A 288,358-nucleotide genomic window follows, 5' to 3' on the forward strand; every position below is an offset into this window, starting at 1 on the left:
AAAAAAATAGTAAAAATTAAACTGAAGATAAAGATATTAATAAATTAATAAACAAATTAAAATGAAATAATTATTTAAATATAAATTAATAGAGATGTGACGTTTATAACGTTACAAGTTTAAAATGTTTTTATATTTTATTTTGTTTATTTATATTTATTTATTAAAGCCCACTCCACTCCAGATGGAGTCACCGCATACTGTGATCTGTCATTATTTTTAGTTCTGTGAGGTTAATGTTTTTTTTTTGAGAATTTGAAAATGTCAGAAGTCAGAAGTGACCGTTAAATATTGTCGTTATTTTCTATGATCGTTATTTTACAACTACATACCTAGAATAACAGACCTACATATTTATATTAATATACTGTTGGTTTTAAACTGCCTTTGAAGAAAATAATTTATTTTGGGTTTTATTTTAAATACAATGGATGTCAGTACGTCTTCGTCATGTAAACTAAAGGATTTAGATATGGAAATGTAAGTATTTAAACTTTTTATTGGTTTATCTCTAGTCTCTGTCGCGCCTAATTGCACTTGGCTTAAAGTGGGAAAGTTCCCGAAGGGTGGCTGTCTGCACTAGAAGTTTTTACTTCATTAGTAAAAGTTTTTTAGTAGTAATAGTAAAGTTAGTTCAGTAAAAACCAAATTGCAGTATAAAAAAGTTATACCTGATAGTCGGAAGCGACCTTCAACTTTCGTTTTTATATTATCAACCTTATATTATGGTTTTTTTTTAAATTGTGCCTAAAGAAAAGTAATTTGGTTTTTACTAGTTTTTTAATTTATTGTTCCTACCTGGAGTTAGGTAGGAAGAATGGAAATGTGAGTAAAGAGTACATGACATTTTTATACTTCTACAGACGTAACGTATTGTTACATATTTTTTCTCGTAATAAGTACAAAGTCACACATAATACATATTTCAAATTTCAACTTAAAACGATTGTCCCCAGACAGCTAGAAGATGAAACAGTATTTTCATTTTTTTCTTCATTATAGTGAGATTATTATTGGGTTAAACAATTTGTAATTAACATAGTAGTTCTAGTTATTCAGGTGCATAACAAGTGCTATTTTAAATTATGTTTTAGAATAAAAGATGTCCCTTGGGCACAAAATATGTGGAGTACACTGCAAATGGGGTTGAAAAAATCTTTTTTGAACTGGGTGGAAGTTGTACTTACCATGAGCCAGAACGAGGAAGATGTTACAGTATGGAAAGATTCATACATTCGTCATTTTGAAGATAGGTACACTAATTTATATACATAATTAATTTATTCATTTTGTGCCTTTGCTATATATGGTCTGCACCATTTATTGCTACTGGACAAATAAAATGTATATATAAATATACAAAATATACATTTGTGACCTGATTAATAATCACTTTTTTTCAGATGTTATGAAATGGTGACAGACATTAACGACCTACATGAACAAGTCATTGAAAACATCGAGAAGTATTTGAATAAAATACAAGTTTTATGTAAGATGCTTCAGATTGAAATGCCAGTAATTGGAATACAAAAGTTGGGTCTGTATCAAGAACAATTAAAATTAAAGAGGCACATTATGGAGTAAGTATTCTATAGTAAAATTAATAAATTAATTTTAAGTAAACTAACATAAGTAAATTCTTAAAGGTATAGTATATCCTTTGACTCTGACTTGGACAAGTATTTAACAATTTTTTTATGCTTGTTGTATTTCTGGGACAAATATATCATCACCTGAATGCAGAACTATCCTAACTCAAAAAATTTATTTTTTCCGTTTATTTCCATTTATAAAGGTAATACCAAAGAAGATAGACGCTTATAGAAGACCAGTTCAAATGGGCGATTTGGTTACGGTTTAAGAGGGTGGCTGCATAAACTCACAGCGTGGTGCCGTGGCCGTCGGCTTAAAACTATCTTGAAAATTTCATAATGAAATATGTAGTTAGGGGGAAGTGGGAAAGGAGTACGAACGGGTAACTTTGCATCTACGCCTAAACAAATTTCGATGCCATTGATTTGCAAACTGTCTTTTTTTTTGTTTTTTCACAATAAAATCTTTATTTTCAATATATTAAATTGTTAAATTTTTAATTTTAAAACTTAAAAATGTATGATATTTACAATATTCAAAGTATTTATTTTTGTAATTGTATAACTTTGAATTAAAAATTGGTTTGTTCCAACACAACGAAAAACCGTCACATAACTTTTTATTATACTGTTTTTCTGCCCAGAAATTAACGAAACAATTTTAAAAAATTTCAATTTAAAAAAAAGTATTCAATGAAACTTTTTACTAAATTATGAAATTTTCCATTTCGCCAAAACTTCCATTTCATCCATAATTTTTCAATAACAACAAAAAGCATTCCTGATTTATTTTTGAAATAACAAAATAAACTTTAACAGTACATTTTAATGAATAGTACCTATATGTGAAAGTTTTTACGCTGTATGGGTACTATTTAATCTTGTTTTAAAATAACAACTAATAGTATCTAAAACATAATTTTCACAATGAATGAATATTGGTGAAATTATTACAATATAGTCTTAAACTGATTTATACTTAAGATTTGTACATATTTCAATTAAAAATTTGAATTATAATAATTTTTCTAAAAAGATTAATTTATTAAAAGTTAAAATAATATTATTTTCTTTAAACAATTTTATAAAACGCAAAAATTTAATCCTATTCTACGACCACGCGGCATCTACATATAAAAATATCTAAAGTTGCATTTATTGCCCCACTCTTTCATATTTTAGAAGCAAACCGCTCCTTAGTGGTACCACGTGCAACACGTGCGTTCCACTCGTCCCACTTTTCTTTATCTATGTCACATCTTTTGCTATGCTCAAAAATAACAGTGAAAAATTCTTCTATAAGCGTCTATATTCTTTGGTAATACATATCATATTTTTCTATATAGAACATTATAATCCTTACTGGCAAATCACTATTTTAGACAAGACAAATAAATAGAATAAATACCTAAATGACAGTTTACAGTGACAACCTACATTGTATTTTAAAAAGATTTTTTCTGCTTTTTTCGAAAACTATTCAGAGAGCTAGAAAAAAAGTCTACATCTAAGCCATTTCCAGATTGACTCATTCGTCTTATAGGTCTATTTAGACAATAGTTTGTTTGTTGGAATTCTAATTGAAAAACGTCCTTAGATCTTGTGCACCTTTGAGGAACCCTAAGACCTATTCTCTGCAAAATTTGAGGCGAATCTATCATTCCATTTGCAATCTTGAAAAGAAAAACCAAATCTATAAATAAAAGACGATTTTCGAATGTTGGTATATTAAGTAATTTTAAAATGTCACAATACACTATATCTTCTGAAGAAATCCCTAATTTAAATATAATTTTTTCTGAACTTTTTCAATGCTTTCAATGTGACATTTATATAAAGGAGACCAAATAGTGCTGGAATATTCCAGAACTGATCTAACCATAGAACAATACACACTTTTAAAACAATCTAGGTTATTGAATTCTGACAAAGTTCTTTTCAAAAATCCAAGTAATTTAAAAGCTTTATTACAAATAAAATTATAGTGATTTTTGAAACATAAAGTGGGATCAAAAAATACACCTAAATCTTTGAAAGTGTTTGTTGGTTCCAGAAATATATTATTTATAGAGTAATTAAAACACAATAAAAAGCGTTCTCCCAAACTATGTTTGGCAGATTAAAATCACTCACTATATAGGACATTGAAAAGTCATTATTTTGAATAATATCTTTATTTGCCATAATAAAGAACTCATAAACGCTTAATGGAGATGATGGTGGTATATATACACAGACAAAAAGGATTTTTTGATTTGGTGTTTGCAATTTTACATAAACACTTTCAATGTTGGCTGATTTTGAAGTGATTACTGAAGAAACAAATTCCTTTTTTACAGCAATTAGAGCACCACCCAAATGTTTAGCTGTACTGGTATTTTCATTTCTATCCCCTCTGTATATATTGTACTCTGGAATTCCCAATTCTCCATCTTCTATACCGTCATACAGAGAGGTCTCAGTTAATAGTAGCACATCATAATCGTTGGCAATAACAGATGATGAAAAATCATTTAATTTGGTGCCGAGACCTCTCACATTTTGATAATAAACATAAATTTCTGAGTTATTCTTGCTTGATTGTCGTCTATCTTTTAGTTTTCCTGAAAGAAACTCCTGAGTTAAAAACTCTTCTCTTGAAGTTAAAACATCTAAAATGATTCCTTTTGGCCAGAAATCACTAGTATTGATTTCATCATAAAATTCTATAGGTAGGGCTATTTTAAAAGAGTATTGCTCACAGTTTTTAGCTGCTCCACCATCACATCTTCAACCTTGAGGTTAGCCAATTTTCTGTGTATGTAACTCTTGATAATGTCATTTGTGTCTGTTTCTGTAGCTTTTCCTATGTAAAGCCACAATTTGCTAGGATTCGCGGCTACAAATTTAGCGTCTTCGCTTCCTGTACCTTTAGTTGATGATTTTTGTTTATTGTTTACATTTTGCGAGAAATTGCTGACATTTTGTCCACTTACATCTATTGAACCCTGTTCCCACATGTTCAACCCACAACATATTTTTTTATTTTTTATAGAAAATTAAGCTTGATAGAAAATATAGAGGAATTAAAATAAAATAAACTATAATAGCTTCATTATGTACTTGAAAAAACACTTGTTGACTTCGAGTAGATTTATGTTATGCAAGCTACTTACTCTTACTTCTTTATTTCAGATTGGAACAGATGGTTAAGGCAAGACAATCTACCTTAGATCAATTAAGAAACAAACAGTTGGAACTTAGCAAAGCTTTGGGAAAAGCACCCCGCCTTCTAAATGATCATCATCTACCCTCTACACAAGAAATCCTTGAGTTTCAAAAGCACGTTGAAGAATTAGAACAAGAAAAATTTGACAGATTGGAAAAGTACACAACTCTAAAGGAAGAGTTGTTAGATATTGTAAAAGAGCTGGAATATATACCATCAACAAATTTTGAAAATGAAGTTATCAATGGAGTTGAGCGGAACTTTATGGTAACTGAGGAAAATATTGAAAAGCTTGAAACGTTTCATGACAACATGACAAAAACTTTAAAAGATACAAAAGAAGAAATTGGACAATTAAGAAACAGAATTGAAGATTTGTGGACTCTGCTCGATGTTGATTTTATGGAAAGGGAAGAAATTCGTAAAAAATACACAGGGTATTCTCTAACAACTCTGGAATCGTTAAGGTTGGAATTGCAGAAATACGAATTGTTAAAGCGGGCCAATATTAAGGTAAGAATTAATTTATTGTAATCGCTTTTATAGGTTAAATTTGGATGTTACCCTCACAGAAAATAATTGGCTTCTTGTTACAGATCTTAGATGATGAAAGTAGCAGGGATGTGTAAAAAATATTCTTAGCTTGGGGCTGTAACAGCTTAGCTTCTTAGCTATAACAAGGAAGTGAAGCGAATTTTAAATTTAAAATAAAATACTGGGTGTTTCATTAAAAAAATCTTATGTGATATGAAAAGCACTGTATATTTGTCACTAATTTTAAATTGTGAGGCATACAAGTTACCTTCTAACTTAACGTAAATTACTTTTTTTGTATCTCCTATAATAACAGACTTTGTCACAAAATTTGATCACCCTGTACATATTGTATACCTCCCCATGCATATATATATATAGAAGGGGTTTTATATATCGGAATATAAACACAAAAAAAAGTAATGAAATCTCATAGAGGGCGCACTTGTAGGGGAAGGATGGGCAAAGTGGCCATGCTAATAATTTTTTTTTAACTTGAAGAAAATAAATAAGAAATACGCTATATATTAACATACGATATCCTATATACTTAGCTACATAAGGCAATTTTAATTTTCACTTTATCTCAGAAAATTTTTTAGATACATATTTTTTACCCTAACTCTACCAAATGGTTACGTTGCCCTGCGGGATGGGGCAATCTGGCCATGAGGTGGCCACTTTGCCGATGTCAAATACAAAATTTAAACTGAATTTGTATACTAAATGAAAGTGTATTCTCAAAATAAAAACATTATTGCCATCGTAGAAAAAGAAAGTTTTACACTGAGTTTATTTACAAACGTCACAAATAAAGTCATTGTCTTCTTCTTTACACCCAGTACAAGCTTCATGTGCATATCGTAAACAACCCGAACACTATCCATCCTTCATTTTCCCTTGACTTGGAATATAAGTCACCACAGAAAAGGCAATCAGTATCACTCACGTCACTGTTCACTCGAGTCATTAAATAAAGCGCGCTTCGCTGATTTTGATTTCGTTTTCTGCTTTCCTTTAAATTTTTCTTTGCTTCCTTCATTCCTCTTGTTACTCTGCTTTCTTTTGTTCAGTTCCAGCTTTATTTGCCTAAGCCTTTCCTTTCCTTCTTTTTCTGCTTTTGCCGCTAGTAGTTTTCTTCTTCAAAAGGCTTGAGGTCAAAACTGCAGCTGTTCCTTATTTTCTCGTTTGATATTTGCTTTAGGGATTGGAACAATATACTGTGGGCTTACAGCAAAAGTATAGTGCCCTTGGAGTTGCTGATTAAATCACATGAAGTACTGAAATAAGGCAGTGGACTGGGCTGGAATGTTGTTGGCTTTGGTGAGTCTTTAGAGATTAGAACGAATGTAGAGTTTGGATCTCCAGATCCTACAGTGACATTTTGTCTGTGGTCATTGAAAAACATAGGAACTGAAGCGTTGGATGCAGAGGTTGCTGGTCGGAAATTTATCTCTCCAGAAGACGGGTTTTCTTTACTTGCAAGTGGTGTCTCTTGACGTCGAGGAACATTTTGTTGCGAATCTGCCAAATCTTTTCCTGGCACCACAGCAGAAGTTTCCTCTTGGTATTCAACACCAAGTTCTTGATTTTCAGCTTCTTGAAGAGAGATAGAATCTTTCACAGAAATTTCTGTGGTCATGACGCCACTGCACTGCAAAATCCGCGTCAGTAAACTTCTCTCTGTTTATAGGAACTATGCCACATTTTCCAAACCCCTTTACCGCCATAGTTGGAGTAGTTGCAGATGTAAATGCCTCTCCAAGAAGTTTAGATACCTGATACTGTGTGACTAATCTACCAGGATTATTACGCAAGAATCTTTCGATCGCTTGGACATAATGAGTATTGAAGGGCCCTATGAAAGAAACATCGAGTGGCTGTAGCTTATGACTACAGTGAGGAGGTGGGGGATGCTAACTACAGTTGTGTGATTTTTTCTAGTCCTTTCAATGAAATCTAGATTTTTTGGGTCGTCTTTGGATGGCTTCGCAAAATACACTACAATTTTCAATAACTTTTAAACAAATGATCAGAACAGCTAACACCTTTAACACATCTAAGATAACGTTCAAATGAAAGAGTTGACAGGCTCGTCGCTGTGTATCAACACCGTACTGTGCAGTAACAATCAGTGACCACTATGCCCGCAGTGGCCACTGTGCCCACCCTTCCCCTTACTATCTGCCGGAAATTGGAAAATTTTGATTAGAAAATGTTGCATCATTCAATGTAGATGAAGCATGGTTTGGTATGCACAATGCATGGTACAATATGTACAAAGTAGAATTATAGTAGCTAAAGGTAGAATTCTAGTAGAAACTGTCATAAAAACACCCTAAAATTAAAAAAGAATTCATAACAATAATTCACATTGGTTTGAAAAACGGATGGATTGCAAACTTTTTCTCTTATTTGCAAAGAATATCATATCATTTGACGTATATTTACCATTTGACAATGGTCAAATGGTAAAATAGTTGCTATAATATTATTTTACCTGGATATCTGATACCCTTTTATTCATTAGCTAGAATTTTGTTGTTTTATCTTTTATCAAAGTTAAGTAGGCTTTTAATAAGTAGGGCATTGCTGATAAGAAAATAAATCAGTTTAAAAGGGAAGAGGCTAAATACTTTACCTGATTTGAGTTTTAATATCATCATCAATCAGCCCTGATTTGTCCATTGTTGGAAGGCGTCCTCTAGATATTTCCTTCTATTTCTGTCCTATGACTCTGACTTCGCTTGTCAGCCTACTCCTGTTACCACTAAGAGTTTTTATACTTGAACAAAAAAATCATTACATTTTTTAAATATGTGATGATTTTTTTTAGGTTTTTGTTGAAAAATTGCGCCAAGAACTTCAATCACTGTGGGAGCGTTGTCACTGCTCCGAATCCGTCAAGAATGAATTTTTGTTCTTTAATTCTGATACGTATACTGAAGATCTTCTGCAACTACATGAAGTACAACTCAAAAAATGGCAGATTTATGCAGAGGAGAACAAGTAAGTTTGTTTAAAAAGTTATATTCGATTTAAAAAAATATAGTACACTGTCAGTAGACTATTTTTTTTATTTTTCTTATCAAACTAGTTTCCACGCCAATAAATTTCTGGTTTTATTTTATGTATGAACTAAATTGCTCATAAATCTTACATTTTATGAGCAATACAGTGGTACCTCGATATACAAGCGCCCTAATATACAAGTGTTTTGAAATACGAGCCGCGGAGCGAACGATATTTTGCTTTGAGATGAGAGCAAGATTTGAGATAAGAGGAATCGGTTTTTATTCAAATTCATACCTCTTATTTGACTACTTCTAATTTGCTTTGTAAATAAAAGGTAGTTTTACTGGTAACAGATCTTTACGGCCTCGCCATAAAGATCATTTTACGGGTCTGTACGTGACTATTACTTGGAAGTTAAATCCGACAAAAATTCGGATAATACTAACCATATTGCACTCTCGATGTCGGTGTAATTTACACTGTGTAAATTTTTAATTTACACAGTGTAAATTACAATAAAAAAATATTTATTAAATACAATAAAAACAAGAAAATTTAGAATATCTCGGACATATTACACGTGGAGAGAAATACACCTTGCTCCAACTGATTATGCAGGGAAAGATCCAAGGAAAGAGAAGCATAGGGAGGCATAGAATGTCATCGCTGCGCAACCTGAGAGAGTGGTACGGATGTACATCAAATGAACTTTTCAGAGCAGTCGCCTCAAAAGTACGAATAGCTATGATGATTGCCGACCTCCGCCGCGGAGATGGCACTTGAAGAAGAAGAAATTTTTACTATAGGCCTCAGTCTATCTTGCTTTTCTTGTTTCCCTCATTTTCGAAGTATTGTTGATAAGTTGGGTTCGCTTTTTGTGCTTTTTGTACATTACAATCATCATCATCATCCAGCCTCAAGAGTCCACTGCTGAACATAGGTCTCTTCCTCATGTTTCCAACCCCGTCTATCTTGCGCCGCTGTCATCCAGTTTTTATTGAGTCTTCTTAAATCGTCAGTCCATCTTGTAGGTGGTCGACCGACGCTTCTCTTGTCTTCCCTTGGCCTCCATTCCAATAACCTCTTTATCCATCGCCCATCTGTCATTCTGGCTATGTGTCCTGCCCATCTCCATTTTAGTCTGGCTATCTTCTCGATGATGTCAGTCACTCCGGTTCTTCTCCTGATGTCTTCGTTGGTTATTCTATCTCGCAGAGTTATTCCTAACATGGACCGCTCCATTCTTCTCTGCGTGACTCTCAGTTTGGTAGCTGCTGCTTTTGTTAAGGTAAGTGTTTCTGCTCCGTACGTCAAGACTGGGAGGACGCACTGATCAAATACCTTTCTCTTTAGGCATGTGGGCAGCTCACTTTTAAAAGTTTCTCTCAGTTTTCCAAATGCTGCCCACCCAAGGCCGATTCTTCTCTTCAGTTCATGAGTCTGGTTATCCCTGCCAATCATAATTTCATGTCCCAGGTATTTATATCTATCTACGAGTTCTATTTCTTTCCCACCAATACTGATGTTCTGGTTGGGTACCAAATTGGTGATGATTTTTGTTTTCGAGATATTTATATTTAAACCTACACTTTCTGTAGCCACAACGAGTTCCTGTACCATCTCTCTTGCCATACCTAGATCTTCAGCTATTACAAGTATATCATCGGCGAAACGTAAGTTGTTTAGATATTCTCCATCCATTTTTATTCCCTTTGTCATCCAATCTAAATTCTTAAAATCATGTTCTAGCACCGTATTAAAAAGTTTAGGTGACATTGGGTCTCCTTGTCTAACCCCCCGTTCTATTTTTATGCGATTACTGTTAGTATGTAATCTGACAGTGGTTGTTGCCTGCAGGTATATTTTGTATAATAATTTAGTATATCTATAATCCAGCCTGCATTCTTTAAGCGCCTGTAATGTTTTGCTTACCTCAACTGTGTCAAAGGCTTTGTGAAAATCGATAAATGCCCGATATAACAAAATCACAAATCAAAGAAGCCCTGAAGAAAATGAAAAATAATCGAACCCCGGGTGAAGATGGAATAGTATCAGAAGCACTAAAAATTGGAGGGGATGTATTACTTGAAAAAATTAAACAACTTTTCAATATCTGCCTTCACAGCGCCAATATTCCAACAGACTGGAACAACGCTACTATGATTCTATTACACAAAGCAGAAGACAAAGCAAATTTAGAGAATTACAGACCGATTAGCCTCCTCAGCCATATATATAAGTTGTTTACGCGAATACTAGTTAAGAGAATGGAAAGAAAATTAGAGACTTATCAACCAAGGGAACAGGCAGGATTCCGAAAAAGTTACATCTACAAAGTATAAAAACCCTAATAGAGAAAGCAGTGGAATACAATAAACCTCTAGTACATTACAATATTACATTTATTTTTACAACCATGGGTTCGATGAAGAGTATGATGTCTATTGAACTAAAACGTGAAATCATTGAAAAACATGAGCAAAGTGTACAAGTAACTGACTTGGCGAGGATGTACGGGTGTACCACATCAATATGTACTGTACTTAATCGGAAGGATGTGATAAATGGTATAATGCCAGCTTAGGGCGTTACACTAATTTCTAAGCTCCGGACTTCTCCCCATGAAAAGATGGAGAAACTACTAATGGTGGGGTGACAGAGAAGCAGCTTCAAGGAGGAACCTTAACACAAAGCATATGTGAGAAGGTACGAGCGATTTACGAAGATTTGCTGAAGCAGATCCCACACACTTCCACAAATGATGAATCGGAAGGCTCGTGCCAGTCGGGGCTGGTTTGACAACTTTAGTGAGGCAGAAAGTTCGAATGTGAAAGCAGCTGAGGTTTACATCAAAACGTTTTCCGAACTGATAGAAACCAAAGGATGCATCCCCAGTAAGTCTTCAACTGTGATGAGATAGGGCTTTTCTGTAAAAATATGCCAAATAGGACTTACATAACGGCAGAGGAGAAGACGATGCCAGGTCACAAACCTATGAAAGATAGATTAACTCTACTAGTTAGCCCCAATACGAGTGGCACTGTAAAATCAAACCTCTTCTAGTGTACCATTCAGAAAATCCCAGAGCGTTTAAGTCACATAAAGTTTTAAAAGAAAAACTGCCAGTTATGTGGAGGGCAAATCTAAAGGCGTGGGTCACCAGGAAATTCTTTGTGGAGTGGATAAACCTGGTGTTTGCCCCTTCTGTTAAAAAATATCTACAGCAAAACAACCTACCCATGCAAATCCTTCTTGTCCTCAATAATGCCCCTTCTCACCCACCAAATCTCGAAGATGATTTACTCAAGAGTTCAAGTTTATAAAGATTCTATATTATAAAGAAATAAAGAATTATTGAGCAGGCCTGGCTGGGTATTACAACAAGGACCTTAACCTCTGCATGGAAGAAGCTGTGGCCTGAGGCTGTAGATGAAAGGGCCTGCGAAGGACTGGAACCCGAAGTGTCAGTGGTAGATAAGATTGTTTCTCTTGGAAAATCCATGGGTCTGGAGGTGGATGAAAGAGATGTGAACAAATTTGTCGAGGAATAGTCTCAGGAACTGACAACCGAGCAGTTAGACGAACTACAGTCGCAGTAGCATACGGTGGTTCAACGAAAAATTAGTTTTGAAGAGGAGCCAGAATTGGAAGACGTTGTCTCTTCTTCTTTATGTGCCGTCTTCTACCGAAGGTTGGCGACCATCAAACGATAGGTTTCTCTGTTTTGTGCCGCATGTATTATGTTCGCAGCTTCTGGTATTTGAAACCATTCTGTCAAGTTTCTCAGCCAGGATTTCTTCTTTCTGCCCAAACCTCTTCTACCTTCAATCTTGCCTTCCACGATAAGCTGTAGCAGACTGTACTTATCATTACGGAACACATGGCCCAGATATGACGCTTTCCTTCTTTTACACGTTGTCTCTACAAGAGATAAAATCACGCCCAAAAAGTTACAACTGGTCGTGCATCGGTGTTGTTTAACGAAACTTGCCTAACACATTTCCGAAATATTCTGAAAGGGAGGAAGAAACAAACCCCCTTGGACAGTTTTTTTTTAAACGATCTGCAGATGAAAATGATCAAAGTGTAACGAAAAAAGCGAAGACTCACGAAAATTAAGCGCTTCCGTAAGCACTTCACTTTTTCTTATATTTTTACAGAATATGTATGTATTTTTTGTTACTTATAAATAAATGTTTCTTCTTCTAAATACATTTTTCTTAAACGGGAATAGATTTTGTTTCGATCCGGAGAAGTGGCTATACCGCTCTGAAGAGATCTAAACAGGTCGAAATACGTATAAGCGGCTTGCCGCCGCTCTGTATTGAAACAAAAATGTAGTACCGTCTTTATATAGGGTGGCGCACCGAAAACGAAACAGATGCATTTACTGGCAGATGATTCCTTTTTAAAAAAAACGCTTGGACCCGTCGATTTTGTTATCGAGGGGGAAACAAAATTGGCATAAAATCACATTAACATTTGCAGCCCCCTAAGCGGGGGTGGCACCATCCCTAAAATCTTAAATGGAAAGGGGGTCGAATGATCCATCATTTAAAAGGTCTTTCAACTTCCTTTACAATGATGTAAAATTCATGTACTTCAATTCAGTAGTTTTGGAGATTTATTGATTTAAAGTTTAAATACATCATCGTAAGAGGAGATCAATACATAGCAGCAAAGTTGTTAAAAAATAAAGAATGAACTGACCTGTCAGCCGAGTAAATGTTGAAAATGACCACCATTACTTTCCATGCAATAATAAAGATTTTGCTGAAAACGTTGCCGGACATTTTGCAATATTTGAGGAGTAATTTGATGGCACTCATTCACACTTCTTTGTCGTAAATCTTCTAAGGATGTTGACTGAGTAGCATAGATTTTGCTTTTTAAGTAACCCCACAAAAAGAAATCCAAAGGTGATAAATCTGGCGATCTTGGGGGCCATTCAACGGCACCTCTTCTACCAATCCATTGACCTGGAAAGGTCTGATCTAAATAATGCCGAACTCTTAATGCGTAATGTGGTGGGGCACCATCCTGTTGGAACATCAACATATTCTCAACGTATCGACCATCATTCTGATTTTCAATTATATCTGTTAGCGCAGGATCTATGGCATTTTGCAGTAATTCCAATATATTTCACCAGTCAAATTTCCAGGTAAGAAAAAAGGACCAACCAAATGATCGTCAAAAATGCCAGCCCAAACATTTAATTTTTGTGGCTGCTGTGTGTGTACCTCATGGTAAGTTCTGGGATTAGAGTCCGACCAATATCGACAATTATGACGATTTACTTCGCCATTTAAAAAAAAGGAACATTCGTCGGAAAAGCAAATGTTAAATAAAAATTGTTCATCGTTTGTAATTCGTTCACTCATAACTTCACAAAATTCTAATCGCTTATCAAAATTGTCTTCATTAAGTTCTTGTACAAGGTGAATTTTATACGGATGAAAATTATGGGAATTTAGAATCCGTTGGATAGTACGTCGACTAACACCACACGAAGTTTGCAATTTGCGGGTACTTAATGTAGGATCTACAATAACTTGCTTTAAAACCCCCACTTCTGTTGCTTCGTTCCTTATAGGATTTTCAATATTACGTTTTTTATTGGCGACTGATCCAGTTTCCCGAAATTTAGCTACAAGTTCTAGAACATATTTTCGGTGCACATTATTGTTCTCATGTCGCTCATTAAAAATTTGTGCTGTTATATTAGCGCACTGATTATTTCCGAAAAATATTTCAATAATTTCAACCCTTTCTGCCGTGGAATATACCATGGTTAATTTATGTATAAAGCAATAAATGATATTTTAACAACAAAGATTGGTCAAATCAATCGCAAACTAATGTACTATTTCCTATTTAAAATAAGTACGTGGCATTCTCTACTTATCTTTCTTCAAGAAACAACTTTTTTGTCACAAAGGACACTTCAATTGCTATTTTTATTATTAATAAACCATTTGCGTAGTAAATAAAAGCATTTACTTATCAAGAAAATGCTTTTACTCAAATTTCTTCTGAAAGAAGTACAAACTAATTTGATGTACCTATTAAAGTCTACTTTAAACTTTAAATCAATAAATCTCCAAAACTACTGAATTGAATACATGAATTTTACATCATTATAAAGGGAGTTGAAAGACCTTTCAAATAATGGATCATTCGACCCCCCTTTTCATTTAAGATTTTAGGGATGATGCCACCCCCGCTTAAGGGACTGCAAATGTTAAAGTGATTTTATGCCAATTTTGTGTCCCCCTCGAAAACAAAATCGACGGGTCCGAGCGTTTTTTCAAAAAAGGAATCATCTGCCAGTAAATGCCTCTGTTTCGTTTTCGGTGCGCCACACTGTATATTACATTTTTCTTATTTAAAAACGCTTAACAAAAACAACGAACGTGTTTTTTTTTGGGGACTGGAACGGATTAATGACATTTCAGTTAATTTCAATGGGGAAAATTGCTTTGACATACAAGCAAGATTACGGAACGAATTACACTCGTATGTCGAGATACCACTGTATTAACATTTTCTCATGGAACATAGTTAAATTAAGGCCGCAATGCCTATTGCCTTGCGCTTATAAGAAGAAGCTGTCATTATGAGCAGAAAACAAATAAAAATATTGAATTCCACGAGATTCAAAAAATAAATGAATTCCACGACTCCCAATTTGGAAGCAAATACATTGAGTTTTCAAAGAGCGAGTGCAGATACAAAGGTATCTACAGTTAAAAAGTACTATATTTGAAAATACTCCTGTTTTTTCTACCATCAATTTTGTTGGTCTTAAAAGTTTCTAATGTTCTAAGGATATCTAATTCCTACCTTTCTGAGACAGGGGGGAGTTATGAGCTGAGTACGAGGTCTCCAGTATTTTCCAGTGTGTATTGCATGGACTGGGTGGAGAAGTTCTTATCCCCAACGTCCAATATACAGGACATGTGTGAATTAGGTATAACTAAATAATAACCCACAGATTAACTCTCCAAGAGCGGTGCCATTCTTTAATTTTCTTCTTGTTTTTTTTTTACATTTTCAAAATTTAATAGTTATTCCATTTGTTTAGTGTTTAGTGTTTTTTTTTGTATAATTAAATGTTATTCCCTTTGTATAGATTTTTTTATAAAATTAATTATAATAACTTTTTAAGAGAAATAATTGCTGCCCTAAACAAACATCGAACTCTTTGGGAAAAGCTAATAGACCTGGAGCAAAGTGCAGCTGGGCCAGGTCGTTTCAATAACCGAGGTGGAAAGCTATTGCTGGAAGAGAAGGAAAGGAACCTCCTGGCAAAGAAAATTCCCATACTGGAAACGAACCTAATGGAATCAGGATATCGGTATGAAGCTAGACACGGGGTACCATTCCTGACGTTTGGGGAAACTATTGAGGAATACATAAATAATTTACATTCTACCAGAGAAAGTGTAAGTGTAGTGTATTTGAGTAATTTGCAATTATTGGTAATTTCTTATTAAATTCTTGCACGTCATCAGTTTGAAGGCATTTTCTCATAGTGTTACAGTATTGTCGTCGGGATGGTATATGATTTAGTGAGTTGTGAAATTTTATTATGAAAAATTAACGGTTAGTTTTCATAATGCATGTATTCAGATCAGAGGTATATAGTGAATTTCCAATGACAAAAGTAATGAAGTAAATTTAAATATAACGCAAATTGGTAATTGACAATAAGTCATAACATATTTTTGGAAAATTATTCAGTACTTGTTTAAATATTTTTATTTATTTTTACTTTTTTTTGTTATTCTTAATATTGTAGATACCGTTTTAAATAAAACGAGCAGTTCTAATTTATATAAATATATTTATTTATAAGTTTACAGCATGAAAATATCTTATCAACTAAAAACTTAATAACCTCGTTACTTATACATATACAAGTTATTATGTACTAGAATATTCTGGAGTAGTTCACCTTTATCTAGTCCCAGTATGGCGGAATCTACAGGACTCTCCAGCTCTGCATGAACCCCTCAGAAAGAAATAACAGTCTACTGTCTTTTAAGGACAGGATCTCTTCGTATGAATGCAGCACACAGTAATTCGTACGCCGGTTTCTCGGAAGATCACTTCAAGCATGCTTCTGACAATCTTTCAATCTAGATTTTCTAGCGCATGGTCTATCTTGGGTGAAGCCAAATTCTTGATGTCATAATTGCACACGATTTTCTTCAAATTAGTTAGAGCACGCCATATATCCTCGTAGCTTGCCCTGTCTGTATACGACTTCCTCGTCACCATATACAGCAAAGATCGAGGACCATCTTCTAAACTCAGTACTCTTCCAACTTTAGGCTGCTGATTTTTTAACTCGTTTAAATACGGATGAGATTCCTTTAGTCATCTCAAGATCTTGGGCAACACAGTGGACTAGAGAGACGTTATGCGGAACACTAAAAAGAACTTGCTGATCTGTGGCCACGCCGAATCTAGCACTCTTTCTCTCTGCGTAATTTGACATAAATTCATTAAAGCTTGGTCGCCGGTCATCTTTGATCTCATGTTGAAGGGTTAGTGCATCTTCTTTTTTCATTTGAACCAGCATAAGTGCAAGACGATTTATGTGAACTACTTTTGGTTTACCTTTCGGCAACTTTTTAATTCGGCATATTACGTCATTTGTTCTCTTTTTAATTTCATACGGACCCTCCCATTGCCTTTGCAGTTTAGGGGACAAGCCTCGACGACGTTGTGGATTATAAAGCCAAACAAGATCACCTACTTCATAGTTTTCATTCTTGCATCGAGAATCATGTTGATCCTTTATTATGTCACTGGATGTGTTGTCGGGCAAGTTCATGAATGTTGTTCATTCTTAACTTCAGGCGGTTGACATAATCTTCGCTTGCAACATGTTCTTCGGAAGGTCTGCAGGAAAACTCTAGGTCGCAAGGTAAACTAACTTCACGACCTAACATCAGGCAGGGTGGAGTCTGGCCTGTAGTTTCATTCACAACCGAGCGGTAGCAATTAGGAATAAATGAATGTGCTGGTCCCAATCTCTTTGATGTTCTGATACAACTTTGGACAGGTGTTTACCCTTCGTTCGGTTCATCTTCTCGACCATTCCATCTGATTGAGAATGCAGGGGTGTCGTTCTGATCTTATTGACACCAATTAATTTACAAACGTTTTGGAAAAGGTTGACTCGAAGTTTCGCCCTTGGTCGGAGTGGATCTCCAAGGGAACACCAAATCGGCTAAAGAATTCTTTAACAAGTACCTCTGCAACGGTAGCAGCTTCTTGATTTGGTATCGCATAGGCCTCAGTACATTTCGTAAAATAATCCATGGCTACTAGGATATATTTATTTCCATCATTCGTCTCTGGAAGTGGACCTGCAATGTCGATTGTTACTCTTTCCATAGTACTACCAACATTGTACTGTTTCATGGGTGCCCTCTTTTTACCAACTGGACCATTACGGATTGTACACAGTTCACATTTCCGGCACCATCTTCTTATATCATCTTTACAGTTACAATTTTGCATAGAAAGATCGTTTTGCAAAAGGACTCAAGTTCCAAAATCGGTCTTGGTCTTGCAGTCTTGGTCTTGTTCTTGCGTTTTCGCAATGTGTGTGCGATGAGATCATTCAGTTAAACTTGAAAGTTAAATTTGCTGAAAGAGCGCGACTAAAAGTTTATTAATTAACAGATAAGTAATGTCGCTTACCGTGTAAACAAAATACCGAAATATTTAGAATAACGAAGTAACGATATATAATTCTCGGTTTGTTATTAGATAGGGTATTGAATAGTAACGGACATTTATAGTAGTAAAATAGTTACTTTTTCGACATCACTAAACTTCATTTGACAATTCATGCATACCAAATTGCTTTGTTTAAATTGTGCCTACATATAAAGATTAAAATGAAAATGAAAAACAGAAACACTTCAGGTTTAAGGAAGCATCTAATATCTTTTCACAAAAAAGAATTTTAGAATAGAACAAATATTTATTCCTGAAAAACCAAAATTCTGGTTCAACAGTGGAACAAAAAAATGTTCCTACTACTTTATTTTGGTAAATTAATGTATTTATTAAGTAGATATCTCCTTAATTTAAAATAACTTCTTTTGATTATCATTGCTTTCTTCATCATCTTGGTGCTACAGCCCTTAGAGGGCCTCGACCTTCTCAAGCTTTCTACGCCATTCTATTCTGTCCCTCGCTTGCATTTTCCAATTTTCCATTTTCAATTTTGCTTTCTTACCTATTCTTTATTTTTTCAAGTTAGTTTTTTATATAAAAGTAGAGCTAAGATTGTTAATAACATTTATGTTGCTTTAATAAGTGGATTATAGTTTGTTATCTTATCACCTAAAGAATATGTGCCCTTGATACCTGTATGTGGATTTTTGCCACGTACCAATCTTTTTTAAGATTCCCATTTCATATATGGTGGAGGTCCATCAATGAAAATGTTCTTTAAAATACAGTCAAGTTTATGTCATTAATTTGGTTTTTTGTGTTTTAACCATGTTTGATTGACTTTCGTGGGGCATGGTAGATAGCTGGGTTAGTTAGAGCATAGGCACGGATCGCTTAGATCGTGGCTTCAAACTCCCCTAGTAACGTTTCATAAATAGCAATAGGCTAATGGGTAACTGCAAGACTTGCAAGACTCTTGCTGCACGACCTAGACCGGGAGTGCAATACCAAGACCAAGACCAGGTGTATTGGCGCAAGATCAAGACCAAGACTGTCTAAGTCTCGTCTTGTTCTTGCATTTGGGTAACACTAGTAATAATAGCATGAATTGTCTTAAGATTAAGATGTGTTTGATCTCGAAGATCTAAACTTTCAAAGGCGTAAGAGAGTTCATCTAGGCTCACAAATAACCAGAATAATGCAGTTTTTTTGTTTTTTTCCATAGAATGTTTAGGAGGAGGCATCAAATGACGAGTTTTCAATTTTGCATAGAAAGGTCGTTTTGCAAAAGGACTCGAGTTGTAATAATAGCATGAATTGTCTTAAGATTAAGATCTGGGACGGTATTTTTATGAGAGATCTTCAAGTCAAAGATAACCGTATGCCGTTATCTCTTTTATTCTTTCGGAACATTATATATATATATATATATATATATATATATATATATATACATATATATATTGTTTTGTGGCATAGTTAAGGAAATTCGAAGGCAACATTATCGACATCTTATTGATGACGTGCAAGGGGCTAGATGGGAAAAAAATGTACACTAATATTCGTGTAATATAAAGTATTTGATTATTTCAGGCAAAAAAGCTAAAATTAAGTGCAAGAAAACAACAAAAAGAAACGACTGTGTACACTCCGGTACTCAATACTAACGCCACGAGTTCCAAAAGAGTTTTGATGGGAGCGTCATGTACTGATGCAAAAAAGTTTAAAGAAACCCCTCGAAAAGTTTGCACGGAACCAAAAAGAAAACCACGCAGTAAGTAAATAATGCTTAACTATCCTATGATAATTTTTTTATGGAGGAATAACGACTTCAGCTGTAAAATTTATTAATCTTCAGGCTAGTTTCATCTTCTGAGTTACACAACCGGACGCGTTTCTTCAATTAACTTGTCGATTTTGGATCCCTATTTAGTTATTGTTTAACCATATAATAATTTTGTCATAAAATAAAAAGACAAGTTTTTTAACTAAATTTATTTAATTTTTATTTCTTCATGTGCCATCTCCGCTTTGAAGGTTCGCTAAGCGAACAATATACTGAGGTTTCTCAACCAAGATCATTTTCTCCTTCTTATGCTGCGTCTATCTACTTCTCTACTTCCCTTCATAATTACTTGTAACTGTTTATATTATTTACCTCCTCGTGTAACATGTCCAAGGTAACGTAATTTTCTCATTTTAATAGTCAACACGACCTCTTTTTGTTGTATGTACAAACTGTTCAGTACTATTTGGTTAGTTATTTTGTCTTCCAGAAGATTTTCAACATACTTCGATATTGTGATGTTGATACTACATATTGTTATGGGGACATCTGAGGCAAGTGTGTGTTTAAAACTTTTTAACTTTCGGAGATAGATTTAACACATTATTGAAAGAATACGGTTATTGGTAATACAATTACATTACTCGTTACAAAATATTGAGGTAGATGCTTGGACCTGACACTAATACAGTATAAATATAGCAGTGATTCACTTAAATGCAAAATGTTCGATCTATTCTAACAAACTGGGTCACGATTATACACATATTTTTGCTTCATTATCAGATTTCAATTAGGTGAGCTAAGTGCTTCTCTTGTGCCAAATCCTTGTCTGAAACCTAACTGTGTGGAGCTAATGTCTCTTTCACATCGGTTGTATATTCTTGTATGAATTATCTTTTGAGTTTTAGGACCTGGCTCAATAAGCTGATCATTCGGAATTGGTCGCAACTATTAGCGTTTGGCTTTTTTGGGATTGGTATAAAGGTTGATTGAAGCCAATCCTGTGGTATTTGACCGGACCCATAAATGTCATTAAGAAGATCTACCAAGACTTCACTCGACATTGTTAGAACCTCTATGTATATGTCGTCTGGGCCTGGTGCTTTTCCCCATTTGGTTTGTTTGATTGCACTTAAAACTTCTGACTGCAATATTTTGGGGGAGGGTTCACTTTTATATTCACTTTCAGAGTTTCTTATAGTGTTGTCTGAGTATAGTTGCTGTGTGTAGTTTCTCCAACGTTGAAGTAGATCCTTGGGATCAGTAATTAATTTATTGTCCTTCACAATACTGTTAAAACTGCAAGGTTTTATATGACCTGTTACTTCTTTAACGCGTTTATGTATGTTAAAGTGGTCACGTTTTTCTTCCAATTCTTCTTTTTGTACTTTTGGGAAGCGATCAGAGACTTGGTGGTGGTTACGATAGTTTTTTTAATACAATTCCATTTGTCTTCTATACTGGCCGGTTGGTTAGATCTTGCCGTGATATCCGGTATTGCCTCATTTAATTTTCTGTGACTTAGTTTAACGGTAGGTTGTTTAAAGCTGTTTATATCAATTTTCTTTATGGATTTTCTTTTAATTTTCTTAAGCTTAATTTTCAATTTTCCTACTACGGGATTGTGATCAGATCCGATATCTGTTGCAGGGTACGTTTCATGCCATCCATTTCTGTATCTCTGATTAATCAATAAAAAATCAATTTGATTTCTTACGATGTTGTCATGCGTATGTGTGGAGACTGCCAGGTGTAGAGTCTCCGAGGTGGCAGTTTGTACCAGGTATTCGCAATGACTAATTTTTCTTCTTGACAGAAGTGGATTAGCATATCACCTCTCTTGTTTCGATCTCCCAAACCAAAGTCACCCACGACATCTTCAACACGTCTTCGCCCTACCTTTTTTAGTACTTTTACATTTATTGCATTGTTCTGGTAGATATTTTCAATCGTTTTGATTGTTCCTAGAGGTATCTCTCTTGTGTACAATAATTGGATAACGTCCTGTAATTTGACCCTGTCAAATGCTTTCTTAAGATCCACGAAACATGAATATGCCGATTTGCTTTATTCTAATGATAATCTTGCACTTGCCTCATTATAAATATAGCGTTGGTGCATGATCTTCCCGGCCTAAAACTTTGTTTTTCTTCTGCTAGTGTTATAATTTCATATTTTTGTATAAGTCTAAAGGGGTTTTTGTTTAGTATCCCTTCGGGTATTGTGTAAAAGTTAATCTCTTCTATATTTTAATGCAACTAGGTAGATTTATGGCTCTATAGATTGTGTGTTGTTGAGTATATTCTTAGTTTTTTTATTTATGTTGTTACTTTAAACAGCTTAAAATTTAAAAATCTAGTAGTGATTTTATTTTGTATTCCAGTCTTAGTTATGTAGGGTTTTATTTCTTTTGTATACTTTGCAGCATTAAATACACCAAGTATTGCTGCTGGGACTCTGAGCAGATCTAAGAGGCTATCTACAGAAAGAAGAAAAAGAATAGAAAAAATAAGGCGACTAAGCAGACAAAAGGAGAACCACCAATTTAATGCCACATACATAGAATTTGAGGTTTGTATTTACAAGAAGTTTGATCCATACTGACGATGACGATGAGTTAATTTTTTTGTCAGTTCATATGGATTCATTTGCTTTGGTTACATCTGCATCTAACAATTTGGTTATTTATTTTATTTAGATATCATATGATAGTCAAGCGCTCATTTATTATTGGATCGAATATAATTCAAAAAATTCGATCCATCATTTTGTATGATCACTGCATTAAAACTGCATCTAACGTTAGTCACACAATGCCAGATTCGAATTCAGCATTAAAGGTTATATCGGAGAAAGTGTTTCTCCGTTACCGGATGTTTCTATTGATTCTGAGAAAACTAGAAACAAGACATTTATTCATAGATCACGATAGCTGGATAGTGGTAGATCTTTGATAAACCATCTTACGTTAAGCTGGTTTACGTTTATATTGCAATTAGCTCTGTCCGCAAAGGGTCAAATTCTCTCAGCAACGTAATTAGGACCAAATATTATAATCCACAAGGAAAATGAAATTCTAGCTGCCATCTAGAACCCATTCAGACAAGGTCTGAGGGTCATCAACAACAACAACAGGATATCTCTTAAATACTTTACATCACAACATATTTTTAGCAATAATGTAACACAAAACAAATTTTGTAACATTTTAAGAGTTTTTACCCAGATATTTAGTGGCTTAACTCATAAATACCTGGTAATATTACACTGATGATGGACTTTTTAGTCCGAAAACGTTCTGCGATGTAGCCCGAAAGGGTATTTTAAATTACATACCTTTTATAAAGGGTTTTTAAATAAATATAACGCCGTTCTTGTACGTTTGTGCGATGAATTCTGGTGGCATAATCCAGTTGTTCAAATAACGGTCCTTGAGTACCAAAAAACACTTGTATAACCACATAACCAAAAGAGAGGACTTATAGAAGATTCACGAATCGTACTACCAGAATATGTGAACTTGAATATTTAGGAGTTATTAGGAGAATTAAAATATCCAGAAAGAGTATTGGTACAAAATGTTTATGCTCACAATAGACATCAAATGCCATTTATGCTTGTAAAAGCAGTCACCCGTAATATCTAACACCATGGAGAACCAAACGGTAAAGATTTATTACAGTATATTGACAATGCTATAGAATGAATACGAAAAATATGGTGTTAACGCCGTCTTAAAATATGGAAGACCACAGCTAATGCGTTAGCAGAAAAAAATCATGTTTAATAAAGTTATAAGATTAGGAGGAATGCCTAAGGAATGGAGAACCAAAATTATACTCCCACTATTTAAGAAAGAAGAACATATATAAAGAAGAATAGAGGAGTAAACTTACAAAAATACTTAATATATCAGACGAATAACAAGGATTTTACCTTAGTATTCTCCTCCTCGAGAATTTCTCTCCAGTCGTTTCTATCCATCGCCTTCCTCTGACAAGTATGTATTCCCATATTTATCATATTTTTATCGATGTTATTAAGGAATCTTATTCTGGGTCTTCCTCTTCTTCTCTGACCAGTATTTCTGTCAAGGAGTGTTTTTCCTCTAATTCCTCTGTGTCTAGAACATTCAAAGATATCTCCTTTTTTGTATATTGTGCAAAGTATTTAAATATTTCAATCACTGGGGAGGGATTTTGGTATCCATATTTCTTTTATGAGCTGCTGTAGTGCCATTATGGTATCGTCGGTAATCTTCTTTATACTGTTCCGCTGGGAGATTATCTATTGCTTCTACTGCTTCATTAACTTCGAGAATCATTAGTAGTTCTTTTTTCCCCCTTTCTAATCCTCCGCTTACCTAATCTCTTTCTTCTTCGAGGTTTTATGCTCCTTTATTAAGTCTTGTTATCATCTTAATGAGTTTTGATTTACGATAACCAAAACCAGAGTAAAGGTCTTTGTGCTATGTAATTTTTAATTCAGTTATTTTCTTTCCTCATGATTCATTGAAAATTAAATTTTTTAAGAGACTGTGGAAAATATTCCTAGTACATAGAGCACTTTTTCAACTTTACGTAGGTTTCAAATTTATATATTGCTTCATTGTAAATATACTATATTATAGTTATTATACACTGTGTCCGTAAAGTATGGAACAAATTCTTTTTTAGCTAAATAGAGCATTTTAAGAAATAATCCTGAAACACGTCGATTTTTGATTTTAATTTACCGTATTTTAAAATAATATTCTAATATACAGGGTGAATTACTTTCGAGTAATGACGTCACCGTAATTTTTTTTTAATGGAACACCCCCATTTTGTCTCAATTTTCGGATTACTCTAGCTGAGCTGATTCCAAAAATGTATCACATGTTGATTCAAATTGGTACAAGGTGGACAAAAATACAATAGTTTTGTGTGGGTTCATAATGTGACGCGTTAGTTAAATTAACAATATTATCAAAAATACTTATTGTCTAGCGGACAGAATACGATGAAATAAATGACTTTATAAATGTTCGAACTGTAGCCCTTGATGTATTTAACAGTAACCCAAACGTTGTACAAATTCTTGTTCTTCTTCTCATTGCGCCGTCTCCTTTCGAAGGTTGGCGATCCAAATGGCAATTGTAGTTTTGGAAACTGCTGCGCGAAAGATCTCTGCGGATGAGCGGTCGAACCATCTCCTCAGGTCTTTCAGCCACGAGTTCTGGCGTTCTGGCGGTTCAACAAATTCTTGTTGAACCTTGTTTATTGTGTCTTCAGAAATATTGTTTATTAATGTCCGAATTCTCTTTTGTAATTCTTGAATATTTGCTGGTTTCGTTTGATACACAACATTCTTCAGATAGCCCCACATAAAGTAATCCAAAGGTTTGAAATCTGGTGACCTCGCTGCCCATTCAATAGGTTCACCTCTACCAATCCACCTGTTCGTAAAAATTTCATCTAGGTACCTTCTAACATCTACAGCATAATGTGGAGGTTAACCATCCTGTTGAAACCATAAACTTTCATCAATACCTCCAGGATTACGTCTGCTGGGAAACAAATTACGTAAAGTAGGTACGAGATACCCCTTTAAAAACTCAAGGTACATTGCCCAGTTTAAATTACCTTCGAAAAAGTAGGGTCCGATAATTCGATTTCTTACAATTGCAGCCCATATATTTACCTTTTGCGAGTATTGTGTATGGTGCTCACGCATCCAGTGGGGGTTTTCTTTTGCCCAGTATCTACAATTCTGACGGTTAACCTCGCCATTTAACGTGAAAGTGGCCTCATCAGAAAAAATAATGTTTTGTACCAAGAGAGGGTCTCGGTGGCAGTTATCCATCATTGCTTCGCAAAATTGCATTCTTCTATCGGGATCATTTTTCAAGCTTTAATAGTTTGTGTACCGTTGTTTTGCTAACACCGATATCGCGACTAACTTTACGCACAGAAGTGTGTGCGTCTTCTTCAAAACTAAGTAAAACATCTAATGCTGTATCAGCATTTGCAGAGGGATGACCTGATTTCCGTGCATTTTCAACCGTACCAGTTTCTCGAAATTTCTTTTCAATCTTACTGACTGTTGAACGCGTTATAGGTCTTTCTGGATATTTATCATTAAACAAATTGCACACTTCCATCTGAGTTCACGATTTGTCTCCATACCCAACCATCATAAGGATTTCAATTCTTTGCTTTACACTTAACTCCATTTCTACTTCAAATTAAATCTAAACAATAATTAAAACATTCATAACTACCAAAAATATTGTAGTACTAAACTGTCACTGAACATCAATAAATTACTAAACAAATAATGACATTTAACAAAAACATAGCCTACTATGTTTCTTTTAAATTGATAAGAAATAATTTCTTTCATATTCTGTCCGCTAGACAATAAGTATTTTTGATATTATTAATTTAACTAACGCGTTACTTTATGAGCACACACAAAACTATTGTATTTTTGTCCACCCTGTACCTGTATTACAGCTAGAGTAATCCGAAAATTGAGACAAAATGGGGGTGTTCCATTAAAAAAATGACGGTGACGTCATTACTCGAAAGTAATTCACCCTGTATATTAGAATATTATTTTAAAATACGGTAAATTAAAATCAAAAATCGACGTGTTTCAGGATTATTTCTTAAAATGCTCTGTTTACCTAAAAAAGGATTTGTTCCATACTTTACGGACACACTGTATAAGTACAAAATTCCAATTTTTTAGTATTAATCAAAAATATTTTTTTAGAATAACGTTAACAGCAGAGAAGAGTTGCGCAGCACATTGAATGTCGCTGAGAACGCCAACAACGGTTTGACCGTCGCCGACGGTCCATCTAACATCAACACTCCGAAAAAAACTGCAACAAAAAGTCTTTTTAAGACGCCAACCAGAATAGCAAAGTCACCGGTGAGTTCAGCGAAGTCGCCTAATACAACTTCAAAACTGACAGCTGCAAAGAGTCAATTGAAGCTAATATTTTAGATTTGTTCTAAAGGACATTTCTGTTAGTGTAGTAGTGTACATAGAAACAAATATTTTTAACTGTTATAGTCCTGGTGTCTGTTTATTTGTAATTAGCATTTATTTTTTTTAACACGTGTAGCTTAACTGTTTTTTGAGATTGGAAAGATGGAAATGGAAAGATTGGAAATCTTAATTCTGTTTTCCTTGCAAGTCAAAATAAACTATTTGACTTTTATAAAAGGACTTGCCTTGATATTGGCATTGATATTTTTTAAAGTTTGACACATTTAGCTTAACTGTTTTTCGAGATTTGCAAAGATGGAAATCACCATATCTGTTTTTCCTATTTTTACGGAGGACTCGACCTTGTATACATCCATTTCGTTTCATGTACATCCTAAAATTTCTAAACCAAGATCCTTATCTAACTATTAGGGTCAAGATGTATGATTAGTGATCCTCTACAGCTCACACTTTGGGCTTTTATCTCCATTTAGCTAAAAGTGCTTTAAACATTGAAGTAAATGAAATTTTCTAAGTTTTCTTGCGTAGTAAAATGCTTTTTGTATGTTCATATCTAATATTCTTTAAAAGATTTTGGCAAATAATGTACTTACGTTAAAACTTTTAGTAATGTTAAAATATGTTATCCAGTATTTAACAGTTTGATATACAGTATTTTATTTTGTTATTTTTATACGTGTTTATTAAACTTTTCTGTATATAATATGTTTTATAGTTTTATATTAAAATATTTTAATTAACTGTCTACTCTTTTTATAATCACTTCATTCTTACCGGTGGACCTAGCTTGAAAATACAGACTTGTACAGAAGACTAGAAATTCTGCTAGATGGACACATTGAGATGGTGTATTGGTATAAGCAACGAATATAGACGTATATATATATATATATATATATATATATATATATATATATATATATATATATATCAAACTTAGAGCTAAGATTAATACTATTATAAAAATTAATATTAAACTCACCAGTCTTCCGGGTTGAACCGCGTCGATATCCATTTTGCCGAGCTTTCGACATCCTCTCTGATGTCTTCTTCAGGGCTTCCGAGGTCTCAGTCTCCCGAGCCCCCAGACACTACTACACTCACTAGTCACTTCTAGTTCACTCACTAGTTCACTACTACGACTACAAACAAATCGTAGAATTCAAAATAGGATTTATGAACATTCCATTTCTGTTCGCAATTCCGATTCAATTTCAGCTCTCGGTCAACACCATCTTCATACAGGTCACAAAATTGATTTTGAAAACTCCAGAACCATAGCCCCCATCTGATTTTATAAACCAAGAATTATCCGAGAAGCCATAGAAATAGAAAAAAGACCAAATTGCCTTAATAAAAGAGATGACGCCATACGGTTACCTTCTACATGGAGACCTCTCATAAACAAAATATCGCCCCCTCCATCATCGAATCGAAATCCCACTGTCGGAAATGTTCGCGCCAACTCTCGCGCCAATCCCCACCCTAACCCCCACCTAGGCCACGTTTCCATCGACGGTATAAATGAACCGTCCCCTGGTCCCAGTCGTAGTAGTGAACTAGAAGTGACTAGTGAGTGTAGTAGTGTCTGGGGGCTCGGGAGACTGAGACCTCGGAAGCCCTGAAGAAGACATCAGAGAGGATGTCGAAAGCTCGGCAAAATGGATATCGACGCGGTTCAACCCGGAAGACTGGTGAGTTTAATATTAATTTTTATAATAGTATTAATCTTAGCTCTAAGTTTAATTGTACCAACCGCGGAAATCTTTCCGAACATATATAAATATATATATATATATATATATATATATATATATATATATATATATATATTCACTGTTATTTTTTGGTAGAGTCGAACAAGATTTTAGTTCCTTACTGTAACACTAGGGAGCCCTATTGCTGCTTCTAAAATATGAAATTTTAGAAGCATATAAAATATGGACTATTTAACAACAAGGCGGAAAGCAACACCGCAGCGCCAAAGAAGTGTGCAAGAAAACCATAATATCCCCCTTCATATAAGAGAACTTGTAGCAGAAAAAAGAAGAGCTCGACGCATATGGCAACAAACGAGAAATCCTCTAAATAAAATGTACCTTTACAGGATAAGTCATAGACTAAATAGAGCATTACATGAAGTAAAAAACGACTCTTTCCAGTTTTATGTTTCAAATCTCTCACATGAAGACCACTCTATGCAAAGCTACAAAAAAATAAGGACCGACAATAACAAATTCACCTTTAAGAAAAACAGATATAATCTGGGCCCGCACAAACGCAGAAAAAACAACAGTATTCGCAGAGCATCTTGCAACTGTATACGCAGCACCAGATACTAATAACTGAAGATGATGATATAAGAATGTATCTCGAAACTCCGATGTCAACTATTTCTTCCTCTGACAATATTTACTCCGACAGAGGTTCGACAACAAATAAAATGTTAAATCCTAAAAAAGCTCTTGGCTATGATTTGATAACAGTAGAATTACTTCATGAGGCTACCGAGAAAAGCAGTTATGTTATTAACAATAATATACAAGAGCATCCTAGGTCTTCGATACTTTCCAGTACAATGACTTATAACAAACCAGTACTACTGAATATAGAGGTACCTATATTTGTTTATCAATAGGAAGATCTCCAACACGGAAAGATTAAATGAAGTTTAGTGGAAAATCCCTACATGAAGTTGTCCATCTGGTAATGGATCGCAGACAATGGAGACAGCAAGCTAACAATATTTAGTTTAGATTAACAAGATAATCTATATATCTATAACCCTGACAAGATCTTAACGAATGAGGAGGAGGAGGATATTTGTTGCTAATACTTTACGAAAGAAAATTATACAAATAAACATGTGTCAGGATATCTGTGTTTTTATTTTGTTGTTTTTAATGTTTTGTTAATGTAACAGAACGCAGATATAGTCATAAAATAAAAAGTCTGATATGATGTTATACATTTATATAGGTATAAAAATGCGTAAGTGTATACTACATTTTTGCTAGCTATATTTATTTTCCGTTAAAAGCACACTTTTTGAATTTTGCCGCTTAAAATTCAGAGCATATTTTTTGAATTTGCTGTCTAAAATTCAGAACCTACGTTTTAAATTTGCCGATAAATAAAATTAGTTCCGGCCCGTCCACATTTGGCGCTAGAAACTCTCCCAAATATTTCTATGGGACTTGCCTTAGTAGAGGACTATGTACTGTGATCATAAGTATCATAACCTTCAATCCTCTTTTTAAACACTAAGGAATCTTAACAAGTAATTTATCGGTTTAAAATTTAAATAATGGTTACATCTAGTGGCAACGATATTATAACACTATTTGCTAATTTTCTAAGCGTAATTACTGTTGCAATATGCTTTATTTTAAAAATTCCTCAAATCTTAACCATTTTAAAAGTTGGAAATGCCAAAGGTATAAATATCATTGCGCTCTTAATGGAGCTATCCAGGTAATTTTATAAATATTACAATAACCCCCACTAAAGCTGCTTATAAGTAGTTTATCATTCTTTTACTCAAGATTTGGTTGAGTGGGCCACTTAGTACAAATCGAAAATTGATACTGAAAAAATTTCTGCTAGATATTGAACAGACTTTAAACAGTTTATCAATTACTTCAATAGGCAATGAAATTTAATACCGGAATATCTTCTGATTCTTTTTGTTAGATGTTAAACAGACTTTAACAGTAATTTAAACTGTAATACAATAGTTTCAGTATTTGCAATAGCTTTATCATACCTTTTCTTTTAACCATCCCCAAAAAAGTAATCTAATCCATTGGAATTTTTGGATTTACGTGACCGTGGTATACAATAGCTACTTAGAATTTTTCACTTTATGCCATAATTAATTATTCTTTTAGGCCATAGTTAATACAACTGATAAACTGTTCATGATAAGTTTTTATTTAAAAATTGAACATATAAATCTTAAGTCTCAAAACATGGTTCAATTTAATAATGCAAGTCAAATATTTATTGTCTATAATCTCCAGGATATACAATGTTAAATTGACTACACAATAAAAGTATGTACTTTTCAAGCAATATTTCCATATAGACAAAGAATGAAGAAGAAAGAACAATATCTTGTCTGTGGTAATGTCCACTACTTTATTCTTTATTGTTTTAACTTTATTTTTGTTCTTAATGATAACCATTTAACATTCTAACAGTTTTATCTTTTTTAGTTACACCATCATGATGTCCTACAATTATAGAAGTGGATATGCTATTTTAAGTTATCTCGAATATCCCATTATACTAATTCAAGAAATAATACTAATAGTTTGTGTGTTATATTATAAAGATATGTTAAATATTACCAGTTTAGCTGGTGCGTGTGTTTACTTTTTAACTGCAGCTGCATTTTTACTGGGAATGGTCCCACTAGGACTTCTTGCTTTCTTAGTGGTAAGTACCTTATCATGTAAAGTTTGAATCATCTGTTTTTTGCATGTTTAATTAATTTTATTTAGTCCATTACACTTTGGTAAAAAGATATGTACAGACTGGGCCACCAAAAACTTTCTACTTACATTTTGTTTCAATTGAGTGTAGCAATATTACTTTCGAAATGTTCCAAAATATAAAGAATGCTCTGGGCAATGTTTCTATTATTGCATGAAGGTTGGCAAGGAGCATTTAAAAATTTAATAAATGAATGGCCAAATGAGTTGTGTCAGGGCTATAAACAAAACATACACATAATAAAAAATAGACTTAATTTTAATGTGTTTCACAACTCAAACGATAGCACCCTGCTGAGCTAAATATGAATGAGTTTCTTAGAAAGATGGTAGTATGTACTATGCAAAATATGCCCCCTAAAAATAAAAATTGATGGGGTCTGGCTTTTTTTTTTCATCAATTAGAACAAAACCTGTGTGGAAAGTTTTCTGTGGCCCACCCTGTATAGAAATGTGTTACAGGAAGTCTTCATGAAAAATGTTTTATCAATTTGTGACTCAAATTATAGAAAGTTCACAAGACTAAATGTCTACAAGTCTAATATTTTTGCATGTTTTTAGCCCCTCTGTACGCCAATTGGAGCTTCCTCAAAAGTTGTGCAGCTTTATGAGATTTTAAGAACAAGAAATTCAGAATCAGTGAGTGTTCTTACATGGTTTATCTCAGCGTTTACTAATTTTAGTGAGTATGACACAATTTTAAGTAGATTTAATAGAAAGTGATAGTGTATTTATTACAATAAGTATTTTAAAGAATTTCTAAACAAAAAATACTAAATTAGGCTACTATTGGACAAATTTATCATTATTTAAAATGATGTGACATTTTACCTTCCTTGAATGAAGATATTAATGCTATTAAGATTTCATACTGTTTCTCTGTAGTATTTTGTAAATCACCTCCAGCAAATGTTGATGAAACCACTAAAATAAGTTTCTTTACTTATTTTAAATTTGTTTATAAATAATGCTGATTTTATAGCAACTTTCAAGTTAAAATTTTTTGCCTAAAACATTATGCTAGATGAATATATCAACTTTTGCTATATCACCACAGAAATATCTTTCAAATATGTTAAACTAATTTACAACATATACATTTATTTAATTGACTTTAATTATATCCAAATTCTTTTATCTTTCAGCTCGTGTATTCACTATATGTGTGGAATCAATGGATCTCACCTTACTTCTTAATTTCACTATCAACACCTTCTTGAGTAGCTCAGTAATGATAGCAGCTTACTGGTTCAAACATCCCAAGAGAGATTAAAGTGTTGTAAATAGATTTAAGTATTTTAGTATTCATGTGTCATCGCAACTAAAATGGCAGCTACTGAGATTCTGTGTTTTAATAATTATATCTGTAAATATTATATGTAGATTGTAGGTAAAGTAATTGTTTCGACTCTTAGATCTTTTCACACCTTAACATGAAAGATCTTGGTTTGGAAATTTTTAACCCTTTAGTGACCAGATTATTTTTTCATAGTTTTTAATGAGATGATAATATGTTTTAGGAGCAGTTTTATTAAAAAACATAAAAATAAATAAATTTATGCACTCGGATTTATAAATCACTCAGTATATGATGTTACATATATGTAACGCTAGGAGCTAATGGGTGCAAAAAATACAAAATATATCTGTAAACAGTTCTATTTATTTAAAAACTGAAACTAATGAAAAAGGAATTTAAACATTTTGGTTTTTGTGAGGTAACGAAACAATCAATACAGAGATCTAAGTTACATTTTTTCCACATCGTGTGTGTTGAACTTTTGCAAAATCTTCCAGCACAATGTCTTTTGTCGTTTGGAATTATCCACTAGGTGTTCCATCCTATCATATATCTAATTTCATCGGCTACTCTTTGCGCATTAGAAGATGGAGATGGAGTCCTGCCAGTGCCTTTGAGAAATGACGAATATTTCTTCAAATAAACTTACATGATAGCCCTTCGAAAGTCTATTTGGGACATCCGAGAATTGTTTGATTTTCGATACAAACACTACGCGTTATTGACTGAAACATCAAGAAGGCACGTAAACAATGCCCAGTACCATTTTCTGTTTCTAATTTGAATCCTGTACTGTACACCATTCTGATCCATTCGATCAGTACCACCCATTTTTTTGTTATACTCTGCAAGTATTGTTGGTCTGCTAACTTGTGTGTGTTTTTTCCCTTTTGCGAGTAACTTCAACATTTGTTATTGGATTGATGCCATATATATTTGAAGCAATGCAAACTACGGAATTATCGACCCACTTAGCTACTAATACAGCATCCGTTTTACTAATAGTACTTTTATAGTATCCCCTTTCCTTTTTCGGAATATCGTTTTTAGCTAATAAAGACAGCTTCTAGGTAAACGGTTTTTCCTTATAGTCCCCTTTGCCTCCGTATCCTTTCAAACGTAAATAAGACAATAAACTGAAGGTAGTAAATAAATTGTCAAAGTAAAATAAGAATGGAAAAGATTTCAGATTATCAGGTAGTTCTTCTATCATTTTCACCAGTGGTGTTGCCGCCTTTCCAAAGTTTATTTCTCTGTCAATATCAGGAGTTACAGATTTTCCTTGATATATCTCGAAATCAATCAAATAGCCCATCACTGTATTTAGGCATCTAATGAAAACTTTATAACTTATAACTTTATAGACTTTATAACCAAATCATAAAGGATTGTCTCTTAAAAATTGCTTGCTGCTATGTTTACCGTAGTATTTGACCATACTTTCGTCGACAGCCAGATCTTTTTCAGGAACAAAATACTCTCTGAATCTGTCCTTCACTTTATTTATAAATGGCCGTATTTTCCAGAGCTTATCACTCTTATCAATATTTGCGTTAGAAATCAACTGAATAAACCTCAAAATTTGCTCAAATCTGTTGCATCTCATAGCGTTATATACAAGTTCGTTTCTAGTGCCAAGACTTTGCTCCCAGTACATACGCTTGCTGGGATAACCACTAATAATCAATATAGCAATGAAACATTTCATTTCCTCTGGTGAGACTTCTGGGTCGGGTAACTTCTTGAAAGTAGCATATTGGTTTGTTTCCTGTATCAGAAATAAAATGATTTCTTCATCTATGAACATTTCGAATATATCAACAACTGATTTGATTCAAACAGTGAATAATCTGACTCAGGAAATTGTTTCTCGGGGATTCTGAATCGCGGGATTCAGAAACTTTTGTATATACCATTTGAACAGGTGTAATATCGATATCATTTGCCAAAGAAATGTTACCTTCTGTTGATTCTAACTGTTGAATAGTATAATTCCACCAGCTGATCTAACTTCTGCATCGGCAAGTAGCTGACGTTTGCTCAAATTGTCGAAATCTCCGCCCTCGTCCTCATCTCCGGAATCCTCATCAGTTAGAGTAGCCGGATCCGGTGGCGCTATATAAATTGCCTCTATAGAGTCATCTATCTCGTCGTATTCTCCAAAGGCTATATCAATAGCTTCTTGAACAGTCAGGCCTCATTAAAGAACTGCAGCAAGGCCTCTGAAATAAAAAAAAACTTAGTAGGTACATACTACATTTTTAAATTTTAGAGTTCTATAAACACTCTGTATACTAATACTTCGAAAAATTTTACTAAAATATCATACAATAAAAACAGAACATATCATATATTGGTACAAAATAACTGTAGATATGCTTACATTACATCCTAGCGTTACAAATATGTAACAGTCAATTTCCTAACCGAACAACTTTTTTATTTGAAAAAATATCAAAGCTTTTTACACAAAAAATATGTATTTATATTTTCTTACACTATTTGTTTTCTAATATTAACTTTATTATACAAAATAAGATTTATATACTTACTCTTTATCAACGAAGTCCATTATTTGAAGCTTTATTTCTTTCGTTATATTTTATCCAGGCACAGATTCAAAACAAAGTTCTAATAAAATCGCACATTTACAACGATGTAAACACTAATACCTTCTGATCTGTTTTCAACTGAAAATTTGCGACATAGGCGACAGAGGATCTATTTAGATGGCACCATTTTGCCCTTACATAATCGTAACGTTAGGAACTAATGGGTTAAATAGGTTTTAGCGTCTGCTGTCCAGCATTTTGTGGGTCATATTCAACTGATACTTGTCGACTCTTACTGAGCTTCATCGTGTTTTTGCAGTTTCTCTTCATCTTCGCACGTATGGTGTTCAAACAGGATCTAGTTCTATGGTTTTGTCATTTGTGTGAGATTGATTTTTCCACGAAAAAATTAGGAATCGATGGTTACTTGGTGGAGAATGTCATCAGGAAGAAGGCTTATAAGGCATAGTCTTGCCTTATACTCGAAGTTGAGTCGTTCTTGGTTTCCACTTGGTTGTGCTTAGCTCTCAAAATAAGCGAAGACGACAGCATGAAGAACTCTCCAACACAATAAGATGCTGTATAAAATAACTAATGAGTCAACTTAAGGGGTCTAAACTAATTATATTTTTTTATTAAACTATATATTGTACATTTTAGAATAAAAATACTCTATAATTTTTTGTTAGGACTGTTTTTATATATAATATAGATACATTTATTATATACCTCTCTTATTTATGTATAATGACTACTCATTGTCCTTATATCATCACAATTATTCCTTGATATTAAATGAACAGTATATAACTGAACTTAACCTCACATAACCTAAAATAATACTAGTTCTTCAGTAGCGTATTGTTTATCCACGAATCTGTTGAATATTATAAAGAAAAACTCAAAGTGATGCGATACGTAATAATGAAGATTAAATAAAAGCTATGAGGCACTATGGATTTTCTTTTGTTTGATTTCCTGATTGTTTGTAAGTATGTAATATGTGCAAGAGGAGCTGTTTCTTCTATCGAAAGTTAGAGAATAACATTTAGATTATACATGTTGATCGGGAGTTAGAAGAGATATCGGCTGAGATGACTCAGCGTTATTAAGAACTGCTGCTGAGCAAATATGAGTGACTAGTGTTTTTGGGAAAAGACTGGGAACAACCATTAGATAATGATTGAGAATGAATGTGAGATGGACTAGGACCCACTGACGTCTTCACTTTCTTTATATCGATTATATTTGGTTGAACATGTTCGTCTGATAAAAGTGGAGCAAATTCTTCATCTGATTTATTTAATTCATCATGGAATTTATCTGAATCTAACGAAACGCTGTCTGCAGCTTTAAAACCAGATATGGCTTTATCCATTGTCGCCACTTTTAAATAAACCAAGTTAAATATTTCAGCTAATTTATAATGAGTTGTTTTTCACGCGGATGTACTCTCATGTTATGTCACACTGTTTATTATAGGCTTTTTTGAAGGGAGCATAAAATGCCAAATCTAAGGGCTATGGCCTATGGGAGGTATAGACATCAAAATAATCCCATTGTTATACCGGTTCTTCTTTAGATGGCTTTGCATGGCATTGAAAATGTTTTAGCCATTACGTAAATAACGTTTCGTTTATCCAGCCATTATCTAAACATCTATAGAAAGTACCTGCTGGGTAATTTCTTTGAAGTTCTTCAGTCATTTTTCTCCTTGAGAAAATGAACATTGGTAATACATAAGACCCTGAAGCACTGAATGCACAAAGAATAGTGACCGTTTTACCTGTTTCCCAAGAAGTCACTTAACCTACTCCTTTTTTAGCCTTTTTCTCCCAAAATTCTTACTGGCTTTTGTACAGTTATAGTACCTGTCTCTTCAGTATTAACATTATTAAAAAAAATTACTTCTTCCAAGTTGAAAGCGGTAATTATATTCAGACTTGTAACTTCAGGGAGGCGTAACCTGATATGTAGATTTCGCTACATGGTGAGAGCTACCCAATATCTTCCCGCCTTTTTTTTGCATTAAAAACATATTTCATATTATTTTTCTCGGCGTAGGTAAACCTAAGTCTCTGAAGTTCATCAGGATATAAACTAAAAAAACATTTTTATCTATCAAAGTATACTTCACCCTTTGCAAGTTCATAACGTATTAAATTTTGTGCTCAGCATCTCGAGCCACACGAAGACAGCGGAAAGTGATGATAGACTTGCACAGTTCGTCATAATATGTAACAGTTTACTAGTTACTTTATTGCGCGGATTTACCCCGTTCTCCCCTAAGTGTACAAAGGTGCCATCTAATTTGATAAACATGATTTCTGTCCTTTGCGCGACAAGAAATGTGCAAAAGTTTGCATTTAAATGTTTGTAAAAATTGTATTAAAAATTCTTGATTATAATTATTTATTCGAGACTCTTCAGTTGCTTGCAAAACGGACTTTGATATGGCATAATAGAAACCGTTTGAACTGGATTTAGTGTGCAGCATGTGGCATATAAAGTGGCACTTTATATAAAAAATGTATCTGCTATATTTTTTATAGTTAGTAAATTACTAAATTATTCTACATGGTTGATGTTTAAAAAACAAGTGCTGCACCTGTTCTATCACTACATTTGAACCCATTTGTAAATATTTCACATTTTTTCCCAAAAATATTAAACGTGATTGTGGTTATTAAATTATTTAAATTAGAGCCCTCTGTATATTCGGCCTATATAATGGTTGAATCTGAATCATATACATGTTTAAGTTCAGTTATATATTGTACATTCATACAATTATGATATTTAGTTTTTATCGAAAAATATATCTACCATTGTGATAATTGTACCTTCATCTATCCATTTGCTCATTTTTATATGATTTGTAGTTTAAGTTTAAAAGTTTAATAAAAGCCTGATATATATGTAGTACTTTATTACAACAGCATTTATCCTCGAAATCTTAGATCAGCGGTTCTCAACCTAGTCCAAGAACTCCCAAGATCCGCGTTGTCGTCAGAAGAGATCGGCGAAATAATTCTTGAAATATATGGAAGTATATATTGTGACACGACGTAACAAGATAAGTTTGGACCAAAAAACGCCTTATTAAAAAGTCGCAATCTTCGATAATGGTTGCGACTTGCGTCCAGAAGTTTCACAAAAAAATCTATGCATCTACCTTCAGACAAGCTGTTAGCTGGAAAGAATAGTCTGGGTACAGTAATTCTGGGGCTTGAGATTCAGCAAGCTCTAAAAGTCTAAAAGCAAGGAAGAATCGAAAGAGTCCTAGTCACTTAGACAACGAAAGAGAGAGGACAGGTAACACTCATTTAATAAACCTTCGAAAAGTGAAGCCAGTTTCGATGTGACCGCCATGTTTTGGTGCCGGTACGTTGTCCATTACTACCTCTCGTAGGATTACCAGGTCTACTGATTTTTTCAGTAGATCTACAGATTTCTAATTCAATTTACTGATTTACTGAAACACTATATCAATCTACTAAAAAACGTAATGATATAGTCAAGTCAAGTCAAATTTATTGATCACATGCGACATTATACAAAGTACATGTATGAGACAAGTCAAAGTTACAGACATACATCTTAAAAGTATATAAATTAATAAACACGATAAAACATACTTAAAAGTTATTTTTAGAATATGGCTCTAGCTCACAAATGTATTGATGTACACACCTCCGAAAGTTTGGCTGATGTAAATTCATTCGTATATCTATTGGTAATTTGTTAAAGAAACTTATGGCTGCATAATGTGTGCTACCTTCCAACAAAACAGAACGATGTTGTAGAAGCATAAAGTGATTGTCTCTGAATCTTGTTGAATAAACATGGTTAAATTGAAATTTATTAAATTCATAAATTTTGCTATGTAAATACATTATACACGAAAATATATACAGACCAGGAATTGTAAGAATATTGTTTTGTCTAAAGATGCCTCTACAAGAATCTCTAAATTTCATTTTATACATTATCCTAATAACTCTTTTCAGAAGTACGAATATCTGCTCTAATTCAGAGGTACAACCCCAGACTTCAATCCCATATTTGGCTATTGAGTAAAAATGGGCAAAGTATACTGTTTTTAATATTGATGTATGAAAGAGACGTGAAAGAATTCTCAATGCATAACATGCGCTACTTAATCTGGATTTCAAATTAGAAATGTGGTTTGACCATTTACAATTACTGTCTTGTAGAAGTACCCCCAGCAACTTCGTGCAGTCTGTTTTATCTATTGCTGCTCCTATAGTGGCTTGATGGTTTAATAAATTATTTGACGTGAAAATCATATACTTTGATTTCTCTTCATTCAAAACTAATTTGTTGGATAAGAAATAACTGTTGATGGTGGATAGTATCTGTGTAGTTTTATTTTGCAAATTTTGATCAGACGTTCCTGTGACTAGAATGTTGGTATCATCCGCATAACTGATGATGTTAACCCCAGTCAGTGAATTAGTTACCAAAGCTATATCATTAATAAATACTATAAAAAGTAGAGGACCCAATACACTATCCTGAGGGATACCATAATGGATATCCAATGTATTTGATTCGTTTACAAGTTCATTAGATGTTATCTTTACTTTTTGTCTTCTATTCTCTAGGTAGGAAGTAAACCATTTTAGAACTGCACCACGAATACCAATCCCCTCAAGTTTTATTAGCAACAAATTATGATCCAAAGTGTCAAAAGCCTTGGACAAATCGAGAAATAAACCACATGCCTTCTCTCGTCAACCTCCAAAGCATCCAACACTAAGCTGACGAAATTTGCAAGAGCTGTAGTTGTAGACTTAGAAGATGTAAAACCATGTTGAAAATTATGCAAGACACTATGCTTTTTTAGGAATGCGTTTATTCTAGTATAAACCAGAGTTTCAATTATCTTTGAAAACACAGATAAGAGACTTATGGGACGATAGTTGTTAAGGTCATCTTTATCACCACTTTTGAATAAAGGGATTACAATAGATAGTTTAAACATACTAGGAAATATTCCTTGTTGAAAAGAGGCATTATAAATATCCGTCAGTGGATCTGCGAGATATAGAACAACTATTACGTTAAACATAGAACAACTATTACGGTTTTTTGATGCTCATGTAAACCCACCTATTTTAGTAGGATCCAAAGCGGCAAGTAACTTTGGAGCCATTTCAACAAAATGGTGGTTAAATTTGTCTGCTAAATTACTGTTATCATCACTAGGTACTTTTGAGTTATTTTGTTTCCCGACTGTTAAGTTTACTAAATGCCAAATACATTTCATTTTATTTGATGATTCGTTTAACTGTCTCATGAAGTGACTACTTTTAGCTGCTTTTAATTTAATTGAATATTCTGCCTTTGAATATAATCATGTTCAAAAAGTGATCATTATGTCAGTGGTATATCATGATATATATCTATTATTTTCAATCTACTGAAGAAATAAAATGTGATCTGTCAACCTTGCTGGTGCCGGTTTGGCTTCAGTCAATTCCATACGATTACGCGTCCCCTTTCTTTCCTTGTCTAAGCCTAGTCATGACAATGTGCTTGCAGAAGTTCTTAAAATTTTTGACTGACAGCATTTCACGTATTTATTAAACCAAATATAGGATCCAAGCAAAATTCCTGATTGGACAGAATCTAATCCTGCAGCAAGCTGAAGAACAAAATGTTCTTGTTTGATAATGTGTGTGACACTGCTTTTGCAAATTTCAGTATTCTCAGGATTGTTCGTATATTATCGAGCACTAAGTATATTGTTTAATGACGGAGAGTGATTATTTTTCCGTAAATTACGTTTTATGTATGACCAAACTAAACTCTATTAGATTGAAAATACAGTTGTAAGGAGGTAACCGAACAACTGAATGCTCTCGTTCTTCTGCCAATTTATCAATTACGTACCCTGGTCTTTAACATGCAAATCCTGGGTGTAAAACTTCCAATTATTACTTGTAGTCGCTTCAATATTTTACTAGGTTTGTTTTTCAAAACATTTTCTTCATTGTTTATAAACACACAATTACCTAGGATGCCGCCACAGTGTCTACATTTTATAATCAAGAATAAACACATCAACTTGCCACATGCACGACACTGAAGTAATTTTTAAAATTTTTTAAAAATTACCTAGTGCCTGTATTTACCTAGGCGACGTTGCCGAACATAAAAAACTTTTAACTGAAAATTAAAACTGAACTAATAATAAGCTTTGAAGTACAACTGAAGTTATATAATTTTTTATTAGAACAATAATTACGAAATTGAGGTTGCAAAAAATTCAAAATAATTGTTGCAGATTTGTTTTTGGCATAAGAAAATATGATCGTGTATCATGCAAAATTAAAGAACTTCAATGGTTAACAATAGATAATTTATACAAATATCACCTCGTCTCATTGATATATCGAATTATTTCGTCGTCAAATCCTATTTATTTAAGGAACAAATTAGTATTTCATGGAGACGTTCATAATCTGGATCTGAGATATCCTCATAGTTTTATGCTGCCAAGATATAGACTAGCTATTTTCCAGCGATCGTTTACTTACAATGCTGTTTTAGTGTTTAATTGTTTAACAAAAAATTTAAGAGGTAAATCTCTTGATTTCATGAAGCGGCATTATAAGAAATTTTAATCGCAGTAACGTTATTATTATTATATAGTATATTGTTGTCGTAATTGTTACCATTAGAATTTTTAGAATTTTTTTTTGTTTTTATTTATCATTAATATCATTTATCACATAACATCACAAATTATTTTCTTTATCTTATTTTTCTAGTAGCCACATGACTATTTGTACCATTTCAATATTATATTATTATTGTATATATATGTCAATTTATAAATCATTATAAATAATAAAGGTTAAGTGGAGTAGCTCTAGCTAGACTTCGCCTCATGTATCTATTGTTTGTAAATTTTTGCAGACTAAATAAAGGCAATTTATTATTATTATTATTATTATAATCTTGAAACAATCAATATAAAATTAATTCTACAACCATTTTTAGGTTGTAGGTCTTTTGTCTCAGATCTCGAAGTGAAAAATGAAGAAATTTAATATTTATTTAACATCTGACAACGCTGTGCTTTGATTTCACTTCACTCAAGAGAGACGGGAACATCTCAATCCGTGCAGAGATAATATGAGGATATCTTGCATAGATATCTGAATGCATATTTTGCATAGATATCATAGATCAGAACAGATCTGTTAAATAATATATTTAAACCTCCTCGTAAAACTTCAATTTTCAATTGACTTGGGATACACTTTTACTTTGAGGGTAATGATTGTTACTTTTTACAGAAATCATCTAAGTTCAGATGGGGGGAAAACGAAAAATAATCAATTTACCAAGTGTTACGTTAGGAATGTCTCACGGTTACTTTTCGCAAGAGATTCCTGTTTCGAACAAATACAAAATTAAATTTTTAGTACAAAAAAATTACTTTTGTATTAAAATACATAAATGCGACTTTAAAGTTTTATTTAATACAGTTTGCTTCGGTGGTACAAATTCGACTGAACATTAAATCAATATGATATTCGATACTCCTTACATTCCCAGACGAAAAAGTCGTAAAATGGAATTTCCTTAAACCAGCACTCAGCTGGAGAGACGATGAGCTAATTAGGGAATTTTTTACATATTAAATAGTTACTCAACATAAAAAGAAAATCGAAAGTTCTTCTGACAACAATAGTGAGCAGGGATTTCAACCAGCTGATGAAGATATGGATTTGGAAGAGATTCCTTTTGTAACGGATCCGGAAAATACGGATGTAAATTGTATTTTCTGTGACAGAAAATTTTGTGAGGATTATCGAGGTGAAAAATGGATTCAGTGCCTTATGTGCAACTTGTGGGCACATCTAGATTGTTCTGGTGCAGAAAGAGACGAATATGTGTGTGAATATTGTACATAAAAAATTATAAAATAAAAATAAAAATACTTTTACTAGTAGCCCATATTTATATCACCTTTCCGTTTCTTACTTAAATGACACCGTGAGTGTTTTTATGACATTTCAGAAAAAAATATCTTACTAGGCAGAAAAACGGACTATCACAAAAGAGCAAATCAATTCTACATTCCAATTATGCAATTTGAATTTTTTCGATCAAAAAATAGTCAAGATATCAGCAATAAACAAAATGGTAGTCCATATTTGTACCTTCTCCACTACTATACCAAAACTGAAACATTCAGTGATGTTTCGTCTTATAAGTTTATTACATTATTGTAGTAAAACTTGTGGCCAATTCGCAGCGGTCGCTTCCATGCCGGTTCTTTATTGTAAAGATTTTTAATTAATTAGTTGTCATTTTTTTAAAGTTTTTTGTAACAATAAATTCCTGCGGTTCGTTATTAAAGCTTTTATTGACCCCGGTAGTAAAGGGTTTTTATCGAATTCGCCTCACCCACATCGTTCGCTTGGCTACATTCTCAGATTCGTTAATAATTTACCACTTTACACACTTGATAGATAAATTACTATTTGGTCAATCATGTGATAATATTTCCTAAATTTAATGTCAAATGAATATGAAAACAAAACGAAAAAGGCACATTCCATGTTGCTGTAAAGCTGTTACTTATATTAAGTAACAATAAGTAGCAAAGACGGTCCTGCTCCAGGCAGTAATCTGCAGACAACACACATTTTCAAAGCATGCTGTCGACGACGACGGTCGGGGAGGCGATTAGGACCATTTCCCATACCATCTTTTATTCCTAATTCCACGCTACCACGCCACCAGAGGCAAAGCCGGCCACTCATGCCACTCATTCATTCAGTCGCTTAACGATGTTAACGCGAATAACATTTAAGGAAAGCCTACAAGCTTTCCTTGCACTTTCCCTGTTTTTCGTCGGTATACAGGGCGAATCGTTAACCCCGCCGTATTTCAACTTGGCGGAAGGTAAAAATATTACAGCTTCGGCCACGTGCGGAGAAGGTATTGAAGGACCTGAGTTGTTCTGTAAATTGATCGGCGCCAATTCTGAGAATGATTTCGCTGTTAATGTTATCCAAGGGCAGGTAGGTTGGCTTTTGATACTTTTATGAATGGCTTTTGTGGAAGCACTGAACCATTGAAAGAGGTTTTTGTTTACCACCCGCAATACCCTAACGATAATGTTTACAAGATGTATGAGGGGCTGTAAAATTTTTTAATCCTGTAACTTTAATTGACCTTTTTTGGTTTATTGGGTTCATAAATAATAATAAATTTAAATTACAATTCATAATTGAAATTGTGTTTAGTTTTTTTCAAAATAGATAATTTCTTACAAGGGCTCTTTTTTCTTAAACTTCACTTAAATTTTTGTATAAAATGGGACCAAATGTAAAAATCGTCCTACAATGGACGAATATTTATAAGAATATTTATTTAGAATAATTATTTATTTAGCTCAATATACCTACCTTAGAAGCGTGCTTAAAAGTGACCATCTTAAATCATAAAATACAAACTACCTAATTCTAAATGCAAAACACATTTTTTAAATTACAATTACAAATTATTTTATCCTATTTTTACAATATGTTTGGAGCTCTCCCATAATCTGTTTTACTTCTTTCCATTTTCTTTTATTCTCAATATACATAGTTTTTCCAATATTCTACCAATCTTTATTTTTAATACATTAAATTGTTAAATTTTTAATTTTAAAACTTTAAAAGATATGAAATTTTCAATATTCTACAATTACATGTAAATAAAATTTTATAACTTTGAATTAAAAATAAGTTTGTTCCTACACAACGAAAAACCATCACCATAAATTTTTATTATACTGTTTTCCTGCCCAAAAATTTACGAAACATTTTAAAAAAAATTTCAAAATATATTCAATAAAAAATTCTATTTTCTCAGGACTTTTCATTAAACTTTTTAGACTATGTATTTTCGAAATTATTTCATTGAACAATTGTACTGTTTCTGAAAAACAAAAAAAGTAAAATAAAAATATCAGAAGTTATAAACGTTTTAAAGGTAAGATCTGAGAACTTCTCCCTTTATGATCTTACTTTATCTTGACTGTCTTTCTGTCTGTGGAACAGAGATCACAACCAGTCTCTATGTTAAGGTCTTGATCTTGCCTCTTTTGACGGATTCTGATGGTTTCTTTATCAAGCTATTTCTCGGGGACGCGGGTGAGGACCATGGGGCGCTTGGGCATATTATTTGGATCAATTATAATTAAGTTTGCTCCCTCCCTCAGCCCCTTAATAGTCTTCACCACTTCAGTCGTTCAGTTTTTTGTATACTCGTTAACACAGTTCACCCACAGGGTCCCTTCCCTAAACGATGTTTTATGGAACTGCAGGAGTTCATTTTGACCTCCGATGGGAGTCTCATCAAGTACTTGCTCCAGATTGTTAATGATCAAATTTTCTTGAGCCTGATCTAGTTGAGTATCAGGATGGTGTCTGTGTGCTACCACCATTTTGAATACTTTTGTCACGGTGCTCTATGACCTAGTCTGCTCGTTAGAGCACCTTGATTTCTTAACAACTCTGTTACGAGGGGGTGATGGTATTCTCCCGAAGCCTCTTTTTATTCTCGGGTGTTGCTGATTTGGTTTTTTTGGGATTTGCTATGGTCCATGTCCCAGCAGCCATTTTTGTCTTTTTTTTCATCTTCCTTTGTTGAGCTCTAGAAAGGCGTTATTTGAAACTTACTTATTTATTTTTTTTAATTTAAAAATCCGAAATTATACTTCACAATTTCGAATTTTTAAATTTTAAAAAATAACTCTTTGGTGTATGTGCCAAAAAGCAATTCTAGCGTACTAATAAGATCAGGAATTGTTTTTTGATCGAAACACTTTACAATTTTTTGAGCTTGCTCTCCCAGCGATTGATTTTTAATTAATTTTATTTATAGTTTATAAAAAGGGAGTTTTAATTATATTATTTGTAGATTGTTACATATTTAAATTAAAAATTTGAATCATAATATTTTTTCTAAAAAGATTCATTTATTCTACAACCAGGCGGCACCCACATATAAAAATATCTAAAGTTGCATTTGTTGCCCCACTCTTTCATATTTTAGAAGCAGTAATAACGCTGACATGACCGCTCTCTAGTGGTGCAAATAAGGAACTAAAATCATGATCAACTTCTCATTGTTTTGTGTATAACCTTTGCCGACTCTAAAAAATGACAATGAAAGATCCTTCTATATGCGTCTATATTCTTTGATTCTACGTTTATTCTACCCTACCTTTATAACTTTTCTTTAACATTATTGCTCAATTTTTATCTTGGTCTTACTTTTCCTGCTGCACTTCGTTCTTTGTTTCCTTGCAGAACTAAATTTTTACGTTCTTTCCCTTACCATTCTTTCTAAATGCCTTAGAGGAAAGTCGCCTAATATGGGGTACTTTTTTGTTTTTAAAAATACTATTAAAAAATAACGTAATTAGTGTTAGGCACTATTTTTAAATTTTAGCTTTTCTTGGACGCGTTTAGTAAAAAGACACAGCTTAAAAAAAAATACAAAAGGAAATAGGCAGTATTTAAAAAAGGTTTTCTACCCCATATTAGAGGCATAGGGTACCCTATGTAAAAATTCAAAATAAATTCAATTATTTTGGGTTGTTTGGATTAAAACTATTTATTTATGAAAATGACAAATACCAGAACATTCAACGTAAGCCCATTTAAAACACGCCCATCAACACTTAATAATTCGAAGCTTTATTTATTTTCTCTAACAAAATTCGAACTATTTGATATTTCAAACACTCAATAATTCGTAATATTTAAGAGTCCCTCGAATTTCGAATTAACAAGAGTCGACTGTACATATTTTTGATAGAAATGTCTTTAACTACCACATTAAATAATATTCATGTCTTTTTTATTGTTTTCCGGTAAGTTTGCCGTAATTTTGTTTTGTTTAATATTACACACTGCAAGCAGTATTAAAGAATATCAAATAAAATGCATACGGCATACATTTTTGCACTGTATTAAGTGCATTGTATTGTGTGACATTTTTTCAGTAGCTTTTAATTTTAATTTACCAGGGGAAACCCATATTAGTAAAAAACAAAACATTTTATTTTCTTCTTATTCGTTTCAGCACAGTGATTCAGTTTGCCTATTCCGTGTTATTATGACCATATTTTTCAAGGTCTTCTTTGCCTTTTGGATTATAGTTGAGTATTTTTTGGGTAGTTTTTTGTTTTCCATCCTGTAAATATGTTGTCTACATTTTTCTTTATACTCAGCGGGCATTCAATTATTACATAGCGCAATTTTTGAAGATTTTTGACCCCCTCCCCCGCATGTAACGCACCGTAACGTTTTTCTGTACCCCCACCCCCTACAAAACCGTAACGTAACACCCAAGTGAACATTTGTACCTGAAAGAAGCAGTTATGTTGCGAAAAGTACCGGAAAGTCGCTAAAATTTCTGCAGCCGTTCCGAAAACTAAACTTTTAGGATTTATTGATTGGTATGATTTATTAAATTGAATAAATATCACTTTTTGGAAAACGATGCAAAAGTCATTTTACAGGATTCGTAGGATCGCAGATAGGGTATTTAGAAGAGAAATGGGTCGATAGGATTCCGTGCTGGTACTGAGTTTCCCTGGTTTGAAAATCACAATTGTGCTGGCTATTTTCTCACCAAGAGGCAAGCATTGATTATATAGATAGATAGGTAGAGAGATAGATATTTTATTTGACTGTAAGTTATAACAAGGTTTACAGCAAGTCAAAAGTAAAATTATAAATATTAAACATTACAAAAAAAATGGAAACAGTACATTAAAAATATTTAAAACATTACTAGCGATGGAAGTTACGCTCAGGAAATTTTTTGAGGCATTTTATATGGATTTGATGCCGAAACCAGCAAGAAATGCCTAAACTTTAGAAAGAAGAAGACAGTTAACCTGTTAATAAATGCATCGCTAGTACGTTAGGCATTTGATTGTGTGAAGTGGGAAGTTCTCTGGACAGTTCTTCATGAGATGGGAGTTCCAGATCATTTGGCAATATTAATTAAAAACTTATACGAAGATAACTCAGTTAAAATAAGAATTGAAAACCAGCAATCTGATACCTTCAAAACCAGCAGAGGTGTACGACAAGGGTGCATACTATCTCCAGACCTGTTCAATTTATATGGAGAATACATAATGAGGAACGCACTCGATGGATGGAGAGGCGGCATCTCCATTGCAGGAAAAAAGATCTCAAACTTAAGATTCGCAGACGATACAACACTGATAGCAACATCTGAAGAGGAGATGTCGAGACTGATAAAGAGAGTAGAAACCGAAAGCAACAAGTGTGGGCTCAAGATTAATAATCAGAAAACAAAAATCATGATTGTGGACCACGCGAATATCCTCCAAACAACAGGCGCCCTAAATCAATTCGAGAAAGTAGACGAGTTCACGTATCTAGGATCTTCCTTAAGCAATGCAGCCTCCTCCCATACGGAAATTCGCAGAAGAATAGGGATGGCCAAGAACGCGATGAGTCGACTGTCAAAAATATGGAAGGACCGTTCTTTATCCAAAAAACTCAAAATGAGACTGGTACGGACACTCATTTTTTCAATCTTCATTTACGGTGCCGAAACATGGACAATAAAATCAGAGGATAGGAAAAGGATTGACGCATTCGAAATGTGGTGCTGGAGACGAATGCTACGCGTCTCGTGGACGGAGCACAGATCCAATCAGTCGATTCTCGAAGAGCTAAACATTCAGACCAGACTCTCCTCTCAGTGTCTTGAAAATGTTTTAAAGTTTTTTGGCCACATTGCGAGAAGAGACAATGACAACTTAGAAAGACTAATTGTGTGCGGAAACGTAGAAGGACGTAGAGGCAGAGGACGCTCACCTATCCGATGGTCAGATCAAGTACAGAAAGCCACTGGAGAGACGTTTTCCGAGTCTATGAGAGCAGCCCAAAATCGCAAGAGATGGAGAGAATTGACAGCCCAGATTGTAGGAAATCACGATCCTCAGCAATGAGGAAACGACAAGAGAGAGAGAGTACGTTAATGAATAAAAATCTCAAATAAATTTCGTTGTCACGACGACTAAGCCGCCTACTACCTAATTCAAGTTTTCTTTATTTGCCTATAAAAGGTTCTAAATTAAATGCTTTTGCATGAAACAAAAAATAATTGGATACTAAAAGTTTTACGAGAATAAGTTTTAATAAAAATTTTCATCTGAAATAAAAAATCTGCCTCTTCTTTCTATAAAACAATCTAATTCCAACGTTTTTTATTCTTCTTTAATAGCACGTTTTATACATTTATGCCTTATATTCTTCCTTAATAGCATGTTATATTAATTTCTACCACTTTTCTACATTGATCTTTTTAAATCATCATCATCATCATTCAATCTTCGCTTATCCACTGCTGGACATAGATCTCCCTCATAATTTTCCATCTATTTCGATCTTGTGCCTCTTGCATCCAATTCCTCTGACAACGTTTTAGATCGTCAGTCCAACGTGTTGGTGGACGACCTCTGCTTCGGTAGGCATCATCTCTTGGTCTCCATTCCAGTATCCGTTTTGTCCATCTATTATCTGTCATTCGAGCCACGTGACCTGCCCAGTTACATTTCAGTGTTGCTACTCTCCCTGCTGCATCAGCCACTCCTGTTCTTTGTCGTAGCTGGCGATTTGGGATTTTGTCTCGTAGTGAAACGCCTAACATAGCACGCTCCATCGCCCTTTGACACACACGGATCTTTTGAACTGTTCTCCTTGTCATGGTCAACGTTTCCGCACCATAAGTTAACACTGGCAAAACACTCTGATTAAACGTTTTTCTTTTTAACTGCTTGTCCAAAATATTAATGAGTATTCTCCATTTGTTCTTTGCCTACTCTGATTTGGTCAGCCAGTCATCTCAGTTTTTTGCTCCTATACTCCCATAGACTTATATATAAAATAGACTGAGCAAGTTGGCAGTTTCCAATGCCAACAAGATCTTTCAACTAATCTCTATCTCTATCTAGAGCTCGTTATTTTATTTTACCCTCTATCTCTCTCTCTCGTCTTGATATTGAGTGCGAGTAGCAGCGTGTGAGGGGCATAGACTTATACATATAAGCAAATAATCAATATTACTTAACCCAGCCTGTGAGACTTGCTCACCCCTGAGGATGACATTCGGTGCTACAATTCATTAGAGCGAGTAGCATTAATTCATGTAATCAGGAATTACTCCACCTCGCTCCACCCCCCGATAGGGTAGCGCTATAAGAGCTACAAATCAACAAAATGCTTGTCAGATGGAAGTCTTGGGTACCAATTGAGGCGCTATATTCCCGCTATCTTTAGTGAATTATCATCGAACTGTCCGCATCTTGCTTGTTTTTAGGTTTTGTTAGTATTTTTATGTGGCTTGCGTCTTTTGTTAGTGTTTTATTAATTTTGGTGTCCAAAGCTGTTTTTTTGGGGAATGCACTGTCTGTGTGTACTCATCCACAAAGAATGATGATGATGATTCCGAAGAGAGAAACACACAGAGAGAGAGAGAGAGAGAGAGAGAGAGAGAGAGAGAGAGAGAGAGAGAGAGAGAGAGAGAGAAAGGAGTAGAAAGAGATATTCTCCTTATCGTAGAACCTATCCCTTAAATCAATATAAGTTCAATAGGATTTAGATCGTAGTGGTGGAGAGAAAGTCAAAGTATGAAAATATTCCGTTTAATTTACAAATTTCGTCAAGAACGTATTTTACAAATAAATCTTTGTGTTCGTTCACAATTATCAATGGTTCTTTTTTTCACCATATCAAATTTTTTCCCAAAAGCCATTGAATTATTTTTCTTTTTCCAAGCAGATGTAGACAATTTTTCGGATCTTGAATATTACGATATATTGTTAAAACAACTACGGAATCTGTTTGCTTAAAATATTTCTCAAAAACATCAGCATTCCAATCTTCATGGTTCAAAGGTGCGAATTGTATTTCTGGTATATAATTATTTATCTATAAAAAACACAGTTGATTTGTAATAACAATATTAATAACTATTTTATTCCTTAGTACTGTGATGTGTGTGATCCCACAAAATCAGACAAAAGGCACCCTCCAGAATTTGCTGTGGATGGCAGAGAATACTGGTGGCAAAGTCCACCTCTATCCAGAGGAATGAAATATAATGAAGTCAATTTAACTATTGATCTAGGACAGGTGAGTTGATTATTTTAGTTTATTTTTTTTTTCTAAAAAAGTTCATTATAGTTTTTGGTATCCCTTTTCCAAACTGCATAATCGTATTCCCAACATTAATCTCCAATCCACCAATTGGTGTCCAATTCACACATAAAATTGTTCATAAAATACTGCTTTAAATTATGTTTTGATACATGCATGTTTAAAGAAATTATACAGTTGACAACAACAAAATTAACTCCTTCTTCCCAGAAAATATACCAACAGATATTTAATTCATTAATACTTTTTACGAGGAAAGAATGGTTCGATAAAGAATGCTGGATACCAACTAAATAAATGGATATCAACTAAAAAAGAAAATCATCGAAATAAATACAAAAAAAAAGAAAGCAGCTGACCAACATTTCAAAAACAAAAAAGTCTGTGGATGGAAGAGTTGTTAAAGGACTTCGAAAAAAATAATAACGACAGCGCCAAACTATTTGGATACCTAAAAGCTCAACAAAAAAGATTATACGAGCCGATTAAAAACGGAGGGGACAAATTATTAAACATTATTCATAATACACTAGGCAGCAAAACTAACGCACCACTTTAAAAATGGATGATCCCCAGCGGAAGGAATTGATTGCTAATTTTTTGCCGAAGTTTTACGCCAAGAAACAATTTATTGCTGCAACGGTTTCTGAGAATCAATGGCTATGCTAACTTTACGGTAAAGCTAGCATAGTCATAGCTATATCTCGGCAATGAAAAGGGTTAAAGCATCTATCTTGGCGGCATATTTTATTGCTAATTAGATGCTCTTGATTGGTACATTGACCAATCCCCAAAAACTACCCCATCATCACCCTAGCATAAAACTCGTCCGTAGAAAAATCGAGATATTGGCCAAAAACGGTGAAACCACAAAAATGTACCTCTCGGAATTAATTGCTAATTTTTGGCTGAACTGGCTAGTATTCCCTATAGTTTGTGTGGATAAATTATATGTGACTACTTAGGTAATAACTAATATAGATTATAGTATATTTCACGCTTTTTCAAAAACCTGTAACCCTTTTCGTCGCCGAGGTATAGATATGGCTACAATCGGTTCACAATTTGTTGATAGCTCACTACAAGTTTAACCCTAATTAGAAAACTGAAATACAGAGAGGATAGGTAATACGATATAATAGTAAAAACCAACCTAAAACTGACGGTTTAAGACGTTTTCGACTAACCCACCTTATATCTGAAGGAATACAATACCTTATAATCCTATTAAGGGGATTTTTTGAATGGTTAGATATGAACCACCAGTGTCGAAACAGAGTATATGATTGAAACATTTATTTGAACTAAATAAATATATTTTTTAAATTGTACTTATGTAAATTGTATTTTTTAATAAAACTTATTTATTTTATTCAAAACTAAAAAGTTTCTTGCCATTTGTAAAAGATACATTTATTTAATTAAGGAAAAAGCCAAATGTCGCCTGGCAAAATTTCCAATGTGTTTTAAATGTATCCATTATTTTCGAATCCGGAGAAAACTAATAAATATTTTTGAAAAATTTAAACGCAGAATGAAAGATTACATTATTACTCAGGGTAGAAAGTCCCTGAAAACTTCTACAATGTTTATTTTAATATGTTATGTAACAGGGGTGAAAATAAAAGAGAAAATATAGTATAATTTTTAATTGAAAATATTGCATGCAAAAGAAACTTTTTATTTATTCTAAAAAATATTTCATTCTGCCTTTAAATTTTTCAAAAATGCTGTTTAGTTTTCTCAGGATTTGAAAAAAAAATGGATACATTTAAAACACATTGAACATTTTGACAGGCGACATTTTGCGTCTTTCCCCTTTAATACCTTATTACAACTATTATTACTTACCTTATATAATTACGATTAGAAAACTATTCAAATTCAAAATAAATAGGATCAACCTCGGAATCCGAGTCATCTTGAGGGTTAATAATTAGCGGTTGTGTCTCTACGTTCGCTTCAATTATGTTATCAAGATCCCACATTTTTTGTTTTTCTTCTATTACATGCCTTACTGCATCTTTCCAGTTTTGTTCTGTAATATGTTGTAAAGACTCATATAACAATTCACGTACAGCTTGTATTTTATATAACGTATTTTTTCTAGCCACATAACTTTTGATTTGTGCCCAAATGAGTTCAATTGGATTTATTTCGCAGTGGTAGGGTGGAAGTCTAAGGACTGTAATGTTTCGCCTTTCCGCCATTTTGTCAACTACGTATTCCTTGAACTTAGATTTGTGTTGCCGGGCAATTTTTAGATGTTCTGCTCTTACCATTCCATCTTCGTAAGGCAGATACTTATTCCGCAGCCAGTCAAGAATATCCTGTTTCTTCCACGCAGTCGTTGGAAGTCTTTCTACTAGTTGAATGATAAGGTGCATTATCTAATCCTATAATTGAATTTGGTGGTATGTGTTCAATCATCTGCTCAAAATACTCTTCGAAAACATCAGCTGTCATCTCCTCGTGATAGTCTTTTGTGCTTTTGGACTGAAATTCCAACAAACCATGCTTAACAAATCCTTTTTCACTGCCAATGTGAGAAATTATTAATCTACTGCCTTTACCAGAAGGTGGGGAGATACCAGTAGACCAACCTTCCATAAAGGCTTACCTGGAGCTTAATATATTTTTATCTGACCAAATTTTTTTTAGAGTATGATCTAAGTTTACCCACGTTTCATCCTGGTAGAAGATGGGCCTTCCTTCAGCCCGGAATTTTCGTATGGATCTTAGATAATTTCTTCTCCAACATATTATCTCCTCCCGGTCAATCAAAAGTGATTTTCGGTCTGATTTCTCCCACCGGAAATTTAATTCTTTTAAAACTTGCCACAATTTAGTTCGTCCGATATGAGGCAAATCCGGGTCGTCTCTAACTTCTTGTAAAATTTTGTTTAGGTTTGGTATTTCTTTTTTGAATAAAAATCCATGAATTTTCCTTCGAATACCATTTTTGGCAAATTCATCAATTTCAATAGGCTTTTTCCCTCTCTTTAAGTGTTCGTTTGTGTTTGGGTTAGCTATACCGTGTTTTTTTCTTTCTGATAGGAACCTATATATAGTTGACTCTCCTACGCCAGTCATGTTGGCACAACTTTCGACTATGTTGCGAACAGTGTTTGTGGGATTCTCAGAAACCAGAGCATCGTGAACATTCAGGACAATAGTCTTCTCTCTTGGTGAATAGACAGACTTACTGACTGTACGCAACAGTACCGGTGTAAAACTTGATGATGTTGATGATGAAGCCATCACAAACAATCTAACAAAACGAGCACGAGCGAAAGGTACGTATATGTTCGTAGGTATATGGAATAAAAAATCACTCACGCACTGCATATAATTTGCAAAAGAAATATTCGAGACGCTAATTACTGCCGTAGACGCGGACACACCGACGAGCCGTAAATTACATGCGATCAAAAACGTACTAAACAAAAAAATTGTTTTCGTTCGTAATATCTTCACCCTTTTAAGTTAAGTTTCGAATATAAACTGAACAAACGAGGCACGTGGCCAAAGCATACCCATTATATTATTAAAAATCTGGGAAATTCCATCCTAATTATCTTGCAACGAATAGTACTTTCGGATATGAATTCCAGGTTTTCTAGTAAAGTGATTAAACGCGAAGATTAGTATTGAAATATCCAAAGAGATAAGGTATTCTTATTTACAAAATTGTTAATGGTTAAATTCTTATTTTTATTAATATAATATAATTACATAACATTAGCCGTGAAAGTTTTAATTGTTTTTTTGCTAAATATATTAGTATTAAAATATTATATATATATATATATATATATATATATATATATATATATATATATATATATATATATATATATATATATATATAGCAGTATTAAAAAATATTATATTATTATTTAATGAATAAACACCTCAGGAACGCCTATGGTTTACGACCGTTTTATGAGTTTGAGGCACATTTCGAGATCTCAACAATTTATGAACGGAGAATATATTAGCTTACCGTAAACTTATAGCCATTGTTTCTCGGAAACGGTTACAGCAATATATTGTTTCTTCGCGTAAAACTTTGGCAGTCAATTAGCAATCAATTCCTTGCGGTTCTCTTTTTGGCCGATATCTCGGTTTTTCCGGGGGTACGTTTTGAGCTAGGAGATGATGGGTTTTGGGGATTGGTTAGTATACCAATCAATAGCAATTAATAATTAGCAATAAAATATGCCGTCAAGATGGGCCCTGTACCCCTTTTCCTTGCCGAGATATAGCTATGACTATGCTAGTTTTGCTATAAAGTTGGGATACCCACTGTTTCTCGGAAACGGCTATAGCAATAAATTCTTTCTTTCCGTAATAAATTAGCAATACATTGTCAATCAAGTATAGTGTTGGTCTGAATTCGATCTTATAAAATGGATATATGCTAACTTTACAGACAATAAAAATGGGACGTTTTTGATGTCTCGAATTTCCTAAACCTGTTGTCCTATTTATATGAATTTTTTAATATGTTATAGCCTTATTCTTTAACAATATCGCTGTAATGATTTTGCCATTGACAGGTAAATTGCCATTGTATACCTGGTGTACCAATCAAACTGTGTTTTTTTCTCAAAATTCACAACACCCTGTGGAATATTCTAGCGTTTATTAAATTAAAAGCCTATAACTATAGCCTCTAGGTTTAACATATTTTTTAATTCATTCACTTATGTTGGATAATAAAAAAGTTTACTTTAACAATTAGCCATGTTTTTCATCAATAAATCCTCATTTTCTACTTAGTTTAATAAAAAAGCCTAAAATAGGATATGAGAAATTAACAATTTGATAGATGTTAAATTGTTAACAGTCAAAAAGTGTCTGGTTTGTTGTGAAAATTAATAGATTTATTATTTAAAGTTTCAAATAAGTCTGTAATTTTTTTTTGTTGATTGGGGGAAATGGAACGTGATACAAGGAATTTGACCCGTGATACATGTGTTCAATCAGTGACCTTACATAGTGTCGTCGTAGCTAGAGTGGACCTATGAACTTATCCACTCTGCTATACGCTCTGCTCTAGGATATTTCGTGAAGTCGGTGTGCAAAACAAGGCACTTATCCCTTATTCAAGTTGGGACGTTGAATTGTTCTTTTCGAAGGATAAAATAAAACTAATTCGTAGAAAGCGAAGACAAAGCCTCAGAGTCTAAGGTAGGTGGAGCAAAGCCCCGCTAGTCGGCTCCCTAGAGTTTAGGGCTCTAGGAGAGACCGAGGTAGACTGTCCTTTGGTTTGGAAATCAACTAATATTTATACATAATATTTTACAAGATTCCAAACCAAAAGACTAATGAAACAATTGGAAAAGGAAGGAAGGCGCGCCAAGAGTGCTCATTGGTCACTCTTGACCGAGCACTTGGCGACAATAGCTAAGAACTTAGCTACCATGCTATCGGTCGGAGGTTAGAAGTTTCATCGCTTTAGAGAAATGAACGACTACAGCAGACGTCCCGGACAAGGTAGACTTCGAGTTACTACGGTCGTTAAAGACCGCTTTATTAGATTATGCGTTTTAAGAGAATAATTTATCACGTCAGGTAATCTTTTAACGGAACTTAGTGCGGTTCATAATATCCAACCCAGCATTGATATCGTGAGGACACATGATGTAGAACATGACTTGCGAATTCGACGACCAGCTACACGCCCAGCATTAACTGCAAACCACCGCAGAGCTACATTGCAATTTACCAGGAATAATGGAATAAACTGGAATAATGCCGACTGGGAAAACGTTCTGTTTACAGATATTTGGATATTCAATCAACGATAGAACGACTTTATTTAATGGAGGGTCTAAAATGGTTTGAAGAGGAATTTCTTTAACAGCGCGGACAGATCTTGTGCCTTTACGTGGAAGTTATTTAAACAGTGAAAGTTACATAATCTTCAGTAAGAACATGACACAACCAGCACATATTAGTATAAACGGCATTCACATTAAAAAAGTATCAAGTTACAAATACTTGGGTACTTCAATAAACGAAACTGGAGACCAAACCAATGAAATAAAAAGACGTATCGAAATTGCCAAAGCCACATACATAAAGGTGAGGAAATTCTTATGCAACAGAGATATAAGCATCCCTCTCCGATTACGAATGCTAAGGGGCTACGTATTTAACATGCTATTATACGGTGTAGAGGCCTGGATTCTCAAATAGAACAACATAAAAAATATTGAAAGTTTCGAGATGTGGTGCTACCGTCGAATGCTGAAGATAAGTTGGGTTGAAAGAGTCACAAACTTTGAAGTAATGCGAAGGATAGGAAAAGACCCAGAAATTTTGTCAACGATCAAACAAAGAAAACTCGAATATTTGGGTCACCTGATGGGAGGACATAAATACGCATTACTTCAAAATATAATGCAAGGAAAAATAGAAGGAAAACGTAATCCAGGCCGTAGAAGAATGTCATGGTTGCGTAATTTGAGAGAGTGGTTTGGCTGTACCGCTAATGAACTCTTTAGGTCAGCTGTAAACAAGGTCAGGATAGCCTTGATGATTTCCAATCTCCGATAGGAGTGGCAGAAGGAGAAGAAGACATCATCTTTATTTTATCTAAGCATATTGTACCTTTCGCTCCTTATATTGGTAACAATTGTTTGCTAATGCACAATAATACAAAACCTCACGTTGTACGAATTGTAACCGAATATTTACAAGAGGTAAATCTTCGCACTTTGAATTGGCCACCGCATAGTCCAGATCTTAACCCGATCGAACTGTGGGACATAATTGACAGAAGACTACGACAGTTACTTTAACTAGTTACTGACTAATAAAAACGTTCTGTATTATAAAAGTACATATATTTTTTATTATCTAACGTAAGGTATCAATCAAAAAACAAAATGTAAGCTAAAATTGAGTTTTAATTTTAATATTTTATAAATGCTAGAATATTCCACAGCATGTTCCGAACTTAAAACTCTACAAAACAATAATACGCCCAGTCCTAACATATGGTTCAGAAACCTGGACTTTAACAAAAAGCAATGAAAACATGTTAGGATGTTTCGAAAGAAAAATACTAAGGCGCATCTATGGAGCGGTAAATGAAAATGGTGTCTGGAGAAGACGATACAACTTCGAACTCTATAGGATATACCAGGAACCAGATATCGTAAAACACATAAAGATAGGACGTCTGAGGTGGGTAGGCCATGTAATGCGGATGGAGCAAACCGACCCAGCTAGAAAAACGCTCCTTGATAGACCTATTGGTCAAAGAAGAAGAGGAAGACCCAGAACAAGATTCCTAGATAACATCGATGAAGACATGAGAAATATGGAAATACGTGCTTGGCGGAGGAAGGCGATGGATAGGGACGACTGGAGAAAAATTCTTGGGGAGGCTAGGACCCACACAGGGTTGTAAAGCCAAAATGAATGAATGAATGTTCCGAACTTTGAGAAAAAACACAGTATGATTGTTACACCCGGTATACAATGACATTTACCTGTCCAGCAACAATATTATTACAGCGATATTCTCAAAGAATAAGGCTATAACGTATTAAAAAAATCACTTAAATCGGACAAAAGGTTTACTAAATTCGAGAAATCAAAAATGTCCACATTTTAAAACAGTCCTGATAAATTTTATTGATATCATGAGAATGGTAAATTCCATTTTCCCTCCATAAGAGGGTTAAACTTTTTTGCATCTTTTTTGGAGTTCTGTAATTGACATTCCCAGCAAAATTCAGCTTGTTCGTATGATTTTTAGAGGCCAAATCTTTGTCGAGTGGACTAAAGAGGGCAGATAGAAAACAAAACCTCGCAATAGGTTTCCTTTAAAAAAAATCCGTGTGTTCAATAATTTGAAAAAAAAGTTCATTCAGATTTTTCTTACTATATAATTAAAACATGTCACACTTAATTATTATGAAAATGCTCAATTTAAACAATGCTTATCTATTTCTAATTAACTATATCTAGTGACCCCTTGATAATTTTAGAGGTCTTTAACCGAAATATTTAATCTTGTGTATTGTATTGTAAGTACATTATACTATTTCTTAAGAGTTGCCTACAACTCGAAGATCTGGCGAGCATATGTACTAAAATAGTTGTTTATTTATTATCAGACTTTTATGTGGTAACAGGGTTGGATCCAAATGTTGACTGATTCGACGTACATTTGATAAAAATTCAGGTTATGAATTATAATCTCAGTGACATTAGAAGTGTTACACCCAGAAGGAATAATTTCTTGAACTTAATTTTTTGGCCACAGAATGACTATATTTAAAACATGCTATGATAACAAACCAATATATTTTTGTAAAAATAAAGTTTTATCTTTTGTGAAGAGACAGATTTGTGAAAACCGGTTCGTATACAAATTTTTAGTTATTTTTCCTCAGTCTAAATGTATTCAGTGTAAGAAAATGCCTCAAGTTCGAAGACACCAAAATTACCACCATGTTAGCGAATGCACGATGGTCGTAGGTGGAGAGCGACTGCGACTAGATATCGGGTTTGCTGTTAAGAGGCATGTACACAGGACAGTTCTAGAAATGGTTTGAGAGGCTATTGCTTATGGTAACCGATCACCACTTGTGTTTATTCGAGGCAATATAACAGCTCTTGATGACATCTTCTTCTTCACGTGCCATCTCCGCGACGGAGGTTGGCAATCATCATGGCTATTCTGATCTTAGATGCTGCTGCTCTGAATAGTTCAATTGATGTGCATTCGTACCATTCCCTCAAGTTACGCAACCATGAGATTCTTCTTCTTCCTACACTTCTCTTGCCCTGGATTTTCCCTTGTATAATCAATTGCAGTAGGTTGTATCTCTCATTACGTAGAACATGCCTCAGGTATTGCAGCTTTCGTGTCTTGATGGTTTCCAATACTTTCATTCTTTTGTTGATTCTTCTCATGACTTCGTTGTTTGTAACATGCTCGGTCCATGATATCTTCAGGATTCTTCTATACACCCACATTTCAAATGCTTCCAATTTTTTAGTAGTCGACGCGTTAAGTGTCCATGCTTCAAATGTATATAACACCTTGCCAGCCTAACTCTCAAGTCCAATTTTAGTTCTCTTGCACAAAGTACCTTTCTCATTTTATTGAAGTTTGTACGTGCTTTCTCTACTCGAACTTTGATTTCTTTGGAGTAATCGTTTGTGTGATTAATTATTGTGCCAAGATAATTGTAGTTTTCAACTTGTTCTAAAGCACTACCGATAATTGTCAGGCTTTCACCATTATTTTGGGTTTTTGATATCCACATAAATTTGGTTTTCTTGGTGTTTATTGATAATCCATATTCTTCTCCATACTCAACTATCTTGTTCATTAGCTTTTGGAGGTCTTGGAGGTTGTCTGTTATTATGATAGTATCGTCCGCATATCTAATGTTGTTAATTGGTGTTCCATTGACCTTGATTCCTGCTGTTTCTCCCTCAAGAGTTCTTTTCATAATTTCTTCAGAGTATGCATTGAATAGTAGTGGTGACAATACACACCCCTGTCGCACTCCTCTTTTAACTTCGAACTCTTCTGATGTGTGTTCATTAATGCGTACGTGTGCCTGCTGTTTATAATATAGATTTGTTATAATTCGAAGGTCATTGTGTTGTAGTTGTTTTGCTTTGAGGATGTCCATTAGCTCTTTGTGGCGGACTTTGTCGAAAGCTTTGTTGTAGTCTATGAAACAGACGTACATATCTTGGTTCACATCCAAGCATCTCGGGATTAGTACGTTGAATGCAAATAGAGCTTCACGGGTACCTACGCCATTACGGAATCCAAATTGAGTTTCTTCAATATCCATATCAAGTGTTTTGTAAATGCGTTTATGAATGATCTTTAAAAACAATTTAAGTGTGTGAGACATCAGGCTTATGGTACGGTGGTCGGTGCATTCTGCATGACATCTTACAAACCACTATACTGCCGTATCTCGCAAAGACAACGCGCGTTTCCATATTGCTCATTAAACTATGGACTTTCTCCAAGAAGCTGGCGTTAATGTTTTGCCGTGGCCGCCCCATGCTCCGGATTTAAATCCTATCGAACATGTATGGAATATGATGGGAAGAAGACTGTCCACTTTGCACCATACTCCACAGACTCTGGCCCAGTTAATACATGAAGTTCAAGTTGCTTGAAACGAGATGCCACAAGCAGACATCGATCATCTCATTTTGTCAATGCCTAGATGTATACAGGAGTGTATTCAGCTACAGGGTCGCCAAACAGATTATTAATCTAATTACTTGATGTAAATCTACCATGTCGCCAAAAAATTAAGTTCAAGAAATTATTCCTTCTAGGTGTAATACTTCTAACGTCACTGAGTATATTTAAAACTACTCTTTTAAACGTTCACAAGATGTTACCACATAACAAGTTTTAGAATGCATGTAAAGTGACGTAGTTCATTATGTTCATCAACGTTTATGTCTATCTATCGGCAACTAGAATAGAAATGAAATAATTGAAAACATTGGTTAAAATGAAGAGTTCTTATACAATTTAGCTCGATATTTTGATGGATTGATTCTTCCTTTTCTTCTTCCTCAGCTTTTCCCTTTTTAGGGAAAACCTTTCTCAACTCGCTCAAGCCCTCTTCCACACAGTCCTTCCACCTTTTTCCTCTACCTTTCCTTCCATCAACTTCTAACAGCTCTATCCTTCGTCCCACATAGTTTTATTGTCTACGTCTGACACAACCAAACCATTGCAGTCTTTGTTCTTGAATCTTTTTTTAGACTGTAGTCACCTCGGCCCTTTCCATAATCCAGTCGTTTTCTATCCTCTTTATATCTTTCCTTTCAGCCCTCTCCTGATTTTTGGATTTCTCGATCTAGTGTCCCATTTTCCGTTATGGAGGAGCCAAAGTATTTAAATTCTCCTATTCGTCTTAGTTTTTCTCCAAGCAATTTTATGTCCCCAACCATTCCTCTTCCTCCCAACCACATATACTCCGTTTTCGACCTGCTAACGTTAAGTCCTCCCTCTTCAATAGCCCTTCTTTAACACTCTAGAAGTGTCCCTTCTCTAACATTTCTTTACTCTCCTCTACTAACACGATATCATCAGCAAAGAGCATTGACCAAGGAGCCCCCTTCCTTACTTTCTCTGTTAGTACATCCATAACAAGATTAAACAGGTAAGGACTCAGTGAAGAGATTGATGCAAACTAACCGTCACTGGAAAACTTCCGGTCAATCCAACAGCAGTCCTTACTTTGGTGTACGCTGCCTCATACATATCCTTCACGAGCCTTACGTACTTCTCAGGAACACATTTCTTTCTCCGTAGCTCACATTTCCGTAGCTCTTGCCTAGGAACAGTGTTGTACGCCTTCTCAAGATCTATAAATATCAAATGTAGCTCTCTTTTTTCTCTATGTATTTCTCTATCAACTGTCCCAACGCAAATAAGGCATCCATTGTCCTATCGATGTCTCTGTCCTTAACCTTTGCTGTACAGTTCTCTCTCAAATTTTCTTTCTCTCCTAGAGCCTTTCAAACCTCCACAAGTATTCCATTAGGTCCTACTGCCTTACTATTCTTCATCCTATTTAACACCTCGACAACTTTATCTCTCGATATCCCCAGTATTACATTCTCATTTAGGATACCGCATCCTCCGTCTCTCCTCTGATGTTCCTCATTTAACAACTTTCTAAAGTATTCATACCATCTTTACTTTATTTCAACATCGGTTCTTAACACTCTTTCATCCGCACTCTTAATCTGCCGTACGTGGCTCAAGTCCTTTAATGACTTGTCCATTGCTTTAGCAATCCTGTATAACCTTTTCATCCCCTCGGGTATTTCTATCTTCATACAGCTGTGCAAACGATCTTTCCTTAGCAATAATTACAGCGCTCTTTGCTTCCCTCTTTTCTACCTTGTGTATATCCTTATCTTCCCCTCTTTTAGAACTCTTTCTAGCCTCTATATTCTCTCTAACCTTCTGTTGCACTTCATCGTTCCACCACCAAGTTTCTTTGTCTATAGGATGACATTTACCAGAGGTTTTTCCTAGCACTTCCTCTCCCACTCGCAAGACAACTTTACTGTTGGCTTCCCACCAGTAATTTACCGTATCTTTTACCCATCGAGCAAAAAGACAAAAGAGGGAATGTAAAGGTAGTGGGGGCAAAAATATTGTTAGACAGGAAGTGCCATCTTGAGAGGCCAAATTAAACAAGGAAAGAGAGTCTTTCCTTGTTTAAGAAATCAAATTTAGTTGGGTTATGTTATTATTTGTCCCAACTGTCACATGAAATCTTATTTATATTGAAGTTTTTTAACAATTGTTTCACATTTTAGATTGTTATCGTTAATATTTAATTAAAATTTTCTCGTCTAAGACACATTCTGAAAACTATTTTATAGCTACTGTTAATAAGTGTCGGAAAATTTAAATTTGGCGCATTCGCATTTCCGGATATGTCCGCCATCAGAGGCCACTTTTTTGGTCGCCTTTTCATAACGATTAGATTCCCTCTTTTGTCTTTTTGCTCGATGCTTTTACCTCAAGCTCCTCCAGCACTCTGCTTTTGAGACTATTGCCAAATCCTTATCCTTTAACAACTTCCACCACTTAACTTTCTGGTGTCCTACTTACTTTCCTTTCCGTCTCACCTTTATCTCCGTATCCACTATCGTATTAACTAGCTACACACTCACCCTTTATCACTTTACAGTCATAAACCTCTTTTAGCTGACTTATACACAGCACAAAATCTATCTGACTTTCCCTTCCCCCGCTACTATAGATAACATACTGGTCTTCATTCTTCATAAAGAACGTATAAATGACAGCCAAATCCCATGCCACTGCAAAGTCAATCACACTATTTCCTTCGTCATTTCTTACTGCTATCCCCAAACCTTCATGAACTCTTTCTATTCCCGCTCTTTTTCTACCAATATGTCCACTCAAATCACTTCCAAAAAAATACTTTTCGTCTACAGGAATCTCGAGCATCTAGCAATCAAGGGCCCTAAAAAATTCTTCCTTTTTCTGTTCTTCACACCCTGCCCGTGGGGCGTAGGCACATATGATGTTCACGTTGGTATTGCCTCTATTCAGTTGAACACTCATTATTCTATCACTTCTTCTGGTTACCCTTATAAGACGTTAATTCCATTCGTTTTTCAACGTTGTAGACAAATACTTCTCTGCATGAAATTGGCAAGCTCTCTTCCTTTACCTGTCATGCTTTCGACGTTGAGAGTTGCAACTCTCAGGACTAGCTTCTTTGGTTTCTTCCGCCGTCTAAGTGGGAACACCCTAACCTCTAAACTATTTTCCATATTCTTTTTTCCAGGGGTTTCGCAAGGTTTTTACTGCCGGATGCCCTTCTTGACGCAAACCCTCCTTCTTTATCCGGGCTTCGGACCGGCACTGATAGCTACAAAGCTACTTAATTCACCCAGCAACTACCAGAGGCGGAGTTCCGAAAGATCGATTAGTTTCTGTTTATTAATTACCCATTAATTATGCTGTCCCATTATTTTTTTTTGTCGTTAAGTACTGTAATATGTTGTATTCAAATATAAGAACAGCTTATCATACATAAATCTACATATTATAGATATAAATAAATTTATATATATACATATATATATATATATATATATATATATATATATATATATATATATATATATATATATATAAATCCGGTATGATTGGTATGATCTATATATAGATCACTACAAATGGCGATTGAACACTCTCCTATTCATTGCATCAGTTTCGGCGGTTTGCTTACGGGTAATCTTAGTAATTTCTCAGTCCGATTTTCTCCATATCCCCTCTGACTGCGCCTTTCCACCTTTTTCTAGGCCGTCTTACAGACATTCTCTGAAGTTTCTTTTACCACGGATTAATGGACTCATTTTTACGATGATAGTAAGTATCTTTGAAGATTTCAGTGAAACTAATTGGGAGAAACTTTGAAGAAATACATGATCGGCAAAAATACACGAAATAGGCTTTAAATTGCTTCTGCACCCACCATGTAGCCCAGATCTGGCCCTCAGTGATTACCACCTTTTTTCCGATCTAAAAAAAAATGCTCTGTGATGAGAGATATCGCTCCGATGAAGAAGTAATAGCCGAAACTCAAGTATAAATCCTTTTACAAGGACGTCATCGAAAAATTAGAAAAGCGTTGGAATGAGTGTATCGCCACTAAAGTAGATTATTTTGATGAATAAATAATAATTTTTGCAAAAAAAATGTTGTTTTACTAGTTAGGCTCGGGTCGAGTTATACCTATGTCGGTTATTTTTTTAAACAGAACTATAAATATTTAAACTATTAGTTATATTATAAATGACAAAATTTTAAACGACTTAAAAATATACTCTTATTGCATCTTTAATCCACTCTTCCAGTATTTTATTCTAGAAAATAACTTTAAGGACTTGCCTAATGTAGTAGTTCTAGCTACACAAAAACTAGTACACAGCACGGGGACACAAAAAAGCATCATTGTAACAACTACAAAGGTAAAAAAATTATGTTTAGGTGTTTACTATCGGTATCGGTATTAGCTGATATGTTTCAGGTTCTCAGGAGGTTGGTTTACGTTTAGGTTTGACTAATCACACTCCAATGCTGCTCTTAATTGGTTAATTGTTCGCAATTGATATTACCGTCCCGCCCAATACCTAAACACTAGTATAGTGTGATATACATTTAGGCCAGTTATTTGAAAATTAGAAGTTTTAATTTAAGAAGTTTTCTATTGTTTACTGAAATCAAATAGAAATTTAAATATAAACTTTTTTATTTCCTGGGTTTGTCGGTCTGTTGTAAATAAAAATACTTAACTATTGCTTAAAAGTTTCGACAATTTGCCATTTTCAATAAGCACTTTATTTTATAAAACATTACATTATACAATTATATTTGATGTTTACACTTTTTAAAAGTTTAACATGGATTTAAAAATTGGTATCTTGGTAAAATTTAGTTTTGCTGCTATATTGAATTGATGAACGTGAGTCCGCACGTTATACAAGTTGTCACAAATCTTCAGGTAAGATTCAATTTTAAAATATTTTATTTCTGTGGTAAATGAAAAATATTTATGTAATTTATAATTGGGAGTGATCTACTGATTATGTTTTCTGTGTATTTGATTGATTTAAATTTATTTTTATACAGATTTTTTGAACATGAGTTTTGAAAAGCAACAAGCATATCTTGAAAAGCTTCATGCGGAATTTCTCTCTGATTCTGAGGCTGAGATGATGAGATTTCGAAGAGATACGGGACCACGACAGCGACATGGAAGAAGAAATTGAGGAGCCAATCTCAGAAGTCTTGAATGTTCCACAAAGAGTGCCGCATTTCATTGGTAAGGATGGAACATCTAAATGGAAGAAACATGTAGGAAACCGCCGGATACGAACTCGCAGTGACAATTTAATGAAGGTAAAAATTTCTGGAGTAGCTAGGGAAGTACATCTGATAAATGCATCAACGGTTTGGAGTTGTTCTTTTACTGAAGAGATTTTGCCAACCATTGTAGACAACACGAATATCTTTATTGAACTGTGTTCTTACAATCTCAGTAATAAATCTGCAAAAAAGAAAGATTTTTAGAACTTAGGGCACTATTGTGTCTTTTATATATAGCTGGGATAACCAAACATAACCACATAAATGAAGACAAACTTTAGGACAAACGGCTCCTCGCCAGAGATTTTTAGATTGACAATGTCCCTTGCACGGTTTAAGTTTTTGCTCAGACACATCCGTTTTGATGATAAACGAACACGATTAAAGAGGTAAAAGTATGACAAATTGGCACACCTGAGAGAAAATTTTTCGATTCGTTTAATTCAAATTTACCTAAACATTTTTCATTATCAGCATATACAACGGTAGATGAAAAACTGGAAGCTTTTCGTGGCAAGTGTGGCTTTAGGGTATATATGTCAATATTATGATATGTGATGAATTGATACGTGCAATATTTTCCTCGTTCCTCGACTCTATAGTCCTACATCTGGTTCTTATAGAAATGTTACAATGGAGAATTTTTTACGAGCCTCACCTTGGCCGATCTTCTTTTGAATGAACATCATCTGACTATGATAGGCCCTATGAGAAAAAACAAAAGAGAGCTTCCACGTCAATTTACTGATCCTAAGAGACCAGCAAAAAACAAGTATGTTTGCTTTTAGAGAAAAATGTACGATTGTGTCATATATAGGGAAGAGTGGGGCTCCTTCAGACATACAAATTTGAACTGTCATATCACTCTAAATACCTCACCAAATAAAGAAATAAAATATTCATAAAATACATTGTTCACCCAACTTTCACTGTATATATGCTTTATTATTAAACCCTATACTTGTAAAAAAAATCAAAACCACTTTTTCAAAAACGTCTGAAGGTGCCCCACTTGGGGGCAGTCGGGAAATGGGGCAGCTTCAGACACAATTGGAAAAATGACAACCTCATATAAATGTTTTAGAAATGATTTATTACAATATTTAAAACTATGTTATGATACTTAATCAAACCCCTAATGCATATTGAAGTTTTCCAATGAAACTGAAAAAGACAATAATGATTTCTGTCACTTTGTACCCTGCTCAGAAGGAGTTGGCAAAAGGGCTACAATTTCTGATAAAGAAGCACTAGAGATATCTGGTACGATGGGGTAGAAAAATTTATAATGTACTTTAGATGACATTCTCAAAAATGAAATTTCAACATCCCCATCATCACATTTACCATTGATTCTCCCAACATAGTACACATCTTTTTGTTTTACAGTCCCAAATTTAACCAGCACAAAATCTTCAATTTTCAATTCACTCCTGTCAAAATTTTGCTGTGGTTCTTCTAATACTTTATCATCAGAGTTTTTGCCATTTTCATCATCAGTTGTCTTTTCATTCTTCTCATTTTCAAAAAGTAGTTATCTTTTCGTAGATTTAGTACTTTCAGCATTAGAGATGGTGGTTTTCTTTGTTTTTTTATTGATCTGTTTTTCTGCCAGAAGAAGCTTTTCTGGGATGTCAGTTATTATTCTGCTTTTCCCCTTTTCTCTTGGTTTCTTGGAGCTAGTATTGAGTTTCGATTTTGGATATCCTCGTATCTCCTCAGGAACTTAAATAACAGCCAGGCTGTTGAGAGGGCATAGGCGTAGAGTTTTGGCAGGTTAATGTTGATGGAGTGTCTATTGGTTGCTGAAAGTTTTCGCTTGAAAATTGAGGAGATGAGGGTGGTTTTTCAGATTCTAAAGTTGGTAGACTTGCAGCTAGTTGGCATGTTAGAGGTTCATCAGGAAGAGTTTCGTCTGGAGGATTAGATCTATCACTGACCAAAATAGGAGCAAACATGACTGGAAATATTCCTGTTTTTTTTATAGAATTTATAATACTCTGTGGTAACATGGCACGGCCATGTGCTATTCCAACACATGCGGCCACGTGATAGATTCCAAAACGTTAGCCTGGGTTAGACTTCAACCATGAATCAATTTCAGCATTATAATATGTTTTAAAAGGTTTCATCAATTCCACATCCAGTGGTTGCATTATGTGGGTAAAATGGGGTGGAACTGTGCACGTCATTAGCTCTTACTATGACAAGTTGTGCTCATGTTTGTCGCAAATTAGAAGCATTTTATAAAGTGTTGCATCACATGAACGAAATTGGAAGTGGTCATCCAACCTGACTGATGAGCCAAACCCAAGGTCCCGTTTGGTGCTCCATTTATGATGTGGCTCTTGAAGTGCACTGTTGGAAATACTAGAGCAGGAGGTATTGTATTTCCAGCTGCATTTATAAACAAAACTGTAATAAGCAGAATTCCTCTCTCAGTACTTACAGCAGCTGCTTCTTGTTTTTGGCCTTTTTGTGAAATCACACGAAAAGGTTCTTGGTTAATTGTAGTTTTTGTTTCATCCATATTTCAAATCCTGGATGAGTCACAGAGTTCTGGGTATCTTTTGATTAATTTTTCATAATTATTAAAAAAAGCATTCACATTATGTTTGTTAAAGGAAATTGCACGTGCAATACTGCATCCTTCAGCAGCACGGAGAGATAATCTTAGGGGGCGTTTCATAAAACCGTATAGCCAGTCCTTTCCTGTCATTCTTGGAGCTTCCCAGTTTTTAGGACAGTCAATATTGTTCATTTTGGCCATCTCATGTGCTAGTTTTCGAGTTTCTAGATTGTTAAGACTATAAAACATTTTTGAACACTTAATTAAATATGCCTCAAGGTCGTCTTCCTGTTTCTCAGTCAAAACCTTTCTAGTATCGTTTCTTAATTTCATATCATGTTCGCCATATGGGTTATCCTTAAACTTCTTAACGTACATACCAACAGTTTGATATTTTAATCCAAATCTTTTAGCAGCATTTTGCTAAATATTTGTTTTTTTTGGACCTTTTCTAGATTTGCGGACTGCTAGTGTACCATCATGTCACATTGTCCCTGAAAGGTTAATAAAATATACCATTATCACCAGAAGTCTTTACTTTTATGTAAGTTTTTTTAATAATATTTTCAGAGATAAAATTTAATTCTAATTCTGTTGGATTACAGTGCATATCCATTGAATGAGTTGCAGTACTTGCATTTAATTCATTTATTAAAGGTTTGCCTGTGTGTATATAATTTAACCACGAACGATATTTTGCCAATTAATTTATAGTAGCTTCCCAGAAAAAATGTGATAAAATAAGATAAATTTGGACGATTTATTTTTATTTCCGTTATCAAAGCAGAAGAATGACCGAGATCCACACATAGGAGGCGTCAGCTTCCTTTTCTTATCAAATTGCTGTTTATCATAATTGAACGATTTATTGAATTGTAGAATAACTCTTGAACATCCGTTTATGGTAGGATGATAAAGATATAGAACAATACCGGGACGAACAGTAATTTAATTTTAAATACAATACAGTATGAAGGAATTAAAATGTTTTCACAAGTCAAACATCAATTAAGCGATAAAATTAGTTCGATAAAAAAATGTTTGTTATGTTTACAAGTGTACAGTAATTGTTTCATTCCTCATTCTGTTGATCCAGCTTACCCGTAGGCCCGTAGCTTTCTGTGATAAATCCACATTTATTATGTCTTTCTTTTTTTTATTAAGAACCCATTTTAAAACTGCCAACTGTTGGAAAATTATACAATTCCAGCGGCGTGGTTATTTCATTATTTTTTTTAGAATTTGATTATTTTACTAGAAATGAATTCTATAGTTTTGTCTCTGTTGATATGCCTTTGCCGTTCTGTCAATTTTTTATTTACCCGATCTTGCCTTACTATTATGGGAATATAGGTACGTGACTTCCTAGGATTAAAGCTTTTACCGGGATAAATTTCTTAAATCATTATATTTACATTTATATTATATTAAGTTTTTTTTTATTATTGAAAATTAAATAGTCTGGATAATATCTTAGTCGGAATTGCATTGCAGGTAAATGATAAATCAGCAGAAATGTTATTTAAAACAGTTTTTGCAATCAGTGTTTATCGTTGTTGTTATATTATCGGCTGTTAAATTTGTTTGATTGCGTCGTCTTAATAGTTTTCGTACTCATTTTGTTAATTAGTTTTTTATTGTGAAGTAAGACAAAATACTAGGTTAAAGAAAGACGATTTTCTGTATATTCCATCATTTTGTTCGTAGGATAAAAATGGATATAACTAGTGGCATAAATTCACGACATTCACGTCATAGACCCGTCTCACAAGAGGAAAAACAAATTATCTGAAAGGTATATGATGGACCTGGAAAATTACAGAGCAATTAATTTATTAAACACAACACTAAAATTAACAACCAAAGTGATAACAAATAAACTTAATGAAATTCTAACACTAGCAGAATAACAACAAGGTTTTAGGTCGGGAAGATCATGCACCGACGCTATATTTATAATGAGGCAAGTGCAAGAGAAATCATTAGAATACAACAAATCGGCATATCTATGTTTCTAACGTTTTTATCTACGGATCAAATTAAAGGACGTTATTCACTTATTGTACGCAAGAAAGATACCTCTATTAATATTCAAAAAGATCGAAAATATCTACCAAAACAACACAATAAAAGTAAAAGTGGAAGAAGAACTAACCAACTCTATTGAAGCTGGCAATGGGATAAGACAGGAAGATTCTCTGAGTCCTCTATTGTTCAACCTGGTTATGGATGAAATAATAAAAAAGTAGGAACTAAAAAAGGATACACAATGGGAGAAAACAACTTAAAATAATCTGCTATGCAGAAGACGCAATATTACTGTCTTAAAGTGAAGACGATTTACAACGTATGCTGTACCAATTTAATATAACCGCCAGAAAATTTAACATGTTAGACCATCAGACATCAGACCAATAATGACATACACGGCAGAAACACGATCTGACACAAAGAGGGCAAAAATGATGTTAGAAGCAGCAGAGATAAACACTTTTTAGAAAAATTGATAATAAAACACTATGGGACAGAGCTAGAAGGATAGATATACGACGTAGATGCAATGTGGAGAACACCAAGAACTGGGTTAAAAATAGAAGAGAAGAATGGAACGATCATATAAGCCGAATGACAACAAATAGAGTAGTAAAGACGGCAAGAGACGATTCCCCAATAGGAAGAATATCAGTAGGACGACCATGAAAACGATGGAACGACAACTTACTGGAGGCACATTGAAAAACAGACTGAGTCATGTCTACATAAAAAGAAGAAGAAGAAAAGTTTTTCTGACAGTTAATGCATGAATACCTTTTCTATTAACATCACTTGCAGGGCGATGTTGCCAACACACTACCAGTGTAACTAAAGTACATTACTACAAAGTACAGTATTACCTTGCACCCGTTTACATTTTGCTGTACAGGCCGGGATCCCTACTGTAAGTACTGCCCTGTCAACCAAAGTATTGTTGCCCGTATTTCGGCAAGTGCTTTATACGGGATTGTTTCAGACTTAGATATAGGACTTCAAAAGTTATTATATTATAATTGTTTGTTAACGAAAAAGTACCTCTCCTTTATATGTCCTAACTTTTTACACAACAATTTTTAATAAATCCTTGATTTGTCAACTTACCTTTAAAGTTCGAAGTTTCAAGAATGCATCTCACTTTTATAAACTTGTATAGTAGAATTACCCGAGCAATTGCAATTGTTTAAACATTTTGTCTCTGGAATAAACATTTAACATAACCAACAAACTACTTGCACATTTAAATTTAGGTATTGATAATGGTCCTGTGATAGCTATGTTATATGTTTCTGGCGGCCATTATTGCAAAAGATTATAAACAATTGTAAAAAAGACGGTTTTTTGCCAATATCGATAAATTAAGTATTTATTTTAAAATTTAAAGAACAAAATTAAATTTTTTTATTATTGTAGCTATTCAGACAGGATAGTTTGCCTGAAAAGTAATTGGAATATTCCAATTAATTTCTGAAAATAGTAATTTTACGATGTCGTTATCTATTTATAAACAAATAATGGCAATCAATCTATACGATTACATATTTTGTCATAAATAAATGTAATCGATGCAAGAAACCAGAAATAACAAACGGGAATTCATAACAGAATAGATTTTGATATAGGAAAAATACTTCTTCTTCTCGTAGCACTACAACCCGGGGTGGGTTTTGGCTGACTGCACAACTTGCTTCTATCTTGAACGGTCGTCCATAATAGTTGGGTCAGTGGGCAGCCCCATTGTTCTTAGATCTGACCATATATTGTCTCTCCATCGCATTCGTGGACGTCCTAAGGATCTTCTTCCTGTGGGGGCTTCCTCCCATATTAACTTGGCAAGGCGGTTATTAGGGAGTCTATGGACATGGCCAGTCCATCTTAGACGTTGGGATTTAATCTCTTGGACTATATCGCTCGCTCTATACATCTGCTTGACCTCAGTATTTGTTCTCATTCGGTATTGGTTGCTATTAATGTCGTGATAAGGCCCAAAGATTCTTCTGAGGATTTTCCTCTCAAAACATCTAAGTTTTCTTTCAGTTTCTTTGGTCAGAGTCCACGTCTCACACCCATACATGAGCACCGGTCTAATCACCGTTTTATATATTCTAGTCTTTGATGTTCGTGTTAGGCTTTTAGATTTAATAGTATTGTGGAGGCTGTACATACATCTGTTTGCTGCCTGAATTCTTCCTTTAATCTCTTCCGCGATATCGTTATCTGCAGTGATTGTTGTTCCGAGATATTTACAACGCTCCACTCTTTCAAAGTGATATGGGTCTATTGTCACATTTTGCCCTATTCTATCTCGTCCCTTTTGCATGTTGATGCACATGTATTTGGTTTTCTCTTCGTTTACCCGTAAACCAGTTTTCTTTGCCTCTACCTCCAATTTATTAAAAGTCTCCTTTACATTGGTGACTGTGTTTCCCACAATGTCAATGTCATCTGCATATGCTAGTAGTAATTTTGGTCCATTTACTGTCAGTAATTCTGTTTTAAGTTGTGCTGCTCTTACTACTTTCTCCAGGATGATATTAAAGAGGAGAGGTGACTGCGCATCTCCTTGTTTCAGACCACTGCTTATTTCGAAAGATTCAGAGAGTTTGTTACCTATCCGTACTCTGGATCTACAGCTATTCACACATAACTTAACAAGTTGGATAAGTTTTTTTGGAACTGAAAGTTCTGCCATTGCATTCCACATCTGATCCCTTTTAATGCTGTCGTACGCTTGCCGGAAATTTATGAAGAGATTATGGATAGTTCTATTGAATTTCCATCCTTTTTCAAGCAGCTGTCTTAGAGTAATCTGGAGAGATTCTCTCCTATTGCCGGCAAGAATGTAGCGTAGAATAATTTTAAACTGTTTGTCCTTGTTTTAGTGTAGTGTTATGTACAATTTATGTTTAATTTCATGTTTATTACATTCTGCGCTTGCTGGATAGCCCAAATTTGACGAAATACCCCTGATGATGCTGTAGAAAGCGAAAGTACTTGGGCAAGATTTGATTATTAATTTCAAAATAGTTATGAGTCAAATAACGTTAGCTATCCCGTTTTGTTCAACTCTCCCCTATTTTTCAACGTGATGTAGATTTAACATTTCTTCCCTACTAATATCTACTGATATCGAGCGGTAGCCATCTTGTGTACGAAGCCTTCTTGTTTTTTTTTCCAATTGAGTTTCAGTTCTTACTATTCTTGATAAAATTTTGCAGTTTTTACTGATTGATATTTTAGAAAATCATTTGGTTAATTTCATATATAGTTTTTTATTTTCCCATTCTGAGAGTTTCTTGGGAGGTCTCGTATATGTATATATTTTTTTAAAGTTTTCTTCAGTACCTAGGTACGTCAATTTCGAAGTTTGAGAAAATATGGTATAACATCCTATATTGTCTGACATGAATTTATCTATAGACATATCTATTCATTAAATTTCTATCCACTATTACAAACTCTTATTCCTTTTATTTTATACACACTGATATTCTTTTTTATGGAGTGTTTTACAATTTGTTACATAAAAAGTTGAATCCTTGAGGAACTAGATTTTGTAAAAATAAAACATGTGAAAAGCAAAATATGAATCTATTTCATTTTAAAAATAAGAAAAGAAAAATCCCCAGATTATAATAATATAATATGCTAATGTAATATATCAAAAAACAATATAAAGACAGCGGTGGTTTTTCTACATAAAATCCTTACGTTATTAAATGATTGTTATTTAAGCCTTTATTCCACATTTCCACCTACTATTTGGAACCTTTGAATAACCAATTATATGATGAAGCCGTGCCAGAAGCTATCATACTAGAACCACTTTTTACAGTATCTGTTATTATTCCTGTATTTCCACGCAACCAATTATATGAAGAAGTAGTTCCAGAAGCTACAATACTAGAACCATCTTTTAGAGCTTTTGTTACGGTTTCCGAACTTGGTAAGTTGTTTAGCATTGGTCTAACGAACTGATCTGCTGGCATGCTACGAAGAAAGAAATTTATGTTATTAAATAATTATTTAAATTATTTTTAGTTATTAAAAAAACTTCATATTTAATCTTTAAGTAGTTGAGTGCATTTTGTGACATAATTAATCACATAGCATAATAAAGAAGCATTGTATACACCTTGTTAATGTTAATTTATTTGAATTGAATGCTTGGTGTTCATGTGTAGAAGTACTACAAAATTTGCTTTGAGATCATAAGGCAGAGAATTACATAAAATTAATAGAAAATATGCTTTCCATTTTTAATATTCTTGGTTGTAAAATGAGCATTAAATTATTCAGTGTAAAGTTTCAACCACCTGAATGCTGCCCCGAAAATAAATATAAGATTTACAAATTCACATTTTGTGCATTAAATTGTCAATAATGATAGTTTAGTCTCTGCAATGTAAATTTGAAAAAATGTATTTATTTTAATGACTGCAGATCTGATGTTCATAAAATTTATATCTGCTAAACATCTGTTCTGTTGCAATCTGGCAACTAGTTTGTGACACTATTGCCAAATTTATCCGCTAATCTATCAAAGGGCAATTGCAAAATTTTTTTCTAATAATTAACTGCAACTAATATCGAAAAAAACAAATATTCGTTTGTTCGTGTTTTATATAAATTAAAAAAGACCAGATTCCATAAAATAATATAATAAAAATGTACCGTTTCTAACTTTTCTCTGTGTATATTTGAGACATAAAACATAATACATAATAAGGACATGGCAATACCGCAAACGCAAATTGTGTTACTAAGTTTGTTTGTAGCAGCTAACTTCATTCGAAACCCGTGGAGGAAATGATAACATTTCCTGGAAAAGATAATATTATGTACCCATCCTAACATTAGAGCCATCTATCAGAAACTCTTTGAACCGATTAATTACAATCACTAATACCAAAGAATAACTAATACTAATTACAATGTGTAACCCTGTAACCTTATTTTTATTTTCAGTTTAGACAAACTTTAAGGCTTAAAAATAGTAGGTTCAAATCTCAGTAGACAAAATTGCTTTGTATTTATTTTCACACATTCAATAATATAATTTCTTGCCTATTCTAGTTTACATTACCTGAAGCCATTATTTCCAAAGATATGGAAATGAAGATTTATTTTAGGATAAATATGATAGTGATTGTGAATTTCACCATTTTTAGAATCATCCGTCATTGTTAAAATAATTTAGTCTTCAACTGCGATATACTATACTACGAACTTATTCTGTGCTTTTAACAAATTTTAAAGGTACCAAAATTCCAAAATGATAAAACAACAAAACACTATAACCAAAGAATATAGTCGTACAGTGTTGCAAGATTTTCAATAAATGGTGAAATACAAAAACAAACACGAATAACAATTTACCAATGAATAAAATTAAGATATGATAGTACTAACCAACGTATACTGAAAGGACATAGTACATGAAGAAAAAGAGACACGAGACAAATAGTTCCGATTAAATTATTTTCACCATTTCATAGAAATAGGAAAGAGACAAACCTTCATATTATGGTATGTATTGATTTTGAGTAAGCGTATGTAGGGTACAGATTTTATGATGGACATTCAAATATTCAAAATAAGAAAGCAGATCCCGGGAATATGTGCAGATCGTGAAAGATATTGATAATGGAGCAACAAGTTTTAGAACAGGAATGGGAGAGACTGATAAATATCACGTGGAAGTAGGATTGAATTTTGAATTGGGGCGCAGTGCTTAGGCCTTACTTATTCTCATTAGTGTTGGACCAGCTAATACGGAAATTCCATAATGACCTTTAATGTTTCAGTGCATCGGGTCTGTTGAAGTCCCGAAGACTTGTAAAATAATTAATCGACTATGTAAAATAAGCCGATCGGATACAGTACAACTAGTGTATAATAGACACATTTTTTTAATAAAATTTTGAATATAACCTGTTTACAAATAATCTTTGTACTATTGATAATAATATAAATCTCACGCACTAACATTTATGATTTGCGAAAAGGCTGATTTACCAACCAGCGCCATAAAATGTAAAATCTACCACCTACTCTATGATTTTTCTTAATGACTTTGGATTTGCATAAACCAACAAGGATAAGTTAGAAGGTAGACTTGGCAAATGCGCTTTGTATTATTTGGAATTTCTAAAAGCTCAGTTGCCACATCTGGTGTCCATATTTTCTTATTTTTTTTTAGTGACTTTTATGGCTGATATTTATTTAGTGTTTTTTCTAATCCACTGTAATAGAAACAGTTTGATTTTTTTGACTGGCAATTATAATAGCCGACTTGAATGATTTGCATATACACAACTAAAATTATTGGAATCATCATGTATTTCAAACGAATATTTATTTTTTTTTAAAAAAGCTTGTCATTCTTGCGAAGAATAAAGGTTTTTATGGAAAATAAATCCGATAAAACAATCAGATAATACAGCTCAGTACGATATAGATTATTTGCTTCAGTTGTAAATTGAACAAAAATAAATAAACTAATCTTCGTTTAAAAACGAAAATATGCCTTATGTGAGGTTAACGGCAGTGGCGCACCGAGGGGGGGGGTTTGGGGGGTTAAACCCCCCCCCCGGACCCTAATCCGACACTGTTACTTACACATTTTAAGGACTCAAAATGGAGGTAACATCATAAAAAAAATTTTGGTGACCAACCAAAACCCCCCCCCCCCAGAGGCAAATTCTAGGTGCGCTACTGGTTAACGGATGTGCAAACGGAAAGAATCAGGAATTAGGAACGCTTAAGAATAGACCAAGACAAGGTCGCCAAAAAGTGATAATGGCTTGTCACAATCATTTAATTGTTCAAATAGTTACAATTTCTCACCCGCAGCTCTAAAGGTAACTATTGGAAGCTACAGGTAAAAGTGTTTCAATTGAAACGATAAGAAAAATATTTCGTGCCCAAGGATCAGTAGACAGTTATCTAGAACAGTTACGGGTTCCCGAGTTATCCAGGCAGCACAAGATTGATCGCCTAAATTGGTGTCTTCAACACCAAAATTGAAACATGGGAAATTGGAATCAGGATTTGTGTAAAATCAGATAAACAGATTCGTGTACTTAGGGAGCAAGGAAGGCAAGCAAGAACGGAAACTGCCAGATCTGTTAACAGATATAAAGGAGGAAGTGTCATGTGCTGAAGAGGTATTATGATCAGTGAAAAAACTCCTTTAATTTCCACCCAACCCACTTTAAAAGCAGTTATATTGAATTGGTTCTAAAATTTGTAGTTAGGCTCTGGAGAGATGCAATGGGAGAAAATTAAATGTTCATGCATGATCATGCACCTCCACATATCATTAGAGTGACTATAGACTTCCTTGAAGCAGAAGATATCACTGTTCTGGAGTGGCCTGCTTGCTCACATGACCTTAACTCTATAGAGCATCGGTTGAATATGCTTAAAAGAACAATTAGAACTCATTGGATAATTAACAAAACACCACACCACTAGTACAAGCTGCTCTTGAACAATGGAACAACCTATCACAACAAAATGTTCACAATTTGTTTAGGAGCATGCCCACGCGAATTAAAGCTTACTTAAGGTCGAGTGGTGGTACCTCTGACTACTTAAAAAATATAAATAAATAAAAACAATTTAAACATTATTCGTTTTGCATTGAAATTGTTTATGCGAATGACTTTAAAGCAAAAAGTTATAATTTGTTATTTCAAGAATTTATTGTTTTCGTTAATTTTTATGTATTGGTGAATACATTGCTCTAAAATAAATATTGTTTGATTTCGTATGTTGATCTTTTTAAATTCACTTAAAATAATAAATATCAGATGATTCTATAAAATATAAGTTTGGTTGTGTGTATTATGGGGAATGACTTCAATCACCTCTAAATATTTATGTTAGTTTAATGGAATATTGGAACTCAGGCAACATTGCAATCAGTAACCAAGTTCTTATGTTTTATCTCTCTTACATATTATATTTTTGTGCAACTCGGCTTTTTTGTTTTTTTTTCAAGGGTGGATCAAAGATAAACAAAAGAAAAGAACCATTTTGGACAGTAACTTTTGGCTCTTGTTATAATTTTTCTTTTGTAAGATGAAGCTTAGATAATCTCGTCAAATAACGAACCACAGAATAAATATAGAAAAATAAATTATATAAAAAAAATATTTGACTCATTTGCTTTAAACATTGAAATAGTTACCATCTTAGATAATTAGTCTAAGATGGTAACTATTTCATAATATGATACTTAATAGTGATTACCAAAATATGTGTGAAATAATTCAGGAGCATACCTGATTATTTTCAGGAAGATTTCATGAGGAAAGATCTTAATGTTTAACTGGTTGCCTATTAATAGTTAGTTCATTGAAGTATTACATTTTTTAAGCCTTAGCGTGCATTTCTTAGAGGACGCAATTTTATTTTTTTATGTATTGAGAGGGTACGTATAAGCTTAAGCTTAAGTTTGTGGGGTCGCCGCTCTTGTCCCCCTGCCGCCACCTTGGAAAAAGGAATGCAAAGGGTTTTTGTGCTGTATCTCGTAAACTAGCAACCCTACTGTTATGTAGTAATAACTGGTAATAATAAATGTAGATGGCTCAAATAAACATATATTTCAAAAGAACGTTTTACAAAACATGTGCCTTTTACAAACTCTCTAATTAATTACATTATAGAGGTTATGTCCTCAAATACATAGTAACTTGACAAATGACAGTACCTATTTTAAACTAAACACAGATATACAAAAATAACAAAACGCAATTCTTCTTATTCTTAAACATGAATATCTTACAAATACCTCCCTTTACAAATTCAATCGTTGTGGTGGTTTAATTTCCCTCTTAGGTCTACTACTAACTAACTTAAGATTATCTTTTGCACTAGATACAGTTTTTAACAAAATTCCATTTTCAACCTCTGAAGTATTTTTATCAAAATTTAAATCATTCGAACCTATTTCTGGAATCGCCTCTAGCTCTGTCTCAGGAGTTATCGGTAGTTCTTGCTCTGATTCATTTTGTATAATAACCGGATTTTGCACAACTACATCTAAAGGTTGAGACACATTCTCATTTGGCACAATTACATCTAAGGGATTAGATATATTCTTTAATATCTGGTTCAAATGTCTTTTCCAAACAATGTTTTGATCTATTAACTTACAAAAATAAATTCTATCACCTAAAATCTCATCAATCTCACATTCCACCCAACCTTTTTTATTTGGGTTCCTATAATCTCTACACCAGACTCTCTCCCCTACTTCAAAATGTACATCTCTTTTCCCTTTATAATTCTGTTCTTGCTTATTTGCTTTTTCATTAACTTGCACACCTTTTGGTGCTAATAAATCTAAACGTGTTCTTATCTTTGACTTAAAAATAACATTTGAGGGAGACAACCCTGTTGTAGCATGAACTGAATTTCTGTAAGAGAAAAGATATCGACACAATAATGTATTTAATGAAACATTTTTGTTTTTTTCATCTAAAAGTGCTTTCCTTAAACCAGATTTAACAGATTTTACCGCATTTTCCGCAAATCCATTTGATGCTGGGTGAAAAGGTGGTGAAGTTAAAAATTTTACACCATTATTAGTTAAAAAATTACAAAAATTTTCAGAAGTAAACTGACTTCCATTGTCCGTTTCAACAATTCGCGGCAAACCAAATCGGGAAAAACATTCTCTAAAACGATCTATAGTAGCTTCTGTATCAGTAGAACTCATTATGAAAGCTTCAGGCCACTTTGAAAAAGTATCAATAATTATGAGTATCATTTTCCCCTTAATAGGTCCCATAAAATCAGCATGAATTCTTTCATAAAAATAAGTCGATAATTGAGTTTTAATTAATTTAGCTTTGGTGGGCTCTGGTTTTAGATGTCCACAGACCTTACAACCATTTACTATTTGTTCTATATCAGAATCTAGATTAGGCCACCAAAAGTATGAACGTGCATTTGATTTCATTTTAATTATCCCTTCATGATTACTATGAAGTTCCTCAAGCAATTGTTGTCTGAGGCTAGTGGGAATGACTGCTCGATAACCCCACATAATAATACCCTTTTCTATTGAGAGTTCATTCTTTCTAACTAAGAAAGGCTTAAAAATTAAATTTTCAGTATGCTTAGGAAACCCATATCTAATTAAATTATACACATTACCTAAAACTACATCTTTTCGTGTTTCAGAACGTACTAAATTTGAATCAACTGGTAGTAAGTTTTCCACCAAATTGATATATTCAAAATTTAAATCTGTTTCAATTTCATCTTCACCTACAGGTAAAGGTAATCTTGATAGAGCATCAGCTTTAGAGTTATCGACGCCTTTAATAAAGCGAAAAGTATAATTAAAACCAGCTAAAAACAATGACCAACGTTGAATATGCCCAGCAGCCATTTTTGGTAAGCTTTTATGCTCTCCAAAGATAGCTTGCAGAGGCTTATGGTCACTTGAAATTTCAAATTTCTGACCAGCTAAATATTGGTAGAGTTTAGAAACAGACCAATATACAGCTAATGCTTCTTTCATTATCATTGAGTAACCTTGCTCAGCCTTAGTCAACACACGAGAAATATAATAAATTGGCCTCTCTGAACCATCAGCCATTACATGCATTAGAACCGCTCCAATACCATAGTCACTAGCATCACAAGCTAAACGAATAGGTTTCTGTGGATCATAATGAACTAACAATTTGTCTGAAACTAATTCTTTTTTTGCCATTTCAAAAGCCATTTCACATTCTTTTGTCCACTTAAATTCTGTACCTTTACTAATTAAATTGTATAGAGGCTTCAAAATTCCTTGCAAATTTTGAATAAAACGTGAATAATAGTTTATCATCCCAGCAAAAGCACGAATTTCTGTTAAATTCTTAGGTCGAGGTGCATTAATTATAGCACTTACTTTTCCTTTATCTTTTTCTAATCCTTGGCTTGTAATTTTATGACCCAAGTAAGAAATACTATCTTTAAAAAACTCACATTTTCCTGAATTTAACCTAAATCCAGCCTTGTCTAATCTACATAAGACTTCCTCCAGATTTTTTAAATGTTCATCAAAATTCTTACCTGTGACAACCACATCATCTAAAAAATTTACAGTACCTGCACAACCTTGTAAAACTTTTTCTACAATAGCTTGAAATATTGAACAAGCAGGTTTTGTACCATAAGGCAAACGATTTACCTTATAAATACCATATGGGGTACTCCACGATAACAAACGACTGGTATTATCATCTAAAACTAACTGGTTATAAGCATTTAAAAAATCCAATTTAGTAAATTTTTGACCACCCTGTAAAGCAACAAAGATATCATCTATTCTGGGTAAGGGATGATTAAAATCTTTCAAATACTTGTTCACTGTTATTTTATAATTGCCACAAATACGAATATTGCCATTTGCTTTCATAACAGGCACTAGTGGTGTTCCCCAATTCGAATTTGAAATTTTCTCTATAACCTTTTCAGCTTCTAATTTGTGAAGCTCATTTTTCACCTTCTCACGAAAAGCAAACGGAACTGGGTGAGGTTTGTGGAAAATGGGCTTAACCTTTTCATTCATTTCTAAACTGACTTTTTCATCTTTATAGGAACCCAACTCTTTTTTAAAAACATTTGAATATTTTGACAACAAATCAGATAACTTATCAGGGCAAATCGTTATATCATTTATAATAACTTCAGAATCTTTCAAAGACAAATTAAATTTATTAATGATATCCCGGCCTAATAAAATTTTTGTAGCTTTTTTAATTATAATCAATTCACACATTTTTGAACAATTGTTTATTGATACATTAACTGAAATCTTGCCTTCAGGTATAACTATTTCTCCTGAATAAGTTTTTAATCTAAGGGAAGTATTCTCCAATGGAACATGACCTAGTTTCTCTTTATAAAATGAATATGGCAAGCAAGAAACTCCTGCACCAGTGTCAAGTTCCATTTGAGTTGACACAGTCTCCAGTAAAGCAGGTACACATATTGGCCTTATAGAATTTATTTCTTCCAAATCTAAACTAAACAACTCTAAAGAGTCTTCCACATTCTCTAATAAATAATTTTTCTCCACTTTACCTTTGCAGGCTGCCATTATGTGACCTCTTTTACCACACTTTTTGCAAGTGAATTGTTTATATTTACACTTACTAAAGGTGTGATTTGTTTTATTACAGTAATTACACTTTACCTCTGCCTTCTCTTCTGATTCTCCACTATTTTCTTTCCTTTCCACTCTGGATTCCACTTTTTTTATTTGTTGAAATCTATTAACCTCCACTTTGTTACCTTGTTCCCTTAATGCTGCTTCCTTATTCAAAGCAATTTCCAAAAAATCTTGCAAACTTTTTGAAGGACTTTCTTCACAAAGTCTATCTAGTATTGGCCCTGGCCTCATGCCTACCACAAACTTATCTTGGACTCGGTATAACAATTTGTCACCAAAATCACATTGTGCTGCCTGGTTTTTAATTTTCAAATACCAATCATTAACTGACTCTTGTCCTTGCCTTAACAGGTCAAAAATTATCCTCCTTCGATACACTGACAATCTAGGCTTAAAATGAGTACTTAAAAGTTTCATTAGAGTTTCAAAATCTTTTTCCTTGGGCTTCTCTGGATTGCATAGGTCTCTTAAAACTTTATAAACCTCCTCACTTAGTAATGTGATTAAAACAGCAACCCTTCTAGATTCCTCAATCAAATTCGCACCAAAATATTGTTCTAAACGTTCCTCAAAAACTTCAAAATCGTCACCCTGTTTATAAATGGCTAATGAAGATACACCGCCCGTATTTACTACGTTAATAATTGGTTGGTAACCCCTGGCACTATCTTCATTCCTAGACATTTTGAACTATTAAAATGTTTTTTTCTTCAAAATATCTGTACAATTATTTTCCTCGTCGCCAAATAATTGTTATGTAGTAATAACTGGTAATAATAAATGTAGATGGCTCAAATAAACATATATTTCAAAAGAACGTTTTACAAAACATGTGCCTTTTACAAACTCTCTAATTAATTACATTATAGAGGTTATGTCCTCAAATACATAGTAACTTGACAAATGACAGTACCTATTTTAAACTAAACACAGATATACAAAAATAACAAAACGCAATTCTTCTTATTCTTAAACATGAATATCTTACACCTACAGAAAATAATATTAGATATTATTTGTAGCAAATTAAATTGTCTACAACGTTATTCCTATTACTTTTTATCTTAAAATGGAAAATAAAAAAATTATAAACAAAAAAAAAATTGTAACAAATTTTCTTTTGAATCATAACTTTTTTTCTTGTAATTTTACAATAAAATGACATCAGAGCAGTATTGTAAAGGGTTTTTCAAAGAATAATTTTCACGACAAATTTGTTTAATTTCGTTAATTTCTCTGGATTTTATAGCGCTCCGAAGTTGACTGGGTTCTTGAAAACTCGCGATCTTGGAAGGGGTGCAAAAGGTTTTCACACTGTATCTTGTAAACTAACAACTCTACAGAAAATGTTATTGCACATTATTTGTAGAAAATTAAATTGTCTACAATTTTATTTTTATTACTTTTTATCGTAAAATGGAATATAAAAAAGTTAGTTACAAAAATAACTAAATATTTTTGAATAAATTCTCTTTTGGGCCTTATAACTTTTTTTCTAGTCATTTTACAATAAAATGACATCTAAATAATATTATAGAGTGTTTTTAGAGGTTATATAGCAAAAAGTGCTAATAAACATTTTTTGAAACATTATTTTCTACGGTGTACATTGTAGCACTGCGTACTACAATGATATATGCAAGGCCAGAATCGCTCGTTGTCAAAGAGTGTTGGGCGGGGTTTTTTTAAACATATAGAAACTATATCGTATCTTAAATCCAAGCACAATTAGATAAAATATGAAATTATAATTTATTATTGGACGCCACCTCTGGTTTATCCTCGAAGGGGACGAGCAAAAAAATTAAGATTTATCGAAGGTTTACAAGAACACTATACTTTATTATTTCTTAGTAATGAACAAAAAGAAAACATTAAAAGTTATGTCATCCCAAAAGGATACCAACATACCATTTCATGTTTACATTACCATTAACAAAAAAGCTTTGTATCGTATTAAATTAAGAATTAGTTATAAAGTAAATGAATCTATATTATATATTAACCCCAAATTTCGAAATTTGTTTATATTGAAAATAATATAGTTATTTATCAACTAGGAATAATAGAGAAAATAAACCTTTAAATAAAATTAAAACACTTCACTACATTTTCATTCTTTGAGTTCATAATCATTTCTCGTTTTCTTGAAAGAAGATATAACAAAAATTGGTACAACCTGAATCTGCTCTGTTTCTTTTCTTATTTAATCAGTCAACCAAATAAACCATTGATTCGGCTCCATCCTATATCAATCCACCACCATCCTAGATAAGAGGGGTTAGGTATTCCATAAAAAAAATATGGCTATTGGACCAGAATTTGGAATAACTCCATACCAATATTATCTTGAGACATGTATCAGAAATATATCAGCATTATAGCCTCTCCAATAAGGGTCTAAATAATAAATATCTATCTAAAATATGGACAAGAAAAGGATTTCTTAGCTCACCTCTAAATAAGACCCACTTCGGAAACAAGTCTTAACGGTTGGACGTTCTTAACAGAAAATAGGGAGACGCTATTCTTGCGCTCTCTGAAACTGGGCGTGAGTGACAAGTTGATGAATAGGCTCATCTACCGGATATATTTGGGAATTACAGAAGAATCCTTGAGTCGGCTACAGGTACTTGACAGATAGATGGGGTTAGTAGTTTTATTTAAAAAAAAAATAATCGAAATTATAATGATTTTCTTTTAAATCTTTTAAAACGGTTACAACATATTCTTGGTAAACCGATTTTTTCTGTTTTCCCATCCTACGAGTGGAGTTTTAGAAGGAAGCCAGAGGTACGAGTGGTAAACTTTTTTGCATCTTTTTTGGGGTCCCAAAATTGACATTCTCAGCAAAATTCAGCTTGTTCGTTAAATCTCTGACAACTGGACTATTAGTAGAAGCTAAAATAATACGATTTTTTTAAAATTGCTACCCTTTGGCCTGATTTCGCTCTTAAATCGCCCATAACTCCAAGAGGGTACTTTTTCAAAACAAATGCCAAGAGGTAAAAGTGTCTATTTTTGCCAAATTTACATAAAAAAGGGTTTGCAATACCTATTTTAACTTTGTTTTATTTTATTTTGAAATAAATTGTTAATAACAAATTATCTACCATTCGTACAAAAAAATTATTTATGTTTTTTTTTTGTTTCAAACGATATAAAGCATCGATTGTAGTTTTTTTGTTGGGGAGTTCTTTGGTTTCTTAACGCATCTTTTTTGGGCACCTCAACTTCAAAGTTTGAGCTAACTTATGAACTTGTCACTGACAGACTCATTATATCTATATCTACTATACAAAACTCTTATTCCGTTTATTTCATACACACTGATATTCTTTTTCATGGAGAGTTTTACAATTTGGTTAGATAAAAAGTCTAATCATCAAGGAAGTGGATTTTGTAAAAATATAACGTAAAAAATAAATAATAATTTATTTAATTTTAAAATTAATCAAAGAAAAATCCTTATTATAATATGTGATATAATATGCTAATATAATTTACTGTAATACATCAAAAAAACAATATGAAAAGAAAGCTTTGTTTTTTCTACATAAAATTCTTAGTTATCAGAACAATATCAATCAATAATTATGTAAAAAAAAGTACGACCAAAAGCTATCGTATTTATCTTAATACATATTACTTATCTATTAATCACCTTTTACTATTTGAAACCTCTGAATAACCAATTATATGATGAAGCCGTGCCAGAAGCTATCATACCAGATCCGCTTTTTAAAACTTTTGTCATGGTTTCTAAACTCGGCAAATTGTTTAGCACCGGCTTAATAAACTGATCTGCTGGCATTCTACAAAGAAATTTTTGTTATTAAATAAAATTGGGCTCATACCGCGCATAAAACGCATACACAAGCGGCAAATTACTGCCATATCAGTAGGTACTCAAGATATCAGTTAATTAACTCATTAAATTGATAAAACTTAAAACAAATGCAAATTATTTTTAAAAATCACTAGAGGAATAATAATTGAATGGATGATGTTATTATACTCAATTATTTTTTTAGATGCACCCACTTGCAGTTAAGTTGGCACCATATAGACTGAGTCTTGGAGGAAATGGTAACATTTCCTGGAAAATATATTATGTGCCCAACCTAACGTTAGCGCCATCTCTCGGAAAATTTTAGAAACCATTAATTAATGTGGATTACAGCTGCATCAACTTATTTTCACATAAACTAAAGCTTAAAAATAGTAGGTTCAAATCTCAGTAGACAAAATTACTTTTTTATATTTTCTAACAAATTCAATAAAATGTTTTTTGCCTCGTTTACATTACCTGAAGCCAGTATTTCCAAAGATGTTAAAATGAAGATCTATTTTGGGATTAAAATGAAAGTGGTTGTTAACTGCATTATTTTTAGAATTCTTCGTCATAGTATAGGTAAAATAATTGACTACGTTATACAGGAACTTATTCTGTACATATACCAAATTTTAAATGCACTAAAACGTTAAACTGACAGAACACAATAAACTAGTCATAAACAAGTAAATTAATCTATCTTAATATCTAATCTTATATCTTACATGTCGTACAGTGTTGCGAGATTTTCAAAAATGTTCTGGAAATTTTAAATACAAGTGACGTCACTTTGTATAAATCGTGACGTGGAACGTTTTTACTTTGAAAAATGATATTATAAAAATACATATAATGTAGATTAGAATTTATTTTGAAAAGAACTTTATTGAAATTTTGTTTGGCTGGGAGTTATATGACGAAGAACATTATATAAGAATTTTTTTCGTAATTTTTTCTGTTATTTCTTTTTGTAGATGAATTTAACCCTGAGTTGATGTAGTGGGGTATGATACACCCCACGCATACAAAAACATGGACTTTTTCTCAAAAACAGTATCTTACTGCCCTCTATTGTTCAGTAGCTGCTCTATTTTGTGTTCAAAATTTGTTATAAATATGTGTAGTTATGAACAAGAGCAAGCGAGGTTGCTCAGATTCTGGGAAGAGATACAAAGCGATGAAGATAAGGCTATTTCTGATTTCGAAGGCTAAGTGCAGCTCGACAATGTTAGTGAAAGTTCCCATGCTACAGATACAGAAAAAACTGTCGACGAATATGAAAGTGAACAAGAAAATGGAGATAATGTGAGTACATTAGGTAGATATTATTAGGGCAGAGATAAAGTGACGAAATGGGCTAAGAAGGTAAAAATACGATCGGTTCACACTAGAGCCGAAAATATAATTTCTCATTTGCCTGGAAGCTAAAACTGCAATTCACTGTTGGAAGCTTTTCATAGATGGCATACTCATTGCTGATACTGTAAAACAAACTGAGAAAATCAATTCAGTAAGTGAACGTACAACGATGAGCACCAATATGTAGTAAAAGATACCTCCCAGCAATAAAATCAAGGCTGTACTTGGATTACTTCATTTAGCATAAACTCATTGATCTTCCCGGCGAAATTTGACCAGAAAGGTTTCTGGGCAAATGATGGCACAGAACTCCCAATATTCAAAAAAATTCTAAAACGCTTTCAATTTCTGCTAAAGTGCTTGCGGTTTGACAGTGAAGCTACGCTCATAAGTAGAATCAAAATCGATAAATTAGCCCCAATTAGAGGTATTTTCGAAAGAGTAGCTGACAATTTTCAACCTATAAACCTGGCATGTATCTCACTATTGATGAAAAATTGGAAGCATTTCGTGGCAGGTGCCTTCGGCAATATACTCCGAATAAACTGTCTCGATATGGAATCAAAATCTTTGCTTTAGTCAATTTAAGATGTTACTGTACGACAAACTTGGAAATTTATTGTGGTTCTCCACCAGATGGTCCTTTCAAACAGAGTACAAAACTTACAAATGTAGTTTTAACGATTGATTTCAATAGTGTCTGGCAGCAAACGAAATATCACATTCGATAATTGGTTAACTGATTATCCACGAATGCAAAAACTTTTTGAAGAACACAAATTAACATCTGTGGGTAGTATCCGAAAGAATAAGAACAATGGTCAATACAAAGAATCGAGTACAGTATTCAACACTTTTTGGTTTCCGAAAAAATAGAACCTTAGTAACCTATATCCCAAAGAAAAACAAAAATGTTCTTTTGTTATCAACTACACAATGATGACACAAAAGATCCATCTACAGAAAACGCTAAGAAGCCAGAAATAGTCACATTCTACAATGTAACTAAGGAAGGGGTTGACACCATTGACCATTGAATATGTGTGAAATTAACTCCCAAGTAATCTATAAGATCAACAATAATGACTATACATTGAAGCGCCCAAAATATTTGAAATATCCTAGTTTGTCACTGATAGCAGATTAAAAGGAATGAAAAAGAAAGGCAACAGCATAAAACTGGGTGAGAGACCGGGCTATAAGACTGCAAATTGTGATGAACCCTTTCCTAAACGTAAAAAAATGCAAGGTAGATGTGTGGTGTGTCCAGAACAAGAGACGGAAAAAGTCACTACGTGTATTGTTTCATACATACATGTTTCAAATTCGATTGAGGTGATACTACTTTTTTAATTTTTTTTAATAGTATGCACTATTTCAAACGAAAAGTATATACTTTTGATGCAGATACTCAAGTATTGAGTTTTCCAAGACGTATTTTGCTATAGGGTATGTCACACCCCACCACGCCAGGCACGTAAGTTTTATACACCACACCAACGTATGGTTAATGTACAATAAATTTTCTCATTGACTGTTCGTTTTTTTCTATTTATTGAAAGAATTATATAGGTAATATGTATTATCATCTTTTAAACAAATTATATTATGAAAATCCGAAAATTATTTATAAAAATGCTCTTAATTTGAAACAATAATCTACTTCTTGTTGCAGGAATTTCATGTCGCCTACGTTTACATCAAAATGGCTAACTCACCTAGACCCGGTTTATGGATTTTAGAAAAATCGGCTGATTATGGAAAAACGTTCACTCCTTGGCAATACTTTTCTGATTCACCGTCGGATTGTGAGACTTTCTTCGGAAAAGAAAGCTTGGCGCCTATTGCTAAAGATAATTCTGTTATATGTACAACAGAGTATTCCAAGATCGTTCCTTTAGAAGGAGGAGAGGTAAGACATAACATCATTTTGATATTATGCCACAATAAAAATTATAAAAACCAAAAACTGTTGTTAGTTAGATATATAAGAGGAAAATTTTCAACTTACACTTAGCTGTTACTGGTTATACGTCACATGACTTGACATAAACAGCCTTGAGACCTTTCTTAAAATCTTGCTCTCCTTCCATGAACTTGCTTCTCTCTCTTCCTTGCAAGAGTCCAAGTTTCTGCCTTGTAAAGTACCACTGGTCTTACTACATCTTAATAAATTTTGGTTTTTAATATTCTATTTAGCAGACATTTTTTAAATGTTTTATTGAATTAGAAAAAACATTTATTTCCAGTTGCTGTCTTTGCGTTTAGAGTAAAGCATGATAAACTTATAAACATCTTGAAAGAAGTGGGGTTAGATGATAGGGACTTAAGAATCATCTAATTTATATTACAACCAAACAGCCAGTATTAAAGTGGATGACCAATTGACAGAGGCAGTCTCCATAGATAGAGGAGTGAGGCAAGGATGCATTCTGTCCCCGCTGTTATTTAATATATACTCTAAATATATCTTCGAGTAAGCGCTAGGCGAACTACAAGAAGGCGTATTAGTCAACGGAATACGTCTAAACAACATTAGATATGCCGACGACGCAGTAGTTTTTGCAGATAGTCTGGATGGTTTGCAAAGAATAATGTCGCGTATATCAGATATAAGTAGAGAACACGGACTTGATCTTAATACGAAGAAAACAAAGTACATGGTAGTCAGTAAGCGCGAAATATTAAATACACAGCTTTTGGTTAACCAACATCCAATTGACAGAGTGGACAGCTACACATACCTTGGTACCAACATTAACAGCCAATGGGATCACTCCAGTGAAATAAAACAACGCATAGGAAAAGCGAGATCGACGTTCATAATGATGAAGTCTCTTTTCAGAAGTCACGATTTACCACTTGCTACCAGAATCTCTCTCATTAGATGCTATGTATTTTCTACGTTATTATACGAAGTAGAGGCCTGGACACTTTCCGAAACTTCTTTAAGAAAACTCTAGGCATTCGAGATGTGGTGTTACAGACGTATTTTAAGAATTTCATGGGTGGATCGTGTGACTAATGTTGAGGTTCTACGTAGAATAGGCAAGTAATGCGAGATTATTAACACCATCAAAGAGCGCAAACTAGAATATCTTGGCCATGTTATGAGGAATGAACAGAGATATGGCTTGTTGCAACTCATTCTTCAGGGCAAGGTATTTGGAAAGAGAGGACCAGGGAGAAGAAGAATATCTTGGCTTCAAAACCTGAGAAAGTGGTTTAATACATCGACAATCGGACTATTCAGAATAGCAGCAAGCAAAGTTAGGATAGCCATATTGATCGCCAACATCCGGAACGGATAGGCATCGTAAGAAGAAGAAGTCTTTGCGTTTGTTATGCAGTTGTTATATTTCTTCTTCAACTGACTGTTGCATGAATGGGTACCCAAATTGGAGCAGTGTTTGAATTCATAACCGTTTAGACATTTCTGTATGGCATTTACAGATATCTCCTATTACGGCAGTTTTTAAGATATTCAGTTTTCCCCTGTTCTGAGCAGCTCTTATAACTTTCTTCCAAGACGTTTATAGTACTGTCTACAACGATTATATCATTAGCATAAATAAGGTATTAAATCAGCCTGTTGAAGAATGTGCAACCTGGTTTACCCAGAACTCATCTCTTCTCGTTTATAATTAGATGTAATTTCATTAATTAGTAATTTTGTACCTAACCTTTTGCCCAATTCAAACATTTTGTGATGGCACTTCATCCCACGTCCTTCTAGAAACTTCTCTATTGGTAAAACTGCCTAATTAATGTGTCTCGGTTGATGCCCCAAATGTCTGCAATTCAACAAGGATTGTCTGCGATTTTTCTTTTTTGCTAGTTTTCGATTTATGTTTGCCCATCTCTTGAGATTTTCTACAGCGAACACATCTTAAATCCGCCAATTCACTGGACTGTCAATTTTTTTTACCAAAGTTAAAAAAGTTTCACATTGTACCTAGCAATGAAGCTTTTAAATTTTATGATATAATAAGATAAATTTTTTTAAAGTGTCCTGTGATAATGTTATTGTTATTCATTCCTTAAACCAATGTTTGTTAAAAAAAATTGTAACTCCACTTAACATGGTGCTGTTTGTTTTTTTTTCGAGGTTTTTTTACAAACCATTTCAATCTAATGGACGGCAATCTCAAATTTGTAAGTTAAATCTTTACTTATATATATATTGTAACTAAACATAAACTTTTTAGCTATCATTGAGGATGGTATAAAGCAATATATTTGATTATTGAAAAAAAAAGAGTACTCTTGGTTTTATTATTTCAGCTGCATACCCATTAATCCGTTCTTTTGTATGTATATATATATATATATATATATATATATATATATATATATATATATATATATATATATATATATATATATATAATATGTAGCAACACGGTTCATGTCTTGTTTTTGTTATTTATTGTAGATACCAATCTCGCTGTTGAAGAAGAGACCATCTGCCAATCACTATTTCAACTCCTCGGTACTTCAAGAATGGACAAGAGCTACTAACGTACGTTTAAGGTTCCTTAGAACTAAGAACTTACTAGGACATCTTATGTCTGTGGCTCGACAGGATCCTACCGTTACGAGAAGAGTAAGTATTAACCTAATAAAAAAAATCAATATTGCATGTATCGCAAAGGAAATTTATTAACTCTTAACCCGCCAGGTTCATTAATTTTAAGTTATTCGCGAGTATAGGTCTGTGGTATCGCCTTATAGATCAAAAGGATTCGTGAAAAAACGACTACATTTGGATGTGAGAGGTTACATTCTGATTTTTGCAGAAAAAGCAGAATATGGAGAACTACATGTTCTGGAACCTAAGTGGGCGCTCACAACGAGGCGCCGACCCTCGCTCCGATCATAGGATCGTACCATATTATCGATCGCCAGGTAAAATAAATGCATTGCTATGCTCTAGGCGAGAATACGATGCGATGGTCTCCGTTATGAACGTACTCTTACGCGTCGTTTACGGGGAGCTCAGAATTTCTCCGCACGGTGCGTAAAATATTCGCGATGTAAGGAGTATTCTCGGCTTCGCTATGGAACAGGGCCGCAATTAGGGTTATGTAACATAACACTAATAACAAGAAGTAAGAAAAACAACAAATACATTAATAAATGGTCAAAGGTGGCAAGAGCGATGGGAGTAGGCGACGTTAAAGTAGAACAAGTATCAAAAGGGGCAAAAATAAGAATGTAATGTTACGTATTTATTCGACAGTGTTCTATATTAGCGACACCAGGAATCTTGATACTGAGCTAAAGTTAGATAGATGGAAGCGAAAGATTCTTTGATGGATGTATACGGATTTAAAATGACAAATAATCAAACAACGCAATTATATGGACAATCAAAAATAATAACACTTGCAAAATATATAATTGACACTAAAGCTGACACACAAATATATCTGGCTGTCAAAGGCTGAAAAATATCTAGCTCGGGATAGGAAGTAGTGCGTGAAAATTATTGAAACCGTGGGTTTCGATGGCCTGTTTCGAGCTGATGTATATATTTGTCCAGATTTGTGAACCACAAATTAAATACGAATGAAAATTGTAACTTCATCAATTTATCATAAAATATTTTTATTTTCTTTATTTAATTTAATTTTATTTTTCTTATCGTTAATCATCCTGTTTTTTAGTATTTCTATTCCATCAAAGAAATAAGCATAGGAGGTCGTTGCATGTGTAATGGACACGCAGATGCCTGCGATATTCCGGATCGGCAAGACAACAGGGTTCTGTTGTGTAACTGTAAACATCATACCTGCGGAGCCAAATGTAATACTTGCTGTCCAGGATTCGAACAAAAAGCTTGGAAACAATCGAAGCACAATGCTCCTTTTATTTGTGAACGTAAGTACCTGTTTTATAGATACCATTTAAAGTTACTTAGGAATTAGAAAAGTTATTAGCTAATATATTTGTTGTAAAACAAGTTATTAATATTAGTTGATTTTTCGTTTTCACAAATATCGGCTTGAATATTATGTGACATACCTACTGTACTTCTTGCCTACAAAATGTTTGTCTCATTAGTGCCTTATAAGGGCGTTGGGTTATAACTACTGACGCCGGCCTGTCGACCCTTTAAGATACCACTGATTCCTCAGGAAAGTATATTGCTCATTTATTGATTGGTGTTCTTAAAGAAGATACCTTACCAAAATCTCATCTTATTTCATGCCAGCAACTTGAGAAATGCTTTAACAATTTCGCGTTTTATACAAGAAACATTAGCAACTTTTTTTCTTCCGACAACTATTCCTTCTAATAAATTACTGCTTATTTTATCGGATGCTGCTCCTTATATGGTGAAAGCAGGACAAAATTTAAAAATATTTTTCCCAGATTTAATACATGTTACTTGTGTAGCGCATGGATTAAACAGAGTTGCAGAGGAAATACGAAAAAAGTTTCCTCTTGTAAATACCATGATATCCAGTGTCAAAAAAGTATTTCTTAAATCTCCTATAAGAATTCAACTTTATAAAGAAATGCTACCTAACATTCCTCTTCCACCACAACCTATTTTAACGCGATGGGGAACATGGTTAGAAGCAGCTAATTTTTATGCAGATTATTTTGTTAAAATAAAGAACATAATTGATACGTTAACAGATGAAAGTTTCCAATCTCTTTTGGATTCTAAACAAACTTTTCAGAGTAACTTGCTTCAACAAGAACTTTCATTTATAAAATCAAATTTTAGTTTTGTTCAAAAAACAATTACTCAGTTAGAATCACTAAAACTGTCATTGTTCGAAAGTACAGCATTAATAAAAGAATTTGCGTCATGTTGTCGGAACGTTAGAGGTAATATTGGAAAAGATATTTTAAAAAAATTTGAAGCTACTATGGAAAAAAATAAAGGTTACCATATTCTTTCTGAAGTAGTCAGTGTTCTAGCTGGAAATATTTCGGAAACAATTAATTAAGAACCAAATGTTTTGGTTAGTTTGAAAAATGCTCCCGTTACATCAGTTGATGTTGAACGAAGTTTTTCCATAAATAAATATATGTACTCAGACAGAAGCCACAAGTTTTTGTTAGAAAATTTTGAACACCACTTGGTCATTTATTGTTACCATAATTCTAAATAAGTTTATTCATACTTAAAAATGATGTAGTTACTTAAAATAAATGTAAATCTTAATGAATAGTAGGAAATATTTAGTTATGTACACTTTTTTTTTTAAATAAAATTGTTACTATTTTACGATTTTTTTATTTATTTGTATGCATATTTTGTAAAATATTTGCATATTTTCGGGTAAACACGTGCATATTTATGGGCATATTTTCTACATTTTTATTTGCATATTTGCCGAAGTCTACTCATAATATTAGCTAAGTTCATAGTTTTATTTTTTTTTCTAGCTTGCAACTGTTTTGGCCACAGCGATGAATGTGAATATGATCCAGAAGTGGACATGAAACATCTGTCACTCGATATTCATGGCAGATACGATGGAGGTGGAAAGTGCAAAAATTGTAGAGACTTTACAGAAGGAATTAACTGCAATAAATGCCAAGATTTGTTTTTCAGGCCTTACAATAAGCAATGGAACGAAACAGATGTGTGTCAACGTAAGTATTACTTTTTGTGTCATCTTTTATTTTTAGTTCTAACAATAATTTGCTATCAGTACTTGTTGAAAACTTAAACACTCTGTAGTAGACTACTTTTCTACTTTACCTTATTTATATTTAATTATTCATTTACTTTTAGCATGTCAATGCGACATTTTTTACTCCACCGGCAACTGCGCAGAGGGATCAGGAAGATGTGAGTGCAGAAAAGAGTTCGTACCACCAAATTGCGACAGCTGTAGCTTTGGCTATTACGGCTATCCTAATTGCAAACCTTGTGAATGCTATCTCAATGGAACCTTAGAACTACAGTGCGCTCCATCTCAAGGAGAATGTACCTGCAAATCCAATTTTGGAGGAAAATATTGCAAAGAATGTGCTCCTGGATTTTTCAACTTCTCTCAATGTACAGGTCAGTATAGGTTGTAGGAAAATGTTCTTATAGCCAAATTGCTGAAATCTAATCAAAAATCCTTTTTTACAGATATATCGTTTCATTTCAAAGAATTTTCCATACATTATACAAGACCATTTCTGCTTTTTTATTGCTGTTTTGCCTTTTAGTCCCGTTTTGATCAGACAGTTGGATGAAGAATAATGCTATATGTGCTTTTAACCACAAACATTGTACTTTTTTTTTATAGATTTTATAAAGTATTTTATTTTCATTTGAAAAACGTAATTGTTTAAGTTATGATTTGGAAATAGTTTTGTCTGAATAGCTGTCAGTACATAAAGTGAGTCTAAAACAATGACTACAGACCTGTTATGTGTATTTTTAAAATGTAACAAAGCTTCGTAAATTGCATTTACTGAGTATTGAAAAAGAATTATTTAATTTAAAAAATTTTTCTTTGTTGCTTGATGGAACATAAAAGGCACATCCAGTGCCAGAAGTGGACTTGACGCATCTCATATTAAGTAGTTTGCGATCAAGTATAATTTCCAAATATTTGATGGAAGTTTGGTACTTATATTCATGATTACTCAGTTGTAATTTATCTATTTTTGGTAAATACATTATGTCGGGTGAAAATACAAACACTCGATTTGTTTGGAGACATTTTAAATCCTTTTTGTTGGAACCAATTTTTTGACAAGTCGTTCATTTTACCTAACGTTTCTATAAAATTATCATATTTTTCAGAAATGGGTAAACAAGAAAATCATCAACATATTGTATTATCTTCAATGTACAGTTTTCACTATTGTTTGATCTAAGATATATCTTCTTCCATGAATAAAAATTACAAATTGTTTTTGCGAGAATAATTTATTATAATTTGAAATCAGTAAAAACATTTCACATACAAAATATGAATAAGATTTGATCATATACCCGCGACATAGAGTTGTTCTTTCAGTTATTGACTTTAATTTTATTTAAATTTGAAAAGGCATTACTAAAGTTATTGGTTTTGCTTTTAGAGTGTCAGTGTAACCCTCAAGGTTCAGTATCATCTTCATGTAATCAAGAAACGGGAGCTTGTACTTGTAAAAATAAATACGATGGCCTGAAATGTGAAAAATGTAGAGACGGATATTTCTATAAGGACGACGATTGTGCTTGTAAGTATGAAAGATATTGTAATAAAATTATTTTTTTATCGAAAATGAATTTTTGGTTTTCAAAATATTCTCTTTATAAAATAAAACCTTGGCATATATTTAAACCAATCATTTAAAGATCTTTCTCTACTCCAAATCGGCTTCTTCAGATGTAGAAAGCTTATTCTGATGGGAGATTTGACATTAAGGGTTACCTGGTGTCAAATCGACGACGATTTTACTGGGTATTAGGGGCGAATAGTGAACGCTATCATTGTAATAGTGAATAATGATCCAACTTGGTGATTGTTTTTTTATTCTCTGGAATAGCGTCAAAATATAAGTAGCAAAATAAACTGCGTGAACAATACACAAAACCAAGATGCTAGAAAGACTACAAAACGGATAGAAATGTTTCTAAGAACAAATTGATAGTACTGAGGAAATACAAATCGAAAAGAAAACCCATAGTCTAATCTGTAGGTATATTGTCGGAATAAAAGGTTATTCCTATACATTGTCTAATAGCTTACAGCAATTTTGGATTCGCAGCTTATCCAATTCGCTATAGAATAGAAGTCTACTCACTTTTTGTTGCTTCATATAGAGGTCACTACAGGCGTACACAGGTATGTTATGTTACTAGAACTGCCATATAGATAAACAGCATTTCATTTCAATTCTAGCTACCACAAATTTTCCTGAGGAGAGATTAAACCTCGAAACACGTATAGGACAATGGTGGAGCTCGAATTGAAAGGAAATGCAATCGCGCACTTTCATTTTACCGTCTTCTCTCTACGGTTTTTGCAAGAGTAGATGCATTGTCCGAATAAAAGATTAAGTTTACACGTCCAGTTTACTTCCCTTACTAAGATGATTACTGGAAATTTTGCTGCGCATCAAGTGGGCGTACCGATTGTATGATTTTCAAAAGTCATTTCTAGTTTTGTATATACGTATATATAAATTGATAAACAAAGAAAAACCTCAAATATTGGTGGTTATAATGGAATAAAAAGCTGGATAAGCGGAAAAAGAGTGCACACCACATAAAATCTCCCAAAAAGAATGCACGCCGCAATTCTCAAAAAAATCGATAGGAGTAAGATCGAAGCCTTTAAAATGTCGATCTATAGAAGAATTCTAATGGCGTCCTGGACATAACATAGAATCAACCTGTCAATTCTGTAAGAGCTTCATATAAAACACAGGTTATTAAAAAAAAGTAAACCGAGTATACTTAAATTACTTCGTTCACATTACTAGAAGAACGGGGACCATGGAACTATCGGTAGTAGAATGGGAAGGTAGAAAGCCGAAGACCAAGAGGAAGATGTCCAATACTTAAGCAGACCAAATGAAGACTTTGGTAAAAGAGAAACCAGAATATTGGGAGCAATAACCTATTCTTGCATAAATATGAGATAGAAGAGGGGGATATACTTAACATAAAGTCTCTAGATAAACTAAATTTTCTCGGAGAAATAACACTGCGTGAAAATTGCTCTAATAATTAAGAAACTGTCAGAGAAATTAAGAAAAGAGAAATGTAGTATACAGGGTGTTGACACTATACAATACAAATAACTTGATTATATATAAACACTATACTTGGGTATACAATAAATTGATTGAATCCAACTTACCTTAGTACAAAGGTGTACACAAAAAAAGTTACAGCCCTTTGAAGTTACAAAATAAAAATTGTTTTTTTGCATTATCTCCTAAACTACTTGACATTTTGTAATAAAAATGGACAAGTTACTTTCTTGTTCTGAAAGCATTTTTCATACAAAAGAAACAACAAAATCTAAGCGCACAGAAAAATTTTAAGAGGGGTGTGCAGCACTAAATCCCCCCAAACTTTTGAGTACGTTCAAATCAAATGAATTTTGTGGCATCATTAGTTTAACACATTATTTTTAAAACTTTTTTGCCTCTTATCACTTTTTCGAAAAACTAGTTTTTTCCTAGTTGGCCATAAAATTACAATTAGTTTTTAAGGATACGATAATTACAAACAGTTCCATCAATAATAGTCAATAATTTGAAGCTATCATTTATTGTGTGAATAAGATTAATATTAAAAATTTTGATATACCGGTGGTCAGATAATACCAGATTAAATTATGATTTCAATAAACTATCAGGAATATCGTAGGCGTTATGCAGTAAAACTCCCCAATCGAAATACACCCGATAGACGATTATTTCTAACCATCGATCGTCGTTTACGGGAAACGGGTACATTCCAACCGCAAGTTGCTGGCAATAGTGGTCGTCCAATAATGGATGCAACTGATGAAGACATTTTAGAAATCATTGAAGAAGTCCCTGTAACAAGAATATGGGTAATAGCTGCTCAACTAAATGTTCCTCACGTAAGGGTTTGGAGGCGTTTGAAGGATCAGCTGCTTAAACCCTATCACTTAACAACGGTTCAAGAGTTATTGGTTGAATATTATCCTAAACGGATTGGATTTTGCGATTGGTTGTTAATGGAAAACACTCGAAATGTTAGTTTTATTAGAAATATTTTGTTTACCGACGAGGCTACCTTTATTAGAAATGGAATAAGAAACCATCATAACGAGCACATTTGGGCCGACGAAAATCCTCACGCCAAAAAAACGACTCATCACCAACGGACTTTCAAAGTTAATGTTTGGACAGGAATTGTGGATAACGATCTAATAGGCCCAGTATTTCTTCCCAACAATTTAAATGGTGATAATTATTTGCAGTTCTTGGCAAACGATTTCCAAGAGTATTTGGAAGAAGTTGTTATTGTAATAAGGCAAAATATGTGGTTTCTACAAGATGGCGCTCCACCGCATTACAGTAATGAAGTCCGGGAATACCTTTGCAAGCAGTATCCTGGTCGGTGGATTGGAAGGGGTCGTGACGCACCTATTTCTTGGCCACCCAGAAGTCCAGGTCTTAACCCCATGGACTTTTGCTTTTGGGAGTTTATGAAAGAGAAAGTGTATTCTGTAACAATAGAGGACGAACAACAATTGAGGGTTAGAATAATTGAAGCTGCAAATCAATTTCGTCAGAAAAATATGATTTTTCAGCTCATTCGGTTTTCCTTATTAAAACGATACCGAATGTGTATTGAAAAAATGGGGGTTATTTTGAATATTTATTGTAATATCATATTTATAGAGGTTATAGGCATTTTTTGTACTTGTTAATTCATTTAAGCCATTTATTTAGTTGCACGTAATTTTTTAAAGGTTAATGAAAAGGGCCGTAACTCAATAAACACTGTTTTTTGAAAAAAGTGATGAGGCAAAAAAAATTAAAAAAATAACGTGTTAAACTAATGATGCCACAAAATTGATTTGATTTGAACGTACTCAAAAGTTTGGGGGGATTTAGGGCTGCACACCCCACTTCAAATTTATTTGTGCGTTTAGATTTTGATGTTTCTTTTTTATGATTGTTGTATGAAGTTGGATTCAATCAATTTATTTTTGTCCCCAGAATACGTGATATAATTTATGACATACCTTTTTAAAACACCCAGTATATTATAGATCACAAGGTGACAATAGAAGTATTTACATTAGAATTTAATATAGTGACGCCGTTCTAAATTTGAAGTACATAAATCTGCTCTAGAACAACGTGACCTAGTAGTAATCATTCATCGCTCAATTCGCACTATAATTAAATTCTTCGACTCTTGGCTTTATGTGTTAACATTGTACAGGAACCCTATGCTTTAATAAACAGAAAAGGACCAATAGGTTTAATTAAATGAAAATAAATCTATACCATCATATTTATAATATATCTGAGCGTTACTAATAAGGTAATTTTTTGATATCCTTATTACCCATTTTTTTATGATTGTTAAATTCTGAAACATTATTTTAGACTGTGATTGTGATACCAGCGGTACTGAACCGGAGATCTGCAACAAAAGCAACGGAACTTGTATATGCAAACCGGGATATGGTGGCCAACGTTGTGATACATGTCTTTTGGGTTACTACGGTTACCCTGATTGCAAACCTTGTGACTGTAGTAAGACGGGATCTCACGGAACCAGTTGCAGTGCGTCTGGAAAATGTTCTTGCTTGTTCAACTATGCCGGGAAAACGTGTAGCCAATGTAGCCCTGGTTATTATGACTATCCTAATTGTAACGGTAGGTACTTACATGTAAATTTCATACAAAGTTTTTATGAACCAATAATGTTTCAGCTTGTGAGTGCGATGAGGCCGGATCTATTGGTTTGTCTTGTGATCAAAATGGGAAATGTGAGTGCAAAGAAAATTTTGCCGGGCAACAGTGTAACGCTTGTAAAGAAGGATATTACAACTTTCCTGCATGCGAAGGTAAGGTTTATTATTATATCGATTAGTTTACAGCCTTTTGTAATAATATTTAGTACATCATATTCTGGAATCATATTTTCGACTAAAACATGTAAGAATGATCAAAGTAAGAAGACTAAAACATGTTCATATACATGTAGACATTTTTTAATAATATGATATCGATTTCTGTAGTTTTTATTAATTAAAGTGAAATCTCAAACAAGGTGAGAGGTGGGATGGTTGATCCCTGTTTTAGTGTAAACAAGGGGAAAGGTAGGATGGTTGATCCCGGCTTTAGTGTAAAGATTATTTCAGACCATAATAGTTATTTTCTTAATTTCATTAAACAGGTTCATAATGTGGTTATCTCCTTCCACTGGGAGTTCACCTAGAATCTCTTTCTTGTAGAACAAATAAGGTAGATCAGTATCCCACCTATGATGCATAACATAAGTAATTATTGCCAATTATGAAAGGTAATTAAATTAAACAATGAAACAAATTAAACTACCTACTTTATTAAATAAAAACATAAAATACAAAAATAAATTGAGCCAAAAAAGAACAATTATTTAGAAAACTAGCATTAAATCTATGGTTAAATATTATAATGTCAACAGTCCTGGCCGTTCTGCTGACGGACGGCTGCGGCAGCTTTTGTACGTCTGTTCGGTCCACTTCGCTGACGTCCTCTACTGTTGGAAAAGTGAAACAGCTTCCTTCTAGTCCCTTCTGCCTTAAGAATTTAACTTCCAATGTATTTTCTTTCAGCCACAAAACTTTTCCAACATAAAACTTCATTGTTTTTTTAGTACAAAACTTGACTAAAACGTAGTCGTCTGGCTCAGGATCCGTGCCATCAATAAGCTCATCATCTAAAAGGAAATCAGAGCCACCGCTGCTATCTAGAAGGCTGGGAAGATCATCCTCCTCTTCATCAGTCGAATCGAAAAGTTCAGTGTTTCTAAGTGTTGGAAGCTTTTCTGCTTTTTTCTTATTGATTGCCAGTTTTTTCTCGGAAATGTCATGTAAGGAGGCGTGTGACCCCCTGCAGAATTAATGCCAGCACACACCGTAACCAGTTCGCCTCGTTCTGCAGATGTAATTTTGCCCACCTGCTTCGACCCTTTCACAGCAATTATTTTAGCAGGTTTGTGTACTGTAGTGAGGCCAGTTTCGTCAATATTCCATATACGTTCACGAGGAAACTGATACCGTGTATAAATATTCGTTAATTGATTAAAGAATGTACCAACTGTGTGACGATTAAAAGCTGAGCTTCGTTCCAAGCTTGTGGCTTCGGGTGTCCTTAATGACAGCGTAGGGTTTCTATCAAGAAAACCTTGGTACCAGTCGCGGCCACCTTGCTTTGTTTTATCCCAGGCAGGGGGATATGATATCCTATTTGTTGCAGCATAGGAGTATGCCAATTTGCGCAATTGCACCACAGTAAGACCGTAATACATCTTGGACATATCTTTCGAAAACATACCAAGTTCTTTTTCCTGGTCAAGTGAAAAAACCTGGCGTACCTTGTAGCCTGGGAGAGATATCATGTTTTTTCCGCACAACCTCTTCAATGTCATGACATTTATTAATGTCATGACATTTATTACGAACTGCCTAGCGAATGCTTTGATTTTCTGCATCAGGTGGAACTCTTTTCGTTGCTCTTATTTTAGTTGAGTACTTACGTGGCATCTGAAAAAATAAACATGAATACAATTAATTACATCCAACACGAGATTAAAAGAAACACAAAGTGGGATACTTGATCCTGGGATCAAGTATCCCCCATTTAATAGGACCAACTATCTTGAATAAAATGTCAAGCATGTTCTGAAGTAGCAGCCATTTGTCAAAACAAAGTAAACAGTATGGCCTCTACCCAAGTGAGTCAACAGAACAGTAATAGGATATCATTGGGCGCCAAATTTAAATGGGGATCAAGTATCCCACCGGGATCAACTATACCACCTCTCCCCAATATTGTGTAGTACATTTATGAAATTTTATCTGTTTTAGATTGTAACTGCCATCCTGCTGGTGTAGTGGAAGGTTTTGCTGGATGTGGATCAGTACCCGCGGGTGAACTATGTCAGTGCAAAGAACGCGTAGAAGGAAGGATCTGCAACAAATGCAAATCACTATTTTGGAACTTAAATCTTAACAATCCTAACGGTTGTGAGGATTGTAAGTGTAACACAAGTGGTGTTTTAGGAGGAATCGGAGTTTGCGATCCTGAAGATGGACAATGTGTTTGTAAACCTTCGGTTATATCTAGGTCATGCTCAGTATGCGCTGACGGAACCTACAAACTAGAAGAGGATAATTTGTTCGGATGTATTGGTAAGTATTTTGGTTTTTTCCAATGTTGTTGATATTTGGGACATGCTTTTATTGCATTTTAAGTCTCTTTATTGATAACGTATGTTCACCATACGTTTCTTATTTCTTTAATTCTTACTATGTCCTTACGAGTACATTTATTGTCAAGAAGACGCATACCTGCATTTTCTTATGGAGATAGAAACTAAACTTAAGAAAACTAGAGCATACATAACACCAAAAGACACTCGAAAGGCCAGATGCTATAGTAAAGTAAATATAGTAAGGACATCCACGGTAAATTCGTTAAAAGCGACTCTCTATTGAGAGTTGCAAAGGCAGAAGCTTATAACTTGTTGAACAAATTATCTGCCAGTAACTAAATACCCAGGCCGCCGTCACAGTCCGGAAACGAAGCTTTATAGCGGGTTGAACTGAGACAAACTACTTACTTAGGATTGTGAACCTTACATCGTAGTTTTTAACTCGACTCTTCGTCCGTTCCTTATGCACAACTCGTCTTCAGAATGTTGAGCTTGACTGAGATAACGATAAGAAAAGACTCCTGTATCCTTTATTTGCAAAAGATTCATCATCAGCGAGCTGGGTTGGATCGAGACGATGGTAAGAGAGGTGTCCTCTTATAGAACAGTTATAGCGTGCAAAGCTATTGTTCTCTGCTCGTGATATCCATCTAGAATCTAGATAGACACATGTGACGTAGCTACGTTACAATATTTCAGCAAGAGAAGACATCAACCGATAATTACAAAACATAGCTTACTTGTTTATCCTTAAACAAAAACCTAGATAGCAGAGAACTCAACATACTGTTTGAAGTATCATACCTCTCCACAACAAAACACCGATTTGACATTAGATAGGACGCTATATTTTAAAGAGCATTTAACAAAATATGTCAAAAGATTGAATATAAGAAACAACAGTTTTCTAAAACACTACTGCTTTGACTCCTGGTTGCTTAGCTGCTAAAAAATGTGTTCCAGTCTAGCTACACTTTATTTGTCAAAGGGTAGATACTCAGTTGCATCATGGAGATGACTGCTGGTGTAATTAAATTCATTCCCACATTATGATTCTCAGTATTCTGTCATGTTACACCATGTATACATATACACCATGTACAAATGTACACCAAGATACTGAGAATCGAATCGAATCCAAGACTTTCCTTGGCCTCTTATCTCGTCCATGATGGATCTTCTCCAAGTTTGTACTGGGCGACCTCTTTTTCTTTTCCCTTGGGGATTCCACTCTAGGGCAGTCTTTGCGATACTGCAACTATTTTTTTGGAGTGTGTGACCGATCCAACCCCACTTTCTGGACTTAATTTCATTTTGTACCCTCTTTTGTTCGGCCAGGTGTAGCAGATCGTCGTTTCTGATGGTGTTAGGCCAGAATATACGAACAATTCTTCGTAGACATTTGTTAACAAAGACCTGCAGTTTGTCTGTGAGGGTGTTTGTCACTTTCCAGGTTTCACATCCGTAGAGTAGAACAGACATGACATTTGATCGGAACATTCGGATCTTTGTCCTTGTAGTATACTCGCCAGATCTCCAAACAGGGTTGAGCGTGCTGAAAGCTTGTTGGGCTTTTCGTATCCTCATACGAATATCGTCTTCTGTACCTCCGTTTTCTGTTATGACACTTCCAAGATACGTAAAGTTTTCCACATTTTCAATCTGCATATTGTCGATAGTAAATAGCGTGTTGTTCCTTGCATTTATTCTCATGGACTTGGTTTTACTAATATTGATTTTCAAACCTATTTTATTGGCTTCAGTGGAAAGTTTTTCCAATTGGTAAGCCAGATCTTGGAACCTTTGACCTAATAGACAGATATCGTCCGCGTATTCTAGATCGCTTAGGCGTGTGGTTAACGTCCATTGTATCCCTCTTGTGTCAGAGTCTAGTTTGGAGAGAACATAGTCTATAGCTATGTTAAAAAGAAACGGAGAAAGCACGCATCCCTGTCTAACTCCAGTAAGTACGTTGAATTTGTCACTGTTGATCCCATTGTGTGTCACGCTGCATTTCGCATCAGTATATAGTGACTTTATAATAGAAATTATTTTTTGCGGGATGTTTCTTAGCTCTAAAATTTTCCATACAGCAGCGTGAGACAAGCTATCAAAGGCACGTTCAAAATCAACAAAAACCATGTATAGGGGTGTGTTCCATTCAACCGATTGTTCCATTATTACCCTCACAGTATTAATGTGGTCTATGCAGGAGGATTCTGGTCTAAAGCCTGCTTGATTAGCTCGAAACTCAACCTTGTTTGTTATTCTTTTCAGTATGATGGTCGCGAAAATTTTATTTATGACAGTAAGCAAGGTTATTCCTCTCCAATTTTTGCACAGGGTGAGGTTGCCTTTTTTTGGAAGCTTGATAATGTTACCTTTTTTCCAGCCTGCTGGAATGTGGTTTGTTTCCCATGCCTCTCGGATTATGGGGAGCAAAAGTTCAGCAGTTAGATGCGGATCAGCTTTAAGTATTTCAGCAGCAATGTTATCGATTCCCGGTGACTTGTTGTTTCTGAGATTTGATAGCTGCTATTATCTCCGTTTTGGAAGGGGCCTCGCAAGAAATATGCAAGTCTATATTCTGCGGGTTTTCGACAATTTCGTCTGTGTTATCTCGGGGAATACCTAGCATCTCCTGAAAATGCTCTTTCCATCTCTCTACTTGGTCATCTGTTGTAGTAAGTAATTCGCCTGTTTTGGATCTTACAATGTTCGAACAGTTGGACCCTTTTTGTGTTAGTCGTCTAGTAATTTGGTAAAGCTCCCTAGTTCTGTTGTGTTGTGCAGCTGTTTCTGCTTGTTTTGCAAGTTCTTCAGCCCACCTTCTTTTGTCTCTTCTTGCTTTTCTTTTAACTGATTTATTTATTGTTTGATATTCCTGTTGTCGGTGTGCTCTTCTTTCTACAGTTCTTGCTTGCAGGATATCTTTTTTTCGTTGTTTTCTTTCCTCGATAAGATTCCATGTTTCATCTGATATCCATTCCTTTCTATCTTTTTCTTTTTTACCCAGTTTGTCTTCAGCTATTTCTGTCAAAACATCTGCGAAATCTTCCCAGCTATTTATTTCACGTTCTCTTGTTTTGAGTTGAAGTTCCTCTCTAAACATATGTCTTCCTGGGACCGTTTTTAGTTTATCTAGATTGTATGTTGGTCTCTTGGTGTTTCGCGTGGTTTTGTTTTTTGCCATCTTGATTTTAATGGTACCAATTACGAGATGATGGTCACTTGCGATGTCTGCTCCTCTTTTATTACGTACATCAAGAAGAGATGATCTCCATCTTTTTGATATAGCGATGTGGTCTATTTGATTTTCTCTTTTATGGCCAGGTGCAGTCCATGTTACCTTGTGAAAATTTTTATGTGGAAAGATTGTTCCACCAATAACTAAACTATGACTGGAACAAAAATTTGTAAAGCGCTCTCCGTTTTCATTCATCATTCCTAGGCCATGTTTGCCCATTACGGTTTCTAAGTTAATATTGTCTTCTCCAACTTTAGCGTTCATATCGCCCATCACTATTAGTATGTCACCTTGGTTTACTTGTTGGGTCGTAACATTACGTTCTATTAAATTGCCAACAAAAACACCAATTACTATTTTACAAGAATTATCTATATCACGAATGCATGGTCTCATACATTGACTACATGACAAAACAATAACATTATACCATTCAATAAAGAGCTTGCTCTAGCAGCAGAGGAAGCTCTGAAATTCAGAGTTTTCAGGCAATAAAGTTCAGCTACATCAGTCACTGAATAAATTCCAAAATACAAGAACTGTTACAGGAATCATTCCCAACAAAAGCGAAGAGTCAATAAAATGATTATTATAAAATGGTCGAATACATATGAAGTGTATATTTATATTTTGAATTTGTCACTTCTGTAGATACATATAAACACATCATACACAACTGCACAACATAATCACAAGAAAAAAAGTGTACCTTACCGTCAACGTCAAGTCAGTGCCTAAAAGAAAACTGCAAACTATTCGCTTTTCACTATAGTGAGAAGGTTCTTTATCTGACTAATGTAAGATAAATATTTTTAATCTTAAGTGGCGCTACATTGGCCTATGTGGCTATAAAATAACTAAACAAAATTGTTGCTTTATAATTTTTCAGATTGTGGTTGCGATATTGGAGGATCTGTCAATACGGTTTGTGATAAGAAAACTGGTCAATGTAAATGTCAATCGCGTGTGGAAGGTCGCACGTGCAGAGAACCTTTACAAGCCCACTATTTCCCTACTCTTTACCAATATCAGTATGAAGTAGAAGACAGTCGCACCCCAGAAAATAGTAAACTTAGATATGACCACGACGAGAATGTGTTCAGTAACTATTCGTGGAAAGGATATGCCAAGTTTTCTTCCATATTACAACGAGAGGTAAGAAGAAAAATTAAACTTAACCCATTAGTGCCCCTGAATTTAATTCTTACCAAGTTTTCGATTTAATGAAATAAAATGACCTGTTAAATAACTTAAATATAATAAATTTTACGGTATAATAAAAAACTGTATTGAATTGAAGTCAAAAAAGGTGTTACCTATATGTAACGCTAGGCACTACTGTGAACAAATTTGACATAATAAACTTAAAACTAAATTTTCCATCAATTTTTGTGAAATATAGAATTAGAGTCCAAACATAAGCCTGCATCACATTTTGTACACATTGTTATTGTACTTGAAGAACAGTTGTTACCAGCATAGCATCTTCCTTTATTATTTGGAACATACACTAACAAATGATCTCGACCATCATATCTAAGATGATCTAAAATCCCTCCTTTTGGTGGATTTTGAAGTTTTTAGAGATAATACTGGGCTATATTCTGTCGGAAATCTAGCTGTGGTAATTGGTCATTAATTTTTTTATGTAATATCCAGGCATTATGAATTGCTGCATCTAAGAGGAAGCTACGTATACACCACCACCATTTTCGGGATCGGATACCAATTCTATAACACGATATGTTTTGGCCATTGAATATGTTCCTCCCATGGAGTTATTATACTTCCCAATTAAGTCTGGTCTATATATGTTGATGTATTTTGGTTCCTTTTTACATATCTCTTTACCTGACCAAGCGGATTGACACCAAAACTTGTAGATGCTACAGCTACTACATTGTTGTCTTTCCATTTAAAAAAAATAACTCCATGGTCTTTATCAATAGATGAAGTATAAGAACCTCGTTCCTAGTTTTTCATGGATTTTTTCAAGACAAGGGATTTTTTAACGTACTTACTCGAATTGAATAACAGGTTCCGTTTTGTAAAAAAGAATAGTATAAATTTGACACCTTTTTAGCACCAACTACGTTAACTAAACTAAACAAAACTTGTGTGGGCGTAAACAATAATGTCTGCCGTGTGAACGGTGCCGCCATCTGTCCGTTAGTAGATCTACAAAAAAATTTACAATGGATTAACCCATTAATGCCCAAAATTAAATTTTTATCAAAATTGAATCAAAACTTCAGAATAAAATAAAGAGAGGTTGTTTTTAATAGAAATGTGCAAAATTTACGTTTTTTTTTCTTTGTAACTGTCTTCTTTTTGACGTATGATATATCATACGCTGGGCAATGAAGGACACAATATTTCATAAGATATGTTTTATTTTAAAATATTTACAACGTGTGATATTTGACAAAACATTTCTCGGGATGAAGTCCTACATTACATTTAATGCATCGATATTTGGTACACTTGCCACATTTGCCGCACCTTCGTTGTTTTTCAATTTTGTCCACCAAATGATCCACATTATCCAAACGAATTTCATCAGCAACATGTTTTGAAGATTTTGGACGTACTCCACGTGGTGTTGGAATTTCTGGAGCTGTCAGCAGGGCCTCCACAATTCGTTTGTAAAATTCTAATAAAGAAATTGCCTCAATGTTGCGGTAAAAAAGCCACATGTTGACTATTGCCCCATTCAAGCAAAATCTAAATATCGCCCAATATCATTTTTGGATCGAATTCGAATTATATATAAACCTCTTAGCTTATCGAATAAGTCTACACCACCCATTCCCTTGTTATACATTTGCACAACGTTTGATTGAGGGACCGCTATAATTTTTCTGTCTTTTCTGGACCATCTGTTACAGTTTCCTATAGTAAATATTTCTGGAGTTGAAATATTAGTTGCCATAGTAACTTCATTATTGTTATTCCAGCGAACAAGAGTGAGCTGATGTTCTTCGCTATATAGAGCGTGGGAAGTTCCACGAATTTCTTTTTTTACTTCTTTGAGTGGGGCTTTTTCAATTCTGTCTTTTCTAATTGTGCCGATACAGTGTATCTTTTCATCTCTCAACCTTGTCAGTAAAGATAAAGATGTAAAAAAATTATCAATATAGATAACAGATTCTTGTGGTAAAAACCCTATACACAGCTTTTCGGTTACGGAACTTCCTAATGAGTTGCCCTGTAATTTATCTCCACTTCCAGTATAGGAAAGAAATTTTGCAAGGTAACCTTTACTGGTCGCAATACACCAGAATTTATATCCGTAATGGATGGGTTTTCCTCGGATAAATTGCTTCATTGAATGATGCCCATAATACGGCTCCATCGCTTCGTCCACTGAGAAACTTCCGTTCACTGGCTGGAGGTAATAATGAAAACGTTCATTTAGATGGTCAATTAGGGGTTGAACTTTGAATGCTTTATTGGTTTGTTGGTACAACGTATTATCGTTAAAGTGTAAAAATCTATGAATCTGTTCAAATCTGTTTCGACTCATAGTATTACTTAGTAGATGTGAGTGAGGGTCCCCTCGACATTCCCAATATATTCTTCTAGAAGGCAGTGGATGGTATCCAGAGAGAATAAGGATGCCGAAGTATTTATATAAATCGTCAACGGACAAAGAGAAAGGACAGGATTTTTGTGAAGCATACTTTACCGTTTCTTTGCAAAGATAGTCCATAAATTTTTTATCAAAAAATAATTTAAACACATCGATTGGCTTCAAATTTTGTTGTCTCCATTCATTTAGTATATGGGGTTCTATATTGTTTTTGAAAACATCATTTATGGCTCCTTTCTCTAGTTCTTTTTCTTCCCACTTACGATCGATTCTTTTCATAGATTTTTTTCTGTTTTCAGAAGTTTGTGAAATTTCTGCAACCTCCCTTTTTCTTTTCTTACCTGATTCGTGAGTTTTAGCCACAGTTGTATTTGACATCACTGTTTTCTCAATTGCTGTATTTTTTCGAGAAACAGCTGTAATATCCATGCTTTGAGACAGTGTACCTCGGCCAATACTTTGAAAAGTGTAATTGAACTGGTCTTCCTCATCACTTCCGGCATCGTCTCTGTCAGAATCATTTCCATCATTTAGATAATACAACGTGAGTTGAACTTCATCACACTGGCCAATTTCCTTAGCCAAAGTATCGTCATCTTCTAAACTCTCATATATTTTCAACAATTCCTCTGCATCTTTGGGATTATTAGGATCATATTTTTTCGTCATTTTTTTCTAAAACAGAAACAATATTGATTAGTTACCATAAGTGCCCAGCGTATTATATATCATACGCAAAAATCAAAGATCTTCAAAATACTCACCAGTATAAATTTCAATACTATTTATATCACTATTCGATATTTAGAAGCCTTTCTAGTTGAACAGTACAAAAGATTTTTCAAAATAAGCCAAGAAAGTCATACAAACTCTACTAAAATGAAAACGGTGTACTATAATATTATAACCTAAGAAAACTTGGCGCAAAACTAATCGCTCTTTACCGCTAAGCGGTTATAAATTTCTCATTTTACGATAAACAGTTACCTTCTATCATCTACTCTGTAACCTATATTGGGAAAACAGCTAATTTATACTTTTTTTTCTGACTAGTAGATGGCGAAATATGTAGCAGTGTCTCGCGTATTACATAAAATACGGTGGGCATTAATGGGTTAATTAAATCTTGCCCTGCGTTACATATATGTAACTCTAGGCACTAATGGGTTAGGTTGTTTATATTTATCGATGTCCCTTTAAAACCATCTCTACTATCTTTATATCTTACGTAAAATATTGTTGATATAGATACATGTATTTTTTGTTCAACAAGTCGGACTCTGATGGTTGATTCACATAAATATACCAATAATTCAGTTGAATGTGCAGTATTTACTGCTAGTTAAGGTTAGTCAGACTTGGCCCAATCATCGAAAATTTGTTAAAAAATTTGTATCTAAATTCTAATTAAGCTACGCACAACACAAAGGTAATTGTTTTAAGCAATTTTACCAAAACACTGTAGTATGTATGTGTTATAATTAGACTTCGGCAAATATGCAAATAAAAATGTAGAAAATATGCACATAAATATGCACGTGTTTACCCGAAAATATGCAAATATTTTACAAAATATGCATACAAATAAATAAAAAAATCGTAAAATAGTAACAATTTTATTTAAAAAAAAAGTGTACATAACTAAATATTTCCTACTATTCATTAAGATTTACATTTATTTTAAGTAACTACATCATTTTTAAGTATGAATAAACTTATTTAGAATTATGGTAACAATAAATGACCAAGTGGTGTTCAAAATTTTCTAACAAAAACTTGTGGCTTCTGTCTGAGTACATATATTTATATATGGAAAAACTTCGTTCAACATCAACTGATGTAACGGGAGCATTTTTCAAACTAACCAAAACATTTGGTTCTAAATTAATTGTTTCCGAAATATTTCCAGCTAGAACACTGACTACTTCAGAAAGAATATGGTAACCTTTATTTTTTTCCATAGTAGCTTCAAATTTTTTTAAAATATCTTTTCCAATATTACCTCTAACGTTCCGACAACATGACGCAAATTCTTTTATTAATGCTGTACTTTCGAACAATGACAGTTTTGGTGATTCTAACTGAGTAATTGTTTTTTGAACAAAACTAAAATTTGATTTTATAAATGAAAGTTCTTGTTGAAGCAAGTTACTCTGAAAAGTTTGTTTAGAATCCAAAAGAGATTGGGAACTTTCATCTGTTAACGTATCAATTATGTTCTTTATTTTAACAAAATGATCTGCATAAAAATTAGCTGCTTCTAACCATGTTCCCCATCGCGTTAAAATAGGTTGTGGTGGAAGAGGAATGTTAGGTAGCATTTCTTTATAAAGTTGAATTCTTATAGGAGATTTAAGAAATACTTTTTTGACACTGGATATCATGGTATTTACAAGAGGAAACTTTTTTTCGTATTTCCTCTGCAACTCTGTTTAATCCATGCGCTACACAAGTAACATGTATTAAATCTGGGAAAAATATTTTTAAATTTTGTCCTGCTTTCACCATATAAGGAGCAGCATCCGATAAAATAAGCAGTAATTTATTAGAAGGAATAGTTGTCGGAAGAAAAAAAGTTGCTAATGTTTCTTGTATAAAACGCGAAATTGTTAAAGCATTTGTTTTCTCAAGTTGCTGGCATGAAATAAGATGAGATTTTGGTAAGGTATCTTCTTTAAGAACACCAATCAATAAATGAGCAATATACTTTCCTGAGGAATCAGTGGTTTCGTCTACAGATATGTAAAAATAATTATCTGCAATTTCTTCCTTAATATTAATTAACACCGACGAGTATAGCCCGTTCACATTATTTCTTCTTAGAGACCGATCACTTGGAACATTAAATTTGCAATATTTTTTTAGAAACGAACTAAAATTTACATTTGCTAATTTTGAAAGCGGTATGTTTGCAGACACTAATGCGCGACACAAGTCTTCATTAAAAGTTTCTTGCTCATCTAATTTTTTTGAAGTAGATTGGAAACATTTAGCCATTGAAGTTTGATGTTTTCCTCCTATTTTTCCTTTTTTTGCAATGTGTGAAGCAGTTCTCACATGTTGGTCTATCTGAAATTTCTTCTCACATGCTATCTATAAATAAAAATAAAAACCTTTATTTTAACCCAACCTTTAAAATATAAAAATATACAAGGTGTTTTTGGTCAATCAAATAACTGGTTTGGAAAAAAAACACTCGCTAAGTGTTTTAAATGCAGTATTAATCCACAAATTAGTTTTTGTTACTAACCATTAGTACATTATATAACTTATTTTAAAATTCAACAAAAGTTTTTTTTTTGTTAATTCAATTACAATAAAAATAATTGTGTTTTAGAATAGCTGACTTCATAAAAAAAAGTAAAGGTGAAAAATTTTTCTAAATACACACCATTGTACTGTACCATGGACAATTTTTTCTCACTAAAGGAAGCTATTTTTCATTTAAAAACAACCTACGAGTACTAAATTTCTAGTAAATGCGTTTATTGGTTTTAAAGTTATTGTTGTTATTAACTAAAAGAATTTAATTTTTTTTAATTTTAACACCCTGTATCTCGAAAAGTAAATAAGTTTGACCCCTCATTAACTATATCGTTTTGTTCAATTTTTCGAGAAGTATCTACAGTCAAACGTTGTAAGTGCCATTTGGAAACACCCTGTATGTATGAAATATTAGATATTTAATAGAAAATATTAGATACTTACAATTTTGCCACAGACTGAACAGTAGATTTTTCCCATATCCATAGACAGCTCTTTATAAGGTTTAATCCAAGTTGAAGCACTGGTTGTTTTAGGCATTATAAAATCACAATCTTCCTTTTTGTTACGCACAACGAGTGTTTACGCTTTGAATATCAAAACAAAAATTATTTACAAATCTGAGCATCAAATTAGAAATGTTTAGGTACCTAATTCAATAAACTGGGAGATTTTGGAAAATCCCTAAATTAGGAACAAAACTATTAGCCGTTTACCTGCTGTTAAGATACAATAAATTGTAGATATATTTGGGGATAAGATCATAAAATGCAAATGAGCGAACCCTTAGCGATTATCCAATAACTGAATGCCTCAGTGACCGAGACTTTCTAAGAATGTTGAGGGCTACTTAAATTGATCTTCTTTGAAATTGTAAATGTTTTGTACCTGTAGAGATTACGTACTTAGATCATTTCTTGATTAAAATGACTACAAAATTTTATACAAGAATTGAAATAAATTGGTATGTTTAAAAATTTTCAAATACAGTATAAAAATCTGAACTTTTATGCACTTTATGCAAACTTTTATACAAATATGCCAAAATATGAAATATTTGCATAAAATATGCACAATATGCAAAATATGCAATATGCATATTTGCCGAAGTCTAGTTATAATCTAGGTATTTTTTGTAGGTTGTTCAAGAGATCAACATCGTCAAACCGTCTCTATACAGAATGGTCTTCCGTTTCGTCAATCCAAATCCTTATACAGTCATTGGTAGTATACGGATAGTTCCTGAAAATCCCAACGATAATGATCAAGTTATGCAGGTCCAGTTTAGGAACACTTCACAGCCAGCGTTTGTTACTGTTGCAGGAGAGAGTGGCAATATAGCTAAATCATTCGTAATCAATCCGGGACGTTGGTCGGTATATATCAACATTAACCAAACAGTTTTCTTGGTAAGTACGTTATGTTTACAAGCACAGAAGAATGTTTAATAACTAATATGTGCACTAGCAATCTTCATGTGTATTATCTTTCTTGTCTAATCTATATTGTATAGTAGTTCAGGGAATTAAGCAAAAAAAGTATATACCTGTTTATGACACTGATCCTGCCGGGCAAATGACAGTTGTTTTGAGTAATATGGACTTCTATAAAAAGAACCTCTATGTTTCCTGAAGTCGATCTTTTGGATTTAATTTGTTATTAACAAATTAAGGTCAAACAATCCATAAACTTTCGCTTTTTTGTCTATTCGCAAAAAGTGAAACATTTGAAACACATTTGAAGAAACTTATGTCATTTGAATAATGCTCCCGAATTGCAAATCGGTCAAAACTTATCACACGGATATTCAAGGATCTAAAAGTTAAATTTCAAAAATTCCTTTAGAGAAGTGTTTCTAGGAGTAATTAGTTTTTTTGTCGAAAACACAGACGGTTATAACCGTTCCGGTCCCATCAGACAGTTATTATCTGCATCACAGGACACGACGCTACCACCGTCCGCTTAATTATAACACAAAATCATTTATTTTAATAAACCAAACATAAATAAAATTCAAGAAACAAAATATAAACAGTAAAATGCAAAAAATAAAATAAAAAAAAATACATTGATTAGAAATTTATATTTGGGTATGCCATAACTCGAAACATTGTCCTGGACACAATGGGGGATGTTCAGCACATGTTTTGCACCTGTAGCTGGTCTCTCTTCTCCTTCCGTCTTTTTTGCACCGTTTGCACCACAAAAAATACTTATTTCGACTATAATTCTGAGGAAAAGGTATCGTTTCCTGAAAATGCAGTACTGATAAATCCATGAAATCGATAAATCTGATTGTTGCTGCTGAATTAGGACTGTTAATCTTTTTGAACAAAAAAATGCATTCCAGACAGTTATACCTAATAGATAAAATATTATCTTTTTATACCAGAAAATGGTTTTCCCGGGGCATGAAAAGTATGAAATCATTTGATTACAACTGTCTATCCCAGACATATATTTGTTATAATGGAGTACTTCGATGGGTTTTATTTTTTCTTGTTCTCTTTTGTTTTTACATCTTATTAGTTTCGGGTGATGCACAGTCGTAATCGCAAGCACTTCGCGGTTATTTCCCCACTTTGAAATGTACGCTTTTCCTTGTCTTTTCCATAACTGCTCTTCTTTTCTTAATTTTGCTTTAGTTACTACAGCAGGATTTCCTCGCCTGTCTCTTCAAAGGGTACCCCTTACATGAGTTTTATGTCGAAGAAGTCGATTAGCTAGCGATATGCTGTTATAGTTATTGTCCATATATAGATGGTATCCCTTGTTTATATATGGTTGCATTAATTTTAATACAACCGCTTCAGTTTTAGACATAGCTCCATCAGGCGAGTTCTCTCCTTGTCCTTTGTATATATCTAAGTTTAGGACAAGGAATTGTCCATAAAGCTTCCAAATCTGACCCTCAAAATCGGCCGGCTTTGAAACACGCGGGAGCGATGGGGAGGGAAGAAGCTGTTACCTGTATCTCTGGTACTTGTTTATGGATTTCGTCATTCCTTTTTTAATTCCGCGACGTGGTTTGGGTGGATGTTGGCGTGGAGGTTAGGCGCCTTCATATACGGGTATATATATATATATATATATATATATATATATATATATATATATATATATATATATATATGATATGTTAAAATTATAATAAATTAATTTAATAAATTAAACCTTTCAGGATTACTTCGTGCTATTACCAGAAGATTTCTATTTGGCTACGATTTTAAACCAGAAAGTTGGCAAACCATGCACAATAGGAGAACAGGACTTGTGTAGACATCATGCTTACCCCAACCTTACTGCCTACGACAAATCTTGGGGAGTCGGAGGTTTTGGATCTAATAACAAGCAACTGACCGAATGGTTCAAAAATACAACTGTAAGTATTTCAAAGTTTTTAACGTAATTTTTCCACTTTTAAGAATGATTTATACCAAACATCAAATGCTAAATTTTTAATGATTTAGCCTTGGGACAAGTAGATCTAAAGATAAATTTTTAACTCAGAAAGAGGGGACTGCTTCGTATAAAAGGCCATGATTCAATAAGTTCTTTAATTTCACTTTTCTGTTTTTTTATGAACCTCAATATTTGTTTTTGTTGGCCATAGAAGTTTGACTCTAATCTTTATATTTAATCTTTTTTTGAAGGCCTGCCAGTGGTCTGTCTTTATTTATTTTACTAATGTATGCTTTTGTTTTCTTACTTTTTTATATTCCTTGTACGATTCTGCGGGTTTCAATGCTTGGTGTCTCAAAACAGCTTTTTTCTTCTTACGACATTTTTCTTTAACGTCTCGTTTAACATTTTTTTTCACGTAATTATGCATTTATAAGTCATAATATTTAATCGTAAAATTACTATATGCACTATTATGTACGCCTGTAAACAGGCACATCTAATAATTGGCCATTTGACAGTAACTTATTACTTTCAATACTAAATTAAGTTTAATTAAATATGTAGTAAAGCTTATTTTTGCTAGTAATGCTTCATTTAAGCATTCCTAGATTATTTAATTTATCTAAAAAATAACAAGTTTGCGTTTTTCAGCATTTACACGAAGTAAAAAAAGTTAGCAACAAAGTACCTCTGTTAAACGAAGTCCAACCGGAAATATCCCTTAACATCTCACTACATAAAGCCGGAGACTATATACTAGTAATAGACTATATAACACCTTTGGATGATCTGCGTACGCATGAAGTTCGAGTAACCAAACATTCCAAAGAGGGAATAGAAAGTGGACAAGTTATACTATACGCTTGCCCTTATACTACCTTGTGTAGGCAAGTAGTAACCAATAGTAGTCAAGGAGTTGCTGTGTATAGTATCAGCGGAAATTCTATTGTAGTCAATATTACGGTAAGTAGTATTCTATATATATTCTAGTATTGTGAATTTATTCTGAAAGGTTAATCTGACTCCATTGTTATAATCTATATATAATTTTAGAGTCCTAGTGCTAATGTTGGAATTCATTCAGTGACTGCCATACCTTTCGAAGACTGGTCTCTTGATTTCATCACCCCACAACCGGTGTGTATTCGTAGAGATGGAGAATGTATACCTTTTAGCTTTCATAACCCTCCAGAAACGAAGAAAATTCCATTCGATCAGGAAGTTATGGGAGAAATTGGCAAAAACAAGCCACCAGTAAAAGAGTTTTATAACAATAGTTTTATTTGGTTGAATCCATCTGATACTTCTTTGGATATTAAAGGAAAAGTTCCTATACCTGGATTTTACACTTTCATGGTGCATTATTATCAACCTCATTCACCAGGTAATTATCAGCTGTCTTTATTATTTATAACTTGCACTGTAAATACCTAACAACACTATCGATACGTTCTTGATTTGTAAAATCTCTTAGGAGAGCGGTTTACCCCTAAAAAGACGCTTAGAAACTTAATATACCGACTAATTTTTTTTTGCATTTCTCAGCATTGGGGCGGGGTATAGAGGTCGCTGTTTTACACGGATCAATCCCCCTCTCCCCAATGGATTGTATACCCGAATGTCATTTTAGGGGTGTGCAAGTTAGGTTGGGTTCATTTACATTGTTTCCTTGGTTTTTAATCAAATTGTAATATGTATTTTTTTAATTCAGCCTTCGACTTGGGCGTCATTATTCAAAATGGTGCATTTTATGAAACCAAAGTACGTATAGATCACTGTCCTTCCCAATCTGGATGCAGAGCTGTAGTTACCCAAGCTGATGGAAACAGGGCGTTCAGTTTAACAGAAAATTTCATGATGACCCTTAAAGTAAATATGATTCCAAACTTTATATTTGAAAATTTTAATTATTTTTTAAATAAATATATAATATATGTAGCTTTTCATCAAACCTCTTCATGAATTGAATTTTTAGCTCCAGAATAATAAAGACGTATACCTGGACTATTTGCTGGTGGTTCCAGCAGATTTATACACCGAACAATATCTTGAAAAATCCGAAAACTTTGATAGAGCTGGGGAATTTATATCAAAGTGCGGCAGTAATCATTTTAATATTGATACAACTATGGAAGGTAAGATATTATAGTATATTACGAAATATAGTGTCAGATCTATTTTGTGATACTTTTGCTGTTAAATGTTGTATTTTAGTTTTAGCAAAATTAAGAAAACGTTTGTGTTACAGGTTTTTGCCGAGACTCCGTATTTTCTATCACTGCTGGTCATAATACCGGCGCTCTCCCCTGTCAGTGCGATTACGTAGGTTCCAAAAGTTTCGAGTGTGAGAAATTCGGTGGTCAATGCCAATGTAGGGAAAACATAATTGGACGTAAATGTGAAGCTTGCAAAACGGGCTACTATGGATTCCCCGACTGTAAGCCTTGTAGATGTCCAGCAACTGCATATTGTGAACCCAATACCGGAGAATGTATTTGTCCTGAAAATGTAGTGGGAGAAAATTGTGACCAATGCAAGCCATTGACGTATGGATTCGATCGGCTTATTGGATGTGAGGAATGTAAATGTGATTATTTGGGAGTCGAGAGAAATGACTACCAATGCGATCTATTAAGTGGCGCGTGTCGGTAAGTATTATTATACCGTATGTCTGTTTTTCTCATTGTTCGTTATTTCGTAGACAAAATCAAGACTTTCGTTAGTTACTCTCCTTGTTTGTGAGCCTTAATATCTTTGGCAGTGTCATGCAAGAGTTCCTCTTTTCCTTAATTAATAGTTTTCAAATCCCAATGAGCTAGCCCTCACATTATTACGAAGTATATATCGTATATCATGTATCATGTTGAAAAATATGTACTTTATACTCGGTGATTGGTTATTTGTCGGCTAGATAGCTCAGTGGACTGGAAGAAATACTTCGGAATAAGTAGTTACTATGTTTATGCTTCGATACACGATTAGTCAGAAAAATACTTCAAACTCGGTCGATGGATGAGTAGTACGTTTATTGAGTAGGTATTGGGTCTCGGTGGCTCATTGATTTATCCTATCAGTAGGAGTTTGGACGCTAGAAAATAGGAACATATATATTTGCGACACCTGATAAAACGGGTAAAAAGAAAAAAGAATACCAAAAATAAAAAGTCTAGTAGTATTGAAAGGACCAGTGTGGTACAAGCTTGAGATTGAAAATTAGATGGCAAAACGATTAACGAAATTTAAATTCCGTGGAAATAAGTTATGAAGTGACAACAATACTGAGGGGGAAACAAGTGGAAAAAGAAATCAGAACTGCGGGATGCCTCAACAACACAATATTGAGAAATAAACATTAAATTATGTATATATGTATTAGTACAACCCGACGGTATTTAGAAACAATTGAAATAAAAACAAAGAAAAACATTATTGGAGATAGCAGATACTTCACACCCAAGAGACCAGTGCCAACACAAACGAAAATCAGAGTCGAAGAACTAAATTCGGAATCCACCAAATTGGATTGGAAATTATACATAAAAAGAATATCAGAGAAGATTGCTGAATGAAATTATAACACTGAAACTGAATGAAATTATAACACTAGCAGAACAACAAGGTTTTAGGTCGTGAAGATCATGCATCGACGCTATATTTTTAATAAGGCAAGTGCAAGAGAACTCACTAGAATTTAACAAACCGGCAGATCTGTTTCGTGGACCTTAAGAAGGCATCTGACCAATAATGACATACGCGGCAGAAACATTACCTTACACAGAGGGGACAAAAAAATGTTAGAAACAGGAGAGATGAAAACACTCAGAAAAAATTGATGGCGAAATAATATGGGACAGAGCTAGAAGTACAGATATCCCACGTAGATGCAAGGTGGAAAACATCAAGGACTGGGAAGAAATAGAAAAGTAGAATGGAACGATCATATAAGCCGAATGACAACAAATATAGTATTAAAGACAACAAGAGACGGATCCCCAATAGGAGGACGATCAGTAGGAAGACCACGAAAACGATGGAACGACAACTTACTGGAGGCACATTGAAAAACATGTCATGTATACATAAAAAGAAGAAGAAGAAGAAGAGAAAGCAGGTAGCAAAATACGAAACATGTACTGCATAGACAACATAAATTAGTGGCAAGGTAAAAAGGAAAAATGGAACTAACGAGTACATACAATGGCAGATAGCAGAATAGTTAGAAGAGCACTCGACAATCACCAATCCGAAGAAGAAGAGGCACAGACGATCATAGGAAAAGATAAATAATAATAATAAACCACATAAAAGCACACTTTGATGAAATACAAGCAATACATTTAAATAACTGAAGAAAAGGAATTATCACATTACGCTCTTTCAAGTTTGCTTTTCATTTCCTTCATTATTACCTTATCCTCGACCATTCATTCCTACAGACCAATTATATGTATAGTTGATATAATTGTTGAAGACTGTATAGGGACGAATTCGATCCATCGACTTGCCCAACAGCCAGGATAGTTGTTTTCTTCCGACCTAGCGTTTTCCTTCGATTTTGCCCTAAAGAATCAACCGGAGTAAGCGATATTTAGGTCTTCTCATTATATGACCTTTCTCATTTTGATCATGTTGATCAATTCTCGCTCTTTGTGCATGGTCTCTAGCACACGTTCGTTGCATACTTGCTAGCGTTGCATATTTTTCCAAATTGTAATAATAAACTTTTTATATTATTTTAGTTAGTCTGATTAAAATCTTTGTATAAGAAAGTCTAATAAATAATTTAATTCTCGCAATACGAAAATTTGTAATTTTAATTAATATAAATCGTTTTTAAAAACCTTCCCGAAACGGCAGAAACTATTGGTCATTTATAATATTTTCCAGCTGTAAAGAAAACATAGTCGGACGAACTTGTGACAGATGCAAAGCAGGAAACTACCAGTTCCCATACTGCGAATCCTGTGAATGTAACATCGGCGGAACGATAGCGGAAATCTGTGACAACAGTACAGCCGAATGCTTCTGTAAGAAGAACGTCGTTGGGCCTCATTGTGAATTCTGCAGAGAAGGATCTTTCAATATACAATCGAGCAACGAAGATGGATGTACAGAATGTTTTTGCTTTGGAAAAACCACAAGGTTACATAAATCGCTCTGTTAATATATGTTTTATTCTAACGTCGTTTATGTTTTAGATGTCAAAGCTCAAGATTAATTAAAGTTTCTTTGAATATAATGAAAGATTGGGAGGTAGTAAAGTTAGATTTAAATGATAAATTGAATGTTACTTTCTTGCACATTCAGCTGCAGAACATGGATGATGATAGTAATGTTCTGGGTATAGACTTTTCGTATGTCAATGTTTCAACTGCGTATTTTTCCGCTCCTGATGATTATTTGGGCAAAAAGTTAGTTTCCTATGGTGGGCATTTAAATTACTCCATCTTCTATAACATTGGCCAAGAAGGTAAGTCTAATATAGAGCAAGGTTTGTAGATAGTGTAGTCGCCAATAATTTTCATAGTATGCTGTTATAATTATGACTTCCTATTGAATCGCTTATTTCAGGAACAACCTATTTTGAGTTTTTACACCAATAATATGTATTTCTGTGGGTTACACACAATTTAATGCAGAATACAACAAAGTCCGACATTTATCATAACCTATAAAATTTATAGTGTTTCTATTGTTTGTTCTTATGGCTGCTTACAAAAAGTTGTGTGTATATTGGAAGAAAAACGTTCATATTTTAGTATTATTATAAATAACGATCAACCAACCACCAGTGCTGAGGATGGAGAGCCTGCTACTAAATGGCGTAAGGGAATTAGAAAAGTAATGGAGGTGTCTAGAAGAAGAAAACGTAATGAAGGAGGTAAAGATAGGACAAGACGTTACAAGCTCTTTGTTAAGCTGATCAGACTAAAAAAAGATATAAACTATATGCGAAGGTGCTTTTTTAAGTATTCACCCCATTGGAACAGAAAGGCTAAAGAGAAAGAAAAGACTTGTGGTATGTGGTGTGATACCTACAGACAAAAGGGGAAAATATAAAAGGATACATTAGTAATGCTGGAACTAGGGAACCTAGCCACATAGGCAACTACATTTCCAGTCAAAGAGTCTCATTACTCTGGTATGGAATTTAAGTACTTAGATGCGAAACTTAAGATAAAAATAATGCACGAATTATTTTTTAAAAAGTATCCTCACAGTACAGTAAAATACAGTTACTACAATAATTTTTTTCATGCAAATTATCTCTTTCAGATACAACTTGTTATTTGACTGTATTAATTTATCTTTATGTATAATATGTCGTGTTTTTAGTGTTTACTGCGGGATAAATAAATCATAGTTTATTAAAAACGTATTGCACTTTTTTAGATTATGATTAAATTTTCTGAATAACTAGTCACATTTGTATAGTAGTTTTAATATTATTGAGTCAGGCCCTGATCCCACCGCCATATTGGTATGATCGTTAGCCACACCTACTAACGCCGTTTTTAATACTTCTTCTTCTTCTTCTAATGGCGCTACAACCCTTTGTGAGTCTTGGCCTGCTTAACAATGTTCTTCCATTCTGCCCTGTCGGATACTTTCCTTCGCCACTGCCTGATGTTCATACACAATACACAATAAGTTAATATGTTAACATGTTAATATGTAACACAAACGTTTTTAATACACAATAAGTTAATATGCTCATAGCTTCTCCATAGATTCTAACTCGATGCTTTTGGTGAAAATGTTCAGATAAACTCTCAGAACCTTTTTTTTTAAAACTGTCCGAATGTGACTTAGGTTGTTTCTGAACTAAGCGATTCTATTGTAAATAAGTTTATCATTTTATACAGGGATGAGTATAAGTCAGCTGACAAATTTGCAAACAAAAAATTTTGAAAAAAAAACATTTACGAAACTTTGCTTTTATTTCCTTATAACGTAAAAATATGGATTTAAAATATTTAAAATGTTGCCACTCATCTCAATCCGCTTCAAAAACAATTTTTCGATCAAATTAATAATGCGAGCGAACATCGGGAAATGTTAATTGATGATATCCAACTTGATTGTTATTAAACATGCCCCAGATTAGGAAATCCGTAGTAATAATGGCTGGCGACCTTGGAGGCCACGGTTCGTTTCCACAGCTACCAATCCCTCCAGGAAAATCCTAGCTTAGGAAAGGTACCTATGCTTAACGCGAACGTTCTTTGCGTTAAGGAGTAATCTAAGGGTTATTGGATCTTGCTATGTGGCTAGTTTCAAGATGTTTTCACTAATGATGGTCGGATAAGATCGAAAACGCTCTGAAATTTTTAATCCTTTTGGATAAGTTAAATTTTTGGTAGGTCTTTTAATCATCTTCTTTTGAGATGCCTATCCTTTTAGAGGCATGTACTCTCTGTTTCTAAATGTGTCCTCACTGTCACTCTCAAATTCAGATTCTGAAGTACTTATTGGAAGTTGTGGCTCTAGATCCAAAGGGGGTTTGGAAGCTTTTTCAACTACCACAGGTGGAGGATTAATTCTCTCAATAGGTTCTTGTATTACAGGCTGTTGAACAGGTACAACAGTTCGTACAGCTGATTGTTCAAAAGCAAAAGGTGGAGGTAAATTCATTTTATTCGTTAAATGAAGTACCTGAGTATAGAATCTAGGAAATGTAGTCAAAGCATGGACAATATTATTAATTGTAGCCCTATTAGCTTTAGGATACAAATATTTTAAATGTCGTATTTGAAAAAGCTTCCAAACACCCTTTGGATCTAGAGCCACAACTTCCAATAAGTACTTCAGAATCTGAATTGGAGAGTGACAGTGAGGACACATTTAGAAACAGAGAGTACATGTCTCTAAAAGGGAAGGCACCTCAAAAGAAGATGATTAAAAGACCTGAGTTTATTAAACCACCAATAGTTTCAGCTTCAGCAAGTCTACATAAGTTTTAGTGTCGTTACTTTTGGGAAACAATGATATCACTTTTAATCAAACAGTGAAAAAGTGGAATATAATATAAAAAGGAGAGTCCTAACTTATTTTTAAATTAATTGCATTTTAATGACTTTAATTATAGCCTAATGCTTTTGTTTCCTTTATTTGTACTGTTATTCCCATTGTACTTCTTAAAATATGGATTCAATAATAATAATAATAGTATTTAATATATTATGTCGTCAAATGAAACAGTTTTACAACATTAATTTTGTTTTGTTGTTTTATAGGATCGGCTGTTAGTGGCCCGGACGTAGTTTTACAGGGAAAAGACATTTACTTGGTATACTCTAATCTAGAGCAACCTCCTCCGGATGCAGACTTTTCAACATCTCTACAGCTAGTAGAAACCAATTTCGAATTATCTTCCGGTGAACCAGCTAGACGAGAACATATCATGGAAGTTCTTAAGGAATTGGAGGGAATTTACATTAGAGCTACCTATTGGTCATCGACAATTTCCACAAGGTAATCAATCCATTAATTATCATTGATTTGATTTCGATCATTCGATTTGACAATATTCACATCCGTATAATTTTGGGGACTGCTGTTCAGTATACTTATACCAAAGAATATAGACGCATATGCGTCTATATTCTTATACAGTAATAAGGTAATAAGAAAGAATAGCTTTCGTTGATATGGCCCATGATACACACAAATTACGGTCTGCCGATTATAATCCTTAAATTCGTACTGAGCCGCGCATTATGTCACTCGGTAACTAGAAATTCTCAGCCTTCTGTTTGAATATAATTTTCTTGTATGCATTGTTATTCAACGATATAAATTATTTGATAGTTTAATTTTTTGTTGTTTAACCCAGACTTAGATAGAAATCCTGCTGTATTGCTAAAAATGATGTATAATTAATATAATATTTTTATTTTATTATATTTTTCACAGCAAAGTAAATATATTGATTCCTTTTTAAACAATGATATTGTATATGATATTTGCATTGGATTGTTTTAAATTTAAATATAGATTTCTACGTGCAGCACGCCTGTATCGCCGCAACCCTGTACACACTTAGCGCTAGACTGGTCGAAAGTCATATATTCGAAATATTTGGGTTTATGTTTTCATCAAAAAAGAAACCGTGTATTTTTGTCAACATATTCTTACTTATACTTTGGGGTTAAAGATTTTAAAGTTTTTTTGTAGAATTGTAATGTATTTAGTAGCATTTTAGAAAAAAAAATCCCAAAAATCATTGAGAGATTTTTTTCAATAAGAAATTGCAAATAACTCGAAAAGGACGCATTTTTTGAAAAATTACCAAGAGAGAAAAAGTGTTTATTTCGATGAGACACGCCTAAAAACTGATTTCTAAGTGATTCGGTGAAATTGTTATTTGTTAATAACAATAATACATTTGATTTGAGAAATATAATATAGAAACGAGTAAAAAAGATTTGTCACATTGGAAATGTAAAAAATAGTGGTATATTCCGTTTCTAAGCGTCTTTTTATGGGTAATCTGCTTGCCTAATAGAATATGATAAGCAAACTAATGAGACAAAATATGCAAAACATATCCAGCATCTAGACTTTAACGATTAGCCTCACTTAATTAGTTCACTAAAAAATTAAATAGACAAAATGTAAACTAAAAAATTCAGAGATTTATGTGTGTGGCTGGGAATTACACCGTACCAAAAATAAACTTTAGAAACCTTAAGAGAGACCAAATAATCATGCTATTTGCACTCATTGATGATATATTTTCTCGATATGTGACTAAAGTTAAAGTCACATTAAACCTTGATTAATTAAACTGTACTTATTGTTGGATTTTTTATGTTAAATTAATTGTTCATTGTTAGGTTGGCCAATGTTATCCTCGACGAAGCATTGGAACCAGTACAAGGATACTACGACCAATCACCTCTCGCAAGTTCAGTTGAACAGTGCCTTTGTCCACCAAATTATCAAGGATTGTCTTGTGAAGAATGTTCTCGAGGATTTTACAGAATCCAATCTGGACCACATGGAGGTTTCTGTGTACCGTGCGAGTGCCATGGTCATGCCGACGAGTGTGACGTCAATACTGGAGTTTGTTTGGTAAGGACGTTTAATATTTGATTTATGTTCAGGGATTAGAACAAAACACTTCACAATCTCATTAAAATTAACTTCTTCTCTGTAATTCAAAAAAGTCAAAATAAAAATTGTATTTTCAAAACAATTTCCGAAGTTAAAATCAAAACTTCAAATAAAACGTATTTTCAATTAACATTGTAGTTTATTCACATTAAATATACTTAGTACCGGGTGATAAATTGCAAATTATAAAGAGTAAATGTAATTAAAAGAGCGAGAACAGCAATCAAAAATGCTGTAGAAAGAATAGCGTACATGAAGTGCAATTGGACTGGATATGTGACGAGAATGAACGACGGTAGGTGGACTAAACACATGGTCAAGTGCCTTTCTAGGTTTGATGCAAATAGAAATAAAAAATTTACTAATGTTTGTATTTTGAGAACGATTTCCGAAGTCTTCTTCGGAAATCGTTCTTAATAATTGTGGATTATTCCCATTTAAATAGTAATAGAAATAAAGTTAGACTTCCTACACGATGGAGCGATGACTATAACAGAGTCACAACAGTCGGAACATTCGGCCATTACCTGTACAATTATTTGCCGCATGCGAGGTCCCGCGAGTCAATGGGATTTCAATTATTTGCATATTCGACAACTTCATACTTTTCGATGCGCCCCCACTACTTGCCGACTTGGTCTCAATTAATTTCTGCAGTACTCTGTGTTTGGCTTCCGTAGCGCAAGCGTGGTGTGTTTTTAATGTTGGTAATTCTAGCGTTTTACTGTACTTACCAAGTACCCCAGTGTTGGCGTACTTGTCAAACATAGGAGTAATGGGAGCGTCGTATTTAAAATTGAGTTCAAAATTTGGTGTATTTGACAAGTACGCAAATATTGGCGTACAATTGTCAAATACACGAGAAGTGGGAATCCTCCTATACATGTATTTAACGGTCTAATTGTATCGGAAATCTATTCGGTTCCTTTCTATCGTGTTAATTAATGCCTGTGTTTCCAACGAACGTTTCCTGCGTATATATCTGTACTATATCCTTGTCTAAATTTTGTTTGATCTGATGTTTGAAATTTGTCGAATCTAAGCGTCATGATTTTGTCAATACAAGTGTAGTTTGCCTTTCTCTGTGCTTAAACAGTTTTTGCTAAGTGTCTTACCAGTTCGTTCCTGACAGCCTTAATCATTTATATTTATGAATTTGGTGATTACTTGATAGAAATTCATGTTCAATAATAAAACAAAACATAAAAATACACCACTGTCTTTAATTTACTCACAATATCGTCAACTTGACATGTTAGATGGATAGATTTAGAGAGGTGGCCTTTTGGTCTATTCCACTGCTACCCTTTCAGATCTATTGTGGTCCTCTAGTCCTAGATAATATTCTCTAGCCTGACTCCAAGAGCCTTGACATAGAATGTGTTCTACTGTTTCTTTTTCGAGGTGAAGAATCTGCATAGATCATCATCTGATAATCCCATCAGCTTCAAGTGCCTATTCAGCTTACAGTGCCCTGTTAGAAGACCTACTATGGCTTTAACTGTTTGCCTGTCTTTGCTTATTAGGTCTGTCGTAAATGTTGGTGAATGTTCTATAATGAACTGTTTCGCCTGTCTTTGTCCTGTTGAATTCTTCCATCATTCCAGAGATTTGTGAGCTACCCACTTCCTTGTAGCCGTTCTTATTACTGTCTTTGCAACGCCACAGAAGGGTTCCGATCCAATGAATGGCATTGATGAGACTTGTTTGGTCATTTCATCTGCTTTTTCTTGCCGTTATGACTCTCGTGCCCCGGTACCCAGGCTACCGTAACCTTGCTACGGTCTCCTAGTTTTATTAGGGCACACACACAAACCCATACTAGCTTAGAATTGACCTCTACAGAATTGAGTGCCTTAAGCGCTGCCTGACTATCTGTGAAGATGGCAAATGAACGGAACGTTTTTTCCTGCCTTTCTATTTCTTCCACGCACTGGTGTACCAGGTAGCAGCAGCTTGTATGGGTACACCTTTATTCCAGTCTTCCCCGCCTGGTATCTTAATTGTGAATTTATTAAAGCTATATTTCGTAGCTGTTGCATTGATAGACTGCCCCATCACAATATCGGATTTTAGCTCCTCGATTAGCTTTCTGTTGTCAGCACCATGCATCTGGCTTATATGTCGCTGACTATGGATTAATCTGTGCATCACTGATCTGGCTTCGCCCTGTATAAAGATATGAAGTGGTGGTGGATTTGTGTATTAGCTAGTAGCCTTATTGTTCCCACTTGCTGCGTCTTTGTTCACCAGGTCACCGAGCCATAGGTTATCATTGGTCTAATAACCCTTAGGTATAACCATAGAGTCATTTTGGGGTTAAGCCCCCAATTCTTACCGCACATTCTTCTACATCTGCCCAGGGATATAGTAGCTTTTTGTGTGGTTTTCAGAATCTGTTCTGTTCTCTGTTCCTCCCAGCACCAGTGGTTTTAGGCCTTGTAGTGCTTTTTTTTTTGGTGAAGTTAACGATTTGTGTTTTCTGAGCATTGACTGTCAGTCTCTCTTGTGTACACCAGTCGTCAACTATATTTAAGGCTGCTTGCATTCTCTCAGTATCCTGGTACAGGTGTTTAATGGTCTGATTGTATCGGAAATCTATTCGGTTCTTCCTTATCGTGTTTATTAATGCCTGTGTTTCCAACGTACGTTTCCTGCGTATCTATCGTACTGTATCCTTGTCTAAATTTTATTTGATCTGTTGTTTGAAATTTGTCTACTCTAAACATCATGATTTTGCCAATATAAGTGTAGTTTTCCTTTCTATGTGCTTAAATTGAACAGTTTTTGCTTAGTGAAGTGGCTTACCAGTTCGTTCCTGTCTGCCTGAATCATTTATATTTATGGATTTGGTGGTTCCTTGATAAAAATTCATGTTCAATAATAAAACAAAACAGAAAATCACAGCAATGTCTTTAATTTACTCAGAATATCGTCAACTTGACGTGTTTAACTTTCTCAGTTTCTTCAGAATAGAAATTTTAAGTTATTTAAGTGGGCAAAAAAAATTGAATACTAGCTTACGTAGAAAATTCACAACAAAAAACCACTACAAATGAGTTTGTAAATCAAAAGAATATACTGATTACTTGGATTTTACCATATAAGATTAACTTTTAAATGTATAAAAGAACATTAATCATAATTTTCTTCTAGAATTGTACCCACAATACAAAAGGAGACCATTGCGAGTTTTGTGAAACCGGTTACCATGGGAATGCGTTAGCTGGTACTCCAAAGGACTGTTTAATTTGCGCATGTCCACTGCCTATAACCAGTAACAAGTAAGTGTTAATGTGATAAAAATAATTTCAATTATGTTGAAAGAGCAAAATAGTTAACGAATATAAAAAGTGTTGTTTTGCGTTGTAGTCAATTTCTATACTTTTGAATAAACGCCGGTTTTTTCTCTAAAGGTCTGTTCTTTGTTCACACTACTACATGTTTTACCTTCTTTGAGGCAGTGCCAGATTGAAGACCTAATGTGAAAGGACATACTTTTAAAAAGAAACCTATCTACCTAATCCTATTCATGCGCTATTGCCCCCTATGAAACGAATTAAAGAAATTTGTTTTTGGAAGATGGATGTATTTTCAACCCATTTGTTACTTGTAATAAATTAAATAAGTTTAACAAAATTAATAGAAATCCGAATTTATTACTAGGCGAAACTACTTTTTTTTTATTACTTGGTTTATTGGATTTATTACTTGGTTTTTCTTTCTTCGGTGATTCAGTATCATGGTCTGTTGGTAAATACCCTGCATCTGAGTCCACATTACTTGCGCTAGAATCAATTTCCTCATTCCATTTTTGCAAAATTTCCTCAAAATTTTAATCACCAAATTTAACCCTCTTTGAAGGTCCAGGATGACTTCCAGAGTCCATTTCTTTACTCTTTTCCTAAAAACACAAAAAAAATATTATAAAGAGTTCACATTTTACCCATATAAGTCTAATTAAAAATACTTACTTAAAAACAGACCTCCGGTAAATTTTACCGGTTAAGATTTTTGATGTGCACTACGATAGAAAATATTCACAATACACGCCGACCGCTTTGATTAGCACTGTTAAGGTGGGTACACATATGCGAGCCAAACGGTATACGTACCGTACGCGTACAGATCCTTGAAAAATATTCTACATCGTACTGATCGCATACTTATCTCGATCCATGGAAAGCGACAAACCAACAACGAACACACATGTGCGAAATGATTTATTTTATTTATAATTTGGGTACTGATTTATGTTTCTGTTTTTGCTTGTTTAACAAAAATAAAAATATGTACAATAATCAGTTTACTGTTTTCTCACGTCTCTCTAGGAAGGAACACGTCATTCACACAATGTCGATTTGATGAGACAATAAAAATGTTCGCTGCGTCTAGTAAGCGCCGTCCAAACTGAAAGACGAGCTTCCTTTGAAGTCGTGGAATAAACCGCAACAATTTGGTTCGCGACAAGTCACGATGAAACAGTACACAAGCGGTTTTTTCTGCCGTACACATTAACGAATATAGCGTTCGCATACCGTATGCATGCATACCGTTTGGCTCGTATATGTGTACCGACCTTTATACAAACTACCCGAGAGGTACTGAATCTACTGCTCTGCTACTGAGACACATGAAATTATAAGTGGTGCTTGTACCACGAAATCCACGTTTTCAGACCGCCCACCGGTGAGAAATACCGGATCTCTGTAGTTAAGGGTTAACATAAATCTTAATAAAATTTGAGGAATGATGGTAAAATTATTATTGTTTTTTTTTAATATTTATATATTATAAATTTAATATTTATTTATTTAATATAATTTTAATTCAATTCTTTCAGTTTTGCTAATTCTTGTGATCTGAGTTCCGATGGTGAAAAGATAAGTTGTCAGTGTCAAGAGGGCTATCTTGGAGCAAGGTGCAATCACTGTTCCCCAGGTTTTTACGGAAGGCCAGAAGTTCAAGGTAGGCCGAAAGATATTAACATAATTATAATTAATATAAGGAATATAATAATATAATGTGTAAAAAATTACCTGAAATTTAAAAGTATTATTACATCATTGATATAAAATGAAAAACAATATATGTTGATTTTCCGGAATTTTCCGAGATTTCTGGGGGGGGGGGCGACAGACTATTCCAGTCAAATTAATTTCAAATGGACTCAATTTTTCCGAGGTCTCCCATATTTCCACTCTCCGACCAGTGAAAACTATAATATGTAGTTATTCATATTTCGACGAGCTACCCCAGATTAAAAAAGAGGCTTCTAGCTGCAATGGAAACCAAGATAATGTAAATTTTTCCTGCGTGTTTCAATTTGAAGTTCCGATCTCGAAAAAAAGGGGCTGCAACAGTTATCCCCTCCACTTTCCTATGTCGATCTTTGGAAAGTACCTTCGTTTTTCGAAGTTTCGAAAAATTGGATGAATTTTATAGCTATAAGTTTCAATATAAAGCTTAGATTTTCATTCAAAATTTGTGCAAATTTTACTTCTTCATGTTTATAAACAATGGAGTTATGATTTTTTTTTAAATAGTCCCTAACTTCGTTCCTATTGGTCATAGAAGGTTTTTTTAATGTGAGTTTTTTTACCAGTTATTCAATGGTTCTACAAGTCTGTAGCTTAAAAAATATAGAAGTTATTACAATTGTTTATAAGTAAAAATAAATACCCCTTTTTTAAACGTTTATTTTGTAAATAATTTCGATGAAAACGCAATATGCATTTAACTTTTGAAATAGTTTAAGTCTTAAAGAATCCTATGAAATTTGCTAAATTAGCATTATTAATAGAGCAAGTTCAATAGTTTAAATATTTAGCCTCAGGGATAAATAATTTAAATAACTTTTAAACTATTTGACCGATCTGGGGGAAATTTAGCACAAATTTAAAAGACGGTAATTCCTCGATGTTCAAATAAATTAATAACTTTTTATTTAAAAAAAAAAATTCATAAAATTTCGTAAAATATGTTATACTTTAATATTTTAAACTACAACTATAGTTGAATTCTGCTTGTTGTAAACTTATATGTGTTTTAGGTGATTACTGCAAGCCATGTCAGTGTTCAGGCAACATTAATCCAGATGATCCACAATCTTGCGATACAGTTACTGGAGCCTGTCTGCGGTGTCTCAATAACACATACGGTGAGCAATGCGGCGAGTGTGCTCCAAGCTTTTTTGGAGATGCTGTCAACCTGAAGGACTGTCAACGTAAGTACATCCATAAAATATCTTACTTTTTCCATAATATTTTGTCATGGTTTTTTACAGCTTGTATCTGCGATGATGCTGGTACCGACCTATGTGACAGCACCACTGGTAGATGTGTCTGCAAACCAAATGTCGTCGGCGAAAAGTGTGACCGATGCGAAATCGAACATTTTGGTTTCCAAAGCGGTAGAGGATGTACTCCTTGTAAATGTGGAGAGGCATCGGATAGTGACCAATGCGACGACGTTACAGGGCAATGCAAATGTAAACCGGGAGTTACTGGAAGGACATGCGATAGGTGCGCTGCAGGATTTTGGAACTACACCACGGAAGGCTGTACATGTAAGTTCTATTTATTGTATTATTTACGTCAACGACTGATAATAAGAGTTTTTTATATAAGAAATCAATGTAAATAAGTTCATGAGATAGCTGCAAGTATAAATGTGACTACAGATACATAGACCGAACACCTTTCAGACTTATTTAAAGGGAATTAATGCAAAGCACAAATGTTAACATTCAGCGTTGTCGACCAATATGTGCATCTAAGGTCCTTAATAAATAGTTTCGGTGGGAAGTAATAAAACAGATATCAGCAATTGTAACAAACGCTAAATTGACACAGCTTTGAAAAAACTATGAAATATTCGATGACATCAAAATCAGATTCGTAAGAAGTTTGTTTTTCCGAATTTTTGCTTGTGCCGAGTACTTAGGGAGAAAGATAAAAGGCTCATAGATGTGTTCAGATGTTCTGTTGGAGATGAAGCTTAGAATCACCTGGGTGGCCCGAAACACAAATAATTAGATCTAAGACAACTAAACAAAAAAAATACTAAGAATGCAAGTAACAGAACAAATACTAAGCTATTTCTGTCACGGTTTTGCAAATGTAAACCGGGAGAAACACAGTTTTCGATGGAGAAAATGAAGATGCTTATCATGATGTGAAAGGTCTGATGTAAGAGTGGTCATCTCCTACAAGGTATACAAGATACAAAAAATTGTTGTCACTTTTGTTATTCGGCCGTAATATATCAATGATTAAGAAGAAGAAAAATACAATTTAAGTAAATTAGTCCACTTTTGAAGTATATAGACCATTCTTATACAATGAAAGAAATAAAAATAATTTTAATTGAATCTCAAGATCTAAAGATTAACACAACAGATGAAATAATATACTTTTCTTTGATTTTAAGTCGGTCAAACCACTGATACTGATTTTACAATAAACATAAACCGATTTTTTTCTAAAACTTATCCAAATTTGTTTTTAATGTTAATTTTTTATTACCCTTTTCTAGCTTGTGGCTGCAAAACGGAATATTCTCTAGGATTCGGTTGCAATGCTCTCACTGGACAGTGTGAATGTCTTGAAGGAGTAATCGGAGAGAAATGCGACCAATGTCCTCATCGATGGGCTTTTGAACAAAACTTTGGTTGCCATCAATGCGACAGTTGCCATCATGCCCTTTTGGACGATACCGATCAATTAGCAGCTACAATTGATCCTGTTATATTTGATTTTGACGTAAGTTAAAGCCGAAAAAGATAGTTCGTAATTGTATACGCAAAATTTTATTTTTAGTCTATACAGTCTGGATACTTTACTAGGAGAAGACTGGAAAGCATGCGAGAACATTTGGATAAACTAAAACCAAAATTCGATGAAATTAATCCCAGCCAAACTAGCCTGAACAGTACAATCCAAGAATTGGAGGTATTAGAACAGGACTCCAAAAATTTAAATAGAAAAGTGAGTAAGAATATAAACAATCTTTCACTTTATATTGCATCTATAATTATATTATTTTCAAATGGTTTGATGCTTGTAGAGTATTTGTAATTTCACCAGTATAGCTTACCATATAATTAAGTTAGTCGTAAGGTAGGATACCACCTTGGGACCTTCTAATCTGCCAGGTTTTCCATTTCTTAGCCAATATGTTCCCGTTATCATATCATTCACCATCTCTCTTCATATACGCAATGGATTCATTGCTTACGAGGCACTGAACCTTTAATTAAAGGGTGTTCTTTTTAGAGAACTTTGTATAAAACTTTGAAACAGAATAAAACAAAGATGATTTTTATAAATTGACATGAAATTGACTTTATTTAAAGGTAATCTTTTGGCATTATAATTTAAATGATTTCTGGTATATGAGCGTCATGGCTGGCTCTGACATAGTCTAATCTGGAGGTCCACTTTTCGTTCACTTTTTCAAATATTTGTTGCTGTATATCGGCAATAACGCGGCGAATTTTGTCCTCCAAGTGGTCAATCGTATGATGCTTATCGGCGTAGACCAGCACCTTCATATATCCGCACACAAAATAGTCTAGCAGTGCTAAATCGCAAGATCTTGGAGGCCAATTCACGGTACGAAACGTGAAACTATGCAGTTTCCAAACGTTTCCTTCAATAAATCAATTGTGGCAAGAACTGTATGACATGTTGCGCCGTCATATTAAAATCACAGCTCCTGCACATTATAGTTGTTCAATTGGAGAATGAAAAAGGCAGTAAACTTAACATAAATCACTTGACAGCTGTCAAAATGGCCGAAACTTAAAAAAGTGTTACCAACTTACATTTCTATACTTCTAAAAAAACACCCTTTACCTGAGACTGGATTTGTTGGCAGACCTGGACTCTATTTCTAGAACCTCCGACTTATTTGTCGGTATCCTTGGACATTTCCCAGAGTTTTGTTACAGAGTGTAATCCGCATTTCTCACAAGCTCCATTATCATACTTTAACGCATTTTTGTAAAAAAATAATCATGTATTTTTAATTGTTTCAAATATTAAATGATAAAATCAACTCATTATTTTTAATACAATTATTAACTGCAATATTGATGTTAATTTTATAACATTACTTATTTATAGTCTAACTACTCATTGGAAAATAGCGAGAAATTTAAAAATCAATCTGAAAAGTTGAAAGATACATTAGAAGAATTGGTAGACGAGATATCGCAAGTAGAAGAAGATGCTATTAGAACAGCTGAGGGTATTGATAAGATATTTACTGAGTTGCACGAGCAAGCAGGTAAGTAGAGACGTAAACATCCTTTGCTCTAAAATCCATTTACTTGGACCAAGATCAGTTTCCATTCCTGACTATTATTTATCTAGTTTTCCATATTCTCACTCCTAAGGTTCTTAATTTTTCCTACACTTGATCTAAAGCCACCTCTCATCCCTACCAGAGCGCTCTGAAGAGCACTTTCTCTTCAGCTATCCAAATTATAAAATAACAGACTATTTTTCATGTTTGAATTTTATTTTGTTTTTTAAAGGTAACGAAGTTGAAAAGGCTCTTAATGAAGGCCAGGCTATCTTTGATATTATGAAAGAGTACAATCTGACTCAAAAAGACGCCAACGCTAATGCCTCACTGAAAAAAGTTGAGGATATTTTAAAAAATGTGACCGATTTTAAACTCCCTGTGGAAAATCTCAAAAAAGAAGTAAAAGAAGTCGAAGATAATTTGAAAAAGTTCTACAAGAAATTAGATAGTTTGTACAATCATACTCAGTTTTCGCTGAATATGGCTAAAGAAGCCGAGGACATTATGGGAAAAATTGGGTAAGTTCATATATATTATTCACTGAATATTTTTAAATTAAAAAAATAGTGGAAAATATACCAATAAAAAGTAAAGAAAAGTAAAAGGTAATATTGACCCACTTCCCAAGAAATAAATATTTTTTTTCTTTTAAATGCACAAACATTTGAAATTGCGTACATTAAAACTTTTTTAATCTGTTCCGAAGTAAAAATATAATAACCAAAATAATCTGTAATATTTTTTTACATGTCTAAAAGTTCAAAAAGTGTCCTTTTTTTAGTTTTCATTGGAGGAAATAGACGACGGATATAACTTCTTTAATGAGAACATAATCGCCAACGTTTATTTCCATATTATCGTCGTAATTCATTTGGGATATCTCGTCATTACTTTTAAACAATCCCATAGGTGATTCAGTATCAGCGCAAGAGAAAGATTCTTCCGATTCTTCTGAGTCAGAACAATCTTCCATGTCTTGAAGTTAACATGTCTTTGATTGAAAAACGTTTCTTTTCCCAACTTCTTTTCGCTTTCTGTCATATCATCTTTATTAAGCGACCCTTCGTCTTCTGACGCTGATGTCTGTTTCTGAATCCTTTTATGTAAGATAAACATTTTTGTTCTATCACATTTTTTTGGAAGTGTTTATTTCACCACGTTTTCTAATTGCCTTCTTCTCATGCCTTACTTTTAGATCAGCAATTAGTACGTCTTCATTAGCTGTATTTAATAATATTTGACTTTTACGTTTTCTGTTCTTTCCTCTTCCTTCTTCTAGTTGCCGTGTTTTTATTTCAGCAGTTTCGTAATTGACTAACTGTGGTGCCATATCAGGCGTTTCAGTAACGGCTGTTTTATTGGTAACGTAGATGTTTCATTTGTCATCTGCTGTATGGGAAACGGTCAATAAGTTACTGCAGATGCTAGAAAATCGTCTTCAGAGAAGATCTACCGATTCAATAACCAAATTCCAGTTGACTTAAATCCACTGATAATGTTGTTTGGAATAAACGCAAGTGGATATGCTTTGTCTTAGAGTTCAGCTATTTCATAGATACTGATTGTTTTGCCGGGATTAATTACCATTCAATCATTGCAGGCTTTATTAAAGTGAGTTTTTAATGACTTATATAAAGCTTTATCTAAAGGTTGAAGTTTTCTGCTTTTGTGAGTGGGGATAAAGTTAAAAGTATAATTTCGTTAGACTTACAAAATTACAATGAAGCAAGTGTAATGTGTGACTCATGGTTATCCATAATAAGCAGTATGGGAAATTCTGAAGACGATTTTGTAAAATGATGGAGATGTCCCAATATGTCGACGAAGGCTTCTCCGTTTACCCAACCTTTCTCCCTTGCTGCTCCTGTAGATCCAGGAGGTGCTCCCTTCAATATTATGTCCTTAAATAGACTATAGGAAATACAAAAAAGGGCGGTACAGAATTACCTATTGCAATAATAAAACAGCATGCCATCACCAATACCCCTTTTCACCTGAAGTTACCTTTCCAATTTCAAGCCTTTCGGACCTATTACATTTGAAGGATTGTGGACAATGGTAACTGCTGTCCCATCCAAATTGTAGATTATGTTCTGGACTTGGACCATTACGAAATTTTTTAAAAACACTAACCAAATTGTAAAAATTCAAATTCGTTGTTAAAATATTCAAATATTTGTTTTATTGAAATTGGCTGCATGATTCCGACTGGTCGCCTCAGGTTTTCTTATGGATAGCTGGGAGTATCGTTTCATATAACCAGTCTACTCTGTTGGTATTACAATTCTATATTGTACATTTTTATGTTAAGTGTTGGCATTACCTGTCAGTGACACAAGTGTCAATGTCAACAAGTAGAATTAAGAGATCATGTAAACAGGTTATGTTAGAATAAAACGTTTATTTTTTGTCAACGTATCTTTTACTATTTCCATCTATAAGCAAGACTTTTTCCATCACGCATCCCTAAAGGTTATGGGCCCAGAGTTGTGGAAATTCAAGAAGCTTGCATAGTGGTAATCAGAAAACAAAAGTGTTTACGGAGAACGTGGTACGGAACTCAACGACAAAAATGGCGGAAACAAATGTTGTAAACATCAAACCGTTTGATGGAAATAATTTCTCCAACTGGTTATTCAGAGTTAAATTGTTACTGGAACAGGCTGGTGTCTTAGCTGTACTATCTCAAGATGAACCTGCAGATGATGTCTCTCGAAAAGTATATAAGAAAAACGATGTGAAAGCCCGGAATCTAATTGTGCAATGTTTGCATGATAATGTACTGGAAATGATTAAATCAAATACCTCAGCAAAAGAGATTATAGGTACATTGGAAAATACTTACCAAAAGAAGGGAATTTCGACACAGGTTCAACTGCAGCAGAAACTAAGGTCATTGAAATATACAACAGGGTCTTTAAATATGTTTTTAACAGAATTCAATCAAACTGTGTATGAACTTAAAAGTGCAGGAGGTAAAGTACAAGATGGTGAAGTTATATCACAGTTACTCTCTGCAATGCCTGAAGCATATCAAGCAGTTACTACAGCAATTGATATTATGTTTTGTCAAGATGAAACTAAAGTTACATTAGAGTTTGTTAAAAACAAGCTACTAATGGAAGAGGCAAGGCACAATAAAAATGACCATGAAACAAATCCTGATGTTGCATTTGTAGCAAATAAACAGCCGTGGAATAAATGGAAGAATAAAGCTGGAACAAGTAATGGTAATGTGAGAAATAATAAACCATTTCAATTTAAATGTCATAACTGTGGAAAAATAGGACACAAGCGCTATCAGTGTTGGAAAAATAAAAATGGAAATAGGGCATTCCCAGCAGAAAATGGTGAAAAGGTAACATTTTTGACAGCAGAGGAAACCACCTTAGTTAGCAACTCAGAATCTGGTGAAATAAATTTCATAATAGACAGTGGTGCTACAAATCACTTAGTTACAAAGGATGTTGAAATGTTTTTAGATAATATCCAGGAAGTAATGTATAATATACATGTAGCAAAGAAGGGTCAATCATTGGAGGCAATAAAACAAGGTGATTTGAATCTAGAAGCAGTAAATGGTAACCTAATTGAGATGAAGAATGTATGGGTATGTAATCAACTTTCATATAATTTAATGTCTGTGAAGAAAATGGAAGAAGCAGGTCTTCAAATTGTGTTCAAAGATAAACAAGTCAACATAATGAAAGGAGATCATGCTGTGATAACTGGTGAGTTAATAAATAACTTATATATTGTTAAATTAAGATGTAGACATCTACCAGAAGCACAAATTACAACTGTTGAACGTAATGTGCTAATGCATAGGAAAATGGGTCACTCTGCAAAGTATCCCATATCTGGTATATGTGAAATCTGTTTAAAAGGAAAACAATCACGATTACCTTTTCACAGCATTGATACTGAAAGAAAAGCAAAAAGAATTTTAGAAGTTGTATCAACAGATGTGTGTGGCCCTATAGATCCAATAACTCATGATAATAAAACTTATTTTGTTACATTTATAGACCATTATTCACATTTTTGTATATGTTATTTAATTGAGAGAAAATCTGAAGTAATAGATAAATTTAAAGAATATATTGATATGGTCACTGCTAAATTTAATGTAAAAATTGAACGGATTAGGTGTGATAATGGAGGTGAATACTCATCAAAAGCTTTTAAAAGATTATGTTCAAATAATGGAATTAAAATTAAGTATACAGTACCTAGGAATCCAGAACAGAATGGTGTTTCTGAACGTTTTAACAGAACCATTATGGAAAAAGCAAGATGTTTAATTTTTGATTCAAATTTAGATAAAAGCATGTGGGGTGAAGCTGTAAGAGTAGCAGCATACTTAATTAATAGAACAGAAACTAGAACTTTACCTGATAATAAAACACCTGCTGAAATTTGGTATGGTGAAAAGCCAAATATGGAAAAGATAAAATTGTTTGGTTGTAATGCTTATAATTTAATTCCTAAAGAAAATAGGAAATCTAAGCTTGATCCTCATAGTGAAAAACTGATTATGGTGGGTTATTCAGATAATGGCTACAGACTATGGAATCCAAAAGAAAGAAAAATAATCCATGCACGGAATATAATTTTTGATGAAAATTCAATTGAAAATAATAAAATTAGACTACCTGAGAATGAACAAATTGCTCAAATTCAAACTGAAAATAGAGTGGAAAATATTCCTGAAAGAATCACTGAACAAGAAAATGTACATGACGAAGAAGAAGAAGTAGTTGAAAGAATTAATGAAAATAGAAGAAGTACACGAAATAAAAAGAGACCGACATATCTTGAAGACTATGATTGTGAGTATAATACAGAGATGAATCTACTAGCAGCTTTATCAGTAGGTCAATTTCTTGATGATGTTCCTGAAACCTTCTCTGAAGCAGTCAAGGACATGGAATGGAAACAAGCAATCCAGGATGAACTTCAGTCTTTGGAAGAAAACAATACATGGACTTTAGTTAAACAACCTGAAAATGTGAGTGTAATAGATTCCAAGTGGGTTTTTCGTGAAAAAGAAGTGAACGGAAAGGTAGTTAAGAAAGCTAGATTGGTAGCTCGAGGCTTCCAACAGAGTAATTTTAGTGAAAATGTGTATGCCCCAGTAGCAAGAATGGCTACAATTAGAGTATTACTGTCATTGTATGTAGAATATGATCTTTTTGTAAAACAGCTAGATATTAAGTCTGCTTTCCTTTATGGAACGTTGAAAGAACCAGTGTATATGTATCAACCAGAAGGGCTTGAAGGATATGACAAAAATTTAATTTGTAAGTTAAGTAAATCACTATATGGTCTAAAAGAAGCTCCTAAATGTTGGAATACACTTTTTCATGAAAGTATAACTGATCTTGGTTTTCAACGATCTAGGAAGGATCCTTGTTTGTATTTTAAGGATTTTACATTTTTACTTGTGTATGTTGATGATTTGATAATATTTTCAAAAGTTGAAGACAATATTATTTTTATAAAAACTGAGTTAAAGAAAAAATTTAAATTAAAAGAGTTTGATGATGAAAAATTGGTATTTTTAGGTTTACATATAAGTAAAATTGGAAATGAAGTTTATATTTCACAAAAGGAATTAATTAAGAAAATTTTGCACAGATTTAATATGAGTGATTGTAAAATTTCAGATATTCCAATGCAACCTAAACTTAATCTGTCAATTTGTAAAGATAAAAATTTGGTAGGAAATGTTAAGTTACCTTACAGGGAATTGATTGGTTGTCTGATGTATCTAATGTTAGGCTCTAGGCCAGATTTAAGTTTTTGTATGTCATATTTTAGTCAATTTCAAAATAATTACACAGAAGAACATTGGAAAAATTTAAAAAATGTTTTGAGATATTTGAAATCTACAGAAAATTATGTCTTAAGTTTTGTTAAAGGTAGAAACAAAGAAATAGAGATAGTATCCTATGTTGATGCAGATTTTGCAAACAATCAAATCGACAGAAAAAGTATTAGTGGTTATGTTATAAAGTTTAACAATAATGTTATTTGTTGGAAAACTAAAAAGCAAAATGTAGTGTCACTATCTAGTGCAGAAGCCGAATATATGGCATTATCTTCATGTGTCACAGAAAGTTTGTTCTTTAGTCAGATGTTGGAAGAGATTTTTAAAATTATGTATAGTGTACATGTGTATGAAGATAACCAATCATGTATTAAGATGGCTTCTACATTGGAATCAAAAAGAACCAAACATATTGATGTTAGACATCATTTTATTAGAGATTGTTTAGAAAAGGAACTTATTACTTTACAGTATGTACAGTCTGATCAGCAACAAGCTGACATTTTTACAAAGTCATTGTCAAAATCTAAATTCACCTATTTTAGGGAACTTTTAAATGTTACTGAGTTGTAATAGTTTTGTAGTTGCGCTAATATAGAATTGCAGAAGGGTGTTGGTATTACAATTCTATATTGTACATTTTTATGTTAAGTGTTGGCATTACCTGTCAGTGACACAAGTGTCAATGTCAACAAGTAGAATTAAGAGATCATGTAAACAGGTTATGTTAGAATAAAACGTTTATTTTTTGTCAACGTATCTTTTACTATTTCCATCTATAAGCAAGACTTTTTCCATCACGCATCCCTAAATACTCCAGCCTATTTATTTTCGTGCCATGAATTTGGAAACTTAAGATTATTTTGCATAGTCAATTCACATGCAAACTGTATTTCATTCTTTCTGGTTAAGTCATGGTGCATTTTACAAGCTATAATCAAATAATCTTTTTTGATCTTCTAGCTCTTTCGAGAAAACTTCATTTATTTCATAGTGTGGAGAGTAAATCTGAAATTTACTTGGTCGTCTTCAGACAAAGCTTTGTATTTATTAACATATCTTTTTAGAGTCATGTGAATTACATTAGCTTGAATGGCTGCTACCCTTACTGTCCATCCGTTATTAACTACATTAAGAACGGCCGTTTTCCTTGTATCATGGATAAATGGGGCTATTTTTCTGATGGATTTTCCGTTACGAAACATTTTGGTTCTGAAATAAAAACACAAAAGTAAATAAAACATATTTTACTACTACCATATGCAATTTAGTACAAAATTATTATTGTAAATCATGCATATTTTCATTATTTTCATAACAACAAATAAAATATGACACTGTTCCCCACATCCAATTAGTGTAACACTGTACCCCTTCATAAGTCGTAACTCTCTGCCCCAAACGACGTTTTTACATTCAAATAATATTTTTCCCGGGTCACAAATTTTTAGGGTTGTGTTAGTCCCACGAGTGTGGGGCTACAAGACGCATTTATGGTAATATATATCAATACAATGTGTAATGTTTATTTACTAAGATTTAAAAAAGTTTTTAATACGTATCATTTACTTACTTCGGTATTACAAAAACATAAAAACACAATTATATTTTTACTCAAATGTACAGTGAGGGTCTACAAACATACCCACTAAGAAATAACCTGTTAAGAAATAACGGAAAGTACCTACGACGACGACGGTACGGCTTTAAATTAAGTTTAATAAGCTGGCGGAGAATTTAACACTGCACCCCGTGTAACACTGTGTCCCCTCTTCCCCTATATATATATATATATATATATATATATATATATATATATATATATATATATATATATACATATATATATATTATATAAAATCAGAGTTTGATGTTAATATTGAGAGAAAAATAAATGCAAAACCCAATACTTACTGTGTCGGGATAGTATCATGAAGGTTTTTTCCTCATGGGTTACTATGGGATCACTAACAGAAGAATTTTACTGTCATCATTGCATGAGGTTGTCTTTTTAAATATAAATCAGATGCTATGACTTTTATAATGGATATTCCAAGTTAAATTCTATTCTATTCTAAGTTAAAGTTGATGATTTCATGTAATCAAATGAACTATTTTCCATAAAAGTCGTCTAAATATTGTTCTGAAGCTATTTTCTTGTGGCATTTTAAAGTAATTACAATTACTATTTAAATGGGAATAAGCCACAATTAAAGGTTAAATTACGTTTATTGACGTTTTAATTTCCACTTTGAAAATCGTTCGGAAATTAGTAAATTTACTAATGTTTGTATTTTGAGAACGATTTCCGAAGTGGAAATTGAAACGTCAATAAACGTAATTTAACCTTTAATTGGGGCTTATTCCCATTTAAATAGTAATTAGTCGTCTAAATAACGCAATTTAAAAATATTGACAATATCATTTTAAAGTCATCTACTTTAAAATGTATAAAATAATATGTCTGAATTGTAAATATGAAGGCGTCAACGAAAGGCAGTTAAGATTTGATTTCACGTATAGTGCCTCTGTATATTCGCTTATACGCATTTCGTTCTAACAGGACTCATCAGAGCGACTATTTACAGAAGGTCTGAACGTGAAAACAATCTTTCCTGTCGAAAAGAAAGCAACAATAAAATGGCTTCAGTATGGACGCTATAGCGACATCTGATAATAAATCACGAAAGTAGAAATCCGAAGATTTCTATTGACGAAACCAAAATACAGATTTTTGCTTTAATCTGTGCCTTCTAAGAATTGCAAGACAAAACAGACGTTGCTAAAGATCAAAAGAGAGAAATGGGGAATCTAAAATTGCATTCCACAACATATCTCTTCAACGAAGCAAAAATCCTTGCGAATTGGTTTCTTGTACTCATAAAGTGTATTTCGAAATAAAAAAAAGACAGTTAAGATTTGATTTCATGTATAGTGTCTCTGTATATTCGCTCATATGTATTTCATCCTAACAGAACTCATGAAGGAGTCATATAAAATTAAATTATTAAAAATATTTTTTTAAACAACAAAATCCTCCTATCAGGTAAGACGGTATCATCACTAAAAATACATATATGTCAGTAAAATACAGTTAGTGTAAGTTTTTTTTGTTTAATATAATATCATTGACCATAAAAACAAGAGGTGTCTGCCAATAGTGCAAAGCTGTTTAACTAGGTAGGTAAGTTATTTTAAGTCATTTTTCAAAAAAGTTCTTTGATTTTTACGATTTGTGGCATTAAAGTGATTAATATAACTTAATATTTGCACCCCTATACTTTACACTACATAGGCGCCGTCACTGCTCTCATTTACTGTTGTTTCTTTGCATATTTTCCTGTATTTAGTTGACTATACTCTGTTCACTGAACTCAGTGCCAACTGTCTAGTAAATTTATTAATTAAAGGACCCCGGCACTTTACTTATGTAAAATTAAAGTATCCTTAATATTGCAGCCTAAATAGCATATTTTTTCCACTCTTTCAATCAATGTATCGCCTATTGTAATTTGGGCGTTTATGTTGGTGTTTTTACTAATGATCATTATTTTTGTTTTGTTGCAATTTAGTTTTAGGCCGTATTTGTTACATATTTCTACGACGTTATCCATCATCCTTTGGAGCCCCTGCGCACTATCTGCCAGCAACACTGTATCGTCTGCATATCTAATATTATTTATAAGTTGACCATTTACAGAAATCCCATCTTCTGATTCGTCCAAGGCCTCCCTAAAGATGTTTTCAGAGTATATGTTAAATAATGCCGGTGACAATATGCAACCCTGTCTAACTTCTTTTCCTACTGTGGTGATCTCGAAAAGTTTATTTTCTAATCGCACTGTTGCTTTTTGTTGGAGATATAAGTTTGAGATCAGTCTTATCCTTACCATCGAGTCCTGATGTTTTTAGGATATCAATTAGTTTCCCATGTGGGATATTAACAAATGCCTTCTCGAAATCAATGAAACATGCATACATATCGCAGTTAACATCCCGGGCTCTCTGTAGTAGAACTTGTAAACTAAAAAGTGCTTCCCTCGTTCCGAGTCCTGCTGTGATTAAAATTTCACCATGCACCTTGTCAGGTCCTGGTGATTTCCCACCTTTAATCCGCTTAATGGCCATAGTTATACAAGTTTATTCTTAAATATATAATTATACGAGGTTCCATTGTACTTCATTATACTTCTTCGTTTGTTATTTCTGGACCGTAGGGATTCTTTATTTTGGTCGGACTTCGTGATAAAATCAATTCGGTTTCTTATGATTTTCCCTGGGGTATCACCGAGTGCTTTCCATGTATAAAGCCTTCTTGGGTGTAATTTAAAAAGTGTATTTTTTACAACCATATCCGTCTCTTGGCAGAATTGGATCAGTCTTTCTCCTCTTTCGTTTCTTATGCCAAGACCATATGACCCCACGACATTCTCGACTGTACCTTGTCCTATTTTGGCATTAAAATCGCCCATAATAATAGTAAGTTCATGCTTTTTGGTCAGTTTTAGGGAGTCTTCTAGAGTCTGATAGAATTTTTTATTTCTTCTTCCGTGGATTATGATGTCGGTGCGTAGACCTGCATGATGTTTATATTAGAGGGACTTGAGTTACAAATAATGACAGTTCGGTATATAAATATGGGGTGTTGAAATGTTTCTTACAAAATGACGATTTATTTATTGCTCTGAAGCCGGCTAAGAAATTCAAATGAAATTTGGCGAGTTTTAAGAGGTACCTAGTTGTTGCGAATTTTTTCCATACCATTAAGATTTTTGTATTCATCATTACGTACGTACGTTTCCAAATTTATGATCTTGAAAAATGGACTAAAAACAGACATTTTGAAGCTCTATAACACAAACAATTGATTTCTGAGTCCCTATTATGAATCTTTCCTCGCATGGAATATCTCTAAGCATGTCTCTTAAATGATCATATAAATCTGTGCTTTCATTCTCACCTGACTGATACTCACACACAAACAATTCTTTATCACATAAAAATTTCACTGACATTATCCTACCACTCATCCTTACAACTTCTACATTTCTTTACCAACTCCCTTCTTACTGTTACTTTTTCCTATAGGTATATAACAATTTGTATCTTTCATCTAACTTTTTCATCCTTTCCACTTCGTCTTTTGAATACAAGCAATCTGTACACTCCTTATTTTAAGGCAATCCACCAACTCCATATTTTTATTCTCACATGAAAATCCGAACGAAGGCTCAGTTTGCTTCCGAAACATTTTACCTCAGGAGATGCCATCATTTCAGTATAATTTTTATTACATTGGAGAAAGCTCTTTTCATTTTTATGACCTGCAAAGATTTTCAGACGTTTGAGGCATGAATGAATTTTCTATCAGCATCATGTCTTGCTTGATTTAGTCAACACACCACCAATGCAATGAAAAAGGGCAGTATCACTGCTTACATTTTTTATATAGCCCATGTTCACTACTATCACTAAGAATTGCCCTATCAGCTACATTTACCATCCAATAGGAAGCACATATGTTGGGATCAGACATGGCTTGAATACAAATAAAATAAAAGTGACAGCAAAATACTGTAAACGAAATAAGACGAGAATCAGATGCCCAAACAATATCTTTTACCAATTCTACTAACATTCAGACAGAGGCTAAAACACATATTAATTTAAAATGGAAATAATCTATCACATTGGAAGATGAATGTTGAAAGAAAATAATAAAGTAGGGGAGCTAACAAAAAGTAAAATAATAGTAACTACCACCAATTCTTCTTCCACTTGTTGTCTCAATCTCGGTTTAGGTCTGCCTCTGGTGGCATTCAATCCGTTGTAACTCTTAACGGGTTGCTCTTCTCACGTGTCCATACAATCTGATTCTCTGCACTTTTACTGCTATATGTTCTCTTGACCCATCCATTCTTGTATTTCTCATGAGTCATCCATTGTCTTGCCTCTTCTTCGTTTTCCCTATTTGGTCTAAGTATTTCTCTCATAATCTTCCTCTCAAAATCTTTTAGTTCGCATTATTTTCTTGCTGTGAGTGTAAATGTTTCTGAAGCATATACCACTATTGGTCTTATGGTCATTTTGTAGATTTTCATTTTTGTTTCTTATCTTAAGAAGATAATCTAAGAAGACTTATCTTCTTATCTTTAAACATTTTTTTATTTCTGTAGAATGCTTTATTTGTGGCTTGAATTCGTCTTTCCATATCTACACTTTCATTTCTTCTGTTAACTAATACTCCCAAATATTGTGAACATTTCAATGTCTTCAAAAGTTGTGTGTGGCTATTGTCAGTTCTACCATTTGTATTTTCTTTCTCACATTCATGTATTCCGTTTTATTTTCAGTCCTCACAGTTTGGTTTCGTTTTCTATTTCTTGGAAGGTTTTCTTTAATGATATATGTTGCTACTATGGTTATAATATAGTCTGCATATCCTATTATTTGTACTGCATTCTTGTTTATAGTTCCTTCATTTGACAGCTTTGTGGACTGTTGAGGGCGCATATTTTTGTATTACTCAATTTTTTTTATTATTTCTGTTCACAACATTAGAAAATTTAATATAAGCAGCATATGATTAAAAACGTCCATATTATGGAGGGAATTATTTAAAAACATCTTTAATACAAAAGTTTTATACATTTTAATGTTTCTTTTAGGGGTTTCTCAAAACTAAACTAAAGTATAAACAATAGTTTATATATATACAATTATATATAAAGAGAATATCTAATGAATCTTGTAAAAAACATACTTATTCTTAATCTTGTAAGAGTGTAAATAAATTATGTTCCTATTTTATTAACAAAAAATATATAAATAACTAATAATTAATGTTTTAACTTTGATTCTTCTTTTATCTTCCACTTCAGTAACTCCATGCATGTAATAGCATCTTCAGCACTGTCATGACCACTTACATCATTCTGTATTATCTTCCTTAGATGCTCACTAGCTAAAACTTTCAAGGCTCGCTTATGTGGTAGGCCCATTTTGTGTGGGAACAAAACAGATGTATCAACTACCATACCATGCACAATTTTAAGAGCTTTCATATCAGATTCTAAACTATGTCCTACCAAGATTGTCATAGAATTACAAAGATGCAGTATATTGGCCTGTACCTGGAGAATACTAGTACTTGTTTTATCCATTTGCTCTTTTGTAATACCAGAAAATCGAGTATTATAGTCTATAATTGGGTTTAAAGGTTTCACTAGGGATTCATACACTGTCTTACAATCAATATCAATTATTGTCACTCTAGTTAGTTCTAAACCTTTGGTAGTATAACACATTTCACAATCAAGAGCATACACTGCGTGACTACGAGGATCATCTTTGATATCAGAATCCATAGTAGTTTGGAATCCCTCTAAAAGACCTGAAGTGAACCCGTCACAAACATGAGTATCAGAAGTTGCACAGCCTGTTTCATCAGAACTCCTACAGCAAAGGTAAGTCTGCTCACCCCGAATTGTACGCTTCTTCATTGGATGGTAACAGCATTCCTCTTCAAAAAGTGGCCAACCATCATCATCAACCTAAAACAAATAAGTTATAAACTCCTCCAATCTGTATAATTGTTCTAGCTAATTCATAGTAATTAGATAGAGTTGAAGACTATTGAGATATTTTTTTTTAATAGTATTACTACACATTCCAAACAATATGAAAGATCAGAAATTTTTACTGTACCAGCACAGTATATTATAAAAAACCTTCGATTCATGAAGAGGAATATCAATCTTTATAGAAGTAATGAAGATTAAGCACAGTTACGATACAGGCACAAGCAAAATGATACCAACATATTTGCATTTGAAAAGGTTTTAAAATGGTCCAGTGTATTGGGCAATAAAATGTTTTAATATTCTGCCTGCAGATATCAGAAACTTGCCTGAAAAGGAATTTATAAATAGAATTAAAAAAATATTGATAAAAATTCCTTTTATATAATTCATGAATATCTTCAACATAATTTTAATTTGAATTGAGGTTTTGTACATATTTTTGTAAGACATGTGTAAGATTTCATATTTTTAACATTAATAAACAGTAATCAATATAATATACAACAAAAAATATATACCTGATATAGTTTTTTGCATCTGGAACATATTCTTTGATTTTCATCCAGATTTGAAGGAAATTTGCTTTTAAAGTTCCGGACTTCAGCTATTCCATATTCATTAGTCTGTCTTGGGTATCCATGGATGTCTAACTCTTCATCTGTCAATACCCATTTTTTAATCTGATTGTAGAATTGACGAAGTTTTGGTGTTGTAGAACCTCCTTCAGAATCGTCTCCTACACCATACAGACCTAGTCCATTTTTATTCCTCTCTTGACCTTCCTTCCTAAGACGGTTTACAGCTAGCATTGCAGAGTTCCTATATGTAGTTATTACTTTACATTTTTCATAACAGTTATATTCTTCCTTTAGAGCTCTAGAATAAGCTTCTTCCTTAGAAATATACATTTTTACACATTCGTCAGCTATCATAGTCAAGTACCTTGATCTCACATTGACTGGAAGCTTGGAACTTTCTGCTTGAAGAACATCTGGGATATCAGATAAAGAGACATCAGGTACATGTGCAACTCTATTACCTTTCTGTGTTTGTGCAATTGTCTTCAGTGGAGTAACAGGTTTAATTAGAGATATCTTCTCTTTAGCCTTAGTTATAGCCATGACATTATGAACTGGAGCTATTTTCTTAGGAGGAAGTTTATTAATTGTAGAAGCGTATGTTATAGTCTTAGAACCTTTTAAAATGTCATCTACCAAGCTAACACTTTTAGGTTGTTCCATTTCCTTGATTTTCTTTCTTTCTCTAGCTGCTTCAAGTAAGGATGGTGCTGGTCTTTTAGTCACTACAGTTTGTTGAACTTCATTTATCAGTAACTCCTGTTCCCTGTTCGCTTGTGCTTGTTTGGCAAGTTTATACCTATTTGTTAACATTTGACCTGGAGTTTGAACAGTTTTAGGTTTGGCTGTTATTGTAGGAGGCTTTGAAGGTCCAAATAAAGTTTCGAAACTTGCATGAGCAATTCTTTTCTTACCATGATATTCAGTGGAAATTTCCATGTTTGTTGAAGATTGAGTCTCTTGAGGAACATCAAATTCAATAACAGGTTTCTCTGGTTTATACTCATTGAATATTTTGTAACATTCTAATAAGGTTTCATTTCTATCCATATCAATATCTGAATCAGATTCTAATATATTGCCTTCTGATAGACTACCATTATCAATATCTGTAGTATCCATTTTATTGCTATGTCTATTTTTCTGTTCTTCAGATTTATTTTGTTTAGATTTTTCTTTTTCTTGACTCTTTCTATCTCTACCACTGCCATGTTTCCTCCTCTTATCTTCGTCTTTACTGTGTCTTCTTTCTTTACTTCTACTACGACTTCTTTTAGCCTTTTTGCTTTTTCTATCTTTACTTCTACTTCTGCTGCCTTCTTTACTTTTAGTTTGTTCTTTTTTACTACTACTTTTTCTGTCTCTACTCCTACTACGACTTCTTTTTTTACTGTTTTTTTCTCTTTCTTTATTCTTTTTATAATCTGCTTTATCATGCTTCTTATCAGAGTTTTTTCTTTCTTCTTTTGACCTAGAACTTTCAGATCTACTTTTTTCTTTATTTTTATATTTATCTATGTCTTTTTCTTTGTGTTTATCCTTGGAAGATGAATGATTATTTTTGGACTCCTTTTTATCCTTTTTGGATTTATTGGGCATTTCAGAGTTTCCATCTTTATCTTTTTTGGTTGAAATAGAATCTTTATCTTTTTTGGTAGAATTAGAATCTTTATCTTTGTTTTTGTCACTACTCTTGGTTTTGTCTTTGCGTTTTTCGTCACTAGAACTACTATTACGTTTATCCTTTTTATGCTTTTTGTGTTGACTAGAATCTTTGCTATCTACATTAGTTTTGTTAATGATATTATTTTTATGTTTTTCAGTAAGAGATATACCCTTCTCATCCTTTCTAACATCTAACTGTTGTAGTTTACTGCTTTTATCAGTCTTGTCAGTTTTAGTGTATTCTTCCTGATTTCCTATTTGTTTATTTATTTTTCCTTTTGAAGTGTCAATTGAATCTATATTTTTTTTGATGTTATCCACATTTAAATCATTGGGTTCTACTTTTAAATCTGTATCCAGTTTTTCTGGAGACCCATTGCTATCAGATTGGATTATATCAGCTATTAAATCAAACTCACTTGTTAAATCATCAAAATTCACTGCACCTCCAGGGTTAATGGCAACCGTAGGATCATATTCAACATTAGCTATATTCTGTTTAATCTCATTTATAACTTCTATGTGCTCTTTGTTTTCTTCACTTAGAGATTTATTTGTTTTAACACTAGAAAGAATACTTAAAGGTGTAGGTTTGTAGGTCGGATTTTCGATTTTTGTTGTAGGACGTAACTTTTTGTCCGGCCTAAATGCCAAGTCGGGCACATAACTTATAGGTATATGGCTTCTATTACTTTGAATATTTGCAAGCTCACTTTTAGGGGTTGGTTTGTATGTAGGTACATCTTGTGCATGTTCTTTTTCTTCTTTTTTTCTATGTCTAAAATGGCAGTAAGGCCTGCCACACGAACTGTTGTAATAAGGGCATTCAATGTCCTGAAAATACCCCTTTGTAGGCAACATAAGTACTGATACAACTGCAACAAGCACATAACCTCTTTATTTACAAAAATAACGACAACTGTAGTTGACAGTGACGACTTTGACGTTACTTATTCTTCAGCTTTTCTCTGGTCTTTATAGTTATAAACTGCACAACCACACATGTGTCTTCGGAATTCTTCACAATGGGTAATAATAAAACAGAAACACTACTTTATTTATAGTTTTTTTTAAGTAACTAAATTATTTATTATCATGGTAAAAAGATAACATTATAAAATAATGTAATATACACTGATAAAACGGAATTATCAACGGAAAACGGACATTGTGATGTTATAGGTCAATAACTTATACAATTTTAATGCAATCATTTCTTGATTTTGAATTTATTAATAAAATGAGTAAATTTATGAGTTTATATCGGTTGCAGGAAACATTAAACAACGATTGTTTAATCTCTGTTCTGATATAAATGAATAGATAGTTAATTGTGTTATTTCAATTATTTAGTTATGTATTTTGAAATAGAATCTGTTTTGGTTATAATATGTAATCGGCTAAATCTAATTTTGTTAAAATAATAAAAAATTTTAATAAAGATATGTCACTCTACTATTGATTAATTCTTTTTTTAGCTTTGTGAAATATTTTTCTACTTAATGGTTGCTGTTCATTTTATTTCTCTTAACTCTTAAACCGAAACATGTGTCTATAGTACATAATGGGAAACATCCGGTCTCAGGTACCCGGCGTTAAATATCTACATAGAAACATTTATTTGGATTTTGGATGCATAATTTTATATTTTTATTCATAAAAGAAAATACTGTTGCTACTATTCTGAAAACTTATTTTTTAACACAGGGATACTTAAAAAATATTAAAAAAACTTAGAACAATTTAAAGTAAACACATCGATTTTCAATAATTACCATTAATTATAAAGTTAGACTCCCATTCCAGCACAATTATTGCATACTTTTATGCTGCACTGCAAGCAGATAGGGTTGCTACATTTTATACATTTGTACGTTTTTCTCTCTTTCTGTGGTGGGCAGATAGAATATGTTTTGCGTTTCTGAAGTTTGTCAGATGGAAGTTCTTCGGTGGGCTTTTCTAATTCTTCAGGAATCTTCACGTATAAGTGACCTTATATCTCTAGGAAGATTTAGAATTAGTAAACGTCTCTTTAAATGTGATTCTATAAGTATCATAGAATGTGGGTTATCTACTTTATTATGTACTTTTCATTGGGGGATTTTGACGGTAACACAAATTTAATATGAAACTATTGACACAGCTTATATTGAGTTAAGCGTAAAATATTACTAACGCTCATCTCTTGTATCTTCTATTAGATACATAATGCATTTTTCATATCCAGAATGTCTACACAATTTTTTGTTTTGTTATACCTAATAACAGACAATTTCCGGTTTATTTTTATCACGGTCTGTTTCAACCCTATCATGCATGGACGATATAAGCACAACTGATCTGATGATTTGAACACGTAAAGTGTTGATTCCATCGGTCTAGATTTATGTGCTTTGAACTTTGATGTTTTATTCATCTTCAAAGTGCCTACATATATATATATATATATATATATATATATATATATATATATATATATATATATATATATATATATATATGTTAGAGATCTTTTTCCACGTTCTTCTACCAGCTCCAATGGAGTGAATCAATTATCGGTCGTAATATTCGGTTCGATCCTTCAAGCGGTTTACATAGACGTCAAACTGATTGATTGGGTTTTAGAAGCCTACTTTCTTCTTCGGAAAGTCCAGTTTCGTGACTGTCATTTCCTGTGTAAATATAAGCATTATAGAGATTCTTTGGCATGTGCATCCGAAATCCACATTTACCTCTAAAAGCGACAAGCATTTCATCCACTGTTACATTATCAATAGAACAGTACATTTCTTGAGTTTTGAATAAAAGCATTGAGTATTGCAACACGGTCCGTTTTTTTTCTCCTCTCGAGTTGTGGCATCATCAAATCTAAGAGCACTCACTAATATTTCAAAGCGCTTAACAGACGTGGTTGATCTAAAAATAGGGCTTCCAGTTGGGCCCTTCTCGTCGCTCAGATCAATGTCTGAAACTGCCTCTAGTTCTTCTTCTAATTCCTCTAAAAGGAGATTTATTCCGGTGTCGCGACAAAAATTGTAGGAAGCCAGACTTGAATGCGTTGTGTGGTTATCTAGCACTAAAAGAACTGTCTTTGTCCAAACCTTCTTTCATCCGATTTCTTCTATAAATAAACATAGGTGGAATATATTGACCTGAGGCACTGAAAGTGCATACTAGTGTCGTGATTTATCGTCGTTCACCACTGGTAATTGCACCAACTTACAATTTTACAGGAAATATGAACATTACTGATACCCGTCTTATCAACATTAAAAATTTGATGCATTCAAATTTGTAACGATCACGTAGAGCTGCCAAGTTTTTGTAAAATATCTTTAGTTCTTCACGATTAAAAGCAGTAATTCTACTCAAACTTGTTGCTTCTGGTTTACGCAAACTGAGTTCTGGATGACGGTGCATAAATGAATAAAATCAGTCTTTTCCACACATTTTCGTTACCATTTTAAATGGATGTTTAATTTTGTTTTGCTGTTTTTGGTATTATATTTTAAGATGTTAGAGTTACCAGTGGATATGGTAACATGGCGACGTTGAAGAATCAGTTGCTATCATTAAGTCCTCGTAGACACTACGTCTCAGGACCAGCAACTTTATGTGGAGTCATACGTCGCCATGTTACCATATCCACTGGTAACTCTAACATCTTAAAATATAATACCAAATAATGTAAACCAAATTGTAACAGATAAATTTTAACGGGTTTTTACCCTAATATTTAGTGGCTCAAAACATGTACACCTAGACACTGATGATAGAACATGGTTTCCGAAAACGTTTTGTCTTCATGACATAGCCGGTTTGGGTTTTTTAATTTATATACCTTTTATAAAGGATTTTTACTTAATTTTTTTTTAATATGAATCAATTATTATTTTGTTAACAATACGTAATTTTTTCTTTTTAGAAAAGACAGATTGAAAAACAAACTAGAAGACATCGAAAACAAACTTACCCAATCGAAAGTAAATCTTGACGACTCAGATAAATTCTTGGCGAACGCATCGGCATTACTAGACGTATCAGTCGGGAAATTAAAACAACTACAGGATGCCCCCGAAATTTTAGAAAGTTTTAATAATAATTTTAACAACGAACTGGAAAACAACAAAATAGAACTAGAGAACATCGAAAAGCTGAGACCTCAAGTACAAGAACATGCTACCAATTTATCCAAACGAGTTGAGCAACTTGAGCATATTTTATCTGAATCGCAGTTCGGATCTCAAGATGCCGTGAAAGCAGCCAGAGCATACAAGGATATTGTAGCAGCCGTGAAAAGTGCTAGAGAAGCAGCAGACAGTGCACAGAATGATACAAACCACGCTGCAGGGATCCTTAATAATGTACAAGAACGTACGAACGATGCTGAAACAAACTCTGCCAAAGTCTTGGACGAAGCTCATAATTCCAAAACATCGACTACTGATACGTTAGAACCCAAGTTAAAGACATCAATAGAAATGTATCAGCCGGTGAAGAAAGTACTAGATGACGCAGGACAATTATTAAAAGAGATCGAGAAAATTTTGGAGAATCTGCAAATTCAAGATTTAGAAGAAGGGTATAAAGTTGCAGCGAAAAATGCGGATGATGCTGCGGAGTCAGTTGGCGAAGTAAAAGAGACTGTTAGTACATCATATAACAATGTAAGTACTCTACTACTAAGATTTTGCTATTCTCTTCTTTCGTTTATTATTATAAATACAGTTGTGCCTTGATAATCCGACAGGTATGGGACCAAAGAGGTGTCCGATTATGTATTTGGTATTGTTTTGCTAGCAGTTGCCTACAATATTCTTACATTGTATGAGTAAAGTGCTACCCAGATTAATATGCAAATGAAACACCCGTTTCGTCTAATTAAAACTTGTTTATTAAAAGAAATATGGAAGCTATTAAATTTAATGTATATACAGTGTGTAAATAATAACTTATAAATATTATACGTACTAATAACTAAATGCCGCAACTAAAGTAGATTAATTATGAACGTATGTAAATACATAGTGTGCTCACACTTTGAAGAAATCTTTGATTGTCTTTTGATTTTTTTTGTTTAGACAGTCTGTCATTGCTTGTTCCTGTGTCTGCTTTAACATTAAATTTTTTTGCATTATGCTCTCTCCTAGCACCAACGTATCAAAGTCTTTGAAGCCAATATAGCTTCATTACAGTTGACGGTGAAATATTTTTCATCCTGTGCTTTCTGGGTCACGTTTTCATCAGATTTTGACATTTTTTTAATTATTTATTCATCTGTTAAGTCAGCATTGAGATTATCATCTAAAATCTACGCTTTTAAAGCTTCTCTTGATTCTGATGAATTAGTCATATGGTTGCAAATTTGAAGGGCAGCATCTAGTACAACTTGCAAAGATTGGTCATTGGATTCTTTATTAACTTCTATTGGAAGGAGTGGGTTATTGGGCTAAATATTCTTCCACGATTTAATCAGTAGTAGTAGGCTTGACTTGCTGCCAGGCAAACGCAGCACAAGGAGTTGTTTCTTGTAGTTTGCCTTGAGAATTTTAATAACGTTTTGATCCATGGACTGAATCAATGCAGAAGTATTTTTCGGTAAGTACATTGCCTCGATATATCCATCGACAGTTTCGATTTTTAATTCGTCTTGATCAGGATGTTCTGGAGCATTGTCTAACAAGAGGAGGGCTTTCTGGAGAAGGCATGAGGTGTTTCTGGACTAGCAATTTCAATTTGTGGGATCCTGATGCATGTTCTTTCTGAAGTTTTCTACCAAAAACTTGTTTTTCGTCTAAAGTAACAAATGTCTATTCACTGCTTTCCCTCGCTCTACCGTTTTCATCTCTCTCTGTTGTCCCATTCTCGCCTCTCTTACTCACGGCGTCGTCTACTTCGTTCCTCCAGGATTTTCGGGGTCGTCCTCTTTTCCTCCTTCCTATAGGGCTCCATTCGGTTATTCTCTTTATTCATCTGCTGTTGCTAGTTCTTTTTACATGTCATGTACATGTTTATTTCGTCAGTACTTCTCCTATCCATTCTTCTTACTCTGCAGCATCTTCGCAGGCATTCCATCTCTGTTGCTACTATCTTACTGCTGCTCTTTTTGCTTAAATTGTGAATAAATACAGATATCCCAGACTCATCTGCACTCAACTTCTCTCCAATCATCTGCAAAAATCGTATTTCGTATCGTTTTTTGAAGTTTTCGAACCAACCTTGACTAGCACGAAAATCAGTTTTCTTTCTAATTCCTGATAAAAAACTGAGCTTTCTTTTTTAAAATGTCACCTGAAATAGGAACTTGTCTGCTGCGTTGTTGCTTAAACCAGATGTGCAGAGCTTCTTTAATCGTTTTTTCTCGTCCAATGTCATATAATCTAGATATCGCAGACGGAGTTTCACCGCGCTGCATCTCTTAATCATATCTCATTTATCTTTTAGAGTAGCGTTTTGTACTTTGGTTTTGAACTTGTGCTCCCCATTGAACTGAACATTCTAAACCAATTAAATAAAAATTTGGCACTACATATTACTGTAACTAAAAACCCTATCGAACCGAACTGCTCACGGAAAACACTCAAAACATTCGAAATGAAACATCCGGTAAGAATGAGATTCATGTCGCGACAGGTTTCAGTACAAGCTGACCTGGCGGCGACTTTGACGGGAGGTACGTCGGACTACCGAGCGTGTCGGAATGCAAAACGTCGGAATATCAAAGGTGTACTGTATTTTAATATAAGGCTACATACTTTTTTCTTTGTTCCACTTGCTCCGTTCTAATTTACAACCACTTTTGCCATTACATGGACTATATGCTTGGCCTCCATTTGAGACAAGTTGTGTGCATTTTCTTAATGAAATCTACAAATTCCGAATATCTTAGATTGTTATAAACTTTTCTTTGCATACTGTATATTGATATCGGGTATAATACTGGTTTATTACGCCATGCTTGGAGCCTAATTTATAAAGGTTAGCATCCGTTATTTCTTTTACCATTGTCAAAAGATTTCTTTCATCTACGAGCTCTATCTACGTTTAGTACTCGAACTCAAACTATGTCACCAACTTTCTTCTTCTTATTCCGACTCCGTTCGAAGGTTGATGATCCAAATGGCAATTCTTATTCCGACTCCGTTCGAAGGTTAACGATCCAAATGGCAATTGTAGCTTTGGGCACTGGTACACGAAAGATTTCTGCGGATGAGCGATCTCACCTTCTCAGATTTTTCAGCAACGAGTTGTGACGTCTTTTGGGAGGGGGATATTTAAGAGAAGCATTTTTTGGCCTAAATATGCAAAAACTATTCAATGCGGAAAACCTAGTTCTTCTTATAATCTGTTCTTCTATTTTCTACTGGCGAAACAGTTTTATATATTTCTGAATCTATAATCATTTGTGGTTCTTCAGATGTTGTGCTCTGAGTATTTATATTTGAAGAAATTCAGTCATTTTTTTATATCTATTTAATACTGAATTTTGTGCAAGATTTGTCTGGTGTCTGAATTTCTGAAAAGATGCTCTGAATCTTCCTCCGATTTAATATCATCACTTCTTTCGGTATAGAGATTTTTAACCAAACTTTTAATTTTTGTACCAAGCATAGTATCACCTGGAGTATCACAGTGATACGCTCTGTTCTTCATTAATTCAAGAAAACTTAATATTTCTGACCATTTCGTCTGAATGGCTCTGAAAATGTCTAGGTTTCCCATGAACTATTTTGAATTCGGACCACATACTGCAAAGTTCTTCCACAATTTTATTGGCAAATTCTGTACCATTATTGTTTTGAAATATGTTTGGTGCCCCAATTATGCAAACAAGGTTTGTTTTAATGATGTCTACTGGCATGCTTCCGTCATATAATAGACGTATTATATCTTGTTTTTGTACTTGGTCAATTGTTTTGATTACAACGCACATAAATGCCGTTTTGTTCCATTCTAGGGATTTCTCTTCTACTTGTCTAACACTGTATCTGTTCAAAATCAACCTGTTCTAAATCCTTCCTGGTTTCAGCTATTTTATTCATTATCATATTTTCAATTTTCATTCTTTGTCTTATTTCATTTTAATTGTTAGGTTTTTACTCCACGATATTAAATGTAGTACTTTGATCATATTTCTTCATTTTCCTATTTTTTTTCTTTATGTCTTTATTAACTTATCAACTTTTTTATTGAGGCTTAGAGTTAAGCAGCAGTATTTCAAGAGCCGCAAGAATTGCTCCCACAACTTCCCTTTAGGTCTTCTTGGGACTATCATCTCTACATCTTATTATAGAGCATGAAACCGTGTCAGTCGCTTACCGGCTCAACTGTTCTGGGCAGTGGTTGGAAGCTGTTCTGTCCTTTTCATGGTGCAGGACATCGTGATTCCCCACATTGAGTTAACATTCTCCTTCTCGTCTCATTTTGCTAATCGTGATAAGGAGGTAGTACCAAAATTAGGATTGCTCCGTCGTAGTGGACCCGTTAGGTTTACAGATGGGCCCAGGATGGACAAGTGAGTAAGTGTTGGAGTATACGGATTAGGACTTAAGTCGAGCCAGGCTCTCAGTTCTTATTCATCGGTGCTTCTCTGTTTACTGTTACGTTTGTTGTATTATTATAAGGTAATATATTCTTTGGACTTCTAGGAATGTGCGTATGTTGTTGTAGATGAAAAAGTCGTGTACAAGATTTAAACCATGTTGGCAGCTTTTTATGAGTATTACTCTAGTTATGTAAGAAACTAGCCTCAGCCTGCTATGCAATAAGATCTGTCTCCAGGAAAATCAATTTAGCATCTTCCAAAATAACATTTTTCTTTGTTCAAGTCTCATCTTCGATATGGTCTTCCCTTCTTGGGGTTCTAGTACAGTTGCCCAATTTGATGTTATCTTTAAATAACAAAAAAGAGCAATACTGTATCTGTTTGCCCTCAGAATAACAACACATTGCAGAAGCTACTTCAAAAATCACGGGATTTTAACGCTTCCCTCTTTATATATTTTAGTAACTGTTTGTTTAATTTGTAAACACCTACATGTTTTTCCAGCAAGACTTAACCATGATTACTCCACCAGAAATTCAACCTTTGATGTTTATTTACCGATCTCGTCCACTGAGTTAGTAAAGAAATCTATATTATATTCTACAAAAAAACTATACAACCATCTTCCTTCACAACTCAAATCTGCAACATCTTTTTCCAAGTTCTGTAAATGACAAAAGCCTATACATCTGAAAGACTATATTATTCAGTAGAAGAGTTTCTTAAAAAAAGTATTACTTTAATTTATTGGTGTTAGAGATTTCATTTAAAACTTTCCTAAGTTTTCTTTTAAAAGTTTTCTTCAAAAGTTTATATACTCCTAAAATTGTTATTTCTGTAGTGGATCTGTACCTACTCCTGAGAAAAAATATACTTATATATGTAATAAAATCAAGACATACTTTTCAGCTACCTAATGAAACAGCCCAAGCTCAATTGCTTCCAAAAGAAGTCGATGATATGCAACGCAATCTAGTCCAGACTGAAAAACAAATCAATACCGTAAAGGAAAAACTGCCACCCGTGCTTGAAAGCATTGAAGAATTACCAGCTTTTCAAACGGATACTAAACGTAAATCTGATATGATCAAATCAAATTTAAAAAAGCTGACTCAGCAGATCGACTTAGCGAGAGACATAGCCAATAGAATTAAACTAGGAGTAAAATTCTTTACTAACACGACTTTGGAATTAAGAAATCCTAAGAATCTAGAGGCCTTGAGTACTTCGTCCAAGTTTTCAGGTTACTTCAAAACCAACGAAAGACAGGGTCTTATCTTTTACATTGGAAATCCGAATGCTACAAACATACCCAAACAGAAAACTGTAAGTTTTATTTTTTATATTTATCTTAACTTAAGTCCATAGCTTTTGTTAAATATCTCCTTCTAAGTAATTTGTATTACCTACTTTCGGGTTAAAAAAGTTATATTGTAATAAAATTCATATTTTTCGTTCAGGAAAAGTTAGAAAAATAATTTGACCTTCTTAATTATATTTTTAGATCTTTTTTATTTTATTAAGTGCATATTTAATCATTTTTAGGAGGACTATATGGCTTTGATAATTCAAAATGGTTATCCCGTTCTTAAATTCAACATTGGTAATGGAAATGAACAGATTATCAATCCCAAATATGTCGCTGACAACAATTGGTACCAATACATCATAGAAAGGTAAAATTTCATTGTAACTAAAGTTGCTTTATTAGAGTGCTTTGAAGATATATTGCAAGAGAATAAGATCTGAAGAAACCTAATAAAAATAGAGAAAGATTATTAGAGCTTTGTCAACGTTAGATAATTTGTTATTAACAATTTAATTGTTTAAATAATAGTATTTCCTATACTATTAGATATATTTCATTTTACCAACATAAAATTGTTCCTTCTAAAAAAATGTACAAAATGGCGTTTGGTAAACTTTAATACTGAACTATTTTTATAAATCTAATTTATTTACTTTATTTATTATAAAATGTTCTACACTTTACAACACTTTATGAGTTTATTTACACACACTTATTTATTTAATCTACATAGAAAACACTTAAATATTAATTTATTTACACTTATATAATTTATTTAAAACATTCACACTGGTTACAATTTAAATAGCCGCGCGAACAATTTATTAATCGACACTTGTTTTCGACTGTCCTTTAAAATCTCAAATCGTCCGTTTTATACCTGATTTGTTTGTCTAGAAATTTCTGCCGGCTTCAATCAGAACGCTGCTGTATTATTCGATCCTCATCTCTAAAGTTTCAATAGCAGGTATAAGCGACGACCTGGTATGACTCACATTTATTGTATTAATGCGATTTTTAGAACCGGAGTTACTACAAATTCGATGGGTTTTTTCCAAGCCTAACTCAGCTTTCATACGTGCCAATAACTTTCAAAAAACCCCCTCTTTTTAGAGGTATATATGTTTCAGCTTTAAAAAAAGTTTGCAAAATTTCTTTATCTTTATTAATAAAAAAGTTATACCAATTAAACTTCAAAAATTTCACTAGTACTTAAGTTGAGCAAAAATTTCTTTATAAAAGATTTAAACAAAATTAAGCATAAACTTTAAAAATCTGGCTAATGGAACTTTAAACTTTTCGTTAAAAAGTGGTGAATTAATTTGTTTATAAGAGTTTTAAACAAAATTGAGCCGTAAACGTTGGCAGATTGGTTAATGGAAGTTACAGAACAATTTAAAATGGACATATTTAGTTTTGGTAAATGTTTATATGTTAATTTTTTACTAAAATATTGAAAATTAATTTACGCGCGGACTCCTTAGCTGCGAGCTTACCGCGCACTTTATTAAAAGTTCCATATCTTGGTCAAAAATTTACATAGAAACATTTAGCAAATATTAAAATGTTCGTTTGTAGTTGTTTTACAAATTCCCTCAGCCATATTATCAAATTTTATGGCTTAATTTTGTTTAAATCTCTTATAAACAAATTTATTCGCAACTTAGGTACTAGTGAAATTATTAAAGTTTAATTGTTATACTTTTTTTGTTAATAAAGATCAAGTAATTCCGCAAAGTTTTATATCATTTTTTCTATATCATTTTTCTATCTTTCCTATATCATTTTTTTAAATTTTCCTCATAATCTATTGTAAGGATTTCATCGAATATTTCATAAAGAAGTTAGAGAATGACAGCTAAACTTTATACAGTTGAATTTGCCACTAAAAGGAATCATTTCATTTCTTCAGTTAAATATAAGATCTTCTACCTAAAAAAGATCGATGACGTCATAACTTCGACAAATATAACAGAAAATAATTAAACGTTACAACAAACGTTAAACAACAAAAACATTACAATTTAAAAAAAAAATCGACCTATTTTTCGATCCAAATTCAAACTCATCAGGAGCAACATTATTAATTTTATGCGTTACTTTTGGGACAAACCATATTTCTACTATTATTCAAACTTTACCCAAATGAAAACAGGATTTTTTTAAGAATGCCACACAAAAATAACTAGAATATAAGTGTGTGTTAAAAAAGCGAGGTTTTTTCACAGAAACTAATTTTTATTTTTAATAACATACTTTCAAGCATTTACGAAAGCCGTGTTGAGCAAATACACTAACAGGGACAATGCTAGGGTGACTATGTAGTGAACTGTAATAATAACCATCAGATTTAAAGCACAGCTCATAGAGGGCGCTACTACATATATTAAATCTGTTCTGAACTATTACATAAATTACAATTTACAACTTGTACTAAACGGTTACAATTTAAACTCTCCTCATAAGCGTTTGATTTTTCTCTTTTATTAAATATCAATAAATGCATTCATTGTTTTTCATTTTAGGGTTGGTTTCAATGCCAAACTATCCATTCGTGAAGAATTACAAGATGGAACAGAAAACGTTATAACAAAAGAAAAGTCGCTGTCTGGACCTTACACTGTTTTCAATCTAGATGAGAAAAACTCAAAAATATTTGTAGGAAGTATACCTAACAACTATCAAGTTCCTGATGGTCTAGATTCCGGATCCTTTGATGGCGAGATGGAAGATATAGTAATAGGAAACACACCAGTGTCCTTATGGAACTTCAACTATGGATACGAGAATAACCATGGAGCGTTAGAAAGAGATAAGTTAGTAAATCTAGCTCCAAGTAACGGTTACAGATTCAACGGAAAAGGATATGCAATTCTTGATACAAGGTCTCTACAGTTCCGAGCTAAATCAACAATACAGTTATACTTTAAGACATATGCTACAACTGGATTACTATTTTTAGCTGGAAAAGAAAGAACATTTATATCTATTGAAATTCAGAATGGCAAAATTCTATTCCAATACAATTTAGGAGGAGCCACCAAGAAATGGGTTACCGGTAAGGCGTATAATGATGGTAACTGGCACAAAGTTACCGCAAGCAGGGATGGAGCTAAAGGAAAATTGGTGGTAGATAGTGAAGATGTCATAGATAGAACACGAGAAATAAGCGGTTCTACCTTAGAATTCATAGACACAATATCTTTCGGAGGATATCCAAACAGGCATAACTTCGCCGATGTAACCGAGGCTCGATTTGACGGATGCATTCAGAATGTTACTATAATGGGCCAAGCAATTGATCTAAGAAATAATATTAAAGCATTCGATGTGGAACCTGGATGTCCTGATAAATGGTCTTCAATGGTATCTTTCGGACAAGATCAAGATCATTATGTTGGATGGGATAAACTTCCTTTAACTAATGAGTTTAATATGAGCCTTAAATTCAGAACCATCGATGATGATGGACTTATTTTCTACATCTCTGATCCTTCGCAGGACAATACAATATCTTTATCATTACACGACGGTCATCTTGTTCTTATTGACCAAAAGATCGAATTAAAATCTAAAGGGATATTCAATGACAGTAAATGGCATGTAGTGTCGGTAATCCATAATGATACATATCTCAGGATGGATATTGATGATCAGGAAAGTCAAGTTACTGATGCTACTCCTCCGTTTATACATGCGCCAGTTTCTAGGCTATATGTGGGAGGATTACCTCTAAAAATCGAACCACAGTATAATTCAGTAGCTGCCACTACAGCGTTCTATGGCTGTGTAGCTGATCTAACAGTTAATGGCAAAGTTAAAAACTTTGCTAACACTACTGACAGACATGCTGAAATTCTGGACAAATGCGTTTTAGATGATTCCCCAGAAGATATAGATCATTCAATACCAGATTTAAAACCAATAGAAAATAAAGGGTATTATACAACTGAAGCGCCTCCAGAAACTACAATAAACCCCGAAGAAGCTTACGCTACAGTAAGAGGCGATGGAGGTAATGACTTTAGACCTATTATTGAAGTAGATATTCCCCTTCCTCCTGTTACAGACGTTGTAACCGAGGTAGTACCAACAGAACCAACGATGCCTAAACGGATTGGTACCTTACCTCCTACGACACTATCTCCTATCACTGATGGTTGCGCATTATCACCAAATCCAGTACAAGAAAGCGTTCTAGTAGTGGGATATAGATTTGGTACTCACAACGGTAGTAGATTGGAATGTCCTACTGCAAGAGGAAAATTAAAGAAGGCTTTTGACTTTAGGTTTGAATTCAGATCCAAAGAACCTGAAGGAATCTTGTTTTACGTTTCTGATATAGGCGCAAAACTACCATCACCGGATCATAAACATTATGTAGCTGTTTATTTGTCTGGAGGTCAAGTTGTATTCACCTTTAAAGGCGACGGAGATGCAGTGATAATCAAATCGAAGAATGTATATAATGATGATAAGTGGCATTTGGTAGAGTTTAGCAGAGAGCATTTCGATGGAAAATTGGTTATTGATCAAGAAGATGTAAGTACAGGCAGCTTAGCAAGCAAGACTCATTCTTTGAACCTTCAAGTTCCATTTTACATAGGAGGACTTGCGCCAGAATTATATAATACTGCTCATATGGATCTTAACACCACCGCAACATTCTCTGGATGTATTCGCAGTATGTCTATGAACAACAAACCTCTAGATACTGCAACAGAGTATGGAGTTATACCTTGCTCTGATAATGTAGAAGTGGGTACATTCTTTGGTGGAGGCTTAGAAACATACGTGAAACTAAAGGATAAATATAAAGTTGGTTTTATGTTCAACATTAAAATGGATATTAAACCAAGAGTCGACACAGGAGTTTTGGTGACAGCTCATGGCAAGAAAGATTACCTTGTTTTAGAATTAGTAAACGGAACTGTAAGGCTTCACGTCGAGAATGGCAAAGGTCCTATATCTGCTACGTTTATACCACCGAATAACAATCATTTCCATTTGTGTGATGGTAACTGGCACAATATTCAAGGTATGTACATAATTTTTTTATTGTTTCTTTGTGTAAGTTTTCTATTTATGTCCTTTTTTATGTATTCTGTAGTTATATTTCGTTCTACAAAAGGATTCAGGACGCAGCAAAAGCATATTCATTCATTTAAAAGTCTAATCGGTAAATTAATAGTTGGGAGACCAACCTATAGAAACAATTGCATGATTTATTCTGTCAAATACGCAACAACGAAATAACTCTTGAATAGTGAAAATGGGGCCTTATCTGCATTATACCATTAGAATAAACAAGAATGGAAGCTATGGAAGCATTATGTAACTCAACATACCAAACATAGTGCCTTCTTCCTCGTTTTTAACATAATTAGTGAGATGTAATGCTCTAGGAAAAAGAGATCATTGGCACCATAACAGCCATAGTAAAAAGTAATTGGAACTCTTTTCACTATGTAGTGACCGATAAATAAAAGTCTGAACAAAAATTAGGATTGGAAGAGTATTTGTGGATTTTGTGGACTAGTATGTACCAGAGATAGATTATCTTCGACGTACCAAAATATCAATGCGACACATAATTACCAACCAGGCCATTCTCCTTCTTTTGGCATCATAACTCAGGATGACTATATCGTTCCATTCAGACCTCTCTTGTGTCCTTCTACTCCATTGTCTCACGTTCATAATTTTCAGGTCGTCTTCTACATCATCCAACCATCTCTTTCTGGGTCTTCCTTTCTTCCGCCTTCCTATCGGCATCAATTGTAACATTTCCTTAGCTGCTTTTATATCCTTTTGTCCCTGAACATGTCCCAGCCATGACAGCCTCTGACTTTTTACAAATCGTACAATATCCTGTCCTTCATTCAATTAATTTATCTCGTAGTTGCTTCTGATTCTCTAAATGCCGTCCTCCTCTTGCACTGGACCATATTATTTTCTCATTATCTTTCTTTTGTATGTGAGTTGCTCTTCATCTTTTTTTGTCATTACTAAGGTCTCACATCTACAGATTACTATTGCAATATTATTTTCAGTTTCAGGTGTCTTTGGACCACTTATTTTAATCCTCCTTTTTTGTGCTTTGGGATCAATTTCCCTGAACACTTCCATTAGTCGTTGCTTACTACTGCTAATGATAGCTAAATCATCTGCATATGCAATAATTTGCACCGATTTGGTGTTTATCTGACCGATTAGATTAGTTTTTCTAATGGCCGAATCAAGAAAATGGTTGAATAGAATGGTTAAGTATACCCAGATTTCGAATATTTTCCAGTATCAAAAGCTTGTTTAAAGTCTATGCACATATATAGTTATGTTAAGTACTCCTAAGCTTTTTCTTGAATCGTTCTTAGAATGAATATATTGTCTGTAGTGGCTATATTTGGTCTAAATGCATTTTGATAATCACCTACTAATAATCTAATATAGATAATACCAGAAAGAATATAGGTTTAAATAATTACCGAAATGAAAAATAGAAGATTTGATGAAAAATAGAAGATCCTCTATTTTTAGAGGATTTCATCAAACTCAGGATGTGACGTCATGTGCTGTCAATTTTTTGGTTTGGTGAAACTAGTTTGATCAAATATTTGACCGTCTGACACGGACTTGACGAGGACTTTAAAGATCACATCCATTAACAAACTTAAAGCTCTTGAATCATGATACATGCGTCAAATGCTTAGAACACCATGAACGGACAGAGTATTATTTAGAGTTTGCCTCGAAAATAGAGAACTTTTTGAATATATAAAAAGTGAGAAGACTGCATACTTGGTGCAGATAAATTATAAAGGGAACAATATACTCTCCAACAACTTATACTAGGAGGAAATCTAAATGATAAGAGATCTATTTTTTATAGGATGTAAAAGTTTTCATAGATACCTAACATTCGCCTATAAACAGGACTCCATAGCTGCGAAATGCTCCGCATTGCTGCTAAAAATTAGAATAATTTAATCCTAATTGCCGAACATTTCATCGGACAAGACAATGAAAGGTGGATGTCTACGCAAAAATGCATGGCAGTTTAAAATATGAAATAGTTAATCTATAACTTTGGTTTGAAACTTTTACGGAATCTTTAAGATTGAAAAAACAAACTTTGTAGTCTTGCAATGACTGCTGCCGATCTTAATATACCTACACTGTTTGGAGATAGTGAGAGAGACAAAAATATATATAGAACTAATACTTAAAAACTAAAAAAGCAAGCACACTTTGTGTGTGACACAAGTCACTAAAGAATTAATATTTAAAGAATCTTACCTAGAATTACTCCATACCTTTCGCTCTTAACTGTACAATCTTTATTTTTTTAGCCGTTAAATCTAAGAACGTAGTGACGTTATCAGTGGACAACCTCTTTACCGATCCCAAAATAGGTCCCCATGCCTTCTCTACAGATACCGGTAGCGCCCTCTTCCTAGGTGGCCATCGGTTAATCAAGAAAGTCCGCGGTATTCAATCGAGGACCTCATACATCGGTTGTATCAAGAACATTGAGATCAACAACGAACCTTTGGAGCTATCATCCGGTATGCCGATTAACGGAAATGTGACCCTTGGGTTCTGCCCTACTAATTAGTTTTATATTTAATAATAAATATTTGTAATAATCCATATCTTTTATTGTGCCTTTAACTAAAATAATGCTTTTCAAATAAATATCATTTTTGCTTTTTAATTTTCCTTTCTAAATTACAAAGAAGCTTTATAAGAAGAAGAAGAATAATTATGGTTTTGAGAGACGTTTCGGCAAGGTCGCACTTGCCATTGTCAAGTCAGGTAGTTTCTCTTTTTGCTAGTGCAAAACTTTACTTCAAGCAATATGGTAGGTGGTAAACAATATATCAGCATAGCTCGCAACAAGAAAAAAAAAATGATGTATAAGATGGAACTCAACCGTACATACGCATTTCTGACTATTTGTTCGTCATCAGTACCATGCAGCTAAGTTAGAATAGGAGAACATTAACTTGGGAAAAGGATCAACAGTGGTTTCCAGGGCAACAACTAACAATATCCATGTAGGAAGCTACAGCTACCTGAGGACAGAAATGCCAAACATATATACCGTTTAAAACTTGTTCATTTCTCGCACCTCTTACGCCATTATTCTTCCATTCCAGGAGTCTTCATCCAAAGTTCTTATCCATCTTTTTACTGGATAACATCTCCTTCATCTTTGTGAGAGACAATTATAAATATAGTTCGGTAATCTTTTATATGGCATGTGGCTGTATGTGGACAGTTGTTTCGCTTCTATTCTGTCTGTTAACAGAATTTATATACTTATTATATTCCGAATTTCTTCATTTCCTATTTCTTTAGTTTATTTTCTCCATTTAAGCAGTCATTGAGTATCTCACAGAGGGTCTCTATTACCACTTCTAGTAAATTTTTTAGTAACTGTATAAGTAAACCTCCAGGGCTAGATTCTTTTTTATTTTTCACACCTTTAATGCTTGTAATATTTCATTCTCAGCGATCTTCTCTGACATTCTTATCCTGTATAAGTATTCCGTGGATTCCGTATTTAGTCCTTCTACTTTGATTTTTGTTTGTCTTGGCACCGCTCTCTTGGATGGGAAGTATTTCAGGATGATTCTTATTTTACATAATACTAGGCTATGATCGTTGCCTACATCTCCTGAGTTGATTTATCATTTTATTGACCAGTCGCTATGGCATATCCATTGTTAGAGCCCAATCTTTAAATCCTATAGCAAAAAATTTCGTTAGTGAGTTTCGGCAACAAATATGAGATGAATTTAAACTTTCTTTTCAACTACGAGGGGGATTTTAGGAGCAATCCAGAGGGTAAACTTGGTAAACTTTTTTGAATATCATTTGGGGTCCCAAAATTGACAATCTCAGCAAAATTTTGCTTGTTCGTATGATTTTTAGTGGTCAAATCTCTGACGACTGGACTATATAATATTTTTCCGAACATTAGGTATAAACATTGCTTCATAGAAAAGAAAGCTTGTATAATTTCTGCTAAAATGGTGATTTATGAAAGTTTATACTTATAGGTTAAAAATTGAGTGAAATATAAAGCGTTTGACATTAACAGTTTTTTTTTCAATTTTTTAAATTTTTATTTCAGAACTTTTTTAATTTATTTTATTATAATAAATAAAAAACTAGTTTTGTTCGCAATGCCACAAATTATAAATTTAAAAGGATATGTCGATAATACTACAAAAAAAATTTGTACATTTAACTCTAAACACACTTCTCTTAACTGTAACAAACAAAAAACACATTTTCTGAGTTTTTATAAAGTGACATACAAAAAAATTGCAATTAATAATAATTTTCATTTTGCAGTTCACACCAATTTTTACTTTTATTCCCGAAATTCTTTGTTATAAGCAAAGCAATCAAACTAATTGGTTTAATATCTCTGGTTATAAGTGTTAGGTCTAATCACACTTTACATTGATGTCAAACCATAAATGTCAATTCATTCAGCATGGAAACTAGGTTACTGCTGATCCAAGCAGCAATTCCGTGGCCTTCTTTATTTTTGTTGATGGCTTATATTTATATATATATATATATATATATATATATATATATATATATATATATATATATAATAATAAAATATTATTTTAGATTTAGTTTATTTGAGCTGTCTTGGAAGGTAGTCAAAATGAGTGAAATTAAAATGATCTTAAGTGAAAAGGGAAACTCGTTACTTGTGTTGGATGATTATAAGTATCGTGAAAAAAAAAAGTGGTGAAAAGTTTTGGACATGTACGGTAAATAAATGTAACGCAAAATTATTTACGCTAGGTTAGGTTAGGTTAGGAATAAGGGAAAACAGTGATGTTATGAATTCTTTGACAAGAAAAGACATTACTACCTACCTACATTTGTACCTACGTAAGAAATAATATGTAGGTATTACAAGAGACGTCAAATCCAACCGCGTTTACCAACCTGTATTTCCAATGCGAAAGTATAAATATTAAATGTAAATATGTGTACCTCTTTTATTTTTATAAATATTAAACGTAAATATGTGTAATGCTTTTATGTTTAAAATATTGTTTCTTAAATAGTCAATAAATATCTACGATTATTGGAATTCGTACTTTTAATAATATTTTATACCTTCTTGAAGTCTTGGTCCTCAATTCGTGCGATTTTTTCAGGTATAAAAGTAAACCCTTACTTAAAATTTCATTTTGGTCCTCAATTCGTGTCTGCCCATATATATATATATATATATATATATATATATATATATATATATATATATATATATATATATATATATATATATATGTAAATTTTAGTCAGCTATCCACACATCTTCTTTATATTTTATCCAATAGATATTTAAAAGCTCTTCACTACTCGGTTGTAGGTATTGGATTTGCATAATTAAAAATTAATAGCCATAATTAAATTTAAGGGAGTCGTATAACATTTTACGTTTATGGATAATCCATTAAATTGTTCGGGTGAACGGCCTACGATGAAATTACTTCATTAATTAATTTCGTAAAACTCATAAATTATCCGGAAATTCCATAAATTATGTTGATTATCCGACAGGATCGTGCTGGTACACGTGTTAGTAATTTCTTTTTACCTGATGTTTAAAATGATGGGAGATTAATAATATTGTTTTCCATTGGTCTTTCAACTAGTTTGGGTTTTTCTGCTTTTGATCCACTTAAATGAAAACTTAGTTTTCGGCGTTTTCCTTTAATACAAGGAATTTTCTTTTAATACAAGTTTAATTTTCTTCATTTTCAATTTTGATATAATGTATGTTTAATGTATTATGTTTATCACGTATCAACAGGTTTCCACAGATAAAAATTACTTTTGGGGTAATAGATTAATAAAATATGATCGATTTTTTTTTCAAAATTTGTATCCTAGTAAGGGTGCAAATCAGAGTTGCTTTTAGCTCTTTCAAATTGGTTGGTGAGAAGTGATTGTCATTATTCTGAAGTGCATAAATATTGGTACAGTCGACCATTCTTTCGAATAAGTTTTCTGTAAAATATTTCACTTCAATCCAAGGATTGCAAGACGTCAACTCTTGCATCCATATGATTTTATTTGTTTGGAATATAGAGACATTTCGATAAGTATCTTCGTAGTCTTCAGAATTTGGAGTCGGATTCTCCCCATCCATAAGTTTTTCCTTGATAACATCAAGGAACTCATCTGGTTGTTCAAGTGTATCCTCCATGTCATCAGTTAAAGAGTCTCCAATTTCTCTTTGCATTATAATATCTTAACACGAAACACGACCTGACACAGAGAGGACAAAAAGGATGTTAGAAACAGGAGAGATGAAAACACTTAGAAAAATTGATGGTAAGACACTATGACACAGAGCTAGAAGTACAAATATACGACGTAGATGCAAGGTGGAGGACATCAAGAACTGGGTAAGAAATAGAAGAGTAGAATGGAACGATCATATAGGTAAGCCGAATGACAACAAATAAAGTAGTAAAGACGGCAAGAGATCAGTAGAAAGACCACGAAAACGATGGAACGACAACTTGCTGGAGGCACATTGAAAAACAGACAGAATCATGTCTACATAAAAAGGAGAAGAAGAAGAATATTATAATATCTTCATCGCTACATTCACTTTTAAGTCCTTCTATTTCAGAAGGCCCGTTTCAAGGTGTTGTAGTTATTTTTCCATTAAACCTCTGAGACAAATATTTCCTCCGAGATATGATTTACTGAAACAAATAAAATGTTTTGAAAAAATAGAAAGCGTTCCTTTTATACAATTATCTACAATTGGAGACACTATATTTTAGGAACCTGTTACAGTCACTACATGTAATATATGACTAAAAAATATAATATTTGTACTTCAAACAAAAACATGAAATTGACAGGATGACCAATAATTTGTGATATAATTATGGAATTACATGAGCTCACCTGAATAGAACGTGTAATATAAAGGCAGTAATGGCCATGTAATTAGCTGTTATCGTTTAATGCTAGCAGTCACTGTAAACCAGGCAACATTTATTACAGAATGTCGGTGAATGTATACGATGTCACAATAATTATTGTAAAGCGATGGGAATTGTGGGTAGCGCGAATACTGGAACATTAGTGCCTACAATTGTAGCCACCATGAGTCAAAGGGTTAATCTATATTCACTTTTTTATATTTTATTTTACCATTTTATGATTTACTTGTTCATTACATTGGTTTGCTTAACATTCGCACATATAGTTTCATCTTTACACATTTACACCATTATTTTATAAATTTTTTTGTCTCTCTTAGCAGTAACTAATTTTTTTTTCGTCAAAACGCATTGTTCATAATTCATAAAATATTTATCTTATAACTTTTATTTGTTGCAGCACTAACTGAGAATAAATTTTTTGAAATAGTAATACTAAATTTTTTATAAACTAATTTCTAGGTTGTTATGTTTGTTTAAGCTAGGTAAAACGATCAGTTTTTCATCTATATAGATAAAGTGGTTTTTGTAATATCCTTTCGTCTTACAAAAAAGTAAGTAAGCGGTAGTTGTACTTATTTCGTAGCTACAATTGGCATTTCATCATCTTACAGTAGGTACATTGTGAAGAGTTGTTTTAATCTGCCTATTATGCATAGAGTGGGAAGACGAGCAAAATTTTAACAACTTATAATCTAAGATTCCACTACGGGATCACTATGTTCATAATGTAGTTAATCAAACTTACATTTGTATATACATTTAAAATTGGGGGAATGTATTGATAATAGGTTGCCAGGCAAAAAGTGCCGCAACTATTTTTAATTCAATTCACAGTTTAAAGACAGCTACCGGGCAACTCTTCTGGTGTGAAGAAAGGTTTGAAGTGTCAGTTGTGTGAGTTTTTAAAGCAGGCGTCAAAAGATATATACTAGTATACATATTTTCCAATTACATAATGTATAAAGCATATTTTCAAGAGTAACATAAACTATTGCTTCTGCAATTGATAGAAGTCTGTCATTTTTTAATGCTTTAAATTGTCCAGTATCATTTTATCTATCATATTTTCTAAAGATGTAAAACAGTTGTATGTTTCTTCATTTGCGTTTTGTCTTTGGATAAAGTTTCTTACAACGTTTAAAGTACTTTTCACATCTTGTCTATTAGGACCTTCTTGTGTAGATTCACCGCGATTGTCTTCTCCAACTTCATCACTTTCATCACTGACGATAACGCGTTCCGCCGGCGGATTTGTTACTTCCGCGATAATTTCACTATCCGTCGGAAGATCACAAACAATGACGCCATCATCAATGGCAATGAATTCACCAAACTCGTCGTCATTGTTCATTTGGGTTAGTTCTTGTCCTTGTTGTTGTAACCTCAACCACTCTGCTACAGGATATTCATCTTCTTCGTTTTCTACCTCAGTCTATATCCACCCCGCATGACCGAAACATTTTCTGATGGTTTTTTTTTATCTACGAGTGCTCATGCTTTGTGGATGAAATTTATGGCATCTTGTTATAATTTAAGTTAGGTGAAGTCGTCCTCCTTCTAGTTTGAAGACATCAAGAGACAAGGAAATATGTATTTTAGGAAATATGCACCAATAAACGTCTGGCCATCAACAATTATACTTTATTCCTTCTTACATACAGAACAATACAAAACTTGACTGACAGTAGTTTATTACCTATCTTTGACATTACTCATTGCACTGTCAACAATGTCACTTCATATAGAACAACATCCACTTTTTATGTTGGATATTCTAACACTCTCCCTCAACATGAAAAGTAGATAAGCTAAATAATAGACCTTAAATAAACATTATTTTAAATTCAAATTCTTACAGATTAACTGCAATTTCTTTGAATTTAACGCCTTGGTCAACATATCAGCCACCATTTCATTCGTCGACATATATTTTAATTGAATATCATTGTTAGCTACTACTATTCACTTCTTGATTTTCACTCGCACTTTCTTCTACACTTTTTATATTCTCAGATTCCACAATTTCACATATACCACTTTTTACTTCTTCGGAGTTTTCATTCACACTAAAACATTCCGACTGATGTTGGTTCACTGATTTGGCTTCAACTTCAACAATTCGCACATTGCATATAACCTCAGGTTTAAATCGTACGTCGTGACTCGATACGATTCTTCTTTCAGATGGAATCCATATCCTAAAACCATCCCTGTCATTCACATAACCAACTAAATAACCATGTATCGCCTTGTCATCAAATTTACTGCGAAGATTCTTGTTAATGTGAACATAACATTCAGTGCCAAATATTCTTAAATGTTTCAAGCTTCCAATTGGCTTTCCATACCACAATTCATAGGGACTTTTACTTTCAATTGATGACTTTCCTGTGCGATTCAGAATGTACACTGCAGTATTGCATGCTTCTGCCCACAATTGTTTGGACAACTTACATGTGTTTAACATGGAACGTGCGCACTCTACAATGGTGCGGTTTTCCCTTTCAGCAACACCATTCTGCTGAGGTGTATAGGGTGGAGTGATACAATGCTCTATACCTCTCTTCGCAAGAAGTTCAGATACCTTCTTATTGTCAAACTCTCTCCCTCCATCGCATCTCAGTTGCTTTACTACATGACCATTTGTACTAGCTTCATTTAAAAATTGTTCTAAGAAAGTACATACCTCACTTTTATGTTTCATAAAGAAAACTTTCCGAAACTTACTAAAGTCATCTTTAAAACATACGTAATAACGTGCTTTTCCCAGTGATTCTATAGACATGGGCCCATTCACATCTGCATGGATCTGCTCACCAATGACTTGTGGTCGATTGATCCTAGATTTGAATGGCAATCTATGCATTTTTCCAATTGCACATCCATCGCAAAAGCTTTCTTTGCACCCATCAATGTCTATATTCATTTTCTTCAATACCTTCTTTACGTGTTGCTTATGCTGATGACCAAATCTTTCATGGTACACTTGCAACATATCTGTTGACTTTGCTAAGTTTACTTGAACGGGATTTGTTGGTTTCATAACACGTATATCAAGTGCATACAGGCCATTTTTGAAGTACCCAGTCATTACAGATTCACAAGTGTTTTTATCATATATATTTACACCTTTTCCATCAAGTACTGTAATAAAACCCCTTTGTGCAGCAGCTTTCACAGAAAACAAATGAGCACTTGCTTCAGGAACATAAAAAACATTCTTCAAGTCAGCACCTTTCCATTTATTATTCAGATGCATTTGAATTTTCACTGTTCCTTGTCCATGGGCTAACATACATACATCTTTCTTACCAAGTGATATACTTTCTGGTTCAGCAAATTCTGTATAAGATGAGAAATATTGCTTATCTGTAGTGATATGATTTGTGGCTCCACTGTCACAATACCATTTTCCAGCTTCAATACAATTGTTAGATGAGGCACTTAAAACAACAGACAAAAAAGCAGTATCATTACTTTTATTCTTACCTAAATTCTCAACTGATTTTTTCAACGGACACTCTTTCGCCCAATGGCCTAATTTCTTGCATTTATGACATGGAAATTTTTCTTTTGCACGATGTACATTTTTCTTTGACTTCATATTTTGGTTCTGATTGTATTTTTCTGTCGGGATATTGTGTGCAACAAACGCAAAAGATTCTACAGTACTTTGGTCACGTAATTCAATGGTACACAATTTCTCAATCAGTAAATTCAAAGTTTGATTCTTTGATGGTATCGTGTCCCACAAATCTTTAAAATTATCAAAGTCTTTACCCAAAGTTGATAAGATCCGACCATTTAACATTCTTTCGGATAAAACATTTTCATCATGCTTCTGCAGTTCATCATTTAAATCTACAAACAGTTTCTGCAACTTCGCAACATGTGTACTAATATCTTCTTTTTCATCACGTTGGACTCTAAAAAAGGCTTCAATTAACATGTTTAACCGTTGCGTACTGCTACGTTCAAATCTCGCACGCAATTTGTCCCATATTTCACTAGCGTGAGTACACGTCAACACGAGCTCGGCAACAGTTTTTCCTAGTGTACCTGCTAACAAACTTGCCGCTTTCGCATCGTCTTTTAACCATTGCTGATGCTTCTGTATTTCCGCCGAAGTTGAATCTTCACTAACCTCAGGACACTTACACATACCGTTTACAATGTCTTCAAGTGCATACGAACGTAATAACATCGAAACGTGCCATTTCCACTTCGCCCAGTCTTCAGGACCCTCGAGTTTGTCAACTTGAATTTTATAATCGTTACTGCTGGTCGACATATTTTATTCACCGACAATAACAACAAACAAAACTGAATGAAGTACGAACTTAACTTGTTCACAGTTCACACGTGGATTGGGCCCATAACCTGTTATAATTTAAGTTAGGTGAAGTCCTCCTTCTAGTTTGAAGACATCAAGAGACAAGGAAATATGTACTTTAGGAAATATGCACCAATAAACGTCTGGCCATCAACAATTATACTTTATTCCTTCTTACATACAGAACAATACAAAACTTGACTGACAGTAGTTTATTACCTATTTTTGACATTACTCATTGCACTGTCAACAATGTCACTTCATATAGAACAACATCCACTTTTTATGTTGGATATTCTAACACATCTAATAAAGTAACCGGGGATTCACTACGGTTTTCCACATTATTCAGGATCCGCTTAACTAAAAGATTTCTGTAGTAAACTTTAAGGGACCTTATGATGCTCTGATCCATCGGTTGAAGAACAGATGTGCAATTTGGGGGTAAAAAAAAAAGAGGTTGAATGTTTTTTAAACCGTTAACTTTCGGATGGGCTGTAAAATTGTAAACAATTAAAAGAATCTTTCGATGTCCCAACTCTCTGTCCCGCTTCAAAAGTTCTTCACTAAAAATCTCTGTTGTCATCCACGAGTTTTTATTAAATTTATATGTGACAGTAAGCTAATTCATACCTCTGAAACAACGTGGTTTTTGAGATTTCCCAATGACAACTAACTTCCTTTTTTCGTAACCTGACATGTTGGTACACGCCAGTACAGTTACCCTTTCTTTTGATAACTTGCCACCTATACAACATTCAGTTATGAATTTGAGGATCTTATCTGGAGTAAGTATAAAAAAAATCCCAGCTCGTCGGCATTGAAAACATTATCGTCACTGTAATTTTGTCTTATTATAGGCCATGACTTCAACCAGTTGTCGGTGACTTCTTTGGAAACACTCTTCGCTTCACCGCAAATTTTTCCACACGTAATTTCGTGCCTGGCCTTAAAACGGCCCATCCACCCACTCGATGCTTTAAAATTCTCATCACCACTTAACGCCTGCGAAAACTGTGTTGCTTTTTTTTGAAGCAGTGCTTCAAACCTGCTTCGAAAATCTTGTTTATTTTTGAGTATGGTAGATAGAGTGGAACTTAAAACTCATCTTTCACGATAAACTTCTGCTTCCTTCTTACCGTTCCCAACATCTTTAAGGATGTTAATTTTTTCTTCTAAAGTAAGTGGTTTTTTTTAGGAGTCATAGTGTGTAATCTATGTGATTATGTAATCTACAACACAACCTTCAGGACGCGAAAGCACAATCAGGAAACAAACGATAAACATCTAGGACAAAAACAACTGTGAAATAAAATTCTGGTAAATTGAAATCTGGTGAAATGTGTTTCATTTGTCATGTTTTTAAGCCTCTTTACGTGACTTTATTAGGTGCGAATGGTCAAACCTCTACACTGATACTTGTGAATCATAAATTGTAAATTTCCGACAACACAATATCGGTCGGTGGATTAAATAGAAGAAGTTTATTGCGGGCGGCAGTTAAAAAGGGTATTTTTTGCCTCGCTATAGAGGGAAACGACACCTCGTAATAACCGTGTTCATTATAGAGAGAGTATGTTGTATAATATATATATATATATATATATATATATATATATATATATATATCTGTATATATATATATATATATATATATATATATATATATATATATATATACATCCTACTATCATTTTCGCATCGATACATTATGCTTTTACCATCAATTTAGCATCGTCTTGCAAAGTAGCATCTGTATATCGACGCTACTTTACAAGACCTCAATAACTGTTTTCCCGTACTTGTTACAAAAATTTTAACCATATCATTGATTAGAATTTTGATACCGTGTTGGTATTTTAAAATATCCGCTTTCTCTTTTTATCCCTTACTGAGTTATATAAGTTTATTCCAGAAAATGTTTGAGTCTAAAATGATGGTACAGTGAAAATATTATATATATTTAGTTCAGGGTTTTACCGTTTACTCGCTGCCATTATATACATGAAAATGTATATCCCACTTTCATTATCAATCATTTTAGCATCAGAAATTTGGCATCGCTGTTGAATATAATATTGCCCACAACGAAATAGTAAATTTATGAATATATATATATTTTTTTCATCCACAAATCATTTTGAAATCATGTTTGGTTAAAAGGAACGGGTTATGATATATTGCAACTACCTATTGTATCTTCACTCCAATTCGTCCAGTCGCGACGTACAGCCCCTCAAATGATAGGATTTAACCAATAAAATACAATAAGACAGAAAAATCAAATATAGCAGCATGTCAAAAAGGCCCAAATTATATATCTTTGTTTTTATAAGTCCAATCGTGACGTACAGTATCTCAAATGACAGGATTTAACCAATTGAAAACAATGAAATAAAAAAATTAAATACAGCAACATGTCCAAAGGGCCGTAGTCACGTATCTTCCGTCCTATTAGTCCAATCGTGACGTATAGTACCTCTAATGATAGGATTTAACATAAATAATACAATGGGATAGAAAAATTAAATGCAGAACAATGTCAAAAGGGCCTTAGTTATGTATCTTTAGTTCTATTAGTCCAATCATGATGTGCAGTACCTCAAATGAAAGGATTTGACAAATAAAATACAATGAGGTATAAAAATTAAATATGGTAGCATGTCAAAATGGCCTTAGTTATGTATCTTCGGTCCTATAAGTCCAATCGTGACGTACGATACCTCAAATGATAGCACTTAACCAATAGAATACAATGACATAGAAATCAAATACAGCATCACGTCAAAAGGGCCTTAGTTACGTATCTTCGTTTTTAGTGGCCCAATCGTGACGTACAGTACCTCAAATGATAGGTTTTAACCAATCGATTACAATAACATAGAAAAATAAAATATATCAGCTTGTCAAAAGGGCTTTAGTTATGTATCTGCGGTCCTATTAGTCCAATCGTGACGTTTAGTACCTCAAATTATAGAATTTAACTAATAGAATACAATGAGATATAAAAATTAAATAGAGTAGCCTGGCAAAAGGGCCTTAGTTATGTATCTTTGATCCTATTAGTCCAATCGTGACGTACAGTACCTCAAATGGTACAATTTAACCAATAGAATACTACGACGTAGAAATCAAATACATTAACACCAAAAGGACCTTAGGTATATATCTTTGCTCCTATATATGTTATGTCAAAAGAGCCTTAGTTGCGTATCTCCGGTCCTATAGGTCTAATCATGACATATGGAGCCTAAAATGATAGGATTTAACGGAGATAATACGATGGTGGAGAAAAATTAAACATGGCGGCATGTAATAACACCTTAAACTGGCAGCAATAAAACGAATTAACGCACAGAAGTGTGTGACATATTACGTGACAGGATTATTAGCAAATACCATACGATTACGTCATACATATCTCTGCATACGTCCACTTTTAGTTAACTACTTAGTATGTATTCAGTACTTTGCTTTACGGTTGTTGAGGCATGGGCTCTTAAACAGAAGAATGTTAAAAATCTTGAAAGCTTTGAGATGTGGTGCTACCGCCGTATACTAAAAATAAGTTGGGTGGATAAAATTACAAATGAAGAGGTAATACGCAGAATAAATAACGATCCAGAAGTTATACTGAATATAAAAAAGAGAAAACTTGAATAGTTTGGCCACCTGATGAGAGGACAAAAGTACTCATTCCTACAAAATATAATGCAAGGAAAAATCCAAGGACGCAGAAATCCAGGCCGTATAAGAATGTCCTGGATGAGAAATTTAAGAGAGTGGTTTGGCTGTACCACTAACGAATTATTCAAAACAGCAGTAAATAAAATTAGAATCGCCCTAATGATATCCAATCTCCGATAGGAGAGGCACTTAAAGAAGAAGATATGATAAACTCGTAAAATCTCCAACGTTCACTGTTAGACATATGCCTCCCGTTCAGTGCACACATTTACTGCTCCTTGACGCTGTGATGAGAATGAGATAGGATTTAACAAATAGAATGACAGAAAACTAAACAAGACAGTGTGTCAAACGTGGAATGCGTCGCAGAACGTGAAATATTAGCGTAAAATATCCATTTAATTTTTTTCCTCAGTTGAATAATTCCTGCTGGTATTTGGTCTAAGCTTACTTCTTTTCCCCATTCAAGCTGTTTCATAGCTAATTCTACTTCCTCTTTATAGTGCTCTGTTCATCTGTTTTGGTAAAACATAACAGTTGTTTCAGATATCTTTATCGCGTTTCCTTTTTTTATGGATGAATACGCTGTCGTTTTCATCTTTTACTATTTCATATGGAGCTACACGATTAACAATTCCAAATCAAGAAAACACAAATAACACTCAGAATTATATTATACAACTAATAGTCGAAAAATTAAGAGCAAGAGATAGATAATCAGACAATTAAGATCAGCGCTACATGGTGCACGCAATTCCACATTTGAACACTACATTAGTACATTGTCTAAAGAAAATCATTCACTATGGATAGCAACAAAAACACTTAAAGAGACCTGAACAATACAACCCACCAAATAAGAAAGATGACGTTAGTTGAGGAAGATCAGACCAGGAAAAAATGTCAACATTTTCAGAATACCAGATAATAATAATCAAGCAATAGAACACTGAAAACTTTTGTTTTTAACTGTACGCCCGTGAATGACTTATTATTTTTTAAAAAACACTTAATATTGCACTTTTTTATTGTATTTTTTCATCTTTCAATATAATTCTTATAGGAATATATTTATTTATAACATACGGTCTTATGGTCTTATTACGGCTTTAAGATTATACGACCTAAATGTATCTTGTACCGCACTGCTAATTAAGAATTATGTTTGTAATGCGATAAGAGGTCCGGATATACGAGACACCAGTGACTCATGCCGCACTGATAAAAATCCAACAGGAATCTGCATGTCTATAAAAAAAATAGATTAATTTGTTTTGTGTATTAATTTAGTTTAGTTTAGTCGAACAAGAGTTGCAGTAAAAGATTTTTCTAAATATAGAATGTAAACCATATTTCCAATGCTTTGTGAAAGAGAACCAGTTTATAATATTCCGGACGACGTAATAACACCTTATTTTAGAATATTGGTCGTTGAATTGAAATCATTGTTCAAGAAACGAATTATTCATGTGCAGATGTTTTACTATAAAAACATGTAAAACCAAAATCTCGATTAAAAAAGTTGCAACCAGCTACTCACGATGAAACTTAACCCCATTATTGATTTTACAAGTGATAAAATGGGTCGACAAAAGACCAGCTTTAAGCCTTACAACATTTAAACATAATAGTTGTATCTTGGTTTAATCAAATGAAAAGAAAAATTATATACAAGTACTAAAACCACAAACTATTCTCGATTATAACTTGGTGAAAAAGAGTGTTGATTTTAGTGATCAAGTGGCTTCTTACCAAAGCCCAATACGCAAAATTCTGAAGTGGTACCGGAAAGTGGCAGTGGAATTAATATTTAATGCCGCATTTAATACCTTAGTAGTCAATGCTTAGTTGCTAAATAATAGAAAACGTAAAAAAAGCGACAACCTATCCTTATGTTCAGACTGAAGTTCGCGAAAGCATTTGCAATTAAAGAAATGTTGTAACCCTCACGACCAGTTACACCCAAAAATACCATCTCAGGCAAAGCGATGTAGATAATACAAAGAGAAAAAAGTGTACAAGATGTTACAAAATTTTAAGAAGAAGCATGACTAGTAGAAAGTTAAAACATACTGTGAAGAATGTGATGGCAATACTGCAATATGTCTAGTGTGCTTCATTGAAGCACATTAAAAAATAATTTTACTTATACAGGAACTATTATTGAGTAAAAACGTATTGTGCCTCAAGTGGCCTATAGTATTGGAAGTCGTAAGTTGATAGTTTCTAGTAGAACCTTTTTATTGTTAATTACCTCCGTAAAAGTGAGTTATAGTATTTATAAAAAGATGGATGTAAATAATATGCCTTCGACATCTAAAAAAGCTAGATGTGAACATAAACGTAGATTGACCACTGCTGAATTACAATCATTGTTAGAAGCATCTGGCGAGGACGATGTAGATTAAATGAATGATGGAAGTGACTCTGATTGACTCTAACGAAATATTTGCACAAAGTCGTTCAGAAAAATCGAGGATTGCGTTTTGGAAAGAGACAACACAAACAGAATTTAAGACTTTTCTCGGACTTATGTTCCATATGGGGACAATTAAGATGAACCGTCTGAATGAGTACTGGAAAAGTATGGGTAACTTCTATAATAGTGTTGACTTGACTAGATAATTGCTCATAGCCCATATTAAGAAATAAGCGAATAGACAATCCTCACTTGTCAAAGGAACTGAAAAAACGTGAAGTGGTCTAAAAACTAAAAAGTCCCCTATTCAAACTGTTTTTAATAAAAAATTTAATAATATGTTTAAGTTTTTTTAATATACCCTAAAACTGAAAGCGCAAAGAATCGATTGCAAGTTACAAAATACTTGTAGAGTCATACTGTTTGGACAAGTACTGTTGTTTAAATAATCGCTTTCTGTCATAAAAAAATTGAATAAATTGTAAAATATTGTTTGATCTGCTTGATATTTAGCACACTTTAATAACTGATCAATTGCCATAATTTCAAGTAGCTATATTACCTGTTGTTAGGCAAAAAACAAAGTTATTAACTTTTATAAATTACTACAAACATAATATCTTAAAGTTTACGGTTTTTTGAAATTATATCAATTATTTATGTATTTAAATTTGGTATTTCTCTACATTAAAAGCTTTTTATGGTCTACAACTTTTATTTGAATTATTTTTCTTTAGAATGTATACAAAACGTTTTATAAGCAAAAAATTAATTTTTTTTGCCTTTTAAGATTGTTTAAAAAAACAAAGCAAAATCAAGTGTACGTCTTTACGAATTTTTCGTCAGCTACCCCTCATACTATTTAGAATTTAAATTTCTGTATAAGATTTTTTTAAACTATTTAGCGAGGTTCCGTGAACTACTTTCTTATGGCATGATCAAAGTCAAATATTATTTTTTATGTGATTACACAGCTACAATTATTGGTCGTTATTGAGATGAAAATTACATTTTTAATTAACTAATATTTAACGTTTTGATTTCCACTATTATTTTACAATAACTTTGTTTATTGTACAAATTATGTAAACATGTGTATACACATTTTGTACAAAAAAACGTTTTTTGAGAACGATTTCCGGAATGGAAATCAAAATTTCAAACATTAACAGGATCACAACCAATAATTAAGGCCTCAATCCCATAAAACCATAATATTTATCTTAAACTATTCATCGATAGCTTCGACTAAACAGGTTGTAATTTGAAATTTATGTAAAATATTCCCCTACACGATTCTCTGGGCAAAAATATCTAGGTTGAATAAATATAACATCTAAACGAAGAAAAAACCCGTTGAGACTGCAACTTGTGAGCAGGTAGTTTCAATGTCGTTCTTTGAACTTGACCAAAGCGATCGATATTTAGGTATCTAAAATATTATTTTAAGGATTAATACCGGTAACATCTATTGGCTCTAAAATGATGACAAATACAGTGATTTTACCGCTCGATGTTAAAACGTAGGTATGACGTAAAAAATTAAATATATAAAAAAAATCGGAATATTGAAAAACCGACAACAGTGCCAAGCCTACAAAGGTGCACTAAACGAACATACACAATTTATAAATAGAAAATGATAGCAATTCTTGGTGATGCTAAATTACTGCAACGTGAAAAGTGTTTAAAAGGATAGCGGGATGTATATATATATATATATATATATATATATATATATATATATATATATATATATATATATATATATCTGTATATATCTATACATATAACTTCGTTTTCTTTAGACATATTTTTTCTCCTATATAGTGTTATCATCTTTGGAATGTTCCACTAAGAGCAAAATATGTACCAAATTCTTAACATCGCTCTCTATGATTATCTTTTAATTAAATAATGTCTAAACTGCTCAATTGCTTCGTTAGAAATAATAAAGACAAATTGAGAAGTCTTCGCTAATTGGGATGTTTACTATGAGCCTTGCCTTTTAATAAATGTGTTTACGCAAGCTTCGAATTTATTTTGGGTTATATAAAGAAATGTTGTCCCTGGTCACGGCAACATAAAAAATGCAGAACGCCGATATTACGCAAACAACGTAATTTAATTCATTGTCTATCTACCAATTTGTGTAGATAAAACATTATCTCTATCTCCATAGATATTTTCCAGATATATATATATATATATATATATATATATATATATATATATATATATATATATATATATATATATATGTATATATATTAAATGGCCAAATATATGGCCTAGGAGGACAAATTCGTTAAACTTCCCGTGCTCGAATCGGTATCAATAAAGTGTTATGATCATTTCGGCCTATCCCAGCCTCATCAGACACTTGGGCTGATACAAATTCGAACTCGAAAAGTCCAACGAATGTCTCCCAAAACTTCACTACAACAGTAGTTAGCTTACAAAGGCGCCACCTGCTTTGGCGGCCGTGAACGAAAACGATATAATAATATCGTTTTCTGTTCAAAGGAAATAGGCAAAAAACAAAACTGACAGTGGTTAAGATGCATTTCAACCATCATTATGGCCCTTTTTCATCCAACTTTCATTTTTGGTAGACACGATGAAACCAAGAAGAATGGACAGTAGTGTTTCACTCATTGAATTATGTGATACGTGTACGTTCAGCGATGAAGGAAACAAAAGTGATGATTTGGGTGAGGAGTTAGTTGATGAAGGCGATCTACGTTTAACTTCTCAAACAAGTATAATTTTAGGGTCGCATGGTGAAAATGTTGACAGTCATCACTTTCAGCGTAAAAAAATTGTTCAAAAGATCACCTAAGAGGAAAAGATGCGCAAAAACGGACTTTCCCCCTTTGATGAAAAACTCCTTGAATTTGAAAGTAAAAAAATGAAGTACTTAGAGCAAAAATTATCACAAACTTTAGATGGAGATTATCAATTGCTTATGAGTTTGTTGACATATCTCCATGATATACCAAAAGAGAGAAAATGGATTTTCCGCCGAAAGAGGATAGACGTTTTTATGGACGAAGTTCAGCTACAGAACTCAAGTACACCAAATTATTCTTCCGGTGATTCTTCCTCAATTCATTTCCAAAACTTACGAACAGTCAACATCCAGTCAAAGTCTAGTTTTTTTCATGATTTTGATCCCATAGCAATGTGATTGTAGACTTCTTGTTGGATGTAATATCTAACTTGTTAATTAATAAAAAATGTCATAAATTCATTTTGTTTTTGTTTTTGGGATTTAACTTTAGTTAAATCTATATTTACATAGTTAGTATGTTATAAATAATTGTATAAAATAAAATAATTATATATAATATTGTATTAATAAAAAAAATTTACCTTGATGTTTGTTTCTTGGTACACCTAACCTACCTTATTGTTACAACCAGCCGTTCATGTGGAGAGATCATTTCTCGAAAATTACAGAATTTTTCGAGTTTAGCATGAATTTTGTTTGAAGAATGCATTGGAATGTATCATTTTTCATTTGAAAATAGGAGAAGTAGTGGTCATTGTCGACTTGGAGATCGTAGCACAAATGAGCAAATTCTCCAAACTCGTTTCTTTTTGCGTAAATAGGATTTACCCACACTTCTCTTCTTCGTTTATATTGACTGACACGTCGATGAATCAAAGGAGACTGTTCCAAAAAGAAAAATTCTTCATTAGAATTAGAAAGACCGTTTCGTACAACCATAATTGTACCATAGAGTTCGGTCTTCGTCCGAATTCGCACCTTCGCAGTTCGCAGCTTTCCGGATCCAGTGGACGGGAGGCCTTAACCATCTCCACATAATGAACTCTAATCGCTTTCAATTATTTTTCCTTTAATTTTTGTTATATTATCTTCGTTTTACATTGGGTTCCATGCTATTCCTATTTTTTTTTCACTTTTTACCATTGCCAAAGTCCTCGGCTATGGTCTAGAATGCGTTTCGTCCATCTGGTCCTCTCGGCAACCTGACCAACTTTTACTAACGATTGCTGATGTAAATAAGTATTGAGAACAGAAATTTTATTTATGTATTTGATACAGTGAAACTTGGATGATTCGAATCTCAGGGGACCGTTAAAAAAATTCGAATTATCCAAAAATTCGAATTCAAAATATATTTACAAAAAACAGTGATACTTACAAAAGCATCTGCAAACGATAAAAATCAACACTTTTGCAGATGTTGCCCGAATTTTGTCAACCGAAAAAAATGGGCTAACAAAATTCAGTCAAGGATACCAATTAAAACATTTGCAAGCTATAAAAATGATCAATTATTGTCATTATGGCAGGTGTTCTCATTGGTATTTTCGGCCAAATTTTGGCCGATAAAAATCGCACAGTGCGAACGTGTCATTAAAACAATAACAAACATTTTGTCTCAAAAAATTTATTGAAAATAAGAACATTTATTACAATTAACAAAAAAAGACAGACTTTAATAACTTTTTCCAAAGAAATCCGAAATTTTTAGCTGCTTTTTAGAATTTAGCTTCTGGGTATGATAATGACAATGGCAATGACTTCTAAGGCATTCTAAGGTGAACTAAAACTAGATGACTTACATCATTTTTACTTTCAAAGTAGTATCTAAGTTGTGTAATATGGTTCGTTGCTTCGGCTACACTGCAACATCTTCATCCACGTTGACAAAATCTTCATAAGAGATGGCAGGATCAGAAATGACGTCCTCCCAGCCGTCAACTGAAAGCAGCTCTTCTGTTAGTGCCGTTAGCGTTTTCTGCGTTCTCCTCCTTTTTTACGAAACCAGTTTTTTTGAAACAGTGTTTGATCGTTTTGGTTGTATTACTTTCTCCCAAGCTTTCTTACACGTTCAAGAGGCTTGAAGAATGTCTAACTTTATTTTAAGGGAGCTGCAATCTTCCATCAATATGTTTTCAACCAAAAAACGTCTGTTAAAATGTTTAAGATTTTTTATGATGCCCTGGTCCATAGGCTGAAGAACTGAAGTCATGTTGGCAGGAAAAAAATAACTTCTACATTTTCCATTAGTGGGATAGTGTTGTAGTCCGTACAGTTGTCACTAAACAAACTAACTTTCCTTTTTTCTTTTATAAACTTTTTGTCTAATTTTATCAGACATTTCTCGAGAAGATCCATAGCCATCCAAACTCTTGCGCTGCTCACATATTCCACTGGTTTTGACTTAACGTTCTTAAAACAACGTGAATTAGCCAACTTACCAATCATCAGTAGAGGCAGCACTTCTGATCCGTCCATGTTTGCACCAATTAGGAGAGTGACTCTTTCTTTGCATAGTTTTCCTCCGTGACATTTTTCATTTTTGAATGTCAGTGTTTTGACAGGAATGCATTTATAAAAAGACCTGTCTCGTCAAAATTGAAGATACCTCTTTCATCTATATCCTGAATCATCTCCTCCAATTTTTTTTTCATTCGTTGTACTCGCCTTAAAGTTGTTTTTCCCCATTTCAACAACGAATTGTTCAGCTTTGCTTCTTATAAGAGGACCACTCACGGGAATCTCCTTACCCCTGGCTTGTTCGAATTATTTTAAAAACACATTTGGATTTTCTGGCTCATTAACCTTTCTCATTTTTTACCGCACTCACTTTCACTCTTGAGATTTTTTTTCTTTATTCTTCAAGTAGGTCTATCCACCTACTTGAAGAAGTAGGTGTGAATTATCATGTGTTAAAAGGAATTCCAAAGTCCTTGGCAGTCTCAGATTTTTTCCTCATCCCATTTTTTACTTCTTTAATTGCTGCTATTTTTCCAATACCGTCAAAGTTTTATTTGTTCTAAGTTTACTGAAGGGGCGTGCCGGGTGGGGGAGAATTTAGGTGCCAGATACGGGTACAATGTACAATGGTCTTGAATGTCATGAAACAAGTGGCGCGAGAGTGTCATCGAATGCGATAGTCTGTGGACTAGTACGCATTTCGATGCGCATCGCCCCGCCTCGAATTTCCCATTGGCTCTTGACCTGGAAATCCCTATTTATCGCTCGAACAGCGCATATAAATATTGGCGATTTTCAGGTCAGTCCCTCACGGGCTCTCCGAGAGCTTAGTGCTCTAGGGGCTCTGCTTCCTGCATTTCCATACTCTGTGGCTGAGAATTGTTTTCAACTTAACTTGGTGTTTTTATTTCGACGAAGAAAATTGTCATGTAAGAAATATCTTGCCTTTTTCAAGGCAAGACACCGAAGACAGAAATATTTACAAGTCCATACCCAGTAAATGGACTTGAGTAGAGGAGCATTCGACTGCGATATTCCAAGCCCTCTACAGAGCACCCGGAGACAACAGAAGGTGGTTAGACCCCTAATTGTTCCCCCGAGATGACATGGCGCCCGACAACGTGGTTAAAATCCGAACCCACGACCCAGCTCGAATTCACAGAAGGCAACACACCATTGACTTCAACATGGGTTGAAGTCAAGAGAATAATGGGGAGAACCACGTAGTGTTAGAAAGCAATACTCTAACACTCCGACATCGAGGCCTTCTGCAGACCTGATTCCTTCGACGTGTAGACACCTTTGACGAGCCAGGCTTTTTCGAAGTTAGAAGCCCCAGATGCCGATGGAAGTCCCGGAGTAGACCTAGTCATCGCTCCCCTACCGAAAGTGGTCGGACGACCACGTAGGCTTCGGCACACTGGTGCCCTACGAAACCCCGTTGGATATGGCAGATGGGATCCGGACGACCGAAAAGAAGACGAACCCGTTGGAGGAGTTGGCACACCGACCGAGGATGGACCTGTAGGAGCTTGAGATGCCGTCATCATCACCGACCTCCCCCTGCAAGTAGTGCAGTGTTGTGTGAATTATTTTGAACATTTTTACTTGTATTTTTGTGCATATTTTCTTGTGTATTTTCACATGTATTTTTATTGTATTTTTTATTCAATAAATATTTTTCCCAGCCGCAGAGTCTCCAGAGGAGGGGGGATGTCATCGAATGCGATAGTCTGTGGACTAGTACGCATTTCGATGCGCATCGCCCCGCCTCGAATTTCCCATTGGCTCTTGACCTGGAAATCCCTATTTATCGCTCGAACAGCGCATATAAATATTGGCGATTTTCAGGTCAGTCCCTCACGGGCTCTCCGAGAGCTTAGTGCTCTAGGGGCTCTGTTTCCTGCATTTCCATACTCTGTGGCTGAGAATTGTTTTCAACTTAACTTGGTGTTTTTATTTCGACGAAGAAAATTGTCATGTAAGAAATATCTTGCCTTTTTCAAGGCAAGACACCGAAGACAGAAATATTTACAAGTCCATACCCAGTAAATGGACTTGAGTAGAGGAGCATTCGACTGCGATATTCCAAGCCCTCTACAGAGCACCCGGAGACAACAGAAGGTGGTTAGACCCCTAATTGTTCCCCCGAGATGACAAGAGAACAGTAAAGAATAGTACCTCTTTTCGCGGAAATTTTCAGCATGAAATTGACATCTTAGCTTGTAGAGAAATTCGAATTATCCAAAATATAATTCGAATTATTCACGACTTTTTACCATTATTTATACAGGAAATGCTCGGGAACAGAATAAAAACTCGAGTTAAAGAAGATTTCGACTTAGAGAAGTTCGAATTAAGCAGGTTCCTCTGTATTTCCATAAATTTCTGTGTAACTTGCGATCCATGCGATCTCAGTTTATATAAAAGCTACCGAACCAAAACAGTAGTACATGTTTTCATATTTCATGTTAATAACGCATTTACTTTTATAATAAAACTTGAATAAAGCATAAAATATTCATGACTAGAAATAATAAAAATACGCATTTTCCAATTTCCGTGTTGTTGCTATGAAAAAATATTTAATTTGAGTCTTGCATTATCGCTGTTTAGTAAGTTTTATAAAACAATTCCATAATGTACAAACATGTCATTTCTGGTACTCAATCTAGAAAAGACTACACGATGTTGTTAAATTTTTTTAAATTGAGCAGATTTGTAGGAACAAGTCCTTTAAATTACAGACAAAATGGATACGAAAGAGTACTTCTACAACCGGTCTTCATTGTTTATCTAGTGAATTTGTATTTTTACTTTACAACCTATAAATGGGTAACCAGTGTTGCTAATACTGTTTCAGCAATTAACTTTGCTTTAAATATAATATTCGTGTGTTTTTGTGTTATAAATTCTAACTGTTTACTAACTCAAGATTGGCGACTCTTTTTATCCTATTTGGAACGACTTGAAAAGGTTTGCAACATTGTATGTTACCAAAACGATAAAATACCAAATTCCTTGCTAAATGCTCTATTTGTATATGGACTTGTGGTATCTTATTTGTTTCTTAATATTATAATTATTTTTAATCTCAGCTTTGACACGTTTCAATGCTCTGCCTTGATATTTTGGTTTATAACGCATTTTTTTGTTTGCACCGAATCAATATATCTAGTTTGCATAGCAAATCTGCTAAAATCTAGGTACGAGTATCTAGATCTACAGCTACGAGAGCTTTATGGCAAAAATCAACGTTCTATATTTATTCATCATATCATTAAATGCTTCGGATTGACCAATAAAATTCTAACTATAATGAATGCATTATTTTTTTGGGAGACTATATTGATATACGCGTTATTTGTTATACATGCCTGTTTTAGTTTGATGTATGGATTCTACTTAAAATCAACATATTTTAAGGTTAAAATACTAACAATTTCATCAACAGTAATGTATACGGTAAGTAATATTAATGGTTTTAACTTAGGTTTTCATTTTATGTTTATGTGACCTTTAGAACGAAAATATATTCATAGTTAGAGTATGTTTCAACTGTAGTGGCGAAAATTTCTAGGAACAGTAAAGCCTCACCAAACAAAGCAGTGGCGTTCCAAAAAATACTTATGATTTAAATCAAATTGTTAAAGATAGGTACACACAATCTATTAAACAATGATATTAGATTATATTTTTGGCAATATTGTACTACATTTTAATACAAATTATTATAATATATCATGTACAGCTTGTCAAATTTAAGGTGATACTTGACAAATTTGTCCACTTGCGTAGAAAATTAAGTGAGAACGCATTCGGAGGAAAAGAAATACATAATGCGCTCGGTCTCTTCGCCAAGTTTACAGAGAGTGACCTTATTTATTAATGGAACTTCTATGATATGTCTATATTGTATGTTATTTTCATGTTTCAATTTTTCCTTCGGAAATTTTTCTCAAAATACAAAATATTTTGTTTTTGTTACTTGGTAAAAAAATTCTTCTAATAATTATATTTTATTTGACTCATTAATATTGACCATTCAGTCATGTTGAAGCGGCAGTTTTTTTCGAACACTTCTATAAATGTCTCGTTCTGTAATTTTATAAGAGGGATATTGGCAGAGATGAAAGCTTTACATTGGCGTTACAGTAAACTGTATAAGAACAAAAGAACAGTAGTTAATCTTATACCTGGGACATACCGACGAAACATTTATTACTTAATTTTTATACTAGAGTTGTCGTAATATTTTATATTATAGTCATATTCTTTTATTCTTCGGATCTTCGGCATTTTAGCCATAAATATTTTAATCTGTTGTTTATTTCTTTACAATAAAATAATATAATGAGCTGGCGCTCAAACTCACTGATTAGTCTGATGTTTAATACTACTTTTAGATACAAATTACTTGACTACACAAGACACTTGAGATAATTTAATTTATAACTCACCACAAAAGACACGATTAAAATTAAAGTTCGTCTTCTGTCTCCTAGTTACTATTTTCTAGAGAATCCACACTATCAGTGTCACTATCTTCCTGCAAATGTATTACTAAATCGTCTACAACTAAGTCTAGAGCTGGTTCCTTTTCCATATAATAACGCTCATAAGAAATAGCATGCTCGCAATATTTTTTCCACTCATCTTGAGAAAATTTGCAGAAAAACTCATCACAATATGTTCCAACATTTTTAAATTTAAAATCTACATTTTTATTTGCCACATATTGTTTTAGAGCAGCCCACACTAACTCAATTGGATTTAAGTCCGGGTGGTAGGGAGGTAGTCTTAAGACAGAGCGACCTGCATTTTTCATGATTTGATCTATTTCATAAGTTTTATTTCTGGGTTTGTGAATTTTTATTAGATTATATAATTCTGCTTTTATCATTTCGTCTGAAAAGGAAATGTTCTTTTGTCTTAACCATTCCTTCATTTCGTCTTTTCTACACCCCATAGTGGGACATTTTTGCACTTGGACATTGTGGTATGATGCATTGTCTATAACCAATACACTACGGGCTGGTATATTAGGAATAAGTTTTTCATGAATCCATTTTTTATAATTATTATAGTTCATTTCGCTATGATAATCTCCAGACTTTGTACCAGATTTAAATGTCGAACATGCGTTTTTTATGAACCCCATTTGGCCGCCAGCGTGAACAATAATCAGCCTTTGCCCTTTGGACACTGGGTTGTGCAAAGCCCCAGTATCTGTCATAGGTATGAGAGGAATGAATATAAGTTTCTTCCCTATATTGTTTAATATTTCTGAGAAACTTCTTCCGGAGCACTTGTATATCGGATTTTTCCATTAGGATTTTCCTGTTATTCTTCGCTTTCTTCCATCGAAATCCCATATCTCTCATCACTTTTGTCAAAGTTTCATGCGACCCTGTATAAATATTGTCTTCATGAATCTTTTTTGTTATATGTCGCAATATAGGAACTCGTTTTTCCGTGACATAATAATTTATTATTATACGCCGAAGTAAACCTTTGTCAAAATCGCCCAAGTTGGATTTTGGGGCAGATCTCATTCTTTTGTTAGGCGTCGAAAATGATGTAGAAGCACCTTCTTCTATATTTTTCATTTCACGAGAGATCCGTTTTATAGTGGCTATACTTACTCCCGTTGCTAAGGAAGCACGCTCTTGAACTTTTTTAAAATCTTTAACATGCGGATTTTGCATCGCTTTTCTCTGCATAAAAATAATTACATTTGGTATTACCTCCCTCGTTTGTCCAGACAAGACTTTGCCTTCTAATTTTGAATGAAAATACTTATTTAAATAATTATTTAAAAAGTCAAATCTATTGTAATACGATATTTCTTCAACACACAGTAACTTTAAACATAAGTAAAATAAAAAAAAACTTTGTCGCAGACTATACAAGTACCTTGCACTTCGAAGGGCCAAGAAATAATAAGGGCGAATTGTGTTGTGGTCGAATGCGCATCGTGGGTGGAGCCTAATTTCAAATCGGCCAAGTATCACGTTAAATTTGACAAGCAATACATATTGTCTGTATGTGAAACCATAGATACGTATTAGAGATTACAGTATTAGTAAATATTAATTGCAAAGATTGTTTTAACTTTAAAACCTTTATTATTTATATTATTACTCACTTAAAAGTCACAAAGTTAAATAGAAGAATATACGAAATGATTGTAATAAAGTAAAAAAATAATACATACATACAGGACAGTTTGGAAAACTTATATTCACATTGGTTACATAGGTACATCGTAATGTTAAATTATATTATTCATTTTCATAATCAGATGCACTGTCGTCGTCATTAGAATCACTTAAATCAATCCTTAATTCTTCAGTAATTACATCTATGCGGTGTTCACTTTCCAAATACTTATCTTCAACCTTGACAACATGTTCACACACTTTCTTCCAGTTATCTACAGTTACTCTAGCAAATTCCTGTTCCACCAACACTTTTACGTCTTCTAACTTAAAATAAACGTTTTGTTTTGCAACTTCATTTTTTATTTTCGCTCAAACCATTTCTATAGGATTCAAGTCTGGATGATATGGCGAAAGTTTTAAAGAAACATGTCTTCATTCTTGCAACACTTTGTCAAATTTTTATTGAATATGATCTTGGTTGTGTCGTTTGATGATTTCATACAAAATTGCAATTTTAACATTGACGTTACAAATGATAAATTTTTTTCTGTCAACCAAAATATCATATCCATTTTTTTAGAATTACTGGTGGGTGCTTTATTAATTTGTACATTATGATATGACGCATTATCAGTAACAACAACAGATCCAACAGGCAAATTGGGGAATAACTGTTCTTTCATCCATTTTTCATAATTTTCTGAATTGATATCATCATGATAATGTCCTGTCTTAGCTCCTGACTTAAAAATCTAAAGGGCATTCTGTATGAAATTGATCTCCCCACCACCATGTATGATAACCAACCTACTTCCTTGTGAAATATTTTTGAACAATCCTTTGCTACTGTCATCTGTCCAGCTATTTGGCGTAGTGTATCCTGCATAAAAAAGGGGATGCTACCGACATCAGGAATTACAGGCCCATAAGTCTACTTTCACATATTTATAAACTATTTACAAAAATAATTACGAAACGACTAGAAAATAAATTGGAATTTTATCAGCCCATAGAACAGGCGGGTTTTAGAAAAGGCTATGAAACAAACGATCACCTACTGGTAATAAAAAATATTATAGAAAAACGCACTGAATATAATAAACCACTAGCTTTATTATTTTTCGACTATGAAAAGGCAGCGAAATTGACAGAATGCCGAATTGACTATTGGTATATAAATATAATTAAACACATATACCAAAACGCAACAGCCAATGTTAAAGTGGGTGATCGTCAAATCCAGAAATTCCCGATACAACGTGGAGTACGCCAGGGGGACACCATATCGCCGAAACTGTTCACTACGCTTTTGGAATATATATGTAAAAGGGCAAAACTGACCGACAAGGGCATAAACATAAACGGAGAAAAGCTTAGCATCTAAGGTTTGCAGATGATATTTTACTAATAGCTGATAGGATAGATGAGGCCAAAGAACTTTTAAATCAGCTCTACCTTTCCTCGCTAGAAGGGGGATTGAAAATAAATATATCTAAAACCCAAATGATGACAAATCTTGTAGTCAGTGAAGATATATGCGTAGGAACAAGATCCATAGACCAGGTAATGGCCTATAAATACCTAGGTCATGAGATTCGCATAGGAAAAGATAACCAAACCGTTGAGCTTCTCCGTCGTATAAGACTGACTTGGGCAGTCTTCGGCAAGCTGAACCATATTTTCAAATCGTCTGATATACCAATATTCCTTAAAAGAAAAACGTTTAATCAGTGTGTTTTGTCAGTGTTAACTTACGGTGCGGAAACGTTGACCATGACAAGGAGAACAGTTCAAAAGATCCGTGTGTGTCAAAGGGCGATGGAGCGTGCTATGTTGGGTGTTTCACTACGAGACAAGATCCAACATCGCCAGCTACGACAAAGAACAGGAGTGGCTGATGCAGTAGAGAGAGTAACAACACTGAAATGGAACTGGTCAGGTCACGTGGCTCGAATGACAGATAATAGATGGAAAAAGCGGATACTGGAATGGAGACCAAGAGATGATGCCTACCGAAGCAGAGGTCGTCCTCCAACACGTTGGACTGGCGATCTAAAACGTTGTCATAGGAATTGGATGCAAGAGGCACAAGATTGAAATAGATGGAAAATTATGAGGGAGATCTATGTCCAGCAGTGGATAAGCGAAGATTGAATGATGATCCTGAATGTACATAGGTTTCATCAACATATACAATTAAATTACTTTTGCTTCTGGAATATTTAATTTTGTCCAAATATTTAATGCGTAGAGCACGAATATCATTCCGTTCAATTAATAAACGTCGATTTTCTTACTTTTTCTTCCATTTAAATCCCAAATCTTTCACAATTCTGTAGAGAGAACTCTCCAGTCCACTCGTACACCTCTTCAAGCCTTTTCTGCAAAAGCTTCAATGATACACGACAACGTTCAGTCTCATGAAAATGATGAATGGTATTTCTAACGAACTGTTTGTCATACTCCCACAAATCTGTCACGGTTGATTTCCTTTTAGTAAGTGTTGTAGCTGGAAATTTTAGTGTATTATTTGACTCTGCGTTTGTTAACATACTCGCTTGTTGAATGATCCTTTCTACTGTACGTAAAGATACTCCAGTAGCTTCACTCACACGTTGTTTAATACTGGTTCGATTATCTTCAGGAAATAGTATTTGCATCTATTTAAATACATTGTAAAATATTCCTTTGGATTCTGGTGTCAATCTGATCTGTTTACTCCTACTACAGTTAACCATCTCCATTCTACAAAATAGTTCTAATACGCGTGGTAGCACCTTTCTTGTTGAGACTCGACAACATATTGAGACTAAATTATGAACTCGTTTGAAACGGCGGGCGTAATTTCGGCCGGTAATCCCTTGGCCTACCTGCATAAATCAAGGGGTACCATTTATGACAGGGGTAATTTCGGCCGAGGGGTTGATGTTTACGATGAGATTAAAATATTGGTAATTACGCTTCATAGTTTCTGTAAAATATTAATTGTGTATTTATTTGGAAATACCTAATCCTGTGTACCTGTCGGAAATACCTTTAATTTACTTATCTCTTTATTCTAATAACTATGTTGTACCTACTTAAGATTATTCCTTTAAATGTATAAAATTCACAAATAACAGGTATAAAATTATTATAGCTAGTCAGTATTATAACTTATCTTGAAGCTACTAGTCGATAGAAAGCATAAAATATATTATTTGTATACGATGGCATCTGTTTCAGTAATTAAGAGTTCACGCGGTTGTGACTTACTAGTTGTAGAAAAGTTTCAGTTTTGTAAACAGGACGTATTAAAAAGTGGTGAAGTACGTTGGAGGTGTATAAAGAAAAATTTAAGATGTTTAGCCAAACTGTACACTGTTGGTGCGGAATACACAGTTACTAGAAGTGAATTAATCCACAACCACGAGTCCGATGAAACTACGTTGGAGAGAAAAATAGTGACGACTTCATGCAAGCGCAAAGCTGAGGAAGACATATCGGAGAAACCTTCAAAAATTATTAAAAGCGTTCTTTCAAATCATTTGCCAGAGAATTTGTCATCGATAGATGTCAGTCTAATAAGAAGAAATTTGTACAACAGCCGCCGTAAGCTCTTACCAGCCCTGCCTAAGGATATTCACGATGTACATTCTGTACTCGATAGTTATGGACCGAAAACCACAACAGGTGAAAATTTTTTGTTTATTAACAGCACAGCTGATAATATCATTGTTTTTTCTTGCCATACAAATATAATAAGTTTATGTAAAATGAAAGATTTTTACATGGATGGCACATTTTCTTATTGTACAAAATATTTTTATCAGTTATTTACCATCCATGGACTGGAAAATGGGCATTATGTTCCTCTTTTGTATTGTCTGTTGCCCAATAAGACCAGTGACACATATATGAGACTTTTTCTGTTGGTAAAATCTAAAATTTTTGAACTTTATAATATTGTTTTTGAACCGAAGGAGGTATTTGTGGATTTTGAAATCGCAATTCATAACGCATTAAAAGTTGTCTTTCCCAAAACCAAACTAAATGGTTGTAGATTCCACTTGCACCAGGCGTGGTATAGGAAAATACAATCATTAGGGTTAACCCAAATGTATAAAGATAAAAACTGCGAGGAAAGCAAATGGCTTACTCATACTTTTGGGCTAACTTATTTAGACCCCTCTGAAGTTGAAGATTGTTTCATATTTGATCTCATGTCATACAAACCGGACCATAAACTTATAGATAAATACGCAGACTATTTATTAGAAAACTACATAGCGCCAGAATCTCATTTTCCACCAAATATATGGGCATATGAAAACCCATCAATTAAAAGAACCACAAATGCCTGCGAATCATTCCATTCGCACTTTAATTCTAGTTTTTATTCAAGTCACCCTTCTATATTTATTTTTATAGAAAAATTAAAAGATTGTCAGATCGATGCATATTTAAAAATAAAAAATTTAAATATTCCAGCAAAAATTAAAGACAAACAAGTAAAAAACAAACTAAAATTTATCGAAAACATGGTAAATATGCTTCGATCTGACAATATTTCTAGAATTAATTTCGTTAAATCTGTATCACATCAAAACGTTTTTTAAAAATTTATAGTTTACTTAATTTATAGAAATAAGTTGATGTAATAATTTTATTGAAATAAAGAAATATTTTAATATAAAGCATTCTGTTATTTTATTTGATTTGCGGCCGAAAATACCTATGAGATAAGGAAGCAACTTAAAACCTCCGGCCGAATTTACCTACCGGCTTTTAGTACCTGCTCTTTTTCCGGCCGAAATTACGTCCGCCCGTTTGAAATCCAGTGACTAGAAATTCTCGGAAATAATTCTTATCATTTCTTTGTATGTCCTTAACGAGTCGTTAAATATGGTATTAAATTATTAAAGAGGGTATTATAACAATCAAAAAGTTTGGTATCTATAAAACAATATGTGTACAAACTCCATTTTTTATTTAAGTGAGAAATAATTTTGTAATTAGTGCGATTTCAAATAATTTAATTTGTTTAATATTGCAACGCCACTGCATGGGTCTTATCATAGATATTCTATTGTATGCGCGATTAACTATTTTGTAGAAGGGCTCGCCACTTGATTTGAAATAAGCTGTAACTGTCCAAAAGCCATGAGATCCTTATCGCTGTGACGTATCGCTTCATGCTCGGTCGTGGGCGTTGGTTCATTGAGATCAGACAAACCGACTAAAACCTGTGGATGGCCTAACTTCGGATACCAGACGGCAACCAGGTTTCATTAGAGTTCTTCTTCTTCATCATCATTACCATTATCATCATCATTATCATCATCACCATCATCATCATCACATGGCGAATGGGTACACCAATAAACAGAGTTATCGACTTCGAGACAATTGAAGAGTAATATTTTAGATATTTATATAGCGGGTGTTTTTTTAGAGGTATGGAACTTTGAAATAAAATAAAACAAAAGTGATTTTTATCTAGTTTAATTTGGAGGTCCAATTTTCGATCATTTTTTCGAATGTTGGACATCAAGTGGTCAATCGATTCATGCTTACCGGTGTAGACTAGCACCTTCACACATCACCATATAAAATAGTCTAGCAGTATTAAATCGCACGATCCTGGAGGCCAATTCACGGTCCACAACGTTAAACTATGCGGTTACCAAACGTTTCCTTCAATAAATCAATTGTGGCATGATCTGTGTGACATGTTGGACCGTCTTGTTGAAACAGCAGCTCCTGCATATCATGTTTGTTTAATTAAGGAATGAAAAAGGCAGTAATCATGGCTATATAGCTGTCACCATCGACTGTAATGTTCTAGTCAGCATCGTTTTTGAAGAATTACGGTCCAATAATTCCACCAGATCATAAAGTACACCAAACAGTCAGTTTTCTTAACTACTTATTATCTTAACTACCAATAGGGCAATTTTGTTAGTTGACGTAGCCATTCAACCAAAAGTGAGCTTCATCGCTAAACAAAATCGGAATCAACGGCAATCTCGTTTTGGACTCATTCAGCGAATCTACGCCTGGCTAGGTCGTTCAGTAAAATCTTCCATAAAGTCGATGGAGACATACTTCTTGTGTCTGTGGATGCATATTATTATTTAGAGTAAATGTGGTGCAAAAACGTTCCCTGGTTAATCGGATTACTTGCTCTGATAGACTATTATGTTGACCATAAAATGAACGTAGGGCGCGATAAGTATTTCGAACAGAACCACAATTTTCAAAATAAAATTTGTACAATTTGGATGCGTTGTTCAGCGTCAAGTCTATTCGTGTTGAAATGCCACACCAAACTTAACATAAATGACTTGACAGCTGTCAAAATGGCCAACAGTTAAAAAAGTGTTACCAACTTACATTTCTATACCTCTAAAAAAACAACCTTTATTTTTATAGTAAGTGTAATTCAAAGCATAATTTTTAGATCGTATTACTTATTGCGATTATTAATTGCGACAAATTTGAAAAGCAATATAAGACTATCATAAATACATGTTACTGCTTGGCTCGAAGAGAAACCAACAAAAAGATGAGGAATCAACTCATAATGTGTGCTGTTTATGGAGAAGAATTAAAATGTTCGATTACTGCTGCCAGCTTTTTTGACATTAATCAAGAAGCTATAAATATATTATTTTTTACGATTTTCTTTTATTTATTTACAATTGTTCAATTTGTACTTATGTTGGGAGTTTAAATAAAAAAAAAATGTTTATTATTTTCTAAGATTACCTAGGAATCCTCTTATAAATATTTAATATAAAAATAACGAGGTACCCGCAGAAAAACAGTGGCCCTCTGACTACCCTACAGAACCTACTGTCTTACTCGCTGAAGTAAAAGATGCAATTAAATCGCTAAAGAGAAATAAATCCCCAGGCATTGATCCAATACCAGGTGAAGTACTACAGTTACTAGGTAACAAAGGATTACATATCATTCATTCTATCTGTGTCGCTGTATGGAATTCAGGAAAATCGTCATCTGATTTGTGTACCTCAATTTATATCCAGTTACACAAAAAAAGAACTACTACCAAATGTTAAAACTACCGCACACTGTGACTAATAATACATGCTAGTAAAATATTGTTACATAGCATCAAAAACAGATTAAAAACCTATCTAAATTAAAAAAAACCGCAGGAACAAGCGGGGTTTCTAAAGGGTAAAGGTACACAGGAACAAATCCTAAACCTGAGACAACTCATTGAAAAGTCTAGAGAATTTTAAGTACTTATGATTATCTGCTTCGTTGACTATCAAAAAGCATTTGATTGTGTAAGCTGGATAGATATGTGGTCCATTTGAATAGAAATGGGCACACCAATGCACTGGGTGACACTTATAAAAAATCTGTACCAGTTCAATATTCGCGAACTCAAGCGATTGTCATCATCATCATCAGTAGCTCGGCAACCCTTTCTGGGTCCTGGCTTGTTCTAGGATTTTCCGCCACTCTGTTCTGTTCCTTGCTTTGTTTTTCCAGTTGGTAATCTTAAGTGTTTTCAGATCTTGCTACACTTGTTCCATGTATCTAAGTTTGGGTCTTCCCTTTGACCATCTTCCTACTGGTGTTTGCCTCATTATATGTTTTGGTGTTTTAGTCTCTAACATCCGTTCAACATGGCCCATCCAGTACAGACGTCCGATCTTTATGGATGTTATGACCTCGGGTTAATTGTATGCTGTGTATAGTTCAAAATTATACCTTCTGCACCATATGTCATTTTCTTTCACCCCCTTATATATGTGTCCAAGGATTTTTCGTTCAAACGTACCTAATATGTTCTCATCGCATTTCGAAAGTGTCCATGTCTCTGATCCATATACAAGGACCGGTTTTATCAGGGTCTTGTATATTTTGCATTTGGTTTTTCTTGTAATGTTGTTAGATAGTTGTTGTTGTTAGATGTTGTTAGGTATATGTTTTATTAGCGATATGTATTCTTCTCTTAACTTCTTCACTGATATTGTTATCTGCGGTAACTAGTGAACCTAGATATGTAAAATTTTTCACGCTTTCGATGTTATAGTCTCCTATTGTCAGATTCTGTAGATTTCTTTGGCCTGTCGGTTTGCTGGCCTTCATGTATTTGGTTTTTATTTCGTTAATGTTTCTTCTTCTTCTTGATGTGCCTATCCGTTACCAATGTTGGCGATCATCATGGCAATCTTTATCTTATTTGCAGCAGCGTGGAAAAGATGTTGTATTGAACCAGATTCTGAAGTTCTTTAACCAAGATGTTCTTCCTGGTCTTCGTTTTCCAAATATGTTTCCTTGCAAAATGGCTTTTCGGGATTTAATGGTGGTCAGTACCTCTCGGTTTTTATTCATTCTTCTGAGGACCTCCTCATTTGTGATTCGGTCAGTCCACGGGATCTTAAGTATTCTCCGATATAGCCACATCTCAAATACTTCCAGTTTTCTGCACGTATCTTCGTTCAAGGTCCACGATTCAACACCATAAAAAAGGACAGAGAAGACGTAGCATCGCAGCATTCTTACTTTTGTATCAAGAGAGAGGTTGATCAATATTTTTACACTTTTTATTATTATTGTTCCTCTGGTGTTGACTTTTGACTCTCTAATTATTTTCTCTAATGTGATATTGAATAGAATACAGGATAGGGCACCTGCCAGTCGTAGGTCCGTTCTCACATGGATTGTATGTGTTAGTGCGTTTTGAATTCGAATTTTGCTTTATATTTTAAGTGTTTCCTTTACTATATCAATGAGTTGAGTTAGAATATTAACTTCTTTCAGTGCATGGATCAGAAATTCTCGATGAATGCTATCATAGGCACTCTCAAAATTAATAAGAAGATGATGTGTGTCTATATTAAATTCTGTAGTCTTTTCCAAGATTTACCTCAAGACGAAGATCTGATCTATTGTGGACTTCTGCCTGCAGAAACCACATTGATATCCCCCAACTATTTGTTCCGCATATGGTCTCAATCGGTCATACACAATATTTGACAGTATTTTATATGCCACAGTTAGTAGCGTTATTGCCCGGTAGTTTTTACATTGAAGCTGATCTCCCTTTTTATGTAGTGGGATGATTATTTCGGTATTCCACTCTTGTGGCAGTTGTTTATTATTCCATATGTTCACTATTAGTTCGTGATAGGGAGTCTTCGCCTTCCTTTATTAATTCTGCGCTAATGTTGTCTAATTCAGAATCCAGGTGACTTGTTGTTTTTCAGTCTGGTAACTGCTTGTTGTATCTCAGCTACTAAAGAGGGGGGTTGTTTCTCTGGTATCTGTTTAATCTAGTATAGTTATATCATATAGTGGATCTTCGTTTTTTTCAAACTTTTCTTTAAAGAATTCTGTCCATCTTTATAGTATTTCACTCTGTTGAGTTACTATATCTCCTTCTTTGTCTCTGCACATTATTGTTCTTGATTTAAATTATTTTTTGCTTTTGTTAAGTTTTTGGTAGAATTTTCTGTTTTCTGATGGTTTATTTAGTTCTTCCATTTCTTGGAGTTCTTTTTATGTGTTCTCTTTTCTTTCTGCGATGTATTTTCTTCTCTCAAGAAATCACTTCTCCTTTTCAAACAACAAAGGGACTAAGACAAGGCTGCGGTCTATCACCCACCTTATTTAAAATCTATTTGGACAGATCCTTAGTAAAATGGGTAAAAAAATGTAGAAACATGGGAATAACGGTGGAAGAAAACAAGCTATATACACTTTTTTTTGCGGATGACCAGGTAGTAATTGCCGAAGACAGCTACGATCTTAGCTATATGGTAAGAAAATTGCAAGAAGAATATGAGGTGGCAGGTCTAAACATGAATATGACAAAACGTGAATATCTCTCAGTGAGAACAGATGAAATATGTGACCTAGTCTTGAAAGACGACAAAATCAAAGGCGTGTAATCATGCAAATATTTGGGGGTCATTTTCAACAAAAAAGGAAATAGCGCAGATGAAATCAGGGAAAGAATAAACAAGGGCAGAGCAGCGATCCGTGCCTTAAACTCTCTTCTCGGGCAAAAAACAATTCGACGAGAAACCAAAAAACACATTTACGGTAGTATAGTCCAACGTATTACACTTTACGGTTCGGAAGTATGGGACGTCACCAAAGCTAATAGAAACAAACTTATGACGACAGAAATGGATTATCTGCGACGAAGCTGCGGTAGATCGAAACTGGAGAGAGTTAGAAACGAACAAATAAGAAACGAAATGAAAATGGAGAGAAATTAAAATATTCAAATATGTATTCCTAACTATTAGGATATATGATTTGATTTTTATATTTTTTTGTTTATATTTTTCCTAGACCTAAGGTCTGCCGTGCGAGTTTTGTCTATTCGATTAATTCCATGTCGCAAGTATTAGTGTATCTGCTAGATTGTTCTCAATTTGGATACCTGCTCAATTTAATCAGATTTATTTTAAAATGAAAGCAAATTTATTTCATAACTTTCGTCTTGGTAAAAACGTATGCTTCCTATCACAATGTATCCATGTGTTAAAAAAGTTGAATGCGTACACCATCTCTAAACCTACGTAATACCCATCTGCCGATAGAATCTGCATATTTTATTGTTGAAGTTACCGTTTCACTAAACCGTTTATAAAACGTATAAAAAGCCCACATTGTCATCAAAAGCGTGTGACAAACATCCCGCGCCAAAATATCCCAGAATATTTTCAATGAAAAAGTAAACTTCCGCGATTTGTCACATGCAATATAACGTGACACTATTGTTTCTAGCTTACAAATTTGCTACAATGAAACTTCTTAAATCCTGACTTCTTGTGTACGTCATGAGAATTGTAGGCGAGCGCATATAGTACAGTTATTTTATTAATTTATTCTTTATTAGATGTGCTAATGAAAAAAAAAGTCTTACTGTTAAGTATTGAATAGAAAAGGATGTTTTAACTTCACCAACGGTATATTCTGCTGGGCAGCAGTGATCAAGCATCATTGTTGGTCCCAAGCCCGGATAAAGGAAGGGCATATCAAAGAAAGGAAGCCCAAGGGACTAATTGATCTTGTAATTTGTTTATTAGAAACCCAGTAACAATTGACTTAAAAATCTTAGGAATATCAGGGAGGATAGTAATTGAACGATAAGTATGAATTAGCAGCTTATCCACAAATTGTGAAGATACGTTACAAATCCACTTTTAAAGTACGTAGAGAAACTGTCATCCGATAAGGATTGTGTCATCTACAAAGTGAGAATGTCGTCATCATCATCATCAGTGGCATCACAGCTCGTTATGAACCAAAACTTTCTTCACAACAATCCTCCATTCGCCCCTGTCTTTGGCAGCTCTTCTCCATGTTCTAACTCCAACCGATTTTAAATCATCCTTTACCGTAATAATCACGCTCTTCCTCTAACGTGTTGTTCCATCGATTAGATACTCTATCTATCTAAGGCGTGCTATCTTATTGCATTTTACAAGGACCTCTTACCTCCCCTTCTTAGGATTTTTCGTTCGAAACGTTCTTGGCAGTTCTTGGACCTTTTCTGTAAATGACCACGTTTTTGCTCCATATGTTAGCACTGGTCGTGTTAGTGTTTTACATATGGTCAGTTTAATTTTTCTGGGAAGTTTCGAGACCATCTGTCTGTCTTTCGAAGAAATGGTAAATAGATAGTAAATAAATCGTAAATAGAAAAGATAGATCAACCATATCATTACAAAATTTTTTTTGTACAAGACATGGTACAAAATATCTCGTCGCAGTGGTTTCCTGCAACTTAACTTCGAGAAAAAGGAACGGTCATCAAAAAATAAAGTTTATATTGTATTGATGATATATTAACAATTAGGGAAATAAATTAATTTATAAACATAAAGTAATAAAATTAACTGTACCATTTTTTCAATAAACTTTTTTATTTCTCTATAAACTCACTTATATAATTTTTGCGCATGCTTACTAGTAATCTATATATTTGTCCAGTATCAAAGTAGTTTTTATATTATATTACGAGTAATTTTTTCATACTAGTAACCTGAATAGCTATCTATTAGCTGCATACGGTACTGTCTGGAGGCAAGGACTAATCTGCAAACGAATCTGTGCCATCCTGACTGCCACAGGGATATGTTTTGGTAGCCTTACTGTTTAATTTATACATCGTGCACTTACCTGTGACAACTTCGCAGAAATTTGGCTACGCTGACGACTGGGCCATTGCATCAAGACATAATAAAATGGATATTACAGAAGCAATACTAACGGATGACCTTGCTGTTATAGGAGAATACTCTCGCAGATAGAGGCTACGGCCCAACGCAACGAATCGAAGTGTACTGTTTCCATCTGAATAATGTCCAAGCCAACAAAAAGCTCTCCTTTCACTTTGAAAACAGACTGCTCACTCGTAACTCAACACCAAAATATCTTGGAGTGACTCTGTACAGAACATTAAAGTTTTAAAGAACACCTACATAGAACGGAAGCAAAACTGAAAACGCGAAATAATATAGTCTAAAAGCTATGTGTTACCACATGGTATACCATATATGGTATCACTTGTATATTCGGCGGCCGAATATGTTTCCCCGGCATGGCTCAATAGCAAACACACGAAGATTATTGACACAAAATTAAACCAGACAATACGAATAATCTCAGGTATAACTAGATCCACACCGAACTATTGACTTCCTATTCTGAGTCACATTCCACCACCGAAACTGCGTCATTCTTATCTCAGAGAATATCGAAAAATTGAGTCTAACATCAACTACCCATCCACCATGATAAGCTTGATATCGAAATAAACATACTGTGCTCCAGATATTCTCCATTGTTAAGAGCCAACTCCTTACACCAGGAATATTTCAACCTCACCAACGCTTGAAGAAGACAATGGGAGAGCGACTCACCACAGGAAGCACACCAAATGGCCTGTATCCACCAGAAACCGACAGGCTTTGAACTGATCCGCAATACATGGAAAAAGCTAAACAGAATAAGAACAAGTAGCGGTAGATGTGCTGACAGCTTATATAGATGAAAAAAGCCCTTACTCCTAAGTGTGATTGTGGTGCACAATGCACAATGAAAATGTTTTACATTATATTAATAATACATTAGATGTTCGTTTGTAATACTCCCTGTAACGTTTTATATTGATTTTCAATTATGTGTTCTTATTGTATGCCATACGATAAAAATAAATACATAAATGACCTGAACAACAAAGTTGCTTCAGGTTGTTGCTAGAGACTCTATGTGTCCGTTTTTACATTAAAATAACTGATCTATATTTTCTGAACTTTTGCACGTGATTACGATCTCACGTTAAATGTTTTGTTTATGATTTCTCATACCGATATCGAATGCTGTATTCCAACAACAGGAATGGCGCGGGTCAATCAAAGACAGCATAGAAGTAATAAGAGTGCGTCACTCTCATTAACCTGATGGAGGCGATAAAGGTTAGCTAATTTTGATTCACAAAATTTACCAAAATTTCTGTAGCAGGTAATAAAACAAATCAAATATATCTAGGAGAAAGGAGTCAATATTTAATTAATTAAGCATAACTTTTGTAGTTAAAAAGTAGATGTAAAATTTGTAAAATGTTATGAGGTCAAATTTTAATGGCACGTAGATAGAACGTGCTGGTAGGAATGAGCCTCAAGTTCAATGCTATATATATATATATATATATATATATATATATATATATATATATGTATATATATATATATATACATATATATATATATATATATATATATATATATATATATATATATATATATATATATTTCTTTGTAGTACCAATTGACTTCTGGACGAAAAGTATTCCCATTTGGCATCCGTGAATATTCACGGGCCACAATATACAGCATTGGCATCAATCGCTGTTGCGGTTTCTTTGGCATCGATTGGCTTTGGACCTTTAGCATCCATTGGTTTATGACTCAAGTCGACAATAATACCTAAAGGTTTCGGTGGAATTCTACCTGAGTCAATTCATCTGTTCAGTCATTGTAATATTTTGTTGTCGAAACGGATGTTTAAAAATTTAACTTGTTAGAGTATATTACTTTTTATCCATAAATTGTAGGCAGGTAGTTATTGCTTTTTTCGAGATTGAATATTTTTCTTTTAAAATTATGACAGCTTCAAATTTAATTTGCTAAATACTTTTATTTTACATTTTTTAAGCTCAGTAATTTAAAAATGTTTTATCGTCTTTTAACAACTTCTAGTCTGATTATTCCCTGAGTAAAAGAGCTCTGTTGTAATGAATTATTTGGTATTACTAAAGAAATTCTGGTATAGTAGGATTAAATGTTAAAATTAAATGTTACAATGATTGTAACTTCATGTCTTGGGCTGTTACGTCGCATTATGGGCTATATGGGCTGTATTTTCTCGTTCTTGTTCGTATTTCTCTTCGATTTGCATTTTCGATGACACTTTCCAATATTTTAGCAAATTCAAAGTCCATGAAAAATACTTAGAAAGCAAACAAAAGTACTTATAAGAGTATACGACCATTTGATAACACTCACTGTGAAAATTTTTGCAAGTGAAGATGTTTAAGACAACAGGCACATTATTGCCGAACGCAAAGTGCACATAACTTTCTCCTTTATTTTTTGGTATCTGACTTCTTACAACTGTGTGTATTTTTCTTTCCTCTGCCCATACTTCTCGTACGTCACTGAATCTGGTTTGATGTGGTATTATATAATAATAGATGCACAATCAAAACGAACCAGATTCTTTTACATTAAAAAGAGATAAAATATTATGTCCATATACTATGAAAAGCAATAATTAAAAAAGAGTCGTATTTTAACACATATTTGTTTTTCTTTAACCGTTTGTTAATAAATAATATATCAAAATTTATTCGACATAATGTATGTTTTATTTTAAGGCTGTAACATAAAAATAAGAATTACCTGTTATGAAGGCACTACATAGGTAATTATTATCTGTACCTAACAAAAACCAATTTTATCAAAATCAACCTAGCTTGAAATATATGGAGTCTCGATTATATCTCATGGTTGTGTTTGCCCTACGTAGAAAAAAATAAAATAAAATTACTGAAATCTCTTGGGAATTGAAGTACTCAAGAATTGAAAAGATGTTGAAATTACTGTAACTTTGAAGAAGTTGAAAATCAAATGTTTAAAGGTACACTTCTTTTAAACAAAATTCAGAATCAGTATTTTATCTCTTAACTTCATTAGAAGTGAATAATAAAGAAGTTATATACATACAAAAGGTTTTTGTAAGAAACACAGTTGCAAACATATAATTTACAAAATTTCTTGGTCTCTCTTTTTAAAATGGCGATACATAGCTTACAACGTAAACAAAGTTTTAGGAGTAGTGTCCACTTAATAGCTTCTAATGGTAATAGTGGGTTAGGGACAATTAAAACCTAGTTAATGTTTAAAATTTGCCAATGTTTTTACTTTATTTTAAGTCTTTATCAAGGCTATACATGGCACATACCTATAATGGTACATAAAATGATCCATTGTGATTTATATACAGTGAGGTCCTAAGGTAACGGATAAATTCAATATTTTTGTAACTAAAAATCTTTTGACGAAATCCTCATGTAGGTCGGTTTTTATTTTTTGTTGTGCATTTTTTTCAATAGAATCTTTTTATACAGGGCGTGTCGTGTAACAGTGGCCAATACCAACTTTCTTATTTTAGATACAACACCCTGTGTATTATTATATTTTTGAATTTCTTAGAATATTAGGTAAAATTTATATTTAATCTTCTATTCTTATCTTTAACCGTTTTTAAGTAATCGAGGTTGGAAAAGTGACATTTCGTGTATTTTTCCTCACAAAATCTAAACAGTTCGACCTAGAGTAAAATGGCTTTTACATTATTATCTTACTTTTTAATATGCTATCTAGTGGTATCAAACCCAGAGATGATAGGATTATATTCAAAATGACAAATTTTGAAATTTAGGGCCGACCACGACAATTTTCGTATTTTATTTTTATTTAATACCACTAGATAGCATATTAAAAACTAAGATAGTAATATAAAAACTAATTAAAATGGACCAAATCCAATAGTTGGCTGTATACCCTGAATCAATATAAAGACAAAAGCTTTTTGTAAATACAAAAAGCTTTTGTCTTAATATAAAAACCATTTTACTCTAGATCGAACTGTTTAGATTTTGTGAGCAATTGTCACTTTTCCAACCTCGATTACTCAAAAACAGTTAAAGATAGGAATAGAAGATTGAATATAAATTTTATCTAGAATATTCTTAGAAATCAAAAGATATAATAATATACAGGGTGTTGTATTTAAAATAAGAAAGTTGGTATTGGCCACTCTTACACGACACGCCCTGTATAAAAAGATTATATTGAAAAAATGCACAACAAAAAACAAAAATCGACCTGTACGAGGATTTCGTCAAAATATTTTTAGTTACAAAAATATTGAATTTATCCGTTACTTTAGGACTCACATGTCGTATGGAAATAATCAACATTGACCACACCGGGTTTATTTAAAAAAAAAATAGCCTCGATAAAAACGTAAAATAGGTAAAGTCTATACGTTAGCAATTGTACAAAACCCACTATTACCATTAGAAACATAGACTAGTTAGAAACTTTATTTTAAAACTAGAACAGCTAAGAAAAAATGAATGTTTGTCCAACCTCAAATTCTATCTACAACATTTCATTGGATTTACAAAATCCAAGAGAAAATATTAATATGACGACGTTTTAAAACGTTAATAAAATTAGGTTTAATTCAATAAGAAAGTAATGAAGGATACATTAAAACTATAGGATTGTAATAGAATATTTTATTGAAACTCGTAATCACTTGAATGAATTATTGTGATTTATATTTATTTTGTACAAATACTTTTATTGTGTCCCATTTCCTGTTTTTAAAAACATTTGGATACTTTTCTACCAAATTTAAAACTTCCATTTTTTTTGGCGGAATTTTCTTCTTAATATGACGTGCAAAGAATTTTTGCGTAAGTTCTTTTTCCTCTTTTGTCCATGGAACTAAAATACGTTTACCTTTCTCCTGTATTCTATTTTGTGACGGGATGTTTACTTCATTTTGTTGAAGAATAGGTTGATTAGTATTTTCTTCGTCACTATCAGCTTCTTCTGCGTCTTCCAATATCTCGTTATCGACTTCAATCTCATTTAAATTTCGATTTTTATATTGGTCAATATTAGTGTTTTGAGCGAGCAATAATATTTTGGAAACTTTTGCGGTTTGGTAAATGTCTGACGGGAGACGATACCACTCATCATGAGTTTTTGAGGTATGCCCCATAAATTTTGCTAGTTGTTCTAGTTCACCCTTTTCCATTTTTAAAATTTGTATTATTGTTGCTAAGTGTTTTCTGAGGCGAGTTGACGTGAGGGTAGTGATTTTGTTTGCATCATTTAACACCTTAGAAGCATGCTTTCTGAGAACATGATATCCACTGATGCAGTTAATAGTATTCGGTATGCCAAATAGGTATTCGTTGTAAGAGGTAAAAAAATTATTCCTATATTTAATTAAAGTGTCAACTCCACTTTTGGTCAATTTGTCAAACAGAACAGGTACGCCTCTACCTCTCTTACCTCTTATTACTATGCGTTTTAAAGAGTGAACTAAAATTTTCTCGGTTTCTGTTAGGACTTTCTCAAACTCTTTAGAAGATTGAGAATCATGATGTTTTAAATAAATATCTAAAGGTAATCTCTGCAGCTCCATATAAAGCATGAATAATTAATAACATGCTACATGTTTTGACATTGCATTATTTTATGTTTCATGAATTTGGCCAAATCTTATCATACGTTAATTCAATCCATAGTAATATTAAATTTACAAGAGAAATAAAACAAAACCAGTCAATAAATTTTCTAGACTTAAAAATTATAAGAATTGAAAACAAACACGAGTTCTCTGTATTTCATAAACCTATACATACTGACACAACCATACACAGTACTTCATCCCATCCTGCACAACATAAATTAGCAGCCTACTATAGTATGTTCCACAGATTGACAGAAATCCCAATGTCAAATAATAACTTCGAAGTAGAATTGAATATCAATAAACTTATAGCAATAAATATTGGATACAACGAACACATAATAAACAAAATGTTACAGCAAAAACTACTCAAGAAAGCCCTTAAATCAATCTTCCCACCACAAGAGAAAAAGCCCAATACAATATATTGCTCGATCACGTCATATACAGGTAATATATTAACTAAAATAGCCAGACAGATCAAAAGAAAAGAATAACACCAGCATTTAAATATATTAAGAACAACAAGAGCCATTTGCTGATCGGTTTAGGTCACCGAAACCCAACCAATTATGATTGGATCAACAGAAACAACTACTCCGTGGGCTAATACCCCTACCGGCATTGAATTATACTATTGATCCAATGGTCGCAGAACAACACAACCCATCAAGTGTGAAACGCCAAACAGCTGTTTCGGTCCGCCAGACCTTATCAGTGACGCTTGGCTTCTCCATTGGAAAGTTGTCCGTTCTGCTTAAGGGGACAAGGTCCTCTGAATCTCAAATGTAAATGAGAATGCAATCCACTCTTAACTGATCAACATTTAATATGTCATCACAGGTGTTCCGTGTGCAATGCTGCCAGGTCACCCATGTACAGCTTGGAACAACAAGAGCCATTTGCTGATCGGTTTAGGCCGCCGAAACCCAATTAATTATGTTTAGATCAACAGAAACAACTACTCCGAGGGCTAATACCCCTACCGGCATTGAATTATACTATTGATCCAATGGTCGCAGCACAACACAACCCATCAAGTGTGAAACGCCAAACAGTTGTTGCGGTCCGCCAGACCTCATCAGTGACGCTTGGCTTCTCCATTGGAAAGTTGTCCGTTCTGCTTAAGGGGACAAGGTCCTCTGCATCTCAAATGTAAATGAGAATGCAATCCATTCTTAACTGATCAACATTTAATATGTCATCACCGGTGTTCCGTGTGCAATGCTGCCAGGTCACCCATGTACAACTTGGAACAACAAGAGCCCTTTGCTGATCGGTTTAGGTCACCGAAACCCAACCAATTATGTTTGGATCAACAAAAACCACTACTCCGAGGGGTAATACACCTACTGGCATTGAATTATACTATTGATCCAATGGTCGCAGATCAACACAACCCATCAAGTGTGAAACGCCAAACAGCAGTTTCGGTCCGCCAGACCTCATCAGTGACGCTTGTCTTCTCCATTGGAAAGTTGTCCGTTCTGCTTAAGGGGACAAGGTCCTCTGAATCTCAAATGTAAATGAGAATGCAATCCACTCTTAACTGATCACATAGGTGACCTAGCAGCATTGCACACGGAACACCTGTGATGACATATTAAATGTTGATCAGTTAAGAGTGGATTGCATTCTCATTTACATATAAAATACTAGCTTTTATCCTCGATTCGATTGTGATGGCGTCTTCTGCCGAGAAGTATCCCTTGAAAATACAACTTTTTTTAATAAAATGTATCATCTGTGTTTATTTGTGTCCCTGTCAAAATTGCAAAAATAATCAATATGATCGGTTAAAAAGTTAAACAGGGAATGCGAAAAAAAACAAGCCGACAAACACCTTACACTCACATTTATAATATTAGTTAATATTTTCACAGAAAAAAAGACAAAGCATAACCAGAGATAGATAAAAACTAAGCATCTTAACGAAAGAATCTTATTAACACAGCGCCAAACCACATTTTCAAAATTCACAACATTTTTAATGCATTTACAACCCCTAACATTAAATGCTTTTTAATACACAACGTTTTAGCAATGTGCTTCAAAAAATTATACACATGGCGCTGAGAAATAAGGTTATAAAACCTTTCAAAAAGAATAAAAGACTGCAAATAACAAGAAAGTAAGATAAAACCAATAATATATTGTAAATCCAAAAACTAAACAAAAAATATCCATTCTAAGAATTAAACTCAAACGCGAATCGACCAGATGTTACTCGAACCTTTATAAACCTGGAATCTAAGACAATCTAAGTGACTAACTGGCTTCCAAAATCGTATCACATCCTGTAGATGCCAATTGAACCGCTAAGCTGTAACGACATGAATATCGCTTCAACTCAATATACACAAATCGATGGTGGCGCTGCTTATTTTTTGCCTCGAACTACGATTTATTTACGAATCAAAAAACGGTCCAATTGGATTCCGGGTTCATATCGCGTAAAGAGCCTTATAATATCATCCACTATGCGTTTCTGATATTATTTTGAAGAGGTCAATTGGCATCCGAATACCGGATGCCAATTGACCAGCGGAAGCCAATTGAACCTACAACTTTACATGTGGGAAGTCAATTGTTACCGTAAATATATATATATATATATATATATATATATATATATATATATATATATATATAGGAGAGAGAGAGAGAGAGAGAGCTCCAGGCTAAAAGGATGAGGGTTCAAAATACAAGTTTTGAGAAATTATAAAAATAATTAACAGAAAGGGCACTTCATTTTGGTTATTAATTCATGCAGTAACTTACAGGGAACGTAGAGATTATGTTTTTGGGTTATCAATTTACAAAAAATACTGTAAATATAAATTTATTTATCTTTTGATTTCATGAAATCTCAGGCTAAATGGATGAGGGTCCACTAACGTGTCTTAAAATGAAATTAAAAATACAGATAAGGTAGTTTATATTTTCAAAAGTAATATTATACAGATCTGCTCCTGTTGATTGCACAAAGCTACAAATACAATAGACGACTTTACAGAGGACAATTTTTTCAAATACTGAATATCGTCGTATTTTGTTTTATTTAAAGGTAAAAGTCCACAATATGTTAGTTCTGGCAGGTGAAAATAGCCTTCTGGTAGTACAATTTGTTTCCTCTTAGGCTTAGTAACAATACTTTCTTCATTCAGTCTGACGATGTAACGTCATTCGAGAGTGATGAGAAACGATGCTTAGTTGCCTGTCGTGTTTTGAAAAGACAACTTTTTGTATACAAAGGAGAAAGAAACTTAGTCCACGACTTAAATATTTCCTGGTTCTCGCAAGAAATAATTCAAAATGGTGTTGGTTTGGATCTGGAGTTTTCAATAATTTCGTTCCATTTGAAAGGAGTTTCAACTACAGATTTTTGAATAATTAAACCCATGTTTCTCTCACACTCAAGGAACGAGTGGCCTCTGATTGAATTGAATTTTTGTTCTGGTCTGCGCAGAAAACGTAGAAAATATTAAGCACTTTTACTAGTAAGTCAAGGTGAATAAAAATCAAATCCTAAAGCAAGAAACAAACCTCATCTCCTCCTTTCTTGCTATAGATTTCTCCATAGGTATAAAAAAAGATTCTGAGTCTGAAAGTTTATGTTTGTTGAACATGTAAAATGATAGTTGCCTAAGATAATAAACATCGTTAGTACTAATGTTTGGGACAGATAGATTCTTTTGGAAATCTATTACAATCGCTTCTTTTGTTTTGTCTTTTTGTGCTTCAAGCCTAGCATTTTTCTTAATTTTGTAAAAAGAAGCAGCTTTCCTTAAATGTAATTTTTTTTGTTGCCTGTAAATATTTTGCCTCTACTTTTCCAGAGATACTTTATTGTTTGGATAAGCTATTTTGTATAAAAAACACATTTTACTTACATTAAGCTCTTCAAGTGAGTATTAATTTTTTGGATTTTGCTGACCGATAGTGTGAGTTTCTAGTTTTAGAGGATTTAATGTGTTCAATTGCAGAGTCAATAATATCATCTGAAATCTTATTAAGCTTTGAACAAAGCTTTTCTCGCAGGTCCAATGGTGCTAGTCCTGTTGTTTTTGGGCTCTTTTGTAAATTCTGTACTCTTTTGGCCTTAAAGATAGAGAAATGTTTTCTAACATTTTCTTTCTAACAAATGAGCAGGTATTTCTACTACCTGCTCATTTCTTACTACTCTTATCTTGTAAGTATATGAAAATCTGCTTCATCTTCGGGCTTTTTAGGCCTATGGCGCTTGATAGGACAGCATACTATCAGTCCACAAAGATACATTTATTAGATAAGAAATAATATCTTGTCTTTCACTTAAACTTATGTTTTTAAAGCACTTAAGACTTAAACACTTAAAGTCTGGTCCTAACTTATGGCTACATCACCTCAATTTTTTTATTACATCTTGCATGTGACCAAAACCTTTTCTTATCCTTGAACAGTTTCAATTGCTGTAGAATATTCGTTGGCAGACATTTTAAACAGTACAGTACTTCAATAATAATATAACACCAATCTACACCAGAATAATAGAAAGCTGTTAATGAAGACAGGTATATACGTCTTCAAAACAACAAACAGCACTAATAGCAGAGACCTCTATGGTCAGCAATCTGAATTAAGTAGACTGTCATCCTTTTAGCCTGCATATGTAGCACCACAAGAAATTAGTATTATCTCCATAATGACAAATAATGGACCTCATCCTTTTAGCTTTGAGCTCTATATATATATATATATATATATATATATATATATATATATATATAGAAAAGAAATTTAATCTTTGCAGATTAGTTAAATAGTAAACTCTTAAATATTGGGGAAATCTGCAAGAAATACTCTAATGTGTATCAATTGTTTCGCCGAACGTTTTCGCCAAAGAGAATTAATTTGGCTTCTTCAGGGCTGAAAGAGAATAAATTATAATTAGCTACCATATATTATCTATTAAAACATTATTGATCTTACCGTAACTTAGAATTGTAGAGTTAGAATATTAAAAAACTTTGCTAGTAACATAGTGGTGTTTTTTGTTACTATGTGCAAAAAAAAAGTTTTTTATAAGGATTGAAATGTATGGTAGCTTGAACCTTTACGTGTCAAGTTCAAGCTACCATACATTTCAATCCTTATAAAAAACTTTTTTTTTGCACATAGTAACAAAAAACACCACTATGTTACTAGCAAAGTTTTTTAATATTCTAACTCTACAATTCTAAGTTACGGTAAGATCAATAATGTTTTAATAGATAATATGTGGTAGCTAATTATAATTTATTCTCTTTCAGCCCTGAAGAAGCCAAATTAATTCTCTTTGGCGAAAACGTTCGGCGAAACAATTGATACACATTAGAGTATTTCTTGCAGATTTCCCCAATATTTAAGAGTTTATATATATATATATATATATATATATATATATATATATATATATATATATATATATATATATATATATATATATATATATATATATATATATAATTTACTAACCGCCTTGAGAATTTAATACTCGACTTTTCGGCACCCACCTTTTGGAACCATTTTCAAGAGAGATACGGAGTCTCAATCTGTCTACTCCCCTCATTCGTGACGTAACAGTATCGTGTTCTGTATAAATACAAGAACCGTCAAACGGCACCGAGGTCTCAATCTGCCTAGTCCTCAGTGTCGAGTGACGACCGGTCTTACCCTGTGTGGCTGCTTTTATAAACCGTATCTCTCTTGAAAATGGTCTCGGCCAACCTTCTGACTGCAGCCCTAATAAACTGGTGGTTTTGTTATATATATATATATATATATATATATATATATATATATATATATATATATATATATATATATATATATATATATATATATAGATAGTAATAGTAGGTTGTATATATTCCATTTCCAGCTATTCAGAGAACATCTCTGTATCTTCTTTTTTAGCTTTCTCTGTGTGTGCATGCACGTTTAATAAGCCCATGTTTTGATGTTTTTTATTCATTCTAATAATAAAAATTCTATCAGATAGTAGTTAGAATGAAATTATTCTTTTTCCTCATTATTTTGCTACCATGAAGTCTATTCATATATTTCTACTATTTCCTTCACTTTTAAAAAAGGTCATAGCATTGGCCTCTACTATTTCTGCAATACTTGAGTTGTTTCTTGAAATACTATATCAATTTTACATTTCTTCATTTTCTTATTCATTTTTAAATTTTGTTTGCATCATAATGTTATTTTTTACTGTTGTTCCTACCATTCGCGTTGTCTGTTGCCAGGTCCATCCCAATTTTTCTTATTTTTGTTAGTTTTTTTAAAACTTTTTTAACTTATTTATTTTTTTTTCTCATTAATCTTTTTTTCTTTTTCATATGTTAATTCGACTTCTCTTCTTCTTAAAGTTCCTATCCGTTCCGGATATTGGCGATCATCACGGCTATCTTTACTTTATTTATTGCAGCGCGGAACAGTTCAGTGGTAGTCGTGTTATACCACTTTCGTAAATTTTGAAGCCAGGAAATGCGTCTTCTTCCCGGTCATCTCTTACCATTTACTTTCCCTTGGAGAATCAGCTGGAGAAGGCCGTAACGTTCTTGATTTCTCATTACATGTCCTAGATATTCCAACTTTTTAGTTTTGACGGTCATGAGAATTTCACATTCTTTCCCCATTCTACGCAGGACCTCCACATTAGTAACTCTGTCAACCCAGGATATACGTAAGATGCGCCTATAACACCACATTTCGAAAGCTTCGAGCCGATTCATAGATGCAACAGTCAGTGTCCATGCTTCCATTCCGTAGAGCAGAACTGTGAATATGTAGCAGTTCAATAGACGGCATTTTGTTTTTAATGATATGTCTCGACTGTTGAAAATGGTTCTCATTCTAACGAATGCTGCTTTTGCTTTTATTATTCGCTGTTTAATTTCTGTTGAGTGGTCCCATTGGCTATTTAAATTGGTGCCTAGATATGTATATTGCTCGACTCTTTCGATATTCTGTTGGTTGATTGTAAGTTGAGCGTTTAGTATTGGTTTTTTACTAATTGTCATAAATTTGGTTTTCTTTATGTTAAGAGCTAGTCCGTATCTGTTGCTGACTTCTGTTATGCGATTTGTTAATATCTGTAAGTCATTCAGATTATCGGTAAAAACTATAGTGTCATCTGCATATCTAATGTTATTCAACCATTCACCGTTTATTAGTATTCCTTTCGCACAACCGTCTAAAGCTTCCTTAAATACCCATTCAGAATAAATGTTGAACAACAATGGAGACAAAATACAGCCCTGTCGTACTCCACGTTCTATTGCAATTTTATCAGTTAAATGGTCTTCTATTTTGATTTTGGCCGTTTGATTGTAGTAAATGTTTCTGATTATTCTAAGATCTTTGTTGTCAATTCCAATTTCTTGCATTAGAGTCACTAATTTGTCATGTTTTACTCTGACAGAGTAAAACTCTGACAAATTAATTCGACTAATCAGCTATATCTCCAATCTCCAATTTTTTCTTGGATTATTGGTCTATTTACCTTAATTTCAACTCCTTTTCTGGGTTTATTTGTTCTGTCCTTGGATATTTTCTAGTATTTTTCCAATTTGTCATTGTTTCCTGTGTCTCTACTTTATGTTCTCAGTGTTCTCTTTCTCTTATCAAACGTCCATTCATAATCATCTGTTCCTGTTTTTTTCAAAATATCCTTTAGGGTATAATTATCACTATCCCCATATTTGTGCTTTTCGTTATCTCTTTTAGCCATGTCATTTATAAAGACATGGAAAAGTAGAGGACCCAATACTGAACCTTGTGGTACTCCACATAGAATGTTTTGTGACTAGAGTCAGTATCAGTTGCTCTAACTAGTTGTTTCCTATTCCTCAAGTAAGATTGGAACCAATTCAAAGAAATACCTCAAATTCCGTAAAAATTTAGTTTTTTTATCAAAATGTCGGGATTTACACGATCAAAAGCTTTTGCATAGTCAAAAAAAAAACAGTGGCAGTATAAAACTTATTGTTTAGTGCTTGATCGAGCTCATGTACCACAGAAAACAAAACATCACTGGTACATTTATTAGATAAAAAGCCCAACTGACTTTGTGATAAAATGTTGTTTTCAACGACAAACGACAAAGTTGGGCTTTTATAAGTCTCTCAATAATTTTGGATAGGACCGTTAGTAAGGCAATAGGTCTATAGTTGCAAACATTCGATTTTTCACCACTCTTATGAAGAGGAATAATAATGGCAGTCTTTAGGCACTCTGGAAATATACCTTTTTCAAAGGAATTATTACTTAGTGAGACCAGGACTTTCAACACATTTTTTGGGAGATTTAAGAAAATTTGTATGGATAATTCATCAGTAGTACAGGAAGATTTGCTTTTGATACTACTGATTGCTTGATTCGAGACCTTTTTTGAATTCGGGAAATAGGAAATAGGATCTTGTTGTGGATATAGTTGATGTTATATTTTTACTTACATTAACGAAGTATTTATTTAGATTTTCAGGGTTTGGAAAAGAAAATGTTTGAGCTGCTTTAGTTTTATGTCGAAGATCGTTGATCATGGACCAAGTTTCCGTTGTAATACTTTTAGAGCTTCCCAGACGATGTTGATAGTACATTTTTTAGCTGTTTTGATAAGTTTTAGATAGGTTCCTCTGCACTTGGAGATTTTTTCATTGATGGGATCTACTTATAATTAATGACAAGAGCACCATTTAACTATTAGCACATTTATTTAAAAACAATTATTTTATGATTTATCTTCCTTGTAGATTAAATCTTTATAACCACAGATACTTTACTAAAATATATTTTATATATTTATATATTTATTTATATATTAAAGTATTATATAATATAAATTATAAAACAAAGGAAAATGAATAATGTCTGTAAAGGTTACTGAACTTTAAAATGATTAATACTGCGTATATTTTAAGCATAAGATTTATAGGTACTTGAGGTATTAAGAAATAAAAGAATTGTTCATCAAAAATCCCATTACACGGTTAAGACACTGGAAAATTTCCCTTTCCCAGAATCAGGGACGGAGCAATTTTAATTTTAATATTTAGGGGTTGTAAATAGAGAGAAAGGTTAAACAGCTTTCTTCTTTAGTAATAATTTAGTATTAATTTTATTAATATAAGTTCTTTTATTGAATGATTTCTTCTAGTTAATATTTGATGTTGTAGAAATGACGAAACCCAATAAATTAAGTATTTCATTATTTGGGAATACTCCTCAATAATTGAGGAGCATATATGCAAAAACGGATAAATCAACTTTTTCCAATTTTGAAATAAAAGCCAAAAACTTGTACAGCAAAATCCCATAACAATTTAAAGAAACATCATATTGGAAATAAATAGTACTTATAAGTCATGTAATAAAATTCTAGAATTTTAATATATTATCTTTTTTTACTGTTTTTATTTTTGATTTTTTTTTTAATTTATCGGGTTTTGCTTGAAATTTTGCCTGAAAGATCTTTGCAAGAGCACCATATTTTTGTTGTTAATTAAAGAAAATAAACGAACTAGAATGTAGAAGTATTTAACAATTTGAAAAAAGTAAAAAAGTAAAATCAAATCTGAAGCGTTGGTTCCTCTTAAAGGCAGTTTAAGAGGAACATGTCTCCCCTTCCTCTTCCTCCTCATCCTTTTCATTTGAACTTCTGCCATTAAGCAATTCTCGGTATAAGTCAAGTTCTTGTAATTTCTCCCAATCTTTATGGAACTGTTGATTTAATAAGTGTTTAAGGGATTTTTTTCTTTTCAGGGATACCTCGAGTCAATTCTTTTTCTAAATGGTTCTAAAACTCAATATCGGAAAATTTTGGTTTCAAAAGTTTTTCAAAATTTTCCAACCCACTGATAAAATAATAGTTTTGGAATTATCGTATTTTTATGAATTTGCCATTGTTAAATTTTTTTATTACAATCTTCTTTGTATCGTCTAGCGCTTTCACTTTTTTTAAGCCAACTTGAAGCTCTTTTTTGTTTGTAAATTTCTTTATTCGTTCTGGAGAGAATTGTAGCTTTTTCTTAGAAGCTTTTCTACTCTCCCAAATACCCTGTCCGCTGCCAAATACGAATGGACCCTGACTGGAAATACAAGTAATATTTCTGTTACTTGAACTGGAGCTTTAAATCTAAGCCAGAAGTACAGCGAATGAATAATATAGGGGGTTTTTGTTTAGTCCACCGCATACGTCGCAAAAGAGGCGAAGTGTCGTAATATTATCGTAAACTAAAGAATCCAAATAATTTACAAGTGCAAAACCTATTTCAATTGATCCCCTACCTGCCTGATCTTCAGTTCACGTAAAAAACATACATGCTAATCTGCGGTGCATAAAACGCATCCTTAATAGGTGTTTTCGGCAAAGGGTGCACCTATTGCATATCAAAGCAGAATGTAATGGAATTTTCAGGAGTTTCTTTTAGCAGACTATAAAAAGTATTAGATCTCTTTTGGTGGATACTCAACTCAGTACGAAACTCTCTTTTCTTTACCTCGTTGATTTCCGTTCTAATTTTGAATTTAAGTCTAGTACATTGCACGCATATATCTGATATTGGAGTAGAAAACTCAATGTTAAAATCATTAGCGAATATCTTCCTAAACATCGAAAAGTTTACATTATGTTCAGGATCGCATTGAGTGAGGTACATGCCATGTAATTTCTATATGCTTAGATCAGCGGCCAAATAAATTCGTCTTGCTTTCTTTTTATTATAATGACTTTCTCTTCCTTGTAGTTTACCGATACTCTCTTATTTTATTGTTTTCGACAAAAGATTTTGTGGACACATGATTTCTACCCCGATTTTCTTTTGGGATATTTCCGTTTGATAATGTTTTAGCAACGTAGTTTATGCGATCTTTTTTAATATTTTCACATTTCAAGAAAAATGCCTGGTATACCTGAACTTTTTTCTTGCTGACTCTATTCGACAAGAAGTGGTGTACGAAAAAGTTACGTCTCTTGACTGCTTGTTCTGTTGTCGATCTTTTCCTTTCAATTGGAACTACTGACATGTAATGACACAATTTGATATCCTATTCCGACTTCACATTATTTTCAAAAATTTTATTTCGAATGGCTCGAATGTCACTTTCAACAATACTAGTCTGTATTCAACACTACTATTCCTCGTTTTTCTGCCTTTTGTCTAACTTGCCCATCCTGTCTTAATTGCAGTCGGTCAACCTTGTTTTTTCCTTTGTCTGAGTTTCGTATACTTTTTTTGCTAGTCTTTCCTCATTTATTCTATGTATATTCTATGTATATAACCAAGCCTTCCTTATTGCTTCTCACTTATAATTCTTTCTACAGCTTTCTTTCTAAATTTACTATTACCATCATATTTCGTATTCTATCTCTACTTCTGATCCCTATAATCTTTCGTACAAATCTCATTTAGGTAGCTGTAATTTTTCTATTGTTGTTATTTGTTAGTACCCATGACTCACTCCCATAAATGATTGATATTATACTTTCTTAGATATGTTTGTTTTCCAGAACCAGGAATGATTAGAATTGATTAGACTTTGTCTATCTTTTCATTTTATTTATTAAGTGTACTTAGATAGTGTTAAACTTTTTTATAATCACTTTTATTGATACAGCAAATAATAATACAATATTTAATAAGAACTTTAACTTAATACCATAACTATTTAAAAACTCAATTACTAATACTGGAACTGCTAACTTCCTATTTATACACATTTTTTGATGTTCCAAGCCTTACCAGACATTAAGGGACATTTCGATGACATCTAAAACATTCTAGATATCATCTCCTCCTTTCTATATAGTCAAACCAACAGCGTAGATCAGTTCCGTGATATGGAGATAATATCTCGATATGGACTACCTTGGGTTTACTTCTAGCCGAAAACTGAATGCCGTAGATCACACATTTTATTTTCTTTAGGACGGTGTATGAGCCCTTCTAGTTTCGTTGAAGTTTTGGACAAATGAAGTCCTTTCTTACGTTTGAGATTGCATAACTATAGTGGGTCAGCTCTTTCGAAAGTTTTCCTGGTAGCATGCATATCGAGCCTGGCCTTGGCTTTATCGTGTCAGTCGTGTCAGTCTATATTACCAGACTTAAAAACAAACATGACTTCTCCATATTTCATAAACCTACCCATACTGACACGACTATTCACAATTCATCATCACATCCCACACAACATAAACTGGCAGCCTATCATAGTATGTTACATAGATTAACAGCAATTCCTATGCCAAAATACAATTTTGAGACAGAATTAAATATCATTAAGCAAATAGCAGTAAACAATGGATACAACGAACAAACAATTAATAAAATGTTAAATCAAAAACTACACAGGAGAGCCCTGAACTTAGTATTTCCACCACCAGAGAAAAAACCCAGTACCTTCTGCTCGATTACATATACAGGCAAAATATCAACAAAAATAGCCAAACACATAAAAAAGAAAGGAATAACACCAGCTTTCAGAACAAATAACAACCTAGGCAAATATATTAAAAACAATAAGAGCCAACATAAAAAACACTTACACCAGTGTTGTGTACAAACTTAAATGTGGCGACTGCCCAAAAACTTACATTGGTCAAACAGGTAGAAATTTTAATAAACGAATAGCAGAACATAAAAGGGCTTTCAATAATAGAAAAACAGATTCTACATACGCACTTCACCTTCTAGATCATAATCATTCTTTTGATGACAAATTTAAAATTCTACACATTCAAAATAAAGGCCTTAAGCTATCTTTGTTAGAATCTATGGAAATCAACAAATTAAAAAACACAGATATAATTCTGAATGACCAGCTTGAGATAAACAGTTCTCCCCTCCTCAACTTATTTCATTAGAGACTATAAAGTGTAAACCCATGCCAAAAACAAATCACTTGAGAAAGGCAATCAGCCGAAACAGCTGTAGTGATAAGAATTTAAAATAAAAATTTGTGGAAGTTTTGAAAACAAAGTTTTCAGTGTTTTATTGTTACATAAAATGAATTTCCATCAAGTAACGGTCGAATCCATCAATTATTCTTGGTTTCATACAAAACACCGTAGTAATGTAAATGTTTGTATACGAAATTACGTAGGATGTCATAAAACATAGTGTAAGATTGAATTCCGACGTGCAAACAAAAACATCTCAACGCACTCAACGCTCGATATGAGTAGATTACCTCGTTAATTAGATTGATTAATCATCCGATTTGTCACCTGCAAAGAAATCCCGTCATTCCCCGTTCATGCAGTGGATCGTTAACCTTCATAAGTACATATTTTTTGCTATAGGAAGTCCTGAACCTCCACCCAAACATCACTGAGTGTTAAATTGGCATTCCAGGCGAAGTAACAACCTCAAAGGGCCACAGAGATAAGATTAATTTATCTGCAAATTACAATGTCGCTACAGACTTTCAAAATGTTGATGTAAGTTCGTTGAACTGTAGGAAGAGCTTTTCAGATAATATGCCGATGTTTCTAATTAAAGTTTAAATACTTAATTTGAGCGATTGAGTGTAATAAATGTATCTCTCTAGCGGTATTCCAAAAGTTTTTTGCTGTAATAAACTTGAGAAGCATTTATTGTGTTTTTGCGAGGCGTATAATTGACGTCGAGGGTCGTTAAAGGAGCTATAAGTTGAGATTAGACGGTTTTTACGACGATAAGGTATTAAGTTAGTATGCGTAACAGGTAAATAAAACCCAATGGGCTAAAAATAGCTTATTTGAATGTTTAACAATGTTATAGCTATAGTTGTTACATGATATTTCATTATATTTTTTTTTCAAAAAAGATTACTACGTATTAAATTTTTACCTATATGCTGTATATAACTGAATATATGAATAAAATAAAGTTTTTTTAAACACTTGTGGGTATTCTCGGAACTTTGGCCCGATCAAGTAGGTATCTGACAAAGCTTTTTGAGTTAAATAGCCTCAATAACTAAAATCTCTATGAATCTCTTCGGTCAAACAGTCGAAACAATTTAAGTCTAAAAATATACACATTTCAGTACTTTCATCTAATAGCACTAAAAAGTAACTCACTTTAAACGATATTTCAAGTAACTTTCTGATAAAACACGTGTAAAGCGATGTATCAATTTTCAACAAATATTCATCATAATTTGGCTCTACAACTCTATGTGAGTCTTGGCCGCGTTTACTATTTCCCTTCATTGTTGTCGGTCCTGAGCAGCTATTTCCCATTGCTGTATTGCCATTTTGCGTAGATCACTGGCTACTGCGTCCTTCCATCTCTTTCTTGGGCTACCAACTGACCTTTTGCCATCGGGCCTTTCCCAGAATGTGGCGTTCAGGAGTCTTTCGTCACTCGATCTTAGTACGTGGCCCGCCCATCTTATTCGGTTTGCTTTAATGTAGCGTACTATGTTTTCATCTTCATATACTGTTTGGAGTTCATCATTGTGTCTTCTTCTCCATTCTCGTGTTGTCTCTTCTCTGTAAAACCCATAGATAACCCGCAGTATCTTTCTTTCCAGTACCAGTAATTTTGTCGTTTCCCGCTGGTTCAGAGTCCATGTCTCGCTTCCATACGTTATTGTGGGACGAATTATTGTCTTGTACACTCTTATTTTTGCTGGTATTGAGAATATTTTTGATTTATGTATGGTCATTAATGAGTAATATGCTGTTTCCTGCAATGATCCTGGTTGCCATGTCCTTTTCATATTTATTTTCAGATGTTATGATCGCTCCCAGGTACTTGAATTCTTTGACGATTCTGACAATTCTAATTGTTTAATTATAGCTCTAGGAGTATCATGTTTATTTAAAGAAAAAAGGGAGGTATTGACATTCGGAAGTTGCTTATATCACGGAGGATGTGTAGAGATATGAAAGGGTAAAATTGCAGCAAAATCGAAACCGCCAAGAATAGAATTTAGTATACAAGAGAGAGGTTGGGTAGCTCTAGTGATCTGAGAACCATGAATGAGATTTATTAGTTGAATAAGTAGTTGGTAGACTGGATTTTGTGGATTGACTGATAAGCTAGCTGCATATGACAAAATAGCAAAGTCAAGAGCTTTCAGATGTGACTTGCAGCAGACATATAGACAAAACTACCAGAGTCTATTTTGGAGCGAATAATGGATCTGCAAACTGTAAGCAATACCTCTTCGTCAGCTCCCCATTGGAAATGTGCTAGACTTTTTAGGAGATTAATATTTTTAAGCAGTTGCCTATCGTTTCCTGTATGTGTGGATTAAATGTAAGTCTGGAGTCGAAGGTCAGTCCTAAGACTTTATGATGATCAATAACATCTAGTAATACTCCGTTGTATGTCGAAATTGGATTATCTTTTGTCGTTCTTCTGCTGAATTTCATGATTTTAGTGATTTTGAGATGAAAAGGAAAGTGCAATATGCCTCGACTACCTTTCTATATTATATATGGCTGTTTGCATTAATAGACAGGTTGTTTCGATATTCTTTCCTCTGCAAAAGACTACAAGATCATCAGCATATAATGCATATTTAACTGGGAGATGAATACTCTCTTGCACTTTGCCTTTTTTTCTTTCCGCTTCTAATTCCATTTATAGCTTCCTGAAGATGTTCTGCGCTCCAAGTTGCTTTTTCCGCGAATTCACCATTGTCTTCGGCATTCTTTATTCTAAATTAAAAATGTATACATCAATGTATAATACTGCCCACTGGAGGGTAATACCGCTTAAATTGACCGAAATTACCCGCCATCGCGATATTACAAGCAATACAATTTTTGATCGTTATTTATCAAAATATTGACAGAAACTTATTTGGAAAAACTTTGAAAAACATGACATATAGAACTTTATTCAAGCTTAGAAGCTTGAATAAAGCTTCTAAGCTTAGAAGCGTTAACAGATTATTCCACGAGGAATAATAAGAGAAAAATAATAATACGATACATAAAAAGGATTATCGAAAAAACTTAAAACGATAGGAAAACATTTCAACAACCTTCAAAACAACAAACACATTGACATCTATTTTATATAAAACTAAACTTAATTTTGAAGTAAAATTATTGCTTATTTTCAACAAAAATAGTAATTTAAAATTGTTTATACCAAATAACTTATTTTTTGCAATATGTAAGAAAAAAGTGAACTTGATGTAGCTTTTCTATAAAAATTTGTTTCCTATAAAAAAATTTAAAAGGTATGAATTCTTTGTTTATCTTTAATCAAAAACATAATAAACTCACTTCCGTCTCACATAAAAATGTAGTTGAAAATACTATCAGGTATCGTAGAGCTGTTTATCGAATGTTTGGATAGGACACGCCTTTTCCAAATGTTTCCAAACAAATCCTTAAAATTTCTGTCGTTGAAGTTCAGTAACCTCTTCCTGAATATTATCAGAAATTTTCTTAGGCTTGAAATCCCACCTTCAGGGTGCTTAAGAGATTTGAATATGTTATTTTGTGTCTTGTATAACAGTGGCATCACCGCGATTGTGAGCAAGGTTTCCTGAAATTTTAAAATTTGATTTGTTTTTCAAACTGTAATCATCTGGGAATAAATTTAACAAAAATATTTACCTATAGGTACAATGCTTTTGTCCTTAATATATTAAGGACAATTAATATATTAATTAAATATTTTAACTATTCATCGTCAATGGTTACTGATAGGAAGCATGTATTTAAACTAAGTTATTTTCAAACAGAAATAGTACATAAAGCTTTTATTTATTTTGAAATAAATTAACATCATTAGATTTGTTTATAAATAATATAAACAATAATAATAATAATAATAATAAATAAATTATAAAAAAATAATAATAAATTATAATAATAAATTAACCAACTTTAAAGTTTCGTAGAAAACGAAAAAAAAAAAGAAAAATCCTTTGTAACACTTAATTCATTTGAAATAGTAAACAATATTTTTTTCATAGTCAGAATGTTTTTCACGATCTTCAATAACTACGTGGTCATGTCTTTGTATACTTCTTCTTTTTCAAAAGGAGAGATTCAAATGGAGTTTGGCGATGACTTTTGCAAATTCGTCTCTATCCCGTACTTTTCTTATGACGATTTGGCCGTCTATAGTCCTTTTCCATCATAGTGATAGCACATTATGTATGCAAATCCTCAACAGGTCAAAAAACCATAGGCGTCACCCTATACTTGTTTTGAAATAAATAAAAAAAATTAATATTTTAAGATGCCGTCAACAATTCATTATCTTTTAAAAAATCTTCTGTAAAATAAGTGTCCACTATTCTCACTATACCTTTTTTGTGCGTAAAAAACGTCGGTATATATGCCACACGATTATTGTTAATTATACACGGGTGATTAACGAGAGAATTCAATGTTTCACGAAATAAATTAATGTAAACACTAATTTAAAGGTGATTATTGTTTTCTATACAAGTTATCGCCTGACACAAAAAGAATACCTTCTTTGAACGATTACCTGGAATTACTGATAGGGCTTTACTAATGATAGTTTAAGTAGTTTTTATGCCACATTACAACTTATGCCAATAATATAAATTAGAAATTGTTTTCATCTTCCATTTAGTTTGTAGATGTACATTGTTCATGTCTTACCTACCTACGTTTTTGGTGTCGATATTTTGTTATTTGCATTTAAAAATGACGTCGACAACAGGTTTCATCCCGGTTAAGTGTAGTTTTAAAGGTGCCTTCAGTCTAAGAGAGAAAAATATAATATTAAATGTACACGATGCACTTGTACATCAACGCCCTTTAAGTAATGTTCGTAAAATCGTTAACATGTGTTCAAATATGACAGGGGTAGGAGAAGCAACAATTTATAGATTCCTAAAAGAAAGAAAAGAAGGAACTGTTTCATCTCCCAAGAAGAGTAGAGGAAGTAAACCCTTGGAAATTGAAGAAATACATAAAAACATGATAAGACGCAGCGTCCACTCATTTTTTTTAACAAAGAATTTCCAACATTGGACAAAATTCAAACATTAATTAGAGAAAACGAAGAGCTACCAATCATAAGCAACAAGAATTGTATGTTGGAGACGAGATTATCTAAGAACTATTAAAAAGTACCGAGAAGAAAGGAAAACAATTTTTTATTTGGACGAGACTTGGCTAAATGAAGGTCATACTGTACCATATCTATGGGTTGATACAAATGTGAAAAGTTCCCGTCAGGCATTCATCGAAGATGTATCTACTGGAATAAACAATATTACTGTTGGAAAAGGACGCAGACTCATAATAACCCATATTGGAAACGAATACGGTTTTGTCAATGGTGGATTATTAAGTTTTGCCTCAAAATCAACCAAAGATTACCACGAGGAAATGACTGCTGACGTTTTTGAAGAATATTTTGAGCAAATGTTGGATTTAATTCCAAAAAATTCTGTCATAGTCATGGATAATGCTAGTTACCATTCAAGACTAGCAGAAAAATTGCCAACAACGGCATGGAAAAAATAAGACATAATCGAATGGTTGGATAAACACGCAATTGAGTACAAGGAGAATTCGACAAAAAAGGAATTATTACCTATTGTAAGGCAACATAAAGCAGCTTATAAAAAATATATAATTGATGAAATGGCATTAAACCGTGATGTAATTATTTTACGTTTACCTCCATACCAGTGTGATCTGAATCCGATACAAAATATATGGTCTCAAGTAAAGGGTGAAGTCGGACGCAACAAAAAAACTTTTAAATTAGAAGATTTACAACAATTATTAGAACATTCCTTATCAAAAGTTACTCCAGAAAATTGAAAAAATGCTGTTAGTCATGCTCACAAGGAAGAAAATAAAATGTGGAATTTGGATAATATGACATGCAATGCTGGAACCGGTAATAATTAACATTGGAGTTGAAGATTCCTTAGATTCTGAAGAAAGCAGTGAATCTGAAATGGAATTTGATTAAAATAATATTCATTTTTTTACAAATCGACCCTGTTACGGCCACAAATTATTTTATGTATAACCAATAAAATAAACATCTTACATTTCTTGCAAAATTCTTAGTACCAGTTAATCACCATCACTCCGACACTGGCAACTTTATTTAGGGATTAGTAACCCTCAAAACTTTTGTATTCTATTCTGCTTCAACCTTTATACCTGGTGGTCATACTCAATTTAAAATTGTTTTCCTATATACTTCTGTAAACTTGTTGACAAATATCTATTTTTCATTGAGTCACCCGTATCAACAGTTTAGGGATTTGCATACATAATGTGCTATCAATATGATGGAAATGGACTATAGTCCTGTCCAATCCTTCGGATTCTATGCAAACGCAACGTAGTTTATTTCTATTCTATTCCTATCCTTCTATTTTCCAAATTCCAGATTCTGTTGTGTCTGATATATGTCCAAGATAAGATGTTTTCCATTTTTTAATAGTTTCTACAAGTTCATGATCTCTATTCATACATATTAAACCAATGTTCTTTATTTCGAATATGGTCAGTCCATAGAATTTTTAGAATTTGGCGGAATATCCACATCTCAAAGTTTTTCAGGTGTCGCGAGTCGTAGCGAGTTAATTGTCAGCGCCCAGGCTTAAGGTATGTAGTAGGATACTCTGTGTTAAAGTCTTAACATATTCCTAATAATTCCTTATTATTCTGTTTGGTATAATAATTACTAAGAAATCACGAAAATATATTCTCTTATTGTCGATATATTTCAACTAAAAAAAAAACGAGTTTTTGTCTCGTCCGCCCTTATTCAACTTCCATTACAACATGTTGCTTATTTTAATATTCAACAATATATATTTTACTGCCAAATTCTTCCCTTCTAAATATAAAAAACTATCATTTTTACAACCACAACTGCTAACCGCCTAGCTAATTTGTTACGAAAAATAAGTTTTTTGTCTATTTAGAACTGGGTCAACTAGGTATATTTGTTCGTTATCTAAACTCGTAAAGGGGCCATAAATCTGTAGTTTTATTGTTTTTATCATTATGCAGTTTCTTCGTAATGTATAGAAAAGTGGATATTTGGAACCCTTTATTTGGGACATAAAAAATTCGTTAAAAAGTTCGTTATAACCGTTAAAAGATTGGTGATTGTTTTTCACTATAAAGGCTTGACTCAAAGCGGTATTTAGAGACTTCTTGCTCGGCCCTCGTGGTAAACAGTTCATATCTCAGTCTTTTGCTCTCGATCATCGTGCCAAACGTGACAGAAGTTACTTCAAGACTCCTTTTTCAGACTTCACACTCGATCCTCAAGTAGGATAGTTTTTACACGCGCTCTACGTAAACCTTAGCTCCGTACACATAGCAGACAAATAAATAGTTAGTGTTAGTTAGATATGTAGAGCAATATAGCGAACCAGCTCTATAGCACAACATACTAAACTGCAGAGATTACGGTGGGCAGAGCACGTGGTCCGCATGCATGAGAATAGAATCCCCAGAAAATTATTAAATGCAAGAATGCAGGGAAAAAGACCTGTTGGAAGACCTCAAAAGAGATGAGAAGACTAAGTCGATGAGGATGTCAGGAACTGCCTGGGAATGCGTTCATGGAAAAGAACAGCGGTAAATCGAGATGATTGGAGAAGCCTGTTGAAGGAGGCCAAGGCCCGATTTGGGCTGTAGCGCCATTGGATGGATGGTAAAATAAAGTGCCATTTAATATATATATATATTCAGGGATTCTACAGTATTCACTCCCTTCCCTCGCTCAACCGTTTCCATCTCTCTCTCTGTTGTCCCATTCTCCATCGTTTAGGCCTCTCTTACTCATGGCGTCGTCTACTTCGTTCCTCCAGAATTTTCGGGGTCGTCCTCTTTTCCTCCTTTCTATGGGGCTCCATTCGGTTATTCTCTGTATCCATCTGCTGTCAATAGTTCTTCTTACATGTCCATACCACTTAAGTCTTTTTTGTTCTATGTATGCTAGTATGTCTGTTTCTATTGATGTTCTTTGTTTTATTTCGTCATTACTTCTGCTATCCATCCTTGTTACTCTGCAGCATCTTCGCAGGCATTCCATCTCTGTCATGAGATGTCATTTAATGCAATAAAGCATTAAGCAATAAGGATTATTTAATCCAAGTTTAAGTACTTAGCCAGTTTCACCGTCTGGCCCGGTTCTTGTGTTGTAGAAAAGAGACAATTTACAACACTCTTTATAGCATTTTATCCTAGACTAAGGCGGATCTGTTTGAAGGTGAATATGAGAGGTGGCATTCGGATTTTTGCAGAAAAAGTTGTGTGATAGCTTCACTAATAATATTTGACACATCGTGTCTCTCAAATAGATCGGCATTATTAATAAAAAAATTAAAATATTTAAAAACTAATAAAAACTTCAATTTTTTCTACTTTCTTTGCTTATATTTTTAAAACGATTCATTTTGGAGGAAAATCGAAATAAAATTTCGAATTTCGAATTTTTTGAAAATAATATTTATTTATTCGTCTATATTAATATTGATTCCTTCAAAGTAGTCCCTATCAGATATTATGCACTTGTGATAACGCTTTTGCCAATCCTTGAAACACTTGTCAAACTCGATCTTTGGGATAGCCTTTGGTTCTATCAGCGATGCGCTTTTAATGTCATCTATTTTTGTAAAACGACGGCTCTTTCTTCTTTTTTGGAAGTAGGAAAAAGTCACACAGAACCATATCTTGTTTTTGGCCAAAAATTCAAGAATAAGCAATGAAGTGTGAGCTAGTGCATTATCATGATGCAAAAGCCATGAGTTGTTTTTCACAAATCAGGTCTTTTTTTCGGATTGATTCACGAAAATGGCACTGAACTTGTACGTAGTACTCTTTATTGACTATGGTGCACTATGCCATTAAAATCAAGGAACACTCATAGCCTTCACGTTCGACCGCAATTGTCGAGCCTTTTTTGGTCTTGGCAAATCCGAATGCTTTCACTTTAGTTAATTGAACCTTAGTTTCGATGTCATATCCATAAACTTATGTTCCGTTATCAGTTATAACCCTTTTTGAGTAAATCTGGGTCGACATTTACGTCATTTGGCGACTACCGAGCAACTTTTATTGGCAGCTATTTTTGTTCAAAATTCAACAATTTTTAGAACAAATTTTGCTGACACGCGTTTCATCCCTAAAACGTTTGAAAAAATGTAGGGGCACGAGCTAATTGATATGCCCACGTCATTAGCGACTTCTCTGATAGTGATTCGACTGTCGTTCTTAACCATTTCGGTCACTTTTTTACGTTTTCATCGGTTCTTGATGTGCTGGGGCGTTCATCATCTTCAACATCTTCACGGCCATTTTGGAAATGCTTTTACCACTCGTAAGCACTTGTTTTAACATAGCATGTTGAGGGTATGCCTTTGTTAACATTTTAAATATTTTGTTACACTTTATTTTATTTTTTACGCAAAATTTAATAATCCATTTTTTAAATAAATAAAAATCATCGAGCTCATAAAAACCGACAAATCGGCTGCCATAGACAAGGTAAATAATGAGTATAGCTGCAATTTGTTTTAACCTTCTGGAGCATGCATACCAACATAATAAAAAAAAAATTTTTTTGACGATTGGACTCTCCAAACCTGCAAAATTTAAAAATTCCTGGTATTTTTTGAACACACCTCGTAGGAACTCGACGGTAAAAATTTGATATCTGTTGATCAGAGTATCCTGTCCACAAAAATTCATTTTAAAGGCTCTTCGCCTTTAAAACTAGAACTGTAAAGTTCAACTGTCGTATGAAATTTTGGTATTTTGCTGCAAATGACGTCAGTTTGTATAAATCTGTTAAATAAGTGAACATTGCGCGATTTTTGTCTTTTTTACGATTCTCATGAGATCAATACTTCCGCTCCATATAGGGTAAAATTCAGTATTATTCTCTAAAAGATCCCTTTTTTTGTTTTGTTGTTTAAAGCATTGTTTCATATCAATCCTTAGAGTGTTTTTGTGACTTGTTTTCCCCGTGCTATTTTCATTTTCTATACCATCTTTTCAAAGCCTGATCTGCTTCAATGCTTATATGGTTATTTCATTTTTTTTTGCTATTTAGTGTTCATTCATTTATACATTGTACGTTACATTTTCTTCTAATATCTTCACTTTTCTTCGATCTCTCAGCGTATTTCCTGTAATTCTTCTCAGTACTCTTATCTCTGCCGTTGCTGAGTACTATTGTTTTAGTTTTCTGAGATGAGATTGTCATATTAAATTCTTTTGCTCTTATGTTAAATCTGTAAACCAGTCTTTGCAGACTATCTTCATCTTGAGCTATCAATATTACGTCATCTGCGTAGCAGAGTATTTTATTTCTTTGTTTCCCATTCCGTACCCTCTTCCTTTGTTAACGCTTTTGATGATTTCATCCATGATTAAATTGAAGAGCATAGGACTCAATGAGTCCACCTGTCTTATTTCGCTACCTATTTCTATAGGTTCTGTAAGTTGTTCATCTATTCTGACTTCCATTTTGTTGTTTTGGTACTTGATTTCAATAGTTTTCATAATATTTAGGGGAACTTTTCTGTTGTGATGATTGTTGTTGTTATTTCATTACCTAATTTTCTTTGCATCTCTGTTTCTTTATAGTCTTTGCGTTATATTCATATATTTCTCTCTAACATGCATTCTTTTCATTGCTTTCCATAGTTGTTTTCAGGGCAAGGTATTGTATGCTTTCTCCAAGTCAATAGAGGTCATATGTGTTTCAAGATTTTTCTCTTTTTCTTTTCTATCAGTTGTCTCATGATTAATATATTATCTAAACATGATTTGGCGTTTCGAAATCCGGCTTGTTTTTCACCATAATGGTCCATGTGTTTTTTTTATAACTGTGAAAAAGATTCTTGCTATTGAAGGCATTAGACTGACCGCTCTATAGTTATATTTATATAAGTACATATTCTCTAAAGTATCCCAATTTGTATACTAGACGAGACGTTCTAGTATATAAACCTTTAAATTTTAAGATCAGGTGTGATAAAGTGAATATGTACAATGTACACGGATTTGTGTAGGCGAAGCTCGTCGTGGAGGACTAAACGAACAAGAAGATAAAATAATATAGTTGTGCCAAGAGAAAGCTTTAACCGTCTTAAACGCACCTTTCTGACATAGGAGTTTTATTCTAAATAATATAGGGATATAATACGCAAGCTAATAGTCTACATATTCCTAGAATGATCATTGTAAAGTTCCTTACCGTTAAATACAAACAATAATGCAGATTTAGAATATTTTTACAATATATTATTTTATCAAATAGAGTAAGTATTTAATAAAAGAAAAATCCACAAGGAAACTAAGTTCCTGTAGCTGGCTGTATACCATGTACCACAAAAAAATTATTTAAAAATCCTTTATAAAAAGTATATCATTAAAACATCCTATCTGGATACATTACAGAATGTTTTCGGAATAAATATTCCAGCATCATACATGTTTTGAGCCACTAAATATTTGTGTAAAAACCCGTTAAATGTTAATAAATTGAATTTGAGTTACATTCTTTTTCTTTAAGTTCCGGAAATCATCATGGCTATGCGGACTCTGTTGACTGCCGCTCTAAAAAGTTCTGCACTACTGCATTCAAACCATTTCCTTTAGTTCTTAAACCAAGATATTCTTCGTCTTCTCACATTTCGCTTTCCTCGGATTTTACCTTGCATAATAAGTTGTAATAATGCTTATTTTTGCCCTCTCATCACATGTCCTAAGTACTCAAGTTTTCGTCTTTTGATAGTTAATATTATTTCCGCCTTATTTACTATCCTTCTAGTTACTTCCACGTTTGACATTCATTGAATTCAGGATATTCGTAGGATTCTTCTGTAACACCAAAATTCAAAGGCGGCCCAGCTTATTCAGATGGACTTGTTTTAGTGTCCACGCTTTCAAGCCATAAAGAAGAGTAGATAACACGTAACATCGAAGCATTCTCAGTCGTAGTTCTAACCTTATATCCCAACAACAAAGAAACTTTTTAAGTTTAATGAATGATGCACGTGCTATTTCAATGCGTGTCTTAATTTCTTTGGTTTGGTCTACATCTGATGTTATCCATGTTCCTAAGTATTTATAGTTATTAACACTCTCAATTGCAGTATCTTCAATAGTCAATTGGATATTTTTATGTGCAGATTTAGTCATGATCATGCATTTAGTTTTCTATAAATTTATCTTTAGTACGCACTCATGACAGCGTTCATTAAGGCGTTGCATTACGTTCTGCAAATCATTGTTGTTATCCGTCATTATTACTGTATCGTCTGCAAAACGTAAGTTATTCAAAATTTCTCCATTGATAGATATACCTTCTATTGAGTCTGAGAGCGCTTTTTGAAATACGGCTTCACTGTAGACATTAAAAAATAGTGGGGACAGCACGCAACCCTGGCGGACTCCTCTCTGTATTTTGATATTTTGGGTGTACTGGTTGTTAAATATTACCTTGACAGTTTGATTCTAATATAAATTAGATATCATTTTCATATCACGACTGTCAATATTTTTGCTTTTTAATATATCTACAAGCTTTTTATGTTGAAGCTTATCAAATGCCTTTTCAAAGTCTACAAAACATAAGTACATGTCCTGATTCATGTCCATGCATCTTTGATCCAGCACATTCAAGCCGAACAAAGCATCTCTTGTACTCATACCATTTCTAAAGCCAAATTGTGTGTCACTAATTTCATATTTAACAGTTTTAATAATTCTGCTGTGAATTATTTTCAAAAATAGTATATGTCACATATACGTATAGACATATGTCACATGTCACCTTAACATTACCGTTAAATACCATTCTCTCTCCTGTTGCCGACAATAATGTAGCGTAGAATCTTTTTAAATAATTTTAAACGGTTTGTCCTTGTTCTAGTGTAGTGTTATGAACAATTTTATGTTTCATGTTCATGTTTATTACATTCTGCGCTTGCTGGATAACCCAAACTTAACGAAATGCCCCTGATGATGCTGTAGAAAGCGAAAGTACTTGGGCAAGATTTGATTATTAAAATTGTGCTCGATATTTACCTTTAATTTTTCAAAGTTAAAATATAATAGTTTAATAAAGTCTAAATTTTGTTGATCTTAGCAGAATCGCAAAAAAAGACATTATAGTAGACTTGTTTAACACAATATAGAGAACAGCACATGGGTTACATGCCGCCACAATGGTTACTCTCCAACAATGATTACTCTCCACCGTTTCCAAATCCCTAAAAATGCAAGCGCTTAAGATTGCAGTAAATACAGAACACCAGTCATGTTTTCAAATTATTTTTGAAGAGAATACATGGTCGTATAAATAAAACCTGGAAGAAGGAATACCTGATAGTCAGTTTCGATTCAGAAATTAACTAGAAACCCAATTTTTATTTGCTTTTAATCTGAAAGCTCAAAGATGCGTGGATATTAATGTGGATGTACATGTTTATTACATAGATTTTGAAAAAGCATTTGACAAATAAGACATGAAAAATAAATCCAAATTCTTAAGATAAAAAACATGCACAAAAAAAGGGACTGAAGAACAATAACAAACCTTTACTGGAATCTAAGACCACAAATTGTAATAGATAACTAACCCAGTTTACAAATTAAAGTTAGGAAAGGAGTTAAATAGGGATTTATTATGTCTCCATTACTATTCAATGTATATAGTGAATCCATTTTTGAAGAAGCATTACATCTGAATGAATTGGTACTAGAAGAGGGGCTAAAGGGAATAATATGTCCGTTGCATAAAAAGGGTAATCAACTTGAGTGTAAGATCTATAGAGGCATTAATCTGTTAGCATCTGCGTATAAAATCTTCGGCAATGTATTGTTTGAAAGACTTAAACATTTTTCAAAGGATCTTGTTGGTCTATCTACACATCAAAATCAAGCACATAGGCAGATTCTAGAAAAGTCACTAGAATATAACACAGATACACACCACCTCTTCGTCGACTGCAATGTAGATTATGAAAGTGTGAAAAGAACTACATTATATAATGCAATGATAGACTTTGTAATCCCACCTGTTGGTTAAGTTGACCCAACTAACAATGCAAAACGTAAGCTCATGCGTTAGAATTAAAGAAGAAAACTCTACGTTCTTTGACATTAATAATGGTTTAAGACAGCAATATGCGCTGGCGTGTCTCCTTAATATTGCTTTGGAAAATATATGGACGATATAGTTATAGTGGGCAGAAGTATGAGAGACATGGTGCAGTGTTTTACAAGGCTTGCAGACGCGGCACGTGAATTAGGTCTTGTGGTAAACGAGGAAAAAACCAAATATATGTTGTTTTCTAAAAACCACCGAAATATTTAACAGATAATTTAAATTAACAAACATACCTTTGAGCAAGTCAAAGAATTCAAATATCTTGGATCGCTAGTAAGCGCAACAAACATTACAAGCGACGAAATAAAAAGACGCATAGCAATAGCAAACAAAACTGTACACGGTCTCCAGAAACATTTAAAAAATAAAAATATAAAGATGTAGTAAAGCTCAATATATACAAGACCATTAATAAGACCGGTTTTGATATATGGGGCTCAACGTGGACCTTATCTCAAAATGATGAAATACTTCTTAAATATTTTTGAGAGAAAAATTCTTAGAAATATTTTTGTGGTTGTAAATAAAAATGGGCAATGGCGTCGACGATACAACTTTGAATTGTATCAGTTATACACCGATCCAGATATTGTGAAATTCGTTAAAGTATAGAGACTTAGATGGGCTGGACACATTGCTAGGATGTCAGACTCCGAATACATGATGATATTAATATTTATAAAAGCAGAGGGCACAAGAAGTAGAGGACGACCACGAAGGAGGTAGATTGATGATGTGGAAGAAGACCTACAGATCCAAAGGGTCAGGAGATGAAGGGAAGTTGCCAGGAATCGACAGGAGTGGCGACATCTTTGTGAGCAGACCAAGATCCACAACGGGGATGATGCTGATGATTACTATCTGAAAGTGAAGGAACATTAATTAACGGAAGAACTATTAACAATATAAGATATGCAGATGACACCGTGGTTATAGCAAGCTCTGATGACTCCTACTAATTCCAAATACTACTAAACAAAACAAAGAGTTACTGTAAAAAATATGGAGCTAAAATAAATATTTAAAAGACATATATGATAATAATATAGTTAATCTATAATCCGTTCACAAATTGTTGAGAGCACGAAATGTGCCTCAAAGTCATAAAACGGTCGTAAAATTTGTATCATCATAGGCGTTTCTGAGGTGTTTTAATACTAATATATATAGCAAAAAACAATTAAAACTTTCAGCTAATGTTGGTTATTATATTAATAAAAATAAGAATTTAACCATTAACAATTTTGTAAATAAGAATACCTTATCTCTTTGGATATTTCAATACTAATCGGTATTCGGTTCAATACGGTCTTTCTAATTCTGATGAAGAATTTTTTTTTTGGAACACTCTTCTTTGATTCATCGACGTGTCAGGTAATATAAACGAAGAAGAGAAGTGTGTGTAAATCCTATTTACGCAAAAAGAAACGAGTTTGGAAAATTTGCTCATTTGTGCTACGATCTCCAAGTCGACGATGACCACCACTTCTCCTATTTTCGAATGAAAAATGATACATTCCAATGCGTTCTTAACAAAATTCATACTAAACTCGAAAAATTCTGTAATTTTCGAGAAATGGTCTCTCCACGTTTACGGATGGTTGTAACAATAAGGTAGGTGTACCAAGAAACAAACATCAAGGTCAATTTTTTTTATTAATATAATATTATATACAATTATTTAATTTTATTTTATACAATTATTTATAACACACTAACTGTGTAAATATAGCTTTAACTAAAGTTAAATCCCAAAAACAAAAACTAAATGTATTTATGTCATTTTTATTAATTAACAAGTTGGATATTACATCCAACAAGAAGTCTACAGTCACATTGCTATGGGATCAAAATCATGAAAAAAACTAATACCTAAAAATGTTGTATTTTTATTTAAAAATTAAAAAGTATATTCGTAGGTGTATTGCAATATTGTATGTATTAGATATATTTTAATTCGCAATAGAGTAAATAATTATAACCAGTTAATTATAATTCCTAAATGCAATTAAAACATAAACAAGCGACTGTTTGTATATATGGGGATGTTGACTCGAAAATTGTTGGAAAAGGAATTAAAGATAAAAGGCCCAGACTGATTAGGTTTGGTCGCTGTTTAACTTTACGTGATGGATATCTAAATATAGACACATTTGATTTGAAAATGACCTTTGGTTATTAATACAATATTAGCAGGTCAATATACTAAATATCATTTTAATAGTAATATTTTGTACCAATTATAATCCGCAAGTAACTTTTAGTTTGAACAATGTTTTTCATATTATTCAACTTCAAAGTTAGGAAGACTAAAAGCAGCTAATAAACAAGTGTGGGAATTCATAAACGTTTTATCTTTTAGTTAATAATCTGAAGACATGACGACTAAATAGTTGTACACAAATAAGACACCACGTTTTTTTAAATCAGTCAAAGATAATGATTAATTTTAATAAAATAATATTTTAAAGTATACTTTGACAAAACATAGAAAAATACCAATAAAACTAGCTAAACCACCAAAAAATTCCAAGCGCTTTAATTCTACATTATAGTTTATTTTTATGAACGAGAGAGTAATTAGCATAATTTTAACTGGTAGCTCCGACCACTCCATGGGCGTGCTCAAGATTAATTGAAAAATTACTTTGAATAATTGTAAAAAATAAATGAATTATTTCAGTGTTATAAAGTGTTATGTGTATGTAAACAAAAGTGACCTCTTTTATCACACACTATATTAGAACTGACTGGCCTACATTAAAAAGGGTTTTAAAAAATTCACATTTTTTTTAATTTCTAAAAATTACAAAAGAGAAAAAGAGTTTTTAAAACCGTCTAAGGTATGTTAAATAGATGAATAAAAATATTAATATAAAACTTACAGCTACTCGTTACAAATCCAAATCAGATTCAGAAGATGAACTTTCAGAACCAAGATTTATAATAACTGGCTCGATCATTTTATCAGTAATATTGTCCAGCTTCCACATTTTTTCCTCTTCTTTAATAGTGTGATTTACTGCCTTTTCCCAGTTTTCAGGTTTTACATTATTTACGGCCTCCAAAAACAACTGTTTAACATCATGAATTTTAAAAGTGGTATTTTTTCTTGAAACTTCACTCTTTATCTGTGCCCATACCAGTTCAATCAGGTTTAATTCACAATGATATGGTGGGGATCTAAGTACTGTCATTCCACGATTTTTGGCAATTTCATCAATTTCGTATTTTTAAAATTTTTCTTTATGAAGGGCACACAACGAATAAAGTTCCTTTCTTATAGATCCGGGATGGTACGTAATATTTTTTGAACTCAGCCAATTCTGCAAGTCTTTTTTTAACCACTTGGTTGTGGGCAGTCCTTCTATAAGTCTGGAGTGATAACTTGCATTATCCATTACTATTACACAGTTCTTAGGAAGAAGATCTATCATTTGTTCGAACCATTCTTGAAAGACATCAGCGTTCATGTCTTCATGGTAGTCACCGGTACGAGTTGATTCAAAAGTTAATAAACCACCTTCAACAAAACCGTCTGAACTGCCAATGTGTACTATTATCAGCCTGCGTCCCTTTCCTGATGGTGGGTTTAAACCAGTAGATAAGTTATTTACAAAAGCGTGCCTTTGACTTGTAACAGTTTCATCCTGCCAAAATTTATTTGGTGTATGACCCTCGTTAATCCATGTTTCATCAAGATAAAATATTTTTCTTTTTTGGTTTCTCATTTCCTTTATGGTTCTTAGAAAATGTCTTCTCCATATGACAATATCGCTTCTTTCTAATAAAATAGACTTTCTGGGATTCTTTTTCCAGCGGAAGCCTATTTCTTTTAAAAGTTTCCATAACGTACTTCGACTCATTTCTGGGTAATCCTTATCATCTCGAACTGAGACAAGAACTTTATCCAATGTTGGAAATTCTTGTCTAAAGAAGAATTCATGCACTTTCCGTCGAAGTCCTTCTTTAAAATGATATTCTATTTGAAATTTTGGTTTCCCTGGAGCATTACGTGGCATTTGAAAACTACCACATTTCTCTTCTTTAATAACTCTGTAAATCGTAGATTTCCCAACACCAAGTGTACTGCTAACTAACTCAACGGTCTCATCAACACTTTCACATAAACGTTTGTCTGTAAATGATTTAAAACAATTAAATATTAATGTTTTTTCATTAACTGTTAGAGGACCAATTTTTCGGCGTTTACACGGCACTTCCAAATTTTCCATAACACTAGTATACACAATAAACTGCACCTTGCAACTGAAGTACCTACTTTTAGTGAACTGTTAAGAATTTTGAATACACCACTTGGACCTTCCTATATACAAAATGGAAAAACCCACTATCACATTTTCTGTGGAATAAGTTTAGAAGGTAATTATCTAGTCAATTACTGTCGTAGATTCCTGGAATTAAAGAATTAAATGTTTGATTGTTGAAACCCTTACTTCGTGGAATGCACTCATTTCAGATAAAATAAAACGTTTTATTTTATCTAAAGAATTAAACTTTATTTTGCAAATAGGCAAAGAATTAAACTTTATTTTGCAAATAGATAAAATAAAACGTTTTATTTTATCTAAAGAATTAAACTTTATTTTGCAAATAGGTAGGTACTTATTAAACTTTTATTGGTTATATATAACCAATAAAATAAACATCTTACATTTCTTGCAAATTCATTAGTACCTACCTGTTAACCTCCATCACTCCGACACTGGCAACCTTATTTAGGGATTAGTAACCCTCACAACTATTGTATTCTATTCTGCTCCAACCTTTATACCTGGTGGTCATACTCAATTTAAAATTGTTTTCCTATATACTTCTGTAAACTTGTTGACAAATATCTGTTTTTCATTGAGTCACCCGTATCAACAGTTTAGGGATTTGCATACATAATTTATTGTTTTATTACTCTCTCATACATAAAAATACACTATAGATACCATACCGGTATATTTTCTAAAAAGACAAAAAAGGAAGACAGATCCATATCTGGCCCAAAAAATCGTCAGGATACCATATGTATCCTAGGAAACAAAAACACTATGTGCGTATTCAGCAAACCACGTTGCCATACACAACTTACAAGTACCGGATGAGGATTTGCAATTGTATCAAAATCAGTACAAATACTCGAATTAAAATAATACGACAATAATATATAAATAATAGGGGTCTTCTAAAATAAAAAGGTGTACAAATATTTGTTTATCATAACTAAAGAAGTGCAGTAATATGAGATAAAAATTATAAAAGATAAAGCTTTACGAAAAAAAATTATTGAGATTCATAATAACTATAGTAAAAGTCACAATTAGAATGGAGTGCAGGTAGGATAGGCAATACATTTCTTACGGGAGAACGACTGACAACGTTGCCGGTTTGCCCTGAGCGGCACATCAGGACCGGATTTAAGAATCATAGCACTGTAATATACGCGCATACAACAATTGCCTACGGTTGTATAAAAAAACTATCATTATTGTTTTTACTAAAGCATGATTCAATCATAGATGTATAAATAAGAGAGTTACATTGTGGAACTAAACAATAACATGAAGCTTCCATTGTAAACACATTCTTTGGGAAATAAAAATCATTATAAAGTCATTAGGAGAAGCGAATTAGTTTTAATCCCCATTGTCCACGCAAAGCAAACATGTCTCTTTGTCGATTTGGGTGCTGGCAATTAGACCAAAAACTTGTTTGCAAAAACTATGAAAGCTGAGTTTTATTTAATTTTCGCAAGCGGATGAAAATATCTACAACATGGAGCCGTTGCCAGTATCTGTCGTAAATTTCAAACAGGGTATGACTCTTAGTGTGCGAGTAAAACGTGTGGTGTTAAATGTATTGAACTAACATCTGAACTTAAAAAATGGTTACAGCTTGACTATAACTGTGAAAAAAGTTTCGAAAATGTGCCGTGTGACGGTGTGAGTGTTCGCAAAATTTATGACATGAGTTCGCGATGAGGTCCAGCAAGGCGAATTGAAACCGGTATAAAAAGGAAGAAAAACAGTTTTCAGTCCAATTACTTACGATGAGGGAATGAAATCTCGGATAAGGAAAATTCTTGGCCAAGAAGAGAACCACTGATTACTACGACGAAATGGACGGCGATCTATATGAAGAATGGTTTGAGCCGTTAATTCCAAACTTGCCGAACGACAAAGAAAACATTATCTTTTTAGACAACGTGTCATACCACTCCCGCAAATTAGATTTCCCGAAAAAAATTGTGAAACAAAAGGCAAATTAAGGATTGGCTAATCGAAAAGAACATATTCTCCGAGGAAGATGACCCAAAAAGTGAATTACTGGATACTGCGGCCGCAATAAGAGACGACTACAAGTACAAAATTGAAACAATTGCGGAAAAATATAACGTTAAGATTTTGAGACTACCTTCTCTAACTAGGCTTCAAACAACGTCGATTTTAAAGAAAAAACGACATAACGGTTGATAAAAGAGGCTTCTTACCAACGCGCATCTAAAGAGCACTGGCATAATAAGAATTGTGGCATAAAGTACTGTGAAACACGCCAAGAAAGTAGAGGAAAAAAATGTTTGGTATAGACAATTTGTAGGAAGAGATTGAACCGGTAATAATTATTATAGGAGATGATTTAGAGAATGAGGACGATTTAGATATGGATTGCAATTAGTATTAATTAACAAGAAATATCTCAGATTAAATGCTCATTTATTTTTTAGTACTGTGCGTTATATATATATATAGGTACATATATATATATATATATATATATATATATATATATATATATATATATATATATATATATGTATATATAAATTGTTTACACAATTATGTATTCTAAATTTGTCCTATATTTATGTTGAAAAATATTGAAAAACAAATTTTTTCACCGTTTCTCAACATAAATATAGGACAAATTCACATTACAGACTACAACATTGATGGTTCATACTGTTATATTATTATAATTTTAACTTATTTAATTTTAAATAATGCTGGCTTCTGTCATTTTTAGACAACTTCCGTAAGTTGCACTGACTGCTTTGTTCCGACATCCGTCCTAACGTGTCAATATTGTCATTTTTATCAGTTGTTTTCAGCAAGTCCTCGAAGACACTTTGTCTCAGGACCATGTAACCTATGTAGAGCCATACGTTGCCATGTTACCAATTCTAACGATAACTTAAACATCCTAATTTGAAATAATATAGAATGTAACATATCTATAAATTAAGAACATTTAAAGGGTTTTCACCCGTTATATTTTAGTGGCTTATATCATGTATACTTCGTAAGTATTAACCACATTTTGCATAACCTTAGTCAACGTTCTAAATTTTACGTTCTTTTTAATTAAAGTGGTTATATACTTTCCGGTTACACTGATGATGGAATTTACATTCCGAAAACGTTCTGTAATGTATTTGTGATATAGCCAGTTTGGGTGTTTTAATATATACCTTTTATAAAGGATTTGAAATACATATTTTAAAATTTAATATTTCAAAAAGTACCTAAATAGCAAGATTTGAATAAAAAGATTTCAGTAGGTGATGCTGTAAACTAGCGCGAAGCTTTATATTAATCAACAAAATTCTTTTTCTATTCTCTTTACAATTTCATAATATTTTTAATCAAATTTCTATTCAGTAGCAATTTTTTGGTGTACCTTTTCTAAGCTTTTTACATACTTTATCATGCTTTTTCTTCAAATTCACTTGTAGTAATTATTGATAATGCTTGTTATCCTACTTCTCAGATGCCACCTTTTACATAAAGAAATACATTACTTAATACAATTTTGTTTTAAAAAGTAATATTCCCTACAAACTCGTAACACAATATTTCAGGAAATGCGCGTTTATAACCCCGTACTTTATGATGAAACTTTTAAAAGAGCGTTACGAAAAACCATGGGGCAATAGACTGTAATCTTGTAAGTATTCTTTCACTTTGCTCGGTTTTCTTTCCTCTTCGGTTAACTCCAAAAGCAACCAGCTAAATAAGTCTTCTTTATGATACGAACTTTATCATCTTGACAATACAACAACCCTAGGGCACTAAAGGCCAATAACTTCTCTGAAAATTGCTATCATAATTTTTCATCACTTCTTTTAAAAAGTGTAAAAATTAATTTGTTAAGTCATGATGGTGTGTTGGTAATGATTATCTTTTTAACTTGAATAATTTAGTGAAAAAAAGTATATTAAAAAAGTAAAAAATGATTTAAATTACCACATTAATCTTACGAAGATGAGTAAACATTTTCTTCTCAAACTTGTTTTAATAAGGCGATAATAAGGCAATTGCAGAGTAAACTTTTTATATCAATAAAATAAATACAGGGGAGTAAGATTACTAGAATTATTCAAAGGAAACAAGTTTCAGGTGAATCGGCGAATCAATAATTTAAGTACTAGTAGTACCCTATACAATTAATAAATGTAGGTAATTACTTTGTCAAATTTTTCTCTATTCTCTGCTGTTTATATTGCTTTTTATAATTTAGCCACTCCAATGTCATATATTTCGGATCCAAGGAAATTTTTTTCCTCTCGACTCCGCATTTTCCTTAAATTTTGCCTGTTACTATTATAAATGGATAATATGGATAATAGTGTCATAGTAATTGTTTATTTTAACCGACTCACTAAAAATTGTACAATGGGAATTCACTCTATAAAATATTGCGGTTACCATAACTCATAAATAAAATCAAACAAATATGTCATTTATTTAGATATGCTAAAAAAATTTAAATTTTTATTCTTATAGTTGTAAGTATTAAAATATTCACTTTGTTTACATATAATAATTAATGATTCTAATAAATTTACAGTTTTCTCCTGAAGAAGTCACAAAATCGTGACGAAATATTGAGACTGAACAAATAGAGTTTTATTTCCTGACCGATTGCTGATACTATAAATCAATAGTAATAATTAAAAATAAGTATAAAAATTTAAAACAGTACGGTCGAAAAATAATTTGAAATTCTCTAGAACACGGAAGATAACCTTGATTGCGAGGTAGAATATTCGAGAAAATTCATATATTTAGGAAATAGAACAATTCGAATAGAATTTCTTGCCAGATGATTCTGGAACATTGAAAAGATATAAATACTCGGTGATTTGGATTTAAAATGGTCAGACAGTTAGTTAGTAAGAAGACAGACACAGTTGGTTACAGTTAGTGAAGTCAGTTGTTCAGTAAGTTCAAGATTAGTCAGTCAGAATTAGGAAGAAAGTATAAAGTATGCAATAATCAGTGATTTAGTATTAAAATTTGATAGTATTGGAAAGTATATTAGAAGAATATTGGTTGGAGATTGGAAGAAATTAAAAATTATATTATGATTGGAGATTAGTAGAAATCAAATTATAATAGTTATATGGTAATTGGATATTGGTGTATTAAAAAGAAAAATAAATATAAATGCTATTAAGAAAAAAAAATATTTTAAATTGGTGGAAGCTGATAATTGGAAAAAGGAATTTCACAAAAACAAGAATAACCGAAGCTGAGAACGAAGACATTGAGTGGTGATTAAAATCTATATAGTGGAGAACAGTTTCATTTAGGCATTCAGTGACAGAAAGGTACAAAATTTTGTTAATATAATTTAGTTAGTGTCATAACAATTTCAATTTTAAAGATAGTTTGTTTAAAATTTACATTGTCTATATAATTTAATTAGTTTCATAAGAATTTCAATATATATATATATATATATATATATATATATATATATATATATATATATATATATATATATATTGAGATGATATTAAATATAGGAGAAACAAAGGTAGTGTTAAAAAAAATAATTTATAAGTTATATACTAGATAATATTATAAATAGTATTTATATGAGGACATTCTTAAGAAATTAGCATAATAATAAGTTTAAAAAGTTTTTTATTTTGCAATGTATTTAGTTATTTTAATAAGTTATATACTAGAGAATATTATGAAGGGTATTTATATGAGGGCATTCTTAAGGAATTAACATAATAATAAGTTTAAAAAGTTTTTAAGTTGCAATGTATTTGGTTATTTTAATAATTATGATATTGTAAATATATTTGAGTGCACCATCTTTGTAGGCAACCAAGTATACACTCAAGTCAATTCAGTTGTAGGAACTTTGATAAATAATTATTATGGATTAAAAAATAGGGTTATTTATTTAAGATGTAATTTATATATAAATTTGTATTCTGATCTGAAAAGCCTAAATCTCCATAAAATTCTCGATAGAATTTTAGTTAGAATAGTTTTCTAGATAGAATTGAAAAGAATTATCTAGAAAGACGTCAATAGAAAGAACTTAACCTTTGTTCGCAGTAGAATCTCCGCGAACATGGTAATGTCTATGAAATAGAAGGATTCGAATATATTTTATTTCAAGAATATTCGTGAACAGAAAAAATGATATAAATATTATGTGATTTGGATTCAAAATGGTCAGATTTTCAATATAGTAAGGTTAGATGGTCAGTATGTTAAATATAGTCAGTTAGTATAGTTCAGTCGTTCAGTAAAGATAATCAGTTATATATATATATATATATATATATATATATATATATATATATATATATATATATATATATATATATATATTTCTGTTCCTAGGCATAATCCTGTTTCTATAAGCTGATGGTTTTATAGTCTATCAGTAATAGGGTGCTAACTTGGCTGTAGACCTCCTCCTTTATGCGGGCTTGGAACCGGCAAAAGTTCTGTCGAGCTACTCAATCCATCCAACAAACATTATTCGTTATAAATCAAATTACTGAGTAATCACTAGAGTATAATAGACAAGCATTTCTGTGTCTAATTGACCTAAAGAAAGCGTTTGACAGAGTAAAACTCAAAGATGTAATTCATCTTCTGTATAATAGAGAAGTTCCCTAAATAGTATTAAATAATATAATCTTTCTTAAAAACGAATTATAAAGGATTTCTTTATAATTCTGTTGTTAGGCTATTTTAAATTAGCATGATGTTAGTAAATTACGTCAGCGGATATGTACAAAGGCTCAAAGGAATCTACCTCTATTATTCTTCAGCCACTATTGCGTTACATATTGAATAATTCTCTTCGGCAATGTTGAGATGCTTCTTTCTCAGTTGTTTCTCGTACATTGACAATCGAAATGTGGTAATTATTATGTTTAGTTTAAACTAGTTCGCCTACCAAGGACATATTGGTATTACAAAGGGTTTGTGATATGTTTCTTGCAATATGTGTTATATGTATTAAACAAAGTAAAGAAACAAAGGAAGTAATTACCTATCGGTTATAATCTACCTACTTATTTATCATCTTCATTGGACAGCGGATTTATATAAATATGTAAATTAGATGTTTAATACGATTGTAAAAGAAATTTGTATAATTATATACAAAAACCTAAGAGTCCGTAATTTATTTCATAAAGAAAAAGTCTCTTGACGTAAAGTTGGCAGTTAAAGTAATAGAAATTGAGTTTTTGATTAGTTTTGTCATTCAGTTGTTATAAAGTATTGTAATATCGTATTGTATTGTTTGTATTATTGATATAAAATGAACAAGTTGTTGATTTTTGACTACAAATAGTTTCTAATTTGAGTGGTTTTATTAATTTTTAATAGTGTTGTTTTGTACCAAAATAAAAGTAAAATTGCAGACTTCATTAATCCGTAAGTCATCTTTCATTTATATAATTGGATGTTTAGATAATGGCATTTAAATACAATTTGAAGTATATACTTTCCTAATTGTGTGAAATAAAAAAAAACTTAACTGCTCCTCACAAAAACTTATCAGTACTTTTATAATTATTATATTTTGACGATAGGCCAGTAACCGAACATGATTTTTTAAATATGTCATGCATTAAATGATAACTGCACTCGAAAACAAAACGTTTACTGTATTCACGAAATATATAAAGGGTGCCATACACAAGATTGTCTGAAAGCTCTGGAAAGTGTGCAAATAACTTGCAAGAATGTCTTGCGTCCACAACAACATGGTCAATTTGATTGATTGTGTTACCGTCTGAGCTAATCCAAGTGCCTTTGTGTATATTTTTACGCACAAAGCATGTGCTGGCTATCACCATATTCATTGAGGCCGCAAGGTGTATTAAGCGTGTTCTATTGTTGTTCGGCTCGTTATGGAAGCTATATTTTCCAATGGTGGGTAGGTAATCGTTTTCTTTTCCTATTTTCGCGTTGAAATCTTCAAGTACTATTTGTATATCATTTCTTGGGCAGGTCTGTATTATTTCTTCCAGTTTTTCGTAAAATTCATCCTTTTCTTTGTCTAGCTTATCTTCTGTGGGTGCATGGGCATTAACTACTGAATATTTGAAAAATTTTCCCCTAGCTCTTGTTTTGCATATACTGTCGCTTATGGCTTCGAAGTCTATTATTAGGTGCTTCACTCTGCTACTGATTTTGAATCCTGTTACAAGTTTATGCTCTGTTGGGTGGCAGCTATAGTACATTGTATATTTCTTTTTATCGAATATTTTTTCCCAACCACCTAACTTCTTGAAGCGCTATGACGTCTATGTTATATTTATCCAGGATGTCAAGAAGTTCCCACAATGCTCCAGTTTTATATAAGAATCTTACATTCCACGTACTTAATTGTAACTCTTTGTTCTTTTTCTTGCCAAGTCGTCGTCTAGATCTCAGTCCGGAAATTTTATCTTGAATTTTCGTAACCTGTTGTTTTTTACGGTGTCGGGGTGTTAATCCTACGCCCAACCCCAATCTGGGGGACCAGTTCACCACCTCTCGTCCATTTCCGACCCGACTTTCCATCCCGATTGGATACCGGATCTCCAGTTGGGTTGCTCGGTTTAACAGGGGTACCAGCGTGAAGGTAAGAGTCGGATTTGAGTAGAAGAGGCTAAGTGGTGTAAACTGGAAGCAACTCCATGTTTTCGCTTTCTATCTCTTTACCCCCGTTTGTAATGTGTTGTAATGTATCTCAAATGCCTCATATTTTGTTGCCAAAACTCAAAAATCGAAATTTCGTGTTATAGATTTTAAATATTAAGCTCTAACAATGGAAATTTTACTACGACCAGTCAATAAAATTGATAAATTATATTGAGCTCATGAGAATCGTAACAAATGTAAAAAATCGCGCAACGTTTATTTATTGAACAGATTTATAGAAACTAAATCCATTTGCGGGATATACAAAAATTGCATACAAAAGCTGCGCTCTTCGTCTTTAAAATGCATGTTGATTTTTGTTGATAGGACACTCTGATCAAAAGATATCGAATTTTTACCGTCGAGTTTATACAAATTTTGTTTAAAATTAATTTCGCGCGCGTAACTGACATTTAACATCGGCGGCAGCTTCAGGCGTTGTTTCTGCCGTTCTGACAATCGAAAAATCGATTTTTCTCCCTGCAATGGGGGGTTTTAAAGGAAAGTCGTGGAGAAGGAGTAGTAGACGTTTTTGCATATTTTTTGGGATCCCAAAATTGACATTATCCAGCAACAAAAGTCAGCATGTTCGTATGATTTTTTGAGGTCAAATCTCTGACGACTTGACTAATAGAATGTAGTAGAAATTAGTTATCGATATTAAAATGGGGAAATTCTTCTTTAATTGCCATCTCTGTTACGAAGGTTGATAATCGTCATGCCTATACTAACTTCCGAACTAGCTGCTCTACACAGTTGTTTTGATCTACAATTATACCACTCTCTAAGGTTTCTCAGACAGATATTCGTCTTCTTCTGACCTCTGCCTTACCTTGGATTATGAGCCTCAAGATGCCATATTTTCTCTACATATTATATTTCTGAGATAGTGTAGGTTTTTTTAAACATTACTATTATTATTTCTAGGTATGGTTTTGGATCAGTATTGGAATTAGATTAATTTTTGATATTGCAACTTCTTTTTTTAATTAGAAAATGGTAACACTCTGGTGGATAATTATTTTTTTCTAAGATATATTTAACTTTTTTAGATTTTCGGAATGGTATTGTGTATTAAATACCTTAATTGCTTTGTGAGTTAAACACTTTTTTTATGCGTTATCGGTGCGTTGGTATTAAAATTTAGATTTTTCCGGACCAAACATCGTTTGTAAACCAGTTAGTAATGATCCCTCTATTATTGTTGTTACACTCTAAACTTAAATCAAGAAACAGCTTACTTAAGTTTGTTTACAGTGGTTCTAAATAATTCTAAGTATGGTTTACCCGTCCACTCTAGAGAGATTCGTTGTCGACTGACTGTCGATTGACTGACTGCGAAGTCTGAGCCGTTATTCCATTTTTCAATTTTAAGGCTTATCCTCGAAAATCCTAACGGTAAAATTCAGTGCGATATTTATTTCAAAAATATCTTTCTTTACGAAAACACGAAGAATATTCTACACGTCATCTTGTACTAAAGTTGGGCTTTTTACCTACTTACAACCGGACACCCACCCCCTGTAGTGAAAAGTCTTGGGTCTATACAATAAAGCGAGCGGGAGGTCTTCTATTCAGTGCGGTTATGGGGTAATTAGAATAATACGAGTATACCAGAGTAATATTATTTATTAAATAATTAATTCACAACTTAGCAAAGGTACATACAGGTACGTATAACAAGATATTTTGAGGTCACAGTATTGCCGAATTCGTTTTTTTATGTCTTATATTTTCTTTTGTTTTTTTTGTTACTTTTTTACTGACAAATTGGCTTTAATGTAGAATTACAGTTTGATGATAAATATTCTGAAATGGAAAATGTTGAGATGTGGCGAATAAAAAGATTCGTGAAATTAAAATGAAAGGATTTACGTCTATTAATAGTGCGATTTATAAAATTAGTACTTGAAGCCCAAATCGCGGGAGGAATATGTGCATCAGTTTTCAAATATTTATTATTCATCAAATATTAATCAAATATATACTCCAGGGAAATAAGCAAAAAATAGACCATGTTCGTGACACTCAATAATCCAGGTCGCTGACAACTTTTTTAGTTATTGTAGACCTTATAGGAAGAAAACCTACTTGTTTCCTGCCTTGAATTTGGAGCCGTTTTTTAATTATTAACAATTTAATGCAAAAAACGCGATTTTTTCTATGATTATTAATGATACTATTATTAAAAAAATAGATTTTTGGAAGAAAATTATTTTTTCACGAATTGTTTAAACAAACTAGACCATTTATTAATTAAGCAATATATAAACAAATTACATATTTGTAATGTACGTAGAAATTACATACAAATTAAAAAAGAGTGATCAAAATCCATTGAGTAGATCCGGATATATAGAAAATTTTATTAGTTTAAAATTGTTTGTTCGGTATTTAAACGCGGTTCTTATATATATATATATATATATATATATATATATATATATATATATATATATATATATATATATATATACATATATAATAACGGATTTATTACGCCTGTCGCCGCTTCTCCGCCCCCAATTTCCATCTTTTTCTGTCATATTATGCAGTTGCCTCTTCTATAAACATTGCGTCATCAATATCGTTCATCAATATCAATATTTGTGGGTTCTTCCTAGTCACTATTTGAACTACATTTTTGAAAATTTGTAGAGGGTCCTGTAAAGGTACAATGTTTGTGCAAATTTTTTAACAAAAAATACAAATCCCATTCATTAACATGGCGTCAATGAGGTTCCTTAATTATTATAATCAAATTAGCTGTGAATTAACAAAAAACATGGCTAACTTTGGCCCAAATTAACCTAGGCCAAATTTTTTTATTTGAAAATTCGGGTGACAATACTAGCTTTTCGAATGTAAAAAAAGATTTTTTTCTAGGGACAATGTTTTTAAAGTTATTCTAAATGTTTATAAACTACATAATTTCAAAAATTTTACATCAGGATTTTGACTATAATAATTTATTCTTTTATTTTTTTTAATGCTTATTGATAGTCTTTTGCTTTCATTTGTCACCCACAGAATTACCCTATCTTTATTATTTTCTATCTTATGTTATTGTAAAAAAAGATCTCTGAGATAAACAAATACAATAACTTTTAAACTAATTAATATATCGGTCCCAAATTTTGAGGGTTTGTTAAGTACCCCAATACCCAAATATCAATTGTCACTTATTTTGCAGTTGGCGAAGCAACAAATTGACTTTTCAACTTTCAAAAATCGGCATTTTGAAGCTTTGCCAATATTCTAAAAAATAAAATTTTGTAATTTTATGTCAAGTATTTAGCTTTCTAATGGAGTGCAAAAAATAGAAAAAATCGCGTTTTTTGCATTAAATTGTTAATCATTAAAAAACGGCTACGAACTTTAGGCAGGAAACAGATAGGTTTTCTTCTTATAGGTCTACAATAACTAAAAAAGTTGTCAGCTACCTGGATTATTGAGTGTCACGAAAAAATCCTTATTACCCTGGACTAATATGACTGGACAAGCAAGTGACGAAATAAACTTCATATATTAGGTAAACTTTACTAACAAAAACGTTTAAAATAAATATTCCAATAACTATAAATAATCAAATTCCACATTCAAATACTGCAAAATATTTGGGTATTACTCTTTAATAAGCCCTAATAATGTTATTCAACATTATTTATGAGAGGGTGTATATTTCTTACCTACCTGTCGGCGAGAATCCAGAAGCTAACGACAAAGACTGACCGAGGGAGAGTAACATTTAGCAGAATTTGAGATTTTTTAAAAAGTTTATACCAAATAGCTGCTTTATGTTACACTTTATGTTAAAAATAAAAACAGATTCGGAAAGTGGGTCAAATTCTGTAGTGCCCTATTTCAAAAAAAAATTTTTACGTTTATTTTAACCAAAAATATTTGAAAAAAAAATTGTTTAAACAATTTATTAATTTACAACCAAATAGTGCACTAGAACTTTTTAAGACCTTTCATATAAAAAAAGAATCATCTCAATATCTGCCATAGTTTTTGTGTTATTTGATATAAACTTTTACATTGGAATTTAGCTATGCCCAGAATCGCGAGGAACGGCCTTAAAGTTGAAATCAACTGAAATTTATCGCCAAATCAATGAAGTGTTTGGGGGAAACATTATGAGTGATTGAATGGCCCGGAAATAGGTTTGGACTTGTAGATATGGCCGCACCATAATTGTTTTTGCGTTTGAACTTAAAGACGCATCTGGCTGGGCAATGTCATATTAATGACGACGTGATACGATAAGTGCTTTAATATCCGTGGAAATTATGTAGAAAAGTACAAGAAGTACGGGCTTTTACATGAATTAATGCTTTTTAAAAAATGTTTACTTGTTTTTTTATTTCAAAACGGTAGTTACTTTAGAAACATACCCCAAATTAAAATTAGCATTGTATACTGTATATTTAATTAAAACTTTTCCTAACGTTTTACTGAATCTCCGGGGAAATTAAAACACTACATTTTACAACAAAAACTCGAGAAAGCTAAAAGCACATGATCATTGAATGGCACGTGGTGCTAAATATGTTGGATAAATAAAATATTTATTGAATTCCAAGTAAATTTATTGTAACAAGAGTAATTACTAGTTTAAATGAATGCTTCTCAAAGTAATAACGCTGTTTACTCTTTACGTCTAGTAAATATAATAACTATATATTTAATAACTCTTTTACATACACGATCACATGTTTGACGACGAAAATTGTGTATTTGTGAAAACAAACTTTAATTGTACTCGTGGGTAATTATCTAAAATAAGTTCTAAATACAAACTCAGCAAGAAGTATATAATCAATATAAACATGAGAAATTAAGAATTAATATATTGGAATACTCTACACGTGTTTTCTTGAGAATCATTATTTTCTAGGCTTTTCTGATTATCTAGTCCACGTTTACTAGATATTTGGAAATCAGTTGGGATTTATACAAGGCAGATTCATAACACATACAATTTTCATTACAAGGAAACAATTTTTTTTCTGCGAGCTGTTGTGCAAGCGCAAGTGTATTAGACATTATATAGGGTGTTTCACGACGAGATTATACTATACAGTGTGTAAAAGCCAAATGGAATAAATTAATTATTTAGGTTACTGTACATATTTATAAAAAATCCCGAAACACGTCAAATTTAAATTATAACTTGACATTATTTAACGTGAAAATGCAACCCCTACCTTCAAACCCCTTAGAATGACAGGTACAACCCCCAATTTTTAAAATAGGAAGTATAGGCTTGTGATATATCGTTTGAAAGGTCTTTTCATTCTCCATTCAAAAATGTTGCCGCTTTCAAGTTTATTAAGATTAATTAAGATAAAATAAATTAAAATCATGTGGTTACCGAAATTCGCTAAAATATACTCAAAACTTATTTCCCGTTTAGGTCTTGATAATGAGAAAGTGAACAAAAACCATAGCAATGTGGTTTTTAGATGGTAACCATTAAAAAACTTTAAATAAAGAATTTCCGTGGCAACGTTATTTTAACACGCATTAGTAAATTGTTTTATTAAAGTTGTCAGTATTTTAATTTAAGTAAAAAGTTCGTTCAATTCAATTCTGAAAAATGGTTAGATTAACGGAAATGCATAAAGTAACAGTTTTACAAATGATTGGTTACGGAGATAACACCCGAACACAACAGGAAGTAACTCGCCTATTTCATGAGAAATTTCCTAATTTACCGCCTATATCCCAACGAACAATAGGTAAAATAGAGAAGCAGTTTAGCGAGTTTGGTCATGTAAGGCAGATAAAAAAGCAGCTGAAAATGCACTGAGTGATGAACTCAAATTAGATGTGTTGCTTGAGTTTCAGGAAAATCCACATACATCGAGTAGACAGGCATCCACTACATTCAATGCTAGCCATACATCGATAGTAAACATATTAAAAGAAAATAAATTGCATCCCTATAAGATGATATCTACTCAGGAGCTCATGGAAGACGATTTTGATAGGAGAACTTTTTTTTGTGAGCAAATGATGGACATGTTGGATAACAATATTATCCAATTAGAAGACGTTATGTTTTTTGATAAGTGTACTTTTTCACTTAACGGTCATGCTAATTGGCAAAATTGCCGCTACTGGGCCACGGAAAATCCTCACTGGATGAGAGAAGAGCACACTCAATACCCTCAAAAGGTTAATGTTTGGGCAGGGATGGTAGGAATCAATATCATTGGTCCCTTTTTCATTGAGGGCAACTTGAATGGCAACAATTATTTGGCACTACTTCAAAATGGTGTCATTCCAACATTGGCAAATTTATATCCTGATCCAGGAGACCCTCAAATTCCAGCGAATACGATATGGTTTCAGCAGGATGGAGCACCACCACATTACCAACTTAATGTCCGGCAGTACCTCGATACAATATTTCCCAATCGGTGGATAGGGAGGCGAGGATCGATTGAATGGCCAGCGCGATCACCTGATCTTACAATATTAGATTTTTTTTATGGGAATATGTGAAGAGCCATGTGTATAAAACTAAACCTTCTGATTTAAATGACTTAAAAGAACGAATAACGCTTGCGATTAGGTCGATCACGCCTGTTATGTTAAATAATGTTAGAAGACAGTTTTATTTGAGATTAGGATGTTGCCAAGACGTTCGCGGTAAACATTTTAAACATCTACTTCATTAACATTCATAGTTCTTTTTCGTGTTCTACATTTTATTACGTTTTGCATTACATTTTAGTTTTTGATTGTATTGTAGCGAATTTCGGTAACCACATGATTTTAATTTATTTTATTTTAATTAACCTTAATAAACTTGAAAGAGACAACATTTTTGAATGGAGAATGAAAATATCTTTCAAACGATATATCACAAGCCTATACTTCCTATTTTAAAAAATGGGGGTTGTACCTGTCATTCTAACGGGGTTGAAGGTAGGGGTTGCATTTTTACGGTAAAGAATTTCAACTTATAATTTAAATTTGACTGGTTTCGGGATTTTTTATAAATATGTACAGTAACCTAAATAATGAATTTATTCCATTTGGCTTTTATACACTGTATATCTTCGCCTTGCTGTTCTTGTGATAATAAGGCGGCAGTACCATGCTTAGATGCATCAGAATCTAACAGAAATTTTTCATTCTCCCGTGAATAGGCTAGGATAGGTGCTGTTATAAGCTGTTTTCTTTTTTGTTTTTAATCTACTATTGGATTTTGACAATCTTTGTTATTCATTAAAACTGTTAGTGAATACAAAAGACCCGAAGCTTCTTCGATGATATCGGCATTCATCATTACTTGTATTATATTTTTAACTTCTTCGCGGGACAGATTGCACCTCCAGTATAAACTCTATGTTGGACTAGAAACCTCCCAATCTCCTTTTTAAATTATTTGATTTTACTGTGTCTTCAAACAATAATGTTGACATTAATTTAAGTAAGCCAATCGACTTCTTCAGAGTTTTCTTTAGTGAGAGTATCTGTCAAACAATTTTCAAAGAATCGAACCTCTACGCTACCCAGAATTCGCAACTTTTTGTGGATATAAAAGAACTGGACGATTTCTTGAAAATACTTTTAGTCATGGGTTCCACAGCCTTCCAACAATAAGGTCATACAGGTCCAGCAATGAGGTCCATGTTGAACGTGTGACTAAAGTATTAACATTAAAAAGGTTCCAGAACGTCTTGAGATTTTTGCATCTAAACAATAATGAGAATTAGCCCCAACCGAAAACTAAAGAGTTTGATAGGCTCTACAAACTAAGACCACTCATAAACCATCTTTTAGAGACCGTTTACAATGCTCCTACGCTATACAGTGATGAGTGTCTTACCACCCGGCTTTTTAATGTAGGAGATAGAAACTACAGTTACCTTGTGAAATAAAAAGAGACGAAACTCGTAGAGGTGAGAAATAATCGGAGAAACCTATAATTTATATTATATTACGTTACCACTATCGATAGTCTCACATCTTTAGACGTTAGCTTCGAGCTAAATCACCTCGGTCATAATTATTATGTGTAACGTCGTATGTGTGACGTATTTCCATTTTTTAATTTCGCATAAAGTAAAAACTGATTGACCACAATAAAGCAAAAATGTGATTAAAATAATTTAATTAATAGTGATTATTTAATCTAAAGTTTTAAATTATTAAGAATAATTTCTGCTATGATTTGAGGAGTTTCATACACTCTTGTCACGGAATAATTATAAATCCTTCGTGGATTAGTGGTAAGAATTCGACATTGCGACACAGACATCGCAGACGATTAGAGTTCAAAACCCATATGTGGTTTTCTTTTTTTTTTTAATAATTTGAAATTATGCAGAGATCGTTTTGCTTTGAATCACTAAACATTTGTGTCAGTCATTACTAGTATTAGAAGTGTTTAAAGTTAAAACAAAAATATGTTATTGAAAAACAGTATCGTCGTACTTTCGAAAATAAAGTAAACATTCTTCAAAATTAAAAGAACGTTTAAGAAATGTTTAAATAAGTAAAAATTCTACAAAAATTGTAGAACTGTAGAAACTTATTTACAATATGTTCAAATAAGCCTTCATTAGCAGCAGAACAATAACCCAAACTGTCACTAAAGAATTATAAAAGTCTGATGGATCAGAGTTCAAGGCACGATGTTCACATCGTTATATCTCTCATATAGTTTGGACTTGATATATCCCCACATAAAAAAATCACAAGGTACAAGATCAGGTGATCTTGCAGGCCAAAAAATATCTCCGTGTCGAAAGGTATTGGTAAATTACGAAGGACTGGGACAATTTGATTTTGCAGAAGTTCCAAGTATTTCCGCCCAGTCAACATACCGTCTATAAAAAATGGACCAATGACACGATTCCCTATTACGCCTCCCCAAACATTTACTTTTCGAAGACGCTGGGTACGAGCTCCATAAATCTAACGAGGATTTCCTCGAGACCAATACCGAGCATTTATTGAATTGTGACGGCCCTGCAATGAAAACGTACATTCATCGGTGAACAAAACGTTCTCTAAAAAATGTTCATCTTGATGTGACATTTCCATTGCAGTTTGACAAAATTCTAAACGTCTATATTGATCTCCAGGGAATGGTTCGTTGGATTTATGACGTTTATAGAGACAGTATCAATGTCTTTTCAAAATTTCACCTACTCTAAATCTTGGAATTCCATATTGTTGATTGGGGTAGGATTTTGCTCAATACTTGCACAAATCAAAGTGTCCCTTAGTTCCAAATCTGGATTTACCTCCCTTCTTCTACGAACTGCTCTTGGAGCGAACACGGATCCATAAGTAAAAAAATTACGTATAATAGACTGAATTGTTGATCGTGCTGGAGCTGGCCTATTTGGAAACATATTTACAAATTGTTGTCTAAGCATGTTGTCTGATAATCCATTCACATGCCAGTCAACAATTTGCACTTTTTCCTCGACCGTTAAAATCCTTTTCACGAATTGTTTTTTCAATAAAAAGTTTCTGTTTACCGTGCAAAAACACTTCTCGATGTGTTATTATTTGATAATTTGAAGGCTTGATGATTTGGTTAGCTGTAAAGCAGGCAGCTGTTAGCGCGCATCCATTCCAATGTCGTCAATTGTTTTGAAAATCATTACTTGTACAGAGGAATTGATATTAACACTGAGAATTTAGTGATGGATTTGACATTAAACAGTCTTCAATGGATTATTTTGCATTCATAACTAAAGACTGTAAAACTGGAATTGAATTTGAAATATTTTGTATTTGTATTTTATAACATTGGAATAAGAATAAATTGTAAATAATGAGTTTTTCGAATACTTGTTACCTAATATGTATCATATTTTCTATTATTTTTTGATTGAGTAAAACAAAAATTTTACCCTTGGTGTAAATTGAACCCCAATCTTCTTGTTAATAGACAACGTCTCTAAATATTACACCAATTCCACATACAATAATTGTTTTCGGACGGCATACCTACCTTTAGTTTAGTCAAATATTTCAGACTAGTTATTTTTATTATTAAATAAACTCAAAGATTTATAATTTAAAATCGCTACTAATTAATGTTCTTTACTATAATATATCTTAATTTATTCAATAATTTATTCTAACATCAGAAATTATTAAAATAAAATATTTTCGAGGTCATCCGTATAATTATGACTGAAGTCAAATAGACACGTCTAAAAACTAGCTTTATCTCGTACTATCTCACAACTTAATCTGTCTTCTATCCTTTCCGCTATTTTGCCGGGTGGTAAGACACTCATCACTTTATATAGACACCTATATATTGAAGAAAGCATGTCTGCTTTCAAATAGCGTACATGACTTAAATAGTACATGCCAATGAAACCCATTGGCATGTGCTAAAACCGAATACCTTTTAAATTTTCAAATATATCAAGAAAAAACCACTGTATCAACGTCATATATGTTAGGAGAACGTGTTGTTTTAAAAGTTACGTCGAAATATCAAAATCGTGGTTATTGCGTATGCTTTGATAAACATTTTTCATCACAATACCACTCATAAACTATTGGAAAAGAAAACTTTTGCTTGTAGCACTGTAAGACAAACAAGAAAATATTTTCCAAAACAAATATTATGTGTTGATATTGAGCTTTTTCAAAAACTGTCAGATTCGATTAGTGGATTAGTCTTTGAATGCTGGTTCACACTTACCCACCAAAGAAACTTATAGGTACTGTGCCTTTTGTGCTTCATCTAAAAAGAAACTAACGCGCAGCAATTTGATTTGTCAAGTTTGTAACGTTGCTCTATGCAAAGACTGCTTTGCATTCTACCATAGTAGATAGAAAGTTCTAAGCTAATAAACTTAAAATCTTCCCGTATTTAGTTTTTTTTTTATATTTTCCAAATAAAGTAATTTTTTTTTTATAAATTTTTGTAATTGTTTTTACTGGTCGCTTTATATACCATTGCCCAAGTAAGTATTAGTTGTTTTTCAAAATACACACTGGAAGCTATATCTACTACCCTTTCCAGCCCTTCCGACAAAGAAAAAATTTTTAAACATTTTTTGTCTTGTTAATGATGCATAATAAATTAGGTACTTTTACTATTCAAAAGTATATTTTTACAAAAAAATAGTTCTGCCCATTAAAGGTTTAATTAAAGTCATATATTTTTTATAAGTATACAAGGTGAGTCATGAGGAACTTTACATACTTCTACCATATGTAGAGTCCCTCAGGGAGCATATCATGTGGCCACTAAAAAATGTCAACTCCTCTTCTTTATTAATTAACAGGGTGATTTGTGTAATTGACCATTTATTTCATTTTACTGTAGTGTTTATACGGCTCATTTGATTTTTTAAATTTTTGCATGATACAGTACACTACTATCAAGCATTCGACTGGTATTAGCTAAACTAAAAAATTCCAGGACTGGCTTTGGAAAAATTAATTTAGGGATTCTTATTAAATATTACACCCTGTATATATATTTTTTAAAATGCAATAAGTAATTTTTAAACTACATAAATAGCCAATGAAAACGACATATGCGACAATGTTGTCGCACTTTTATTAAATTTTTAGTGAACGATCAAATCTTACCAAAAATAGAACAACCATAATGAAGTATCAAATTATAAGGTATTAATTTAAACAAATGTTATAAATTTCAAACATTTTAATTAAAATGATTTCCTACAACATAATCTTATACGTAGAAAATTAACATCTTTACTGTCACTTTGTATTATCTCTACGATAGAATCAATTGTTTTTCAATTTTAAATTTTTACTCATAGATCGTATTGGGGCATTATTTTCGATAAATAATAAATTAAATTGATTAAAAAGTCAAACCTCTTGTATGTGTTAGTTTTTGTTGATTGTAAATGATTAAAATTTTATGTCAAATAATAATACATTGCATCAACTGTACTAAATAAAAATAAATCTAAAAAAGTTTAAAATGAAGGTTGGCGTTGACCGTTTGACGTTTCTTGATATTTTATACCCATTGTCATTATTGTCATTATCAATTGTTATTTATGTGTACAAGAATAAATATTTCTTCTGTCATATCTACGTTAAGTACATTGTGTTAGTTTTGGTAGAGCTTTTGTTACTTTCGTTCAAAATGCCACATCAGTTTTCGACCACAGAATATGCAGACATAATATTTGTTTATGGATTCTGTAATGGGAATGGCAGGGCTGCTAGTAGAGAATATCGCAGGAGATTTCCTAATCGTCGAACTCCCAGTCATCCAACATTTGGGTCAGTTTTTAATTATTTGCGAGAAAATGGCACTTTTCCTAGTGGAACAACAGAGCGACATGTAGATGAAGCGCAGGAAGATGACATTATGGACGCCGTTACTATGAACCCTACAATAAGCACTAGACAAGTAAGTCGAGAACTCAATGTTACTCAATCAAAAGTAAGTAGAGTCTTACAAAAAAATAATCTATACCCATATCACATTCAAATGGTTCAGCGACTACATGCTGGAGATGAGATCGATAGGTTGGAATTTTGTAGATGGATTAACAATAATTGACCAACGCTATACAGGACACTATTTACAGATGAAGCCCAATTTACCAGAGACAAGATAAATAATTCACGAAATTCACATGTGTGGCCAGAAGAAAATCCCCATGCTATTCGAGAACGTCGTTCTCAGTTAAGGTTTTCGGTTAACGTATGGATTGGTGTCATAAATAACCAATTAGTAGGTCCTCACTTTTTTGATGGTCCTTTACTGGCAGTGAGACAACATCTCAATAATGTTTATGGCAACAGGTGGATAGGACGTGCAAGTCCTATTTCGTGGCCTTCAAGATCCCCTGATTTCAATCCCGTTGATTACCATATTTGGGGACGATTGAAGCAACTAGTTTACGCAGTGAATATTAATAACCGACAACAATTAATTGATAGAATTATACATTGTTGTAATACTATTAGAAACGATCCCCAGAGTATCCGTAATTCAATACGTCAATTAAAAATTCGGCAACAAAAATGTGTACAGGCTGCAGGGTTCCATTTCGAAAATCTATTTTGAATTTTTTTTATTTTGTTACCATTATTGTATCTTTTCCAGTTCTAATTTACGGGTTTATCATAACTATGTACATATTTTTAGTTTTTTTTTAAATTGTTCTTCGTTATTGTTAGTAGTTACTGTTTTTTGTTGTGCAGTGACTCAGTTTATCATTTCAATTAAAATGTTTGAAATTTATAACATTTGTTTAAATTAATTACCTTATAATTTGATACTTCATTATGGTTGTTCTATTTTTGGTAAGATTTGATCGTTCACTAAAAATTTAATAAAAGTGCGACAACATTGTCGCATATGTCGTTTTCATTGGCTATTTATGTAGTTTGAAAATCACTTATTGCATTTTAAAAAAAATATATACAGGGTGTAATATTTAATACGAATCCCTAAATTAATTTTTCCAAAGCCAGTCCTGGAATTTTTTAGTTTAGCTAATACCAGTCGAATGCTTGATAGTAGTGTACTGTATTATGCAAAAATTAAAAAAAATCAAATGAGCCGTATAAACACTACAGTAGAAATAAATGGTCAATTACACAAATCACCCTGTTAATTAATAAAAGATAAAAATAATAAAGAAGAGGAGTTGACATTTTTTAGTGGCCACATGATATGCTCCCTGAGGGACTCTACATATGGTAGAAGTATGTAAAGTTCCTCATGACTCACCCTGTATTTATAACTTATTATATATATATATATATATATATATATATATATATATATATATATATACATTCTTAATATACAATTCATTACAAGAACGGATTATTATTTCTATAATATATCGATGTAATCGGAACGGATATAGCCATTAAAACAATTAGATATTATATTAATTACCTTTAGTCATTACCTTCATATTATGACGCAGAAAGTATCCGAACTGCGTAACAGATATTCAATGCGAGAGTATCCTTGATCTAATTCTTGCATAAGCATTATGCCATTTCAGTTATTAATGAACGAGGACTTCGGATTAAACGGAGCTTAGAAGATTTTTATTCACGGGGTTTTCATTGAAATTTATAGGAATGGGACGACGAAATTTTATTATTTTATTAAATGTTGATATCGGATTTATGATTCAATTGATAAAAAAACAAGATTGATAAAAAAACGTATATATGATATATGCAATATTAGTCTATTTATAATTTATGTCTGTATTTCTAAAGATTTACCAGTTATTCAAGTTATGAAAAGTTTCATCAGTTTATTCAGTATTCTGTTGTTTGCGCAGTAGTCAATAATAAATGTCCTATATTTAGCTTTCCGTCACGAAACGCTAACGTGGTGAAACTAGTCCTAGTTTTTTCATAAAGTTCCTTTTTAACGAATTTTTTAAAAACCTTTAAGGTCAAGCTATACAAACAGTCAGTACTACGAGCTCCAAGCGGTTGAAGCGGCGTGTAATGCTGCGCAGGAAATTTTACAGTAAACTAAAGATACATAGACGTGTAGATAAGATGATGATAATGCCAAGTACTAAATTTGGAGGAAAAATCACTATTGAAAAAAAGCAGGAGCTTTATTTATTCTTTTTTACGTGCCATATCAGAGTTATCCGATACTGGCGATCACCATTGCAAAGGCTTCTCGATCTTCTGCCATTAATTGTCCTCGATTTGATATCTGTTTAACCAAGACACCTGTTTTGTTTCTACACCTCTACGGCCTTCTATTTTGTCTTTAAGGATCAGTTTTAGTATTCTATACATTAATTTTCACTTCCTATATATCCAGGAGCAGACATTTTTCGGTGCTTGATAGTTTTAAGCAATTCTCTAATTTTGTTGACCCTCATTAGTACTTCCTTATTAGTTTTTCTTGCTGTCCAAGGTATCTTCAGCATTCGTCTATAAATCCACATTTCCAATGCTTTAATTCTGTTCATACTTTATACTTTTAGTGCCCATACTTCTGCTCTATACAAAAGTACAGACCAAATATAGCACTATACAACACAAATTCAAAAAGAAAATCACTATTGAAAACAGACAGAGCCTTTATGTATTATATGTAATAATATGTCTATTAATAAAAACTAACCAAAATTAAAAGTAAAGAATCATCAATTGAAGACGGAAAAAGAAAGAGGTGGATTTTTGATGATGAAGGAGAGCATTTTCTGTTGAAGCCATCTTCAGTTTTTAAATCTCTGGTGGTCATTGCATCTTCGACATCTTTTCTCCATGAACATCCATGTAGCTGTCTAGTGGCTGCTCTTACTTGACCAATCCTAAAATGTATTTCTTCGTTACTCCTTGCTTTTGATTTTATTTGAACTCCCAAGTATTTGAAGGTATCAGTGGATTTTATAGATCCCATTTCAATTTGTAGGCTCTCGTCTTCAGCTAGAATGGCTTGGTCGTCAGCAAAGTGAATCGTGTACAATCTTTCGTATTCCATTGGAATGCCCATATTGCAGCATTTTCTTCTCTATACTGAAAACGTCTTATTCAGATATATTTTGAATAGTGTATGTAGCAGCCTTGCTTTAAACTCTTACTAATAAGAATTTCTCAAGTTAATTTGTTCCAGGTTTAAAGTTTATGGTCATATTTTTGTAAAGCTATTGTACTGCTTTTATATACTTTTGCAAATGCAAAAAAACATGTACTGAAGTAAATCTGGTTAAGAAGTGTGCTATGGAAATGGCGAAGGCTTTTGAAGACACTAAAATGGCAGAAAAATTTGAATCAATGCCTCTGTCCAACCTGACTGTACAAATGTGGGTTACAAATATGGGAGACCAAGTAGAAACGTTATTGATTAATTTGATCAAAAATAGTATATATTTTTCACTATGTTTTGATAAAAGTACTGACCAGTGAAATGTTAGTCAGTTAGTAATATTTGTACGAATCATCTTTACAGTAAAGAGGAGTTATTTGATGTGTGCTATATTCATGGTACAACAAAATGGAGAGTTATATTTAATGTTGTTGTAAAAACAGTCGGCAGAGTTGGAGGTCTTGATATATGCTCAGCCATTGTGACAGACGGAGCTCCAGCGATGACTGGCGATAAGACAAATCTGATTGGTTTGCTAGGAGAAAGTAGCGTGATATCCACTATGATTTACTGCCTTATTCACCAGGTAAATCTTTAAAGAAAACAGAAGTCTTTAAACTCGTAGTTTCAGTTATTAATGTGCTAAGAGGTGGAAATTGAGCTCTTTTGCATAGACAACTAAAGCAATATTTGATGGATATGGAAGCAGAATATGGAGATTTGATTCTCTATATCCATGTAAGATGGTTTAGTGCAGGAAAGTGCGTTGAACGGTTTTTTGGTATTCGTAAAGAAATCGTTAAAGGAGTTAGCTTTTCTAACTGGTATGACAAACCATCTTAACACATTTAACTTAAGGTCTCCAAGGGAGAAATCATTTGGTGTCAGACATGATTGGAATTGTTAATAATTTTCGGAACAATTTAAAAATATTCAAGATTTCACTGGAGAAAAATGAATTGACGCACTTTATAACCTGCCAAGAATTAGCAGCCAAAAACGACTAGGAAACTATAGAGTTTTCAGATTTCAGCCCATGTATTCAAGAGAATATTGAAGAATTTATTGAAGATTATTGACTTTCTTTAAACTGCTATCAAATAAAAATACCCAAGGGAAACTTTGACTAAAAAATGACTTCAATGTTTGGGAGTACGTATATATATATGAAAGTGTTTTTTCTTCCATGAAATTAAGAGTAAATTAAGCTATACGTGGACATACATGCACTGGTACATGTAGTTGATCGACCACAGTATTCTCACTGAGTTATTTCGTGAGTTTTTTTTTAGTACGTTTTTAAAATTACATTATTTTAAATGCTTTAGGTTAATTTTTGTTCTTATTGCCATTTTTTTGTTCACTCAAGTTAAAATGTATAATTCTAGTATATTTACCATTTTTAGTAGATTTATATAGGCATTACTAATTTAAATTTAGGTTAGGCCCATTTTTCTTGTTGAAATTTCTACTATAGATTGTACAATCTGTCTTTTTTAAGTATTACTTTTCTTTGTATGATTTTTGTATTTACTTACCTTATTACCGTGGTCAATGATTCAAATGATCAATTATTTATATTAAATTTTGTACTTTTATAACTATTACTTTTTTGTTTACATTTAACATAAATTAGTTTTGTTCTTGTTGACAAATTTTAATACACACGGTGTTTTTAGAAGCATAGAAATGTAAGTTGGTAACACTGCTTTGACTGTCGACCATTTTGACAGCTGTCAAGTAATTTATGTTTAGTTTTGTTTGGCATTTCACGCTAAACGCCTGAACAACGATTCCAAATTGTAGAAATTTATTTTGAAAATTGTAGTTCTGTTCGAAATACGTATCGCGCACGTCCATTTTATGGTCAACATAATAGTTCATCAGAGCAAGTAATTCGATGAATCATGAAACATTTTGCACCACGTTTACTCTAACTGATAACATGTGCGTTCAGTGTATACAGAAAAAGTTGTTGCTGTTGTAGAGCGTAACATACAGGAAGACCCCAATCAGTCGATCTGCCATCGTGCACAGCAGTTGGATACGTGTCCGTCCAATTTATGGAAGATATTTCGAAAAGATCTTGCCATGCGCGTGCTTTCAAAGTCCAACTCATGCAAGAAGTGAAGGTATATCATCACCTAGCAAGGCGTAGATTCGGTGAATGAATCCAAAATGAGATTGCCGTTGATCCGATTTTCATAAGCGAATTTTGTTTAGCTATGAAGCTCAGTTTTGGTTGAATGGCTACGTCAACAAACAAAACTGACCTATTTGGAGTTAAGATAATTCTCAAACGTGTGTTGAGAAACCATTACATCCAGAAAAACTGACTGTTTGGCGTTCTTTATGGTCTGGTGGAATCATTCTTCAAAAACGATGCTGGCAGAACGTTACAGTCAATGGTGACCACTATAAAGCCATGATTACTGCCTTTTTCATTCCCCAATTGAACAAACATGATGTACAAGAGCTGTCGTTTCAATAAGACGGAGCAACATGTCGCACAGCTTACGCCATAATTGATTTATTGAAGGAAACGTTTGGTAACCGCATAGTTTAACGTTATGGACGGTGAATTGGCCTTCAAGATTATGCGACTTAACACTGTTAGACTATTTTATGTGTGGATATGTGCAGGTGCTAGTCTACGCCAATAAGCATGAAACGATTGACCGCTGGGCCGATATACGGCGACAAATATTGGGAAAAGTGATCGTAAATTGGACCTCCAGATTAGACTACATCAGAGCCAGCCGTGATGGTCATATTTAGAAATCATATTTTAATAATTATTATGCTAAAAGATTGTCTTTCGAATAAAGTCAATTTCATCAATTTATAAAAACCATCTTTGTTTCATTCCATTTCAAAGTTGTATACCTCTAAACAAACAGCCTCTATTTAAAAAACTATTTTTCCCACTTATTGTAAATAAATTGGAGTTTTGTATTGATGGATCATATTATTATTATGTCGGTTTATTTTTAAATTAATTGTTCATTTGTGATTGTCATGATTTAGTTAGGCAGTAATCTAATATTGTTAATAAAGGTTTACTGTCATAAGCAAAACTACATTATTTGACTACAGAATTCTTGATTATTTTTAATTTCATTGCTTTATGTTGGCTAATTTAAATAAATAATTTTAAAAGCAATTTAATGATTTGTTTTGTTTACACAAACCTAATTGACGAAAAGTTTCTAGTTTGGCCCTCAATACCTTGTAAGTTGGAAACCTCTGATTTATAATATTCCACAAATATTAGTGAATATTTCACAAAATATACTTAATTGCATATTATAAAATCACAATTATGTATTATTGCTTTTCTAACTTCTAAAAATATTTTTTTTTAATAAACTTCGTACATGTCTACGAGTAATTATCTCCCGACTCAAAAATCCGAAAAAGTGCCCTTGGTATGTTGCAGAATGATGTGATATATAGAGCGTTGTAACCTAGTTCTCGGTCTGCAATCTGCGTAAGCATTACGTTGATGACCCATTTATAGGACGATGCACCGAAACCTGGCCTTTCAGGATTTCGTTGTTGAAAGGGCGGAACCGATATTTCAAGTAGCATTGAGCGGAATAAAATTAGACAGATGGAGAACTTCCATTGTGCTTCGATGATTAATCCATTCATATTGTAAAATTCATTTGTTTTCAATACTGAAATCCGAATAAAAGAAGCTTGTGTTTTTTATCCTTAAATTAGACTTTAAAACAGGTTTTTAGCCGGTATGTTTAAATTGTATTAAATTAAACCATTGTCCCAAGATCTATTAAGTGCAAAATAATCGTGCACGATAAAATAATAGGGCAGATCTACTTCAGGAAATTCTTTTTAACTGATCTTGATCAGTAATAATTTTTGCGTACTTATAATTACTAATTTTAAAAAATAATTTCTCAATAACTCCAATAACTCTCTAATAACTCAATCTTATGATTACAACAAACAATTTTTCAACTTTTTTTAGCGAAGATTCTTCTTCTTTTGGTGCCTATTCGTTTCGAATATTGGCGATCATTCTGGCTATAATTATTTTATTAACTGATGCTTTAAATAGATTAGTTGTTGTTGTGGAGAACCATTTGCTCAGGTTTTTTAAACATGGTATTCATTTTCTCCCCATTCTCTTCAGTGAGTGTCCAGGATTCAACTCCGTAGTATAATATCGAGAAGATATAACATCGTAGGAGCCTTACTTTTATCTCCAGATTAAGGTTGTGGCTTTTAAAGAGTTAAGTCATGTTGTTGAATGCACTCCTAGTCTTCTCTATTCTACATGTTACTTCTTATGAGTGATCCCATTGTTCGTTTACTATTATTTTAAGATAGGTAAACTGTTTTACTCTGTTCACTGGTGTATTCTTGATAAGCAGTTGGACGTCTCTAATTTTATTTTTGCTGATGACCATAAATTTAGTTTTTGATATGTTTAGTTGTAGTCCAAATCTTTCACTTACTTCATTTACTTTGTTTATTGGTTGTTGCAAACTGTTTAAACTGTCTGCAAAATAACGGTGTCATCAGCGTAGCGGATGTTGTTTAGGCGTCCTCCATTTAAAGGGATTCCATGTTCACAATTTTCCAAGGCTTCACTAAATATTTCCTCTAAATATAGGTTGAATAATAGGTGAAAGTATACATCCTTGTCTACCGCCTCGCAGAATCTAGATCGCTTCCGTCGGTTCATCTCCAAAATTTGTTCTTATTGTGGCTGATTGGTTCCACTATAAATTTTGTATTATACGCCGGTATTTATCATCTATTTGGGCTTTTGTTAGAACATCCATTATTTTTCGATGTTGAACTGTGTCAAATGCTTTTTGGTAGTCCACAAAGCAGGTGTAGATTCATGAATCCAAACTGTGTGTCTTCTATTCTCTCTTCGCATAGCTTGTATATTCTGCAAAGTATAATTTTAAGAAACAATTTTAGTGTATGGCTCATTAGACTTATTAGCCTATATCCACCCTGTTTCTTTGGTAACGTAATAAATTCTAAATCTAGCCAATCTTTTGGAATATTGTCTGTGTCATTATTGAAGATTTTACATAGTATTCTTAAAGATTCATCATCAAGAAGTTTAAGAAATTCAGACTGTACTCCGTCTGGTCCTGGAGCTCTCCCTTATTTTAGTGATATTATGGCTGCTCTTATTTTCGACACTAGTATAGGTGGTCCTGTTTCCATAGGTATTGGGGACTGGTTCTCCCTCTCATCAAAAAATAAATTTTGTATGTAATTTTTCCAGATATTATCAATACTCTCTTTATCCACGATTACCTCTTCATTGTCGTTAACAAGTTTACTTACTCTTCTGTTTTTGCATTTGCCTGTAATTTTTCTTACCTTTTTATGCACGTTGAAGTCGTCTTATTTCCTTTGTAGAATTTCGATTTCTTGCCATTTTTTCTCCAGTTCTGTATGGCTTCTCTGATCTTTCTCGATAAATCTCATTGTAATGTTTTATACATAGGGTTATTGTTCTTGTTTTTCCTTCTTTCTTCCATCAGCTGCAGAACCTCTGTCGTCATCCATGTATTCTTACCTTCTTCGTTCTTCATAAAATTGTCTTTGATGTCGTCTATCGTTTTATTAAGGGATTCTATTTTCTTTTCTGTGCTTTCCGTTGTATTATCGATTTATTTGAATTTTCTATTTATTGTTTTGCTGACTATCTTGCTTTTACTTCACTACATTTCAGTTTTCTCATGTCATGTTTTTTTACAGTTTTTCCGCGGGTTTTCTTTAACTTGGTTCTATACACGCCCACTAAAGGATTATGGTCAGATTGAATATCAGCTCCTGGGTAGGTTTTAACACTGTTGAAACTATTTTGATATCTTTTTATTAACAAGTATATATAGTCTATTTGGTTTCTTATAATAACGTCTTCTCGGTTGTCTCTAGGTGATTTCCACTTATACAGGCGTCCAGGTGGTAGTTTGTAAAATGTGTTTAGCACGATTAAGTCATGTTCAGCTGCAAAGATATTCATTGTTTCTCCTGGTTGATTTCTCTCTCCTAATCCATAAGGACCAATATGTTGCCCTTCTTTTCCGTTACCTGTTTTAGCATTGAAATCTCCCATGACTATAAGGAGTTCATGTCTCCGTATATCTCTTATAAGGTTGCTTATTTGTTTGAAAAATTATGTTTCATGTTCCATTTTAATATTTACCATTTTCTGATCCTGAATAATATACTCTGTATTCTTCTATGTCAGGCCACCTCATTTTGCTTGTGCCCATTATTGCTATTTTCATTTGTTCCATTTCTTTGATTGCGCATTCGATTTTTCCTGATTGAGCCATAGTCCTAATGTTCCAAGTGGATATTCTCTTCAGACAATTCGTGTGGATTTTTCTTATAGGTGTGTTATTGGGCATTTCGCAGGGATTTTGCATATTAACGACCCGGGAGACCCTGTGGTCATGGGAATCACCTCTCACCTCTTCCATAGGAAAGATTAATTATAATAATAAGAATTTTGGGATTAGGACAAGGGTCACACTTTTCTCGCCCAAGGGTCGCTCTGAGACCTTTTTTGTGTCTTCATATTTAAAAATATGAAGAATTTCCTACCAAAATATTTATAACAGTGCATACTGTTAATTTAAAATATCTAGGTATAAAAAAATTGCATAAAAAAAGACATTACTTGCCTTGAAAAAGTAGGGATACATTCCGTAGCCTTCTAAAATTACTTAAAACCAAAAACAAAAAAATTTCCTGAAATTAAAAGAAATAGGCTGCATGATAAATTATTTCGAATATCTGAAAGAAATTCATATAAAAGCTTGAAAAAAAGTGGTCCATATTTAGATTGGATTTTGTGACTATTTATATTTATTCATATCGTATCGATAGTTGTCTCGTTCTAAAACGTGTTTAAAATAACTTAATTCTTTAGTATTCTTCCAGTTTAAATCATGTTTTTGTATCAATTTTCTAGCATCAACTGCTTTTTCTTGTTTTATTTGTAAAGTAAATTTTTACCTTTTAAAGCACGTGGTCTAAGAGAATTATAAGAACGGTTTCAAGATCCTATCTTCTGATATATTACTACAAAGTATGTAATAATGTTACTCGATCTTTACTTGCTTTATGTCCACTTATAGTTTTTTCATCCTGTGCGATGAAAATACGAGACATTTTTTTCAAATATCAGATCGAAGTTTGTTAGGTAAGTATCAAATAGCTCTCCTTCCTCTTGTTTTCTATTTTAGAATAAAAATCTTTCGTAGATCACATTCTTTTTAGAGGTGAAATAATTCTCTAATTCACCAAGTACTGTATCATACGATTTTCTCTGTGCATCCGTTAACTTTAAGTTGTTAAACACATCAAGTCCTACATCTCCCAAAAAATTTAACAGTAATTTTAACTGTGTCTTCCTTTCCGGCCTTGTCACTGGCCACGAGGTAAATTTCAAATGACTGTTTGAATCGCCGAAAGTTTTCAGCCACGTTACCTTCAAATGATAATGGTTGAGGTATTCTAAACTCCATATTGTTTTAATTCTAACAACTTCTTGTTTTCATTTATTTTGGAAGCAACAGGCTTCATTAACCACAAGACTGCGCCATGTAATAATGTTAGTGTCCAGATAGCTAAAAATATTTTCAGGAAGTGTGAAGATCTTCAGTTAGCCTTATTAGAATATAGAAACACACCACTATTAGGATCAGACAAATCTCCAGCACTCTTGAATAGTCGTAGACTTAAAGGCAAACTTCCAGTTTTACATGAAAAATATTTACCAGAACAGGTAGACCTAAAAAATGAAAAGAACAAATTAGATAATAAAAGAAAATTGTACAAGCACTACTATGATAGAAATACAGATACAAAAGAAGAATTAAGTGTAGAGGATAATGTGGCTATAAGAGAAGATGGGCAATGGAAACCTGCTGTGGTTAGATGACGTTTACAAGAGCCAAGATCATTTGTTGTTGAGAAAGAAAATGGGACACTTGTAAGAAGAAATAGCTATCATTTATATATAACATAACCTAGCAGATGATTTTGATCACAATCAGAATGACAGACCTTCAAAATCAACGGCCTGTGAGACTGAAATACCGAATCAGTTTCCTACCAGAAGTAAAAGATTGTAAATTCCTGACAGGACTATGACATGGGACAGGCGGCACAAGGTCTCATGGCAGAGATAGAGGTTAAGCACTTTAGATTAGGTTATGATAACACTGTATTACTGAAAGTAATAATAATAAAGATGTACAACACTCCGTACTAAACATTATTACAATAATAGGTATTAATAGAAATTTCTGGATGAAATACAAACCACACAACTCTAAAATCACATAAAAATAATCCGCATAAAAACAGACTTTACTGTACAATTAAAAAGCTTACTCTATTATTATTATTTTTTTATAATTTTTTTTTAAGTTAGATAAACATTATTCCACTTCAAAAATAACTAGTAATTTTGGTATGTGAATCTAGGAAGGATAAAACTGATCTAAAAAAATATTTTAAAATAATAAAACCTTCAAAATACTTCACTGCCTTTACTCTAAAATTCCTATGACGTCAGTTGGTTTTCCGGTGGGGACGTTCCCCACTTTTCCCACCAAACAACTGCCATATACTGCTTATGAAAGAAATTGCGTACCAAACTGTTCCGATGACGTCATCATCATTGAGCGCACCAAAGACTGGAATGACCCAGTGACCCCAAAAAGCGCCTCCCTCCATTACCATTCAAGACAAAGTTTTGTACATCATCCCGTACCCCTTGCATCGCCGTTCTAAATATAGCTCGAAAAGTCGACGACCTCTCGAAATTAGGCCAAAGCTCTCCCGATTTATCCTTGCAGGATCCTGCAGGATCAGATCAATGTGTGGAGCTCCCGTGGAATAACAATTTCCATCGCGCTACTGGTCGGAGTGTTTTTTCATGTTACAAAAGGAAGAGGTTTTTAACAGACGACTGATACGTTTAATTTGTGTTTTTCGTAACTGGTTGAGGGAGAATTCGGACACAAAAAGAAAAAATTATACAACAAAATATTAAATATGTTACATTAATTTATGAATGAAATTAAATAATCAGATAAAATGAATAATATTCCAATGATATCAAATAAAACTAAAAAGAAAATATTTTTCAGGCAATATTTTCAAGTGATCTATTTCTTCTTGTTTGCCCGATACAGGGTGATTAATTACGAATGTCAAATTCTTGAGTTTTAGCTTCTAGACCTCAAAATATGATGTTTATGCCCGACTTTCACATGCAAATATTGTTAGTTTCGGAGATACCGAAGTTTAAATATGGATTTTAATTTTCGCAATAATTTTTAATATTTTTACAATTTCTATTTAAAAATTGACAATTTTACGTTTTTTTGCATGAGGATTGCTGAGTTAAAATTCAATTTACTTCACATTGCTGTCTGTTTATTAAATTAAAGCAAGTTTTTATTTGCGGGTGAACTATTGTAAAATAATAGAAAAAAAAATGAAGAAGCGTTAAATTCTACAAAAAAAAGGTAGGGGAGAGTGTTGTACCTTTGGGAAAATTTCATGTCGTTTGGCTCAAAATGTTTAAAAATTTCTTTATAGCGACCATTGAAGCATACAGAAGTAGATACAACCTTTATCTATAAATGACAAAGTATAGGTCTATGGATTCGTTTCAGTTACTTTAAAAAAATTTTTTTTTTGACAGGTCGTTCAAAGGTCGTTCAGAGAACAAATTACCTTCGATTATAAGAAGAAGCAACACAAACGAAGGGAATCTTTTTTATTACATGAATTATAAGATGACAAACATGATTACTTTACATTGTATGTATCAAATTTAACATTAAAGGACATCATATTTTGTTGGCGTTGTGATGTTAAAACCATATCTGGTGAAGGCAGTTTTTTTATTATGTCGCGTTCGGAGACACAAGAGACTTCCTCATCTGAATAGATAAATTTATTGTTTCCAATAACTGTTTTTAAATATTTGACCATCCATTCATCATCTAAAACCTCAACTAGCTTGGCAACATAGTGTGCAATATTATTTTTACTGTCCAATTTTACGAGAACAAAATCACATTCTTTTAACAGATGAGCTCAGTATTTCTTCACTTTCCTGTTTCTCTAATGAAGAATTTTCATTTTCGTTTGCCAGAAAAGTTTCTAAATCCTTGTCACTTGAATCCTTTGTTATATTTTTCATCTCTTCTTCAGATTCATCTGAACTATCGCAGAGAACCTTCCTTTTGACTGACTTTGGTTTTTTCACCTTACTTTGCAGTAGTTCTTCTTTCTCCGGGGTGTTTGTCAAAATTCTTGTTTTACCACGCTTTCGTCCCTTTTGAGAAGTCTTTCGAGCTACAGCTTTGGGGAATGCAAACGGGCTTTTTAAAGTCAGGGTTATTTGCCTTTTTGTCATTAGACTGCAGTGGAAGTGCCGGTGTCAAGTTTGATATTGATGGATTTGCGGATAGTTGAAGGCTTGATGAGCAAAATGCCGTATTAGAATTCTCTTCTGATTCTGGATTTGGGTGATCTGTTATATAGGACGACAGATATTCCTGGTGGGGAAATATATTTTCATTAACAGGCCATATCCCTGTTTTTTCAAATCCTTTGACAATGTTTGCAGGGATAAATGCTTTTGCAAATGCCTTGCCTACGAGTTCAGCTACGCAATACAAGCTTATAGAACGTCCAGAATGGGTCATCATCTACTCATTAGCTATGGTGTTGTAGTAGGTTTTTTATGGTCCAAAAACAATCCTGTCAAGACTTTGAGTTCTGTGCGAGGTGTGTGGCGGCAACGTTAATAGCACAATATTATTTTCCTTCGCCAAATCAATCATGGAAACTGCAATATGGGACTCGTGATTATCGAGTATTAGTAGCACTTTTTCTTGCTCTCTCGGCTTAACGTGGGCTATAAAATGCTGCAAGTACTGTAAAAAAGCTTCTCGTTTGACCATTCTGATGGATTTGCGCCTCCAATTAAACCCGGTGGTGCACCATGTAATATGTTGTCCTTGAAAACAACACGAGGGAATATCAACATGGGCGGCATATGGTTACCGATGGCATTAACCGCAGCAATCAAAGTTACATTGATCCCTCTTTCTCCGGATGTCATACTACCCAGTTGCTTTACACCTTTTACGGCTATTATCTTAGGTGGCCGTCTATTGAACTGCTACATATTCACAGTTCTGCTCTACGGAATGGAAGCGTGGACACTGACTGTTGCATCTATGAATCGGCTCGAAGCTTTCGAAATGTGGTGTTATAGGCGCATCTTACGTATATCCTGGGTTGACAGAGTTACTAATGTGGAGGTCCTGTGAAATTCTCATGATCGTCAAAACTAAAAAGTTGGAATATCTAGGACATATAATGAGATATCAAGAACGTTACGGCCTTCTCCAGCTGATTCTCCAAGGAAAGGTAAATGGTAAGAGAGGACCGGGAAGAAGACGCATTTCCTGGCTTCAAAATTTACGAAAGTGGTATAAAACGACTACCACTGAACTGTTCCGCGCTGCAATAAACAAAGTAAAGCATGCATCCGGAACGCATAGGCACTTTAAGAAGTAGAAGATCTTAGGTGGGGCACGGACTGAAGAATTCCCGGTTTCATCTAAATTATAGATATTGACAGAGGAAAACTTATAGTGTGACATTACTGTTTTAAGATTATTGAAAAAAGCTTGGATATTTTCTTTGATAAAACTGGTTGACTTTGCCAGGCTTGTAGCCTCGGGCTTCCTTAACGACAATGATGGATGCCGATTCATGAAGTGTCTTAGCTATTGTTGTAGTAGTTGCATTTGAAGTCCAATTGTCTGGTGTTTTTATCTAGTTTTCACGTGCGTATTGAAATGCTGAATGAATCGAGAAGTACTGACTGAGCAAATCTCGAAAGTTACAGTTCTTCGGACATATTATGCGAAATGAATCCAGATATGCTCTCCTTCAAGCCATCCTGCAAGGAAAAATATTTGGAAAATGAGGTCCAGGAAGAAGAAGAACATCTTGGTTAAAGAACCTTAGAATCTGGTTCAATACAACATCTGTGCAGCTTTTCCGCGCTGCTGCAGATAAGATAAAGATTGCCATGATGATCGCCAACATTCGTAACGGATAGGCACATCAAGAAGAATTGAAATGCTAAGATTCTTACATCTTTTTTTGTGAGTCCATAATGAAGCGACGCTGCCTGTGTCAAGTACTGCACCAACTGTGACTCTTGTTCAAGTGAAAACACTTTTTAAACATCGTTGTTCGCATTGTATATGAATGTAGGATGTACCTTTGGCCATTGCCAGTTGTACCTCTGGCCAGGCCAAAGGTATAACAAACGTACCAAGGTTCAACAATGTTTACGACTACCAAAACACATTAATTTTTTAAGGTTATGTAAACTTTATGGATTGGTGAACACAAGTTTTAAATAGCAAACATAGTATATATCTTACCTGGGAAAATATAGATGAAACCAGCCACAACTTTGTAACACACCGACTCTTTATCTCTTTATATTTATGAAGCGAAACTGTTGTACCGACCTCAAGTGGTCAATAGCAGAACGTTAAAGCAACAATTCTTTCCAACACGGAGAAAACAACAATTTTAACGACAGTGTCCAGAGGTACAAGCACCCATAGGTACAACACTCTCCCCTAATCTTGTTTGATTCATGTTATTCGATCGGTTATCAAGTTATTTCCTTCTAGAAAGTACAATGAATTTCAATTTTACAATAACAAATTAAAGTAAAAAAACAAAAATCTTTAAAGAAAATATTTAAAATGTTTACCATTTACGTCAATACACTGGATGATTCGGTTTCGCATAGATCTTTTGATATGAACCCCCTTGTCTATTATTTTTAATGACATTCGCGACTTTTTCTATTTTATGTCACAATTCTAAAAGAGAATTAATTCTGTTTTTGTAAACGAATGCCTTCATTTGTGACCAAATTGACAAATCCAAAGGATTGAAATCAGAACTTCTTGGAGGCCAAGCAAACTCACTTCCACGACTAATCTATCGATGCGAAAACTATTGATTTAAGTATTGACGAACTTCTAAAGAATAATGTGGTGGTATGCTGTCGTATAAAAATCACATGTTTTGTCTTAAGACAAGAGATATCAAAAAGAGAAATCAAACGATTTCTACTTAGCGAAACCGAATTCAAATCTTAACCACTGTGTTTCCTAAAATTTGCGAAACAAACAGCTGGATAAATTACTCGGAAAGGGAATCTAAAATTGCATTCCACAAGCCATTCATCCTGGTCAAAATTCGTAGTGAATTCAGTTTCTGGTACTTCAAACAGAGCAGTGACTATACCGTTCTGACGAGACCTAAGGAGATAGAAATACGTATCAGCGGTTGTCGCTGCACTGTATCAAAACAAAAATCTAATACCGTCATTCTGTACCGTCATTCTGACAAGAGATATCCTCTAGTAATTTGTGTGTCAATATTCTTGAAGAACGTTTAAGAGATTTATTTGAATTAGTTGGCAGTTCAAAAGGACCTATTACACCACACCAAATGTTAATATTAAAAGGCTGAAAATGGGTGTCTCTCTAAGCATAAGGATTTATAGAATTCCACAAATGAATATTTTTACAAATTAATATTTCTCGTCTTGTAAATGTTGCCTCATCGGTAAAAAGAATTGTATCCAGAAAATCTGGGTTAATATTATATTTATCTCTTAAAAATTGAGCAATTGTAAATGCTCAGGTAAATCTTAAGGTAGTAAAATCTGAACAGGAGTGTAATGAGATGGATATGTAGTTCAATTTGTATATAGTTTCAATATTGTAAAACAACTCAATATGCTATCATTACTAAACATAAGGTCCATTATGAAGAGGTTAGAATTCTTTGCAATGCAAGAAATTTGACTAAAAGACATACCCGTCTAACTCATGGCTACCTGAGTAGCTAAGTAGCATGGCTATCATATCCACAACCAAAATGTCAGCACTGCAATGTGACTCTCCAAATCAGACATATACTTATCGAATGCCCTTTTTATGCGAAAATACGCCAACAGCTCGATATCAGTATTATCTTCAAGTCCTAAACAGCACAGACCAAATCAACAAGGTTATCAAATTCCTCCAGAAAAGTCAACTGCTCAACAAAATATAAATTTTATGTTACTTGTTTTTATTATTTTCTCTTTATGTTAAATGTTAACTACATTATTTTGTAATTTATATGATATTACCATGTAAATCGTAACTCATGCTAATGACCATAGATGTCACATGCACGTTAATTTAAAAATCAAGTATATTTAATTAAACTTGTTTTTTTTTAAAAGGGTGTATTTAGGAACATTTTTGGGAGCACACCACTCAGTGACTATAATATATTATATTTTAATAGGTATATTGTTATTTAACTTTTTAGATAAAAATAGATTTACTTATTTATGGTTTTTGTCCTAAACAAATCTTTTTTCTAATCACAAATTAATATGCGACCGTGCTAAAAAAAGAACTTGCCAAAAATATCAACGACCTTTTGGCCCGGTCGCTGTCCCACTTTGAGCCTAGAGTGACCTATTTTCTTGATTCTTGCGTGTGACGTCATTGAACCGCTATTTACGTCATCATTTAACTTTGTGTTCCTATGGAGACTGTTACCTCGACCAAAGTCTATAATGTACTCGATAAAAATATGGCCAAAATTGCATTTTTATGAAGGAGAGATTTAGACAAAGTTGAATACTTCGATTAAAAGTATATCAGATTTTTTTTTAATTAAAAGATCCGCGTGGGTTTCTCGGATATAATTTCGATTGTCAAATTATTTTTTTTTATTAAAGAATGGAAAATGAGATTACGCAAATTATAGAAGAATGAAAGAATGAAATCAAATCGTATTAAATCTATAAAAATAGAACCAATCGACAAAAATGAGGAAGGAAAAATTACTTTTAGGATGCTGCGAATTTTATTTTCTTACTGAAAAAATTAGATATATATTTTAGCAAAAGCTGCGATCACTTTGTTGTATTGAATGACCAAATATATAGCATAGGAGGACAAATTTATTGAGAACGGGAAGTTTAACGATATATATATATATATATATATATATATATATATATATATATATATATATATATATATATATATATATATATATATATATATATATATATATATATATATATATATATATATATATAAATATATATATATAAATATATATATTGTTGTGATCTGCTTTATGATGTTTTATTATTAATTAACAAATTGATCTAATTGGTCCCATATTTCTTGAAGAGCCGCTGTAAGTTCAGCCAAGTTGTTTGGACGGGTTACTCGTGCTCGAAGACGTCTTTCCATCATATCCCATAGATGTTCTATGGGATTGAGATCGGGACTGCAATCTGGCCAGTTCATACGGACAATTCCCACCTCATCTATATATTAGTTGACGATTCTAGCACGGTGAGGACGCTCGTTGTCGTCCATAAAAATAAAATTAGGTCCAATGAAACCTCTATCTACAATAACTAAATCAGTATGGGCTTCTGAACTGATACCAGCTCAAACCATAACGGAGCCCCCCGATAACTTATTCTTTCCGCAATATTACATTGAAAATATCGCTCTCCGTGTCTTCTCCAAACCCTTTCTCGGCCGTCTGGTGAACTTAGACAAAATCTGGACTCATCTGAGAACAATACATTGCTCCAATCTGCATAACTCCAGTTTTCATGTTCTCTTGCAAAAGCAAGGCGAGCTCTACAATGTTCTATGGGTAGTATTGGAGATAGGGCTGGCCTTCTGGATAATAAATTACCTTCTACAAGTCGTCGACGAACTGTCCATCTGCTTACATCCACATTTCCCACTTCGCTCAGACGATTTGCCAGTTCAACTGAAGTTAGATGCCGATTTCTCAAACATGATGAGACCAGAAATCGATCATCTCTTTCAGATGTTACCCTTCTACGACCTGATCCTGGTCTTCTTGTGAAGTTACCGGTGTCGCTAAAACGGCGAACTGCTCTTTGAACCGAAGATCGACTAACACCCAACATTTCAGCTGCATAATATTGGCTACGACCATCTTGAACTAAAGTCACCGCCCTTGCAGCATCTGTCGGAGTTAGAGACATTTAGGAAGGATAATTAAATAAAAATATAACACGTTTTGAAAATAAAATCACCACGCTAGTATGGTTGTTGAATTAAAAACAACATTCAATAAATATCTACTTGCTTCAGACCCTTTTTGACAAAAACCTGAAATACCAATTTGTTTTAAGAAATATAAAAAGCTATATTATAAATATTATTTTATTTCTCGTATACGAGGGTACACCTAAATATTTACATACGTAATTTAATGTCTCTAAAATTATACAACTTCAAATAAATAAGAAATAAGGAATGGATCGATTTTTTTGCACCTGAGTATATATATATATATATATATATATATATATATATATATATATATATACAGCGTGATCAACTTTTCGTCTTTTATAACATTTTACCTCATCAATGATATGTTTTTTTAAATGAAACAACATGTATTTTATTTTAAATTTAACAGCAACCATTCAGATTTCAGAGATCTTACAGAGATATTTTACAACTTTAGCTCAGAATAAGAGGATATTTTAGAATCCAGCAGATACTTCATAATACTACTATAAGGCCCTGCAAAAGAGACACTTGAATAAAATGAAACAAATTGAAAACTTTTCAATAGGTCTCGAGATCTTTAAAAGAGCTTATTTACAAACTTAGATTGGACTTGGTCATAAAAATATTGATCCAACTAACTGGGGATGACTGAGAACTGCGGAGCAATTAATAAGAAACATGGCAATCACATTTTGGTCAAAAACCGCAAAGGGAGCCTGCACTAGATGAACTTGCAATTGCAAAAATGGATGCGGCGTAACTTGTGGTTGCAAAAAACTAGACTTTTTAAAATATCGCATGTCGTTTATGTTTTGGCGATATTTGTAACAATTGCCCTTCAGTTGTGGATCAAGACGAGACTGAAGAAAACTGAGAACGACTGAGAAGACTGAGAAAAAAATGTGTTGTCTCGGCTTCTAATGAAGCGATTTTCTTTATTTTTTTTTAAATCATTTGTATCTCCAATAAAGATCTCCTTAGTATTGTTATAAATCAATAAATTTATTAATACTCCAGCAGTCGTCAAAGACGAAAATCCCACTTAACCTCTAAAAATCATACAAATGAGCTGAATTTTACCGAAAATGTTAGTTTTGGGTCTCCAAAAAATATGCAAAAAGTTTACTACATCTACCCCCCCCCCCCCAGCTTCTCCAGGAGAGAAAAATATAAAATTTAAAAATAAAAAATCTAGCAGGATAATTTTGAAAAAAACTGTTTATTAGAACTTTTTTGTAAAATGAACGGTTCTCTACGCGTATGAAATCAATTTTAAATAAAATTTATATCAAGTAGACGGTAAAAATTCGATATCTTTTGATGAGAGTCTCCTATCGGCAAAAGTCCTAAAACATTTTGAATGTAGAGTGCAGTTTCTTAATAAATTTTTGTATTTTACTGCAATTGATGTCAGTTTCTATAAAAATGTTATATATAATATACAGGGTGGTCCTTAAGTAATTGTACAAAAAGAAACAGTAGATTCTACACTTTAAAATATCAGGATTTAAACCAAATTCTTTAATAAAATGATGATATTAAGATAGATACAGAGTGTTAAAGTGAAAATTTAAAATTTTATTTTTCGCTATTTTATTAGAAG

At 33.3% G+C, this 288,358-nt stretch overlaps 4 protein-coding genes and 2 long non-coding RNA genes across 6 annotated transcripts; 3 read left to right on the forward strand and 3 right to left on the reverse strand.

Annotated features, from left to right (window-relative positions):
- Nucleotides 1–270: 270 nt before the first annotated feature.
- Nucleotides 271–26,999, forward strand: LOC140439226 (protein regulator of cytokinesis 1-like). The gene is made up of 9 exons (XM_072529014.1): nt 271–480; nt 1,095–1,253; nt 1,404–1,583; nt 4,770–5,316; nt 8,174–8,346; nt 15,524–15,800; nt 19,648–19,828; nt 22,269–22,414; nt 26,603–26,999. Exons 1-9 carry the CDS (start codon nt 428–430, stop codon nt 26,837–26,839), a joined length of 1,953 nt encoding a protein of 650 aa, XP_072385115.1. The 5' UTR covers nt 271–427; the 3' UTR covers nt 26,840–26,999.
- A 3,073-nt stretch (nt 27,000–30,072) lies between these two features.
- On the forward strand, nt 30,073–35,919 carry LOC140439227 (solute carrier family 66 member 3). The gene is made up of 4 exons (XM_072529015.1): nt 30,073–30,319; nt 31,063–31,285; nt 31,903–32,023; nt 32,487–35,919. The coding sequence occupies exons 1-4, from the start codon at nt 30,153–30,155 to the stop codon at nt 32,612–32,614; spliced, it is 639 nt and encodes a 212-aa protein (XP_072385116.1). The 5' UTR covers nt 30,073–30,152; the 3' UTR covers nt 32,615–35,919.
- Nucleotides 35,920–43,955: 8,036 nt separating this feature from the next.
- On the forward strand, nt 43,956–170,900 carry LanA (laminin subunit alpha). Its single transcript, XM_072529016.1, has 36 exons — nt 43,956–44,261; nt 51,270–51,416; nt 90,536–90,772; nt 93,296–93,466; nt 94,530–94,743; nt 96,268–96,477; nt 96,620–96,892; nt 97,909–98,049; nt 101,917–102,189; nt 102,246–102,380; nt 104,388–104,711; nt 108,871–109,136; nt 115,977–116,246; nt 118,019–118,219; nt 118,894–119,205; nt 119,296–119,626; nt 119,954–120,111; nt 120,218–120,377; nt 120,491–120,890; nt 123,130–123,384; nt 123,441–123,712; nt 126,480–126,717; nt 128,082–128,319; nt 131,518–131,645; nt 133,205–133,329; nt 134,414–134,587; nt 134,648–134,929; nt 135,898–136,124; nt 136,182–136,349; nt 137,490–137,652; nt 137,903–138,191; nt 157,258–157,999; nt 162,787–163,203; nt 163,423–163,553; nt 165,712–168,224; nt 170,536–170,900. Exons 1-36 carry the CDS (start codon nt 44,028–44,030, stop codon nt 170,799–170,801), a joined length of 11,085 nt encoding a protein of 3,694 aa, XP_072385117.1. The 5' UTR covers nt 43,956–44,027; the 3' UTR covers nt 170,802–170,900.
- Nucleotides 75,058–76,803, reverse strand: LOC140438139 (uncharacterized). Its single transcript, XR_011950443.1, has 2 exons — nt 76,569–76,803; nt 75,058–75,472 (listed from the first exon to the last, which is right to left on the reverse strand). It is a non-coding gene; the product is annotated as an uncharacterized lncRNA (long non-coding RNA).
- Nucleotides 87,088–88,201, reverse strand: LOC140438140 (uncharacterized). The gene is made up of 2 exons (XR_011950444.1): nt 87,976–88,201; nt 87,088–87,481 (listed from the first exon to the last, which is right to left on the reverse strand). It is a non-coding gene; the product is annotated as an uncharacterized lncRNA (long non-coding RNA).
- LOC140439230 (uncharacterized) lies at nt 150,135–154,345 on the reverse strand. Its single transcript, XM_072529017.1, has 2 exons — nt 151,608–154,345; nt 150,135–151,059 (listed from the first exon to the last, which is right to left on the reverse strand). The coding sequence occupies exons 1-2, from the start codon at nt 154,191–154,193 to the stop codon at nt 150,346–150,348; spliced, it is 3,300 nt and encodes a 1,099-aa protein (XP_072385118.1). The 5' UTR covers nt 154,194–154,345; the 3' UTR covers nt 150,135–150,345.
- Nucleotides 170,901–288,358: the final 117,458 nt, after the last annotated feature.

The sequence above is a fragment of the Diabrotica undecimpunctata genome, chromosome 4 (genome assembly GCF_040954645.1).
Source record: "Diabrotica undecimpunctata isolate CICGRU chromosome 4, icDiaUnde3, whole genome shotgun sequence".
In the NCBI taxonomy this organism is placed as follows: Eukaryota; Metazoa; Arthropoda; class Insecta; order Coleoptera; family Chrysomelidae; genus Diabrotica; species Diabrotica undecimpunctata.

What these genes read in the sequence shown, in the direction of transcription:
- LOC140439230 (XM_072529017.1), bottom strand. Translation starts at nt 154,193, where the DNA reads ATGTTGCCTACAAAGGGGTATTTTCAGGACATTGAATGCCCTTATTAC. An exon ending in GATGCAAAAAACTATATCAG is followed by an intron (nt 151,060 to 151,607) that starts GTATATATTTTT and finishes TATTTGTTTTAG; the next exon opens with GTTGATGATGATGGTTGGCC.
- LOC140439227 (XM_072529015.1), top strand. Translation starts at nt 30,153, where the DNA reads ATGGTTACATCTAGTGGCAACGATATTATAACACTATTTGCTAATTTT. An exon ending in CTCTTAATGGAGCTATCCAG is followed by an intron (nt 30,320 to 31,062) that starts GTAATTTTATAA and finishes TATCTTTTTTAG; the next exon opens with TTACACCATCATGATGTCCT. An exon ending in CTCAGCGTTTACTAATTTTA is followed by an intron (nt 32,024 to 32,486) that starts GTGAGTATGACA and finishes TTTATCTTTCAG; the next exon opens with CTCGTGTATTCACTATATGT.
- LOC140439226 (XM_072529014.1), top strand. Translation starts at nt 428, where the DNA reads ATGGATGTCAGTACGTCTTCGTCATGTAAACTAAAGGATTTAGATATG. An exon ending in ATTCGTCATTTTGAAGATAG is followed by an intron (nt 1,254 to 1,403) that starts GTACACTAATTT and finishes ACTTTTTTTCAG; the next exon opens with ATGTTATGAAATGGTGACAG. An exon ending in TTAAAGAGGCACATTATGGA is followed by an intron (nt 1,584 to 4,769) that starts GTAAGTATTCTA and finishes TCTTTATTTCAG; the next exon opens with ATTGGAACAGATGGTTAAGG.
- LanA (XM_072529016.1), top strand. Translation starts at nt 44,028, where the DNA reads ATGTTAACGCGAATAACATTTAAGGAAAGCCTACAAGCTTTCCTTGCA. An exon ending in CAACTTTCCTGCATGCGAAG is followed by an intron (nt 102,381 to 104,387) that starts GTAAGGTTTATT and finishes TATCTGTTTTAG; the next exon opens with ATTGTAACTGCCATCCTGCT. An exon ending in CTGTTATATTTGATTTTGAC is followed by an intron (nt 136,125 to 136,181) that starts GTAAGTTAAAGC and finishes TTTTATTTTTAG; the next exon opens with TCTATACAGTCTGGATACTT.